This window comes from Cervus canadensis, chromosome 5 (genome assembly GCF_019320065.1).
Source record: "Cervus canadensis isolate Bull #8, Minnesota chromosome 5, ASM1932006v1, whole genome shotgun sequence".
Classification (NCBI taxonomy): domain Eukaryota; kingdom Metazoa; phylum Chordata; class Mammalia; order Artiodactyla; family Cervidae; genus Cervus; species Cervus canadensis.
The window spans coordinates 15,434,499-15,722,856 of NC_057390.1; the positions used below are offsets into that span (position 1 = coordinate 15,434,499).

The window sequence follows — 288,358 nt, forward strand, 5'->3', positions numbered from 1 at the left end:
GCCAGGACTATCATCCCTTTGGCACTTTTTCCTCCCTAGGATATCTTAGAACCACTGAGTCCTGGGAATTAAAATTATAGTCATTAGCATACCCTGACTAACGTAACATCAACAGCAAGTTTGAAAACTATGGGCTCCTGTTAAGCCATGTCTCCCCATTCTGAACATGTGCAACTGGGTTTTTTAACATCAGTGTAGAATTTTACCTTTGTGCCTACTCATTTCACTTTCTGTCATTTGTCCTTTAACTTTAGCCTATCAAGATCTTTTGAGATTCTGATTCTATCATCCAGTATGGTTGCCATCTCTTGTAAGTTTGCATATTTTCTACATCTTTATTCAAGATTTTCATATGCATATTAAGAAGGATATTTCTTTAAGACAAAAATAAAACAATACCAGAAAAAGCAACTTCCTTCTGCTCCAGTTGCTCAACCCCTGGGACTGACAATGGCAGGATGGTGTAGTCTGTATTCTCTACACAGGGCTTCCTGTCAGGGGACTTCTGCATTTCAAAATCAGGCAACCAGAGTCAAACAACTCTTCGAATTTTTGTTCTCAAACTCCTTCTGCAGTTGGGAGCTAGAGTTCTTCAGAATTCTCTCTCCATGTTCCTAATCACCAGCTCCGCCCTCCGTTTGCTCACAATTCCCTTCGAAGAGAGACATTTGAATATTATAAAAGTCTTTCCCAGATTTGCCTTTTACTGATATTTTTTTTCCCAATTAGGCAACAAAGCTTCTTTAATTCACTGATATTCCACATAGATTCTCTAAGCAGTTTGAAGCCAGTAAGACCGAGGAAAAGGGAAAATTTTAGGATGACACCAGATTTCTGGTTTCAGGGGCTGCTTTGAAGGAAGCTAGTGCTTCTCACCTACTTCCTATTGGAAAAAAAAAAAAAACAAATGGAAAAGAAATGGAATCCAATCTTAACATGATGAGTTTGAGATACCCAGGAATACCCATGTGGATATGTTGAGACTCCATGAAATGGACCAGTCTGGAGCCAAGATAGCCACCAGGATTAGAACTCTGCAAAGTGCAGATAGTAATTCCGAAGACACATTGAGTATGTGCTCTCAGAGCTTTGGTCTCAAGGCAATTCTGGTCCTGGCAGAAGACATGGTGGGCCAGAAAGAGACACAGGCAGAAACTGCCCTCTTTTTCAGGTGTGTCTGACTCTATGACCATAGTCAACATACATTAGGAATTGTTTTGCATGCTGCCTTTGGAATTCATCAACCCCAAGTGTAGACAAATAAGGATTGCTACCAGAAGAGTTAGTTTCCATATTCAGCCTACAAAGCTCCAACAGCCGACTCTGAGCCACAGTAGCTGGTTGTGGTCACTGCTCTCTGCTGCCACCTTCTGGTGGACACATTGTTGACCAGTCACTAAGTCCTGTCTGACTCTGCGACCCCAGAGACTGTAGCACGCCAGGCTTCCCTGTCCTTCACTATCTCCCTGAGTTTGCTGAAATTCATGTCCATCGAGTCAGTGATGCCACCCAACCATCTCATCCTCTGTCACCCCCTTCTCTTGCCCTCAATCTTTCCCAGCATAGGGTCTTTTCCAATGAGTCGGCTCTTTGCATCAGGTGGCCAAAGTATTGGAGCTTCAGCATCAATCCTTCCAGTGAATATTCAGGTGGGCACAGAGCTGTTCATGTATTGTGCAAGGATGTCACATTACATATGGGTGCCAGTGTGAGCAGCGCACATCTGCTGCTGGGGAAATGAGACTGGCCAGCCAGCACCCACACAGATCAGAACCTCCAGGTTTAAGCCATAGTAAAATCAGAGACACCTGATAGCATCAAATTTCTCATATATGATTTGGAAGTAGCAATTGAGTTGGGAGGGGGAGCTAGGGAGTCTGTCATTTAAGTGCTTTTGTATACCAAGAATTCAATTTTTACTTAGATGGTATGCTCATTTGGAGTGACTTTAGGTGTGGAGGCTAATGAATGTCCTGGGAGCTTAATGGCCCTCTTAAGACACCCTTTGTTTCCATGACTTGGATCACCACTCTGCTATGAAGTCCAGGCCATAGCTCAGGGAGCCCAGAAACCTTTAGCCAAAGTCACAGACCTCTCAGGTTTCCATATACTTCCCAGACTTTCTTTTTCCTTCTCAGCCTTAAGATCCTTACCACACCCAATTTTTAGCAGGAGGCTTTCATCACTGAGAGGAGAAAAATGCGCCTCTGCACCAGGAGAGCATCTTCATGTTATATAGCATTTGACTCATGTCCTTGCCCAGTAGGAAGTTATTGTTAGAATTTGAGTATAGATAGGGAAATTGATATTTGGTTTAAAGGTCCTCCAGATGGTAGGCAGAAGTAGAATTTGAGGCCAGGTGTGTCTGGCTTCAAAGCGTAGGATCTTCCTGCTTTTTTCCATGCTTCCTTTCCCGGAGGAGGGCTCAGATGAGCTTCAGAGCCACCCCAGCATATATAGTAGAAGAGGTGTCTAGTCCTCCAGATTGATTAGTTTAATGCCTTGGAGGACACCTGCACATAAGTTCTTGACTTCCCTCAGGGCACCTCCCAACCCTTTTGGATGCATGCATGCAAAGTCGCTTCAGCCATGTCCAGCTCTTTGTGATCCCAAGGACTGCAGCCCACCAGGCTCCTCTATCCGTGGAACTTCCCAGGCAAGAATACTGGAGTGGGTTGCTGTTTCCTTCTCCAGGGAATCTTCCCACCCCAGGGATCAAACCAGCATTTCTTACATCGTGTGTGTGTGTGATTTTTACCACTAGCACCACCTGGGAAGCCCCACCCTGTTGGATAATCATGGTCTGTTCAACCCATTAACCATGGCCCTTTATAACTGCTAATGGCTCTGTATTTAGACTAGTGCCTTTGACATTTAATTCTCCTGACACCTGTGTCGAGTAAGCAGTGACCCACAGAGCCCCAAGGCCTGCCTCAAACACTCCAATCCTAGTAAACTATCCTGGTGAGTTTTATCACAGATCTGCTCATCTCTCAAGTCTGCAGCAAATATTGGAAGTGGCAAATATCCTTTATAATCCCTAATCTTCATCCTCTGACCTTCTTCTCAGCTACTTTTGTCATAGCCATTTGTTCACCAAAGATGCAGGAGGATTATCTGGTGTCTGACCGTGACTTCCAGTTCGTATCTGGCTTCAGATAGCACACGTCTCTGGCACCAAACACCCATAGGCAGAAGGCCAAACTGTATCAACTCAGTTCTGGAAAATGCCTCTGCTTCTACATCCATCTGTCTTTGCTTTGCTCCTTCCTTCTGCTTTATGATCTCATTTAAAAAATCTCATTCCTGACTTTGGGGTTTGGATTCAACTCTACTTACTATCTTTTCCTCAAACCTGACACTGTCATGAGATCATGTTTTACAAATGGCGACTTCATTTTAGAAAGTAGCATGGTGGTTACCGGGGCTTGAAGGAAAGCGGAAAGGGGAGGTTGTTGTTTTAAGGGTGTAGGGTTTCATTTTTACAAGATAAAAAATTTCTGGAGATCTGTTTCACAACAATGTGAATATATTTAACACTTCTGAACTTTACACTTAAAAATCATGAAGTCTGTAAATTTTATATTAGGTGTTTTTTACTGCAATAAAAAATGCAGAAAAAAAATTTTTTTTAGCACCCAGAAAAAAACAAACGGTCTCTCCATCCTTACTTTTTCTGAGAAATACAAATTCAATTTGCTACCATTAGGCACACATTGGGCTTCCCTGGTGGCTCAGATGGTAAAGAATCTGCCTGCAATGCAGGAGACCAAGGATCTATCCCTGGATTGGGAAGATCCCCCGGAGGAGGAAACGGCAACCCACTCCAATATGTTGCCTGGAGAATTTAATGTACCGAGGAGCCTGGTAGGCTGCAGTCCATAGGGTGGCAAAGAGTCAGACACGACTGAGTGACTAACACTTTCACCTTCAGGCATGGATTAGAACTGGTTTTAAGGGAATTTTATTGCTGTAGCATGTATTCCAATATGGAACCTTGATGTTGGCTACAACCGTAATCAGAATTCACACAGTAGTTACATAACCTGACCCTTTGGGTCACTCTCTCGTTTTAGTTAAAGATATACGTTTTGATCCCTGGATCATGGGTTCTGAAACTTACAGACTTATTATATATGTGTATTCCATGGCTTACTCTAGACCTACAGAATTTGAAATCCTCTGAGTCTGAGGCCCAGAAATCTGCATGTTAAATAAACTCTATGTCATGTTGAAATAGGCTGTCACTGTATCACAGATTGAGAAATTCTGCTTTAGAAGGTATGCTGCTGGAGAGAGAGTGTGGAGTAGTGTGGTGCTTGTGAGTGTCCAGCATGGCGTACCAGGGCCAGGGCCAGAAGGTGCAGAAGGTGATGGTGCAGCCCATCAATCTCATCTTCAGATACTTGCAAAATAGATTGCAGATTCAGGTGTGGCTTTATGAGCAAGTGAATATGCGGATAGAAGGCTGTATCATTGGTTTTGATGAGTATATGAACCTCGTATTAGATAATGCAGAAGAGATTCATTCTAAAACAAAGTCAAGAAAACAACTGGGTTGGGTCATGCTAAAAGGAGATAACATTACTCTGCTCCAAAGTGTCTCCAACTAGAAGTGATAGATGAAGTGAGAAATTGTTTGGCAATACCGTTGCGTTTTTTAGGTGTCTTTTGTTAGAGATGTAGTTCTAAAACTTGTATTCATAAAAACACATGAAAAGATGCTCAACATCACTCATTAACAGAGAAATGCAAATCAAAACCACAATGAGGTACCATTACACGCCAGTCAGGATGGCTGCTATCCAAAAGTCTACAAGCAATAAATGCTGGAGAGGGTGTGGAGAAAAGGGAACCCTCTTATACTGTTGGTGGGAATGCAAACTGGTACAGCCACTATGGAAAACAGTGTGGAGATTTCTTAAAAAACTGGAAATAGAACTGCCATATGACCCAGCAATCCCACTTCTGGGCATACACACCAAGGAAACCAGATTGGAAAGAGACATGTGCACCCCAATGTTCATCGCAGCACTGTTTATAATAGCCAGGACATGGAAGCAACCTAGGTGCCCATCAGCAGACGAATGGATAAGGAAGCTGTGGTACATATACACAATGGAATATTACTCAGCCATTAAAAAGAATTCATTTGAATCAGTTCTAATGAGATGGATGAAACTGGAGCCCATTCTACAGAGTGAAGTAAGCCAGAAAGATAAAGACCATTACAGTATACTAACACATATATATGGAATTTAGAAAGATGGTAACGATGACCCTATATGCAAAACAGAAAAAGAGACACAGATGTACAGAACAGACTTTTGGACTCTGTAGGAGAAGGCGAGGGTGGGATGTTTCAAGAGAACAGCATCGAAACATGTATATTATCTAGGGTGAAACAGATCACCAGCCCAGGTCGGATGCATGAGACAAGTGCTCGGACCTGGTGCACTGGGAAGACCCGGAAGACCCAGAGGTATCGGTAGAGAGGGAGGTGGGAAGGGGGATCGGGATGGGGAATACATGTAAATCCATGGTTGATTCATGTCAATGTATGGCAAAAACCACTACAATATTGTAAAGTAATTAGCCTCCAACTAATAAAAATAAATGAAAAAAAAAAAAAGAAGGTATGCTGCTTTTAAGGCAAAGACTAAATGTTTAATTTTACTTTTTCTTCTGTGGGCTCAAGCTCAGAGCTTTGTACTCAGTAGGGACTTACATGTGGTTGAAAAAATACAGTACAAAAAAAAATTTTTTTTGCTGGACTTGTCCAAATAAAATAAAATCTGGAGCATGTGGCTTATTTCAGAATTAATTATGCATTAATATGTATTTGAGCAAGCCATATATAATAATAAGGAGCTATAATGTGATGCTAGCTCCAAAAATGTGGTTTTAGTGTTTAGTGTTTTGAAATCCAGACTCTCAGAGCCTCTGATTTCATAGAGCTCTAAAAAGTCATTTCCTTTTTTGAACTTTTTATCCCTCTTCAGCCTCTAGATGGAAATGAAGCATTCCTAGTTTCAACCTGACTTACAACTTTCAATGTGTTCTCAATGAAGTATTAGAGAACATTTATAATGTTCATTTCATTGTGTAGCCTGTCCACACAAGAATAACTGTGAAGATACTTTTTAATTCCATATATTTTATAATTTAATGTTTTTCTGAAGGAAAAGTTTCATTTATCTAGTAAGCAAAGCAATTTGGAGTTGCCTCATTCAGATTAAATTCATAATTTTATTTTTAATAGCCATTTAAATTTATGATATCACAAGTATGTACAATGGCAGTCTTTTCACTTAGAAATTAATAAGACAATTTCTTCTTCATGTTCTGGAGGATTTTTGCCCATTAGATGGGTGGTTAGATAAATGTCTGTAAAGGATCTATCTAATCCTTAAAGTCTGTGAATTTATATTGCCAATGTAATATTTTGACACACTCAGTATTACTTGGATGTAATGTGAAGTGTAATTTGTTCCCCAGAGAGAACATACTTTTAGCCCCAAATTTGCCTGTCCAAAGAGAATTGCCTGATAGTTTTATCTTCATGTGTTTTTAGAATGACATCATGCTTTAGAAATATAAACATCCAAATGGAAAATCAAAAATTAGATCAGATAGTAACACCCCAACAGATCCATCTTTTAACTTTTCTAATGGACTAATCTATTATGTATGCTCTTTCTCCCCCATAAGTCAACAGTAGTAACACAATGGTCACCAAACACTTTGTATGGATACAACCAGGACTTGTGGCATTCCAAAATGTCTTGCGAGGCTTGAAAGCGCAGGTCCAAAGTCACGGAAGCTTGGAACTGAAAGAACCTCAGAGATGAGGTTTCTATGGTGGCTCAGGTGGTAAAGAATATGCCTGCAATGCAGGAGACCCGGCTTTGATCCTTGGGTTGGGACGCTCCCCCAGAGAAAGGAATGGCAACCCACTCCAGTATTCTTGCCTGGAGAATTCCATGGACAGAGGATACAATCTGTGGTGTTGCAAAAAGTCAGATACAGCTGAGTGACTAACACAGCAAACAGCAGAGATGGAGCAGGAAATTAATTAGGTTACTGAATTGTTGAATAGCATATAATGGTGGAGAGATGACTTGCTTCTCTCTTGAGGCAATGTATTTCCCACTGCTTTGAAGGAAGAAAAATTAAGAAATTATTTTGTCGGGACTTCCCTGCTGGTCTAGTGGTTATGAATCTACCTTCCAATGCAGGGGAAGCAGGTTTGATCCCTGGCTGAAAAACTAAGACCCCACATGGCCTGCGGCAACGATGCCCGTGAAGTGCAACTACTGAGCCCACCATGGAGCAGCCTGTGGTCCACGATGAACAGCCTGTGCACTGAAAAATCCCGTGGGCCACAGCTAAGACCCAGTGAAGCCAAAAAAAGAGAAAAAGACATTGTTTTGTCCATTCTGCCTGTGAGTGATACTGTGCTAGTGAGCGCAGTGTCTTTTGGAAATCCATCTGGTATTATGTCTACTTAACTTCTTTTTTCTTGGTTGGGTATCATTTGTGGCAGACAGACTAGGACAGCCCCATGATCTTCTGCCTTTTGGGATTCACACCCTTTTATCCCCTTCCCCTGAGTATAGGCAGAACTAATAGAATGCAGCAAAGACGACATGATATACATGGTTATGTGTGTGTGATGACCTCACACATGAGCGTAAACCATCTTGATAATAGACCTCCTGGTCTATAGCTTGCCTGGTCAGACATGGTTTAGCCCGGTCCACTGATTCAGAGTCTTACAAGGATCCAATCAAGTTATCAGTGGAAGCTTTGGTCTCATCTGAGGCTTGATTCTGGGGGCAGGGGTTGTTTCCGGCTGCTCTGGTTGTTGGCAGCCCCCAGTCCTTCGCATGCTCTTGGCCCGAAGGCTCCTGTTTGTAGCTGGTTGTTGGAGGGAGACTATCTCCATATGGTGCTCTCTAGAGGCACTCACAACATGGCAGCTTGCTTCTTCAAAGCCAGCGAGGGAGAGTCTTTGGGTCATACTGTATACAACCAGAAGACTCAGTTATTTTAACTTGCTTCATCTAATTGGGGTGAATTTGCCCCTGCACCTTATGTTAGGATTCTAAAACTTGTGACTGTGTTTACCTTGACAACATCAATATAAATGCAGTTTTTTCATCAATTGCATAATCATATGGTTCAGGGGATTATGGAGTACATTGACTCTTTTATGAATTCAGACTAATCTATTATGTAAGCAGGGAACCTGTATAAACTATTAAATCAGCCACCAACCTACCACTTGACCTTCCTTAGACCAGAGTGTCTGCCAAAGCAATAAATTTTACCTTGGAGGGGTAAATCAATTTCACTGCCATGTTCTATCTCCTACTTCCTTCCCTTCTTCTTTCCAAATGTTGCACAAAAATGTGATATTTGGGCACCAAATCTCTTGGATCCCATGATAACCTCCTTCTGTCTTCAGAAATGTGCCATGCACTGTGCCTACAATTATCTGTATTCTTTTGTGCATATTTCCCTCCCAGTGATGGTTTTGTTCATCCTGATTCCATCAGGGATTAGCTTCACAAACCACCTCATGGTTGAGTCCAAAGGTTCTTGCCCACCCTCCGCCCCAAAGAACACACAACTGACAGAAACAATAAAATGAAAGTGTCCATATTTTTAAATTAACAGAAAAAACTTTTACCACAACACCAATGAGAATTTCCTTTAGCTATTATGATATCAGATCTTAGCCTTGACAAAACTGTAAACTCTAAGCATTTGTTACTGGAAAGGTTCAAGATCCTTTATTTTAAAATCATCTTTCTGTGGAAACTAGTGCTGTTTCATCTTAGGTACGTGGCAAACTGACAGAAGACCAATCAAGTCCAAAGTCAAATTCAGTGAGGGAAGTCTGGTTTAGATTTCCCCACTGAATTTTTAACCAAAGCTGAGCTTCTGCTTGGAAATGTTGTGAATGGTTTCATTTGTGCCAGGATTATTGTAATTTTTCAAGGTAAATTTAACATTGTTAGATTAAGTAAAAATAAATAACTGACGAACACAATTTATAGAGGTTAATGGAAAAGGTTCACCTTTCTCCCACTAAATCTTATGATTCCTTCAAAGAGTTGTTAACTTTTATATTTTATTTTTATAATGTAGAACTTCTTCCTGACTTTCCACCATCTTTTCAATGTACCTGCTAAAATGTATAAACCCATCCTTTACTTATGTTCTTTGGACTATTCATTCCAGCAGCTTTGATATATTTTTTATTAGTTTAATACAACAATTCCAGTCAAAGGAATGCAGTTCCCCACAATTTGATAGCACCTAGAACTTCTGCAATTTGTGAACAAAGATAGAATACTTTAGAGAGACACAGAAATACAGAACAGACTTTTGAACTCTGTGGGAGAAGGCGAGGGTGGGATATTTCAAAAGAACAGCATGTATACTATCTATGGTGAAACAGATCACCAGCCCAGGAGGGATGCATGAGACAAGTGCTCGGGCCTGGTGCACTGGGAAGACCCAGAGGAATCGGATGGAGAGGGAGGTGGGAGGGGGGATCGGGATGGGGAATACGTGTAAATCTATGGCTGATTCATATCAATGTATGACAAAAAAAAATAATAATAAAAAGAAAAAAAAAAAAGAAAAGAAAATACCTACAAGGCATCGAGACTCAGATCCATGCAGCGCATTGGGTCATTTGAGAAATAATATGTAAGCTTTTTTCACATCTTTCCGGAGGACTTTTGTTTGGGTTTCCTTTACATGGTATACATTGAAATTCTTTGTAGATGACTGCAATAAAAAAATTTATTTTCCTCCACTTGCAAAACTAGAAGAAATTGGCACATTACTTTTCCTCAGGAGGTCTTTGACTTTCTCCCCTAATGCCTTTTAAGAGAGTCTACTGCTAATTTTAGATTAAGAGTACAGAGCTTTTCTGTTTCCATAAATGTTTTAATGCTTCATTCCCATAGACAGGCTATTTGGGGAGCTCTGTGAAGCTGTTCTTCTTGAGAAGTAAAATATTTCCCCACAAAAAGAGAAGGGAGGTTTCCAGTGAACAATGAAAGCCTGGTGAATGTACTTGGAGCTCCTTAGAAGAGTTCATTCTCACATGGAGAATGGTTTGCTCCCAGAAACTTATTCCCCCCTTGCCAGTCATTTTCCTGCCAATGTCAACCCATGCACCTTTCAGCCGCTTCAATACACTGCAGCTGTTATATCCTGACCACCATGGACTTCCTTCTTCCTTTCTGCTGCCTCAACGAGGTCATTCACTCCTTTCTCTCTCTCTCTCTCTCTCTCTCTCTTAAAAGAAACCTTTTCCTCTCCATCTGTGCCTGGGATGCAGATGCTCTTGCTTTTCCCTCATCAGTTCTGGCTGAGCTCATTGTTCAATCTACTGTTTCTCATGGACAGGGCTTTGCATTAGAAAACCATAATCAAATCACTAAACAAAAACAGGGAGTGGAATATTTTGTTTGCATTTAGAAGCTTTACATTTACTTTTTTCATATTTTCTTTGTTTTGTTAACATCCATATTTTCACACATCCATATTAGTAAAGTCTGCTTTGAATTCGTCCATTTTAACTATGGCTACCCACAGATTTTCTCTCTCCCTTAAATATCACCAGTTTGCTCTTTCCACTGCTTTTGCCCTGCTTCAGGTAGCTCCTCAAAATTAATTGGGAAATCGATTTGACTTTTTAACCTTTATGTGTAAAAACTCTTGTGGTCTTCTTAATCGGAGTCACTGGTATTGTCTTTAAAGTTATTCTTATTTTTCCATAAAACAAAATCATTTGCCTCAAATCTTTTTATTTGTATTCATGTCTTATTTTAATTGATGTATAATTGATATTTAACATTATGTTAGTTTCAGGTATACTACATACTAGTTTGATATTTGTGTATATTGGGAAATAATCACCACAATCGATTAGTTAACAATCTGCCAACATTCATAATTACAGAAAATTTTCCTTCTTGTGATGAGGACTTTAAAGATTTACTCTCTTAGCAACTTTCACATATGCAATATGGTATTAACTCTAGGCTTCCCTGGTAGCTCAGATGCTAAAGAATCTGCCTGCAATGCAGGAGACCCCAGTTCAATTCCTGGGATGGGAAGTTCCCCTGGAGAAGGAATAGGCTACCCCCTCCAGTATTCTTGGGCTTCCCTGGTGGCTCAGAAGGTAAAGAATCTGCCTTCAATGCAGAAGACCTGGATTCTATCCTTGGGTTGGGAAGATTCCCTGGCGGAGGGCATGGCAACCCACTCCAGTATTCTTGCCTGAGAATCTCCATGAACAGAGGAGCCTGGCGGGCTGCAGTCCGTGAGGTCACAAAGAGTCAGACACGACTGAGTGACTAAGCACAGCACATTATTAGCTTTAGTCACCAAGCTGTAATCTCAAATTCTTTTTAGAGGGTGCGATATTAATAAACAAAATAATTCTGTAGACTGATGCTTCTTATCCTTTAGTGAGCATGAGAATTATCTGGAGTTAAAACACAGATTGCTGGGCCCAGCCATGGAGACTTTGATCACAAAGTGCCACTGCTTCTCAAAGTGTTACCCAGTGGAAACCAATGTAAAGAGAAGCTTGTTGAGGTGTTAAGTGTATAATCATTGACAGATGATAGATAATAGAATCCTATGAATCCTATATTACTACTTATTATTTAAATAATAGCCATTTTAAAAACTCTATCCCTTAATAAGTTTTTAAAGCCTGACATACACAGTATAAAAGTTAAAAAAAAAGTACAAAATATGTATATCAGAAATTAAACTGTTCCTTCTTTCCAGATCTCCACACCCACTTTGAAGAATCAAGCATGTTTAATATCTTGTTAGAATATGTGCACTTAACATTTTGAAAGAAGCTGGGAACTGTCCTCTATCAAATAGTTTATGCCAGTTTATACTTTCATCTATTATTATATGGATGCTTATTTCTCCATACTTCCATGGTATCGAACAATATCCAAAATTTTGATCTGCCAATCTGACATGTAAAAGAAAAATAACATCTAATCTTTATTTTACTTTGTGTCGCATTAAATTATGGCAGAAGTTAAACAACTTTGAGTAGCAAGACTGTAGGCAATCTATTAATTTTGTGCAAAGGCTGACTGGTTTTTAAATTCGACTTCATACTTTTATCCAAGCAAAAGTATCTGCTTTTCTTGTTCACCTTTGGTTGAATCTTGCTTCAAAAAGTGCTGCTTCACCTCCTTCTGAACAAAAAGAAACAACTATGGTAACCCTCCTTGTCTGCTCTTTTCCTCCTTTCCCCCAGGAAATTTGATTTTTTTTTTCAGACAATCTTTCGAAAAATTAAGGCTTACATGCAGATTTTTTTATGGTCTGTTTAGAAAATAATACATCTCCAAATCCAAGCTCTGCTTATGGAAAATGACAGCTGACAGCTAAACGGAGGTTATAGGAAATCAAAGAAAATGTTTGCTATGGTGCAACACACCAATGCTGAATTTTCCTTAAATTGTTTATTGGTGCTCACTTGGAAGACACACACACACACACACACACACACCCTAAGACTGCTTTTTGAAATCAAATGTATTTCCTGCCTTTTCTTTCCTCTGGACTCTTACCACCAGCCTATTTATAGCCCAGGAAAGGAAAAAGCACCGCTGGAGGCAGGAAAACTAAGTTCAGAAAGAATAGGAGGAAGTGTGCCTGCCATTTAGCCAAACAACCTTTAATTCATTGAGCTCAAAGCTTAGCGGCTTCGCTGTGGTCGTGAGGCGTAAACAGCTTGCAAATTAGAATTTTTTTCTCTCCCCACGTTTGAATTGGATTTGGGCAATGGCGATGAAGGCAGCATTTCAGAAGAGAGAACAGGAATCTCTAGGTGTTTAGACACGTGGAAGAGGAACCGTGAGGGGTTGGTGAAGCAGAAAGGAGAGGATGAGCTTGAAATGATTCCGCGCCTGCGAATTAAGGTAAGTGTTCTTTTCAAGAGAGTCTGCTGTTGTGCCTACATGCATCTCATGTGCTATGGAGATTAGCCCTAGATGGTGTGTATAATTTGAAGGCAGAGTCTCTTGAAGAGCTCATGAGCTTTGCTTTTATCGCGGAAGAAATGCGGAAATTTCCTTCAGCCTTAGTTGTGACATCTTCAGTTTTTAACAATAATATTTTTAAGTAGTTGTTTCTTTAAAATAGTTCTGTCTCCACTAAGTTTTCTTTGGTTTCTTTGTCACCAGAGGATTACATAATATAAATAATTTCATTGAAGATCATTTTTGAAAAATCATTTCTTGATATTTGTCTGTTTTTCTATCCTTTTCAAAGTACTGATTAATATTCCACATACCAATTTTTGAATCAATACTGGTTTAGAATACACTGCATAGAGAGGCCCTCAAGCAAAAGTGGTCATTTTAGAAAAGTTATTTTAACTAAAATTTAAATTTTGTATAACATTCAGTGAAGATTGAATTTTTTTAATGCAAGGGTTTTCCTAAACATGCATTTTCAGACTAAGGAAAACCCTCTAGAAGCATTAAAAAAAAAAAACAAAAAAACCCAGCACTTAACAGCTCCAGTGATAGAAACTGTTCACAATAATTACTTGCATTTAAATTATTATTTCCAAATATTCATTCAACATATATTTTCTGACTGACCTGAAAAATTGTTCCTGGGTTTGGAAGTGGAAAGGTCAAAAGGGAATGGATTATATCCAAGAGCAGCTGATGCTGCCCACAAAAACTTGGAAAGCTCCTAGGGACATTCCAACTCTTTTAACATTTTTTTGCCATCACACAAGTACGTTTGTTTAGATGATCCACCGTATTTGCATCCCCCACTGATTATATTCACATTTGTGTCCTGGAAAAACTTGATTAATGTTTCTATGATGTCAAACAAAGGAATAAGGTTCTGGTGGTTTATTGAAAAGGAAAAGCAGAAGGAAATGTGTTGCTGTTATTTTGGTTTATCCCCGTTTGAGATTGGTATGTTTAGAATCTGTCCTAAGAAGATAGCAAAACTGGAAGCCAGAAAAGCTGAGCCAGCCAGATTGAGACTAATGCAGGAGGCCAAGGCTGAGTTTTGTCTCGATGTGGATTTTATTGCCTGTTCTCCTTCCTGGAATAATTTAAGGGTTATTTTCTTCTGATTAGAAAATTATAATTCATTCCATGGTAATAGCAAAGTATAATATCCTTGAGTAGAAAGAGCAATATTTCTTAAAGCTAGGTAGTAAAAAATAGAGGGAAATAAAATTAATCTGGACAAATATGATGAGCCTGAAGAAACAGAACAAAGTCTTAGCCCTTGTTTCCAGGACACTCTAATTCTGCAAAGTCCTGAATTCAGTGCTGAATCCATTTTATTATTTCCACAAAATAAAACCTAAGGTAACCTAATTAATTGCCATCCCATGTGGGTCTAGTGATAGAAACACCGCTTACAGTGATTCTGATTTCTCTGTGTATATTGAACTTTTTCCCCTTGCAATTTCAAAACAACATTCTCATTTGACATATTCGTATGTTTACCTTATGAGAATAAAATTGTTATAAACACTATTGAAGGCTTAAATAATAAACAAAACTATGAGCTATGTATTTTATTCTAAGAATATGTATCTTTCCCAATTTTAAAAGTTTTGTTTTGGGTCATTAGTTTCTGGATGCCCATAGATGCTTATAAATGTATCCATGAAGTGCCAGTTATTTAAAATAGATTTCTTGGGAATTGCTTAATAGTTTGACAGTTTTCTTGATGTATTCTCAAGTTCCTGAGGTTATAGTACATTATTGTTGCTTTTGTTTACTCACTAAGTTGTGTCCCTCTGCGACCACATGGACTGTAGCCTAAAAACTCTGTTCCTGGGATTTCCCGGACAAGAATACTGGAGTGGGTTGCCATTTCCTTCTCCAGCGGATCTTCCCTACCCGGGGATTGAACTCGAATCTCCTGCATTGCAGGCAGATTCTTTACTGCTGAGACACCACGGAAGCCCATAGTACATTACTAGAGTTAGCTGATTTTGAAACAAACACACAAAAGCCAACTTTTTTAGCTTCTCTATTAATTAAACAGCCATTTATTTCTTGGCTTCCAGCATAACTCCTACAACCACTATGTGTTTACAGGTTACATAGTATAGCCACCACTTGATACTCATTGAAATATAAATGAGATCAGATTGCTGAAGAGATAGAGTGAAGTTTTAAGAAATGTAGATTTCACATTGTAATTCACAACTTGTAGGATGTATTGAAGGAGGATGCTGGAAGAAGCGTCCCACCACCAGGCAGCCATACCCACCTGGCCTGATGCTGTGGGAGCAGGGGGAGCTGCAAATTGATTTTCATGGGTCTATGAGCACCTTAAATCCAGATTAGTGACCTCTGGAGGCTCTTTTTCTCCTATACTCTTATCCCTTCATATCCTATATTACAGATCAGCAGTAGCACCACCAAAGCATATTTATTAAGTTCTTCTACTTATAATCTCTACCTTTGATAAACTCAACATTAACTTGGAGAGCTGGAATTATACAGAACACAAGGCATCCTATATGTGGGACCAAATGAATGATGTGGATAATGATTACAGGTAAGGAAGTTCTCATCCTGGCAGGCTTCCTGAAGGGGAGAGGTTGAACTGAGCCTTGAAGGGCAGATCTGATGGGTATGGCCAGAGATAAAAGCCTCCAAGATAAGAATGGAACTGTGTGCGTGGGAAGAGATAGGAAAGTACTTGGGTTGCCAAATGAAATATAGGATTCCCACTGAAATGTGAATTTCAGATAAACAACATATACCTTTCCTAGTAAGAGTATGTGCATGAAGTCTGTTGCATGAGATATACAAAATATATTTGTTGTGGATCTGATTCACATTTAACTGGGAGTCCTGTGTTTTTTATTTCCTAAATCTGGTCATCCTACCAGGGAACTCTGTGTCCACCAGCTTGATAGAAACAGAAGCAATGCACATATGGAAAAAGTGAAAAGTGTCTGGAGGAGATTGAGGTCAGACTGTGGTGGGACCATAATGCTAGACTAAGGAATTTAGAATCTAATTTGAAGACACTGAGGAGACACTGAGGGTTTTGAAATGGGAAATGACATCAATAAGATCTGGTCATTCAAGGCAGGACCTGCTGGGGCAAAGAGAGCAGCTTACCGAGGTCTGGACGCTGGTGACAAAAGAGAAAGAAACCAGTCAGATGAAGACATGTTAGAGAACAAATCCACGTGTCTTGTAAACTAATTGGGTGTGGATCAGGGAGGAGAGGAAGTGTTAGAAAGGATATTATGTTTAATTTAGAGTCTATTCAGAGAAATAGTCAGAGATAGCAGCAGGTCAGGGAATTGGTGAGGGAGGATTAAATTTGAGGCAATGATGGGATAATCAGGTAGAAATAGTTAAGTGGACACTGGAAATGGGAAATAGCTTAGGAGAAAGGTAAAGGCTGGAAATAATGACAACGCCAACACTGATGGGGATTTTCTTTATGCCAAGCTTTTTTTTTTTTTTTTAATATGCATTCTCTATGTAATGCTCACAACTACTTATGAGCAGATTCCATTGCTAGCCAGACTGTACAAATGAGAAAACTGAGGCTCAGAGAGGTTAAGTGACTTGTCCACGATTGCCTGGTTAGAGACAGAAAATGGAACCCAGCTGTCCATATGCTCAAAGCCGTGTTCCCGCTCATTCCCATGGAGAATGTTGAGTATCTTCTGTGGATTCGCTTCCTCCATCTACAAAGACCTAAAGGCACAATTGTTCATGCTGTAACCCAAATCTTCTTCTTTTTGAAGAATTTATTGACTTATTTTAATTGGAGGAGAGTCACTTCACAGCACTGTGGTGGCCCCTGCCACACATCAACGCGGATTAACCAGACGCCTGGTCTTCTTACCTCACTGTGGTAGCCCTCAGAATTCTCCACCTTTCGGTTAATCTGTCTGAGGAAAAGGGAACAGTTTATACACAGAGAATTTCCCATTTATTTATTTGTATATTTATTGCCCAAATTGTTTTTCCCTTCAGTGCCTTGTTTTTAGATTTTTCCTCGGTTATTTGGTGAAATAAAAATGACCATGACGAGAAAACAGGCCAAAGGGTGTTAAACTCCTCTCCCTGTCTCTGGCTGCCCTCTAGTGGCAGAACCAGCTAACAACGCTTAGCTGAGGTCTGGGAACCTTGGCTCCTTAGGAAACCGAGTCAGAGTCAGCAGAAACATCTGTGGGCTCCTAAAAGGTTTGGAGGCTAGTGGTGCTAAGAGATTCTGGAAATGGATTTCATAGAGTTACTTACACCCTTCCAGCTGGCTGGCTTGAAGGGTATCCCGTTCTGGATTTATTAAACTTGGTAATCATTAAAGGTATTTCAGTTGTTTATCCTGTTAGGAAGGTAAAAGCTTAAAGTCTCTCAGCGGTGTCTGACTCTTTGAGACCCCGTTGACTGTAGCCTGCGAGGCTCATCTGTCCATGGCATTCCCCAGGCCAGAATACTGCAGTGGGTAGCCATCCCTTTTCCAGAGGATCTTCCCAACGCAGGGATCCAACCAGGGTCTCCTGCATTGCAGGCAGATTCTTTACCATCTGAGCCACCATGAAGTTTGGTTATGAAATTTTTAATACACACTTGTGCCTTGATTGTTAAGAAAATTTCCTAGACCTTTTATTCTAAATGTTTATTTAAAAATACACCATATATTTTCTATTAAAATATAGTCTTTTAGGAATGTATCCTAAGGAAATATTCATATATTGAGACAAAAATGTATGTAAAAGAAAGTTTGTCTATTTGAAACAGAAAAAATTTTGGAAAATATACAACGTTAGGGATTTGCCAAATAATAGTCCACAATATGAAATTACAAATAGCCATTAAATTACATTAAAATATTTAATGGCAATGGTAACTGTTTGTAGTAAATGTATATGTGAAAAAGAAAAGACAAAAATGTTATATTCGTGGCATGATCCCATTTTCTTACAAATTATAAATGTATATATGAAAAAGAAGAACTAAAAATTCATATATTAAAATGTCAGCAATAAGAATCTCTGGCCAGTGGGGGTAACGGTGATTTTTATTTTCTGCTTTCTCTCTGGGATAAGCATGTATTACTTTTATAATCAGGTATGAAAACCAATGTGTTTTGATACAGTGGAGAACTAAGTCCCGATGCTCTAATTTCTTGCTTTCATGACTGATGATCAGGTTTGTGCTAATTCAGCCCCATTTAGGCTTCTCTGCCCAGTAAGAAGCTGCATCCTGTTTGTGACACCATAATTCATTGCAATGGAAAAGATTATGATGCACTAGTCTGGTCTATGACTTCACTGTATTCATTGGCAACAGGAAACAAAGACAGACACTTGTTTTTTTTCATAATTGTTTTAGCAATAATTGACAATTGGAGGAAATGAATGGCAGAAAACAATTATGGGCAGACAAGACGGTCAGCAAATCAGACTGGGAAATGCAATGGAGCCTGTCTTAGTTCTGTTCGTGCAACAATTTCAGAACATTACAAAGATATTATTGTTTTGTTTTCAACCTACTTCTGAAATCACTATTGTTTTTAGTAGCAGTTACACAACTCTTTGCTGGCAGCAATGACCCCCAGTGTGTTTTAAATTCAGTAATTTGTAATCCCACGTCAGGGACTTGGGACTGAATTTTTTATCTATGTTAATATCAGGATCAGTGTGAACTTCTTAATATGCACCATGTGTTCAGTTGTAGTACTCCTATGACAACAACTAGCCCCCTGTTGCCCATATACAGGATCTTAAAAGCTTTATTTTCCAGTAAATAAAAAAAAATCAAATTCATGTTTCTATTTTCTGTGAAAAGATCACTTGTCTTTGTTTTAGCAGCAATGGTTAGGGAAACAACAAAAAGTCAAAACAAATGAATTCATGATTCACTGTCTTGTTTCCATGCTGTGAAATGAGTACGATTCACAGTGACTGAGATGAAAATGGATGTATTATCAACTGGGAAAGAGCTTAAGTAAGACAGGTATTACATACACTGCAGTGACATTTATCTCAACCAGTGGCTTGCGTGGCTAGACATGACTTAACTGTCCTGTTAGGTATTATTAAATGTTTGGATGAAAAAATTAAACATGAAGGATCTGCTTTAACCTTTACTCCTGGTCATATTCTACTATGATTAGTCTGATTTGGAGTAAAATTCTGCAGCAGCTCTGACTTCCAGTCTGAAAGACCAATTATTGGTCATGTGACTTAATGAGGACACCTCTAAACCAAATACTGTCCACTAGAAATATAAAGTGAGCCACATGTGTGGGCCACATGTGTCAGTTTATATATTCTAGTGGCCACATTAAGAATTTAAATAGAGTCAGGTAAAAATTAATTTTAAGAATCTCATTTGTTGAACCCATTATATCCAAAACAGTATCATTTCGACTTGCAATCAATATAAAAGATTAGTAACGAGAATCTTACCTTCATCTTCTTTGGTACCAAGTCTTTGAAATCCAGGGTGTATTTTATGCTTGCTACACGTCTCTGTTCAGATGGGCCTTATTTCATGTGCTCAGTGGCTTCCGGTGCCTTTGTGGCTGCCGTATGTAGTGGGCAGTGTGGATCTCAACAGCAGAGCTACCACGGCTTCATACATGGCGTGTGAATTTTGGACTGTGAGATTCCGCTGTCTGTTCAGGACTCATGGTCTTTTCCATTCTGATGCACTCATTAGGCCAATCTTACATGTACCAGCTAAAACTGAATAACTGAAAAGCAAGCAAAGGATTGAAAGTTTCTGAGTTTTGTCCTCTTAGAACAATCCAACTATTTGTTGCATCAGCTGGAATGCTGCCTAACTATGGATTCCTCAATTGAGAATAAGGGTAAGAGGTTTTAAAAAAAACTCTCAGACTTTGAAATCTGGATTATGTGATTATAAGAAACTTTATTTTATCATGATGTTTCCAAGTGAATTTAGGAATGTGAAGAGATGACATTACACAGCTTAAAATAAACTTCTGGAAAGCATTATAGATATTCTGTTAATAATGTGTACAACAGTACAAAGAAAGAAATCTTTAGCAGTTCTCATAGGCACACATACACAAATTTCTACTATTGTGACAATTTCTGATGTCTTTCTGCATTCTGCATTGTCTTATTTGAAGGGGAGGAAGTATGCTTAAATAATCTTGTATAGCTACTATGCCCTGGGGACTCTCATGCCAGTCAGCTGGAGTGATAAAGATAGCTCTGTGTGCTAAGTATGGAGATGCAAAAATAGAACTGATGGAAGTGGATAAAACTAAAAGACATTGTAGTTTCTTAAGCCCCCGCCAACGCCAACAGCAGAGACCTGGAAACAAGGGCTTCTGAAGTCCTGGCAAGGAGTCACAGTCAACGAAACAATCATATTTTAGGTTCATTGCTCATTCCATGAAGGTTTGGTTATGGAGCTAGATTTAAAACAATCAGAAAATTCTAAAATCACAATAAAAGTTAAAGACATTTAAAATAGAAATAGTAACCATCCATTGCATAATATATAAATCAGAAGTGTTTCAAAAGTGTGTTTTTTAAGAATGTTCTTGGTTCCCTGAATTGACTTTCCATTTTCCCCAAAGAAACAAAGTTATAAAGTGATTGGTATGTGCACCTAAAATATCATATGCTTACAGTGAAATCATTACAATGTATTTAGAATGTACTACATTGAATTATTGTGCTTTAATTATGATTTATTATAAGGATGCATTATTCCAATGCATTTACAATGAAATATAATCATTAACATTTCTACATTAATACATTATACCATATAACACTATGTTGATAATTATATTAATACATTAGTAATATATTAATAATTAACCCAAACAGGGCTTTCCAGGCACTAGTGGTAAAGAACCCGCCTGTCAATGCAGGAGACATAAGAGATGTAGGTTCCATCCCTCGGTCAGGAAGATCCCCTGGAGAAGGACATGGCAGCCCACTCCAGTGTTCTTGCCTGGAGAATCCCATGGACAGAGGAACCTGCTGGGCTACAGTCAGTAGGGTTGCAAAGAGTCAGGCATGACTAAAGCAACTTAGCATGCAAACAGAAAAATAGTATATTGAATCAATTTACAGTCTCCATCTACCCAAAGCAAAAGCACTGATGGAGAATCTAGGAAGTGCCAGGTGCCCTATCAGGTACCAGGACAAGCATAAAAGATAAATTGTGTTTATTTTGTCATTGTCAGTAGGACAGCAGCTTCACTAGAGAAGAATGAGGAAATAGATGGAATTCTTTCCTACGGAGACAGCCTTGTTATCTGCGTTAGTCCTAGGTGGAGAAGACCTTTTCATTTCTGTGTCTAATTTTAACTTCTTAACTTTGGATTTGCCTTTTTTTTTTTCTTCCGTCCTTAGGACCAAGTACCTCTCTTCGGGGTGTAGCCACAATTAGGAGCTTTTTTGGTTCCCATATAGGGCGTGATTTTCCTAAGTCACATTTGGCAGAGAGGTAGAAGAGATGAAGGTGAGAGAAGGGCTGTGGTGAAAGAGAACACGGGGACACATAAGAAAGAGAGTTCGCCCAACTGGCTCGGTTCTCCTTGCGGGGTGGGGGCAGGGGGAAGGCAGGGCACAGGGGAACCAGGATTTGGATCATTCTGTGAATTTTCCTCTGCAGCTTCCAGAAGGGGAAAAGGAGGGGTGGAGGCCTGTGCAACTGACCTTTTTTTGCGCGTAGAGCATACTTTCCAAGTCAGGGTTTTGTACCTCGGTGAGCGCCGTAAACTGTTGGATTCTGTAGGACTGCCATTGCTTCTGCTCATCACTAGCAAATGAGAAGCAGGTGCAAGGTCAGGGATTAACTGGCCTTTAGGCGAAGTCAAGAAGTCTGGGATGAGTGGGCTACTGACTGAGCTCACAAACCAGCAAGAGAATTCAGGGAAGTACAGGTGGGCTGAGATTACCCCGTTCCTCCCTTCCCCACCACTGCTTCTGTGTTTGTTCCTTTTCCCCTTATTTAAAGACTCACTCCAGCGGGCTTCCCTGGCAGTCCAGCGGTTAAGACTTAAGACTTCACCTTCCGACACGGGGTGCAGGCTTGATCCCTGGTCGGGGAGCCAAGATCTCACATGCCTAGGGGCCAAGAAACCGAAACATAAACAACAGAGCAATATTGTAACTAATTCAATAAAGACTTTTAAAATGGTCCACATAAAAAAAAAAGTCTTTAAAAAAGTGGGGAGGGGGACTCACTTGAGCTGATTTCCTTTCCTCAGAGTCTCCTATCTACAGGGGATTTATTGCAAGACACCTCTGAGGTACCTCACGTCCTTTATGTAAAATGGCATAGAGTTTGCTTTTGATGTAAACATCCTATACTTTATATCAACACCTCTAGATCTTGTAATACCTAATACAGTGGAAGCGCTGTGGAAGTAGTTATTGGTTTGTGGCAAATTCAAGTTTTGCTTTTTGGAACCTTCTGAAAAAGTTTTTTTGAACCCACAGATACAGTGTAACTGACCAACTATAATCTGTCTTGGGGGTTGTTGTGACTTTACTGAATTGACATTTGTTAAGTAGAGCCACAGGTGTAGGATGGTAAGCAAAACACAAGACCATAAGAGAAACTGAAATAGGTTTATCCTGAAGATGTACATGGCAGGCCTGAAGGGAGAGGTCAAGAAAGGGGGCAGGCCGAGGACCTGGGGCACAAGCTTTTATTAGGGTGGAGTGTGTGGGTGGAATGCTTTGAGGTTCCTGAGCTAAGCTCAATCCAAAGCCCAAAGGCAGGATGTTGGTAAGTTCCACGGTGGGTCTTAACTAAGTGATACGGGGGAAGGCTCTTGGAGTTTGGGGAGACTGTTGATCACGGGGGTTATTGGGGAAGTCATATGGGCTTCCCTGATAGTTCAGTTGGTAAAGAATCTTCCTGCAATGCCGGAGACCCTGGTTTAATTCTTGGGTCGGGAAGATCTGCTGGAGAAGGGATAGGCTATCCACTCCAGTATTCTTGGACTTCCCTTGTGGCTCAGCTGCTAAAGAATCCACCTGCAATACAGGAGACCTGGGTTTGATCCTTGGGTTGGGAAGATCCCCTGGAGAAGGGAAAGGCTACCCACTCCAGTATTCTGGCCTGGAGAATTCCAAGGATGGTATAGTCCATGGGGTCACAAAGAGTCGGACATGACTGAGCGACTTTCACACTTACCAGGAAGTTATATTTCCCGGTGGCTCTTTTGGCTGTTTTCTAGGGCACACCCTTGCGTGAGGGGCTAGTGTGAATTTAAGGCAACCTGCAGGCCTTTTTAGCCAAACAAAATGGATGCCAAGGCAGCAATACCATGGAGCAGCTTAGGTGAGCACTTGGCAGAGGACAACACGCTGTCTGGGATCTTAGCCAAGTTACAATGAATAGAAATACATTCAAAATAAGCTGTATTGGTTATAAGAAAAAAGTGTACCCCATAGAAGCACAAGAAATGAAGCTGGGGCTGCTGGGGGGCCTCCACCCAGAAACCAGCTGGCCAGGGGCCTGGGACCCTACAGGAGAGCTTGATGGTTCTGAACCTCCAGTCCCCCTGGGGGGTTCTGCTTCTCTCTGCCTCTGTCTCTGTCTCCCTCTCCCCCTCTCTCTGTCTCTTTCCAGCTTTCCCTGTCTCACCATGCGTAGGGAGAAAGAGGATGTCCATCTGTGGGAATGTCCTTTGAATGTTCAAGCACTGGTACTTCTAAATTCCAGACTCTCTTGTAAAAAATCTGATTATCCGACTGGCCTATACTTGCCTCAGGTGTCAATACGTTGTCTGGTCATTAATGGCCTTGGGAGTGGAGGTCACTAGGCTAATCCTGCGGATGGGGGCAGTTTTCAGCAGAAAGGGGCTTGTGCTGGGATGCCCCAAAGCTGTTACACACTTGGCATTGAGGTGTGGGGGCTCTTGATTTTTTTTGACCTCTATCTCTCAGGCCCTGATCAGTGTGCCTCCTAATTTTCCATGAAATTGCCATGTATCTTCCCTCTCTGTAGACTTTGCTATGCTGACCTGGCCAGCTAGGGTTCTGCCGCCCCTCTCCTTTCTCCCAATCCAAAGCCTCTGTCTATTTCCAGATGCTGCACAGAATCGCTCTCCTTGATAAACCCATCGCCAGCCTTCTGTGACCTCGCCCACTTTCAAATACTGTAACACACTGTCTGTTGTCTAATCTATTTAATCACATGATGTTTGGTGGTATTTCTTTCACTTATTCAGCTGTTATTTGACTCTATAGTTAACTTTCCAGGAATTTCTTCTCTCTTCAACCTATTTCTGAATTCCTTGAGGTATAAGCCATGTTTTTTTTGCTTTTCAAAAACTCCCTCTGGAGTAGGTCAGTGTTCACAGAAGCATTATTCACAATAGCCAACGAGTGGAACCCAAGAGTCCACCAATAGATGAATGGATAAACATATATTGGTATAAACATTTGATGGACTATTCTTCAGCCATAGGAAGGAATCAAGTTCTGGTATATACTGCAATGTGGATGTATGTTGAAAAAAATTATGCTAAGTGAAATAATCCAGACACAAAAGGAGAAATATAATTTCACTTAGGTTAAATATCTTGAATAGGCAAATCTTAAAGACAGAAAGAGGTTGTTGGAGGCTGGAGACAGGAATGAGTGGAGAATTATTCCTTAATGGTCATAGAGTTTCTAATCAGGGTGGTAAAATATTTCTGGAAATAATGGTGGTGGTTGTACAACGTTGTGTGACAAATCCTACTGAACTGTAAACGTAAAAGTGGTTAGGGTCAGAGTAGCAATTTTTTGTTCCATATATCTTACCACTATTTAAAAATAATAACAATTCAATATACTGAAATCAAAGAGTTGTATGGTATGTGAATTATGTCTCAATAAAGCTATTTTTTAATAATACCCTCTGGGAACCAGATACTATGTATAATAAGTGAGCACTTAAGTAATACTTATATCATTTGTTGTGAGTCAACATGACATTATCATTTGTAATGAGATTCATTAAGACACAAATTTACATGTGATAGACAGCAGGTGTATTTCCTCACTTATATATACACCAGATATAACACGATTGCTCTGTACTTGGTGCTAAGGTAGGTGTTGAGACACATGTCAAGTGCTGTCCAGGTATGATTTGAGATCCTAAATTCTGTCAATCATTTTTACCTTTTGTGGAGTACCTGCTATAACGGATTACACACCAATATATGAATTTTATGTTTGGTGACAGAAAGAATAAAAATATTAACAAAGTATATAGTAATAGAATTTCCACTCATACATATGTATTTTTCTGCCACCAACCAAATATATATATTTTTTACCATCTCTAGGGATTCATTCTTTAGGGCTAAGACATTGTTTTCCAAATATCTGCTTTTAAGACACAATATATTATAGAAGAAGTTGATTTGTGAACTAGGTTCCTGCTTCTTCATTCTCTGGTCATTTAATAAAGCTTGTGTGGTTTCAGTCGCAGAAAGAAAAAAAAGACGTATTAGACTATTGTTGGTAAGATGAAACATTGTGCAGCCATGGGAAAAGTCTTGTTGTAGAGGAATGTTTGATGACATTGGAATCTAAGAATATTGAATGATGTTGGAAATATTTATGATACTTAAAGAGGCAGACTAAAAAACTATCAGTTCAGTTCAATTGCTTAGTTATGTCCAACTCTTTATGACCCCATGGACTGCAGCACGCCAGGCTTCCCTGTCCATCACCAACTCCCAGAACTTACTCAATCTCATGTCCATTGAGTCAGTGATGCCATCCAATCATCTCATCCTCTGTTGTCCCCTTCTCCTCCTGCCTTCAATCTTTCCCAGCTTCAGGGTCTTTTCAAATGAGTCAGGTCTTCACATCAGATGGCCAGAGTATTGGAGTTTCAGCTTCAGCATCAGTCCTTCCAATGAATATTCAGGACTGATTTCCTTTAGGATGGACTGGTTGGATGTCCTTGCAGTCCAAGGGACTCTCAAGAGTCTTCTCCAACACCACAGTTCAAAAGCATCCATTCTTCGGCACTCAGCTTTCTTTGTGGTCCAACTCTCACATCCATATATGACTACTGAAAAACCATAGCTTTGACTAGATGGACTTTTGTTGGCAAATAATGTCTCTGCTTTTTAATATGCTATCTAGGTTGGTCATAACTTTTTTTCCAAGGAGCAAGCATCTTTTAATTTCATGGCTGCAGTCACCATCTGCAGTGATTTTGAAGCCCCCCCCCCCAAAATAAAGTCTCACTATTTCCATTGTTTCCCCATCTGTTTGCCATGAAGTGATGGGACTGGATGCCATGATCTTAGTTTTCTGAATGTTGAGTTTTAAGTCAGCTTTTTCACTCTCCTCTTTCACTTTCACTAAGAGGGTCTTTAGTTCTTTGCTTTCTGCCATAAGTGTGGTTTCATCTGTATATCTGAGGTTATTGCTATTTCTCCCAGCAGTCTTGAGTTCAGCTTGTGCTTCATCCAGCCCAGCATTTTTCATGATACACTCGGCATATAAGTTATATAAGCAGGGTGACAATATACAGCCTTGATGTACTCCTTTCCTGATTTGGAACCAGTCTGTTGTTCCATGTCCAGTTCTAACTGTTGCTTCCTGACCTGCATGCAGATTTCTCAGGAGTCAGGTCAGGTGGTCTGGTGTTCCCATCTCTTTCAGAATTTTCCACAGTTTATTGTGATCCACACAGTCAAAGGCTTTGGCATAGTCAATAAAGCAGAAGTAGATGTTTTTCTGGAACTCTCTTGCCTTTTCCATGCTCTAGCAGATGTTGGCAATTTGATCTCTGGTTCCTCTGTGTTTTCTAAATCCAGCTTGAACATCTGGAAGTTCACAGTTCACGTACTGTTGAAGCTTGGCTTGAAGAGTTTTGAGCATTACTTTTCCTGTTGTAAATTTTCTAAAACACAGGAAAGGTATTTATTAGTTGCCTGTCTCTATGTAAGAAGTCACTCCTTAACCAAGTCCCTAAAGGGTGGGTTGCAATCAGGCATCCGGTGGGGCTCCAGTCATCCAAAGACTTGATGGGAACTTGAAGACCTACTTTTGAGGCAGGTCATGCCCATGGCTGAAAAGTTGGTATTTACTGTTGGCTGGGACCCTCAGGTCCTCTCCTGTGGGGTTTCTCTGTGGACTGCTTGAATATCTTCGTGACATGGCATCTGACTTCTGAGTGAGAAATCCTTGACTAAGGTGAAAGCTGAAATGCTTTTTATGACCTTGCCTTGGTCATGACACACCACCATGGCTCTTGTATCCAGTAGTTATGCAGGGCCAGCCCTGAGTCAGGGTCAGCAAGGACTGCAGAGGGCATGTGAGGATCACTGGGGATCATCGGCAGGTGACTGCAAATACACACTGAAATAAAAGTTTTAAGGATGGTTAGAATGGATCTTATTTTGGGGGGGGAGCTTTACTTTAAAAAGATTTTATGGTGAACATACACGAGTTTTGGAATCACACACATCCAAAGCAACACACGTTATTTTTTCAAAACCATAACTATTCCAGTGAAGACAAGCTCATCCCTGATACCTTGGTATGAAGTTGGATTATCTACGCTTTTCTTTCTCTGACATAATCCTGTAACTAAGGAAAGGGACATCTATATGGAAAGAGGAGTAGTTTTGAAATATGGGGCACACAACTGGGAAGATGTGGCCAAAGTAGAGAGCCTGGGGTAAGCATAGCAGTATAGGGGCCCCAGAATCAGAGAGACATCAAAAAGGGTTAAGAATATTATGAAGAGTGACAAATGTGTTGAAAAAACCTTGAGCTTTCAGGTAAAGGTGGGTTTAACATACACTTTTACTTACCTCTGCTTCCTTCTGAGAGCCTATTAAGGCAAGATCAAAGGATTTGGGTTTTTTAAAGTCACAAATACACTATGACAATATTTTGGAAGCTAGAAAGCAGATGGTGACTAATTCAATAGTGGAAACCAGAAAACCAACCCAATTTGCCCTGGTGGTGGTGGCGATTTTAGTTGCTAAACTAAACAGCCCCGGGGACTGTAACCCACCAGGCTCCTCTGCCATGGGATTTCCCAGGCAACAATACTGGAGTGGGTTGCCATTTTCTTTTCCAAGGAATTTGTGCTGGAGAACTCTTCAAAGACTTGAGAATTAGTGGCACCAAGTACTGTTAAAACTGTCGGTGAAGGTGAGACCAAAGGGAGGGAGCCTGGTTGAAAATCTTCCGAGAAAGCAGTTAGATTCCCAGGTCCTCTCCCCTGCTTTACACGGTACCATGATACTGGAGGTTTAGTCTCTCAACAGGATAAAGCATAGGTGTTTAGATTGTGGGACCCTGGTCTTTGGATGAGGTCCAGCTGCAGGTAGACACATTCTAGTTAAAACCAGAGAATTATTTAAAAGTTGAAACCCAGCCCTCTTCTCCCACTTGACTCCCAGAACACAGTTGGCAAAGCAGAAAATATGATTGCTAATAGGTTCTGGGTTTTATATCTTAAGACTTGGCCAAAGAAAAAGAATGTTCTGGCTCCCTGTCTGAAAAATATGGGGAAGGGACCCATTAGGTTAGGGAATCATCTGCCTGAATCAGGTGCTTACCCCTGACACACTCCAATTTGGCCAAAGTGAGAGAGGTGCTATGTCTGGCCCAGTTAGGATCACATGCCCATCCCTGGACCAGTGAACCTTGCTCAAAAGATCAAGGAAGTTTGGAAGATCAGAGGGCCAGATGGGCTTATTGTTGAAGAGGGTGATAGAGAATGGGCATATTAGAGAGACAGTGTCCTAGACGACAACTAAAACTTCTTAGCCTCCTCTGTAGGAGGTGACATCATATAAGCAAAGGACCACAGCTTAAAATTCCTAAGTGAGAAATGAGTACACTTTACATTTCTACCATACATTATGGGTTTTCAAAGTACTTTTTCCCTATATTTATTTCCTTTGCTTTCCTGTATTTATTTTCTTTGCTTTCCAGAAAAATCTGTGAGACAGATATTGCTATTCCCACTTTCTTGATAATCAAGGGGGACTCATCATGGTAAATGTGGTGGACTCACTCACTATAACTAGATGAAGGCAGAGCTGGTGTGAGAAATCCTGTCTTTTGATTCTTGAGCAATTTATTTTTTAGCACCGCAGCAATCAGTCCAACATCACAAACTCCTAGATGACTGAGCAGGGAAGGACATTTGGAGGTGCTATGTACAGGCAATAAACTGCAAGACTGTCCACAGTCTCCTATCGTCTGACCCACAATTCCCCTGCACATCAACCCCAATAAGTGTAAAATCAACGGTCTGGGAGAGTACAGCCAAACGCACACAGCTTGAAGGAGCCACATGGCCTCCTTTTTGAACAAGACTAAAGAATTAAATTCTGGGGAGAATTTTCCATCTGTTTTCCAGATAAGATTGATTAAAGCCGAGTTTCACAGATTCCATGAAAGGATGGATGAGCTATCCCTTCTGGCCTGGTTAAGTTTAGTTCACACTCCTCTGCAGAGTTCCAGCTCCACCACACAAAGAAGGCCACTTCTTTCCCTTCAGACCTCCTAAGGAGAAAAGGAGTGGAGGTCCCAGATGTGAGCCCCACCCTGCACTGAGCACCTTGCTTTAAGTAGGAATGGTGGCGCTTTTGCTGCAGACCAGCTGGGTACCAGACAACCTCACATGCATTTCATTTACCGTTTTGATGAGGTAAGAGCAGGGAGGTGTATTTCTCTTTGCCAGTTCTTGTCTCCCTTCCAGTTCACTCACGCTCTTTCCTCCTGATCTAGTTTTTTCGGTTCCCTTTGTTATTTTTAGTATAAAGAACCTTCATTCAGTGACTTTTAAGACTTCAGAAAAATAGTTAAAAGAAGCTGAGCTGGGGAGCACTGTCTGATCCTCTTATCTCTGTGTATAAACTCAGCCCTGAATTTTCATTGGAAGGACTGATGCTAAAGCTGAAACTCCAATACTTCGGCCACCTCATGCGAAGAACTGACATTGGAAAAGACCCTGATGCTGGGAAAGATTAAAGGCAGGAGGAGAAGGGGACGACAGAGGATGAGATGGTTGGATGGCATCACCGACTCAGTGGACATGAGTTTGAGTAAGTTCCGGGAGTTGGTGATGGACAGGGAGGCCTGGCGTGCTACGGTCAATGGGGTCGCAAAGAGTCAGACAGGACTGAGCGACTAAACAACAACAGTCCCTTATTTTTGGTTGTTTCCCTTTTATTGTTGTTATTACAAGTGTTGTGTTGAACTTGTCTTATGTCTAGAGAGAGCAGGAGACTTCCCTGTAGCTCAAATGGTAAAGAATCTGCCTGCAAGGCGGGAGACCAGGGTTCCATCCCTGGGTTGGGAAGTTCCTCTGGAGGAGGGAATGGCAATCCACTCCAGTATTCTTGCCTGGAGAATTCTATGGACAGAGAAGCCTGGCAGGCTATTATAGTTCATGGGGTCGCAAAGAGTCCGACATGACTGAGTGACTAACACAGTATGTCTATCCTTGTGCATTTATTGAATATTTTTATAGGATAAAACTCTGAAGTGCAATGCATTATTTCCAACCCACATAGCCACGCTTTGAGTTGGGTATTATCATTTCCCTTTTATAATTGAGTAATCTTACACAGGTCTTCCTCTGCCTACAGTGGGGTTATGTCCCAGTGAGCCCAATATAAACTGAGAATATCACAAATGGAAAATGGATTTAATACACTGCACCGACTGAACATCATAGTTTAGCCTAGCCTAACTTAAACGTGCTGAGACCACTTGCATTAACCTATAGTTAGACAAAATCATTTAACACAAAGCCTATTTTATACCCAAGTGTTGAGTGTTTCATGTAGTTGATTGAATAGTGTACAGAAAGTGAAAAATTAATGGTTGTAGAAGTTCAGAATGGTGTTAAGTGTATGGGTTATTTCCTCTTGTGATCTCTCAGCTGACTGGGAGTTGCAGCTCGCCCCAGCAGCTCAGCATCACTAGAGAGTATCAGAGTGCATACTGCTAGCCTGTTCAGTCTCTAAGTTTTATCCAACTCTTTGAGACCCCATGAACTGCAGCACACCATGCTTCCCTGCCCTTCATTATCTCCCAGAGTTGGCTCAAACTCACGTCCATCGAGTCGATGATGCCATCCAACTATCTCATCCTTTGTTACCCCCTTCTCCTGCCCTCAGTCTTTCCCAGCATCAGAGCCTTTTCCAGTGAGTCGGCTCTTTGCATCACGTGGCCAAAGTATTGGAGTTTCAGCTTCAGCATCAGTCCTTCCAATGAATATTCAAGGTTGCTTTCCTTTAGGATTGAGTGGTTTGATATCCTTGCAGTCCAAGGGACTCTCAAGAGTCTTTTCCAATACCACAGCTCAAAAGCATCAGTTCTTCAGCACTCAGCATTCTTTATGGTGCAACTCTCACATCCATACATGACTACTGGAAAAACTATAGCTTTGACTATGTGGACCTTTGTCAGCAAAGTAATGTCTCTGCTTTTTAATATGCTGTCTAGGTTGGTCATAGTTTTTCTTCCAAGGAGCAAGTGTCTTTTAATTTCATGGCTGCAGTCACCATCCACAGTAATTTTGGAGCTCAAGAAAATGAAATCTGACACTGTTTCTACTTTTTCCCCATCTACTTGCCAAGAAGTGATGGAACCAGATGCCATGATCTTAGTGTTTTGAATGTTGAGTTTTAAGCTAGCTTTTTCACTCTCCTTTTTCACCTCATCAAGAGGCTGTTTAGTTCCTTTTCACTTTCTGCCATAAGGTCAAAACTCAGAATTCAAAGTATGATTTCTACTGAATAGCTTTCACAACACCATAAAGTCAAAAATTTGCAAGTCAAGCCATCATAAATCAGGGGGCACTTGTACTTGAAGGGTTAAGTGACTTATTCATCTAGTGAGTGACTGATTAGGGAATGAGAATCCTGATTATACAGTTCTCCAACATGCCAAAATCCTCACCACTCACTGTACTGCCTCTCCTAGTTTGGAAAATGGCTAAAAAAGAAAAAAGTTATTAATGTTGGAATTGTCAGGAGGAAAACTGGGGATTTTCAGCTAATAGTAGTCCTATGGAATTAGATTGCAGGGGACATATTTCAGGGAACTTAGAGTTTCACTTGGCTCCTCTGCTGAGGACACTAATGTCAGAGGTGAGGGGCTATTTTTAGTAGGTTACTTTTAAACACTCCTGGGGGGGTTGTGAAATAACCTGTCTTTCACAGGCAGTTAGAAATTGCTTGCCTACATTTTTGTTCTGAAGGAAAGTACACAGACCATCTAGGCCAGTAAGTTGGGTCCAAAATTGGACTCATGTTTATTTTACTTAATAAATGTGTTCTTGAATAATATGAGTTGAATTTTGGTTGGTCGAATGCCATTTTTAATGAACCAGGGCACACACATTTCTTGTAATCCTGCAATGAGTGGCTTTCTAAAACAAAGAATGCTTTGGTAATGTGAACAATTTTCCTTTAATTCATGTTGAATAGAACTTTTTTTTTTTTTTCCTTTCCTTTGGGCAAGGAACTCTATGCTCAAATGCTGGTATCTGAAATTGTGTTGGCTGGTATAGCCATATTAGTTAATGGTCATGTGAAATATATATGCTATTAAAATACAAACTAACATAGCCCAAACTTTCACTCCCAAATCCCAAACCAAATGACATGGTGAAACTATATAATTTAGAAGAGGTGGTTTGTGATAAACATCTAATGCCAGAAAGAGTGTAGTTGTAGACCTGGGGTGCTCCTACTGTTACATTTGCATTGTGGGCCCCATCCCTCCCTAACTGAGATGGCATGTGGAAGAGCTGGCCCTTCAGTTACTAAGGCCACAGTCCAGAAAATAAGATAGAAATAAGTGAGGATGCTCCTGACCCTTTTCCACCCAGCACTAATTTCTAGTCCAACATTAGCATTTTTGTTCTTCCTAATGTACCAGTTCATTTTTGCTCATAAATTTAAAAAAATCAATCAGCAAGAGATTCTGCAACTGAAATGGGCTTTAGAGTTCATGGAATTTTTGGTGTATGCAGATAATAAGGGTTGAAGTGAAGTGAAAGTCATTCAGTCGTGTCTGACTCTGTGGCCCCTTGGACTGTAGCCTGCCAGCCTCCTCTGTCCATGGAATTCTCCAGACAAGAACACTGGAGTGGGTAGCCATTCCCTTCTCTAGGGGATCTTCGCAACCCAGGGATCAAACTGGGGTCTTCTGCATTGCACTCCAATACTTTGACCACCTGATGCAAAGAACTGACTCATTGGAAAAGACCCTGATGCTGGGAAAGATTGAAGGCAGGAGGAGAAGGGGACGACAGAGGATGAGATGGTAGGATGGCATCACCTACACAATGGACATGAGTTTGAGCGAGCTCCGAGAGTTGGTGATGGACAGGGAAGCATGGCGTGCTGCAGTCCACGGGTTCTCAAAGAGTCAAACAAGGCTGAATGACTGAACTGAACTGAACTGCATTGCAGGCGGATTCTTTACCAGCTAAGCTATCCAGGGAAGCGAGAGAAATAGATTCTAACTCTTAACTTTGGCCAATTTTAGTGATTTGGCTTAATATGCTTTGGTTTTTTAAAAATGTTATTATTCTACATGAAAATCAAGCAAAATATTCAATACAAATGATTTAGTTAATATGCCTGGTAGGGCAGGATTCTGCAAATGAATGATCTTGATCCGCTAAGTTTACATTTATCAGTCTTTTAAAGGCCTTGACCCTTGCATTGCTTTCCGTTTAGTCTTGGGAAAATAAATGCGAGTTCAGAGTAAAATGAATAACTTTGAAATCCCAATAATTCCAGTTTTGGAGATCTATACTTTGGAAATAAAAGCACCAGAAACTAAGACGTATGTGCTAGAACGTTTAGTGTAGCATTGTTTATAGAGACAAAACACTAGGAGCATCTTTAGTGTTCAGCAATAAGGTAAATAAACTATATAACTACAATATGAAGGGGTACAAAACTATTAAGAAAATAAATCTATGTTACTGATAGTGAAACCAGTGTATGTAACCATGATACACTGTGATGGGGGAAAATCAAATTACAGATTATTTTTTAATGGAAAAATAGAGCCCTATGTGTGTATGTATGCATGAGATGCATTTCTCCTAGGTGTGTGTCATCTCAGTGAAAGAGAGGAGTTCTACAATAACATATTTATTTTTTTGTAGTATTTACCTTACATATATCTTTGTATTTATCTATGATGAGCATTATTGCTTTTTAAGTTTAAATATGTTATAAATTAACAAATTCACACAGGCATCTGTTTTTCTTACAGTGTAAAAGGAAACAAGAGCATTCTTCCAAGTGATAAGGTAGTTTTCCTGACCATTAAAAAGGGTTTATAAGCATTCAAATACCTATTGAAGCCTCACCACTTAGGATGCTACTTTCAGCTATTTTAACCTATGCTCTCCTGCAATGATTGCTCACTACCATGTGTTTATTTCCACTAGCCAAGACACTTTGGCTGACTTTCTTACTTCCTATGGTTGTATTTAGGAAACAGCACCCGCCTCTCAGCTCTGACCCTTCCCCTGTACTTGCCTCTCAGTTTGAGAGTTTACCACAATATAAATGGATCTACTGCCTTTTACTAATAAGAATGGCAATCACCAAGAAAAGCCCCAAGAACAAACACTCCTTATTTAATTAAAATATGAAGGAAAACTGGAACCGTTCCTACCACTTTTTTCTGTGCTTTCTTAGTTGACCCCCTGTGATCTGCAAATAAGAAAATCCTATAGCAAGAATGTTAGATCCTCATTCCGCAGCAGGTTCCCACTCTTGTGGTTGCCTTTTTGTTTTTCCAGGAAGTCAGAGAAAGGAATATCTTATCCAAAGGCATTCTACACACAAAGGGTATAAGTGAGCCTGAGATGCAGTTGAAAGTTTCAGGAAAGAGAGTGCAAGTAAACCATGGCGATATTTGATCAAGTGTATGATAAATGGAAATGAGGTTAGAAGCTCAGGCCTCACAGATTTAGAACCTACAGGTGGTGATGGTTGGATTAAAGCTTGAGCAAATAGTTTGGCACTAAAGACTGGAAAATAGGACTTGTAGTCAGCCAGCTGGGTTTGGGTAATATGGTAAAGAGCAGAAGTGATTTAAGTAGAACATTGACACTGGTTAGAATTATGTATAATTTTGAGCAAATGGATTTGGTGTCAAAATAGTATGGCTAATGTATAGTATCACCATGGTGTAAAAATGCATTCATTCATTCATTCATTCATTCATTCAGAAAGTGTCCACTGACCATCATCTTCCAGCCCAGGCCAGTGGGCTGTGGTGTGAACCCAGGACAGCTTAGCAGACTTAGAGAAGTCCAGCAAGAGCAAAACAACGAGAGAATAGGGAGAAGTGGGTCCGAGGGGTCCTATAGTTTGCATGTAAGAATAAAAGGATTTGGAGTTTCTATGCTTTTCTTGTGATTCCTAGGAAGATCAAATTGTGCTCCACTTCATGCATTTGGCTATCACATCACAAGAAAAAAAAATAAATTTGAATATTTTCTTTGCCTCATTTATCCCTGAATCAGCTTTGTGTTTTATACTTTGATAAAACAATGATGCTGATACAAATAAGAAGGAAACCATAAATCTGAAAAAAACTGCCCTTCTATTATTTTCTGCACACCAAATGATTCTCAGGAAAATGCATAGAGACAGCCTTGGGGATTTTTTAATTTATATTTATTTGTTTACTTATTTTTTACTCTAAGCAACTTTTTTCAAGAACTAAAAGAATTCTGGAAACTGCAGTGGCATTTTAGAAGATTTAAAGTTAATTTTATCATTAATCTGTGGTATATAGTGATGAGATCTTCAAAGATTGATGAAATTTGCTGTCAAGTCAGGGTTTTGAAAGAAGACTGTTAGTGGGGGAAGTTATTATATAAGCAGTTATGCTAAGTAAGGTGTTTTGTGCCATGAATACTTAATTTTCCTTCCTGTTTTTTTTTTTTTAAACTGAATATAGCTTAGCCAGCATGCTCTAAGAAGCTACACTGAGAGGTCTGAGAAGCTTAGATGGAGGGGAAAATGTTGCCATTAAGATAAATTTAAATGAATTAGATTGAGTAAATGCAACTCTAGTAATATGTAATGTGTTTTTAAAAAGTAAATGAAATTTTATAAAAAAGGGGAAAAAAGAGAAGAGATTGGCAGGAAAAAGAGATACTGAAAGTGGAAGGCTATTTTTAATCTGGACTGATTTGTACAGAAATTTGGGAGTTCCTCCTGGGATGGTGCATAAAAGGGGGGTTGCAGAGGATGGGGTTTGAGGGCACCTTCTTCTGAGGCCTCCTCTGCTAGAGACTGTCCTTATTCATTCTCCTCTTCATTTTTCTATAGCCTGTCTCCAGTTTATGAATGGCTAGATTCCAAAGGTTCAGTTGTGAATCAGTTATTGGGAACTCAAGATATTTTTAACCCATAGAAGTATTATGCACAGAAGCGATGGTTTTTTGAAATATTTCTTTTAGTTATTTGGATGTGCTAGGTCTTAGCTGTGGCTCTCTGGGACTTCACTGCCACATATGGGATCTAGTTCCCTGACCAGGGGTTGAACCCGGGCCCCCTGTGCTGGTAGCATGGAATCTTAGCCACTGGGAAGTCCTAGGAGCAATGTTATAAATGCCATTCAGTCTACCAGACCACGTCATGACCACTGAACCACTATCACTGGCTGAAATAGAACACGTTTGCAATGGACAAGAGTAGCAGACTACTGTTGTGATGCCAACGATTAGATCTTAAAGTGCCATGCAGTCTACTTGGCTATTAGGCTTGAGGATAAGCAGGGTAAGCTAGAAAAGGACAGGCAAGTCTCTGAAAAGTTCTCTGATTGCCAAAACATTTTGTGGGGTAAATGTGCAGGGTTTGGAGTCAGACAGTCGCATTCAAAATGTCTCTTTCTTTGCTGCTTCCTAGCTGTGGGCAGGCTAGATAATCTTGTTAAAGGTCCTCTGGGGATAATAGCATCTCCATAGAGCATTGCTGTGAGAATTAAAGGAACATTTAAAAAATAAATAAATATATAAAGGAACATTTTAAGCAGATGATAATTTGTTATAAACTATTAACAATATATTAATATAGTACATTAAAATATTAATAGATGCTGACTGTTATGATAAATAATTGTTGTTATTCCTTACATATGGCTTTCTACATGTTCCACTTTTCTCCTGGAGGTGTTATAAACCTTGAAGGTAGAGATTTTCGTTTTTGATGAATTCATTTTTGATGAATCCCTAAATGCAATGTACATTGAACACAAGACATTTTATTTTCTCATTTATTGACAATGGTTTACTTAGTTCAAGGGCTTTGGAGGTTAAAAACTCTACTCTGATTCTTCACAATTTTTGTTCTTTCTGTAACTGGTGTGTAGCTTGCATGGTTCTTACAACTGATTGTGATTATGTATTTGGCTCACACATGGGGAAAAAAAGGGACGAACAAGAAGATGAAGATCCCCTATGATTCTTAGACAAATGGTGGAAGAAAAAAAAGGAGGGAAAGGGCCCCCAAAGTATATGTATCCGAGAAAGCAGTGACCAGGTAGAATTTACTGAACTCAAGAAATAGAAGAGCAACACTGCATTTGAGGCTCCCTGAAAACAAGGTGGGGCGGGGATGCAGCTCGCTTTGGTACCCCAAGTTGGCCAGCAGGTGGCGTGGCACCAGCCTGGAGCAGCTGGCGTGGAGTCTGGCACAAGCAGATGGATGGTTGGGCAGCTTCAGGAGGGAGCGCTGGCCGGGCTGAGGGGAGTCAGGGGCGTGGTGCTGGTGGTTCCTGCTCTCTGATCATGTGTACATGGGATGGGTACCATTGGGAATTTCTGCTTGTGGGAATGCCTCTACTAGGCACAAGGGCCCATCAGGATGTCTCTGAGAAACTGAACCCAAGGTGCTCAAGCCAGGCCATGTTTCTCCCCTCTTCCTTCATCCTTTGAACCTGGTAGTTCCACCACTTCCAGTGACTTGCTGGCAGTTATTGCATCCAGGACCACCAGTTTGGAGAATCAAGACTTAGTTGGGAGGAAGTGGCTGGTTTTGTTAATGGGTGGTGAGGCTTTCCTGCTCTGGGTCCTTTCTTCTTAATCATGTTTCTCATCAAAGGCTTTCTCTTCTTCATGTAGATGATTAAAATACTTCAGTATGTTTATAAGCCTAGTATACTTTTTCTTATATAAGAAAGATCTCATTTGAAAATGAACAACTGCTACATATTTATCATGGAAACACTAGAAAAGAGCTGATAAGCATAAAGAAGGGGGAAACACTGGATGTGACCTCAACTCCCAAAGATAACTGCTTTTAAAAATTTGGTGTCAAAAGTGTCAATTTTCTACATGCTCACATATTTTCTTAGAAAAATGAAATCACACTGAATAAATTGTTTTGTAATTTGTGTTTTTCACTTAATCTATACCAAATAGTTTTCCACATTAACATATTTCAACATTATTTCATAATGACTCCATAGTGCTACATCTTATGAATGTGTTGTAATTTATTCCACTACTTTTGGCACATAGATTGTTTCAAATTTTTCACTAGTAGGAACAATGTTGTGCAAAACCCTTATATATGAGTATCTATATTATATTTTGGGGATATATCTCTAAACACAAACTGAAGAATTATAAAGTATACATATTTTTAAAAACTTTTGCTACATATCACAAAATTATCTTCCTCAAACGTTGTAGCAATTTATATTCTTGCCAGTAGAGTATGAAGGTGCCATTTTCCAAACCTCCTGCCAACATTGGAAAGTATCAATAATCCATCTTTGTCAAGTTTTTAGAAAATAAATGGTATCCTATTATTGTTTAGCTTATATTCATTTTTAGGAAACAGTATTTTTCAGATATGTATTGGTCATTTATATTTCTTCCCTTGTGGACCATTTGTAATATCCTTTGCCTTTTTGTTAACTATAAATGCTATTCATGTGTTAAGGCTCTTAGCCCTTTAATGTACAGGTTTCACTTTTTAATCTCATTTTGTCATTTCTGATTTAATTTTGGTTATGGTGGGGTTATTTCTGACATTTGCAAATTTTACATTTTATTCATTTAAATAGTACAATTTTTTTTATGATTTCTGCCTTTCTGATCATAGAATAATTTTCTTGATAAACATATTTAACCATGATTTAAATGATTTTTAAGATTATAAAAACAATTACATCATTTTCTCCAAGTGTGTGGTTTTATTCTCATGTTTCACTCTTTGGTCCACTAGGCATTTACTTTGTGTATGATGTGAGGTAATAATTACATCTTTATTTTTCCTAATAATTAACTATTCAACCAGTTAATTCAATCAGAATAATTTTTCCCCACTGGGTTTAAACACCATATTTAACAAATAAACCTTTTATTATAGTCCTTGTATTTATAGTTCTGGGCTTTCTGCTCTGTTCCATTGCTCTGCCCCCTTTGGCATCAGTATCAAACTGTTAAATTCTTGATTTTTTCTTTTTAGCCTATTTTAATATCTAGGACACACCCCTTTGTTGTTTTCTAAAACTTTCTTTACCATTTCATTCTTTCAAATAAACTTCAGAATTTCTTTTTTAAGCTGTTTGAAAAATCTCTTTGAGATTTTAACCAAAAATTAATTATATTTACAAATTAAATAGGGAAAAATTGACATCTTGACAATGTTGAATCTTCTGTTCCAAGAAAATTATATAACTTTATTTATTGAACTATTTTCTCAATATAGTTTTAAAATTTTTTAAATATAAGTTATTCACTTTTTTTGTCATTTCTAGAAACTTTGTTGCTACTATTAAGCTTTTTTCCTCCATTATGTTTCCCAACAGTTTTTGACTGTTATATGGAAAATTCTTTTTTGTGTGAATTTGTTTTTTAACTGTTCACCTCACTGACATTTCCAGTTATTTAAAAACTTTTTCAAAAGCTGATTCTTTTGAGTAAATGATTATAACATGTGCAGGTTAGATAATTTTGTCTCCATCTCTTTCATAATTCTTTCTCTTATCTGGTCCAGAATAGTATGCTAAAATAAATGATGGTGGTGATAATGAGCATTCTTTTCTTGTTTGTTTCTGATTTTAATGTTTATACTTCTAGTATTACACCTTGAGGTATGATGCCTGTGTTTGGTTTGGGATACACAATCTTTACTGTGCTAAGAAAAATTCTCCTATTCTGTTAATTTAAAAAATTGATATTTAGTTTTATCAAAAGACTTGTTAAGGTTATCTATTGTGCTAAATCAAAAGTTTTTTTCTGTTGACTTATTTATGTTACTATGCTAGTGGGTTCCTTAATATTGAGATTTTTTTTTTTCAATCTCAAGGGTTAACTATGTTTATACAGGAATTTAGTCTGTGGCTTCCTTTATTATGTTCTATCAGTTTGTTTGTTTGTTTTTAAATCAAGGGTATTTTGTTAGCTTTCTGTTATTTTTGTCCACTTGAACATTTTGTAAAGCCTGGGAATTATCTATGGTTTCAAGCCATAAGAGAACTTGATTGTATGAGTAATTTAGACCAAAAAGTTTTCTTGGAACAATTTCTTAATAGCTTTTGCATTTTCCCATGATTATTGATCTATTGTTTTTTAACTTCTTAAGTCAATTTGTCTCTGATTAACTCTCTTGCTTTGTGCATACTGTTTGATATCTGGTGTTCTCATTACTGAAATTTCTAAGCATTCTGTAATTGTTTTTTCTTCTTTTCCAATCAATGATCTTTTTTTAAGACAAATTATAAATCTTTCCAAGAGCTTGGCTCTTTTCTGGCTTTTGTAATTGTTTTATAGTTTTACTACAGTGTTGTCAAAGAATGTGGAGAAAATAATTTCTTTTGGGAGGGAATTGCTTAGGATGGTTTGATAAACTAATATAAAATCCATTTTTGCAAACTGGAAAAATTATCTTTTCTTAAAGGAATAGGCAGATGACCCTTCTCTTCAGCCATTCATTTATTTATTCAGCATGGTTACAGCCACATATCTCCTATATATCAGACATTGTACTAGGCATTGCAGGATATAAAATGAGTAAGTTATATGTTTTCTCGAAGGTAGTTGAAGTTTGGATGCAACATAGACGCATGAAGACCTAACTATAACACAGAGTAAGAAATGCAGCAGCAGTGGAAAATGCAAGGGAAAGATTCAAGCCCAGTCACAGGTTCTGGTAACATAAATGTACCAAAGCCACCGCCATGGCCCTTGAGAAGCTTTTAGTGTAAAAAAAAAATAAATAGATTGAAGGCAGAGACAGGGTTTTGAAGGCAATGCAACTAATTAGGAAACCAGTAATCAGTGAAGACACATGCAAGATGTAAGAAAACAGGAAGAAAAGAGGGGATTTTCACATTTAAGGGGCAAGTAGAAGAAAAGTCCACATAGGAGGCTGAAGGAGGTAGAAGTAAAATTTTATAGAAGTCACAGGAGAAAATTTTAAGGAGTGTTTGGTGAGTTGGGTCAAGTACAGCTGAGAAGTTGAGTAAAATACAAGTGAAGCCAATAACTTTGGTCTTCGGTGACTTGGGGGAAGGTTTTATGTGTTATGTATGTTTTTGCTAAAAGTGAAACATATGCTATTTTAATGTTGGAGAAAGATAGCTGACACATGTACTTAACGATTTGTTGTTGTTACATTAAAACTGTAGATTTGTATATTTATGTAGTTTCTGTATCGACATTCCTGTTTATAGCTTTTTTTCTCCTTGAGCTATATAATCTTTCTGTGCTTTGGATTGTCTTATTTGGTCAGAATTTTGATACATATTAGTCACTTTTAATGACTAATTTTGTTTGATTTATATTATAAGCTTTTATAGTTTTTGAATAAATCTAGCCTGCTTTCCCTAAAATAAAATAAAAAAAAATCATTTCAGTGAAATTGATGGAAGAAGCCAGACTGTAAGCAGGTTGAGACTTACAACTGGATGCAAGACCATACAAGTATTTCTCCATAAGTTTAGGCTTGAAGGGAATGAATGGGTTAGGGTAGGAGTTAAAGAAGCAAAGGATCAAAAAGGATTGTTTTTAGGATACAGAAAACCATGAGCATGTTTAGATAATGAGGGGGTGAGAAGGTAAAGTTGTTGGTGAAAACATCCTAAACAGGTGGGAGTTACCCAGTGAGACCCAAATCCAGTAGGTAGATGGCCTCTGACAGCAGGAGGGCACCTCTCTTTGAGTTGAAGTAAATGATTGGTACCTGTAGACAGTATGGGCATGGAGGTGGAATCTCCCCATTTCTTTGCGAGGCTGAAAGGTGTCATTGTAGAACCTTCCATCACACTCCTGGACCCCATTGGGAAGGTGAGTTCCTGGTCATGGTGTGCATCGACAGTTTGCTTCAGGGCTGTGACTCAGGGTCCATCCCTTTTGTTCCTCTCTGCCAACAGAAGGAGAAAAGTATTTCCTTCTTTTATTTGTCTGGAGTATAGCTGCTTTACAATGTTGTTTATGTTTACCTTTCCTGAGGCTGTTTTTTCTATTGGTTATTGAAGGGTTTCTCTCTTTCATTGACCATGTGATATGCAATAGATCATCAGAACAATTAACAAGTCAGTTACAAGTAAAGTAACTGATGGAGGCCATCAGGTCACAAAAGTTTCTATAATTATAAAGTAAAAATAAATCAAAGAATATTTCACATCTTCAATAGGCCTCCTTTTCTGTTTTTGGTTGATGATGGTCGTATGAACACATGAGGAAAAATTGCTTATGAAGCTAACATGTATTTTAGCACATTGTATTCGGATATCTTATTTCTGTTACTAACTTTGAACCCTTAAGAAAAGATACATTTTGAAGCTTTAAAAAAATTTCATTTGTATTCTGGGCTCTCACATGTTGCTAACAAATGAATCCTCTGAAAGAAGGGCAAGACTGGTGGTTTTTTTCATCCTTTTCTGATTTTCTGGAAAAACATTTTATCTTCTGTACAGAGGGAAATTTCTGGTTTGATTAACATTGTAAATAATTATGAGACAAAATCCAGATTTGAAAAATGGCCTACACAGTCTCCTCTATTGAGTAAGATCTTATTTATTAAAAATCAAGGTTGATAGTTTAACAGGCTCATTATGGTTCAGAAATCCCCTGGGGCATTTTAACCTTTTAAAAATCTTTTTTGGATGTTCAGTTTGCCAAAAGGGCTGAATCTCTGTCGTATCTCCCCTCTCCTCTATACCCAAATCGGTCACAGATTTGGGTAAGTGTCACTCTTAGAAAAGCTTGGGTCAGATGCCCAAGGTCAGACACTGTCCAAAGTCAGATAGCCTAAAGACTTTCTTTGCAGAGATGGGCAAAGAAGAAGGGGGGTGTGGTGGTGGGAAAATCAGCCCAGGTGAGAAATATGAATTCAACAAAGCACTCAGGATGGTTTGCCACTTTTGTGAGCAAATGGGACAGCAGGCTGGTCCCATTTCCTGGCATACCAGAGGGCAGCGGCACATCTGCAAAGTGCTTTGTGAATTTCTATGATTATTTCTGTTTCCACTCTCATTCCCTCACTGATAATCTCAACAGTGCCTCCAAATGTTGACACAATCCAATAGATAACTATGGGGAAGTTTGGTCTCAAGTGCCTGAAATCATTTCCATTCACTCTTTAGATAAAACTGCATTTGCTATTCCTCATTAAGCCTCCACACATCTGCCCCTCAGCATCACGGGGCATAGCAGCCCTGTCCTTTGAAATTAAGCCTAAGCTTTCTTAGACTGCTAGTCTGCCCTCCTCAGAAGAGTCCACTGTTTGTGACTCTTCCAACAAACTGTAGCCTGGGATGCTGAGAAAATGAAACCAAGATGGAGCAGCAAATGGATGTAGACTAGGGACACCTGGGAAGAACAGCAGCTGCCGCCAGCTGTACCGCTGGGGTCCCTTCCTCCTGCTGGTCCAGTGTCCCATTGAAAACCTGGGGGAGGGGAGAGAGCAGACGGACTGTCAGCCTACCCCCCGCCACCCCCTGCCCAACACAAACACATCAACTTTCCACTTGCAGTGACCTGCTCTCCAGGGTGAGTTATCAGCTGTTCGGGTTTTGTCACAAAAGAAAACAAATGATGGAATGTACTTCTCTGCATGCTAATGCACTGGCTGAGCCAGTGCACGGGTTATGAGACGGTTTGCGAATTAGGAGAATAATGATCTTCAGTTTCTGACCTCCTGGCACGTAGCGGTATTTATCAGGAGGTGCATGTGACTGGTTAAGACACAGCCGCAGCTTGAAGGAAACAGCTGCTCGCCGAGTGCACTGGCACTTGGCAGCTGAGCAGACAGGGCGCTGATGTGAAGAATACGCGACCAACCATCCTAGTAAGTAACTGGAGAACTTTCTTCTGTGTGTGTGTGTGTGTGTGAGTGTGTGTGCACGCGCGCGCGTGTGTGTGTGTGTGCGCGCGCGTGTGTGTGTGTGCAGGTGCACACATGTTTTGCAAGTCACCAACAATTTTTAATTTTGGCTTCCCTCTGGCACTAAAGGAGATATTTTATTTCTACCTGTTGCTAATAGTCATTAGCCATTTGTGTTTTTACTAGTATTTTTTTTTAAAGAAACTATTCTTTTCAGCAGCGTTGTTTTCTAACTTTAAGGATTAGTGAGGCATATAGCTTGATTCCTATCTAGGAAATAGTGAGTTTATTTCCTGGTATTTGGAATTTTAATGGTACATGACGTTTAGTTTCAAAGCCAAGATTCAGTTTCTGCAGTAGAGACTATAGAAGTGAGTTGATGACTAGATTTGATTTTCATCAGTTTTTACCACTGACGCTTGAGTCTTACCATTGAACATATTGTCTGAGAAATAGCTTGTGAATCAATTGTATGTGCGGCTGGACCATTCCTAGTCAGTTTGGAGACTGTCTCATGTAACTGTGTATAAAAATCTGCAATACAGGAAGCTAGCAAAATAAGACTTAGATTAGAAATCATATTTAGATTTCAGACTTGCTTTCTAATTCATGGAAGGATAGATTTTATAACTCTTTTCATCTTCATTACTTTACAGCTTTTCTAAACTCACTTCTATCACTTTACAGCTAAAATATTTAGGCGTCCCTGGTCTTCCTTGTTTCAGATAAGGGAAAATTCCTGTGTTTTTGATGTAAACAGCCGTTCTTCCTTGGTTACGACCCAGATTATAGAAGTGTTTTCTGAAGCTAATTATCAACTCCAGGGGGCCTGGCATCCAACACTGAGAGAACGTGTTCTTTCTTTGGTTCGTTTGGCAGTAATGGAGCTTGGTTTCAGGAGGGCAGCAACACAGGCACAGTCCTGAAACCAAGCTTCCGTGTCGGGGACTGGTCCCTGCATTGTTGACCCCCGGACAGAATGTGTAAGAAAGGGAAAGGGGAAAGGGAGAAGGCAAAAAAACCTCTGGAAGTGACAGGTCTCTGAATCAGACCCTTGGGGGCAGGTAACCAAACAAGTTCCTTTTTCTGGATTGCCCAGACATTAGGGGGGGCGGGGTGGGTGCACACAGTGCCGTTTTGATTTGAATTCTGACCAGATAGTCCGGCTTGCTGGTGAGAAGCCCAGGGCACTCTGACGTGTGCTTTTTCCCTAAATGACTGGCAGAATGTCTTGGAGGAGCAAGTTCTCCCTCCACCACCCCGCCCTCCTCGCACATGGAGAATGGATTGAAAATGACATGCTGATTCTGCCCAAGTTTCCCTCCGCGTTTGGCCTTGAGTTACCACATCAGCCAAAGACCTGGGGTGGAAGCAGATTCAGATGCCTGGCTAGTCTGGCACTGGGAGATTTATTTCCCCCTTTATTTCTTTCAAAATGTAGAAGGATTCACAAAACCTAGAGTGTCCAGTAAGGAAACAATGTTTCCAACTCCTTTGTTCCTCTGTCTGCCAGTTATGTGAGGTCCTTGGGTCAGCATGTGACCACATGGCCCAGCGGTTCCGTCTGACTGTGGGGCACTGGCTGTCCAAGGAGCCTTTCTGTAGGGAGTTTGTTTCTGGTGTAGTTCCCTTTTTCTGAAGACTGACAGGAGAAAACAACCCCCAGGTGAAGTCAGAGTTATAGAGCCGCCCACCTTAACAGTGGGGGGTGTCTAAATGGCAGGCTGATTGTTCTTGGAATTATGAGTACTGAATTTTTGAAAGCCCACAGATTATTTTAAAAATCAATGATGTCTTGACTTTCAAAATAGTAATATCAGAATAATAGAAATAATTATTTTGCATGAAGATAGTATGTCCACAGAACCAAAGTTTTGTGTGTCTTTGTGTGTATTTATCTAGTTAGTTTTTAATTGGAGTATAATTCCTTTACAGTGGTGTGATAGTTTCTGCTACAACAATGTGAATCAGTTACATGTATACATAGTTCCCCTCCCACCTCCCCACCCCACCTCTCTAGGTCATCACAGAGCACCAAGCTGAATTCTTTATGCCAGGCAGCAGCTTCCCACCAGCTCACTGTTTTATACATGGTAGTGAAAATATGTCAGTTCTGCTCTCTCAGAACCAAAGCTTTTAATTCTAGGATAGGAATGACAGAATGTGCAATTTAATCCCTTCATTTCAAAGATGAGGAAATTGTAGCTCATTTATCTAGGTCCCAGAACTAGTCAGGGGCAGAGCTTGAAAAGATCTCAAGGCTTCTGCTATCACTATCATCTCATATTAGTTCTAATAATTATAGGGCTTCTCTGGTGGCACTAGGGGTAAAGATCCTACCTATCAATGCAGGAGATGTGAGAGATGTGGGTTAGATTCCTGGGTTGGGAAGATCTCCTGGAGGAGGGCATGCCAACCCAGTCCAGTATTCTTGCCTGGAGAATCCCATGCACAGAGGAGCCTGGTGGGCTATGGTACATGGGGTTGCAAAGAGTCAAACCCAACTGAGCCACTTAGCACACACAGCACAAAAATTTTAACATAAATTTATTGTGCACTTGCTGTGCCAAATATTGTGGTGAGCAACTGTGTTTATGTTCATAGAATCCTCACAGTAAGTCTATGTGCTTTATGCAATTATTCCAGCTTTATAGATAGAGAAACTGAAGTTCAGAGGCTGTAGTCACTTGGAGATACATGATGCAGGCAGAAGTGATACCAAGATCTGACTCCAGAACCTGCACACGTTAAATAAACAACAAAAAAAGGGGCAGCTCATCTGCTAATCTCACACACTGAAGCTTAAAAGCTCATGAAATGCAAATGAGGCTATTTCAGCACGACACGATTAGACACACAATGTGCGCTCTGGCCTTTGTGAACTCTCCTTGGCAGGAAGGGTGAGGCTTCCCTTTGTGACGATCCAAGCGCAGGCAGTGTAGCAGCACCGACGGGCAGCGCGTTTTTCTCCGTGAGAGCGGTTCCCTGATGGGCCACATGTTGGTCAGGTCGGCCATCGAGGGCTTTATTGTTACCCAGGAATGCACCGCTCCCACTGCCCTTGCTGGCCTTGTCCTCAGTTTTTCCTGTCACTCCTTTCCTTTGGAGGACAGCCCCTGCACCCGTGCCCCACCCCAGACAGCCAGCATAGTGGTGATAACACTAGTGTCGGTCCTGCTCATCGTGCGGCTCAACCTGGAAGGCGGGTTGTTCAGAGAGTTCAGGACTCGAAGCAATGCAGTTCTTCCCCCTCTCTGCTCCATTTGGAGGGTGGGGGAGAGGACAGAGGTGCTTGTCTCTGCTGACTGGAGTGCTCCCGGGCACCACCAGGAGTGTGGAGTGCACACTCCTCCCCCCACCTGCCCCAGTTCTGAAGACTGACCTTCTCACTTGTGGCCCGTGAACCTGTGGCTTTCCTGGGTCATCACCCAGAGACGGAGCCCTGAGAAAAACCTACTTCTCAAACGCTTCGGAAAATTTAACTCTCCGTACCCTTCCATGTGGTTCAATGTCAAAGTGAGGGCTGGTGATGAGAAAGAGCACTGAGTGAGGAGCAGAAGGGCCTTTTGGTTAAGCAGGAGGAAAGTAAAGTAAGCAGACCACTCAGGCGTGTCTTTGAGAAAGTCATCAATGTTTTTTCAAGGTGGTTCTAACAAGATTATATCTTTTGAAGACCAAGCTATTTGTAACAAGAAGAGGAAATTTTTCACCTACTTCTCACCTACCTGATCCTTCTAAACCTAGGGCCAATTCAAGAGCAGTCAGCAATACAGTCTGCTAACCCAGAGCCACTGGAAATCACCTCTAGTTCTTAATAATCGGTGTGGTCTGGTGGGTGCCACATGGGGACTCCTGAGATGAACTTAGAGCTGCAGCAGAATCTGCAAGTCACACTTCAGAGACCTGCTCTGAAGCAAAATAAAGTGATTAATTTCCTGGGATCTTTTATAAGGAAACCAGTTTGGTGAGGCAGTGCTTGTTTCATTTCTTTCTCTTTCTGTCTCTCTCTTTTTGCCAGCTTGTGTTCCAAGGAAACTCTTCCCAAAGACTAAACTCCCTTGGGTGCCATTTCTGTTTGTATTGGTTGCTCATTTGCCCTCCCTGGAGTTGTTTAGCTGTTCGTGTATCACATTCACATTGTTTTACGGATTTTAAAGTCTGGGATTTTTGCTGCTTTAAACGATCACAGTAGTGTATGTACCTCTGGAGTCTGGTGTTATGTGGATTCCCTGTGTTTGCATCTTCTTTGAGTGGCTCTGCTGTATTGAGAAGGCAAACTCCTGCATTTTTATGGAAATCTTCCAGAATTAGACACTTTTCTTGCACTTTGCCACAATCCTATGAAGGGGGGCGGGCACCATCACCACTGATTACAGTGAGGAAACCAAGAATGAGAGAAAGTGAGTGACTTGTCCATGGTCACAGCACCAGTAAGTGACCACGCTCAACTAAGTCCCCAGTCTTCTGACTGAATAATATCCATTGTTCTTTATGATCATAGGACTATAGTTTGTGTTTTATTCTCATGGGTGGAAGGTAAATGGATGACTGCTTCCCGATGTGCCATTTAACACATGTCAATGATGATGTTTCCAAAGCCTTTGGATATTTGGCTTCGGCAACAGGGTCAGCTTAGTTACAGACACAATAGTGTTTGTTTTGGTCATATTTTTTAAAGGAACTTGGTGGTCATTTTCCTACCCTGCAGACCCAATGTGGTTAAGGTGGAGTTGTACCAACTATGGCATGATGTAATATTCAGCTTTTAGAAGGGCTCCTGTTATTTTTTGAGATTAAAAAGCATAGTCTGATGTCCGCTAGGCACTCCCCTTACCCATCAAAACATCAGCTTTCTTGGAAGTTCTACCTGGTTATATAATACCTTTATTCTCGTGAGAAAAAGATGTACTCTGACCACCAGGCACAGTGTCCCTGTGATCATTTCCCTCTGCCCACAACTGAGAGAGTCTTAGCTTGTTAGACTCACTGAGAATCCTTACTATTAGTTAATTTTCTGTGATAGCAATCCAGTTCATTGTATAATCGGTATGTTTGCAAGGTCCTAAAAATGACAGTGTATGGTGTGTGATGACTTTACAGCATAGCTCTGCATTTTGATGACTTGAGCTTAGAGGCAGAGAATGGGGAAAACAAGTGAACAGCTTTTTGACAATAACAGCTATTATGTCATTTCTTTCCATAGTAGCTTTTCAAAATTATGGGTGTGAAAAATAGCCTTCCTCAAATTAAAACATCCTGAAAAACATTTAATTCATAACTGATTCAAGGCTATTTTTCCTTGGTAACTATGGTGTAATACTCAGAATTTTCTGCACCTTTTAAGAGGAGCAAAGGGGAAATTTTGTTTTAAAGAAAAGAAAAAGATGAAAAAGTTGATTTAAAGGCTTACATTCTTGGGTTACAGTCTGTGGACTCTGAAGTAATATATTGATATTAATAAACCTTATATATATATATATATATAAACCTTAATGCTCCTATTGTAAGTGGTGAACTTAAAATATTCAACTCAATGTATAAATGATGTATGTAGCTGCAGTTATTCCCAACATATTTTATGTTTCTACGTGATCAAATTGGTCATTTTATTTTCTGAAGACTTCTCTATGTGCCAACTGCTGCCCTATGTTTGCTGCGCTTAGTGTTGGTTTGGGTGAACCTATCATTACCTCACAAAATGTTCCAAGACCCTTGCTTAGATCATTAGTCCGTTGGTTTTCTTTAGTATCATAAGTATACTCAGAGTTTCGTCTTTGAATGTGTTCCATGTATAAACTTTATTTTTTTTAATTGAAGAATAATCGCTTTACAGAATTTTGTATAATTTTTCACGTACAATCTTTGATCGAGCACTAGTAAGGGGAAAGATAACATGGAAAAAATTAAGTTCACAGTTACATTACAAAATTTCATTTTAATCACCACTTTACTGATGCTTAATTGCTGCCAAAGTCACAGACAAATAACTGCATTTGAATGTGTCTAAGTGACTTTAATTGGTTCTCTTCCCCCCCTCTTGAGGTATTTGTGGTAGAGACTTTAGCTGTTGATGAGCAGGCTAAAAGGAAGGAGAAGAACTCAGGCAAAGGGTCCATCAATCGGCCATGGGATCAGACTCCATATTTTTTAAAATAAAAAAGAAAAAGGGACTGTTTAGTTATACCTCTGATTTGCTTTGAGAAAGTAGTATTTTTACTTTCATCCAGCAATTCAAAATGGGCTGCACCAAGATTCTGTGGATTCTTTTACTTAACTTCACTTTCAGCAGATTCCATTTAAAGGATTCCTTTTTAGGAACTGGTGTACCGTAAAACTGTCCTGGTTTTTTAGAACTCTTTAGACCTAGGATCAAGGAGCTAGGGAAAATGAATGTTATTTTCCAGCTACACTCTAAAAACTTGCCTGTGACTTGGAAGAATGAATGTTCTCAAATCTCGAGTTACTGTAGATTTCTGAAGCTCACAGACTACACAACAGTTTAAAGCAGCTTTAAAATAGAAGAACTGAGTATAATTTCCTTTTTTGGCTCTGGAAAACTCATACCATGAGTTCAATTTGACTAAACTTTGGATTCTGCCTCACTTACAGTTCTGCTTTTTAGAAGTAGAGAGAATTTGATTTATGCATTGAACCACTGTGATTCAAAATCCTGTGAGCCGACAGAATATTTTAGAGATCATTATTTTCTTATGTCAAGGATAGGGCTCAATGTGAATGGTGCTGCTCGAGATTTCTCTGTAGTCTCTTTCCAGTCACGTCACTCTGATTCTAAGATGAATCTGTCTCTTCCTATTTTCCTCTGTAGTAGGCATTTAAACTGAGTCTGCTGCTGCAAGAAGAAAGACCCTGGTGTTTATTTTCACAACACCCAGAGGTAGATAGTACTGCTGACACTTACAGAAGAGAAAACTAAATTTCAGGGAGGTTGAGGACCTTGTGCAAGGTCACAAGGCGGTGAGTAGTAAAGCTGGAGGTCCCGGTCTTCGTAGAAGCAAAGTGCATGCCTTTTTCTAATCTATCATACTGTCTGTATCACTATGTTTATGTTAAAAACTGATGCTCACTGTGGAAAAGGCATCTGTTCTGGAGGGTCCAGATTCTGCAGTTTTGGTCGTGCCCAATGCATAACTATTTCCATTAGAAGCATGCTGCAGGACAAAGAAACATCCTAGCAATCTGAATTCAAGACTGCGTTCTGCAGTCTCATCCTGTTTCCATTGTTGAGGTGTTTCCTCAGCTGTGGTGCTGTGTGCCTTGGGCAGGGTGCCCCTGCAGAGCGAAGCCTCTGGTAACACTCAAAAAATCATTGTATAATCTCAGATGATGACAGGTATAAAATAGATCATGACCATAGGACCTAGCTAATTAACCAGCAGTGAGAGTCTGCTTTACATGGTATTTGGCTTTTACAAGAAATGACATAATATTGGCACCAAGACGGGCATTTATATTCACTCTATAAATTGTTTCTTGGGGCCATGATTACAAACGAGAGAAGGGCCAAGCAGAACTTGAAGCAGAGCCTGTGGAACACATAATATCTCGCTCTATTGTAATTCTCTAAGCTTTAGAAGAAATACTACCTTCAAATTCTCTTTGGAGGCTGAAAGAACTTTGATAGACGTAAGCCACTGACGGAGTTATTGTGTAAGAATTGAGTTGCTATCTTTTTAGCTACAAGGATGACCGAGAAATGTGTCATGCATAAAATCCTGCAACTATTTGGAATATTCTTGCACATCAAGCTTGTGGAAGAGAGGCTAAGACATTTGAAAGATTGTGTAGAGTTGTCATCCTCACATTTGGAAATTTTATTCAACTAGAAGTTATCAAAACATGACTAAGTAAATTCTAGTTTATGGGACCTCTTATGTGAAAGTCAGAATCCACATTTGGGTAACAAAAGTAAAAGAAAAATCAAAGTATGTTTTCCTATGATTCATTCGGGAAGTATTTTTACACATAAGCTTTGCACTGCATATTGCACAAACATAAATAATTTACCCTACGTTATATTACCACCTAGTAAAGCAGACTGATATTTTTAAAGATTTATTACACCAAACATCTTACAACACACAAATATTTGTTCTAGAAAAGAGGTTTTCACAGAGTTCAATAGAAATCTTGGAAAAGGAGATGACTATATAAGATTAAGTCATGGAAGTTTCCTTAGGGTTGATGACTTTTGAAGAGGATATAAAAGGATAAGTAGTCATTGTTCAAAAAGGAAAAAAAAAACCTTTTTGAAAGACTCCTTTTAGGAGTTATATTTCCAATTTTTCAGTTATATTTCCAATTTCCAGTTAATTTCCAATTTTTCCAGGAATAACATGTAACTTGGTAGAGCTGAATCATAGGGTATGTGTTGGAGGAGGAACTGGATTCAAGGCTCAAAGATAAGGTAGTTCCAGATGGTCAAGGGTAATGTTTGCCCTTCTGAAGCATTTAGATAGTTTTGAGGGAAATTTAAAGTTAAAAGGTATTTGTGTTATAGAAAATTTCCAACATACACAAAAGTAGGTAAAATTATATGGTGAACCTCCATGTGTTCATTATTTGACTTTAACAATTTTCAATGGCCAATCTTGTTTGATATATATCCCTACTCATGTTCACTCCTTCTCAGTTTTGAAGCAAATACCAGACATCTCATCATTTTACCTGTAAATATTTTAGTTTATATTTATAATAGATAAGTTCTCTTTTGAAAAATCCACAGTATCATTAATACATCTAAACTAATTGATAAGATTGAAGCTTGTCAATAAAGGAGCGATACAAATATGTTTGCATTTTAGAAAGAAAATTGGAGAGGCAATGAGGAAGACAGGTTAAAGAGAAGAAAAAGGCCAAAGACCAATAGAAGACTCCAGAGATAAGTGTGAATTAAACTAATGGTGAGGATGGAAGAATTTTCAGAATGTTTAAAAAGTAAAGTTGATAGTTCCTGAGAGCAATTGGATATGGGGGTGAAGGAGGGGAGGGAATTGAGAAAGAAAAAATTTTTTTTGGCCACACAGCATCCTGGTTCCCAGACCAGGAATCATATCTTAACCACCTGACTGCCAGGAAAATCCCTGAGAAAATGTGAACTTGTGTTAAACTTGTGTGAACCTGGAGATTTTAAACTTAGTGCAAGAGACTCCGGAGACAATGGATTGATCCCTAGGTCAGGAAGATCCCCTGGAGGAGGAAATGGCAATCCACTCCAGTACTCTTGCTGAGAAAATCCCATGGCAGGCTACAGTCCATGGGGTCGCAAAGAGTCAGATATGACGGAGCACATGCACACACACGATTGGCATATGAGAGATGTGAGAGTTGGTCCATAGAAAAGGCTGAGTGCCAAAGAATTGATAACTTCAAATTGTAGTGCTGGATATAGTTCCTAAAGGAAATCAACCCTGAATATTCACTGGAAGGACTGTCACTGAAGCGCCAATACTTTAGCCAACTGATGCAAAGAGCCAAGTCATTGGAAAAGCCCCTGATGCTGGGATAGATTGAAAGCAAAAGAAGAGGGTGGCAGAGGATGAGATGATTTGATTGCATCACCAACTCAATGGACATGAGTTTGAGTAAACTCCGGGAGATAGTGGAGGACAGAGAAACCTGGCATGCTACAGTTCATGAGGCCACAAAGCAAAGAACATGACTTACTGACTAAATAACAATGATCAGCATATGAATATGCCAATAACTGATACAGTTTAGGCATTCCATGAAAAGCAGTTTAGACTGATTCTTCATTCACCAGAGACTATTGGAAACAAGTACAAAAATGTTTTCCTATTACTCTAAAACAAAGCTTTGAGACTTAGAATATTTGGAGTAATTTTGATTGTTTCACCTTAAGACAGTCATTAGCAAAAATTAGAAAACAAGAGAATAGCATCTAAAATGCTCCAGGGGAGAAAGGATTCACTCAGATAGACTGATAACTGACACTTCTTCAGTGTATCTATGATTAATAGTTATAAAATCATAAAGGCTAATGTATGTGACTTATTCACCAAATCCCCAAACACTAAAAGTTTGAAAGATGTCAACTTAAAATAATGGAAGTACCCAAAAAACAAAAGTTTAGGACCAGACAACTTCACAGGTGAATTCTACCAAACATTTAGAGAGGAGTTAACATCTATCCCTCTCAAACCTTTCCAAAAAATTGCTGAGGAAATGATATTTCAAACCCATTCTATGAGGCCAGCATCACTGTGATACAAAAACCAGACAAAACTATCACAAAAAGAGAAAATTAGAGGCAAATGTAACAGATGATCACAGGTGCAAAAATCCTTAGCAAAATATTCAACAAACAAGTGGGATTATCACAGGGATGCACAGGTTTTCAATATCTGTGAATCAATCAATATGATATACCACATTAACAAACTGAAGAATGAAAGGCATATGATCATCTCAATAGATGCAGAAAACGCTTTTGGCAAAAGTCAACATTCATTTGTGATAGAAACTCTCTGGAAAGTGGGCATAGGAGAAACACACCTCAAGGAAGGCCATCTAAACAAACATATGCAACACACCCATGGCTAACATCATACTCAACATTGGAAAGCTAAAAGCATTTCCTCTAAGGTCAGGAACAAGACAAGGATGTCCACTCTAACCACTTTTATTCAACATAGTGTTGGAAATCTTAGACATATATAGCATTCAGACAAGAAAAAGAAATGAGGAATCCAAATTGGATAGGAAAAAGTAAAACTGTCACTGTTTGCAGATGACATGATATCATACGTATAAAATTTAAAGATGGCACCAGAAAGCTACTAGAGCTCATCAATGAATTTGGTTAAGTTGCAGAATACAAAATTAATATACAGAAATCTATTGCATTTCTATACAATAAGCACAAGCTATCAGAAAGTGAAATAAATTAAAGAAACAATTCCATTTACCATCACATCAAAATAATAAAATACCTAGGAAAAAACCTACCTAAGGAGATAAAAGACCTGTGTTTGGAAAACTCTAAGACACCAATGAAGGAAATTGAAGATGACACAAACAGATGGAAAGATGTACAGTGTTCCTGAATTAGAGTCATGGATATTATTAAAATGACCATATTACCTATGGCAATATACAGATTCAGTTCAATCCCTATCAAAATACCAATGGCATTTTTTATAGAACTAGAACAAATAATATAAAAATTTGTATGGAAACACAAAAGACTGTTAGTGGAAATGTAAATTGGTACAGACACTGTGTAAAGCAGTATGGAAATTTCTGAACAAATTAAAAATAGAACGACATATGATCCAGTAATTCTACTCCTGGGTATATATCCAAAGAAAAGCGAAAACACTAAATCAAAGAGATAAATGCACCTCAATATTCATAGCAGCTTTATTTACAATCACCAAGAAGATATGGAAGCAACCTAAGTTTCCATCAACAGATGAAGGATAGAGAAAATGTGGTGTGTGTGTGTGTGTGTGTGTGTGTGTGTGTGTACATATATATATATATACACACATACATATATATAAATGGAATATTACTCAGCCTTAAGGAGGAAAAAATTTTGCAGCAACACAGATGGACTTGGAGGGCCTTATGCTAAGTGCAATAAGTCAGACAGATAAAGACAAATACTGCTTGATATCACTTATGTGTGGAGTCTAAAAATTACAACAAACTAGTGAATATAAAAAAAAGGAGCAGACACAGAGATATAGAAAACAACCTAGTTGTTACCAATGGGGAGAGGGAAAAGGGGAGGGACAATACAGGGACACAGGATTAAGAGGTACAAACAATCATGTATAAAATAAGCTATAGGGATATGTTGTACAACATGGGGAATGTAGCCAATATTTTTAAAAACTATCAATGGAGTATAACCTTTAAAATTATGAATTACTACATTGTACATTTGTAACATAATATTATACATTAATATCATATGATATATCAATATAATATTATCTCTTTTTTACTTCAATTAAAAACTTAGTTGACTGTAAAAAACACAAAATAAAGTATAAAATAATGGAGAGAATTTTTCACACTTTATAATGACAATGTTCAGACAAAAAATGTTGAAAGACAGGTATAGTGAACATCTGTGTGAGTGTGTTAGTCGCTCAGTCGTGTCCAACTCTTTGCAACCCCATGGACTGTAGCCCGCCAGGCTCCTCTGTCCATGGAATTCTCAAGGCAAGAATACTTGAGTGGGTTACCATTCCCTTCTCCAGGGGATCTTCCCCTGCCAATTCAGTTTTACCATTAATAATTTCCTAAGTCTGCTTTTTCACATATCTACTCAAGTATTCATTCCTCTATTCATCCATTGGTCCATCTTTCCTTTTCAGTATAATTGTAGACAGCAGTTCACTCCACTCCTCATCACTTTATCATACATATCACTAACGGGAGTTCAGTGTTCGTTTATGCAGAATTGTATTTTACACAAGAGATATTAAACTTATACACTTGTTTTGCCAGAAGGAAAGGCTGTGATTCAAGAAGGATTAACAAAATTCATGGCTGATTGTTCTTGGGTTATTTATAAAAATGAAAACTCTTTGAGAACCTCTTGATCCTCAAAAGTTGCTGCCATATGGAGCAGACACACCCTCCCACAAAACAGCCTTTGAGGAACTGTCAAGTATCAAGTTGGCAAGAACACCTGCCTCTTAGTAAATGTTAACTGGATTTGAATGAGAAAAAAAAAAAAAAGACCCCCAGAAGCATAAGCTATTTTCCAGTAACTGACAGAGCTGGTAGGAGGAAAAAAAAAATCCCTTCTAATAGTTTCACATTGAGCATCACTCTCTTCCTGAAACAACTCTGCAGAGTAACAAGGCAACAGAGTAGATGATTTATAAGTAAAAAAACTGTAATATAAGCAGTGCATTCTATGTAGAGTCAGTCTGAGATTAGTCAAGGGGAATCAGCATTGGGACAATGGGAAAGGAAGCAAACTGTTCTCACAAAACAGAATTCTTTATTCATGTATTGAAAAAAAAGTCTTTGTTCATAGATGTTTATTCTCTGATATCCTCCAAAAAGAATTAAAAGTTTATGATAAGCAGCAAAAATAAAATGAAACTGAAAACGATTAACATAGGAATAAAACAAAGGCCAAAATAATGCCAGTCTAATACTCTTAATGAAACGCCGCTGTATCAACACCAGGGCAAAAATGAGATACAAAATGACTAGCCCTTCAGAATAAGGTTCAGGAAAAGCCAAGCTGAGTGGGTCACAACACAAGCTGACAGTTAGTGACGTGTCAGCTTGTCTTTCTACTTGTGTGTTGTTGGTTTCCCTCGGTAAACAGTACACTCCACTCGTCAAAGATCTGGTCCGTTTCATTCACTACTGGATGCCCAGGCCCTGGCATAATGTCTGGAAGGCAGAGGTGTGTACTCAGTTGATATTTGTTAAGGCAATCAAGAACTCAGAATTTGGATATTGAACCTAAACAAACATTCTTTTTTCCTGACAAGAATCAGATCCTTGTGCAGTTAGAACCATACTTTTAATTAGATTAAAAGACAACATTTAAACATCAGTGGAGGGAGGAGGGGAGAAAAAAACCTGAAAATATTTAATAAATGTGTGTTGATTAATGGGTAGATTAGCATTTACTTAATTTATTTGTATTCTCATTTAGTTACTATACAGAAATAGCACTATTAACTCTATTTTTACAGAGTTATTTTATAAGGCAAAGTTAGGTTATTGCCCTTTAATCTCCTTTGAAGAAAGACATTAAACATGTACACAGCCCCATTTAAGATGGTGCAGAGGTTACATGTACTATCAATTTCTTTAGCCTGAGGACTGCACTCCACTAATGTCTGAACTCTTGTGGTTTGTGAGCCAACAAAATGTGATCGGTCTAAATTGTTGTACGCCCCATTTGAAAGGACACCGTTTGACAGTGTTTTTGTGAAGTGGCTAGAATTATACCGTAGTGTATGCAGCCTTGGCACCCTCTCCTCTGCTGCCCCGTGGGGCGTGTCCTATGAAGCAGGTGGACCCCCAGCACAGAGCCCACCCCCACGCCCCTGGCTGATGGCATCTGACCAGGGTACTGAAGGGTAACAGAAGTGAATGAAGTGGTGAAGGAAGCAACTTCACAGAGGGGAGTAGTGATAGTATTTCTAAACCTTGATGGGGCCATAGATGCCTCTGCAAGAAGAAAACTGTGTTTTTAAATTGGATCCTAAGTCTAAGGTTGCTCATGGACTCTTAGGAGAATGTGAAAATTTCTATTAATATACCTCAAAGTTTTGTGACTTTAAAAAGCTGGTGGTGAGAATCAAGGAATGATTTTGTGTTTCCTCTCCTTTTGCATTGGACAACTTAATCTGTTTTAAAATATAAAAAAATAAAAATGGCATCAGATGGTGGATCCTCAGAGAATATTGATTTTCCTGTGTCTTCTGAAATCCTCTGGGCAACCAGCCTCTGTGTGTTTGAGCAGTGGTTCTTAAACTTTTATTGATCAAAAGCCCCTTTAAAAGCTCATGGACACAAACACAAAATTCTACATAGGATGCCAGAAGTCTTTATATATCTCTGATTCTTGGTTGACAGCCAAGAATGGACTGAATGTGTGTTCACCCCAAATTCATATGTTAAAGCTCTAACTCTCATTGCAAGTATATTTGGTGACAGAGCCTAGAAGAAGGTAATTAAGGTTGAATGAGGTAATAAGCATGGGGGCCTAATCCAATAGGGCTCTGCCCTTTTAAGAAAAAGGTCCTCTGTCTACCATGTGAGGACACAGCAGAAGGCTGCAAGTCAGGAAGGGAGTCTCACCAGGAATTGGACTGGCAGCATCTTGATCTTGGATTTCCTAGCTTCTAGAACTATGAGAAATTTCCTTTTTTTTCCCTTTGGTCATACCACACAGCTTGTAGGATCTTAGTTCCCCAGCCAAAGGTTGAACCGGTGCCCCTGGCAGTGGAAGCATGGAGTCTTAACTGCTGAATTACCAGGGAATTCCTAGAACTATGAGACCTTTCTGTTCAAGCCACCTTGTCTGTGATATCTGTCATAGCAGTACTAGCAAACTAAGCCAAGTCTCTATGGTAGAAGCTGGTTTTCCCCGCAAAATGTCTACAGTCAGTGATCCATGAAGGAGTGGGCTGGGAGAGGGGGACTCCCGAGCGAGCTCACTTTCTGTGTGTGCAAGAGCCACGCTGTGGGGTGTATGGCAGAAGCCTGGATGCACAGGAACAAGATCAGCTGGCAGCACCGTGCCTGGCTCTCTTTCTGCCCTGGGCTTCATGCGTCCACGCTACAGAACAAAGTCCGAAGGCCATGCAGAAGAATGACGAGCTCGTGCCGCATGTGGGCCATTTCTGTAGGTTCTCCTTCATTTCACTGGGCGTGCTGTCCATCTTGGCCCAGCGGCCTCCTTGAATTTCTTTCAAACATTTCATGAGGCAGGTATCCTCCTGAATACAACAATCCCATTTTGTAAAGTAGATCTTTTCCCCCAGAGTTAAGTTTGGGATCTCCTGAGCCAGGAATAAACTGATGGGAATGTGGGAAGCACTTGCTTCTTAAAAATCCACTTGCCTTGTCATCATCCCTCGTGAAGAATCTGCTGCTGTCTGCTGTGAGTGGAATTTGAGGACAAGGACAATGAGAGCTGCAATTTGTAGACTATTTGGTCCCAAACCTGGAGTCTCAAAGCCTGTAGTGGTGTTGAAGGAGTGAGTTTAGACTGGAGGAGTAGAGCAGCTAGAGCTCTTTTCTGGAAGAACTTGAAAAGCCAGGGCCTTCCGTGCTAGTCCCGTGGTTCAGAACCCACCTGCTAAGGCAGGGGACATGGGTTCAATACCTGGTCTGGGAAGATCCCACATGCTGCCGAGCAACTAAGCCTGAGCGCCACAACTCCTGAGCCTGCGCTCCAGAGTTACAAGCTGCTACTGCTGACGCCACTGAAATGAGAAGCCCCCGCACGGCGGTGAAGAGTAATCCCCACTCTCTGCAACTAGAGAAAACCTGCATACAGCAACGAGGACCCAGCACAACTGAAATAAATAACTAACAATTAAAAGAAGAGAGAAGCCAAAGTTTGAGTGACCAAAGGTAACCAAGAAAATACATGGGGTTCCATGTGATAAGAGGAAATGACTGGACAGTGTTCAGGATCAAGGCATCAGAGCCAGAGAGCCAGCTGTTTGTACCAAGAGGAATTTTGAGTTCCAAGACTCCATCTTCTCAATTTCACTTTTACTACCCATCTTTACACCTGATCTCAAAGGTACCCAGAACTACTTCTGATGTCCAGTGACCACCAACTGGGGATTTTAGCTTCGTACCAAAACCCCCACGTCATTTTAGACCCCCGAATACAAAAACTATTTCCACAAAGGGAGATGATTAGGTTGGAATAGTTTTTTGCAAAGTTCGAGTGTCAAATTACCGTGAAATCAGAATGGTGAGCAGAAATTCCACAACTCAACAGCAACATCCATGCTGATTCATTTCTTCATATCGACAGGGCAAAGAGCTGCTTCTTATCAGAAAACTCACACTTTCTTAAGCAGATGCATTAGTTTAAAACAGCCTCTGACACATGCACTTTTTATGTTCCAGGAACCGGACTCACTATGAGTCTGGATGCTATGGAAGCTCTACTATGATGGTGTCTTTTCCTTTGTCTCATTATCTCACTGTTTAAACTTGGGCGAATTATGGTATCTTTTTGACCCTGGGCTTCTCCTTTATAAAGTGAGGTCATTAAACTGATAAATAAGAGGTTCCCTAGAAAAGTGGAAAAAACATGCCTATGTCTTTCCTGCACCACAGTCTATTTCTCTATTAGAACTAGAGAGTTTCTCTGAATAGACAAAAAAACCTCTCTCAGAAGACTTGAATGAGCAAGATGAGGAAATCAGGTGTTTAGAGGTCAATCCTTGCAGCTGTACTGACTGGTAAATAACCCTCGCCTGGTTGCTGGTTTCTCTGTTTAGAATCATAAACAACAGCAAAGAAAGAATACCAGCTCAGCTTGTACCGTCACTAGTTATCCAAGTGATTCATTATCTAAGGACTGGAAATGATCTTGGAAATTATGCACAGGAAATTATCCTGAAAAGTCTACAGTGACGAGTACCTGTGAGTGACTCAGATCTGACAGGGAGGAATAAGCTGTGACTGGTTGTAGTCAACAAATCCAAAGCAACAGAGAGAGGAAGTGGGAGAGAGTGAAACTAGACACTTACTGTAGTGTATGGAATCTGAAAATGCATTTGCCTCTAAGCATGAGTAGATACATAATTTTTGTATAGATAGCCCTGTATACATTCTATTTTCCTGTAATCGTTCCAGAATCTACAAAGTAAAGTGTTGAGAGACATTGGCACCAAGTTCCCATGCTCTTTGGGAATCAATAGTTTGTTGACCAATATTTTGTTGATTATGAGAACTTTTCTGTAAAAGAGAAGCACAGAAATCTGACTGGACTTCCCTGGCATTCCAGTGGTTAAGACTCTGCATTTCCAATGCAGAGGGCACAAGTTTGGTCCCTGGTCAGGGAGCAAAGATCCCGCATGCCTCATGGCATGGCCGAAAACAAAAGAAAGAAATAAAAATACAGAAATCTGAAGAAACTGCAAAAGTTGGAGGTAATCTAGATATTTTAAGCACATTATAAGTGAAAATAAAGAAGATTTTATCAGCCTGACCAGCCTTGACAAATGCTGTGGAAATCCCTAAACTTTTCTTGTTTGGACAAGGATTGTCTTACAATCTGAACCTACTTTTTGAATGAAAATAGGCCAGAAGGCATAGGAGCTGTCTTGTGATTCTTCCTTGTCCAGTCCATGAATAGGAACATTCTAAAGAGTCCTTCTTGGCATCTGTGATGTCAGTGAGCAGCCTGGTGAGCCTGAGATAGGAACTTGCAAAGGCAAATGTGTGCAGGGCCAGGAAGGGACCAGAATGAGTGAAGTGGATGAGGGATAAAAAGAATTATCTCTGTCTGGGACAAGTGGCATTTCACTTTCCTCTTAAATGTCTTAATATAGTGGGATGATAAATGGCTGTGACACTTGGCCTCTGTTTGGGGAGATGGTAGAGGGTAGTGGGGACTTTAGGGAACTCAGAAGTGATTACTCTTCAGCTCCAGCTACATGTTGCCTGGTGGGAATGCAGTCCTAAAACCAGCAGATCTGATTTTTCCATAAGAATCGAGAAAACTGGATTTTTTAAAGTGAAAGTCTGGACTTGTACCTTTTTGCAGCTAATTCAAAATATTTGCAACTTTGTGAGAGCCAATCCTGTGTGAGGAAGTCTAACAAAAATACATCTTCAAGTGTGATCTCTGTAGGAGGTCACTATTTTGCAACCTGCTGATGCTGAGTGAGTAAGAACTTGTTAACGCACACCATCTTCACTTGGGAGGAAAAAAGACTAACACTTGTGGTTTATTATTTACATGTCTTCAAGTAGATTTTTACAGATAATGAGAAAAATGCAAAAGAGAAGGGCATTTGAGGGGCTTCTCTGCTGGCCCAGTGGCTAAGACTCTGCACTCCCAATGCAGGGGGCCTGGGTTCGATCCCTGGTCAGGGAACTAAATCTCACATGCCACAATGAAGATGGAAGATCCCATGTGCTGAACTAAGATCTGGCAGCCAAATAAGTAAATGTAAAAAAAAAAAGGGACATTTGAGAACAATATTTATAATGTATATATGGCCACTATACTTTCATATTTAATTGTCATGGCATCAGAACCGAAGTTATTATAGAAAGGATGATTTTCTGTTAGGACCTGCAGGCACATCTATATGAGATATTGCTGATGTCACGCATGACACTTGTTCAGTCACTTTGATGCTAGTATGATTCTCAGTAAAACAAACAAAAAAAAACCTAAAAAACTTATTGGAAAGACTCAGGTTCTTCCACAAAATATGGAGATTTAGATACATCTAGATGACAAAAGGAATAGTCTTTATAGACAAAAGACAATAGTCTTTATAAATCAGATGTTTGGCACTCTAGACAACACATTATTGAATTAAAAAAATCTTGTTCTTTTCCAAAATCAAAATTAGATATTTGCAAAGAAACTATAATTACTAAAAACAAAGACATTTTTTTTTATAAAATCTGGGCTTCCTCTACATTGTTTTAGATGCATGAAAATATTACATTTTGGATTTTGAGCATTCTTTGAGTTTTCAGTGAGATACTGCTTCAGACATTCCAGTATTGTCCCCCAGTCATTGATGTTTTTATGATGGGTTTTTGCCTTTATTTCCCAAACCAAGTGTTAACTACATTATTATGAAGTGGTAAGTTAATGAGAGATTTAACCATTTTCTTCTGTTATTTTTCTGTTTTAAAAATTCCATAGATAATTTATGTTGCATTTAGTAGGGAGGAAGTATCCTTTTTGCCTAAGTTCTTGTTGAATACCTTCAGGTTTTATGTGATTAATAGTTAAAGAGTGTCTAAGATAAATAAATAAATACATGTCCAGTTTCCTGGACTAGTAATAAGAAGCAAGTGTTGAAAAAAGTCACTGAGCGTGAGATATTGTGGTGAGATAAAGATTAACAAGTGCATAAAACTATGTGAACATGCGGACTTGTGAAATCCCCACAAATTACCACAGAAGCCGATGAGGTTCTCATTCTAATTTTAGCACCCCGCTTGGTTTCACTTACTATTTCAGCTCTTCAACACCCTTCTTGTGACAAGTAGATCCATCAGCAAAACTTTTGGTGGAAATGTTTTTGTGTAATAGCTACTCTCAAGAATTGTTTTTGAGGACATTAGTAATCTAACATTTATTTTCATTCTGCAGAAGAATGAATGCAATGTGAAGACCTGGGTCCCATTCATGACTCTTTGTTACACACAAGATATTGCATTTCTAACTGTGTCTACTAAACTCTCCTGGACTCTCTGGGGGCATGTATATGTCTTTGTGGGGATTCCCAGGTGGTAATAGTGGTGAAAAACCCACCAACCAATTCAGGAGATGTAGGAGTCATGGGTTTGATCCCTGGGTTGGGAAGATCCCCTGGAGGAGGGTATGGCAATCCACTCCAATATTTTCATCTGGAGAATCCCCCTGGACAGAGGAGCTTGGCTGGCTACAGTCCATGATGTCACAAAGAGTCAGACATGACTGAGCATGCATGGATGCATGTGAAGCCTACACAGACATACAGAAAAAGGCTACATTAGATTATTTCACATGGACCGTCAGAGGCTTTTAGTTCTGATCCTGAGAACATGGTATTCTCTCTCCCTCTCTCCATGTTTGTTGAGTGAGTAAATAAACACATAGGTACTTTAACTCCAGTTTTAAGACCTCACCATTCTGTTGGCATTCCTGCTCTTTCCACACCTGTCTGCTTTCTTCAATGTCCCGTTCTCTGCAAACAGTGTTCTTTTCTCTGATCAGTGAAACCTCACTTATGCTTTAAGGCACAGTTTAATTCTGTGAGTCAGAACTTGTTTTTACTTCTCTCATGACTCTTTCATAATGCCCTGTATCATAATTTCTGTCCTGTCTTCCCTCTTTAGACCCTATGGTCTCTGTACCTGATATATACTTGTACCCCTGCCATGGTGTCAATCACACTGCCTGGCACAGAAGTAAGTATTTATGATGCAGATGAGAAAGTGACTGGAAGAAGTATTTGGTGTATTTTTATTCTCTCTAACATAAATCTGTACTACTACAAATTTGGAAGCATGTCTTGAAATTTCATTATGGGCATGCTAATATAAAAGAAGTAAATTCATTCAACAGTCCAAAGAAAAAGCTTGAGACAAAAGTAAGATTAGAGAAGAAAACTGGAGAAGAAACAAATTTGAAGTTTAGAGACCATGTTGGAAGGCTATGATAGCAGAAAAAGGTAACCACATATAAGTTATCGACATACTTCTGTGTTGGGGGCTAGAAAGACGAGAAGACAGGGTCTACTTCTTACCAAATTAGTGGGGAGACAGAACTACTGAGTAACATAAATCATACAAAGCCTGAAGGAAGTCAGTATGTTGGGTGCCATAGTCTGCCTGGAAGAGTTGGGAGGGAAGAGGAGAATTCAAATAGGCCTTTGAAAAGTGAGTTTGTGATTGCATGCAGACATACTTGGGGGAGGAGAGCCATTCTAAGAAAAAACAGTATGTGCAAAGCATGATGTTGTAGTTCAAGCTGCTGTTAAACCATATCATAGACTGCGAGGCTTAAATAACAAACCGCACTCATGAGTTAATTACCTCCCAACAACCCCACCTCCAAATACCATCACTTTGAGGATTCAGGTTTCAATATATGAATTTGCTGGGGGATTCAAACATTCAGTCCCTATCATGTGGGCATTAGGAAAAAGAAGTTCATTTTACAACAACAGGTAAAATGGAGGTGAGGAAAGAAGAGTGAGGGATTAGGTGGACAGTGAGGGCCACTCATGAAAGGCTTCGCATGCCAGGCAAAGACTTGTTATCGAGCAGATAGGGAATAGTGGGAGAATTTTGAATAGGGGAGTTATGTCCTCAGTCTGATAATTCGGAAAGATTGATTTGGCACCAGCAGAAAGAAGAGAGAAACAGGAGATAAGAGTTGATCTAGAAGCCTGACGAGTAAGCATTCCGTGGACCAGGGGAAAGGTAACAACAGCTTGAACCCAGGAGCAGCAGTGGGCAGGAAAACAAGTGGAGGTGTATGAGAAAGTGTCTGGAGGTTCATGATCAGACTTGGATATGGAGGGATGATGAAAGAAGGCACTAGGCGATCTAGGGTGAATCCCAAGTTTCTGGCATGGAATACTGGAAGAAAGGTTGAGCTATAAATCAAGGAAGGAAATACAGGAAATATAGCAGTTTAGGAAAGTGACGAGGATATCTTTTGAAGTAATTAAAAATTAATTGGTATAATTCACATACCATTAGAATCTACCTTTTTTTTTAATTAAAGTAAAATTGTTTTACAATGTTGTGTTAGTTTCTGGTGTATAAGGAAGTAAATCAGCTATGTGTATACATATATCCCCTCCCTCTTGAGACTCCCTTTCAGCCCCCCATCCCACCTCTCTAGGTCATCACAGGGCACCAAGCTGAGCTACCTATGCTAGACAGCAGCTTCCCGCTAGCTGAATCTATTTTCTAGAACCTACCTTTTTAAAGTGCATTTGTAGTATATTCACAAGGAATTTAGTATATTCCAGAACATTTTCATCACCCCCAAACGGAAACCCTGAGTCTTCTCAGTTGCTCCCTCCTCGTCCCTTCCCTCAGCCCCTGGCAACTGCTACTAAGAGTTTACTTTCTGTCTCTACCTGCTAGATTCGCCTATTCTGGACATTTCATATAAGTGGAATTTACAATATATGGCCTTTAAATATTTACAATGGCCTTTATAATTTACAATATACGGCCATATATATACAGTAGATGGCCTTTTTGTCTGGCTTCTTTTACTTAGCATTATATTTAGAAGGTTTATCCTTATAACATGTATCAGTACTTCATTTCTTTCTATGGCTAAGTAATGTTCCATTGTATAGATACACCTCGTTTTGTTTTTCCATTCATCAGTTCATGGACATTTGGGTTGTTTTTACTTTGGCGCTATTGTGAATATTACTTCTATGAATATTTGTGTACAAACTTTTTGTAGACATCCGTTTTCAATTCTCTTGGGTATATACCCAGGAGTGAATTTTCTCGACCATATGGTAACTCTAAGTTTTTGTGGAGCTGCAAAACTGTTTTCCAAAGTGGCTTCTTCGTTTTACATTTCCACTAGCAATATATGATGGTAAGAAATGCAAACTTACCCTGAAGTTAAGTAGAACTCTCCCAGAGTCACTCATTAATAAGGAGCAGAGCCTAGATGTTATCCCAAGCGTGCCTCTCTCCAGAGTCCAATCTGTCCTCCCCAGCCTCTGGGGTCTAATACCTGATGGCCTGAGGTGGAGTTGATGTAATAATAATAGAAATAAAGTGCACAGTAAATGTAATGTGCTTGAATAATCCCCAAACCACCCCTCCCACCACCACATCTGTGGAATAATTGTCTTCCTTGAAACTGGTCCCTCGTCGTGAAAAAGGTTGGGGACTGCTACTATACAGTATATCACATAGCTGGAGTCACTGATGCAGAGGTGGTGATTGAATCTTGTGATTGTGGATGAGTTTACATGGAGAGTTTGAGGCAAAATGGAAAGTCACGGAGACTGCAAACCCCCAGCAGTAGAAGATCCTGCACATCAGACTGGGAAGTGTGACCAGAGGCATAGGAGGCAAATCAGGGGAGAGAAGATGGCAGGAAAATCATTCGAGGGGAGAATTTTAGGGTGAGTGTGGTCAAGAGGTAACACAGGGCAGCTGAGCCTTGACATAACTTGTGACAGAAGGCACTGACTTCTCTACCAGAGTGTTTTCGGAGAGGTGGAGAGGTTGGGAGTGGAGGGAGAATTGATTTTGACTGGCTGAAGAGGGGGTGAAATCAAGCCAGCAAATTCTACTTGGCCGTGGAGGATGGGGAAAGAGGAGAGATGGCCAATGGACAGCTTGTGTTCTTTGAGGCCGGGAAAAACATTTCATGTTTACTTAAACTGCTAACGATTTAGTTCCAATTCATCAGTTCCTCCCTTGTTTTATAACTGTGCCAACCAAATCCTTACTCCCGTTTCTTTGCCTCTTCTAACTCTTTAACAGTGACTTTGTAAAAAGCTATCTTCCTCTCCCTCGCTCTTTCTTTCCCCTCCTTTGTCTCTCTAACTAAATATATCTATCACTTTCATGTTTCCAGAAGCTACACAATTTCTGAAGTTTGATTTGGCATATGGAGCTTCCCTTGTAGCTCAGTCGGTAAAAAATCTGCCTGCAATGCAAGAGACCTGGGTTCGATTCGGATAGGGAACCAGTGTTGTCGACCTCTAAACTTACTTGAGAATTCCAAAAGTTCTTTTAGTGTTTTTGACAGATCCTCACCAATCTCCTTGTCCTCCATGTATAAATCTACGAGTAATCCATTTATAGTATTGTTCTAATGTGGAAATATATTCTAAATTCTGAATAACAACTTTTCAAATATAGCTTAGAACATTTCATAGTTTTAGGACTTCCTTTTTTTCCTGTTGTGTTTAATGCCCTTAAAATCTCTTCAAATGAAGGCTGTTTTTGGTCTGATGGGGAAGGCAGAGTCATGTTATTTCTCTCATGTTAGGGATGATAAAAGTGAACCTTAGAGAAATTAAGCGGGACCAAAGATAGGACTGAAATTTACTGTTCACTCATGTTTTCTCTTGTTGGTATGGACTGCAATCTCTTCTCAGGAGTAAGGTGAAATTAGCTAATGTCTTAGATGGGAGAAAGAGATATCACCAACTCTTGAGATTTGTTTTTCTTTGACAGAAAGAAAGAAACATTTGCTGTAGGAGAAAAATCTGAAATAAAAGAATCATTAAGTGGTGCCTTCTAATTATAGGCTTCAAGCTGTGTATGTTTGATTAAGAATACAGAAATAATATTTAAAAAAGCATTTTGGGGAGGTTACAATAATTTACTTTTAATTTGTTCCAATAAAAAGTGTACCTCCAAATCCTTGATTCAGGAGTAGTTTCAAACTGAGACTTGGAGAGAGTGGGACAAATTAAGAGAATAGCATAGAAACGTACACATTACCATACATAACACAGATAGCAAGTGAGAATTTGCTGTGTAAAACAAGGAGCTCAACCCAGTGTTCTGTGACAACCTAGAGGGATGGGATGGGAGGGAGGTGGGAGGGGGTTCGGGAAGGAGGGGATATATGTATACCTGTGGCTGATTCATACTGATGTGCGGCAGAGGCCAACACTGAAGCAATTGTCTTCTAATAGTTGTATTTTGTTCTATACTTCTTAATATTGTATAATTATAATCTCTGATAATTAAAAAAAATAAAAAATGGAAATAAAGTTTTCATAACACTAAAAAAAAGAATGCTATAAGCATATGAGTTCTGAGCAAGTGCAAAAGATTTTCACTTATATATGTATAGCTGGTTCACTTTACTGTACAGTAGGAACTAACACAACATTGTAAATCAACCATACTCCAATAAAAATTAATTAAAAAATAAATATAAACTAAATGGCAACCTACTCCAGTATTCTTGCCTGTAGAATCCCATGGACAGAGGAGCCTGGCAGGCTTCAGTCCAAGGGATCGCAAGAGTTGGACACAACTTAGCAACTAAACCACCACCACCAAAGTTTTAGAAAAAAATTTCACTTGTATGAGAACATTGTACAGTTCACTTGAAAAGGAGAAATTAATACTACATCTTCAAGTAGGTCTGTATCTCAGTAAACAAAATTAGCATCAAAATGGAGTAAGAAATCTAGTTTTTAAAGCTTATCAGTGTAAGTAATAAAATTAAATAAATAATGATAATGATCAAGCGTTGTACAGTCCCTATCTTTTTGTGGTATATTCATTACTTATACGGAGAAGGCCATGGCACCCCACTCCAGTACTCTTGCCTGGAAAATCCCATGGATGCAGGAGCCCGATAGGCTGCTGTCCATGGGGTCGCTAAGGGTTGGACACAACTGAGCGACTTCCCTTTCACTTTTCACTTTCATGCATTGGAGAAGGAAATGGCAACCCACTCCAGTGTTCTTGCCTGGAGAATCCCAGGGACGGGGAAGCCTGGTGGGCTGCCATCTGTGGGGTTGCACAGAGTCGGACACGACTGAAGTGACTTAGCAGCAGCAGCATTACTTATATGTTTTTTAAATCTTCAAAATTCAACTCATACCTGCCCAGCCCCAGTCATTTTACTTTTAACAGTTCTTATTCCAAATACTGTCTTCTGTGTGTTCTTATTCTTTTTTCACATGATGCTAAGTTTTGATAACAGACTGGTAATATCCATCTCCTGCCCAATTCTAAAATCATGCTCATAATTCTAGCCACTTTGCTATCTGACACCAGTGAATTTTGCTTGTGTTTTCTGTTTTAGTTTGTGACCCATAAACTCAGTACTCTCAGGTGTCTCCTCTTTGAGGAAGACTACCTAAATCTCTTTGGTTAAATTTGGTCCAATTCCTAGGCTCCTATAATGTCTTGGGCATATGTCTCTGATACTGGACTTAACACTGTTTTGTAATAACCAGTTTATAATGGGTCTCCCTTACAGGGATGTGGGTCTTTATGAACATCTCTTTATACCTTCAACCCATAGCACAGTGCTGAACATTTAATAGGTAAGTAGTAATCACTGGCCTTTTTGCTCAATCAAACAAATGCCTTTCTCTGAAAGCATGGAGACAATTTGAAGGCAATATTTCATTGTGTTATCTTCTTGCTGCATTCCTTTGTAACAACTTAGAACTCAGGTTTTGAAATCCTCTCCCAGTCCCTTCAGAGACAGGCAGCTTCCACTCCCAGCTCCAAGTGGTGATAGGTAAGAGAGAGATTTTATCCTCCAGGCTGTGTCTTCTGTTCACATTCTCTTGCTTCTCAGTGGTGGTCTGTGTAATGTCTTCATTCCTTTGGAGCCTCTTTTGTATAGATTCTGTTCCCTGAAATTGTCAATTGAGCCTCAGTGGGAGGACACCAGAGTTTTACTTAACCCATGCCCGTTACTGAGAATGTCCTCCTGCTCATGGTGGGTTCAGAGGCATGAGGATGTTAGTGTTGGCAGCAAGTACTAAATGGAAGTTAATAACTAGCTCAGAGCTCATCCCACAAGGCCTCCTTGCATTTTCTTTTGGTAACAAATAACGAAGTTTTGCTGCTGTTGTTCAGCCGCTAAGTCGTGCCCGACTCTCTGCCACCCCATGGGCTGCAGCACGCCAGGCTCCTCTGTCCTCCACTGTCTCCTGGAGTTTGCTCAAATTCATGTCCACTGAGTCAGTGATGCCATCTAACCATCTCATCCTCTGTCGCCCTCTTCTCCTTTTGCCTTCAATCTTTCCCAGCATCAGGGCATTTTCCCAGAGTCAACTGTTTTTTTTAGCTGCATTTTATTTATTGCTGGATTTCTGTGGTGGGGTCTGGCCTTCCAGAATCCATTGGGTAAAGTGCTCAGCACAGTGACTGGATTGTAGTACTCAAAAAGATGACTTCCTTTTCCTCCTTCTCCTCCATCATCATCATCATACACTCACTCTAAGGTAAATAAGCAATCAAAGGGTAAGGGAATATGACTTTATTTCAAGGCATTTGGAACCAGGTCTTTCCAAAGTACTAATGCCACAGACAGGATTGGTATGAATATATTTTTGGCATCTTCAGGAGAAGAAAGTATTGATCCTTAAAGAAAAAACCCCATTTTCCCAAAGTTTAAAGTGTTAACTTCTGAGCTAAGCATCTCCTATTTCTGGGTCTTATTTGGGGGATATTTACAATTTGAACACTGGGATTGCCATAACCCTTCTGTGTGGGTGAATGTGTCCATCTAGATACTATCTGACTGCAAACGCCTAATATGTGTATATGTTAATACTCTTCCATGTTCATTTACAGCCAAATGCAAGGAAAATACCCCCTTGGTTTGGACTTTAGAGTTCACTGCATTTTAAAAATTTTTATTTTTTAATTGAAGGATAATTGCTTTACAATATTGTGCTGATTTCTGACAGACATCAACATGAATTAGCCATAGGTATACATATACCCCCTCCCACTTACCACCCCATCCCACCCCTCTAGGCGGTCACAGAGCGCTGGTTTGAGTTCTCTTCCACTGCATTTATTGCTAGAACTTCTTCAAGACTTTAACTTCTCATTCAACTCATGTCAGATCGCTGCAAATATGTTAGTTTGGTTGTCAATATTAAATATTGTTAACCAAGAAAAAATAAATAAAATACAGTTTAACCTTTTAACCAATACTTAATTGTTACAAAAAAATGCTATGAGGGCTTGTGAGATGAGCTCTGAGATGGTTATCGACTTCTGTTCAGTGTTTGGTACCAGTGAGTCCCTAAATTGTCAAGCTTGCGGTAATAATGATTGTTATTCATTTTCAGACAATGGTGCCAGTGATAGAATGCTTAGAAGCTAAGCAAAGGGAACAGTAAACATTTGTTCTAGATAATGCCTAAAAATTGATCTAATAGGCAAGCATTAGCAACAGCTAACATTTGTCTGGATAGTGAAAAGAATATAAATTTTGGAGTCAGATGGACTTAGCTCTCAATTTAACTAGTAATATGATATGGACAAATAATTTCACCTCTCTAGGCCTCAATTTCCTCCTCTATGAAATGGTTATAATAATACCTAGCTTTCAGGGTGTTATAAGATTTAACCTAATATAGGTAATTTCCCCAACATTATGTCTATCACATTATATGCCCCAACTTAGTATTTGTATAAGTTATTATTATTTTGCTTTCTAAAATCAAGGACAACATTGATTATTAATGCTCCATTAATTTAGTAAAAGCTCTTTGTAGAAAAAAAATAAACAAGCAAAACAAATAAAAATCTCATTGTGACACTAAATAAACCTGTCTAAGTCAAAAATGAAAAAAATTGCTTTTATATTTGAGAGATTCAATATTATCCATGACTATTGCTTCTGGTCAGTCTTAAGTAGAATTTGGAAATATTGATCCACTGTCTGTAAATGTGGGATACTTTCTTCTATGGGTCATCATTGTGGCCCATTTAAAATGCTTTAACTTTGCCAGTAGCACTAGGCTCATTTTCTAGGTTCATACTATCATACTTTCTAAGTTGCTTTGTGATAGAGTCAACCCTGACATTGCTGGCATTGAGACTTTAACAGAGCACTTGAGGAAAAGTAACTGATTGAAGGAAATAAAGTAGAAAGATAAGTTCCAAGAACTCAGAGTTGACGTTGAAAGAAATGAAAAAGAAAATTAAAAGAAGACCAACACAGAAATAACCAAAGAATGCTAAATCTGAATAGTTAGCAACAGTAATGTGTCTTGTGACATATGACCTTTTAAAAGGTAACAGATAATGAAACCATTGGGGATTGTGCATGGTGGGTCTGAGACACAGAAATCTTGACTGGAAAGGTAGAGAACATGGGAATGAGTGGCTGAGGTTGAAGTTGCCAGATGAAATTTCCTGGAGCAAGTCAAAGTGTGGTAGGTAAATTATTTCTTTATTATAGTTTCCTTTCCAATTGTATCTGTCTCCCTCTTCCCTGTTGTAAGCAAAGCTAGGTGAGACGGGAGCAGGGACCCATGCCCTCATATGGAAACCATCCAGAAAATGCCAACCATGCTTTAGCTCTGAGGTTCATACTTACAGAAACTTATGTGACTAGATGATAACAGTAGAAACCCAGAATTGCCTGCTCCATGCAGAAGAAGATCAATATTTGATCTTCTTGTATTGACATGAGTAAGTAATGTCACCCAAGGAACAAGGAACACTAAACTTCCTCTCAAAACAAACTCCAGAACAAGAGAAAATCAGCCTTTTATTCTTGATGAAAATAATCCAAATACTTCTGGTTTCTTTCTTCTGATCTTACACAGTATCTTTTGTTTATTTTCTCCTCTGGGTAAACTTCAGATCTGCTTCCATCAGACCTTCCAGCGGATGACCTTGTCTCCTTTTTTTAGAGTAAATAGAAGTCACTAGACAGGAAGTTCCTTGACTTCCTGCTATCAAAAGGACAAATATGCCTGTATCTATACCTGTTTTTTCCTCTTCCATGCCTTTACATTGAAAGAGGCAACCTTCTGTTTTATCCAAGGTAAATCCCTCCATCTGGGCACAGTCCATCACTCTTGTCTTCCCAGAGACCTTGTTATATAAGTTCTTTTTCTCCTGCCCCTTAAATTTCCCTTTCTACTGATGCTTAACACTTAAACATGTAACAGATATCCAGAAGCTAACTCAACATTCCCCTTAATATGTCTCAGACACCTCCAACTCAACACGTTCAAAAGTGCATTCATTGTTTGCTGCCCTCTCCATGAACAGAAACTCCTTCCCCCATTCCTTCGTTTCTCAGTCTCAGGGAAATGGCCCATAACCCAACCAAATGTCTAGCTGGAAATCTGGAAATTATCCCTGATTCCTCCTTTCTACTCATTCCCCATAGCCAACAGATCAGCAAATCTTGTTGGATCTATCATCAAAATATGCTCTGTGACCAATCACGTCTCTCCATTTTCACTGCCACACATTGGTTTAGATAACCATTATCTCTTGCATGGATAGTTATAATTGACTATGCACTGGTCATTAGTGTAGGTTTTTACTAATTTCTTCTCCATATTGTAGCTGAAAGAATCTTTTAAAAAATCCAAACTTGATCATACCATTCTCCTACTCACCGTTAAAACAATGGATTCCCATTGACTTTCAGATAAAGCCCAAACTCCTTAATATATAAGGCTTAATATAATAAGGCTCATCTCTTGCCCCATTCAATACATCAGTCATTCTAAATATCTTTTAACTTTTCTTAATTGCCATCATCCTACCCACACTTGGCCTGTCTAAAACTCCTCTGACTCCTAGACTGTCTTAGTGCTTCAGCCCTTCACAGGATACTTTAATTTCTTATTTAATTCTTTGCTGGAGTATAAGAGCAAGAATTACGTTTGTCTTGTTCATCAATTTATCCTTCTCTTTGCTTGTCTCCAACTTTGTCTACCAGCCACTCAAGTGTACCTTGCTTGGTATCTGGTGTCTAGTAGATACTCAGTAAGTATAGGGTTAGCCACAAAATTCATTTGGGTTTTTCTATACGATCTTACAAAAACCTAAATGAACTTTTGAGCCAACCTGATATTTGTCATGACTTACTTGGTGCCTTAGATGGTAAAGAATCTGCCTGCAATGCAAGAGCCCCAGGTTCAAACCCTGGGTCAAGAAGATCCCCTGGAGAATCCCCTATCCACTCCAGTATTCTTGCCTGGAGAATTCCATGGACAGAGAAATCTGGTGGGCTTACAGTCCATGGGGTCGCAAAGAGTTGGACACAACTGAGCGACTAACACTTTCACACTTAACACTTACTTACAACATTTGTCAAATAAATTAACTATCTTTCATAGTTTTTGTCATTTCTCTTATTGAACTCAATAATCTTGATTCTACTGTGGAGTCTCAGTGAATATAATCACAGAACTTTTAAACTTTCATGTCTCTGTAGAGAAAGGAAGATTAAGCTTGAGTGTTGCCAGAATTACAAATGCTGTGACACCTTAGTTGTTAAAATTTAAAGTGTAAAAGTTTGTAATAACTACCCCTCATTTTAGCAAAGGATTTAGGCTTTTGGAGCAATCCCCTTGTCTCCATATGAAGGTCATATGAGTGTGGGAACATACTTATGGTTACTTATATGTTTAGACAATATCTGCCATTAGGAGGGAAGAATCTTCAAGAGATTTCATTTGTCTTTTCTTGCAACAGAGATAGTGCTATAGACAAGCCCAGGTTGGATGCTTGAGATAAGTGCTCCGGCCTGGTGCACTGGGAAGACCCAGAGGGATCAGGTAGAGAAGGAGGTGGGGGGGGGGATCAGGATAGGGAATACATGTAAATCCATGGCTGATTCATGTCAATGTATGACAAAAACCACTACAATATTGTAAAGTAATTAGCCTCCAACTAATAAAAATAAATGAAAAAAAAAGACTATCTTTGGGAGTTCTAATATGGCCAATATAATTTCAACACTATTCCTTGAATACTTACTAGATGTAATATTTCACCTTATAAATTCTGCAATCCTAGAGCTACAGGCAACCAACCTTTGCTGTTATTCTGGCGTGTTTCCTAGACACTGTCTGGGAGTTTAGTCGACAACGTCTATGACAGTCATTACCTTACTTTGGCCTCAGCACTTTCAGGAATGGGATTCCATTGCTGACGAGGCCGCCTGCCCCACTACCGGATGCCTAGTGTCACAGAATTTTTTCCTCCTATTTCCTTCTCCTTCTTTCTAGATTAACATCTCTCTTCCTGTACTTCTAAACATTGATCTCCTATAATACTTCACCTTAAGTCCTCAACTTCAATGCTTTTAAATATGGGAAGGGAAGAGGAACTGTGTACAAAGGGAGACACCTTCCCAAGCACCCAGTTTTTTGCAAGATTGACAGTGCGTGCTTTTTGTGTTACCTTCTAACTCAAACAGTCTAGTAATTAGCGTCAATGGCATTTCACTCAGAATGGTAACAACATTTTACTCAAAGTAGTAAAACTCTCCCCATTTGTCTATCTAATATTGAAACACAATTTTGGAAAACTAAATGCTCTGAATCAAGAGTCTGGGACTCTTAAGATCTGTCCATGTATAGTTGCATGGAGTTGGCTCCTTTGCACAATCTCTAGCATTGAGAGCATCATTCTTATTGCCCTACGCCACCTCACAAGGATTTTTTGGGTCTTCACAAGTCACATTAATGAAAGTCTTTTGCTGCGTGAAGACATCATGGCCTTTGGAAATCACACCCGACAGAAGTCTATTGTTCTTTTGAAGTGAGACTTTCTCTCTTAGAAAGAATTCAAGCTCTGGGGAAATTTTGACTTATTGTGTCCTTTTCAAACTTGTGAAAAATGTTTATGCTGGGGAGCAATAATTTTCACTGAAGCCAGAGAGTACCTATCAACACAAAAGCAAGTCCAAACCCATCAGAAGACTAAACAACATGGACTAAAATAACACTGACATTCTCACTGAGACTCTCAGGAGTGATTTAGAATAGTTTCACGATCACCACAACAAACTGTTTTAGAGACTTACTAACATTCAATAGTCAATGTTTGGAAATTCTTAATGAGTGATCTACCCATAGATGTATATTTGGACTAAAATAATATTTTACATTGTGTATAAATTTTGGTTTTGTCACACTTGTAGGTTTTTTGGGCTGCATGGGGTCTTAGTTGCAGCATGCTGGATCTTCATTGCTGTGAGGGCTTCTTTCCAGTTCCTTCATGGGCTTAGTTGCCTCATGGCATGAGAAATCTTAGTTCCTTGACCAGGGGTTGAACCCATGTCCCTGCATTGGAAGGTGGATTCTTAACCATTGGACCACCAGGGAAGTCCTCCATACTTATAGCTTTTAATTGGCTGGAATTTATTTTGTTTTATTTTTAAAAAACAATTTGATCTTAAAAATATCATGGCACCAAATAACTACTTCAACTGCATTGTCTTTTTAATTAATTTTGTGGGTGATGTTTAGACAAAAATCTCAAAACCACTTATAACTGAAGGATTTTGAAAATGCTTTAACACAATGGATTATTTGGGGCTCCTATTATTTAACTCTGGGGATTTATTTCTGTTCTTTTATCAGGTTCTCCAAAGTACTTATTATTTGTGTTGGGTAAACCAATTCAACAGACTGCGTCCTCAATACATTTGCCAGTGATGAAAACTGCCCTTAATATTCTTTCATGTCTGGATATCTATCTGTGTAAGACCAATAGGTAAGTATTTCTTTAAACTATTGTAGATTATGTAAGAAACTTGCCAAAATAATTATGAGAGAAAAACTAAAAGAAATATGCCATGGTATTAACAAGAATTCTTTGGATGATGGAATTGTGGATAATGATTTTTCTTTCCTTTTTAATTACTGTCCTATTTTAAATGATGAATGTATATTGCCTTTGCAATAAAGAAACTGTACTTTTGAAAAAACAGTTGTAGACACAATAATATCCACAGAAATGAAATAAGATCTCAGGTACATATGTAGGTGATAGAATTCTAAACAGGGACACAGATACATCTACTGACTGCAGAAACAGATTGTAACTGGGGAGCCTCGTCCATCTGGCTCTCATGGACTGATTCTTTGCAGATCACAAATATAACTCCAAATATGGTGACAGGTCTTTGGTGCCAGATTACTTCTAACCCTTTGGGAAAAGTCAATAACTTCCCCAGACAGATTAGCTGAATAATTTTGGTTTTGATCTCAGAATTAGTTTAATTAATCTAGGTTGTTTGGTCTAAGTAATACATTTACTCTTCATTAGCAAGCATTAACAAAATTTAAAAAAAAAAGCCTGTTTATTGAGGGCAGGAGAAGGGGACGACAGAGGATGAGATAATGGATGGCATCACTGACTCAATGGACATAGGTTTGGGTAGACTCCGGCAGTTGGTGATGGACAGGGAGGCCTGGTGTGTTGCAGTTCATGGGGTTGCAAAGAGTCGGACATGACTGAGCGACTGAACTGAACTGATACAAGAAGGTAATCAAACTTATCAATTGTCCAATGTTGACTTTTCGTGGGGTTGGCAGAATTTGCACTAAGAAAATCAGAAAAATTTTGCCCCAAAATGTCCTGAAGAGGTACCCACTTCTTATTATCAATGGAGTATAGGCAGATCCTATCATATCTAGAAAGCTGCAGAAAATCTAGAAAACTTCTGTTCCAGTAATGTTTACTAAAAGCTGCTACTAAACTAGCTACAGTTTAGTAGCTTTTAGTACTAAAACAAACTAGAAAACAACGTCTTAAAATTTTATGGTATCCACTCTTCCAAATATATACATGTTTAAAGACTAGCTTTTTATCATTTTTATTTTACTCTTTTTTTATCCATCCATTCACTCATTCATTAATTCAGCAAATTCTTTTTTTGAGAGGCAAAATCTTAGGAATTGGGGAAAACACCAGAGAACTAACACAAAAATTCCTGTACTCACTGAGCTTACATATGTAGTGCTAGAAAGATTTAAATGCAGATGAACAAGTAAAATGTATAGCATCTCAAATGGGGATACATGTTATGAAGAAAAAGAAATCCAGGAAGAGAGATAGGGCATGCCATTTGGGAGGTGGGCATGGAGAGAGAGTGTTGTGTTAAATTAGGGTGTTTGGGAAGGGTCTTACTGATAAGTACTTTGTTAAGAGATGTAAGAGTTGGTTCTGCACTACTTTAACATTCCCATTTCACAAACCCTTTGACTATCCAAGTGGCTCAGCATTGATCCAGTGTTTCTGTTATTTTTATGACACGTGAAATAATTCTTCTTTTGATGCTCTAAGAGTGGTACCTTTAGTACAAGACTGTGTTTCCACTGGATTTATTTAGCTGGTGAATAGACTCATTCAGACGTCAGTCTTCAGTGGCATCATAGAACTGATGCAGCCACACATGTGGACCTTAGGCTTTTTTTTTTTTTTCTTTTCTCTTCATTCATGTGTTTACCTTCTGAAGTTGACTATGGGCCCACTGAAGGCAGGGATGTGGTGATGATCTCATGTTAGCAGCCTCAATGCCTTGCATAGTGCCTAGCAATTGTCAGATGCTCCATGACTACCAAGGAATAAATAAACTTTGAGAGTAAAATAGACATTGACTTTAAACAGTTCGAGAGATGAAGTCCAAATGGCCACATTTACCTACTAAACTGTCCAAAGTGGATAACTGTCTTACATCATGATAACGTGTCCATTTCTCTAAGCCTTGTATGGAGCTGGCATCAAGGACTTGCTCTGTAAAATAAAATGATGGTGTGTTTCCTACAGAAACACTATGATATAAGCATCTCTGAGAGGTTGTTTCTAATCCCACTTTCCCCAAGCCGTTGCTATAAAATGGACAGCTCTCAGGCCCACGTTTTCCTTCTACCTCTGTGACAAATAACCTGGTTTATATCCTCTTTTTGAGATGGTGTGGAGTGCTATTTTTCACACTAGATTAGGGGGCAAAATTATGACAGCTCATGATGTCTGCACTTGGGAGAGCAATAAAAGGGGAAAAGGGAAACCAAAAACTATTTTATAACAGAGTTCTGATTCAAGGCCTTAATTATTGTATGGCTTTAGACCAACTGCCAAATTTCTGTGAATCCCATGACCTTGTGTCTATACTGGAAATAATAATCACTACCTTACAGTATTGCTGTGAAGGTCAAGTTGGATAATATATGCAAAACATCTGATATAGTACCTGGTACATAATGTGGATGTTCAATAGATTATTGTTAATATTTTAATACTATTAATAATACTATTAGAAAAGTTATGCAAATAATATTTTTTAACCAGTTTTTCAACATTTACATGATCACTGAGGATAATCCTAATTAATATATTTGCACTTTGAAGTTTATCTCTCTATATATACTTGTAGGGGCTTCCCTGATAGTTCAGTTGGTAAAGAATCCACCTGCAACGTAGGAGACCCCAGTTTGATTCCTGGGTTGGGAAGATCCCCTGGAGAAGGGATAGGCTACCCACTCCAGTATTCTTGGGCTTCCCCTGTGGCTCAGCTGGTAAAGAATCCACCTGCAATGCAGGAGACCTGGGTTCGATCCCTGGGTTGGAAAGATTCCCTGGAGAAGGGAAAGGCTACCCACTCCAGTATTCTGGCCTGGAGAATTCCATGGACTTTATAGTCCATGGGGTCACAAAGCGTCAGACACGACTGAGCCACCTTCACTTTCATATACTTGTAATAAAATTAATCCAAGTAATCAGCAATATATGAACCATGAACTTCCAGATGTTCAAGTTGGTTTTAGAAAAGGCAGAGGAACCAGAGATCAAATTGCCAACATCCACTGGATCATTGAAAAAGCAAGAGAGTTCCATAAAAGCATCTATTTCTGCTTTATTGACTATGCCAAAGCCTTTGACTGTGTGGATCAAAATAAACTGTGGAAAATTCTGAAGGAGATGGGAATACCAGACCACCTGACCTGCCTCTTGAGAAACCTGTAGGCAGGTCAGGAAGCAACAGTTAGAACTGGACATGGAACAACAGACTGGTTCCAAATAGGAAAAGAGTATGTCAAGGCTGCATATTGTCACCCTGCTTATTTAACTTATATGTAGAGTACATCACAAGAAACACTGGGCTGGAGGAAGCACAAGCTGGAATCAAAATTGCCGGGAGAAATATCAATAACCTCAGATATGCAGATGACACCACCCTTATGGCAGAAAGTGAAGAAGAACTAAAGAGCCTCTGGGTGAAAGTGAAAGAGGAGAGTGAAAAAGTTGGCTTAAAGCTCTCAACATTCAGAAAACTAAGATCATGGCATCCTGTCCCATCACTTCATGGCAAATAGATGGGGAAACAGTGGAAACAGTGGCTGACTATTTTTTTGGGCTCCAAAATCACTGCAGATGGTGACGGCAGCCATGAAATTAAAAGATGCTTACTCCTTGGAAGAAAAGTTATGATCAACCTAGAAAGCATATTAAAAAGCAGAGACATTACTTTGTCAACAAAGGTCCATCTAGTCAAGGCTATGGTTTTTCCAGTAGTCATGTATGGATGTGAGAGTTGGACTATAAAGAAAGCTGAGTGCCGAAGAATTGATGCTTTTGAACTGTGGTGTTGGAGAAGACTCTTGGGAGTCGCTTGGACTGCAAGGAGATCCAACCAGTCCATCCTAAAGGAGGTCAGTCCTTGAGTGTTCATTGGAAGGACTGATGTTGAAGCTGAAACTCCAATACTTTGGCCACCTGATGCGAAGAGCTGACTCATTTGAAAAGACCTTGATGCTGGGAAAGATTGAAGGCAGGAGAAGAAGGGGACGACAGAGGATGAGATGGTTGGATGGCATCACCAACTCAATGGACATGGGTTTGGGTAGACTCTAGCAGTTGGTGATGGACAGGGAGGCCTGGCGTGCTGCAGTTCATGGGGTCTCAAAGAGTCGGACATGACTGAGCAACTGAACTGAACTGAATGTTTATGGTAATATGCTCCTGAATGTCTTTATCAGTTAAGTAAATAAAGAAATTGCAAAATGTTGTGAATTCTTTCAACTGAAAAACAAGATGTTATTTGATAGAGAACATTCCCATGGTCTGCAGAAGGAAATGGCAACCCACTCCAGTATTCTTGCCTGGAGAATTTCATGGACAAGGGAGCCTGGTGGGCTACAGTCCTTGCGGTTGCAAAGAGTTGGACACGACTGAGTGACTAACACACACACACACATTCCCATGGTCTCAGAGCATCATACATGCCAAGGAATAGTTTAGCAGGCACTTTGCCATCATGGTGATTCACACACTCTGTTATCACTTTGATAATTTTCTTACAGAAATACAGAGTAAATAGCAGTCATTATCTTTTCAGGTAGGAAAGCCATGCTTTAACCCTAGTTAAAGGTATTTTAACTAGTCTGGCAGAACTCTAGTCTGATATTTTTTCTTCTTGTTTTTTAGAGCCCTGAGACTTTAGGACAGAGACCACCACTAAGCACAAGCATCACCCACTTGCATAATTATGGAGATGATCAGCAAGACGTTGAAAATGCCCCTAGTTTTTTGACGGCGGCTGCATAAACATGGGGTCCAGTGGACTTGGGAAAGCAGCAACATTAGATGAGCTGCTGAGCACTTGCATTGAGATGTTTGGTACGAGCCTTTCTCCCTTTTGAACATCTTGCTACTCTTACCTTTCCCAGTTCAGTTGCAAGTGTTGCCATGGAACAGAATTCAATCTCCATACGTTGGTATTTGGGACTTCCAGGTGGCGCTAATTGTAAAGAACCTACCTGCCAGTGCGGAGACCTAAGAGTTGCCAGTTCAATCCCTGGGTTGGGAAGATCCCCTGGAGGAGGGCATGGCAACCCACTCCAGTATTCTTGCTTGGAGAACCCCATGGACAGAGGAGCCTGGCGGGCTACAGTCCATGGGGTCGCACAGAGTTGGACACGACAGAAGTGACTTAGCATGGACTCACGCACCTTGTTATTTGAGGCCCTTTTTATTAACCCCAGTCTGTCTCCCCAGTATCACTGCCCCATGCATTTCCTTCCTTTTACTGTCCACAGCTAATACCCAGACATACTGTTCACGTAATGTTTCTGGAACATTCCCTGCATCTTTCTACCTTTACGCCTTTATCATACTCCATTGAAATTCTGCTTCAGACCTTATTCAAGGTGTCATTTCAAATCTTCATAGTATCATTCCTATAGTGCCCTGTCAGGAATGCTGACTGCTTCCTCCACTCACCCATAGCCCTTTGTGATTTTTTCATGGACATGGTGTATGCTGCTATGAACTTTTCTTGGTCCTTTGGCTTAGACACGTGTGAATAGCACAATCTCCTACATTCTATATTTGTCTGTAAGTCTTATATCTCCTCCAAAGTTGTAGACTTTACAGCTATATGCTTTTCATGTTGTCTAACTACCCTAGCATTTTGGATTATTCCTTATACAAAAAGAATCACAAAGAAGTTGTTTGTTGAATGATTGTTTTAGGAAGAGTTAAACCAGACAGAGTAGGGTTGCCAGATAAAATACAGGATGATCAGTTAAATCTGAATTGCAGATGAGACACATTTTTAGTATAAGTATGTCATAAATAGGGCATGGGACATACTTATACTAAAAAATTCTTTGTGGTTTGCCTTAATTCAAATTAAACTAAATCTCCTATATTTTTATATGTGAAACTTGGCAACTGTACACCAGAGGAAGGATGAGACCTACCCACTTAATTTGCAAGGAAATACCAGAAGTAGGAGGAAAACGATAATTGGGTCTACAAGAACTTTTTGACACTAATGTTTCTCTACTGATATTAGAAAAAGAGAAAAGTAGTATGTGCTGTTGTCTCCTCACCTCTTAATCTCCTTTTATTTTTTAACAGATGACAATGGAGAGCTGAATAATAGTTATTTGCCAAGAATAGTTCTACTCATGCACCGATGGTATTTGTCTTCCACTGAATTGGCAGAAAAACTTCTCTGCATATATCTTTCTAACTACTGTGTAATTTTTACAATCATAAATCAAGTTCTGTACTTAGATGAAGTGTCTAACCAAAGCCAGTAAATTAAGATGAATAAACAGTCTTCAGTCAGTTATCCAGCTGTTTTGTGAATATATATAGATGTCTAGACAAAACATTTGGATGATTGACCAAATAGTTGATTATCCATCTGAATGTTTTGGCTCTACTTGAAAATAACCACTTGATATGAAATGAAACAGAAGCTGTAGCCTGAATGTTTCTAACTTGTCTTAAACATTTCTGCTGTTAGCATAATGAAAGAATATTTAACACTCATTCAAGAGTTACTTTATTCCTTTTAGGAAGGCAGAATGGTAGACCTAGAGGATACAGTTTAGACATATGGAAATGCCAGCCAGAATAATATGATCTGGCTCAGGCATAAACACGACCTAAATTTTCACATCATCCCTTGCTGGTGAGACACAAGGAACATTCTAGCATGTTTATTATAATCTGTTTGATTGACATTAATTTTAGATTTTCTTCTGATATAAAGGCAAAGGAAAAAACCATAGTTATAAACCCCATTCTATAAGGACTTTTAGCCATCTACCACTTTTGTGCATGGTACAATCCTAAAAGGTGGTTAAAAAACAAATGACTGAAAAATGGCTACAAAATAGTCACATACTGATAAGGAGGTTTTAGTCCCTGAGATCTAACTTTTATTATATAATTGCTAACGTAGGTTCCTATAGTCTCTGCCTGCTCAAGCCCAGGGGTCCTGCAGATGAGTGAGGAGCCTCTCAGGGCAGGGACAGCCTGAGAGGCAGTGGGGCCATGGAGTGTTGTCAGGGCTAGCAGAGCTTCCATCTGCTTCTTTCAAGTCCTCCACTTTCTACTTCCTCACTCCATCATCAATAATCCACCCAACCTCAGGCAGGGAGTGGGTGTTAGAGACGAGTAGGGGACATTCTCCCTGAACAGAGGTTCCTGGAAATGAGCAATACCTTAGTACCTTGTGGTCCAGGGGTTCCATGGGTCCTGTTATTGAAAGGTGGTACGTAGAGAAGGATGGAGGGAACTATTTTAGTCTGGCCCCATTCCCTCCTTAGGGTCTAAACACTGTCCAAAAAGTGTGCCCACAGACAGTATTCTTATCATCAGTATGTCCACTGCCATATGAAACACAAATAGAAAGGGGTATTTAGACACAGTATAGCTTACTATCTGAAAGTACAGACTGTATGAAAGGTGAAACCACCTGTGAATTCACATTTCTCTAGATTTTCCTCCCTTTGGATTCCCTGCTCACTGCATATCCATGGTACCTGGCATATAGCATGAACTCAATAAATATTAGCTAAAAGGTATGAATAAATAGACTTGAGACTAAATAACTGTAAGATGTGTATATTAATATACCCCAAAATGACATTTTCAAATACTAAAGAGATTAGAGTACTTATATATACCATTAATCCTATATATAAAATCTTCTTGGCTAAAATGGTGTTTCTATGTACTATTCATTTTAAATTATCTATAGTTAGTAGTCTATTTGTCATTACAGTTGACAGTCACCATTTGGTATGTTCTCAGGAAGGTAAAATTCATTTTATATGTGGCTTCTCTTCCACACCAAAAAAATACATCTCAGAGCAACAATACATGGTGCTCGTTATTTACCGCTGATGTCACCAGAGCCCACTTTTCTCCCCACTTGAACATCCATGTCACCCTAATAGTATAGTCCTCTTCTTAGGAATTCATCTAAATTTATTAAACAGCCACAGATTTGTGCAAAGGAAACAATGTGCAAGGATTTTTTTCCTTAACTACTGTACCTATCGAAATGCCAGTGGAGAAAGCTGTGATGAATTTCGGTTAAAGATCTGCTACTTCATGAGGTACTTACAAATTTAATTGTCTTGTTTCTGGTTCTGGAATTATTGACAGTTTTCTTTTCCCCAAACTACAGACCTAATCTGACAATAAAATGGACTCAAGTCCTCCCTTTATTGATTTTATTAAAATTGGCTCTCCTCTGTTGCTGGGGGCATAGAATTTATCTTTCTTTTGGACTGTCAAGCAGAGGTCGATGTGATTAAGGGATGAAAGCAGCTCTGAGAAAGAGTGTATTCATTTTTTTCTGCTCCCTCACTGTACACATTCCCACCTGCTTGCCATGAGTTGGGAGAGGGGTTTCTTCTCAGCTGTGGTTCTAGAGAGAAAGAGACTCTCAAAGTAGGAGTGGTGGACTTGGGTCCTTGGTTGAAGCAGGGAAGGGTAAGACTCAACACGGTAGATGGGGGATAAGAGATTGCTAATTTGAGGTATGGTCTTAAAGCATTGTTAAATGTAATCTATGGAATGACACCATAGTTTCCATAGAGATCTAGCTTGAAATCTTCTGGTTGTCAAAAATACTTGATGTCTTTCAGGTACTGGATTGTGAAATTTCCTGCAGAGTTTAATTTGGACCTCGGTTTGATCCGTATGACTGAGGAATTCCGGGAAGTAGCTAGTCAACTGGGATATGAGAAACACACCAGCCTCATTGATATATCCAGCATGTAAGAATGGTGCAAGCTTCTTTCAAATATGATGAGTCTGCTCTTTGGGGGAGGGAGTAGTGATGATCCCACTTGACCTCCATCTATACCTGTTCAGAATCAAGGTGTGCTTCCTTGAGGAAAGCTTTGTTGCAAAGAGCACAGTCCTGTTGGACATAGTTTATCTCTCCAAGCTTCAATTTCTGTGTTTGTGTAGTAGAAATTGTACCTTTCTCATGGGGTTATAATGAGCATCCAAGAAGTACATGAGATAATATGTGAAAGTATTTGACACCTAAGAGATGCTCAGTACTTGGTTACTGAATCTAGTCTCCTATGCCCTTGCCACTGTGTTCTGTGGATCAGCATCTCTGGCATTACCTGGGGGCGGGAGCTCAATAGAAACATAGAATCTCATGCCCCACCCTAAAGCTACAGAATTGGAAACTGCATTTTAATAAGGTTCCCAAGTGATTCATATGCTCATTCAAATTCAAGATGCTCTGTACCATGGTGCTTCTCATGTCAGCCAGAGGCTGTGCAAATGTGGACCATAGCTGTGCCGTGAACTGATTAGCCCAGTAATTAGGAACTTGGTGCTATTAGGCTAGCATTTTATATTACTAGCTAACTTTACAGACAAAGATATTTTAGGGTTGTAAATATTATTATCCATATTGAAAATATATATACTTTTGTGTGTCCTAGGCATTCATACTCTAGTCTCCTTTCCTAAAATGCTTCTTCAAGAGTGATCCATGGTGAATGGTTCTGGAATTATTAGGGGTGTTGTTAAAAACATAGATTATTCAGCCCAACTCCTCTACTTACTAGCTATGTGAGCTTGGATAAATTTTTAACTTCTTTGTGCCTATATTTTCTCATCTATAAAATGGGAGTAATAATAGTATTACCTGATAGAGTTGTGAAGATTTAATGAGTTAATACCTGTAATTATAGTGGTGCCTGAGACATCAAGCATTTGATAAATGTTGATGTTAAAAAATAGATTATTCAGATTATTCATTCCTAGTAAATCAGAATGTCTGGTAGTGAGGTCCAGGCCTCTGTTTTTATAACAAGCTTTTCAGATAATCCATATGTTGCTGACCATATGGATTTTGGTGGTTTCTATCCCAACTATATATTGACAAAATCCCTCATGATTCAGACCTTACTGCTCACAAGAAAGACCAAGTAAGAGATTCTGGATGGATCCATGCAAACCAACCCTGTCTGGAGAAACAACTCGAAGTTTATGTTCTATTGGCAATGGGTCAGTGGGTTTCTCTTCAAACACGAAGGACAGGGCGTGTATTTCACACAAGCCCCTGGAAGCAGGCCAAGAGTTACAGAGTCAGTAGGTTAATAACTTCCATTGAGTGAAATGGGCTTTCAGCACATTGACCAGACTTGCTTTTCTTTCATAGTCCTTCCTATGACTGGATGAGAAGAGTCACACAGAGAAAAAAAGTATCCAAGAAGGGAAAAGCCTGTCTGCTGTTCGACCATCTGGAGCCCATTGAATTGGCCGAGCACCTCACTTTTCTGGAGCATAAATCTTTTAGAAGGATCTCAGTAAGAAACTGGACATTTATTCTTCCAAGGATAACAACCTCCATGCCAACTTTCCCAAGAGCTGCATTTTCATACTCTGAAGTGTTGGCAGCCTCTGTCACTGTGCTCCTCTGGAAAAGTGCCCTTAATTCACAGGAACAATCCCTTTTAACCAAAGATAAATATTATCCTGTCTTTCTTTTATGGCACAGGAGCTATATTTCTGTCGCTATTTTCAATGTCTCCTTTCATAGGATTAAAGCATGATTTTCTAAATACTCGGTGGAGATTTAACCATTCAAGGTTTATTTTGCTCCACTGATGTCTCCCAAGTGAATGCATTTGGCTGGGCCCTTCATTTGGGGGGAAGAAATATTTATTTAGGTTGGGATTTGTATAAATGCCTAATTATGGGTATAGGTTGAAATTAGGAACTGTAAGCTTTCTGAAGAATCTTAACATTAGGCTGTTTCTTTCTCAGGGATGGAGATCCTGGATTAAATTTTTCTTTCTTACTTTGTCTTGATAGAGTTCCTTCTCTACGACCCCTTTCTTCCTTTCGGCTGTGGTCTCTTCCCAGCCACCTACTCACTCACTCACTTTCCATTTGTTATAATATTTGCACAATTGTTCACAAGTAGCTTTTGTCTTTGTCTCACCAAGCTTTGGGCATGTCACTCCTTTTCCAAGATGCCAAAGAATGAATTACATTATTGCTTGCAAAGAAGAACATGAGGTCAGAAGTATGGATTTCTGAAAGACTGATTCTTTTCACTAAGTAATCCTTCTTGGAGAGGACCTTTTGAGTCCCCACAGGCAGGCCATGAGAGGAAACCTCGTGCCCTGTTAAATGATAGGAGGCTCTTGTGTATTAATATCTGATGACTCCCATGCTGACTTCAAGAAAATGTGTCTGTTTTGTAAAAGAGTGGCCTTACTTCAATTACTATTTTTTCTCTTCTTTTCTTGAGAACAATTTTGCAAGCTTATTCTGACTTGAAATTATGATTTTTATGTTCATTTCCTCTTCTTTAATGCATGCCATTGTATCTCAAACTTGCCCAACCACTGGAATCACCAGTAGTGGTGAAAAATGGAGATTCTTAGATTATTCCTCTGGAACAGTGATCCTTTTGGTCTAACAAGTTTCCTGAAACCAGTGTTTTAGCAAATGCCCCATGTGGATCTTAAGATCCAGCAAATTTTGGACTCACTGGAATGTGACTTTGAGTCTTATCCCTTGCTCTCCCCACCAACACTATGGTGTGTAATAATTGTGGGTCTGTGTATGGGAGAGTGAAATGCAGTGAAATAGCATGTTAAAGGTACAGATATAGTCATTATTCATAGTATATTCATATGTGTAAGATGCCATTGTAAGTGTGAAATGAAAGAAATAGTGATGTTATTGTGAAACATTGTCTCACCTCTTCCATGCAACATTCTAATTTATGATTTTTCAAAGACTCCATTATAACTCAGAGTCTCTGAATTTTCCTTTACTAGTTCACTGATTACCAAAGCTATGTCATCCATGGCTGCCTGGAGAATAACCCAACCTTGGAGAGATCTATTGCTTTATTTAATGGAATCTCTAAGTGGGTCCAGTTGATGGTTCTTAGCAAACCAACTCCTCAGCAAAGAGCAGAAGTCATCACAAAGTTTATCAATGTTGCCAAGGTATGTATATCTATTAATTAGACTGGGATTCTTAAAGGGTTCCAGATATTCATTCACTTGGTTGAGAAAAGTCATTGAAGAAATTTGGAATTCACAATGTAGAAGGCAATTAAACTACCCATAAACGTCTAATGAACAAATATACTTCTCTCATGCAAGAAGACTGCTTTTAATTGGCAACACTTGGAAGTATTTAATGTAGCTATGTTCTGTGAAAGGATTGGTATATTTTTCTAGTGAGTTTCGTTTGTATTTCATTTTGAATTGATATTGTTTTTCCTACATCCTTGTTATTAAAATTGTACATGACTTCATCTCCACTGCCAAAAGGTGAGAATAATTCAAAAATTGTTACAAAGTATTGAAGTTAACATTTTTTTTATTGCAGAAGCTCCTTCAGCTCAAAAATTTTAACACCCTGATGGCAGTGGTGGGAGGCCTCAGTCATAGTTCCATTTCCCGGCTCAAAGAGACCCATTCTCATCTTTCTTCAGAAGTTACAAAGGTACAGTGAATCAGATCATAATCTCAAGTAAAAAATTTGCTTGGAAATTGTTTAGAGGTAGGATGATCCTAACAAATGTCACTCAGAAGGGAAAAGTTTTCTTCTTAGACAATAGGAGGTTATAGCCATACCTCCTGGAAAAACAGAAGTGGCAGCAAGTGTTTCAATACAAATGCTTTTAAACCCTATTAACATATTGTAGTTGTAAATATTAAAAAAATGTGTATTTGGTGCTTGCTATGTGATCGGTGGGGTCGCAAAGTGTCAGACACGACTGAGCGACTGAACTGAACTAAACTGATGTGATTGGTATTGTGAAATACATGAAGGTTACAAGGCAAATAAGACAGATATCATTCCTGTTATCCCCTCCTCAAATGAAGTCATTGAACACCTAGTCTCTTCATAGCACTGGATTCAACATTGTATCTTGTATCTTCCATGGTAGAAGATACAAAAGAAGAGGGAGGAGACAGAAAGAAATCTTTTGTATAGAAAGCCTTCAGATTTATAGCTGAGTTTCCAGGAACAAAAATAATTTAAAACAACTATTGTTTCCCAAACTGAACTTTTTCCAGACCACAATTAAATTTTTCCTTATTGAGCAAAAAAGAACATTTCATCCTTATGAAAAGATTTCTCTGTAAAAGTGTACTTTGCTATATCAGTAAGGACACTTTCAGCTATAAGTTAAAAAAAATCTTGGAATTGCCTAAATAATAAGGAAATGGATTGTGTCACATACCTGAAAAGTCCAGAGGCAAGGCCAAGTCCACTCATGGGCTGATCAGAACTCTGGCTCAATTGCTCTGAATTCCTCTGAGTGTGAGGTTTTTGTTTTTGTTATTCATCAGACTGATTTCCCTCCTGACTGGGTTGTCTGCAACAATGGAAAAATTTTGCTCTTTTGTTTATGAAAGTTGGAAGTAGGGAAAACCCCTCTTTAGCTTTGCCCCCATGGAATAAAGACCTTCTTTTTTAGGCAGATTGGCCCATCTGAAATCACATGCCCCACCCCTGCGCCAATAATAGTATCCAGAGGAATACAACATGTAGATTGGCTTAACTCTGTATTCCTGAGCCAATCATAAACCAGAGGGATGAAATTATGATGATGGTAGATCAGAACCTATACTTGGACTTGGGCATGGAAATTGCTCCATCTGAGACACATGGGAAAGAGTATACTAGTCAAAGTTAGGGTCTATTAGGAAGGTCTGGTTGCCGTTAGACAACCAACAATAACTTGTTCATATGAACAGGAGAATTTAAGCCACAGAAGCACTGCTGACTAACTTCAAACACTGTACTCATTTCAAGTATAATGGGGCTCATTATGTGTTTCATTTTCCTTTAGATTAGTACTGAATTTCCAGTAGAGAGCAAAACATATTTTAAATGTGAAGAATAAGAACTCAATGGAAAAAATAGAAAAAAAAGAGAATTCAATGGAGGCTCATAGAGGCTTGGAACCACCAGTGTATATTGAAAAATTATTTATTCAAGCTACTCTTTCTTACAGAAAAAGAAAGCTAATGTCCCTAAAAGTGAAGTGACTTGCTTAAGGTCACCTTCTTACTTAGTGGCAGAGTCCAAAACCACAGCTATCTCACACATCAATATGACTGTTCCTGCCCCCATCCTGTCCCCTTCAAGTTATATCTTGAATGCAACTTTCTTGGAACTAGGAAATTTTAATATACTGCATATCTTAATATAATATATGCTTATTTGTTGGATTGTAATATTTCCATGAATTATTAAATACTTATATAATGATGCCATTTAACATCTCAACATCCCTAGTAGGTAGGCAGAGGTGTGGGCTATTTCTGTTTTGTAGCAGAATGGAACAGGCTGTCCAATTCATAGTCAGGTTTTCTAACTTTCTTTTTCCGGTTTAGTATCTCCCTGCATCAATGTTGGTGCAATCAATACTTCTCTTGGTAGCAGAGGAATTTCCTAGCCACACACTGTTGGGCCTGGGGGTGGGCAGAAGGGAAGGCCGTTTGAAAATCTACTTTTCCATCTGTTCCCAGAACTGGAATGAAATGACGGAGCTGGTCTCCTCCAACGGCAATTACTGTAATTACCGCAAGGCTTTTGCCGACTGCGACGGCTTCAAAATTCCAATCCTTGGCGTCCACTTGAAAGACTTGATAGCAGTCCATGTCATTTTCCCAGACTGGACAGAGGAGAACAAAGTGAACATTGTGAAAATGCACCAGCTCTCCGTTACCCTGAGTGAACTGGTCTCCCTGCAGAATGCCTCTCACCACTTGGAACCCAACCTGGATTTGATCAACTTGCTCACGGTGAGTTCAACGGGCTGGAGTTTGTGCTCCAATAGACTGGAGCTTGAACCTCACCTCCCAGGGGATGCAGGAAGATCCCCACCAGCAGTTCACAGTGAGGGCAAGGGAGGGGTTGGATGCGGGGTCAGTGGTTGGGAAGAAATCTCAAAGGAGGAAGGGTGGGGAAGCCACACCTGTAATTTGTGTAAATTCATACTGTTAAATATGATCTCCAAGCAAAGAAAATTCAGTTTGCTTTGAGGGTCCCAGTCTCTGCCCCCATAGCTCTGGTCACTGGAGTTCTTAGAGAGGCCCTTCAGCTCTGTCCTCGGTGCCTCACAATCCTGCCTCACACTTAACTAATTCATCACCCCCTTCCCTGTGCCCTCAGCTCACTGGCTTCTCCGGATCCTCACTGCACTGCTATAGCTGAAGCCTGGAGTAAAGCAGGAACCTCCTCTGAGATCTCCCTGCCCCCACTCCCACCAACCTCCCCTAACCACCAGAAGCACTTCCCAGTCTGGCCCTGGAGGCCCTTCAGGACTTGTTTTCTGACTCTTAGTCTCTCCTTGTTGCTGATTACCCGATCCCACATCATACCTGCTTTGAGGAGTATGGGACTTACGCTTTTCACCATTAATTGCTGCCTTCTACTTTCTAGCCATTGCATTTTCTTGGAAAATCCTTTCCTTACCCCTCCATCCCAACCTCCACCCCCCACCCCATGACTAGCTTAAATTTAAATGCCTCTCTCTTTATTTAAATGCTCTCCGGGAGCCTTCTGTTTCCCTCCAAAGCAGTAATGCATCTGTCACCTGTGTTGCCCTTGCACTTTGTACTTTCTTATCTACAGGAGGTACCACTTGACATTAGGGTTTTTTTTTTTTTTTCTGTCTACTTGCCTTATGCATCGCATGTCCACAATACCTTTCATAGTACCTGGCATATGTAGGGGCTCAACAGATGAATTGAATGCTATCTTTAGGAATGATGTAGGTTGGAAGAAGTTAACCCACTTCTCATCATTTTGGGCATTAGTGGCACACACAGTTAGCCAGTCTCTAGGTCCTAGCACTTTTAGATACACAGGTGTGTAGAAGAGAATATTTCCCATTGGCTGCTTCTTTGTCAGGGGGACAAGAGGCATAAGCAAATTCTCTCAGCCTAGCTGAAACAAGTGGAGGAGTAACTTCCTTGTTTGGGTTTATGACACTGTAGCATTTGAAACTTGGCTGCAATACTGAATTAACTACTTCCTTCCAATGGCCATAGGAAATGAAAACAACAATCCTCTGAAGCTCTGAAGGGCTAAAAAATCCTCTAGGGCTGCTGCATTGGAATAAGAGTGTGGTTCCTAGACCTTCTCACCCACTGTTCCTAGAACACATAATTGTCTACCAAAGAGTTGACCCCCTAGGTGTAGGCAATAATGGCAGCTGCCTTCTTCGTATAAAGCAGAAGTGGCCAACACACAGAAACACAAATCTCTTGGGGTTCAGATTGTGTGACAAATAATAAACACTGAGACATTCTCACTGGGGGCGGGGGGAACCTCACAATCACCCAGGCACCTGCATTTATTAATCATTTGCCATGTAAATCTGTTTCTATGAATAAGTGACCAGAGTCGCAGCCCCAATCAGACTGTGTAAACCCACACACACAGGTGATGTCTGCAGACCAGTCTCAGGGTGTAGCCGAGGTTTCAGGTGTCTTTATTCAGACTGTCTCCCTGAGGTGGAGGATAACTTCACATAGCAGCTGCCTACATCTGGGCAGTTTCTCATCTGGAAAAAAGATAATGATAGAGTAGGGGAGATAATTTTTAATTGTAAAGGCAGCAAGCAACATCATGACAGAGAAATCTTAAAGGATTTTGAATGAAATTTTGGGATGCCAATAGAAAAGCTGAACTCCAGAAGTAAAAGCTAAGAAATAATTGGGTTTTACTGAGAAGGAAAGAAAAAAGAAAAAACCCTCAATCTCTAGCTATCTCTCTCTCTCTCAGAAACGGAAGGAAAATTTAGAAGCCACCAGGCATCACATTTAGTCAGAGCAGTGGTGGTAGACTGTAGTATCCTGGCCAGAATCCCTGATGGGAGATATAGCTGTTAACCTTGCCTCTGCAGTTTTTTAGCTTTGTCTCCTTGCTCACTGACTTTGGATTTTTTTTCCTAAAGAGTTTTGTGCTCATTTGTGAGGTCTCACCCAGTTCTAAACTTCTGTGGTTCTAGATGTAAGGAATGGTGGAGTCTTGGGACTAAGGAACCCTATCCCGTGGTTCCAGCCCAGCACGCATCAGGATAGCAGATTTCCAGAGATTCGCACAATCATCAAGTCAGCTCCTACTTGAAGCCAAGAGCCTTACTCTCTCCTCACAACCAAGGAGAAAGTTCATTCTTCATGGCCATAGGCAGATTAATCTCCTCAGAATCAGGGTGGAGGAGGCTCCCAGGAGGTGTTCCCTGGAGCCCAGTGAACATTTCATGAACCACGTACTTGTTGGGATGAGAACCATGTGATTGACAGCAGCTGCCCAAATGCATGTGAGGTCATTTTTAGGCACAGCATTGAAGGGGTGATTCTTTCTGCTCCAAGACCCTAGGTCAAGTTTCTGCCTGAAGTGATTGCTTCTAAATATGGCCCCTGGTGAGGAAGCTGATATCAATTGAGAGCTCCAAAATATGTATAGCAATGCTTGAACTTTCTGTAGTAATCGATTCCAGTTTTCACAGCACTTTTCACATACATTGCCTCAGTAGATTCTCACACACACCCTGTGATGTAGTCTGGGTCGGTCAGAGGGCGTAACATCACCCCTGCTCCTTCCTGTTTTAGAAATGAAGAAGCTGAGAGTCATAAAGGACAAAAAAGCTTGCAAATAACCAACTTCTGAATGCCCAGTTTGGATGTTTCTCTCTTTCACGCTCTGATGGACATTTACTCAGTAATGTGGGAATATTGCTGATATTTATTTTATTTTGCATCTTTGAAACTTAAATAATCTCTCTTTTCATGGGTGTCAGTTGTGTCCAACTCTTTGCGACCCCGTGGACTGTACAGTCCATGGAATTCTCCAGGCCAGAATACAGGAGTGGGTAGCCTTTCCCTTCTCCAGGGGATCTTCCCAACCCAGGGATCGAACCCAGGTCTTCCACATTGCAGATGGATTCTTTACCAGCTGAGCCACAAGGGAAGCCCAAGAATACTGGAGTGGGTAGCCTATCCCTCCTCCAGGGGATCTTCCTGACCCAGGAATCGAACCGGGGTCTCCTGCACTGCAGGCAGATTCTTTACCAACTGAGCTTTGAGGGAAGCATGTAAAGAACAAGTTAATTACAAAACAAAATCTATGTGAGCAGGGACTCTGTTTGCCATTTTTATGATCATAACCTTAGCCCCCCAAACAGCACTGGGCACATGAAGAAAAGGTGACCATACCACCAAACTGCTGTGATTTAGGTTATTCCCTGTTTGATGGAAGATCTGGAGAAGACCCTTTCCATTGTGATCCTAATTCATGTAACCAGGAGCTTTCAGACTGAGGCTTCTTGTTTTACGGTACATGAAATAGTCTGATTTTTTTTCATAGTATTTTTAGATCTATCAGTTACGTTTACCATTCTGAGTATATGCAAATAACTGGAAAGCCCCTGTATTTTTACAATTGAAGAAGAAGAGGAGGAGGAGGAGGGAGAGGAAGAGGCAGAATTGTAAAAATTGTGAATGGAGATAATTTGATGATCAAGTGTGTGTTGTTTTACAATTCTCCAGTCAAGGCAATGTCAGTCCTAAGATGCAGACTAAATCCACAGCCATCTCTGCTGATAGGCTTGGATGTAAAAGCAACAACCTGAAACAGTGACTCAGAACATTTTTCAGAAACAACCAAACTTAAAATGTTAGACAGAAATAAACATTTTTAAAATCCCATTGACAAGCTGCCTCTATTATTAAAAAGGTGTGTAGGAAGTAGAACAGGGCCATAAGGCCCCGAGGAGATCCAAGAAAGCAAGTAAGATTGTGACTGGGAAAGCAGAGAGATGGCAGGACTGACCCAGATGGCAGCTCTGTATTCATGGTTGAACACTGTGGCTGCTATATTGATTGGAAGCCAAACCCTGCAGTTCCCTTCTGTGTGACCCTCTGAAACAAACTGCAGTGGACACATACTAGCTCATTTAATCTTCCCAACAATCCTGGGAGGGAACTATTATTGATTCCCATTTTACAGATTGAGACAGACTCTAAGGGCTAAAACTAACACAACATTGTTAATCAACTATATTCCAGTAAAAAAAAAAAAATCTTTTTTAAAGGTTAATGACTTGCTTAGGTTCATACTGCCACTAATGAATGGAAAGCAAACCTTGGAAGAAAACCAAAACAGTTGCATCATGGAGTCAGCTATCTGTTCATTTGACACAAGAAAATCCCCAAGGATGTTCTGTATCTTTTGAAAGAGCATCGCCCCTCCTTGGTGTGTGGCATATTTAGGTTTTTGGTTGGATGTTCTTGCACTGCCATCTTCTCTTCTCCAGCAGATGCCAGTGCCATCATTAGAGGAGGAGTCAGGAGAACAGGAGCATACTCACTAAAGCCCGGGTTAACTCCTGATATCGAGTAATTCGGAAGGAAGAAGTCACTCAGTTTTCTAGGTGGCATTCACAATGCAAGGTAGCGAACTAGGACAGGGATTATGGGGGCAGAAAAGACAGGTATGCTCTTTGCTTTCGTGAGGCTTGGAGATCAGCAGAGTCTTCTACTGTGGAATTTACAAAATGGTCAGCGACTTTTCATGGCAGATGTGCTTTATTTGACCCACAAGGACACATAAAAATTTTTTTATTATTAGATGCTAGTGCTTAAAATGGGAGTATTTCATATAACAGTCCAGATCTGTGACTTCTTTTGATAAATTGGAAGATGTGGCAACTGTCAGCCTGATGACAGTTTGCCTTAGCTGAGTAGTAGCTGTCCCCCATTCATCAGAGCTCACATCCGCCCCCTTGCTTCCCTAACCCAGAGATCCAGGGTCCGATTCCACTTACCAGCACAAATTTTTCTTATTGTTGGGCTAAGAGGAAAGATCCCCAAGTTAATCACATTGCAAAACTCTTTTGCCAAATTCTCCGTTGTACCAATGTCTCTATCACAATCTCCCTTTCACGCATCTTCTTTTACTCCATTATACAGTAGGCTGGCTCCTAAAAGCATTTGTTTGTGACATGGGGCTAGTTCCTTTCCAGCAAAAAGTCAGGGCCCCTGGAGGTAGAAGTGACCGCTCTTCAGGGGAAGGTGAATACAATGTGCATTCTTTGTGAGCAGGATTTTCCTGATCTGAAATGATACTGGGGTAATTTTGTAGTAAAGTCAGTTGTCAATTTTATTATGCTCAGAAAACACCTTTAGATGACAAAGTCTAGGTAAAGCAATACATGATCAGATGAGTGAAATTCTTAACTTACATGTTATGTTTAGTAGGTAGAATAGTGACTAGAATGGCCCTCACCATATATTAGGTGGCCGATAAATATTTGTTCAATGAACGCTGCAAGAATGCCGTTTTATAATGCCAGCTTCTTCTTTTTTTAAAATGAGATAAAACAGAAAGATAAATTCTTCAAAGATATCCTTTGCCTCTGAGTTTTCTCTTGCTTCCTTCTTCTTTCTCTTCCCTCTCATTCCATACCCGTACACATTAAGCCTTTATCTAATTTATCTAAACCTTTTTTTAATTGAGTTTTTAAAGTTTGAATTTTTTCCTAGGTAGAAAACGATTTAACTTTTTTGGCTGCGTCGGGTCTTAGTTGTGGCTCTTGCGGGCTGTTTCTTGGTGGTGTGCGTTGTCTCAGCCTGGTGGAATCTTTAACTGTGGCACGTGGCCTTAGTCCCCCAACCAAAGATCGAACCTGCGTACCCTACATTGGAATGCGGATTCTTAACAACTGGACTCCCAGGGAAGTCCCTAAGCTTTTATTTTTAGACGAAATATATTAAAGGAAAATTTTCATGCTTAAATGGTCAGAGAAAGGATAGGGCACATGGTTCTCTTCCCTGATGATGCCATGGTATGATTCATCTTAACAGTGAAGGGCATATATGGGAATTATCCAGGCTTATTTAAGTCTTATGCATTCTGTTTTAGGTGAATGAGACCATGCATTTTAAGGTTTTATAGATTTTATCCGTACTCTTCAGTCTTGGCATATGTTGTCATCCTTGCCTATCCTGTTTTTTCTCTCGGAAGGTCCCAGTTTACAAATTCCTCTGTGAATCCATTCTGATCTTTTCAGTCTTCCGTGGTCCCTCCACACAATAATAGGAGTAGTTTTAGTAGCTGTAACAATAACAATGACAGCAACAACATCAGATTACATTTGCTGAGACGTCACTGTGTACCAGGCCCTGTGTGAAGTTGTCTACATGCAGTATTTCGTTTGATCCTGATAAAAATCCAGTTAGATAAGGGATTTTTGTGATCGCTCCCATTTTACAGAAGTGGAAACTGAAGGTCAGAGAGAAAACAACTGGCTCAAGGATCACAGAGTTAACTAGAGACAGGCTTAGGATTTGAGCTCAGGTCTCCAAAACCTCTCCGCCATGCTTATACACGCTGCTCCACGAAAAGTTCCTACAGCACTTATCGTGGGACAGCGTCCTCACATTTAGCTTTTGTTGCCTTTTGTTGATATGAATATATCTTTTTGTGTTCAGGTCCTATTTATTCAAATAGTGTCAGGCCCTTGAGGGCAGAAATGACTTTATACCATTTTGTATCACCAGAACCTAGCACAATGCTCGGAAATAATAGAAACCTTTTAATTGCTCCTTTATTTCTACAGTTCTCTAATCAAACCTCTAAGACAGCACTGATTCCGTGTCCAAGTCTTATTTTATGCACTTGTCCTATTCTATAACATCAAGGATTCCTGATCTCTGGCTCTTAGGAGCTTGGTTCTTAGGAACTGCTCAATAATTATTGAGAAATTGAATCAATGGTTCTTAAATGCTGATGACCATACTAGGTTTAACTTTTTTCTTTTTGAAATTTCATTTCCACCTTAGCATGCTATCTTTTTAATGTTCTACGTTCAGTGCACTACATTGGCCCCAAGCATTTGGTTTGAAGAAATTTCAGCAATGTAAATAAGTAAATAAATAATTCAGCATTCTGATTTATCCCTTCTAATTTGTTGTAGCTTTCTCTGGACCTCTATCACACAGAAGATGATATTTACAAACTATCACTGGTTCTGGAGCCTAGAAATTCTAAATCGGTAGGTATTGCTTTCTCTCTAAGGATTAGTGATAAACACCATTATTTGTCATTTATAATAATTGCCCATTACAATAGTGCTATGTGGTCTAAAGATTGAGGAATATAAAAAAATCTATATTCTCATTTTACCAGTGGAACAGCTTAGCCCTGACAGATAATTATCTCTTCACTTCACAGGCTAACAAAGAAAAACATCATTTCCAATTACTCTGTTTTATTCTTGATCTTCCATGTTCCTTCTGAGAACTACCTACATATAGGGCTAAAAAAAAAGAAGTGGTAATAATAACTCGTCTTAATGTTAAAGATCATTCTGACCCTTCCAGGCTTTTTTAAAAGCCTATTCAACATAAAATTAGATTTAATAAATTTTAAATACCCTAATCATAAATCACAAATTTCTCTACTAATGATTGACCCAACTCAGAATTTCAATATCTCATTAGGATAGCACCTCACTTAATTGATAGTTGACTCTTAGTAAAGAAGCATTATACAATGAGTTGAAGAAATTGTATTACTGAGTGTACACTGCTCATTACTTTTAGCAAGTAGACTGTAGCTCAAATATGTTTTACACTGGGAAGAAAAATATCAGGATGAATATGAAATTTACAATAAGGATGAAGTTTGCATGATGAAGAAAAAATTTCTATCTGTTTCTTATATATATATATCCTGAGATCAGTTTTCTTACAAATGTCTCATTCATTACCTTCATTCCAGTTGAGTTCTGTGGTGTGTTGCCAGCAACTCTAGACTCCAAGTCTGTTCATCTGATAGTACCCACTACAATTCTGAACCATTGAACTGAAAGAGGCAGAATGACTGTGAATGCTGTTCACAGCGAAGGGAAGGTGGGAGAGCATAAACTTGAGTCTGAGTCAGTTGACCCAGTAGCATCTGTTCTTAAAATAATGAGTGGTGTTTCCATCACTATGTTCCCCTCCTTGCCAGTCCCAAGAGGCTCATCTTCTGGGGACACTGCAGAACTCAGCCTTATGGAAAGATACAGCACAGACAAAGGGAGGGATTAGGGCCAGACTCTTCAAAATTAGCATGATAAAGAGAGCTAGAAAGAAAGGTGGACTTCCCAGGTGGTGCAGTGGTAAAGAATCTGCCTGCCAATGCAGGAGATGAAGGTTTGATCCCCAGGTCGGAAAGATCCCCTAGAATAAGAAATGACAACCCATTCCAGTGTTCTTGCCTGGGAAATCCCATGGACAGAGGAGACTGGCAGGCTACAGTCCATGGGGTCACAAAGAGTCGGACACAACTGAGCACAAATACAAGCAAGAAAGAAAGGTAATGTTACTGAAAAAGGGAATTCATAGGCTTCTCTTTCATTCCATAGCTCTGGTGTGATGAAGCTGTCCTGTACGTGCACACACAGCATTGCCACCTCCTGACACCTTCCTTTATCTGTAACCAGGCATCTTAATTGCTGCCTGTTGGTTGTTGAATGCCTGGCAGGTCATAATATGTATGTTATCTCATTGACTCTGTTAAGCAATGAGATAACTCACAGAGTCTAGTGAGCATAGGTATCTTCGACACAGCCAGTAAGCAGGAGAATTTGGATTCCTCTTGGGACTGTCTGGCTTCATCACCTGTGCTTTTTCCTATGATGCTTCTCATCATTTCCCCACCATCTCTTGTTCAGAAACAGGGTAGGACCATGTTAGCATACATGCCTGATTTGTGCCCTTTAGATTTACTTTATTTTCAGTATCAAGTTTTGCCAATTTTAGGAGATATTTCCATCATATATATATATCTTTAAAAAGTATTTTTTTATTTGATTGCACCAGGTCCCAGTTGTGGCAAATGGGATCTTTGCAAAACATAGGATATAGTTCCCTGACCAGGAATTGAACCTGGGCCCCCTACATTGGAAGCATGGAGTCTTAGCCACGGGACTACCAGGGAAGTCCCAAAAAAGTGTTTTTATCTCTTATCAAAGCAGAAGCTTTTGAAGACCTTTCTAAGTGCTAAAATCCTGTGTTGTTTAGTCGCTCAGTCATGTCCAACTCTTTTATGACCCCATGGGCTGTAACCCTCCAGGCTCTTCTGTCCTTAGGATTCTCCAGGCAAGTATACTGGAGCGGGTTGCCATTTCCTTCTCCCGGGGAATCTTCCTGACCCAGGGATCAGACCCCTGTGTCCTGCATTGGCAGGCATATTCTTTACCACTCCACCAGGGAAGCCCCCTAAAATGAAAATTCTATGAAAACACATTTCCCAATCCCTTTCTGTCTCTTCTCAAAGTGGAATGTCATCCTATTTTGTATTTAGTGTTTGATGCGTGTTGGGAAGTAGCGAACAATTTCCAGTCAAGATTATTACTGAGAGCCTGTAGCTTTTGCGTGCTTAAAGCTAGAGCTGGCCGACCTCACCTACTTAGTCTCAGAGCTTCTTGACCTTTTTCTCTTCACAATGGCATCCTTTGTGCCTCCCTAGTTTTTGTTTTACTTCATGTCTCAGCTTTTTCATGCTACCTCTAGGTCAAAAGAAATGCCTTATATTTCTACTTATAGAATAGTTAGGTCCAAGCAACTAAATATGTATAAATATTGATATTCTAATGACTTAGTACCTGCTTGAAAAACACACACTGAAAAAGATATTATTTTTATTTCATTCTTAAATAACCACAAATACTAATGTTAGGCATTGTACAATTTTTTAAATCTTGGAATCATATTGCTACTGTTATCCTTATTGCTTGTTCCAGATTGGTTTTTTTCTTCACAAAGATATGATATCATTGGTAGAAACATAGCATGATTTAATGGGTGAATTTTGTAGTTTGTGTGGAGTCCAACAACTGTTGAGTATAGCTATATTTCCCTTTGAAGTTTGAAATATCTTCTGGTATCCCTCTGAGTTTATGATAGTGCTTTGGGGAGAGGGTATCCCCCTCCTTGACCAAGTACCAAGGGAACCAAGGGTTTAGTCCTTTGTCATATCAATAAGATGAAAGACTTGACTGAAAGAGCCAAGATGGGCCTGTGTGTGTGTGTGTGTGTGTGTGTGAGAGAGAGAGAGACTGTGTGAAAGGGTGACCATATTCAGATGGCAGATATTTTTTGTTTTATTTGTAGCCCACATCCACCTCACAACATTAGTAGAGGCGTAAAACCATATAGTTACACCTCAGCTCCCCTTGCAAAAATGTTTGTTCCAAACTCAGTGTCCAATTAAAAAAAAAAAAATCTGCTAATACATGTTTGTATGTAGGCACCAGAAAAAATATTTCATTGTGTGAGAGTCCAAGGGAGAGGACACAACGTGCACAGCACTCTTGGCTGGTCTCCTGATAGGACTGTTTTGTGCTTGTGTCGTATAAACGTATTATGCATTATTGCCACCATCTTCTCACATTCTTAAGTGAAAATATCTTGCAAGAAGGTGGTAACACCTTTGGAGAAAACAAGTTGCACTGAAGAGGGCCCAAGGGAGCTAGTGATTATTCAAACCATCAAGAAGTGATTAAGCATATTGAGAGAGACGCTGGCAAGATGGCATAAACTTGGCTGTGCACTGCGGCCTGCTTGCCACACACACCTAATTTATCACTAGCCCTGAGTATTAAAGAATTAGATAACTGGTGTTTCATAGGCTTTCCATTATACAAAAAAAAAAAAAACCCAAAAAATAACTGTATGGAATGTTATAGAGATGTTTACCAGTGTTTTAGTATTATTTAGGGAACTTGGATAGGATTTTTGGATGAGCAATGTTTTTTCCCCACCTAAAATAATGCAATCTAGGCTCCTGCTAAACAAAACACACTATCCAAATATGTATTTGGTTACAGATTAGATTCTACCGACAAAATATTCCATTAACGTTTTCGTTGATGTTTGTTTTAAAAACATTTAAGTGTGACACAAATATAATTTTCTACTGATGTGAACATGCAAAACTCACATGTCTTTCTCAGTGTCCCTCGTCCAGATTGCTCAAAGTCCCAGATAAAGTTGAAAAACGTGTGTGTTTTCCATGTGTAAAATAGCTAGCTAGTGGGAAGCTGCTGTCTGGCACAGGAAATTTAGCTTGATCCTCTGTGATGGCCTAAGAGGGGTGGGCTGAAGGTGGAAGTCGGGAGGCAGCCACAAGAAGGAGGGGATATATGCACACATGGAGCTGACTGACGTTGTTACACAGCAGAAACTAACACAACACTGTGAAGCAATCATACTCCAATTTAAAAAATTAATCAAAAAACTTTTTTTTAACGTGTGTGTTTTCTGTCAGCAGCCTACCTCCCCTACGACGCCCACCAAGCCTGTGGTTCCCCTGGAGTGGGCCTCAGGAGTGATGCCGAAGCCAGATCCTACAGTCATAAACAAGCACATAAGGAAATTAGTTGAGGTAAGTGAGCCCTAAGAGGCCCCTTTCTCTTTCCAGAATGTTCTCTGGTACCAGCCTAGGTATCAGCTGGAGTCCATTAAAACAGCCCTCTGGCAGGTAGGAGAAATTCAACAGACACTTAGCTCCACCTGGCCATGGTTTCTGGGGGAAGACTCTCCCAGGAAGGCCCCCTTTCTCCTTTCTTTCTGTGGGTTCTCACTTGTCCAAATACTCACAGCTACTTAGAACTCCTGTCTTCCCCAGGCATTTGGCACATTTGTCATTGCCCCTGCAACCCAAAGGACTGTTTGAAGGTTAGAATCTACTCATTAAAAATCCACATGGGGGGACTTTCCTGGTGGTCCAGTGGTTAAGAATCCACCTTCCAATGCAGAGGATGCGGGTTCAATCCCTGGTGGGGGCACTAATATCCCACAGGCCACAGGGCAGTTAAGCCTGTGAGCTGCAACTTCTAAGCCCGTGTGCCACAATGAAGACCCAATGCAGTCAAAAAAAAAAAAAAAAAACAACAAGAAACAACCCACGTGGATCATAATAAAATGCTTGATAAATTGGTTACCTGAGGGTAGGAGGAAAATCCTGCAAGGAAATCGTTTCTTCAGCTTTGTATGTTTGGAGGTCTATGACACAGCAACATAATACCATTTAGGTAAGAAACATCACTTAATGAAGGGCAAGATGATGTCAGAGTTTTCCATGGAAACAAAGAGTAGATGCACCACTGTGGGGAAGATGGAAAGCACCTTTCTCAGGTGCTAGAAACTGTGATTATTGATTACACATCTACCTTTGAGGATCAGTATATCCTCAGGTACAACAGAAACAAGTCTTTGGTATAGAATGTACTCTTTGCTGGGAAAGAATGTTGACAGAAAAAGAATGTTCTACATCTTGGATCATCCACAAAACCATGAGGTGCTGATAGAAAAGTTTCATGGAGCATGTGAGGCAGAAAGGGAGGAAGGGGTGAGGGAAGATGATGACAAAGCCATAAGGTCCAGGGGGGACCACATGATGATGTGGTCGTGACAGACCCCACTTGGAGCCAGAGAAAGTGGGCAGAGGATCCAGGGACATGGAATTGTGGCTCAGGAGAGTCTAGAATCAAGAAGTAAAAGAGGTATTCTCTCTCCTACTCTTATGTCTGCTTTTCTCTGAATGCTCACTCCATTCTCTGCAGACAGGCCTTCTTTGCTCCACATGCGGAGTCTGTTTTGCTCCTCAGTACTTTATCTCTTTTCTCTAATTCCAATTTCATGGGGGAAGGTTGACCCAGTTTTGATAGGTTGAGTACCAGTAACTTAATCAAATAAATGACTGGGTTTTACTTGAATTTCCATAATGAGTTTTATTCCACAAAAAATCTTACACTCTCCATATAAATATGGGTATTAAATGATACATTGTAAGCACTCCATAATAGTTAAATTTTAAGCAGTTTTGATTTGAATAAGTACTGAAAGTGAAACTTACAAAAAAAGTTCAGTTATCTATGGATAAACTTACAATGATGCCAGTCATATTTTAATGAAGTAATTTGTTCATTTATTCATTGCCTACGTCCCAAAATACTCCTGAATCAGCCTGAAACCTAAGGCAATAAAGATAAAATATAATAGAAACCACAGGGAAAGAGAGAGAGATTCATTACAGTAGATGCCAAGTCAAGTATTTGCATACATGTGTTTGCAGGGAGAACTCACAAATTTTTTTTAAATCCTAAGAGGGCAATAGAAAATTCTTTTTTATTTTTCTCTGATTATAAAGAAAGCCAGGGGAATTCCATTGGAAGTCCAGTGGTTAGGACTCAGCACTCTCACTGGCCCCAGGTTCAGTCCCTGGTTGGGGAATTAAGATCTTACAAGCCATGCGATTAGGCCCAAAAAAAAAAAAAAGCCAGAAACATTGTGAATATTAATGCATCACATAAAACATAGAAAGTAGAAGTTTTACTTTCAGGTCTTGGTATTTCTTCTGCCTAGGGATAATCACTGATAACTTGTAGATGACCTTGTATGACTTTATTCTACTCCCTCCATACACACACACACACATGCACATATATACATGTATATCTTTGAGCAAACTTGTTTAAGAACTCTGAATTCTTACATATATATAGATCTGTTTCTAGACTGTACTGTCTCTGCTAAGTTATAATACCATGTTGTTTTGGCTAATGTAGCTTTGATTTCTGATAAGGTACACTGTCTCTCATTTGCTCCTCAGTTTTTTTATTTCAAGTATAATTGACCTTCCAGGTGTTCTAGGTATTTGACATTTCTACACATTATAAAATGATCACCATAATAAGTCTGGTTACCAACTGTCACAATACAACGATATTAAAATATTATTGACTGTATTCCCCAAGCTGTGCTTTCCATCCCATGTCATTTGTAACTGGAAGTTTTCACCTCTTAATTTCTCTTGCCTATTCTTTCATCCTCCCACTCCCCTCACCTCTGGCAAACACCTGTTTGTTCTCTGTATCTATGAGTCTGTTTCTGTTTTATTTTGTTTGTTCATTTGTTTTTTGAATCCTACATATAAGTGAAATCATATGATATTTGACTTTCTCTGCCTGACTTATTCCACTTAGCATAATATTCTAAAGTCTTTCCATGTTGTCAAATAATGGCAAGTTTGCATCATTTTTTTATGGCTGAATCTATTCCAGTTTATTCATATATCACACCTTCCTTATTCACTTAACACTTAGGTTGCTTCCATATCTTGGTTATTGTAAATAATGCTGGAATGAACATAGGGGTGTATATGTCTTTTCAAAAACAGATATTTTTGTTTTCTTTGGAAAAAATACACAAAAAGGAATTGATGGATTGTATGATAGTTCTATTTTTAATTTTTTGAGGAGCCTCCTTACTGTTTTCATAGTGGCTGCACCATTTTATAATCCCACCAAAAACAGCACATGAGGGTTCCCTTTTCTCTGCATCCTCAACAACAGTTGTTGTTTGTTGTCTTTTTGATAAAAGCCATTCTGACAGGTGTGAGGTGGTATCTCATTGTGGTTTTTATTTGCATTTCCCTGAGATGAGTGATGAGTGATATTGAGCATTTTTTCATATGTCTGTTGACCATCTGTAAATCTTCTTTAGAAAAATGTCTATTCAGGTCCTCTGCCTTTAAAAAAAATTTTTTTTTGGTCAGTTCTTTGTATATTTTGAATATTATCCCCTTTTAAGATGTATCATTTGCAAATAACTTCACCTCTTCAGTAGGTGGCCTTTTCATTTTGTTGATGTTTCCTTCCCTGTGCAAAAGCTTTTTAGTTTGATATAGTTCCAGTTGTTTGTTTTTGCTTTTGTTTCCCTTGCCTGAGGTCATTACTACTCATCTTTAACAATTTTAGGCTATTTTCAACATGTTACTTCTATTGGAACTTTAGAATTAATTTGTTCATTTAAAACAAATTCCCACTGGGATTTTTATTGGAATTGCATTACATGTATACTTTGATTTTTGAGATAATTTAACATTTAAAGTTTCACTTTCTATTGTCATGGTGTTGGTATTTGTAAATTCACCAGCCTCACTCCTACTCAACCCAGAGGTCTTGGTTTAGACCTTGCTTTCTTCAGGAAATATTTTAAAATTTATCTCCACCTCCCCTCATAGCATTCTGCCTTTATCTTCAGCATCGCACTTATCTCATTATACCATAAAGGCCTCTCAATTTTGTTATCTCCCACTAGATTTCAAGCTCATTGATAGAAAAAATAGTATGCTTAATTATGCTTTCCCAATAACAAGTTCAGAGGCTGCCTCATAAATAGTCATTCAATAAATATTTGTCTTTCCTTTGCAGTCTGTGTTTAGGAACTACGACCATGACCATGATGGGTATATCTCCCAAGAAGACTTTGAAAGTATAGCTGCCAATTTTCCCTTCTTGGATTCCTTTTGTGTGCTGGACAAAGATCAGTAAGTTTAATTTTGTTATATTATAATAATGCAGGTGTCCTGAAGCAGAAAATTACTATCAAAGGAGAGCAGAGAAGTCTCTCTCTAATTTATATCCTAAAAGCATTGATCCTAGTGATTTAATGAGATATGTCTAACTTTTTGCTGTTTTTTTCTTGGTGTCCATGAACATGACTGGTTGGATAGAATCACAAGGCAGATCACATCGTTAGTGTTAAGTAGAGGGTCACGTGCAAATTAGCCCAGCTCTCCATTTCACATATTACTGCTACTACTTAGCAGATGAACTATCATCAACCCCAAAACCTCCAGCAAAAAAAGAATAGAGGCTAATTATAGTTAGGTCTAGTACAGTAGAGTCTTCATCATCACTGGACCAGGGAGTAATCTTAAAAATCATCAAGTAAGTATGATTTTTTTTTTTGATTACTTACGGTGTTCAGCTACAGGTGAGCAGGTGACAGGTACAGATAGCCAGAAAGTGTCCAGGCTTTTTGTCTTTGCTAGCTCAAATGCTGTCTTGAGAAACAAAGGAAAAATATGTTTCTCTTTAGCTTCAAATGATTTTTGAGAGATTAAGTAACTTTAGAGGCTAAAACTGGATCGTTAAATTTTTTTTAAAATTGGCAAGAAACTCTGACATTAATAATTTTATCACTTCATTTTTAATTATGTGAGATTAGCTCCTAGTTTAAAAATTATCTGTAATGAAATACTGGATTTTATTTTGGTTATATATCCAAATTATATCATATTAAAATCCTCTAATATTTGTGTTGGTGTGAGAAATTTTTAAAAAGTTAAACCTGTAAGTGATTCAGCACAGGGAAAGCCTTGGTAACTTATCATAAACATCTTAAAACCTTAATCTATCTTCACTGTATAACTAGCTCAGTGACATACTTTAAAAATACTTATATACTTTTAAAATAAATTATTAGAAACATAAACTTCTCTTATAAAATCAAGTTTAAATTATCTGCTGACTTTAAATTATCTGCTGACTACCCACTTCTTCCCTGTTTGTTTCTGTCAGTAACATGTATGTAGAATATGAACTTAAAATCACTTTCCAGTCTTCATTTTCTTACTCTGCCATTCTTTAGATGGAACTGAGTCTGTCCCAGCAAATACATATATTTTTTTCCTAAAAATATAATAATCTTCCCTAAAAATGAAGGTTTAAAGCATCCCTACATGATTTCTTGTCAGACATGCTTAGATATGTTGATTTTGAGAGGAAAGTGGACCATCCAGGAGAAGATTCTAGCAGGTTGTTGAAGATATGGCACCAAGATTCAAGAGAACAGTCAGGGTAGGAGACAGAGATAGTCAGGTCTTCAGTCCAGTGGTGTGAGCTAGAGTCCCAGGAGTGTGAGCACATTCTGATGGGAAAGTTTATTATTTTAATTAAAAAAAGATTCTTATCTCTTGGCCCCACTGCACAGCATGTGGGATCTAGTTCTCAGACCAGGGATGGAATCCACACCCCCTGCAGAGGCAGCACAGAGTCTTAACCACTGGACCATCAGGAAAGTCCCTCTGATAGGAAACTTTAGAGGAACGTGAGCATGGGGCCTGGGAATGTGGCTTCAGGGACTCCTCTCCCCACGTGCAGAAGCTGAAAGACATGGATCCTTCAGAAGAGCTAGAGAAGGAGGAGCAGAAGAGGCAGAAGGGAGCCATGGCTACATGGAATCACTGGGGAGCATGGAGAAGGGATGTCAAAAAGGGGGAATCCTGTCCCCATGTCACATACTGCCAGGAGGTCAGCAAGTTCAAGGAATGAGAAAAGGCCACTAAGGATGTTACTGTGACAGCTTCAGTAGAATGGTGAATTAGAAACCTGATTATTTGGAGGAAAAGAGTAATTGAAGGAAATGGAAAAAATGTCTACTGAATACTCCTCCGAAAAACTTCAGGAGTAAGAGAGAAAAGACAAGTGTTGGAACTGGAGGCAGGAGTAAGGAAAGATCTTTTTAAGGAGGAGACGTCCTGAGTGTATTTGTAAACAGAAGAAGGAATGGCTGACAAGATGGAGCAGAACTTAGAAGGGGCAGTGTCCTGGAGACAGGGGTAGGGAGGTGGAGGTGGGAGAATGACCCCAAGAAAGGACAGATGAGAGAGATGTGGTCTTCAACTCATGCTTATGTAGCGAGACGGCAACATGAAGTTCACCGACGTCAGTGGATTTGATGGGGTCTCTTGGTAAACAAGGAGTCAGGGTGTGCAGTGGTAAGTGGAACCAGAGGTTCTATGTGAAGAAGATCTGGGAGAATCACTCTAGTGAATGGTCTGTGTGCCAATAAGACATGAGTGAAAAGGTTACCAATGGTAGTGATCTGGACGACATCAGGTGGAAAAATTTGAGAATGGTGGGTCCAGTTATCATGATTTTCCACCTTTCTCCAGCAACTTGATTCTTGCAAACCCTGTGATGAGGCAAAGGCTAGAAAGGAGATGTCCTTCCGGAAGCTACTATTGGTAAATCATCTGACTTTCTGTGCTACGGTGCACAAGTCACCACCGCCCCCCCCCAGCCCCCCACCCCACACACACTCTGCACTGAAAGCCGTCCTTTGAGGTCCTCTCCTTTCGGATGTGAATATGTGAACAGGATAGCAAACATTCCCACCTGCTTTGGTCACAAAGGTTTGGGAGGCGAGTGATTTAAGTGTGGCAACGACTGAGCGACGTGTGTTTAAAGAGCCCTCTTTTCTTGGTTCTCTTCACAGGGATGGCCTGATCAGTAAGGATGAGATGATGGCTTACTTCCTGAGAGCTAAGTCCCAACTACACTGTAAAATGGGACCAGGATTTGTCCATAATTTTCAGGAGATGACCTATCTCAAGCCAACCTTCTGTGAACACTGTGCAGGATTTGTAAGTCTGTTTTTCAGTGTTTTCACTTGTATGTGGTGATTTGTGCAGTATTCTGAGAATGTGGGAAAATGGTCCAATAACAGAGTCTATGGTCTGTCTTAGATCATGTAAACCACGATGGCTCCCTGAAATGAAACATTCGATTAAAAGCAAGAGCTGCAGGTTGAGCTTGGAGAAGGCAATGGCAGCCCACTCTGGTACTCTTGCCTGGAGAATCCCATGGACAAGGAGCCTGGTAGGCTGCAGTCCATGGGGTTGTGAAGAGTCGGACACGACTAAGCGATTTCACTTTCACTTTTCACTTTCATGCATTGGAGAAGGAAATGGCAGTCCACTCCAGTGTTCTTGCCTGGAGAATCCCAGGGACAGTGGAGCCTGGTGGGCTGCCGTCTATGGGGTCGCACAGAGTCAGACATGACTTGAAGCGACTTAGCAGCACCAGCAGGTTGAACTACACTTTTTCTAGGAATGCAGGGCTGGTGAAGACAGGGAAGGTTGGTGAGGACTATTAACTCAAGAGAGCAGTTTGACTGTTCTTACCTGCCAGGGAAAGGTTCTGCCCAGTGAGCCCTGGCAATCATCACTAGGTGGGTACAACTAAGTGGGGTATTTCTCATAGCCAGCTCCTCCCAATTCTTGTTTTATATGGTGTCAATCACTAGAGATCTATCATGACATGGCTCAATAATTCAAAGCTCAGAAAGGAAAAAAAATCTTTTCAAAGATAAGATGGTTATAATAATAAATAACATTTACTTGGAATTTGACAGGCATGAACTACTTAGAGACATTAGTGTAATTGATCCTCATAACTAGCCCATGAGGTGGGCGTTTTACTTTCCCTATTTGTGTATGAATGGAGGGAGGTCCAGAGTGGATAACCCAATTCTCCCCAGATTTCACAGCCAATAATGACTAGATCTGAGACTCAAATGCAGGTATTCTGGTTGTACCTACACCACTGCAACAAAGGAAGGTTGTACCCATCATTTCCCGCATTTGATGATTCTTTGGCAGTTAAGATCAGGTTTGGCCTTGGTATTAAAAAAAGACCCTTGAGCTCCGAACATCTTCTAGTTGATATCCTAGTAATAAAAGATGGAAAATGTGGTACCTACACGAGCGTAGCCCAGCAGCCAGATGAGAGGCATTTGTTCAGGTGCCAACTCAGTTTTGTTAGCTTCATTCAGCAGTCATGTCCCGCTGTGGACCCACATGAAATTCATAGCTGATATCATATAAGCTCCCACTAAATTACATTTTCCCCTTTCATTCTTTTAAAAAGACAGTTTAATATTTTTTTACTTTTTTTCTGTGGCAGATCTTAGTTGAAGCAGGTGAGTACTTCATGCCGCACATGGGCTTCTCTCTAGTTGTACTGCATGGTTCAGTAGTTGCAGTCAGCAGGCTTAGTTGCCCTGAGTCATGTGGGATCTTAGTTCCTCGATCAGGGATTGAAACCCCATCCCCTGCATTGCAAGGCAGAGTACCACTGGACTACCACTTTCATTCTTGAATAACTGGCTTTGAGGAGCTGAAGGGCAGGAGTTTCTATTCAAGCATCCCTCTGAGAATGGATAAATTTAGAGGCAGTGGTTACATCAAAGATGTGATCATAGCAGCTGCTGTGGTCAAGGGGCAAGGCCAGCCTAACAGCTCTCTTCGCCCACGCCAGGGAAAGAGAGGTTCTCTTACCAATTACGCCATTGGGATTGCATCACCTGACCACTTGATCATCAAACAAATACATCTCCTTTTTCATGTTTCTCTCTTCTGAGGGGGACTTTTGCCTGTGTCTAGACCTGAAAAATGCTCGAGTGGGAGTGGGATGGAGCCATGTGCAACTCTGTACTGCAGAGGGAGGCCCAGGGAATTTCTTTGGCCAGGGCCCAGCTCAGCCAAAAGTCAAGTTGAGACTTTGACCCTGGCGTGGTGTGAGAGTTGGTAGGTCCTTATCAAACCTCAAGGCCTTATCTCTGCTCCCCAGTGCTTCTGGATGTCTCTCCCTTCCATGGAGGGGAACAACAAGGTAGGATTCTTGGAGCTTCCACACTCCCCTCCTCAACTCATCACCGTACATTTGCTGCACTAGGTTTTAGATGCAGCTGTGATCAGGTAGAACGCTCTGGACTTGGAGTCCAGAACTCTGAATCTCAATTCTGCCCTTAACTCTATGTCCTTGACCAAGTTACAGATCATCTCTGAGTCTCTATTTTCCTATTTGTAAGAGAGGGTTAAGACTTACCTGTCATGTTGTTGTGATGAGTAAATGATATCAGATGTTGCATGCCACAGAGCTCAAAGTAAATCCTTCTCTCTTTGTTTTTTTAGTGTGCCTTGATACTTTTGGAGTTTAATTGAAATTAACTCATTTATAGTTTTAATAGCCCTTTGTACTTTCCGAAATACACTTAATTGCATTGCTACAATTTGAGTTGATCTTTACACAGGCATATTTAAAAAAAAAAAACACCTCATTAGTTTTCAAAGGGATTTATAAAATATCATGTTCTACATGGGCATTGAAGGGACTTATGGGGGAATAGAAGGAACTATTTTTTAGTGCCTGGACCACATACTTTTGAAATAAATTCCATTTTGATGGTAAGGAAGGCAAACAGACACTGCTTGAAATACATTGATTTTAGAATTAGAATTCCAAAGCTGAAAGTTTTGCTAATTCCCTTACTTTGAACTCCAGAGAAGTTAAGCGACTTCCCTAAGGTCACATGGATCATGAGCAGCAGAATCATGACTCATATTCAGGTCTCCTGATGCTCAGTCCAGCGCTCCTTCCACCACAAACAATCACCCCTACAAGAGCCTGAGATCTCACAGTCAAAGGGCTATGGGAAGTATCCTCTCCTGTCCTTGGCTTGTATGCTGACCCAGAGCCTCTTTCTGCCTCGTGTTGTCTCCTGGTTCTTAAGTAAGCATTAGCAAGCAATGCTCTGACTTGCCCTCCTCATGTGTCTCATGCTTGACTTTATCTTTTTTAGCATTTAGCAGTTTCTGCAGCTGTGCTAATAACATGCTATAGCCAGATAATCAAATGCTTCTTAAACCTTATCCTCTCTTGTCCTAGATCAGTGGCTTTTGCTCTGATCTCATGCTAAACACCCAGGATCCATGGCTTCCTGTCTTTCCTCAAGTGACACATTCTTCACCTTCTTCTTTCCTTACTGACTAGCTATGAGATCTTGTCAAGTGACTTCACCTCTCTGTAGCTCAGTCTCCTTATCTGTAAAAATGATACAATTATCATTACCTATCTCATAAGGATCTGGAGGAGGGCATGGCAACCCACTCCAATATTCTTGCCTGGAGAACCCCCAGGGACAGAGGAGCCTGGCGGGCTACAGTCCATGGGTTCGCAGAATCAGACATGACAAGCGACAAAGCACAGGGATATTGTGAGCAGTAAATGAATTGCTACACATAGCTTACTCATTACTCACTTTGTGAAACTGCCTTTCACATAGCAAGAGTTCATTCAATGCTATCACTGTTATTTTTGTTATTACAAAGACCAGGGGCTCTGTGAGGAAACATTTTCTCATACCCACAAAGTTTCCCAGATGTGGGACCTTGCAAAGTATTTGACTTCCTGCATCATGACACTCACCTTTTATAAAAGGGAAGCAAACTTGATTATCATAAAGATCCTTACAGTTCTGACAGATGTGATTGGCCTACCTACCCACTTCCTTTTCTGCAGTGACACCTCCCCATCCCTCTTCCAGTCATCCAAGACACCTGAGGCCTTGCTTCCAGTTAGTTGTCTTAATAATTCTTCCTGTCTCCAAGGCAAAATGTTACCTTGTCCCAAGAGACATTTGTAATGTTTTCTGAAGGAACAAATTACTTTTCAGGCTCAAAGGAATCACTCACCACTGGTGGGATTTCCTTGTCAGAAAGAGAGTAAGGAGCAACCTTCCTACCGCCTTGAATCAGCAGCTACTTTCTCTTCTCCTAGGGCCATGATGCCCACGCTCAGGGCATTGTTCTCCTATAACACATTGTGCACAATACCCCCGTCTGTGTCAATAGCCCCTACCAGCCCTGTTTCTATCAAAATGATTTCATTAGGTAGATATCAGTCACTCAGCCTAAGCACAAAGAGGTTAGGAATGGAGCTTCTCCAACTTTAGGGCTAAGCCCATTTAATTCATCCATGCTCCCTGCTCCTGATGTCCCTGGTTCCCATATGCAAGGGCTGCAGGAGGCCTGAGAAAGAATGTGGGCAGCGCCCTTCTTCACGGAGGTTACAGCGAGGCAGGGGCTTGTGAGGACAGTCACCACGATAAGAATCCTCAAGTGCCTGGGCAGACACTCCCTTGTCACTTCCTCCATCCCACTTCTACCTGGGTTGGCACAGCCCGGGCACAGACCATACCCCGGGCACATGGAGAGAATAATGACATGAACAGATGCAAGATCTTTTCCTCTTTTGTGTTCCATCAAGGCAGAAATGCTTCTCAGAAAATAACCACGCAAAATTCAAATGCTTTAGTAGGATGGTCTGCTGGGTTGCTTACTTTCCCGTGCTGTGTGCTGTGCTGTGCCTAGCTGCTCAGTCGTGTCCCACTCTTTGTGACCCTGTGGACTCTAGCCCACCAGGCTCCTCAGTCTATGGGGATTCTCCAGGCAACAATATTAGAGTGGGCTGTCATGCTCTGCCCTGGGGGATCTTCCCACCCCAAGCATCCAACCCAGGCCTCCCCATTGCAGGTGGATTCTTTACCGTCTGAGCCACCAGGGAATTCCAAGAATACTGAAGTGGGTAGCCTACCCCTTTGTCAGGGGAACTTCCCCACCCAGGAAACGGACCGGGGTCTCCTGAATTGCAGGTGGATCTTTCACCAGCTGAGTTACCCAGGAAGCCCTTAATTTCCTGTAGGGGGCGCCAGAGCAGTGGGAATTGGAAGGTGGGGACTAGGTGTGTGTGCACTGCCACGCGTGAAACACAGCTAGTGGGAACCTACGGTTCAGCGCGGGGACCTCAGTGGGTGCTTGGCGGCGGCCTAGTTGGATGGCAAGAGGAGTGGGCATAGGAGGAAGGCTCAAGAGGGAGGGATATATGCATATATATAGCCGATTCACTTTGCTGAACAGCAGAAACAAGCATAACTAGAGTTGTAAAGTAACTATACCCTAATTAAAAAAAAAAAGAAAAGAAAAGGAAAGGAAACCAGAGGAATCGAGGGCTTCCTAAGGCAGAGGGACAAAATCTTTCTGTGAATTTTGCTGAGCGCGCATTACAACAGAGTCCAATAAATTCACCAGTATCAGCTTCCCATCCCAGCTCCCGTTTGGCTCCCAGAAAGAAAACGGAAGCCAAAGTCCTGTTATTGCTCCAGCTGGAGTGGGCCGGGAGAGGGTCCTTCTATCTGACAGGAAGGGTGTCAGGAGCAGCCACATCCTGTTTGTGCACTGCCAGTCATCACGCTTCCCAGGACTTCCTTCTCTGCGGCCTTGTTTTCTTTCCAGATTTCTCTTCAGATTCCCTGACATTCCTTTGTCTTTTTGTTACAGCTCTGGGGCATAATCAAGCAAGGATACAAATGCAAAGGTACGTAAAAATGTTATTTTGTTAAAATTTTAAATGTGACATTTGGGCCAGAAGTCATAATTGTCTGATGAAAACTTAAAAGCTTTGGGCATCTTGGAGAACCTGGGGCTGTGGGGCTACTGGCAACTGAAGAGTTAATGTGTCTAGGAAAGGACTCCCTGACATTTCATTTCGGAGAGCCCAGGCTGGAATTTTATCCCAAGCAAACTACACTTATCATCCCACACACATCTGACCCCTATCTCTAAGGTGTCCTGATCATCATTAGCACACATTCAAGGTGGGATTTCTGAGGAGAGCAAGCCCAATGGAAATACTGTATATAAGAACTTTGTCCTTCAAGGGAAAAAAGAGAACCCATGCTCATTTCTGTAATACATACGCATCTCTTTCGGCTCTCACATAGCTAGTCCTGTCTCTACTAGATTACAGATGATGATGAGAGAAGAGGAGACACTTTTGCCCTTTTCAGTCAATTTGTTCATATACTCCCCCCATTTAATTGAAATCTATAGCAATTGAATAAATATATATTTAATAAATGCAAATTTTAGATACTTTTGTTGCTACTCCTAGATAAAAGATTATTACATATAATTATGTAATGTGTATTATGTATTATGCAAACTGTTCATACTGGTTCTTTTAAGAATCTGATAATGCTCTTGAAGAGTATAATAAAACCACAAAAGGAATATTGTAATCAGAGAATGCCTTCAGATTAATAATGTTCCCTGTGATGCCTTTTTTTTTTTTTTTTTCTTTCAGTATTTGGCTCTCATTTTACAAAGAGTAGGGAGCTTCCTTAAACCTCTCTGGGAGTCACACTTTAGTGCTCAGGAAAAAAAAAAATTCCCTTTAATTTTCTGAATCAGTTATCTTAGTCTAACTTGAATTGTTCCTTTCAAGCAGCAAAGATACTCATTTCTCCCCCTTATGCCCTAGACAGACAGACAGACACACACACACACATACAATTTTATGAAGATGAAAACCAATTAAACCCTAAGATCTCTGCTCATATGGTATTTTCTCTTAAAGATACATAGAGTGAAAAGTCTAATTAAAACAGACCAAACATCATTGCAATTTGATCTTTCCATGATGTCATTACAAAACCATTTGAAACTAGACCACTTAGGACTGGAATCCCCAGTCTCCAGGCTGCAGACCAGTACCTGCTGTCAGATCAGCAGCAGCATTAGATTATAAATAAAGTGCACGGTAAATGTAATGTGCTTGAATCATCCCCAAACCATCTTCCCTACCCCTGGTCTGTGGAAACATTGTCTTCCATGAAGAAACTGGTCACTGGTGCCAAAAAGTTTGGGGATCACTGCTTTAGAGGGAAACGGTTTGTTTTGAAAATAATGAGAAAGCTCCTTTTTGATGGTGAGAGAGAAATATACCCTTTAAAATGATCGTATCTGTCTAGTGATTCTAAGAGGAATGTAGAACTGTCATCGTATCATAGGAAGTAATTATGCTGTTATCTTCCAAAGTGGCCAAAATTTTCTACCCCAAGTAGCAATTAATATCTACTTTCTTAACTAAAGCATCTCATGGGACGATCACAGGGTGTGCTGCTTGCCATTTCCAAGCCACAGTCAATGAAACATGTTTACTGAGCATAAGCTCACCTTGTCTTCTGTTTCTGTGCCAAGAGAGGAAGTGAAAGATGAAATCACTTGCTCTGGAAAAGGTCTGGGGACATGAAGAAGAATAGAAAATGCAGACACATCCTGAATGGAGGGATGCCTTGCTATTAGTAACGAGAGGCAGCAGTAGGTCCTGGGAGAGGGTAGATGCTGAGGCTTCTCACCCTCTTTCTGGCTCAGGGTGTGCATTTGTGGGGAACGGATCTTGGTCTGGAGAAGAACCCCAGTCCCATGTAATTTACGCCTAGTTTGGGGACAAAGGCAACTCCTTCTCTTAGGCTGCCCCAGCACTTTAATGAACTGTAAAGAAGAAGCAACAGAATAAATATGAGAGAACTGTAGGAACCCCAGGAGGGGAAGAGAGTCCTGTTGGCCCTTTTACTGCCCCTAGACACACCCTGTGGATCTGAGATTAAACACAGAAACGAGGGTGGGGAGGGGAGTCCTGACAGCCCAAAGACCACCCTGGAAACCTGGTCAGCACCCAACACACGAGGTTCACACTAATCACCTGTGATGCTTTGGGTTGTTTCAGATTGTGGAGCCAACTGTCATAAACAGTGCAAAGACCTCCTGGTTCTGGCCTGCAGGAGGTTTGCCCGGGCGCCCTCCTTGGGCAGCAGTCATGGATCACTGCCTGGAAGTCCCTCGTTGCCCCCAGGTAATGTCCTCTACTTTCTGTCCTACTGTGATTTCTCTCTGCTCACCTTCCAGTCCTGCACCTTGGCTGAGTTCTGGATCTAAAACTGGTCAGAGACGTTATAAACACAAAGGTCTTCTTCAGGGTGAGCAGCAGTGGCTAAAAACCCTTGAACTGCACACGCTGCTTTCTGCTTTCAGGTCTCAATAACCTGAGGCCAATTTCACTCCGCCTCTGATCTGCTCCTCTAGGACCTTGCCCTTCGGACTCCTGTTGTCTGCAACCACTTTGACCGTTTGCTATGAAGCAGTCGGATGTCAAATAATCACAATAATCACAGTAAGCTTTCCCCTTCCAGTGCAGGATGAGGTGTTTGAGTTCCCTGGTGTCACTGCTGGACACCGAGACCTGGACAGCAGAGCCATCACACTGGTCACAGGCTCCTCTGGCAAGATCTCCGTGCGGCTGCAGCGGGCCACCACCAGCCAGGCCACCCAGACTGAGCCTGTGTGGTCAGAGGCTGGCTGGGGGGACTCAGGGTCCCACACCTTCCCCAAAATGAAGTCCAAGTTCCACGACAAAGCGGCAAAGGACAAAGGCTTTGCCAAGTGGGAAAATGAGAAGCCCAGGGTGCAGGCTGGTGTGGATGTTGTTGACCGAGGCACCACGTTCGAACCTGACCGGGATGAAGCAGACATGGATGAGACCAAACAGGATGGTGAGGTCAGTGCTGGTCAAACCACAAATAAAATCAGAAGAGGGAAGCAGAAAGGGACTGAGATGAGCATTATTGCAAATCCACAAGGCCACCCTGGTAGTTTTGAAAGCAGAATGGCTGGGAATCAAGATATATCACTTTTGTTTTTTTAAAGACATATCACTTTTAGTCTTGCTGTCGGCTAATTATGTGACTCTGGACAAATGGTCTCTTCTCCTTGGACCTCAGTTTCATCATGTATAAAATTGAACCAAGGGACTTCCTGGTGGTCCAGTGGTTAGGATTTCACCTTCCAATGCAGGCAATGTGGGTTTGATCCCTGGTCAGGGAAGTAAGATCCCACATGCCTCATGGCCAAAAAACCAAACATAAGACATAAACAATATTGTAACAAATTCAACATAGGCTTTGAAAATGGTCCGCATCAAAAAAATAAAAATTAAAATTAAAAAAAAAACAAACCACCTGAACTGAATGGGGTCTAAAACTCAGCGAAGATTTTCCTGTCTGTGTACTGATGTGATGTCCAGGGACCCTTGTGTGTATCCAATATATCAGTACACTATGCCCACTAGCTACTAGTTTCCCAACTAGAATCAGGGCCCTTCCTCAGAGAAGGCATTGGAAGCAAAAAGTTTGCAGACAGTGGAGAGTTGGAAACTCTTGCTCCTACTTAAAAAAAAGAAAAGCCTTTTGACAGCATCATGGGGGAGAGGGTGGTGAATATCAGAGGTGTGTGGGCTTCAGGATTCTATAAGAGCCTTTGCCTCCACACAAAAATGACCCTCAAATCATCCAAAGCAAATTGGGAAGCATATGGAATGTGTTACAACAAGCTGAAAATATAAATTGATTCAAGATGAACTTAGATAAATTTATTAGTCAACAGTCTAGAGTGTATTAAGAAAAGGATTTGAGGAAATTGGTGTCATATTCCTAAACTTTAAAGCAATGTCATGGAAGGCAGCCATTGCCTCCCTCCTGAATCATAAACAGAATATTAGGTTAGGCAGAGATCCTACTGGATCAAGCCGATGCTCTTTATTCTTGTGATTGGACCTCCACATTCCACTTGTCATCAGGAGATCTCAGCACAGTCTCCATAGTTATCTATGATGAGAAAAATGTCAATGACCTTTAACCAAAATTCCTTCCTCATTGAAGACAGTAAGGATGCCACACATGATCGTCAGTCATATGAAGTTTATTGTAAGTTCCTGCTGAGCCATTGTTTCCCTCTTATAACAATAACTTTTAAAACAGCTTTATTGAGATATAATTTGTGTACTATAACATTTCCCCATCTAAAGTATATAATTCAGTGGGTTTTTGTATATTCACAGAGTTGCACAACTGCCACTACAATCTAATTTAAGAACATTTACACCGTGTGCTGGGTGGATTACATGATCTTTTAATTCTCTCTAAATCTTGAGAGCACAAAATACTGGTCATTTGTGAGGTTCCCTCAAAATTATCTGATAAATTGCTTTCTGGGGATAGTTTTATTTTACCAAGAGAGATCTCGTGGTACAACAGGTTCTGATTCATATTGCAGGATGGCTGACTTCAGCTGAGGACACTGAAGGCAATTGTGTTGGCATTTGGAAGGAGCAAGAAAAGAAACTCTGAAGAACACTCCAACGCTCAGGAAGTTATCTGAAAAGATATCTGGACATTTACTGGCTTGTGACACTGTGGGATCTATGACTGAACTATGGGCCAGAGGATTTACCCTATGAACTATTTATTTCCTCCTCCCCTGATCCGAGTGAGGTGCCACAGAGAGATGTTATGTAGTTGGTGATTTTCGCTCCTTTCTCTAGAGCCATTTATATACGGATGAAATGGAAGCTTTTGGCCATGTACTTGATATTCATTCTCTAAACTCAGACTTTACTTTTCTGTGAGAATGTTACTTCAGTGTTTTTATAAACTTCTAAGGTGGTCGTTTAACAAGAAGTCGATTTAATGGTGTTTTTGTGTGCTTTTTGGACGGGACCAGGACTTAACATTTTCTTGAGAGACAAGGAAACTCTTCCAGGCTTGGAATGCAGTGGTTCTTCTAATAATGGTTTGTTGCAAGGAGAAGCTGTTTACATTGTTCTTACCATACAATGTGCAACAAGCCACACTTTTATAATCATATGTCTTACTAATTCTGCATCACTAGGTAGCCATGATACATCCATTTATAATTGCCATGGGGAAAAATTCACTAAATACTTGTCCCATCTGACTAGGTTTAGCCATCTTTCCTAAGACTGCTATTAAGAAGTGTCAATAGCAATGAAAAAAATCAATTGAAGTTTTTGGCATGCTCTTCCTAAGAAATTGCCATCCATGGTTAAAAAAAAAAAGAGACATAGAAAGCAAATCACCACAAACTGCCTCTGATTAACATTTCATTTAAAGTATCAGTATTTTGAGTATCTTCCTTTGACTCAGCATTACTAGACACGGGTCTGTTTCTTACATGATGAATTAGCAGAAAGCACTTGGTTTTCAAGATATTGAAAAGTAGAGATGGGTTTGAGCCTAGGGGTGAGGAGAATGACCTGCTACCAAGGACCAGTCAGAGGCTGGATCCACAGAGGCACACTGGTCTGCATCTGGGAGCAATCCACGTAAGACGGAGTTTCTTTGGGGGCAGTTGCTTCAATAAAGAAATGCCTTTCTTCTCACTTTCTATTAGTTAAATGAAGACAGTTCTGTTCAGCAAACACTTGTTGAGTACCTGCTCTGGGAAGGTCCTGTGTTAGATGCACAAAGAGGAGCAATCCTTCATCTCTCCCCTTGGAGATGAGAGTCTGTGCATGTTAAGGCAAGTTGACTCTCTAAAATACTGTTTCAAGTTCGCTAGAACTGACTTAATCAGGCCAAACAGATCCAGAGATCAATTAGCAAAGATAATGCAAATTAAATAAAGTTACTAGGTGAGGGGTTGTGATTAAGCTAGAAAATATAAGAACTCACCATTTGCAAGCACCTCAGAAAGCAAACAGCCATTCTCAGCATTGGTTCTATGTATATATACTCCATATTCCTATTCATAAATGCAACGAAATACATGTTACCAAAATTAATAACAGAAAATGGTAATTTAAGTATAAGAAAACTTTCTTCTATGTCTTACGTTGTTGTTAAGGAATGTTAAGACTTATTTTTTGTCTCAAAGCAGTTATTTCACTTGCCATTTAGTTTGGATTATTTTTGAGATTTCAAATATACAGAAAGTTTTATATGGGTCAGCCTTCCTGTTAGAAAGATACTAAAATGAAACGAGTAAAAACAAACCAAAAAAATAATAAAACAAGCATATTTGTGTGTATATATGTATATAAATTATTTTGTATATGTGTGTTTATATATATACATGGCTAGTGGTTAGGATTCAGTGCTTTCACTGCTTCCATGGCCCAGGTTCAATCCCTGGTTGGGAACTGAGACCACTCATGCCATGTGGCAAAAACAAAACAAAACCAATGAGTATTATTAGATACCAATGGGCTTCCCCGATGGCTTAGCACGTAAAGAATCTACCTGCAATGCAGAAGACATAGGAGACACAGATTTGATCCCTGGGTCAGGAAGATTCCCTGAAGGAGGAAATGGCAACTCACTCCAGTATTCTTGCTGAAAAATCCCATGGACAGAGGAGCCTGGAAGGCTACAGTCCAGAGGGTCACAGAGTGGGACATACTTGAGCAAACACACACAAAGTAAATACTAGACACGGCAACTGAGTCTTCATTGGAAGATGTGCAAACTGGATTGATGTTTTTCCAGATCTGTCTAAAGAGTGATCCTAATTGATATTTTGAACACTTTATGTGGAGAGACTGTTTCCTGAAGTAATAATGTCCCCAGATTTCCATGGTAACAGAGTCTCTCCAAAAATCAAAGAAGTTTGTTATTTGACAATGAAGGCAGGACTCCTACAGAAGGAAGTGCCAAACTGTTACTGATGGCAGGAAGCTTAAGCATCCTGAAGATAAATATCTGGAGTTTTGACTGAGGAGGTAAATTCAGTCAAATGAGATTCCCACAGCACACCTTTGGCATGCAATCCACAGCCAGATTAAATCCCATCTCTGCCAGCTGTAGTCATGAGATCCTGGGCAAGTTATGTACATATATTTGAGCCTGTTTTCACATTTGAAAAGGAGCGATTTCACCACCTTCCTCAACTACCTTCTGTGTGTGTGTTCATTTGCTCAGTCACGTCCAACTCTGCGACCCCACGGACTGTAGCCCTCTAGGCGCCTCTGTCCATGGGATTTTCCAGGCAAGAATACTAGAGTGGGTTGCCATTTCCTCCTCCAGAGGATCTTCCTGACCCAGGGATCAAACCCTTGTTTCCTGCATTGCAGGTGGATTTTTTACCCCTAAGCCACGGAGAAAGCCTTCTACCTTACAGAATTTTAAAGATCAAGTCTAATAATACAAGTAAAAGTACTTTATAAAGACCTTATAAGAATATTATTTTATAGTCAAATAGGGTTCTTTTCTAAACTTGTCTTCAGACTACATACTTACATGACTCTGTTCTTTGGAGGCTCTAAATCCAACATTTAACTAAATTTTGTGTCAAAGAAGAATTAAACAAAGAAATATTCACAGGGTTTTATTTTTTATTCCTGGCACTGTGTGTATATAGGGTCAGCTCTGTTCTGTTTTCTAACATTGGTTATTCTCACTCTGTTTGAAAATAGGTAGATGAGATTAAGAAACTAAATGGGTAAAATGTAAATAAACTGAGAGAAAAAGATCAAAGTATAAAGGTGCTTTAGAGGTTGACCTTTTGAAAGAATTTATTTTACTACAGGGATACAAAAGGAAAATAAAACTTAACTTTTTAAATAAAAAGTACTCCATTTATTTGACATCTGCAATGTATTCTATAACTACTGAAGGTGGTAATGATAGGAAACTACTTGAATTTAAGGTTCATCAGAAAACTGCTTCCTCCATGCTTCATCCAAAACTTGCTTGCTGAAGTTTAGAGAGTACTCAGACCTCGAACAAAAATATTTATTCTCTTCTTAAGAGGTTAATGGCAACCAGGTCGGAATTCACATCTATTCAGAACCCAAATGACTTGCAGTTTACACAAAATAGCATAAGGAAAGCATCACATGGGGCATTCTATAAAGCAGTGGACCCTAATGCCTTAAAAATAGAATGGCTTAAAAAAAAAAAAAGTAAAAGGAGGGATGGAGCAGTTATGGCTCAACCAAAACCCAGCAACAAAATGAGGTGTGTTAAACCTTGATTGGATTCCGGACCAAAAAATAAATAAAGCAGATATTTTTTGGAAGGCAATATATTAAAAATTTAAATATTTAAATTTGGGGGATTTAAATATGAATTATATATTAAATGACATATGGAATGAATGTTATTAATTCACTCCAGTCTGAGATTTTATGGTTATGTAGGAGAATGTCTGTTTTTAGGAGATACCTACTGAAGTAGTTAGGGATGAAGTATCAATATCTGCAATTTACTTTGAAATGGTTCAGTAAAAAAAAAAGGAAAGCTTTTTCTGTAGAGTGATAAAGCAAATGTGGCAGGATGTTAACATCTGTTATATTAGGTAGAGCGTTATGTAATAGGGAAGAACCTTTGTATTCTATTAGAAGTTAATCACTAAAGGGATGCTGCCTATAAGCTTAAATTATATATAATGGTGCATCTCTGGGAAACTTGCCTCCCAGGTAATGAGCATTAAGCAAAAACACCTTTGTTTAGCTAGCTCACAGGAAATGACCTGACCAGGCCCACCTGTGAATGACTACAGGCAGTAAGAAACTAACATCCCCTCAGGAGGCTGATTGGAACCAGGAAAAGTTTGACCTTACTTTTCCTCCTTTTAGTGTAAAAGAAGCCTGAATTCTAACTCAGGCAAGATGGTTCTTTGGGACATGAGTTCACCATTTTCTCAGACTGCTGGCTTTCTGAATGAAGTCGCCACTCCTTGCTCCAAAAACTTCCCTCTTGATTTATTGGCCTGTCATGAAGCAAGCAGTACAAACTTGGACTTGGTAACAAATTTTGTTGTAGTCAGTCAAGAGCCTTGTTGCTCATGGCTAGCCAGCTCTGGTTGGGGAATTTTCAGGTAAGGCCCTAGCAGGTGCTGGGGTCCCTCGTCCTGAGGATCTTCCCTTTGAATTTCCCTAATGCAGCACCGGCTGCCCCAGCGTTTGGTAGAGCAAGGAATTAACATTTGGGAGCCAATGGGATCCATACAGTAGGGTAAGTCATCCTGTTGTGAATAGTCTGGCCTTTATTTCCTCTCTAAGGCTTTTTCTCTGGAAGAGTTAATTTATTTTGTATTTGAGTAGGGTACCCTATCGGAGAAAGGCAAGAGTGGTTGGACTTTTACCTGATTTATGAACTGGTTCATTCGTTTCTTTGGATGCACTTTTGTGTATATTATGTATTTTGCTTGTCTTGAATTTCCTGTTTTTAAAAAATGGGGAATTTTAAATGGTCAACTAGTTTCAACTATCCCTAAAGCAAGTCTTCTGAATCTTATTTTGAATAAGACAAATGCATGAGTGGGAAGACAATGATATTTTATTGTAACGATGTGTGGCCATAGTACCTGTTGGGATCTCCACAAGGAGGTTTAGGCAGGGTTATCTTGGGGTCCTGTGCCCCAAGTACTGTGACCTTTCTTGTATTAATTATGTCATTTATGGTCTACTGTGTTGTTGGTATTTGTAAAACCCCAAGACCAAACTTGAGGGTTTATTTAGGATTTTGTGTTTCTTTAGGTTTTTCATTTTGTTTGGTATTGTTTCTCCAATTACAGCCAAAGAAATTTTGTGATATTTAAAACTTTTACTGATGTCAAATGGAGGAAAGGATCAGGAAAAAAAGCAAAGCAAAAAAAAAAAAAAACCTGTCTGTTCTTGTCCAAGAGTGGGACATCCCCAAGAAGAGAAATGCTCCTAAAATGACCAGAATCTATGAATAGAAGTCTTTTCCATAAATGTTATTATAAAAGGGTACTGCCATCTAGACAGGTTAGCTTGATTTCGCACATCTGCCAGATACCCAATTAGGATCCAATCTCTTTTGTAAGTGATGGGCTTTACATTGCTGTACCTCATTCATGACTGAAATTTTGGAATGGGAGCTTTGAGGTCCCTGTGTTTGTATGTGTATAACAGATGTGTGGCACTGCCAAAATTAATTATAAAAGAGCTCTATTTAATTAGTTTAAAGGAAATTAAGCACTTACATAAATACTCAAACATATAAGACATTGGCCAGAATACATTTTAGGTTCATAAATACTCAATATTGAATTCATATCTGGTATATCTGGTACTAAAGTTACCTTGGGCTTCCCAGGTGGCTCAGTGGTAAAGAATCTGCTTGCCAATTCAGAGGACATGGATTTGATCCCTGGGTCAGGAAGATCCCCTGAAGGATGAAATGAAAACCCATTCCAATATTCTTGCCTGGAAAATCCCAAAGGCAGAGAACGCTGGAGGGCTACAGTCCGTGGGGTTGCAAACAGTCGGCTAAGCACACATGCAATCATTAAAGTTACCTTAACCTTCCTGGTTTGATTAATACAGACATGGTTTTACAGTTACGAGTTAGGTATAATACTTTTATTGTACATATGTTTACTAGAAATCAAATAAGACCTTATTATTCCTGGTACAAAATTTGTCAGCAAGAAAAATAAACGATATGACAAAGCTTTTAAGTAAATAGAGGTAAATGAGGTAAGAGTTTTCAATAATCTTTAGGAATATTATGTTTTGGGAATGTCTAACTAAAATAGTCTCTCCAGATTTTTGTAACTTGAAACTAAACTAAATTAAATGAAGAGAATTCATTTACTATCTGAGTCATTTCAAATAGGATAAAATAGTAGAACATTAATTGCTGGGCAGGTCTAAGTTTACCTACCTTTGCTTCTTAGGAGAGGAAGACCAAAGCATATGTTTATCAATCAGTAAATGCTGATATGATAAACAGATACAGTCACTGTATTATTTTTAAAGCTTTTTTGAAGGTTTGTAATTTTAAAAAGTTGTGAAACAAAGAAATCCTTACTACTTTTCTTACCAGAATTCATTAGAAAAGCAACAGTTAGAATAAAAACAAAAAAGCAAGCTCCATTTGCAGAGAAACTAGAAGAGATCTGAAATCCTAGGCCCAGTAGAGGAAAGATAACCAAAAGCATCAGAGGTTGATCAGAGGCTTGTAGGAGAACATGAAGAGAAGTTGCTGTAGTAGAGAGGGACTCAGCAGCTAAAATATAAACAAAGGAACAACTAGCAGGCAGTAAGAAGTATTCCTCTCAGCCTGTAGGGGCAGATTCCTTTTAAAACAGAAGCAACAGATACCAGCAGGAGCTTCCTGGATCTGGTCTGGCTCTGAGCAGCAGTAGAGAAGGAGCACACAGATTAAACATTTGTAAGAAGTGACCTGTCTATTATATAAAGGAACTATAAATATATATTCATATATTATAAATTTCCTTTATATAATATATATTATATAATATTATTTGTAACATATATATTATATAATTAATAAATATTATAAATTATATAAACTATAAAAATGTTATATGTAATTATATAGTATATAAATTAAAATTCCAGGGACTGTATAGTCCGTGGGGTCACAAAGAGTCTGACGCAACTGAGCAACTGAACTGAACTGAATTCTAAGATAGTGAACTTTGTCATGGAAAAAAAGAAAATACAGTTGCCAATCCCTTCCAATTAACCTTTGCTAAATGAAGTTACATGCAAAAGCTAGGATCATAAGACATTTCACCTGGCCTGGATATTATCCTGGCATCTTGCAGGGAGCCGGCCTGAATGTACAGGCCCCTTACGGCCCTAAGAGAGATCAAAAGGTCTCTCTTTGTCCTGCCACCCCTTCTTGTTAAAGTATAGACTGGCATTTGTCTCCTTCAGGAAAAAAACACACCGGTGACCTTTTTGCCTGTTTTTCTGGTGCTGATAAGCTCATCATGCCTGAAACCTGTTTTCATCTAATGTTCTATTGATGAAGCCTGTTTTCTATCTAATGTTCTAATGATCTTAATCATGTTGGGCGCTAGGGTAATTAATGCTTTACTGATCTTAAGTGTGGGAATTTAAAACATCTGTAGCTCTGCACATATGCAAAACCCTCGATCTATTCTTAGTAACTCCTGTTAGCATATATATAGGTGTGGTATTCTTCAATAAAGTTGGCGGAGTCAGACGCAAGCGGACTCCGTCCCTCTCAACCCCATCTTTCTCTTTCTGAGTCTTCTTTCTGAGTCTTCTTTTTCCTAGGTACTCTGGTAATTACGTTCTTGACCAGTTCGTTTGCCGGCAGGCTCCGGCAGCATCTTCCCAAAGAGAACTTCCTACAAATTTTGGATTACAAACCCACAGCTCAAACAGTTGAGACAAAACAAAAACCCAGGGCTTACTAGAGGGAAAAAAAAGGGATAGTTAAATGTGAGACCTCCCACTACAAAATCAAACAAACAACACTGTTAAAAGCTAAGAACTAGAGCCGCTTAATGAATTCCTGATCCCAGAAACCATGATAATAATAAAAGCTTACTGTTTTAATCAACTAAGTTTTATGATGTTTTGTTACACAAAATATTCTACTTGGTGATTAGACCATAACTTTGGGGTTATGTTCTCTACAGAATTTGTAGTTCTATCAGATAACTTGATAAGATGCAAATGATTTTCTTCTCCAAGTTAACACCTGGACCCTAATCCATAATAAATAGTATTATCAAACAAAGTTATACTCTCTTTGAAGAGTTTCTTAACCTCTGCGCGGTGGATGTTTGGGTCCAGTTACTATTTTGTTGGGATGGGGTGGAGGCTGTCCTGTGCATTGTAGTATGTGTCACAAGATGCTTGTAGCACTGTCCTCCCCACTTAAGTTGTGACAACCCAAAACTGCCTCCAGACAGTTCCAAATGTCTTCTTTGGGACAAAACTGCTCGTCCGAGAACCACTGCACATGCATCAGAATCATGTGGAGGTCTTGCTCAAGCACAGATTTCTAGACTCCATCCACAGAGTTTCCATTTTTTTTAAAATTAAGTGAAAAAGTGAAAGTGAAGTCGCTCTGTTGTGTCCGACTCTTTGCGACCCCATGGACTGTAACCTATTAGACTCCTCCATCCATGGGATTTTCCAGGCAAGAGTACTGGAGTGGGTTGCCATTTCTTTCGCTAGAGGATCTTCCCGACCCAGGGATCGAACCCAGGTCTCCTGCATGGTAGGCAGACGCTTTACCGTCTGAGCCACCAGGGAAGTCTTATTTATTTTAATTGGAGGCTAATTACATTGTCTAGGGTGGAAATTGGGAACTTGTATTTCTGAGTTCCCTGGTGATGCTTGCTGATGGCTGTTAGTTGAGTACTGCACTTGAGAATCGCTGCTCTAGGAAGTCAGCTAACCCTTAAGCAGGTTTGTTAAGACACTGCTCTAGAACGACATCCAAAGGACAATGCAGCCATTCTTTATTTCCAGGTGTGGGGTGAGCTTTCTTAGTAATTCTTTCTAAAGACATAGAAGGTGAACACAATTCTATATAGTTATAAAGGTAAACACCAGAACAACACTCTAATCTTTCTAAATATTAGAATAAATACAAAACCCAAAGCCAGGAGAACCTCTATGACATTTTAAAAGTTGTAAAAATATAAAACAGAACCTAAAATAAGACAGACCTAAGTTCAAATATATCTGTCATGTAAATATAAATGGGCTACACTTAACTATATTTTTAAAAAGATTCTCAGACTTTTAACAAAGAAAAATCCAATTCTGTGATGTGCTCAAGAGACTTCTTATAAGTGATTCAGATGGTTGAACATTTTTTTTAAAACGCTGGTCATAAATATTACACAAAATTCAAAGCAAAAGGCACAAAAAGAGACAAAGGCAGGCTGATTTTTGATGCTAAAGGATACAATTCACAGTGAAAATTGAATGATTAAGTATTTTTGCACCAAATTACAGAGCATGAGCATTTATAGAATAGGAACTAAAGGTGATTCAAGGAGAAATACACAGAAATGTATTAATGGCATAAGAGAGTCATTTTCACCTTACTTAGCACATGATATATAAAGGACCAAGTACACAAAACATACACTGCTGGACCTGTGCCATCTAGTACAGTAGCCACTGACCACATGTGGTTGTTGAGCACTTGAAATATGCAAAGTCCAAAGTGAGATGTGCTACTAGTACACAATCTGTCAGAGTTCTAAGGCAGTGCACAACAAAGAAGGTAAAATTTCACTAAGAAGTTTTGTATATTGATTATATGTTACAATATAATATTTTGATGTAATGTGTTAAATAAAATATTATTAAGAATAATTTTACTATTCAAAAAAATTTCTTAACATAGCTACCACAAAATTTTAAATTGCATATGTGAATTGTGTTATATTTCATTTGGAGAGTGCTGCTCCAGAAAAATTCTAAAAATTAACGAAGTAAATCTAAATAACTAAAACAGCTAATACATATATGGTGCTTATTTGATTCTAGACACTATCCTAAATGCTTTGCATATGTTCATCCATTTAATCCTTTTATAACCCTAAGAAGTAGATATTATCATTATAGCCACTTTACAAAAGAGGAAACTGAGACATAGAGAAATTAAGTAACTTGCCTAAGATTTCAGTAAAAAATCTGGGATTTGGATACTGTTAGTCTGGCTCTAGAGTCTGTACTCTAAACCATGATGTTAAAAACTGATGCATATACATATTAACCCTGTCCTCTAAAAACAGACTGTCTTTAGTTCTATCTTCTTCAATGAAACAATTACAAAAATGGACCATATGTTAGGTCACAAGGAAAACATCAGTAAATTTCCAAAATTTGGAAATAATAGAGATAAAATTTTATCATAATACTATAAAATTAGAACTTGATGGCAAAACTAGAAAAATAAATTCCCTAAAATCCAGAAGTTAAAGCAAAACAAAACCTCTTCCAAATCTTTAAGAAGAAATTGAAGAATTTACAAGAAATGATCATGAAAACACTATACATACTTCCTACAAGTTCCACATAAGCACCACCCATAAGAGGAAGTCAGTCTTAAATATATGAATATATTAATATATAAGAAAGAATAAAAATAAATGACTATTCAAATTTAGACCTAAAACAAGGGAAAAAAAGAAAACCTAGTTAAAATGGATAATTTCTAGGAAAATACAATCTGCAAAACCTGACTTAAAAAATAGTGGGGTCATTGAAGAGTTGCTGTCCAAAGTTATCATCAGACTCAGACAGTTCTACTAAAAAATGTTATCAAACCTTTAAAGTATAGATTAATTCTGTATAATTTACATAGTTCTAGAACATAATAAAGACCTCTCAAAACTTTAAGTCAAACATAATATTGACATCAAAAGAACACTGGAATAATCTCATTTGTGAATATCAAGGCAAATCTGAAATATTTTAAGTACAGTGCAAAATATACAGGTTAGTACTAGGAATTTAAGAATGGTCAGTATTCATTTATCTATGAATATGTGATTAGGTTAAAATCTAAAGAGAAAATTATATGATCGTCTTAATAAATGCTAAATATTTGATGAAATATACAGGTTAATACTAGGAATTTAAGAATGGTTCAGTATTCATTTATCTATGAATATGTGATTAGGTTAAAATCTAAAGAGAAAATTATATGATTGTCTTAATAAATGCTAAATATTTGACAATATTCAACACCCATTTATATTTAAAACTCTTGAAAATAAAAAACAATTTAAAAAAATAGATGAAAACTTTGAATGTGATTAAAATGTATTTATCTCAACTCCCAAACCAGGAAGATACTTAGAAAACACTGTAAGCATTGTGAGTAAAGACTGGCCGATGATAAGAAGGCCTATCACCGTTTATTATCTAACAATGCCTTTGAGAGGTGTTAAGTAATACAGAAGACAAAAAGGGAAACAGGAGTATAAACATTTTAAAGTAGGCAAAAACAAATACAGTGAAGTGACTACACTGAGAAACTACAAGTGAATCAACTGAAACTTACTACAAGCAAAAAGAAAAACCAATAAGGTAATTGGGTATTAAATGAATAGAAATGTCATTAATACAGACAGTAATCAGAAAATAAAAGACCTCATATACAAGTGACAAAATAGTTAAGGTATCAAGGAATAAACTTAATAAGGAACAAGCAAACTAAGCTTTAAAATGCTCTTGATAGACACAAAACAAGATTGAAATAATGGAAAGGTACCAACTTCCTGGAGAGGAAGGAAACATCGTGAAGATTTCAGTTTTCTTCAGGTGAACCTTTGAATTTACTGTGAACTCCGAGAGAATTTGTGTGTGTGTGTGTGTTAGCAAATTGATTTTAAAGTTTATAGGAGGAAAAACATACGTAAATAGCTAGGAAGTATAGGAAAAAAAGCAATGAGTGAGTACTAATTAGCCCTGTCAGATATTAAAGCATACAACAGTTTATTAAAAGGGTATGAATCCACAGAAAAGGACTAAGAAGTTCGAAACAGGAGAAGTAATACAGTAATTAAGTATACAATAAAGTGGCCATCTCATATCATTTAAAAAAAAGATATTACTCAGTAAAATAATTTGAGACAACTGGGTAGCAACCTTAAATTTGGATCAATAGCTGAAAACTTCTATCATTATAATTTCCAAATGAATAAAAGATTTAAATGGAAAAAAAAATCAAACTACTATGTAACTATGGAATGATTGTAAACTATGGAATGTAAACTATGGAATGATTATTTTAAATTGTTATCTTGGATAGTAAATGCCTTTTCAAACATGACAGTTTCCAGAAGTCATAAAAGAGAAGACATAAAAATCAGCTATGTAAAAAATAAATAAGTCTGAGTGGCTCTTCCCAGCAAAAGTTGTCAAAAGATAAATTAAAAAAATTTTTGCAAGTCATACCACTAACACACAGTTTATTTAATATAAGAGCTACAAATTCATAAAACAAATTCAACATCCTGGTTTCAAATAAAATGGGCAAAGGAACTGAACAGGTCAGTCACACCAAAAGAAATCCAAAGGACTCATAAAACCATATTACCCTCCTCACAAAAAAAGAAACATAACCTTTTAAAAAGTTTTTAAACTACTATGCAGTAACAGTTTTCACTCGTCAGATTAAAAATTTTTAAATACTTTCTGGGCATGAACGTGGAGAAACATTCTACTCACACATCATTGCTGGTAATAATTTGTAGAATCTCGATTGAAGACTATTTTGGCAATACCCATCAAAATTAGAACTGTATTTTCTTTTTGACTTAGTAGTTCCATGTCTGGGACCTTACCCTAAAAATAATGGTGATAATAATACCAATAACAGTAGCAGCAGCAACTAACACAGCATTTACTGTCTGTCAGGCACTCACTCTTCCAAGTAGTTTATATAAAGGGATTCTTCGAATCTTTTCAATAACCAGAGCTCTTAAAGATAAGAAACATGAGGCACACAGAAGTTAAGTCACAGGCTCAGGGACTCACAGCTACTAAATGCTGCAGCCAGGCTTCATATATGTCTTCAGAATCCAGGCTGTTACTTATGAGCTCTCAAGATACACTTGCACATAAGACAAATACAAAGTCAGCATGTTTTTCATAACAGCATTGTTTGAGATAGGAAACAACTGGAAATAATCCAGTATCCATTATAAAGCTTCGGTTAAATAAATGGCTATATCCACATAACGTAATACCATTTAGATGTTAAAAAAAAAAAACTATGAAGTGATAATGGTCTCCAAAATAAACATTCAATAAAAATCAAAGTGAAAAATGATATGTATTGCAGCCATCATTTGTCTACAAATGAGGGGAAACAATGAATATATTTAATCTCTTTATGTTTAAAATATCTCTGAAAGAGAACACATGAATGCACACACCCTAACAAATAAGATGTCTGTGACAGTAGGACCATGTGGCTGAGCGGCAAAAGTGAGATTTCTTTGAATAACTTTTTCCTACATTTCAAATTTTGATCCATGTTATTACCTATTCAAAAATTAAATAATCATAATAAAAGAATGGCACAGACCCTCCTTGGGCGTCTCTGGTGGCTCAGTGGTAAAGAATCTGCCTGCAATGCAGGAGATGCAGTTTCCATCCCAGGGTCAGGAAGATCCCCTGAAGGAAATGCCAACCCACTCCAGTATTCTTGCTGGAAAATCCCATGGACCCAGAAGCCTGGCAGGCTACAGTCCATGGGGGTCACAAAAAGTCAGGCAAGACTTTGTGCCTGAGCACGGGAGCATGGACTAACGGTCCTTAGGGTCTGTGTCACACAGGAACAAACTGAGGCAAGGTGAACAGTGACAAGTGCCCCTTTGCAACAAATTACTCTCTAATGACTAGAGAAGAATGCATAGTTATGCTTTTAATAATCACTTAATGAAACAGAAAAATTATAGTTATTAGCAGAACTGAGACAAGAACCAACTTTTTTCAGCTCCTAATATGGTCCTCTTTCCAGTATATCACACTATTACCCTTATTTTTCCCATGGCTAAAATGACTTTAAAGGTGGTGTTCTGTACACTCCAAAGACAGAGCCTATATTTTCAAATAGGGGCTGGTCTGGTATATAATATACAGGGAGAGATTTCTTTGGTTCAGGACAATGCATTAGTAATGAATTATTCCTCAAACACACATGAAGACATTTATCAATCAGAAATTAGTTTATCAATTTAAGCCTTTCTGGTCACCTGCACATTTTTAAGTTTATATACCTTTTATCATAAGTTTAAATGTTTATTGTTTTCTATAAAATGAGTATTGATAGTGATCAGAATATATATCTCATGACATGACTTGATAAAATCGGTTCTCTTATTTACGGCATAAAGACCCCTGAAAGTCACTTAACATTTTTCCCATGAGTTTTAATCCAATGTGTCTCAATAGATTATGCAAAATAGTCTATTTATATATTTAAAAGAATCCATATGATTAACCAGTACTCTTTTGGTTGTTCTGAACTCAGTGTCTCTAGATGGGTCAATTCGTAAGAGGAAGATGTGGGATGTATTTTGGAATTTTTTATTTTTGCAAAGTGGGAAAACTTATTTTCTCAGCTTATTTTAGGAAAGGATACTTGTGAAAAATGAGGATTTTAAATTTATTCTTTTGCCTAAAGCAATCTGTTCAAGCAGCATATCTCTTGCAATGACTGTGTTTTCTTGTTTATTCCATTTTGGAAAAACATTATGCTAAATCACAGACATCAACTTACCTTCTTATTTTAGATTGATTTTTGATGGGGAAAAAAAAAAAAAGATGCTCACCTAGAGGGAACACTCAAAAGAGATATAAAAAGAATTCTGTAACATGAGACAATGAGCAAAGAGTCTCCTAATCTTCAACTCACTCCCTTGACTTTCCTTGACGATGCTGTTACAAGGCTGTTCTAAACACACACTAAATACATTGGAAAATAATTCTCATGTCAGACAAAAAAAAAAAAAAAGAACAAAAACCTAAAAAGCAAAAGGATGCATAGCGACTGTCCATCATAGACTCTGTAGGTGCAGGCAATTGGGATATTTTAGGCTGTTTTGAAATTGGAGAAAAGAGAGAATGCTATGTACTTCTTTGCAATATTTGTTTCAAAATGAAACAGGAAGGGAAAAGAGATATAATCTCTTAGGTTCTGTTTAAGGTGTTCCAGAGTATTAATTACCCCTGTAGTGATAATTGCTAAACACTGAATACCTATTATGTACCAAACACTGTGGTAGGCACTTAACACAGATTATCACACTTAAACCACATACTTGTCCTATGCAGGTGGGAACTGCTATCCAGATTTTCCAGACTGGAAGATTATTTACGGTTTGTTGGTGATGTTGTTCAGTTGCAAAGTCATGTCCTACTCTTTGAGACCCCGTGGATGGTACCAGAATCCTCTGTCCGTGGGATATCCCAGGCAAGAATACTGGAGTTGATTACCATTTCCTTCCTTCCTTTCTTTCCTCCTTGTATTTCCTTCAGGGGATCTTCCCGACCCAGGAACTGAACCTGCATCTCCTGCATTGGCAGGCAGATTCTTTAACTGCTGAGCCACTAGGGAACCCTGGTATGGTTTAGCTAAATTAAATAACTTGCTCAAGGTCACAGAGCTGGTGTACCAGGTTCTGAATCCAGATTACCTGCCTCTAGGTGCTCTAAATGAATCGTTAGATAAGTATTTCTTGTAACCAGCCATTGCTTTCGAATTTTCATACAGATACACATTCATAGCTCTAGTTTGTTACTGAAAAAGTGCCTCTGGGGAAACATATTCTCAATCACTTTTGTTTCTGCATAGCAAGCACCTCAGTAACTGGATAAGAAGTTAACTGATAGCAGCCCTACAAGATATTAAGTGCTTCTCAAGTGGTGCTAGTGGTCAAGAACCTGCCTACCAACGCAGGAGACAGAGAGACGCAGGTTCAATCCCTGGGTCAGGAAGATCCCCTGGAGAAGGGCATGGCAACCCACTCCAGTGTTCTTGCCTGGAGAATCCTATGGACAGAGGCGCCTGGCAGGCTGCAGTCCACAGGGTTGCAAAGAGTCAGACACAACTGAAGTGACTTAGCATACACACACACATACAAGATATTAAACTGTTATAGATCATCATCATTGTAAATAAGATTATCGAATAGCCCTTTCTCATCCCTTTAGGTTAGGGTTTACTTCATACTCGTTTCATTCGAAATTTTTAAATAAATTTCTGATAATTGAAGTTTAGTTAGAATGAAACAAATTTCTCTGTAGTTTCATGTTAGTGTAGTCGACTTATGACTGGTGTTCTATACCACACAACTGGTCTCTACTAATCCTTCAACTAAAAGTGAACAAATCGTGAAAAAAAAAATAGAGCACACACACACAAAAACTAGTCACACTGAATTTCTTATTCTTACTCTAAATAAAAAAATCCTATTTTACCTCCTAAATATTTCCTGAATTTGTCCTTTTGCTCTATTATGCTTGATTAATTTAAGCTCTAAGCTCCTGATTCCAATCTTTGCCTCCCTCCTTAAATCGATTCTCTACTTCTTAGCCAGTGATTATATAGAATCCAAAACTGACCAGGCTACAAGCCTCAGCATACTAAAGCACATACATTAGGTTCAATTTACTTAGCAAAGTATACAGAGCCCTCCATAACCTGACCCGTGCAACTCTTCCAACGTCTCCAGGCAATTTCCACCTCATAGGAACAAGTCTGAACACTGTGCTAGCCTAGCACCCTGGTACAATGTTCAGTTTTTATTGTCTTATGATACGATCATCTATTTCTGGCTCTGCCTCTGGACATTTTCCAAGGCAGGGACTTTCTGACCTTTGTGCTTCAAATACCCAACATGGTGCCTGAATAGGGCAGCACTCAAGTGTTTACTGAAGTGCAGGCTTTGCTCTTATTGAGCAAAGTATAGTAACTGAATAGGTACTGGTCATTTTCATAGACTTTTTCCCCTAAGCTTTTTCCTCAAATTCCTAAGAAATAGTGAAATTTCTTTTCTTCTCCATCTCCACCCTAGGCTTCTTCATTTCCATTTAGTGGGCAGTGAATGATTTACTATGGAAGTTCTCACACCAACTGTTAAGTTCATGCAAAGTCTTTAGCAACACAATTTTGCAGGTGATTCAAAACACCCAAGGTGAAGGAGAGCTTCAACACTGACATACATACCTGCTTAAACACTGATCTGAACCCTTGGAACACATTAACCTATACAAATGTGGATGTGTAGCACTGAGCAACACACAGCATTTCTAGTGACTACCATAATGTTAGTGGAAAATGAGAGAAACAAGAAATGTAGGGGGAAAAGAATTTTATATAATATTAGATACCCTGTGAAGAATGTATTTCTTAATTTAGGTAAACTGAATAGTCCTATCTAAAAAAAATTTTTTTGAATCAAATACCATCCAGGTTACCTAAAGGGGGAGATGGTTAAGTAGTATACACACATTAAAAATCTATTTTCAAAATAGTGTAACACAGGCAAATCAAATGTCCAAAATGGTAGGATGGGCACCACAAAAAAATTCTCAGTGTAAGAATGTAAATGACCTGGGCAGTGGAAAAACATCTAAGTATGCAGGTTTGAATAGCACAGGTCCACTTAAATGTGGATTTTTTTCAATACAGTACTGTACAATCTGCAGCTGAAGGCACAGTACAGAGGGTCAGCAACCCTAACTCCCGCATTGTTCAAAGGTCAGCTGTACATTGAAACAAATTTCAATGCTTTCCCTCAGCATGAATTTATTTAACTCTATTCCAGTTGGATGTTGAGAAATAAGAAATTTCCACCTCTACCCTCCTTGAGTTCTTGTGGACTAATAATAAAACTGACCTAAGACAGATTAGTAGGAGAAAAGGAAACAAATTTTAATTTCTGCAAGCTGAGGTCTCAGAGAAATGGAACCCAGCCAAAGAAGGCAGCTTTTATGTTTTAGATAAAAGAAAAAAAAAATTTTTTTGGTGAGGAATTAACAGGACAAAGAAATTCAGGTTTTGGGCACTTAATTAGTGGAAACTCTAAACAGTTTGGGCTTGGGGTAGTAAATTAAAGAAGTAACAAGGTTGTTGATATGGGCTTCTCAACCTGAATTCCCTATCTTCCACAGTTAGGGTCCTTCTATCTTTAGGTGCATGGAGTATATGTCTCACACAAGAGACTTATTTCTTGCTTTCTGTGAGACAGACGAGGGTCAGAGTGTCCCTCTTTCGTTGGCAGTTTCTTAATTTTAAAATAATCAATATGCCATTGTGGTATGTTTTGGGGGTAGCCAACAGACACTAGCTCTGTTTGGGCCTAGAGCAAGAAATGGAAATGGTAGTGGCATCTCTCTGGCAATTTTCACAGAAAATGTTGACATCCTGTTCTAGCTCCTGGTAGAGATGGAAACAAAACACCAACAAAAGTGTCCTGTCTGTCTCAGTCTATTAAGAAACTATTTTGAGACTTCCCTGGCAGTCTGAGGTCCAGCAGTTAAGGCTCAGTGCTCTCACTGCAGGGGGTGGGTTACAGCCCTGGCTGGGGAACTAAGGTCCCGCACGCTATGCAGTGTGGCCAAAAAAAAAAAATATATATATATTTTAAGATTTCACATGTCAGAAATTCCCTCCTAAAAATTGTTTCTCCAAGAAATTCCTACATTCCCTACACCAGTTAGTCATTATTTTCTACAAGTAAAGGTTAAGAACGTGTGTAAAATCAACACTCTAAATAAACCTAAGAACTTTAATATAACAAAACTAACTAGTGGTTTGAAATATTCTCTTTCTAGAGCACTAAAATATATGTCAAAGAAAAGAAACTAAAAGACAATTCTTTTATGGGTTTATAATGTGAAAATAAAGTTCTGATATGAAGCAGAAAGTAGAGTGCATTGTCAAGAAATATATCATTTGTTTTCTTATATGCTCACATATGAAAAGTAATCACATAAAAATGACATATGAAATGTAAGCTAGTAACCATAAAAATAAAATTCTATTTGTCGAAAGAATGAAACATGTTCATTAAGTACATTGTGGAGTCTGATACTAGAAAACAGATTAAAGCAAACACTAAGGTATATGTTAATACATTCTAAGATACCATTTTAAGATATAAAACCTTGACAATTTTATTTCTAATAGGAAACTCCTATACATACTAAACATATTTAACAGCATTAAGCAGAGACAAACACTTAAAACTTTCAAGATAGAACTTAAAATCTTTAATGATAAATAAAAGTATGTTAAATTATATTCAAATCTGAACACTTTAGAATGGCAAATTCCAGTTGAAAAATCTAATAAACAGGTAAAATTAACAAAATGATCAAGGCTTTTTAAAATGGTTTTAGCAATCAAAAGAATGTAATTATCTCAACATAAATAGAATATTTTGAATGGTAAGTTATGAGTTGATTCTTTACTTTAAAAACCCCAATTTACTAGGAAAAGGAAATACTATTTTTTCTTATAAACATATATTTATATTTTGAATTTCACTTCATTCAAAATGTCTCTCATTCTAAGAAGAATGGAGAAACAAACAAAAAACCCCCTAAAAGATCAGGGCCATTAAAGGATCTTTGCCTAAAACACCACGTAGCAACAGCTACACCTAGTGGTCAGGGATGAGTAGTGTAGTTATCCAGCTATAAAACGATAGTAAAAGGTAAATTCAGAAACAGCTCTTTTTCAGCTTACTTAGGGTAAGGTTTTATCTTTTACCACAAACTATGTTTCAATGAAACACTTGAGAATCTTTGGGGAACAAAGGCCTTAGTCCATAAGATTGAAGCAAGCGTCCAGAATCAGTTCAGTTCAGTTGCTCAGTCCTGTCCGACTCTTTGCGACCCCATGGGCTGCAGCACACCATGCTTCCCTGTCCATCACTAACTCCTGGAGCTTACTCAAACTCATCAGTTTAAAAAAAGTGGCTAAAATAAAACTCAAACCAAAGAGAGAACATACAGATACTTTATTGCTCACCTTTCACACAAAGCACACCTCCAGCCATTTTCTTTCACAGCTTGACAGTATTTACGTGTACAAAAACCCAGCAAGAAGCGTCATGTAGATTTCAGCTACGGTGAGTGTCAAACATCAACTCAGCCAGGCTTTTGTTTTCTGCAGCAATAATAAAGGGCCTCCTGCTCTAAGCAAAAGTCTGTCCTCTTACTTGGTAGTGCATTTCTTTCATTACAAAAAGTCTCCTGCCCAAAGCAAACTAACTTGTATCTGCTGAGCCAGTGGTTTTAACTCGTGCATAAAACAAATTTCAGTTTGCTGTTTCTTCTAGCAGATTTCAAGTAAAAATAAAGTTGAAAGAGGAACTTGTTTTGAATGGATGCAGGTCAGTTTGAATTGCTAAACTTAACTAAATGACTACATGTACTATAGGTTCACAACTTAGTCTGCTTTTATAATCTTTATGGATTTTGGCCGTGTTCAAGGTTTTCCGAGTTGAGCATATGGTACAGTATTCTGTCAAAAGGATAAGGCTACTGAATGTGCTATCTGCAGAAGAGCTCATTTAATAGGAACTGACCTTAAAGTTCTATCATGAAGCAAATGTTGCATAACCTCTCTGAATAAAAAGCCAATCAGGGCAGAACTGTGCTTGGAAAATAGGCATCAGAATACTTTAAGGAAAACACATATAAATGGACTGTTAATATGAGGAAGGTTTCCTAGTTGTAAATCTAAAAAAATCTAGAAGAATTCTCATTTTTCAAAACTGCATATTGAAAACATGAAAACTACTTATTCAAGTAATTTCTTCAGAAAAATACACATGTTCTGACTGTGGAATTAGTCTAAACTGGTCAGTTAAAGGCAGTTTTAATTACCTTTTAAGAAATTCTTCATACAAAGGAGAGATATTGTATGTGTTTCTCAAATAAACAGCATTATGTAAGTCCATTAAAAAAAAAAAAAAGAACAGTATTGTATGAAGACCTACAAATGCTTATGCCAAGCAGGAATCTGCCTGTCACCGGTGATCTCACATTAATTCAAAATCAATGCTGGATTCAGGATTCTGAAACTAAGTTTCTATTACTTGAGCTCTAGCAAAATGTAAGGTTCTAAGTAGCCTCAACTAGTATAATGTCTTCCCTGTCCAAATCCAGAATGATTATACTGGTAACCTCCATGCTGGAAGTGCTGTTCAAATTGCCCCCCTTGATGATAATTCTGGCTCCCTCTTCCTCCCCAACCTCCTCCTTGGCCAGCGCGTCCACCTCGGCCTCCACGACCCCCTCTCCCTCCACGACCACTGCCTCGATCACCGTGATGCCCACCATCTTGGTATCTATTGTCCTGCTGATATCCACCACCCTGGTATCCACTTCCTGTGTAAGTAGATGTTTGGAAGCCACCATAGCCACTGCCCTGATAGCCACCACTGTGGCCACCATGATAGCCACCGGCCTGGAAACCCGCATCTCGATAACCGCCATCTTGGTAGCCACCCCCTCCTCCACTGCCTCCATCTGTCCAGCCTCCTTGATGCTTATTTCCTCTTCCTCCCCCTCGGCCACCATGGTCGTAGCCACCACCACGTCCACCTCTTCCTCCTCCTTGTTGTTCATGACCTCCTCGTCCTCCATATGAGGAATGTTCGTAACCACCTCTCCCGCCTCCTCGTCCTCCGGCTGGTTGCTGGGGGCCATCTTGCCTTTTCTGCCATGGTGGCATCTCTGGGGGTGGAGGTTCGATTTCATTGGGCCTACCTCCTCTGTCAGGAACTCTGCCCATCAACACCTATGGGATAAGAAAGATATTTTAAATTTTAAATTACTTTATTTTAAAAACATAAATATGTTTGAAAGAAAGTTAAAGGTAGTCTTATCACCTTATTGATGGCACAGGCAGTCTTTTCTCTTATAGAGCCACTGCTCGTCCTTAAGATCTTTGACAAGTCTTGTCTTGCAGCCAAAAGGTGGGCAACAGAAATAGTACTTTTAGGAGATAAGACTGAGCGTTTTGGCTGGTAAACCTTCGCCAATTTTTCTGTTTGACTCTGAAAGAAAGTGTTCAAAGACAAATGTCAGTTTTCAAGATGACACAGAAACATTGATGCTAAACAAGTTAAAAGATTTTCAAAATGTTTGATGATAGGATTTACTAGGCTCCAAATGAGAGAAAAAGTTACATACTCACCACTGCTCCTATCTAGTGAAGAACTATCTTAGAGTATAGCTGTCAGACCTGCTGATACAACAAGGAATGATAAAGGGGATAGAAGAGGGTATGGAGATGAAGGGGCTTCCCTTTAAGACTGTGGAACAGAAAAGGTTTCCCATGCTATTGGTCTCAAATGCCTTCATTTTATCTATATCTTATATTTAAATAGATAAAATGAAGGCATTTCTATTATAAATAAGAAAAAGAGAGTCTACTTTATAACCATTTAGTAGAAGTACATTTAATGTATTTGTAACATAAGATCACAAAAGATGAATGAACAAAGGATATAAATAGAAAGTTTACACAAGAGAAAATAAAGTTCCAATAAATATAAAACATGTTTTCCAGATAGGATCAATAAATGCAAATTAAAGTAACCTAAATGTGGGGAAGCAACAACAAATTCTTACCTATTAAATTTGGAAGCAACAGCTACAGCTACAATACACAGGAAAATAGCACAAGAACAAAACGTAATTGCTCAGTCTGTTAGTTATGTACAGGTACTCAAATATTGATGGTAAAAGTTTAAATTATATTATGTGAAAAAGTATAAAAAGAGATGCTTACTATGATTATATATGTAAAGAAGATAATGTTAAAAATGAAAACAGCTATCGTGGTTAAGACAGTGGGATGACAAATAGCTTTTTATTTTTAAAAATTTTCTTTAATAATTAAAAGGCTAAAGAGATTAGCTTGTCTGAGAAACGCTTCCTGAATGTCTTTTATTTCATTTCCTTGTAGTCACTATTGTACCTACAGTAAGTGCTCAATCAATCTTTAGGTGAATAGAAACAAACAAGTTTGAGAAAACAGTTTCATAATAGCTTCAAATAAAACTGATTTTATAATGTAATTTCAAAGTGACATATAAATACATAAATTTCATTACATGAAACAAAAGTTCAAAGAGTAAACAGAAGCTCAGACATACTGCATCAGAACCCCAGGAGTAGAGCCTGTTAACAGCAGTGTTCAGACCAGAATTCCAGTGTTAATACCTGGGGTCAATGCACATCCATCAATCATTACATGCTTTTCTAGTCCAAAGTTGCAGGTTTTTGTTTTTGAAGTACAGTATTATGCCAAGAGTGAAATGACTGCTATCATCAAAGATATTTTAACTAAGGACTGGTACTTCCTCAACAAGAGGCCCCAAAGAGAACAATTTATTCCCTGTGTTACTACTGACTCACTGTGAGATCTCAGGCAAAACCTTCCATTCACTTGGGTCTCCATTTGTTTTTAGTTGCAAAATGAGGGGAGTTAAGACTGATCTCTAAGACCCCTTTCCAACACTAATATATTGTAATTCAGTAAATATCTACCCCATCAATTTAACAGCTAAATAGGACTATACTATGGTTTAAAGATTTTAGGTGAAACTAACATTTATTGTATTAGGAAGATAATGGGAGAACTAAATAAAAACATTTCTCAGTCAATTAAAGTTCAGAAAAAATCTACTTTTAAAAATGAATGCACCATTAAATGAACTTTTAACATTTTGGATCAATCTCCACATAAATTCAAGAATTAGTTCTATTTCAGGGTTCTAAGAAGGTCAAATTAACCAACTGTGCCAATTAATTACCACTTACTGATAAAATAGTAGATATTTAATAAATACCTGTTGGAATGACCAAGATCTTTACCTGGATTATCTTATTTAAGCTAAAATAAAACGAAGTCATACTGGATTCTCCAATTCTCTATAAATGGGTCACAATATTTGATCCTCCAAAATCAGTATTTTTAATTTAATTTATTTATTTAATTAGCAAGTTAAACTGTTAGCTTAAACTAAACAAGTAATTTAAAATTTTATTATTTTTAGTAATTTTTAGGTACTCTACTTTTCTCTTACAAATGGATACTTCCAGTAGGGTTTACAACATATAGCTTTGCTGAAATTTATTAAAAAATTGAAAAATAAGTGTTTTCATTATTGTTGAATGGCTACTCAGTAATTCACTAAAGAAAAACCCCTATGTGTATCTCCTATGTATTTCTCTTATAGTCTGCACTACATCTAAGCTGTGTTAAGTATGTTTAAAGATCACGTCCAGAAATCTCTCCTCTTTTCAGTGATTTAATGTGTACCTTAGCTCTGTCAGACCAGCCAAAAGACTGGACAGTGACATCCAAACGCTTTATTAGCAGCTTTCTCCGAACTTCATATTCATTGGCCACAGCTTGGTTAATTGCTTCTATCTTTTCCTGAAACAAAATTAAAAAGGCCAGTTAGAATTTAAATCTGCTTGATCCCCTATTCCAAAAGGGGAGAAACTGTTTCATTCATAACTGAATGCCCAGCACTCAGCACAAAATGATTTAGGTTATATAATAAACAGAATAATAAGTTATAATAAACTAATGAAATGACAGGCATAATAATGTCATCTCAAAATAGAATAAAGAATATGTAAGTACAAAATTCTCATTTAGTTTTCCTATAACTCACTGTGTGGAGCTCAGCCCAGTGAAGCTTTTGGCTTGAAGGCAACCCATTTGGCAATTAGAAACATGCATCATACTGAACTTCAATTTAATCAGCTGTGTGAAATTTTTTACAAATTATGAAAGAAGTACTCCTAATGTTACATAAATAAAATTATTTTGGATAAATCTTAAGACTTACAAAAATGATTCTAAGGATGTCCACCATATTAGAGAATATAACTTCAAAGCACAAACATAAATATCCTGAGATAGGTAGATGGCTCCTTACAAAGTTTACTCAGGATGCTCACTACTCACCCAGTGGGCCGGTCCCATTGGCTTCTTCAATAAAGGCTTTCCCACATGATTAGGTGGAACTTTTGCTAATGTTTCCTTTAACTGACACAAAAACATAAATGAATGAATAAACAAATCTAAAAGTAAAACACATCCTCCTCATCTTCCCAACTCCCATCATATCCTGCCATCAAAAGAAGATTCCTGACAGAGGCAAAGGTGGAGGATGTTTTGAAATGTACAAGACCCACATGATAAAGACACTCACTTGACCCACTCCTCAGGTGTCTATGGAAGCATGAGTCCTTCACTGCACCTAGAACAGTGCCTGACAACAGTGGGCACTCAATATGTATTTGCTGAATGAATGAATGAACACACAGAAAAATATGGACTATGGATACACTGCTGCTCCCTGGTAGAGTTCAGCCAAATTTGTGCATCATGGCATCCATCTACCCCACAAGGCAAATGTAGCAATTCTTAGAGTCCAGCAGATATGCATATAGAGAATAACTCTGCTATAATAAGTATCATTCTCTTCTGTTCATTAATTTTTTAATTAAAATTGCTTGTTCCTAATCAATTATATAAAGACTCTTAACTGTTGATAATATGTAGTATAAAAACAATTCTAACTTATTTTCATGTACTAGATTATATTAGCAGTTAACATAACTAGTTTGTCAAATGAAACATGTAAGACTTGAAGTGACTGGATTAAAATCCCAAAACATTTACATCCTTTTCTGTCCAGTCAATGGGGAGAATGGTGGTAACATTTAATGATAAAGACCTCAAAATTATTAATTGCATCAAAGTTCAATGATAAAATAACTTTTAAATGGACTTAAGTCCTAATTCTCTTTACATTATTTCTAGTTTATTTCAGTTTATAAATCAAGGTGCAAAGTTTCCTTTTTGAAAAAGAAACATGTTAGTATGTTAAAAAAATAGTAAAATACCAATTTTTCTTGAAGGTATCTAGGATTTAAAACGCAAAAGTCATTTAGTAACAATCACTTAAAAATATGTACATTAGGTTCCCATTAAGAGAAATTAACTTGCTTCATTTCAAACAACTGTAGGACTATGCCTTTAATACACTACAATCTGGTACTAAAGGTCTTACTTTTTTTTCAATCCCGCTGAAGAATTGGAACATAGTTATATTGGCTGGAGGTTTGGACATTCCTAGAGCAATACATATGCCTTTCAACTCTTGAAAGACCTCACTACCGCCTCCTTCTTGAGCTTTTTTTGGAAGAGTATTCACACAGAGCATTCTGGCAGCTTCTAGTTCTGAGATGAGGTATGCTGAAGTAAACAAAATAAGATTTCAAAATGAGATACAGCTACAATTAATAGTCATAAGTCTGGAGTCACAACTCTATAGATCTAATGATACGTAATAAAGCTGCAAGAATGGATAAAAACAAGAAAGGAAAACCATTTTTTACCTGCAAATTATGTAACACATAATCTGGTTCTGTAATTCAGTATTTAACCAATATATGTTTAAAGCCTGATTTAAAAGCAAGCAATTCTTTTTTGAAACCAAAAGATCAAGGTAGATCACATCTTAAAATCTGATTCTTGCATTTCACTATCAAGGAACCTCCAGAACATGGGTTGGCATCTGTTAACAAACTGGCAAAAGGTGGCAGGTGGCTAGTTTTCAGCAACAGTTAAAAAGGTTACATATATATATGTGTGTGTATATATATATATCTATATCTATACTTTACTTCTCACAACTGATACACACCAGTGATATAACTATCTTGCCCTCTTACCTTCCAACACTCAAGGAGTCTGTTTAAGACTGGAGTGAAAGAGTATTTTTAAGTGGTCAAAGCTTCACTTACAAGAGAAGGGGGAAGGTACTAAATTTACAAACATTCCTTTTCCATGCATGGTCTCCAGTAGCCTAATGTCACCTTCTGGCAGGTCACACAATACACTCTTTCATCTATATTCTTCTTAATAGTCCCTTTCCTCCTATATTCCTCATTCTCACCCCCTCCCCTGGAGGGGGGAAAAAAAAAACCCAAAACTTTCTAATCATTTCTGGGCGGAGTCCTTTCATATCAGTAATTCCCTTGTTCATTGACTTCAGCCAGGTATAATGAGAGCTGCAATCTGCTTCAGATAATTCAGTTGAAGGTAAAAATATTCAATCTTATTCCTTTTACCTTCCAAGGGACATTTATATTTTTAAATGTTTAATAATCATTTGGATCTTAGGATTTCAGGTTATGTGACAAAGTGAGAACCTTCTGACAATATTAGGAAGAGAGCTGGAAAAAGACATTTTCTGGGCTCTTAAGCCCTACAGTAAGTATAAAAGAATGATCAGCCTGAATATCTCATTTCCTATACCTAAGGTGTAATGTGAGAAGTACAGGGGTCATAATTTTAGCAGACCATTTCTGAAAAGCTGCCAAATCCTATTCTAGAATAAACAGCTAAGATTCTAGAAAGGTCATTCTAAATGGGTTTGATAAAATCTTAACATGTTCTATATAGCAAACTGCATGAATTAAAAGATCAAAATAGTAAAACCCCACTGCCATGAAAATAACCAACTGTTTTTGCAAATAAGGTTTTCTTGGAACATGGCCACACTCTAAAATTCATTTACATGTCATCTATGGCCACTAAAATGCTACAACAGTGGAGTTAAGTAGTTGCCAGAGACCTTATGGCCCACAAAGCAGAAAATATTTACTATCTGGCCCTTTAAGAAAAAGTTTGCCAACCCTTGCTCTAGAAAATCATATATATGATTTAATAAATTGGTCTCTAAATTTGGGACAACATAGCTCAGGCATTCACAAAATTAGTTTACCAACACAATTACCATCAAAAAGCATTAATTGTAACTGGTGTGTTCAAAATATCAGAAAAGGCACTGAAGATATAAAACATAACAAAAAAAGATTATCTCTACTGACAATCTAATTAGAAATAAAGAATATATGCATACAAAGATATTAGACTTATTATACCTAAGGGAAATATTAATATACTGACAACCACAAAGGCCAATTAAGAGCCACAAGAGTTCTTAACCTGACACATGAGAGTTTTTCAGCCAGTACAGACTATTAGAGAATACACTATTCTGTGTTACTAACAATTCTAACGAGGTTGGTTATTTTCCCCCCTCAGGAATTAAAAGATTCAATTCAATGAGGTAGGGTGCTGCAAGAAGCAAGTAAAATTATAGCACTGAGATGTGACAACTGATACTTGGAAAGATGAAAAATATTTATACAGAGTGAAAAGAGGATGAGTACATGTACATAAATGCGTACTAGCATGAGAGAGGATACAAACCGGGGAATATTCAGAAAGAGGAAAGAGCAGAAGCAAAGATAAAGAGAAGGAAGGGAGCAGTGTGTATGTGTGTATGAAGAATTCCAAAAGCAGAGTAAGCTTTAGTCGATTTAGTCATTTAGTTGAGGAGCAAACAATTATATATTCTTGAAAAGCTTTTGAGGTAACAGCACATTAAAATATAATGATGACCCTGAGTCCAAAATAATAATGTTCAGAACAGCCTGCTTAAGAAACAGGAAAGAGTTAAAGGCATTTTTATAAAATATTTATATTCTAAGTGGTTTTTTTATAAGCACCAGGAACAGAAACACCAAACTCTTTTTGAGCTCTCTGGAAGAATTAGCTAATTCAGGGTCCTTACTGAGCTTTCCACACAGCTGTTGTCTTCCTATGTAAGATAACATATTCTAAGTGCCAAATATCAGGTATTGGTAAGGATAAGCAGTGCTACAAAGGAAGATTCAGTGAGTATACTGTGGCTGAGCCAGTTACTGGATTACACAATTTGAAGGATAATGAATGCATGTATAAGAACCACATGCCAGCAATATCAGTATCTTAAGCAGTATCTAACAATATGCACCCATCCCCCACCCATACACCCACCCAGTAACAATCATTTGGCAAAGGTGAAGTTAAAGTGATTTTAGAATACCTTAGTTCCTAAATATAATGGCTATGAACACATGCTTTTTTAAAAACTAAACATTCAAAATTGGAGTTGCATAATTTTTCAGAAGCCATAGTTAAGTTGTAAATTCAAACATTTGAAAGATGCTCTGAATAGTGTTTGTCATAATAAGAACTATAATATTCACTTAACCAAAGCTTAATCTAAATGTGTCTCAGAATGCTACAAAAATTCTAAGTTTAAGACGACTGGTGAGAGTTATTGGAGAGTTATCGGAGAGTTTACATAAGGCAATAAAATTTGTGAGTCTACTTACTGTTTCTCAGGGTAAAAAGAAAAATAGTAGTTAGTATATTAAAAAAAATAACATAGAAGGAAATAACTTTTCATAAAAATTTACTTCCCAAATGATGAGTAAGTACAGGAACAATCCAAATAGTATTCTAGAAATGCTTACATTGTAATTTGACATCTTTACAAATTTGAAATCCACAAATAATTACCCAGCCACAAAGAAATAACAACACAAAATACTTTAAATAATTACATTTTCCATTTACTGTGCCTAGAATGGTTACTGTCCACAAATTAAAAAAAAAAAACAAAAAACTTCATTATCCCCATAGTATTTTCCTAGCTGATTTTAGTGTGCTTCTGGTCTAGAACACTGATGTTTGGATGATAACTCACTTGGATAACCTCTAGCAGTACTTTTAGTCATGTCAGGTGAAGCACAGCAGGCTGAGCACCACACCGAATTTAAACCATAAAATAGTAGCAATTACAAAATGACACTGCTACCAGTGCATGAATCCACCATTAGCTTCTTAGTTGGAAATTTTAAACAAGGTTTTCTTTAAACCTGTTTTATTAGTCATGGAAAACATAAACAGAAAATAATAGCTACATTCTAGTAGCCATTAACTTACTGAGCAAAAGGAGGCAGTTCTTCTGAATGAGAAGGCGCTTGGTCACATCGCCAGATGTCAGTGAAAGATATGGACAGTTCATCTCCCCTAGTAGCCCACTCACCTCAAGCTGGAATTCTTCAGCTTCACTTGGGCCTTTTAAGAATTAAAATAATCTTATTTAACAAAAATTACTGTTTTCCCCACTGGCATAGTAATTATCTATAAATTGAAAATTTTAATAGTATTTTCCTAACACAAGTACCTTTCTCTTCTAATCCATCCTTTCTCACACTACTGCCTATTTGCTTTCTTAAACAGTTTTCACTAGGTTATTACCTTTAATGGATTCCTAAGTTCCACCTCATCCAATCTAATTTTTTCTGTTTGCCTTTGAAGATTCTTCACAGCCTCTTTGCTTGCCCTTTCTGGTATACTGGTAGGAGTAGTTCCTATTACTTGTATATAGTAGTTACCTACAACCTCCAGAAATTTTCCCTCTAGTGGTGCCAGGCTGGTCTCCTCACCATCCTGGAAATGGGCAGTCTCATTTCTACCTAACATGTCCTAATCACAGTGACTCCCTGTGATTGATATGCCCTTTACCCTCTCCTCCGCTATTAAATCCCACATATCCATCAAAGTCCAATGGTCTTGGTCTTGCTCCTTGATGAAACCTTCCCCAAAGCCTGCTACACTCACCGAGTTTCCTTCCCTGTGAACCACAAAGTGAACCATTTAACTACTGTTCTAATCTCTATTTGTTTCAGTTGTGTCTAAAATTCCCATTTGAAGATGGTGAACATGATTTCTATTTCTGTCTTCTCATAACATGTCAGATACAGTGTTTACTGGCTGAACCAAGAAAAAGCAATACTCTTCTTCCTTACTGTTTTGATAGTACTCTATCCAGTATCGCAAAGGGGTAAAATTTAACTAATACACTGACAGAGTCTCTTGATTTGACTCCATTTTCTCACCTATAAAATGGGAAGAATGCATTATCAGTGTTTTGCAAGCTGTGTTCTCTGAACTTTAGAGTTTAAAAGAACTCTGTTAGAGGCAGCTGGAGAAGAGACAGCTGTGCTCAGAGCACTCCCTCTTAACTTCAACTAGAACACCATACTGTTACCTCTTTTGTATTGACTTCTATATGTTTTCATCTGAACAACAGGGCTCCTGGTTATAAACAGTTACCGTCTAGTATTAACTGTTTTCAAAGGCACCCGCAGTCTCTGAAATGTCAGGGAAACAGGCAATGTAAAGAACACTGGCTCCCAAACCTGACTGCTGGGGACTGAAGCCTGCCTGTATCACTTACTGGTTGTGTGACCTCAGGCAAGGGACTTAACCTTTGTGCTACCTTGTTTGATGTATAAAAGGAGGAATAAAAGCAGCCTGGTAGGGTTGCCCTGGGGTTTAAATGAGTTAACACTTGTAAAGTGCTTAGAATATGGCTAGTGCTCAGTAAGTGTAAGCTGTTGCTACTATTTTACACTATACTCTCCTTAATAATTACAGCTGGATGCAACTAACTATACACATTAAATATACTAAATACATAAGAGTAAGCTCTTCAAAATTGGATTCCATAGCGGGGGATTATGTGTATAGTTTTCCACAAGGGTGGATTAGCAAGTGAGCATTTTTCTTTGTTTCCTATTATGGGTTTACCTATGATAGGAGGGAACCAGGGTGTGGAGTGTCAGGTTCCAAAGCTTTTGATTCTTTCACAGCATCAAAACTAGTGCTAAAGCAGTAACAAAATTGGCAAATAAATACCAAACAGCTCTCCACACCATAAATCTGATGATGATGGATCTGGTTGTGATGAACCTAGTGATACATTCCTATGATACAGAAAGTTCCTTAATAAAGTGTTTTTTCTCCCCATGTATAACAGAATTATAATGCATTTACATGTTATATATACTTCTGGAATTTGGTAATCCTCAGAGAAAAACACCCCAATTTCTAGTTTTGGCCACCAATTCAAGATCTTACAATTTTTACAAAGAATGAAAAGTTCATATATACTCTGTCTCCATTTTTTTGATCTCAATAAAAGGGTCTTTTCAATTTCCACAAACAGCTGTAAGCCTACATTCTGGTTTTTCAACTTCAGAATTACCTTATCTATAAAAACAATGGAGGGGAAAAAAAGCATTGTTTCCTTATGAATTTTTTTTTACATTTATAAAGAATTTGAAATTTCAGTTGTAGAACTGATAGTGTTCACTCAAAATACAAACTTCATTTTTATATTTGCACCTAAAACTGAATGTTTACTTACTGTTAGTTGCTTGCACATTTTCCTCTAGTTTACAGAGCACTCTTAATTCAGACACCAACCAAGCACAGAGTTTGGTAAACTCAGGGGAACTGGCTCCAGCAGTGACGGCCTGAGACAGAGCGCCATCTTCTAACAATGGACCCTTGTAACTGGTGAGTAAGAAATTACACTTCAGAAGAACATAAAAAATCACATCTAATATGTTACAAATACAATATATTCACATTTTATTTGTTTAATCAAGCAATGATTTAATAAAGCTACAATGACCACTCTCTAAACTTGCATATATAAATAAACCATTAAAAAAGCAAGCTAATCCCTTCAAAATATGTGAATACTGAATAGACTCAGGTACTAGTAAATTATGTCAACCTCTGTACATTTACGGAGAGCTCACTGTACAAAGGTTTGCTTTCTCACTTTAATTAAATCAGCATTAAAACCAGATTATAAGTGATAAATTATACTATAGTTTGGGCTTCCCTGGTGCTCAGTGGTAAAGAATCTAACTGCAATGCAGAAGACATGGATTTGATCCCTGGGTCGGGAAGATCCCCTGGAGAAGGGCAGGGCAATCTACTCCAACATTCTTGCCTGGAGAATCCCACGGACAGAGGGGCCTGGTGGGCTAAAGTCCATAGGGCCACAAAGAGTCTGACATGACTGAAGTGACTGAACATGCACACATGCATGCCATAGTTTACTATTTGAGAAATAAAACTTAGATGTCTTTTCTAGAAGATATTCCAGAAATTAGAGGTTTTAATAATTTTCTTTAAAAGCAAAAACTTGCCAATTATTATTTCTTTCTTCTATATTTAATGATAGTTAAAATTAGTAAGACATACTAGTACCAGAGAAACGTCAAGATTAATTTAATAATTGCTGGCAAATTGATGTTTGGGTGAACTGGTGCAAATGAATCCCAATCCTTTCTAAGGGATTCAAATGTAATTTTAAAAAATTATTAAATGTTTAGATATTCATAAAAGACAATAGTAACAATGAACCTCAATCTAGAAAATAGCTAGAATTAAGTATTTTGTCATTCTCAAAGTCATTTAAAAATATACATTCTTCAGAAGGTTATTTTATCTTTTAAATGTAATATTGATAAATACTTATTAAATATGCTCAAGGTAGTTTGATATTTAGAGGTACAGAAATGCCATTCAGTTTTTTTTAAAATGTAACTATATTCTTACATATTTAATGGGACAGAAGAAACCTCACACACAAAAATGAGGTTATATAAAGTATAGTCTGACATCTACATTTAAAATCAATTATTAGACAGTGAAATAAAAAAAAACCAGGCCTAGAAACTTCTCCTCCTGTTACACATTTAAACTTATTAATTTTTTCCTGCAAGTAATTACTGAATTCCTACTGTGTACCAGGCTAAAAATAAATGATTGTCATTTATTTCTAATTGTTGCTGTTTTTCACTTGCTCAGTCTTGTCCGACTTTTTGTGACCCATGGACTACAGCACACCAAGCTTCCCTGTCCTTCACTATCTCCCAGTGTTTGCTCAAACTCATGTCCATGGAGTCGGTGATGTCATCCAACCATCTCATCCTCCATCACCTACCTCTCCTGCCCTCAGTCTTTCACAGCAAATCCTTGAAAAGTACATGTCATTTAATTAAGGCTAAATTGTAATGGCTGAATGCCACCAAACTAGGTAGTTATACGTTAAAATTTATAGTCAAGTTTTCAGAGTATCCCACGGTTTACACTACAACCCATCTCCATGATTTATTTAACTAGAGTTATTATAGTGACAATGACTTTTATAGTACCCAAGAGAAGAAAAACATAGTTAACAGAGAATAAAAGAACAATAATGAGAAGAAGCGGCATCAATCACTTAATTGTTAAGGGACCTCTATCCATGCAGAGTGACTATATTTAAATAAGGTTTACCTCCATCCTCTCTCTACTTCTCCTTCATCACTAATCTTAAGTGTTCTTCCAGGAAGCTTAGGACTTGTTTCCTTTTCCAGTTTTCCTTCCCCACTTCCTCTACTTTTCCTGGTTCTCCTCAGTTCTCTTCACAGCATGTTTTCACAGTGTAAACTTCAATTCTACCTCACTCTCTACCCTTAAAAGCTCAGACCAACACTGTCAACAGAACAAATGTTCCTCAAAAATGTTTACTGAATGGTTTCATGTCTGAAATCTAGCAGTTTAAAGTTTGAGAGACCCACCAAAAAGACACCATTTCACTGAGTGTGACTTTTAAATAGGCCCTCATCAAAGAAATAAGCCACCTAAAGCCTGGAATATTCATGAAAATTCAGAGCAAGTTCCAGAGAAAAGTACAATGACAATTCACATTGACAAAAAAAGATGATAAGCACTACCATTTCCTTTCCTAAAAATCCGTGCCAGGACAAGTTACTTAAACAGGCAGATGTTGGGAAACCTCATGGTATCCGTTCCCAAATAAGAAAGGTTTTCCACAGCAAGGTAAAACCTAGGGGAAGGTTTTGGTAACGGACTTGATACTTTATAAATACAGTTACCTAAATCTGTTTTTCTTTTCTTTCTTTTTTTGGGGATACCATATCTATAAGCAAATATTTAATCATACAGTTTGTTTCTGGAACCACATTTAGCCCAAGAAATTCTAAGTTCTCAAGTTTTAACTGAGCACCCTGAACTGGGTGACCCAGTGAGATAAGAAGCCCTATTTCCAGCTTCTAGATACTAATGAATTATGGTCCGGTAACTGTCATGGGGTGAGACAAAATGCACAACAAATACACGGAGACTTGGTGGGTGAAGATGGCCCTAAGGGAAAGGGCTAATGGGGCTCAATGAAGGAGTGTCAGAATCAAGGGAAACTCCCCATGATTCCCACGAAGGTGGCGACAGGTTAGGTGCACAAGTGAGCTGGCAGGAGGAACGGATGCAGCGCACAGACTTGTGGCTGAGGGAAGCCTGGGTGCATGCAGACATGACTGGGCAAAGGAGATTTTTTTTTTGAGAGAACTGGGGTGGTGTAGGAGCAGGGGCTCAAGACAGGAGCTGGAAGTTTGGAGGACAAGTAGGAAAACAGAAAATCAACTTTGGCAACCTCCAGAGTGAGGGGGTAGGGCAGGAGGACAGGGAGCAAGGAAAGGAGCTCAGGGAGGGTGGTGGCGAGAGCCAGACCCAGACAATGACACGCATGACTGACAAACGCTGCGGGTAAGTCGGCTGCAGGGCGCACAGGGCAAGCCTAGGGGCGTCGCAGCCGGAGGACCCCAACCCGACAGGGCAGGCGGTGGACGTAGAATTGGGGTCCCGGAGCTACAGGGAGGCGACAGCCAGGAGCCAAGGGTTGCGGCGCGGAGAGGCAGGTGTCTCTGACTGAGGCGGAGAAGGAGTTCCCGAGGGGTCTGTAGTGTGGGGGTTTGGGAGACCGGTGCCCTGGCAGTCTTACCCCAGATCTTCCAACGACTCCAAGATGTCAGTCTCCATGAGGTCACACTCCATGCTACTGTGGTATTCAAATTTCCGAGTCGTCAGGCTCCCCTCTTCGCCGGCAACGCGTACACTCGCGCATGCGCTGCCTCTCCGGAACCTCCAAGTCAACAGCTGGCGCCTCAGCCCCTGCACTGCGCATGTCTGGAGCGTGCGCAAGAAACTTGGTTCCGCCTGTCGCCCGGCCCCGGCCGGCTAATGGATGGCCAGGTGACACCTTTTGCACATGCGTATTGCTGAAGAGTGAAGCCGGCGGCCCCAAGAAGGGCAGGAAGTCTGGCTGCGTGGCAGCTGGGCGTGGGGACTTAGGCGAGGCGGGGAGCGCGCTAACTTTTTCTAATTGGTGTACGCATGTGCGAGTCGTGGGGCGAGGCAGGTGGGGGAGGATCGTCTGGGGTGGGGGGGTCCCATAACTTGGCTGAGTGCTGGCTGAGAATGAGTCTCTGGATCTCGAAGAGTTACCAGAGTGGATGTCTGCAGCCAGCTGGCATTTTGTAGCTTTAGCTGTGGGTCATCCTTGCGCTCCGAGATAGTTCCTTAGCTTAGGGGTAGACGGGCCAAGTGCCGAGAGAATGATAGAAAACTGGATTTCCTTGTGGCTGCAGTAGTTGTATTTCAGCGTTACGGAGGAGTCGACTTTCCCTTGACACGGCTTAAGAAAGTTGTTTCATTCCCTCCCTTTGCGTTCTTGACTTATTAAGCTCTTCCCAGACACTAAGCATCTTATTTTAAAGCGGGGAGGGAGGTCAGAGGAGGTCTTCATTCCATATCAATCTCAAGTAGACTAAAATATCTTTAAATCCACGCAGTTTTAAAAGTAAATACATTTTTTGTTGTACTATTATTGACTTGGCAGAATGTGACACGGTTCACAATTGGTTGTTTCTTGGCATGTACTGGCTGGGTTTGTGCTTAGAAATTATTGAAAAAAATGAGAAAAATTGTATTCAAAGTGATGATATATTTGGAAAATTATATTTAACTACTAATTGGCATATGACACACTATGTAGGCGTTTAATTAAAGAGTTTTCACATTGGTCCTAGTAGATTTAATTTTGTAATTCTTAAAGTTTTCGTGCCTGATGGATAAATGCTTCCCACCCTTAATAGTAATTTTTAAAATTATTTTGCACCATCTGGAGTAGAGGGAAGGAATTAACATTTATTATGTACCCAGTGTGTTCTTGACGTGGTATTAATGCAAGCACAGTAAGTCTCTGTGAGTATTACTCCCATTTTACAGATGAGGATACTAAGGGCTAGGTGAACTTAATGGTCTGTCAAAAATGGTACTGCCAATAAGGAACTGGCTTTTGAAATGGAGTTACCATAGACCTTACCTGAGTAGTCCAATAGGATTTACAAGCAGGATATGAAAAGAGGAATATCTAGCTGGTTGAATAAACAGATTATTTATGTTTGTGTATCTTATATGTAATTACAATAAAAATGGAATAATTATTCTCGTTGGGTTGTTGAAGGTGCTAAACAAAAGTAATTCTCAGTGCTAAATCAGTTTAGTGGGGAAAAGATTTCATTCTCAACTCACTTTTCTTCTTTTTATAATTTTTATTTTATTTATTTGTTTGTTTGGCTGTACCAGCCTTCATTGCCATGTGGGCTTTTTTCTCTAGTTTCAATGATCAGGGTCTACTCTAGTAGAGGTATGTGGGCTTCTCATTGCTGTGGCTTCTCTTGCAGAGCACAGGCTCTAGGGTATGCGGGCTTCAGTAGTTGTAGTTTCTGGGCTCTACAGGGCTTCAGTAGTTGTAGCTCCCAGCACAGGCTCAATAGTTGTGGTGTAGGGGTTTAGTTGCTCTGCAGTTAATGGAGTCTTCCTGGATCAGGGATTGAGTCTGTGTCTCCTGCATCCGCAGGCAGATTCTTTACCACTGAGCCACCAGGGAAGCCCTTGACTCACTTTTCAGTGTAAGTTGTAACAAATACTATTAGTGAGTGAACAAGTGATGACCCTCTAAATATATTATTCTTCTCTATCTAATGCAGACTGTTAGAGTAAATGAAGGGTAGCCAACATAATTTTTTTTTTTTAAATATTACTTAAATCTATAAGGGACTTTACTGCAGTACTTTTAAGAGTAAATATTGCTGTCATTTCTACAGGATCTAATAGGACTCTTTTGCATTTTAATTTTGAAAATTTTATATCTGTATTGTAACCTGGATATCTAAGGACTTCATTTGAGCTAAATTACATGAAAAAACTGATATGGAACGAGGGAACCCTGATTTTTGCCTCAGTTCAATTTAAGTAAGAGTTTTCTTTAGAGTTTTCTAAAGTCCATCAGATTATCTTTAAGAGATAAGTTTTCTGTTTAGAAGGTGTTCAACTAGAAATGATGAATAATCATAGTTTGAAGTCCAAACTTTCCAAATATCCTTGTAAAGAGTAAATATATTCTATACTTGTGGGAAAAAAAGTGTAACAGGGAAAATGGAAATGAAAATTGAATTTAGTTTTCAGAGGAATATCTTTTTATGTCACAACCTTAAAGACGATTATAGGTGAAGTTTTGAATTATGTAGTAGTTAAATTTTTTTTGTGGCTGAGATTGTAAGAGTTACTTTTAAAATCCATACAAGGGTAGTTTTTATAATGACAAATAAATTGCTACTAATTAGAATATAAGATTTGTCATAGAGTGATTTCTCAAAGCTGGTTAAACAGGCACCTACAATTAATTTTTTTTCCCCTCAGTTAAAAGAAGTTGAAAAATTACAGCATTTTCCACTTTTGATGAATTTGCCCTTAGAATGACTCTCCAACAGGAGAAAATAAGAAAACCCCTAGATTTGCTTATGTTGCTCATGAAATTAAAGTTTGTATATGCTATTTAATAAAGTCCTTTTCAGCATGCATACTGAAAACAGTACTCCCCTCCCCTAAATATTAGCATGTAGAATTAATCTTGTAGGGTCTCAAATACTCTTAAAAGTATGCCTTGGAGAGATTGCAGGTTTGGTTCCCAACAACAGCAATAAAGTGGATGTTACAATAAAGGGAGTCTCATGAATTTTTTGGTTTCCCAGTGCACATAAAAGTTACATTTATACCATACCATAGTCTATTAAGTGTGCACATTATGCCTTTAAATGTACATACCTTAATTTAAAAAATACTTTACTGCTAAAATCTGCTAACCATTATTGAGCATTCAGTGAATCATAACCTTTTTGCTGGTGGCGAGTCCTGCTTTGATATTGATGGCTGCTGACTAATCAGGGTGGTGGTTGCTGAAGTTTGGGGTACCTGTGGCAATTTCTTTAAGTAAGACAACAAAAAAGTTTGCCACATCAATTAAATCCTTCACAAATGATTTCTCTGTAGCATGCAAAATTGTTTGATAGCATTTTACCCACAGTAAACTTGTTTCAAAACCAAAGCCAATTCTTTCAAGCCCTGTCATTGCTTTATCAACTAAGTTGATGTAATATTCTAAATCCTTTGTTGTCATTTCAGCAATCTTCACAGTTTTTTCCAGGAGTAGATTCCATTTAGGAAAACACTTTGCTTATCCATAAAGAGTAACTCCTCATCTGTTAAAGTTTAATCATGGGATTGCAACAATTCAGTCACATCTTTGGGCTTCACTTCTAATTCTAGTTCTCTTGCTTTTCCCCCCACACCTGAAATTATTTCCGCTGCTGAAGTCTTGAACACCTTGAAGTCATCCATGAGGGTTGAAATCAACTTCTTCCAAACTCCTATGCATGTTGATATTTTGACCTCTTGCCATGAATCACAAATGTTCTTCATGGCATCTAGAAGGGTGAATCCTTTTCAGAAGGTTTTCACTGTACTTTGCCCAGATCTTGCAGAGGAATTGCTAAGTCAACCACAGCCTTACAAAACTATTTCTTCAACAGTAAGACTTGAAATTACTCCTTAATCTATGGGCTGCAGCATGGGAGTCATGTTTCCAGATATGAAAACAACATTCATCTTATTGTACATCTCCTTCAGATTTCTTGGGTGACCAAATTCATTTTTAGTGAGCAGTAATATTTTGAAAGGAATCTTTTTTTTTTTTTCCCTGAGCTGTAGACCTTGATAACGAGCTTAAAATATTTAGTAAACCATGTTGTAAACAAATGTACTGACATCCAGGCTTTGTTATTCCTTTGATAGAGCACAGGCCAAGTAGATTTAGCAAAATACTAAAGTGCCCTAGGATTTTTAGACTGATAAATAAGTATTAGCTTCTTAAAGTCACCAGCTCCCTTAATCACTAACAAGACAGTCAGCCTGTCCTCTGAACTTTTAAAGTCAGGCATTGACTTTTCCCTAGTTGTAAAAGTCTTAGATGGCATCTCCTTCCAGTAGAAGGCTGTTTCCTCTACACTGAAAATCTGTGGCTTATGGTAGCCACCTTCATGAATTATCTTACCTGTCTCCTGGATAACTTGCTGCAGCTTCTACATACTTCACCTTGCACTTTAATGTCATGGAGATGACTTTTTTTCCTTTAAACTTATGAACAAACCTCAGCTTACTTCAATTTTTTCTTATTACCTTCCTCATAGAATTGAAGAAAGTTAGGGGGGCCTTGCTCTGGATCAGGTTTTAATTGAAGGAATTGTGGCTGATTTGACCTACCCAGATCACTAAAACTTTCTCCATATCAACAATAAGGCTGTCTCACTTTGTTATCATTAGTGTGGCACTAAAGTAGCATTTTAATTTCCTTCAAGAACTTTCCCTTGGCATTCACATCTTGGCTATTTGACACAAATGGCCTAAAATTTGAACTCTCTTGGCTTTAGATGTGCCTTCCTCACTAAGCTTAATCATTTCGAGCTTTTGATTAAAGTGGGAGATACGTGACTCTTTCTTTCATTTAAACATTTAGAGACCACATTATAACACTTAGAGGCCCACATAATAAAGGAAGGATTATCAACAGAAGGATTATTAACTGGCCTAATTTAATTAGTGTTGTGTTTCAGAGAATAGGGAGGCCTGAGGAGGGAGAGAGACAGGGAACAGCTGGTGAGTGGGGACAGTCAGAACATACACAGCATTTACTGTTAGCCATAGTATATGAGCATAGTTTGTAGAGCCTCAAAACAATTACAGTAGTAACATCAAAGATCACTGATCACACAGATCACCTTAACAAATAATCATGAAAAAATTGTTATCTGCAGGAATGACCAAAGTGTGACACCGAGACACAAACTGAGCAAATGCTCTTGGAAAAATGGAGCTGGTAGACTTACTCAAGGGACTACCCGCGTGGCTCAGTGGGTAAAGCACCTGCCTGCAGTGCAGGAGACCCCGGAGATGTGGGTTCGATTCCTGGGTTGGGAAGATCCCCTGGAGGAGGGCACAGCAACTCACTGCAGTATTCTTGCCTGGAGGATCCCATGGACAGAGGAGCCTGGCGGGCTACATTCCACAGGGTCGCAGAGTCAGACACAACTGAAGAGACAGCACAGCACAGACTTCCTTGAGGCAGGATTGCAGCAAACCTTCAAGTTGAAAAATGGTGAGGTGCAGTAAAGTGAAGTAGGCCTGCTCATTAATTAAGAACACTTTTTTTTCAAAATCATGCCCCTGGCTCTGTTAGTATATTTTCTAAACCCTGTCAATTTTTGAAGAATATTACAAAGTTCAAGAATAATATCTTGCTTATAATTAAACTGAGGAAGATATACATATAGATATAAATCATATTGATATAGCTATATGGATAAATATATAAATATAAATATAAATATAAATATATATATATATATATAGAGAGAGAGAGCGAGCGAGATAAACAGGTCTTTCCAGAATAAAATCTCCAAACATGATTTTTTTTTCTTTCCCAACAAATCTTTAGCCTAGCTGCCATGTTCTGCCAACCCATGCATTAGGCACACAGTGAATCAGACAGACACTGGTCTAATTTGGATGTAGTAAGAGTTTATTAGATTCTAGCTCAGTAATGATAAACTAACATCCATATCAGCCCCATAGCTGTAGCGCATTTTGGCCTGAAAAATAAGTTGAAGAATTTTGAGTCATTATTTAGAGTTTGGGGATACTATCTAAAAATTTGGATTTCTGGGTTTTCTTGAAAACATAAATCAGATGACTTGGTGGCACCAGGCCCTGCATGCCCAGCAAAGCAGCAACTGGCTTGGGTTGAAGAGGCTGCCCCTTCTGTATGTGACATGAATCTACCTGTTCCCTGTGGGTCCTATCACTCACACAGTGTATCATATGCATGTGTATCCATCAATTTACTTTTTCCCCTGAGGGTTTGAGAAGTTCAGTTTTATTCTTTTACTTCTTAATCATGTTGACCACTTTTCCTACCCTCCCTCTCAGATAGGCCTCTCCTCCTTCCTCTGCCCATTCTAGTGTAGGGGAAGAAAATTTTTTCCTCTACCCTCTTAGGCTTATGAATGGGGCCTACAAATTAAACTCACAAGACAGATTAACAGGAGAAAAGGCATCCAAATTTTTATTGATATTATTATTAATGCTCATGGTGCTTCACAGAAATAAAGTGAAAACACCAAAAAGATGGTTGGACTTCAGAGTTTATATACCACAGTAAAAAAGTTACTTATTTATTTTTAAATTAATTATTTTAATTGGAGGGCTAATTACTTTACAATATTGTAGTGGCTTTCACCTTACATCGACACAAATCAGCCATGGGTGTACACATATCCCCCATCCTGAACCCCTGAAGGATAATTGCTTTACAGAATTTGTTGTTTTCTGTCACCTCAACATGAATCAGCCATATGTGTATATATATCCCTTCCCTTTTGAACCTCCCTCCCATCTCCCTCCCCATTCCACCCCTCTAGGTTGATACAGAGCCCCTGTTTGAGTTTTCCTGAGCCATATGGCAAATTCCCATTGGCTCTCTATTTTACATATAGTAATGTAAGTTTCCATGTTACTCTTTCCGCACATCTCACCCTCTCCTCCCCTCTTCCCATGTCCATAAGTCTATTCTCTATCTGTTTCTCCATTGTTGCCCTGTAAATATTCAGTACCGTTTTTCTAAATTCTGTATATATGTATTAAAATATGATATTTGTCTTTCTCTTTCTGACTTACTTCACTCTGTGTAATAGGTTCTAAGTTCATCCACCTCATTAGAACTGACTCAAATGCATTCCTTTTTATGGCTGAGTGATATTCCATTGTGTATATGTACCACTACTTCTTTAACCATGCATCTGTCAGTGGACATCTAGGTTGCTTCCATGTTCTAGCTACTGTAAATAGTGCTGCAATGAACAATGGGATACATGTGTCTTTTTCAGTTTTGGTTTCCTCAGGGTATATGCCTAGGATATGATTACTGGGTCATATGGTGGTCTTATTCCTAGTTTTTTAAGGAATCTCCATACCATCTTCCATAGTGGCTGTATTAATTTACATTCCTGCCAACAGTGCAAGAGCGTTCCCTTTTCTCCACACCCTCTCCAGCATTTATTGTTTGTAGACTTTTTGATGATGGCCATTCTGACCTGTGTGAGGTGATATCTCATTGTGGTTTTGATTTGCATTTCTCTAATAATGAGTGATGTTGAGCATCATTTCATGCATTTGTTAGCCATCTGTATGTCTTCTTTGGAGAAATGTTTGTTTAGGTCCTTTCCCCACTTTTTGATTGGGCTGTTTTTTTTGTTTTTTTTTTTTTCCTGGTATTGAGTTGTATGAGCTGCTTGTATATTTTGGAAATTAATCCTTTGTCAGTTGTTTCATTTGCTATTATTTTCTCCCATTCTGAGGGTTGTATTTTTACCCTGCTTATAGTTTCCTTTGTTTTGCAAAAACTTTTAAGTTTAATCAGGTTCCCCTTGTTTACTTTTGTTTTTATTTCCATTACTCTAGGAGGTGGGTCATAGAGGATCTTGCTGTGATTTATCTCACAGAGTGTTCTGCCTATGTTTTCCTCTAAGAGTTTTATGTATAAGTTTCTGGTCTTCCATTTAGGTCTTTAATCCATTTTGAGTTTATGTGTATGGTGTTAGGAAATGTTCTAATTTCATTCTTTTACATGCAGCTGTCCAGTTTTCCCAGCTCTATTTACTGAAGAGGCTGTCTTTGCCCCATTGTATATTCTTGCCTCCTTTGTCAAAAATAAGGTACCCATAGGCATATGGGTTTATTTCTGGGCTTTCTCTCTTGTTCCATTGGTCTATATTTCTGTTTTTGTGCCAGTAGCCTACTGTCTTGATGTCTGTAGCTTTGTAGTATAATCTGAAGTCAGGAGGGTTGATTCCTCCAGCTCCATTCTTCTTTCTCAGGACAGCTTTGGCAATTCAGGGTCTTTTGTGTTTCCATATGAATTGTGAAATTTATTGTTCTAGTTCTGTGAAAAATGCTGTTGGTAATTTGATAGGGATCACATTGAATCTGTAGATTGCATTTGGTGGTATAGTCATTGTTCACAATATTGATCCTTCCTACTCAGGAACATGGAATATCTCTCCATCTGTTTATGCTGTCTTTCTTTCATTAGTGTCTTATAATTTTCTGTGTACAGTGTTCTTTTGTCTCCTTAGGTAAGTTTATTCCTAGATATTGAATTCTTTTTGTTGCAATGGTGAATGGGATTGATTCCTTAATTTCTCTTTCTGTTTTTTCATTGTTAGTATATAGAAATGTAAGTGATTTATGTGTATTGATTTTGTATACTGCAACTCTGCTAAATTCACTGATTAGCTTTAGTAATTTTCTGATACTATCTTTAGGGTTTTCTATGTACAGTATCATGTCATCTGCCAACAGTGAGAGCTTTACTTCTTTTCCAGTCTGGATTCCTTTGATTTCTTTTTCTTCTCTGATTGATGTAGTTAGGACTTCCAGAACTGTGTTGAATAATAGTGGTGAAAGTGGACACCCTTATCTGATTCCTGATCTTAGGGGGAATGTTTTCAGTTTTTCACCATTGAGAATAATGTTTGCTGTAGGCTTACCATATATGGCCTTTACTATGTTGAGGTAGGTTCCTTCTATGTCCATTTTTTGAAGAATTTTAATCATAAATGGGTGATGAATTTTGTCAAAGGCCTTTTCTGCATCTATTGAGATGATCATATAGCTTTTATCTTAATTTGTTAATATGGTGTATCACATTGATTGATTTGTGTATATTGAAGAAACCTTGCATCCCTGGAATAAACCCAGCTTGATCATGGTATATGAGCCTTTTGATGTGTTGCTGAATTCTATTTGCTAAAATTTTATTGAGGATTTTTGAATCTATGTTCACCAGTATTATTGGCCTGTAGTTTTCTTTTTTTGTGTTGTGTTTGGTTTTGGTATCAGGGTGATGGTGGCCTTGTAGAATGAGTTTGGAAGTGTTCCTTCCTCTGCAATTTTTGAAAGAGTTTTAGAAGGATAGGCATTAGCTCTTCTCTAAATGTTTGACAGAATTCTTCTGTGAAGCCATCTGGTCCTTGGCTTTTGTCTTCTGGGAGATTTTTGATCACAGCTTCAATTTCAGTGCTTGTAATTGGGTTGTTCATAATTTCTATTTCATCCTGTTTCAGTCATGGAAGATTGAACTTTCCTGAGAATCTGTCCATTTCTTCCAGGTATATATCACATTTTTTTTCTTAATATCTAAGACAAAGTTTATTTTAATTTTTATTTATTTGTTTATTTTTGGCTGTGTTGGGTCTTCATTGCTTTGCAGGCTTTTCTCTGGTTTCAGCAAGCAGCGGTTACTCTCTAGTTGTGATGCAAGGGCTTTACATTGTGGTGGCTTTTCTTGTTGCAAAGCTCAGGCTCTAGGGCACACAGGCTTCAGTATTTGTGGCACATGGGCTCAGGAGTTGCAGTTTGAGGGCTCTAGTGCTTTGGCTAAGTATTTGTGGTTCGTGGACTTAGTTGCACCATGGCATGTGGGATCTTCCTGGACTAGGGATCAAACCCAAGTCTCCTGCATTGGCAGGCAGATTCTTTACCACTGAGCCACCAGGGAAGCCCCACAGAGTTTATACACTACTTTAATGAAGAGTGATACATTGTGATTACTGTGATATTGAATGGTTTGCCTTGGAAATGAACAGAGTTCATTCTTTCATTTTTGAGATTGCATCCAGGTACTGCATTTTGAACTCTCTCTCTCTCTTTTCCATTTATTTTTATTAGTTGGAGGCTAATTACTTTACAATATTGTAGTGGGTTTTGCCATACATGGACATGAATCAACCATGGATTTACTTGTATTCCCCATCCCGATCCCCCCTCCCACCTCCCTCTCCACCTGATCCCTCTGGGTCTTCCCAGTGCACCAGCCCCGAGCACTTGTCTCATGCATCCAACCTGGGCTGGTGATCTGTTTCACCCTTGATAATATACATGTTTCGATGCTGTTCTCTCGAAACATCCCACCCTCGCCTTCTCCCACAGAGTCCCAAAGTCTGTTCTGTACATCTGTGTCTCCTTTTCAGTTTTGCATATAGGGTTATCATTACCATCTTTCTAAATTCCATATATATGCGTGAGTATACTGTATTGGTCTTTATCTTTCTGGCTTACTTCACTCTGTATAATGGGCTCCAGTTTCATCCATCTCATTAGAACTGATTCAAATGAATTTTTTTTAATGGCTGAGTAATATTCCATGGTGTATATGTACCACAGCTTCCTTATCCATTCATCTGCTGATGGGCATCTAGGTTGCTTGCATGTCCTGGCTATTATAAACAGTGCTGCGATGAACACTGGGGTGCACGTGTCTCTTTCAGATCTGGTTTCCTCAGTGTGTATGCCCAGAAGTGGGATTGCTGGGTCATATGGCAGTTCTATTTCCAGTTTTTTAAGAAATCTCCACACTGTTCTCCATAGCAGCTGTACCAGTTTGCATTCCCACCAACAGTGTCTTAAGAGGGTTCCCTTTTCTCCACACCCTCTCCAGCATTTATTGCTTGTAGACTTTTGGATAGCAGCCATCCTGACTGGCGTGTAATGGTACCTCATTGTGGTTTTGATTTGCATTTCTCTGATAATGAGTGATGTTGAGCATCTTTTCATGTGTTTGTTAGCCATCTGTATGTCTTCTTTGGAGAAATGTCTGTTTAGTTCTTTGGCCCATGTTTTGATTGGGTCTTTTATTTTTCTGGAATTGAGCTGCAGGAGTTGCTTGTATATTTTTGAGATTAATCCTTTGTCTGTTGCTTCATTTGCTATTATTTTCTCCCAATCTGAGGGCTGTCTTTTCACCTTGCTGATAGTTTCCTTTGTTGTGCAAAAGCTTTTAAGTTTAATTAGGTCCCATTTGTTTATTTTTGCTTTTACTTCCAATATTCTGGGAGGTGGGTCTTTTGTTGACTATGAGGGCTACTCCATTTCTTCTAATGGATTCTTGCCCACAGTAGTAGATATAACGGTCATTTGCGATAAATTCACCCACTCCAGTCCATTTTAGTTCACTGATTCTTAAAATGTCAATGTTCACTCTTGCCATCTCCTGATCAACTACTTGAAGTTTACCTTGATTCATGGAACTAACATTCCAGGTTCCTATGCAATATTGTTCTTTACAGCATTGGACTTTACTTCCATCACCAGTCACATCCACAGCTGGGTTTGTTTTTGCTTTGGCTCTGTCTCTTCATTCTTTCTGGAGTTATTTCTCCACTGTTCTCCAGTAGCATATTGGGCACCTACTGACCTGGGGAGTTCATCTTTCAGTTTCCTATCTTTCTTCCTTTTCATACTGTTCATGGGATTCTCAAGACAAGAATACTGAAGTGGTTTGCCATTCCCTTTTCCAGTGGACCATGTTTTGTCAGATGAGAGTTCCTTGGACTACAAGGAGATCCAACCAGTCAATCCTAAAGGAAATCAGTCCTGAATATTCATTGGAAGGACTGATGCTGAAGCTGAAGCTCCAATACTTTGGCCACCTGATGCGAAGACTGACTCATTTGAAAAAACCCTGATGTTTGGAAAGATTGAAGGTAAGAGGAGAAGGGGGAGACAGAGTATGAGATGGTTGGATGGCATCACTGACCTGATGGACATGAATGTGAGTAAGCTCTGGGAGTTGGTGATAGACAGGGAAGCCTGGCATGCTGCAGTCCATGGGATCACGGAGTCAGACAGGACTGAGCAACTGAACTGAACTGCTACATTGTGAAGAAGTAACTAAACAAAGGGAAGAGAAGTTGAGTTTCTTGTTGTTGTTTAATTGCTAAGTTGTGTCTGACTCTTTGCAACTATTTGTTGAGTTTCTAGGGATGGTAAATTGTGGGAAGGTAAATGTATGGGGAAACTAATGAAAGATCAGCATTATTTTAATAAGGTGTTTTTTGTGTGTAGATTCATTTCAGTGCCAACTTTCTTCTTCATGGCCATAAAACTCTCTCAGAGTGGAGATTTATGACACTCCTAGTTTCTTAAAAGTTTCTGCTTATAGTCATTTAATGCAAACTCTGAGAAGATTTCTTTCTGCATCTGTTGATTCTCAATTGACTTCAGCTCCAAATAATCTATATGCCTGTCAACTGAAAAAAAATTGCACAACCTAAAAGTTGAGAATTATGTTTTATTCAGCAAACTTGCTTAGGACTTCTGCTCTGGAGACAGCCCCTCAGCTCTGAGGGACTGCTCTGAAGAGGAAAGGGAGGAGCCAGGACACATAGAGGAGTTTTTGCAACAAAAAGCAGGTATGTAGTCAGAACATCAAAATATCACTGTTAATTAAAGAAAAAGCAAACATCTCCAGTTAATGAATTTAGTGTTTTCCTATGTGTGGGAAGATGTAAGAGTCTAGACCTGATGAAATTATTCCTCTGATACACTCCTTAACTATCTAGGGCCAATATCCTGTTCTTTTTCATCCTGAATCTCCTCAGGGCATACCATGGAGGGATGGGGGTGGCGCAGCTGCAGTGATTGATGACCACAACATCCTTTGTTTGCTGATACAATGGCAGGTGCCATCCTTTGTCTGCTTGCCAAGCTAGCATATTTTGGGATGGCAAAAGTCTTAGGTCAGGGTAGCTCAGATGGTAAAAGCATCTGCCTACAATGCGGGAGACCCAGGTTCGATTCCTGGGCTGGGAAGATCCCCTGGAGAAGGAATTGGCAACCCACTCCAGTACTCTTGCCTGAAAAATCCTGTGGATGGATGGAGGATCCAGCTAGGCTACAGTCCATGGGGTCACAAAGAGTCAGACATGGCTGAGTGACTTCACTTTCTTTCTTTTGCTAGTCATATGAAACTTCTGTTATTCACTTAACACTCCTTGCCTTTCTACATCTCTATACTTTGTGTAAGTTAATTCCTCTGCCTGTAATACCCTTTCCCTCTGTTTGACAGATTCTTCCTGCCAATCTTTTAGGCTCAGTTTGGGCAAAGCCTTCTCTGACTGCCTTAGGCTCTCATTCTCTCCTTTTCAAAGCTTCCCCCACTCTGTCCCAGCTAACATTCCTGCTTCAGGTAGGTGCCAAGATGTTCTCTGGTCTCTCTCTTGCTTTCTTTACATTCTACCCTGTCTTCAAAACTGAACTCAGCTTCACTGTGCAACAGAGGTGTTCCCTGACTGTAGTAGTTGAGATTAATTTTCCTGTTCTGGATTTGGAAGGTGCAAGGTACCTAGCTTGACTATCATAAACATCAGGAAGACTTAAATGGGCTCTGGGTCTCATCCTGGGCCCTGCCTCTGATGAGTTTTGTATCAACATTTCTAGGATTGGGTCTAAGAATTCATTTTTCTTAAAAGCCATATCAATAGGTTTCATCCTTCACAATATTAATGTTATATTTTTATGTTGCTTATTTAATATGTTCTGATCTTTTCTATGCAGTTGCTATAGAACTGTGCACATCCTACATAGTTCTTAGTACACTGATGCATACACAATAGGCATGAAAAATGTTGATTAGTTGATTGACAAGGAAATTTTCCCTTTCTTGAGACTGGATTTTGCTTTCTTCTGAAAGAATAAAGTGATTCTTTGCAGGGGATAAATAAGTATACAACAATGAATTATGCTCTGAGCTCTTGGATCATCCTGGAACTCAGTCAATGCCTATTTAAAACTAGGCTATTCTGGTAGGACAATATGTTCTCTACTGACTTAGATTGTTATTAGCAACTTTGTCTTTCATCCTAGTGTCGTGATCCATTATTGTATGGGGAGGCTAAAATCCTCAAGGAGACTTTTCAAGCTCTCCCCTCCCTGCAAAAGAGTCCCCATGAGAATAGCAACATTGTGATGAGAAATGATACTGATTGGGAGTGTGCTGTGAACAAAACAGGGTGAAAGGAGGATTAAGGCTATAAATCACTGTCCTAGGGAGAACTTGTCAATATGGCATTGTGTGTCAGCAGCAAAACTTGTTTTCCAGTTCTGGATAACAGTTACATACTTAATTTCTTCATTATCATAATAGGATCATTGTTTAGAAAACAGTAGAGATACGAAGAAACTCTATTTTGAACAGAAACAGTTATATTCAAATCTTTATGTTGGATTACTTTATGTTTTGGAGAATTTAGGTATGCTGCTAAGTCACTTCAGTCGTGTCCGACTCTGTGCGACCCCATAGATGGAGGCCCACTAGGCTTCCCCGTCCCTGGGATTCTCCAGGCAAGAACACTGGAGTGGGTTGCCATTTCCTTCTCCAATGCATGAAAGTGAAAAGTGAAAGTGAAGTCACTCAGTCGTGTCTGACTCTTAGCGACCCCATGGACTGCAGCCTACCACCCGTGGGATTTTCCAGGCAAAAGTACTGGAGTGGGGTGCCATTCCCTTTTCTGTTATTTATAGCACTGGACTTTGACCACCAGACACATCCACAACTGAGTGTCATTTCCACTTTGGCCTAGCCATTTCATTCTTTCTGGAGCTATTAGTAATTGCCCTCCATTCTTCCCCAGTAGCATATTGGATACCTACTGACTTGGGGGGCTCATCTTCCAGTGTCATATCTTTTTGCCTTTTCATACAGCTCATGGGGTTCTCGAGGCAAGAATACAGGACTGGGTTGTCATTTCCTCCTCCAGTGGACCATGATTTGTCAGAACTCTTCACCATGACCTGTCTGTATTGAGTGGCTCTGCACGACATGGCTCATAGCTTCATTGAGTTACACAGTCACCTCTGCCACAACAAGGTTGATCCATGAAGTAGGAAGTCAAGAGATACCTGGAATAATAGGCAAGTTTGGCCTTGGAGTAAAAAAATTAAGTAGGACAAAGGCTAATGGAGTTTCGTCAAGAGAACATACTGGTCATAGCAAACACCCTTTTCCAATAACACAAGAGAGGACTCTACACATGGACCATCACCAGATGGTCAATACTGAAATCAGATTGATTATGTTCTTTGCAGCTGAAGGTGGAAAAGCTCTATACTTTTCTGTCAGCAAAAGAACACCCAGAGCTGACTGTGTCTCAGATCATGAAGCCTTGTTGCAAAATTCAGGCTTAAATTGAAGAGAGTAGTGAAAACCTCTAGGCCATCCAAGTATGACCTACGTCAAACCCCTTATGACTATACAGTGGAGGTGATAAACAGATTCAATGGATTAGATCTGGTAGACAGACAGCCTGAAGAACTATGGATGGAAGTTCATAACACCATATGGGGGCAGTGGCCAAAACCATTCCAAAGACAAAAATGCAAGAAGGCAAAGTGGTTGTCTGAGGAAGTTTTACAAAGTGCTAAGGAAAGAAGAGAAACAAAAGGCAAGGGATAAAGAGAAAGATATATTCAACTGAATGCAGAGTTCCAGAAAAGAGCAAGGAGAGATAAAAGAAAAAAAAGGCCTTCTTAAGTGAACAATGCAAAGAAATAGAGGAAAACAATAGAATGGGAAAGACTAGATATCTCGTCAAGAAAATTGGAGTTATCAAGGGACTATTTCATGCAAGGATGGGCATGATAAAGGACAGAAGCAGTAAATACCTAATAGAAGCAGAAGAGATTAAGAAGAGGTGACAAGATTACACGAAAGAACAATACAAAAAAGATCTTAATGACCTGGATAATAACAATGATGTGGTCAGTCACCTAGAGCCAGACATCCTGGAGTGTCAAGTCACATGAGCCTTAGGAAGCACTGCTACCAACAAAGTTGGTAGAGTGATGGAATTCCAGTTGGCTATTTCAAACCCTAAAAGATGATGCTGTTAAATGTTTGCACTCAATATTGCCAGTAAATTTGGAAAACTCAACAGTGGCCACAAGACTGGAAAAGGTCAGTTTTCATTCCAGTCCCAAAGAAGGGCAATACCAAAGAATGTTCAAATTACCATACTGTGCTGTGCTTGCGTAGTCGCTCAGTCATGTCCAACTCTTTGTGACCTCATGAACTGTAGCCCTCCTGGCACCTCTGTCCATGGGGATTCTCCAGGCAAGAATACTGGAGTGGATTGCCATGCCCTCCTCCAGGGGATCCTCCTAACCCAGGGATTGACTGTCATCTTATCATATGCTAGCAAGGTTATACTTAACACTCTTCAAGCTAGACTTCAGCAGTATGTGAACCGAGAACTTCCATATGTACAAGCTGGTTTTGAAGAGGCAGGAACCAGAGATTAAATTGCCAACATTTGTTGGCTTATGAAGAAAGCAAGGAAATTCCAGAAAAACATCTGCTTCATTGATTTCCCTAAAGTTTTTGACTGTGTGGATCACAAGAAACTGGAAAATTCTTACAGGATTGGGAGTACCAGGCCACCTTACCTGCCTCCTGAGAAACCTGTATGAGGGTCAAAAACCAATGGTTAGAATGGGACATGAACAATGGACTGGCTCAAAATTGGGAAAGGAATACATCAAAACTGTATATTGTCTTGTCGCCCTGCTTTTTTAACTTCTCTGTAGGGTACATTTTACGAAATGTCAGACTGGATGAATCAGAAGCTGGAATTAAGATTGCTGGGAGAGATATCAATAATTATCAGATATCAGAAATATCAATATTAAATATTAAAAAGCAGAGACATTACTTTGCTGAAAAATGTCTATATAGTTGAAGCTGTGGTTTTTCCAGTAGTCATGTATGGATGTGAGGGTTAGGCCAAGCACCAAAGAATGTGCTGGAGAAGACTCTTGAGAGTCCCTTAGACTGCAAGAAGATCAAACCAGTCAGTCCTAAAGGAAATCAGTCCTGAATATTCATTGGAAAGACTGATGCTGAAGCTGAAGCTCCAATACTTTGGCCACCTGATGCACAAAGCTGACTCACTGGAAAAAGACCCTGATACTGGGAAAGACTGAAAACAAAAGGAGAAGAGGACAATAGAGGATGAGATGGTTGGATGGCATCATTGACTCAATGGACATGAATTTGAGCAAATTCCCAGAGACAGTGGAGGACAGAGGAGCCTGGCATGCTACAGTTCATGGGGTCACAAAGAGTTGGACATGACTTAAGGACTAAAGAACAAACAAGATAGTCCAAACACAAGAGCCTAAGAAATGGCTACTCATTAAGGATTCAGACATGTCTGGTGAGCCTAGTGGGAAGATGTTTGGGACCCAGTGAGCAAATACCTGAAGCTGAAGTCTTGCCTTCAACATCCTTTAGCAGTGAAAAACCAACATCTAGGCATTCAGCCAGACTGGATAAAGATCTCAGCCTAAGCAGAGAGCATGGTGCTGTACACACTTAATCTGAGACACTGACCAGAGTTTGTCTGGGAAGAAAGGTTCTGAGCGTGTTACAGGGCAATAACACTTAAGTGGACTTCTGATTTGGCTCAAAGGAAAAGTGGGCCTAAGTCTTAGAGTAGGAAAGGGGGATAAAGGAGAACTCTAAGGAATTTAAAAAAAATGATTATAGGGGTATGACAGACATTTAGACCACAAGGAAGCTTTTTTAAAATGATCTGAAGACATGATAGGGTTGGGGAAGAGGAAAGATATTTGTTCTTTTATTTGCTCACTTTATTACTGTGAACTTGGACGTGGGAAAACTATGGGTGGTAGTATCAGTAGTATGGGAACAACCTCTCCAACAGAAATGAGGTTAGGAGTCAGGCCGAGAGAGGAACAGATTGCTCCCCCGACTCCACTAATGAGGAGTGTTTTTAGATTGAGGAGTTTTTCAAAGGGAGATTCAGAACCTGAGATTGTTCCCTAGGCTAATGTGCCCTGGGCGGTATATTTATTTAGGAAAGAGGGTTTTTAGTTTGTGTAAACTGACCTGCTCCAGACCATGCGTAATGAGGAATTGATACCTGAACCCATTTCCTCTGATCCTCAACTTGCTGCATATGGATTTTTTTTGTTGTTTGTTTACCTTTTGAGCAGGATGGACCGCACCAAGGCAGCTTGTCCCCCCGGAAGTCCCTGACTGTGGCCAAGACTACCCCTCGGCGTTTCCAAACCGGTACTGAACCCAGAGAGCCTGGAAGCTGTGTGGGCGTGGCACGCGCCTGCGCAGTTCCGTCAACGCTCACCTGCCGAGGGCATCCGGAACCTCTAGGTCTGTGAGAACCCAGGCTACCTCAGCTCAGCCAGCAGCGTTTACTGAGCTGCGCATCAACTGCAGGGTACTCATGACACGGAGTAGAGAAGGCCGTTGGAGCCCGACCTGTTGGAGGACACACAGAGCGTCTGTGGGAGTCAAGTTCCCCGAATGTTTCTCCTCAGAGGACTATCAGGCCTTGCGGGGGCATGGCAGACTTTCGGGCGTTCCGGTGAGACGTGGCTTCAGGCTGCAGAGAAACAGGTAACTCTGTTTTGAAGCTGGGTGGACCTCAACATCGTGGTGTGTCCTGCATAAGCCCCTTCTCATGGCCTACTCTATTCCTACGAGGCCTGGGCCCGGGGACCATCCCGGGATAGCCTGAACGCTGAGTCCCGCAGCCCCTGACGTGCACCTCGCGTGGGATCACCTGCCTCAGGTCCTGGGCCCTCCTGGCCCCTGCACAGGGCCTGCCCTTGCCCGCCAGGCCGTCCTCCAGGTCTTTCAGGGATTGCGGGTCCCCTCAGTCTGCCGTGGATGGGGAAGTTTGAAGGAGAGTTACCGGCAGGCCCCATGTGGGGATCAGGAGCCTGCCTGACAATCTGTGTTTTTCATTCAGGGTGTTTTCCATAGGTAGAAATACTTCTTTGATTGTGAGGTATAATTTATTGTAAGACACTCCGTTAATATAATAATAGATTTTTTGGAAAGCGTAACAGTATGTGACAGAATGCAGAGATCTCTGGTGACAGCTTGGCTGCAGGAATAGGCCTGCTGTCTACATTCTCGTAGGCCTTCAGAGGGGAGGTCTCTTTCTTCCTGAGTGGTTTGGGCCTTAATTGTTTTCATCTGGAAATAATCCACATCTCAAAGAGACATATTGGGGTGGTAAATTTTTCCTCAAATTCAGGGACTTACTCTTGGAAGAAACAGTTGCTTCTTAGTCTTCACTAGAAAAAACCAGTACTGAAAAGGCTTCTGTGCATTCAAAACTGATTAAAATCCGGTCTTGTGTCAAGTGTTAAACTCTCCATATTAAAACAATGGAATGGACTAAGATATTTTAGAGTAAGCATCCACCTAAATTCTCTTGCCCAGTAAATCCCTGCAGTGATTCAAGGAAAAGAGATTAAATGTAAGGTGTTTCCCCTGAAACCTTATAACCAAGGTGGATGCAGTTAATTCACGGGAGAGTCTTGAGGGCTAGAAAGCAAAGAAATGTAGCTATTCTGAGAACTCTGCCTGAAAAAGAAAAATCAGAGGTATACACTGACAGGAATTACAAAATGGGAGACCTGTTTAAAGGAGTTAATTTGGCAAAGGAACCGCATACCTGGTCAAAGAAGCTGTGATTGATTTAGACTTTACGATGTGGGGTCCTGAACCTTTCATGGGCAAGAAGCTGCCCAGGAAAGCTGCTCAGTGCTCATGGAGGGACTTTGATCCAATCCTATATCAGGTGTGGTTAAAGATGATGAATAGGAAGAATCTCCAGAGGGTGGAAATAAAGGTCATGGAGGCACTTTCAGGGGTTTCTTCTGTACCTTTCCCACCATAGTGACTCCTATTCTGCAGTTCAGAGAGGCTCATGATTCTTTCAGCTGGTGATTATATTCATCATTGTTCTATACTCAGAGGCCTGGGAAATGAGTAGAAGGCAGGTCTATTTGGCAAATTGGAGGTAGATTTGAACTATGACTCCATGTGCTACCACCCTGAAGGGCAACGGGCATGACAGCATTTTGGTTCCCTTCATTTTGTTGTCAGCCAGGGCTCTGTATATTACAAATCTGGGTGTTCCCTTTATTCTGAGTGAAGTTTTTCTAAAATGCTCTACATTGGAATGCTTCCCTGGTGGCTCAGACAGTAAAAAATCCTCCTGCAATGTGGGAGACCTGGGTTCGATCCCTGGGTCGAGAAGATCTCCTGGAGGAGGGCATGGCAACCCACTCCAGTATTCCTGCCTGGAGAATCCCCATGGACAGAGGAGCCTGGTGAGCTACAGTCCATGGGGTCTCAAAGAGTCAGACATGACTGAGAGACTAAGCACACACATATGTTGGAATACTATACAGAAGCATGAATGTGCAAACCATAATTACTCACAATATTTTTTTTTTCACTCACAGTATTGATGAATCCCAAACATTGAAAAACAGAAGCAAGACAGAGTACAGTAGTGTGTGAGTCTATTTATAGAAAGATCAAAACCAGGCAAAACTAATTTGTCACCTTTGATATCAAGGTAGTAGTAAACTTTGAGGGATTAGAGACTGAGAAGGGAAAAAACATGGTCTTAGGTGTTTGTGAAGATTCATTAATCTGTACATCATAACTTAATTTGTGTTTCAGTTCAGTTGCTCTGTTGTGTTTGACTCTTTGCAACATGCCAGGCTTCCCTGTCCATCACCAACTCCTAGAGCTTACTCAAACTCATGTCCATTGAGTCTGTGATGCCATCCAACCTTCTCATCCTCTGTCATCCCTTTCTCTTCCTGCCTTCAATCTTTCCCAGCATCAAGGTCTTTTCGAGTGAGTCAGTTTTTCACATCAGGTGTCCAAAGTATTGGAGTTTCAGCTTCAGCATCAGTCCTCCCAATGAATATTCAGCACTAATTTTCTTTAGGATTGACTGGTTGGATCTCCTTGAAGTCCAAGGGACTCTCAAGAATCTTCTCCAACATCACAGTTCAAAAGCATCAATTCTTCAGCACTCAGCTTTCCTTATAGTCCAACTCTCACATCCATACATGACTACTGAAAAATCATAGCCTTGACTAGATGAACCTTTGTTGGCAAAGTAATGTCTCTGCTTTTTAATATGCTGTCTAGGTTGGTCATAGCTTTTCTTCCAAGGAGCAAGCATCTTTTAGTTACAAGGCTGCAGTCACCATCTGCAGTGATTTTGGAGCCCCCAGAGATAAAGTCTATCACTGTTTCTACTGTTTCCCCATCTATTTGACGTGAAGTGATGGGACCAGATGCCATCATAGTTTTCTGAATGTTGAGTTTAAGCCAACCTTTTCACTCTCCTCTTTCACTTTCATCAAGAGGCTTTTTAATTCTTCTTCACTTTCTGCCATAAGGGTGGTATCATCTGCATATCTGAGGTTATTGGTATTTCTCCTGGCAATCTTGATTCCAGCTTGTGCTTCATCCAGCCCAGCATTTTGCATTATATACTCTGCATATAAGTTAAATAAGCAGGATGACAACATACAGCCTTGATGTACTCCTTTCCCGATCTGGAACCAGTCTGTTGTTCCATGTCCAGTTCTAACTGTTGCTTCTTGACCTGCATACAGATTTCTCAGGAGGCAGGTCAGGTGGTCTGGTATTCCCATCTCTTTAAGAATTTCCCACAGTTTGTTGTGATCCACACAAAGTCATATTTTGTGCTTGCTGTGCTATAAATGTTACACAAATCTTTGTGGGTAGATCTATTGCTATGAGTTTATTTCTTTAGGATACGTACTTAAGAGTAGCATTACAGGATCATAGAATAGTTGTTTTAATGTTATTAACTACCAAGTTTTCCAAAGAGGTTGCAGCTTTTTACATTCTTATCAGGAATAAGTGAGAATTCTGGTTCCTTCACTTCCTTGCTATTGTCAACCGTTGTTATTGTTTGTCTTTTTCACTTTAGTCATTCTGCTAACTGGCCTTGGTTTATCTCATTGTGATTTAATTTTCATCCCTCCTTGGTTAATGGTATCAGGCACTTGTCTACCATTGTGGATATTTAAAACAGGGTCTGGAACAATGTAAATATTAAATAAATATTTCTTTAATGCACAAAGGTATTAAATATCACAAGGTTCAACTTTATGCCTTTTATTAAATATATTTCTGTCTCTTAAGCCACAATTAATAGCACAATGCAACATATGGCTTTTCTTACTTCTTATATGTGAAGTTCCTAAAAGCAGGATAGTCTTAACTGTCCTCTTTATGTCTATGATAGAGTAGTTAAAAGTCTAGGTTCTAGTAATAGACTCCCTGGCTCTATCCTTTATTAAATGTATGATTTTAGGAAAGTTACATGATAGATTTGGGCCTCAGCCTTCTCATCTGTACAATGGTTATTGTAATAGAATCTACCTCATGGTGCTGTTTTGAGACTTGAGTGACACATTCTATGCAATGTGTTTAGAACAGAAGCCTGGCATATAGTAAGCAATCAGTAAATGTTTTTATTATTATTTTGAAGAAATGTAAAACAAAGCTTGTAGCTCTTTTCTAATCTAAACTGTTGAATAGTGCAATTGAATAAGAAAAATGGTCTTTTTTTTTTTTAATAAGAAACTGAAGCTTAAAGAGATACTGTTCTAAATTTATACAGGGTGCCATCACTAAGTACTTATAGTAAGAGTTTCTCTTGAATAACAGAGAATTCACCTGGCCAACTTTCTTAGCAGAGAAACTTGCCAGTAAAAGTGTTCACTGATAGGGTGTCTTGTCGGATCACATTTTATCTATAAGAATGCTATGTGAAGAGAAGTCACAAAAAGTAGTAGCAGTGGAGAAGGAGGTAGTTGAATATACATGCTTGGCTTTCAAGATGGCAGCTTGTTTTATGGGTGGAATATCCATATAGTCTCCTCTCAGAGGCACTGAGTTCAAGCTTGCCTTCCAGTCTTTCAGTGTCCACTAAGTGAACTGTCTGAGATGGTAAAATTGAGTTTGGGCTTTTGACCTCTGAAGCCTTTTTAAGTTGGATCCAGTTTGAGAGGCCAAGAAAAAGATGAGCATGTGATGCTCAAACACCTTTTCCATGTAACCAATGTTAGGCCTTTATTCCAAATGTCGGAATACCATTATTGAATGTATTGAAGACTCACGATGTTCCAGGTACTGTTTTTAGAGCTTCACAAGTATCATCTCAGTCATGCCTTGAGATTGGTACAATAATTATCCTATTTTACCAATGAGAACATCAATACATAGGGAGGGTGAGTAGCCTCTCAACAGGCATTGAAGGTCAGAGTAAGAACCGTGGCCAAATGACTCCAAAAGTACACGTCACTGCCTTGCTCTCCATTAGCTAAAAGGTGGTAGAAGACAGAGTTGGGAGAAAGAGAGGGGAAGAAGGAGTAGCTACAGCGAAAGGAACAGAAAAAGATGGGAGTATGGAGATACAGTACCTGCTTAGACGCCTAGATCCTCTCCTTGAGAGCAGATAGCTCCCCAGATGGCCTGGTTGTCTTTGCTGGTTATGCAGAGGTGTCCTGAGAGTGGACTCTGGGTTCCCAGAAACTTCTAAGGAACTGAGGCCTATGCTTTCTAAATACTTGGAAGTAATATTCTTTGGTGAATTCATTCACACTGAGAAAAATCCAAGTAAGGCCACACCTCCTATCTTTGCTCAACATGTACCTCTCCACTTTGCCTGTCTTTGCCTAGTTAAAACCACCTCTTCTGTTTGCATTATAACCCATCTTTAGAAAAATACTTTGCATTAGCATCTTAATTAAAACTACCTAATTGCTTTCACTTTGCTAAAGCAATAGAAAACCAAAGCTTTGGTTCATTAATACATTTGATAAACGTTTACTTGTCATCCAGTATGTGACATACTGATTCTGAGCCTGAGCTATTCTGGTGCTCCCCTCCCTCCCTATCTCTCTTCTAGAAAAGACTCCTAGTTACTCACAGATTACTGGGTGACATTTGGCACTTGAGACTGAAAGCAAAATGTGTTTCATCATCATATTATCTATCAGATCTTAGACTGTCATATTCTAAAGTGAATGTAGTTCTCAAAATTCGTTTGAATTGCTTTGACTTTTCCTTCTGCATTTGAATTTTATGAAACTTCATTTTTTTATTTCACTCTTACCAAAAAAGATACTTCAAAATTTGTTTAGCATTGAAAAGTGATAAAGAAACCCAAGAAACATATATGTAAGTGCAATTCTAAGATATTTTAATCCAAGCTTTAAAATATTTTATCATTAACCCACAGTTATTGGTTATTGCCTGCCCCTTTCACTTCCTCCCCGGTTTTTGGAATTTTTTTCCCCCCACACCAAACAACATGTAGGATCTTAGTTCCCCAACCAGGGATGGAACCTATGCCCCCTGCATTGGAAGCATGGCGTCTTAACTACTGGACCACATGGGAAGTCCTTCTACCTTCTTTTTTATTGAAATTTTCTCTGCTGTTGCTAATCCAACAATGGGACTTTGTGTCTTCGGGAAATAGATTGGGGAAACAGTGGAAACAGTGTCAGACTTTATTTTTTTGGGCTCCAGAATCACTGCAGATGGTGATTGCAGCTATGAAATTTAAAGACGCTTACTCCTTGGAAGGAAAATTATGACCAACCTAGACAGCATATTAAAAAGCACAGGCATTACTTTGTCAACAAAGGTCCGTCTAGTCAAGGCTATGGTTTTTCCAGTGGTCATGTATGGATGTGAGAGTTGGACTGTGAAGAAAGCTGAGCTCTGAAGAGTTGATGCTTTTGAACTGTGATGTTGGAGAAGACTCTTGAGAATCGCTTGGACTTCAAGGAGAGCCAACCAGTCCATCCTAAAGGAGATCAGTCCTGGGTGTTCATTGGAAGGACTGACGCTGAAGCTGAAACTCCAATACTTTGGCCACCTCATGCGAAGAATTGACTCATTGGAAAAGACCCTGATGCTGGGAGGGATTGGGGGCAGGAGGAGAAGGGGACAACAGAGGATGAGATGGCTGGATGGAATTACCGACTCGATGGACATGAGTTTGAGTAAACTCTGGGAGTTGGTGATGGACAGGGAGGCCTGGTGTGCTGCCATTCATGGGGTCGCAGAGTCGGACACGACTGAGCAACTGAACTGAACTGAACATCCTTTTGTGTCTTCCTACAGTCACAGTGGTAGTTGACTGTGTGAAGGGAGAATACGTGACTTAAGAATAATGTCCCCACGATCTGTAGCCTCATGTTAAAAGATGATCTGGGCCAAGCATTTTTCTCCTTTATGAATTTGCAATTGGAAAATGAAGAACTAAGACTGAGCCATTTGGCCATAGGGACAGTGGTGTAAAGGATGTGCAGAGGGCTCCTCTTTGGTGTAGCATGGCCGGGGTGCCTGAAGTTAGGAGAGAGAAGTAATCTTAAAATGCCTAGCCTAGTAAAATGAAAGATTAATGCTTTATTCTCTTTAATTCACTATTCGTACTTGTTCCATCCATTTTCATCTATATCTAAGACTATTCGTTTCTTACCCTATTTCCACCAGTAAAATTAATATCTGCAGCCTGCTTTTTGCTTACAGTTCCAGTGAGTGCAAGTCTTTCTGTTTAATGAAGAAGGCCCAAAAAGAGGAGAATGAAAGGTTCTTTCTTTATTGCAGCTTCTGGGGGAGAGAGAGCTTTCTGTGTCATTGAAAGCGGTCAAATAATCAAATTTGATAAAGCACTAGAAACATTCATTAGACTCATAATCTCGCTTTTCTGTGCAGTAAAGAGATTTCTGTGAATATTAATAATTGTTGCTAACTTGTTTCCTACTAATATAAATCTACCCTTGGAAGCAAAATTGAAACAAAGGGAACTTGTAAGATTCCAAAGACTTTAGAAAGCAGTGTCATGTCCTGTGAAAATAACCTTCAAAGAGAAACATGAAATTCAGATAGTATTCTTATTCATTGTTTTAATTTTTTTTGCCCTGGCTAAAATGTTGAAATTGATATCTTTATATTTCCAAAAAGGAAAAATAATTAGATGTTTTTCTCAAATTGGTGTCCCTTCTCCCTCATGTGATGGAGAGTGGGTATACTACTAGTTTTCATTGTTTAAAAATATAGTTTGAAAATTCCCTGATGCCCTAGTGTGCTTCCCTGGTGGCTCAGATAGTAAAGAATCCACCTGTAATGCAAGAGACCTGGGTGCCCTAGTGGCTAAGACTCTGTGCTTCCATTGCAGGGGGCCTTGGTTCAATATGCTGGTCAGGGAACTAGATTCCACATGCTGCAACTGAGAGTTTGCATGTTACAACTACAGACTGAAGATCTGGCGTGCCACAACTAAGACTTGGCACAGCCAAATAAAAATAAAGTTAGTAAATGAAGTTTTATTTAATTTATGTTATTAGATATGCATAATGTATTAATTCATGATCTTTCTTAAATGAATCTGACCTGTTTCATGTGCTTCAGGAAAAACATCACTTCATACTCTTCATCCTCACATGCCTTATTTGTCAAGAAATCAAGTATCTCCCACTGTGGTTTTTTTCTGCCCTTCCCAATTGTCCAAGGGCCCTTAGACCAAAGTTTCAGTCTTTCCTTAACATCAGGCAAAGAGCATGGTGGGAAGTCCTGACAGTCCATTATCTGCCTGTTCAGATGCTGTCACTGAGTTTTGCTAGCAGCAAAACTTAGCAAGTATCTTGGATAGCCTGATGGACTCTTGTCTGTTTCTTCACTGATAACTTTTTTTGGCCAAGATCCTTGTAAAGGCTGAGGCTTGGAACCTAGCTCAGGCTGCAGGCTTATGTTGACGTGATCAGCTGTTTTCTCCACAGACTAACACTGTGGCTCAGTGGATACGGATGGGCTGCACAGTCATCCCTCCTCTGTGCTAGGATCAGTTGGCTGAAGACAAAAACAAAAATGCACAACTTAAAATTTGAGGGTTATGTTTTTTGGGGGTGGCTTACTAAGGACTATAACCCAGGATACAGCCTGCCAGATAACTCTGAGGAACTATTCCAAAGAGGTAAGGGAAGAATCAAGATATATAGAAATTTTTGCTGAAAACAAAACAAAAGCCCATGTAATCAAACATAAAAAGATTACTGCAAATCACAAAAGCCAGGCATCTCAAGTTAATGTTTTTGTGCTTTTCTATGGGAAGATATGAGAGTCCGGGGTAGTTGAAATTATTCCTATGATATGCGTCTTAACTTTCTAAGGTCGGTATCCTGTTTTCCTCCATCTGAAATTTCCCTAAGGGTGTACCATCAGAGTGGCTGCAGCGGCTGATGGCTTGGTGGTAAGCAACATTCATTGTTTAGTAAAATGGCAGGCAACATTCTTTGTCCCCACTAGATTTTGACTTTTAGTCAAATCTGGACTACCAGCCCATACTTCTGTCCCCTATAGTGATTCCACTTTGGGGTTCTTGATATTGAAACAGGATAGAAGGGGGCAGGGCACAAGTTTTAAAAGAATGACATAGCTGAGGACACGGCATAAACTGATTAGAACCAAACAGGTCCAGGATGGCAGATAAGTAGACTTCCACGCGACCTTGAGCCTCAGTATATGCTCAGTGTAACACATCAGCAAGCTAAATGATAGACTCACAAGTGCCATGACAGTTCCAAAGCTGATGAGCAAAGATCAAAAAGTGGATGGTGGCCTAATTCCTGGAAATCCCTTCCCCTTATCTGACATAGTTGGAATAATCCCCCCACTCATTCGTCTATGAAATTACTCAACCCATAAAAACTAACTACAACATATTTCAAGGCCACTCTCACCTTCCGAGATAGCCTACAGTCTGTTTGTGGAGTGTGTTTCTCTCTAAATCCATTTCTTACCTATCATTTTGTCTCTCACTGAATTCTTTCTGCAATGAGATATCAAGAAACCAAGCTTTATTAAGTCCTTAAACTAAGTGTGTGATCTCAGTTAAGAGACTATGGGTTCAAGTCCCAGTCTGAGTTACATGGTTTCAATATCTTTTCCCACCAGTGAACTACCTTCTAAGCCACTCTCATCTACTTAGGTCATGTGAGGCTTAAGCATCTTTCCTCCCAGGGGTCTTAGGATCCTTAAATAAAGCGGCCAACTTCTCCTGAGTGCTACATACAGGTGGGTCTTAGGTGGAAGGGCCTTTATCAAGCCTTACAGGTTTCCTCCAGGACTTGGCTACTTGCCTGCTTTTTACCTGCATCACAGAAAGAGCTAACATTCAAATGATAGCCTGATTAACAAGAGTCTGCTCCTAAATAAATTATGCTTCAACCTTGGATCCAGAAGCAGCTTCCATAATTTAATTTTTTCCTCATTTGAGACACCAAACACCTTGGCCATGTGCTACCAATAATAGAGGATTTGAGGGCATGGAAAAGGAGGTATGAACTTTTGAATCTGTGTGTTCATGTTGAGTAGAATTTTCCCTAAATTCACCCCAAAACAAATTGGACCTCTGTCCTCTACCCTCTCCTGTTTAGTTCTGAAGGCCTGTAAATTAAACTGACAAACAATTAGTAAGAGAGGAAAAAAACATGCATATTCATGGGAGTGCTCAGAATGAATGAGTCAAAGGAGTAGTCAGCATTTAGGGTTTATACATCCTGTTAATTGGGAAAGGGGAAAAAAGCTTTGGGAAAACAACTGACTTATTAGAAGGCAGGCAGGAGGAAGGAAATTTATTGAATAGGTAAGACTTTTTGGAAGGATAAAGGGGCTCTTAGGGCAATAGATGGGAGGTATGACAGTTTTGTCATACATCTTGGGTATAGAACCCACTTCTTAAGTTGTAGTCTCAAGATTAGGGTTGCCCTTAGGGAAGGGACTTTTGACAGTTGAGTTCTTTTGGAAGTCTGCTTTTAGCACAGGAAGGGTTTCAGGAACTCACATGCCTTCAGTTTGAAACGATTTTTATGCCACAGTGGCGTATTTTGGTGTGGCATGTCCTGATCTCTTTCAAAAAGGATCAAATAATTTGGACATTATAAACTCTGAAACTTAAAAACTGTAACTTAAACAATATATAGAGGATAATTTCCTGTTCCTTCCAAGAAAAATATAATTCACTTTAAGAAAGTTCAATTAGAAAAATACCCCCAAATCCCCTAATCTCTCTAGAAAGTCAACCATAATTAATTTTAATCCTAAATACATGTTCATCGTGTTGATTAAAAAAAAAATGTACAGCCTAAAAGTTGAGAATTATGTTTTATTCAGCAGACTTGCTAAGGGCTTAAGCCCTTAAGGAGGCAGCCTCTTGAATAACTCTAAGGGACTACACTGAAGAGGTAAGGTGGGGAGCTAGGATGTACAGTCGTTTCTGCAACAAAAACCAGGTGGTCAGAACATCAAAAGAGTACTGTTAATTCCTAGAGGGTGGGATGGGGAAGGAGATGGGAGGGAGGTTCAAAAGGGAGGGGATATATGTATACCTATGGCTGATTCATGTTGAGGTTTGACAGAAAACAACGAAGTTCCGCAAAGCAATTATCCTTCAATAAAAATAAAATTAGAAAGATTTTAACATTGAGAGAGGCTAGCCAAAGAGTAAAAAAAAGAAGAGTACTGTTTATTAAGGAAAAAAAAACTCAGCGAATTTAGTGCTTTTCTTTGGGAAGATGCACAAGTCTGACCTGCATGAAATTATTCCTTTGAAATGCACCTGAACTCTTGAGGGCCAGTATTTCTCCCTCAGGGTGCACAGTTGGGGGCAGCTACAGTGGTTGGTGGTTTGTTGGCCACACCTTTTGTTTGCTGATAAGACAGACAATTACAATGGATCTTGGACAAAGGAGATTTGTGATTTTAGGATTTCCTTTACTATGAAACCTCAGCCATATTAGCAGGAATAAATTCTTCTGTCAGTGGACCTTGGCTGAGTTCTCTTACTGGCCAATTCCATGGTCCCTCACAGTATAAGAGTGAAGAGGGGGCTGGTGGCCCACTTTCAGTGGTGCACTGAAAGTGTAAAATGCAGTTGCCTCACATGATAAAAACGTGATTTCTTTCTTTTATTTTTCTACTCTTTGGTTCTTAGTTTGTCATCACCAACATCTAATGATATTTTTTTCTGCTTGATAATTTTTATCAACTTGATGTCTTACCTGATTGGTTTACTCTAGTTCCTACTGAGAACTAATTTAGAGAAAATATCATTTTCAAGTTAATTGTGTGCTTGTGGATCCAGAGAAAACAAAAGATGAGTTGACTAAATGCTAACGAAGTGGAAAATATGCGTATTTTATACTAATAACTGTAAGCCTCAGAGCCTGTGTGAACACTTGGTTTTTATTCTTTGCTGTAGCAGGTACTCAGCAATGGCTTTGGAATAGTCTCTTTGTTCTGTGGCCAAAGAAGTTTTCCTGCCAGTGGCAGATGGCAATTTATTTTTAAATTGACCTGGACAGGGATATTTCTTTCCCGCTTGGTTCTGGTGATGATTTGGGGGAGACAGAGCTCTATGGAATCTTAATTCTGGCAGGTTGGATTTTTCATGTAACCCTAATTGGAAGAATTGGGAATAATGACTATAAACTGACCAATAAATACTTCCCACAGGGGAAAGATCTACTCAGAGTTGTTGCTAATGATGTCAAGGTCTCCAGCATCTTCTATAGCTGATGACTGTTATAAATTCAGACTTCTCTCTTGAGCCTTATCCTGGTAGATATGCTTTGAAGCCCCTTCTCCCTTTGCTTCCACAAGGCCCCTAAACATTCTTGCATAACTGCTATTTCATATTTATGTTTCCTTGATGGCTCTCCTGAGCCAATAACAGCATCTGCTCCCACAGTTTGCAGGGCATTAAAGCAAGAGCTCCTCTCAGCACTCTATGATCTATGACGGACACTTCTTATTGACTGCATTTTAATCAGGTTCTCTCTCTCTCTGTGCTTCTAGATAGCAGTGTTTTCTACATTGTGGCATTGACAGATAAAAGTTCTCTTCAACTCTGTTCAGAAATTCATAAGCCAATTAGTTTACAGCTATGGAATAGTACATTATATTTTCTTTATTCAGATTTGTTTTTATCAAAAGAGGAAGATTTGTTTTCTGCCTAGGAATCACTGAATTGGTTCTGTTCTTTGTTAAAATACTGACACTTTGGCAGTGCCTCTGTATGTGTGTTTTATTCATTTTTCAGAGAAGAAGACTTTCATCTGTTATGTAACTTATGCTACATAAAAAGTGTTATATAATATGATTCTGTAGATCCAAACTGTGCTTTGAAATGATCATTCATTTTATGGGAAATTTATTTCTGAAATGACATTCATAATCTTATATTAAATGACTTCTTTTAAAGTTATTTCACAGCACTGGAGAAATAAGTCAGGGCAAGAAATCATTTAAGTATCCTTTTCTTAAATCTATCCAAGAGCCATTTTTGCTGTGGAATCTTATGTAACGAAGGAATCTAAGAATATTCATCTTGGAAATTATCTTAGGGTAGTGTTAATAGACAATGTGTCCCCCTCAAATTCATATGTTGAAATTTTAACCCCCACTATGATGGTATTATTACATAGAGCCTTTGGGAGGTAACTAGGTCTTGAGGGTAGACCTCTTATGAATGGGATTAGTTCCCTCATGAAAGGAATTCCAGAGAGCTCTCTTGCCCTCTTTCTTCCATGAGAGGACCATGATAAGAGAATAGAAGTCTGCAATTTGGAAGAGGAATCTCACCAGAACCTGACCAAGCCAGCACCCTAATTTCAGGTCTCTAGCCTCCACACTGTGAGAAATAATTATCTGTTGTCTATAGCTACCCAATTTATGGTATTTTGCCATAGCAGCTTGAATCGACGAGAAGAGGTGGTGTTTCCTTACATTTCTCACAGAACAATAGTTTAGAGACCTGTCAAGAGGTTCAAAGGGGAAACATGGTGAGGAGATTTATGAAGGAGGTTAAAAAAATAGAAAGTTTTCTTTATTATAAGATTTCACACCCCCTTTAAAATGTTAATGTGTATCAGTGTTTCCAAGAGACAGTTTAGTTATATAGTGTTTCCAAGAGACAGTTTAGTTATATTGTGCTTCCCAAAGTTATTTGATCAGAAATTATTTTTTTCTATTGTATCCTTTTGTGGGACTCATGATTAATCAAACACATGTGCGTCTAGTATGACTTCTTAGTGCCTCAATGGAAGAATATGTTCCCATGAGAGGGAATTGATATATCCAAGATGTACCCATATGGTGAAGTGCTGACTCAAGGCTGGACCAAACTCCCTAGTCTCTGTTCTGACTCCCCACTGGCTTTACCTGGTTATGCTCTCCTATGTAAAGACACTATTAAAGTAGATCCTCTATAATTTTTTCATGCCATGCTTTTTACAATACACATTTTTAAAAAATCACTATTTTTTAGAGCAGTTTTAAGTTCATAGCAAAATTGAACAGAAGGTACAGAGATTTCCCATATACCCCCTACCCCCACACATGCATAACCTCTTTCATTATCAACATCCCCCACCAGAGTGGTACATTTGTTACAATAGATGAGCCTATCTTAACACATCATTATTACCCAAAGTCCATTGTTTATATTAGGCTTCAGCCTTAATGTTGTACATTCTATGGGTTTGTACAAATGTATAATGACACAAATACACCATTATAGTATCATACAGAATAGTTTTATTGCCCTAAAAATCCTCTGTGGTCCTTCTGTTCATCTTTTTCTCTCCACTAACCTCTGGCAACCACTGGTCTTTTTTATAGTCTCCACAGTTTTGTCATTTCCAGAATGTTATTTGGTTGAATCATACAGTTTGTAGCTATAGGAGAGGAAAAACTTAACTTTTCCCCCTCTGCCCTCCTGGGTTCTCTAGCTGAGGGCTGTAAATTAAACTGACAGAAGATAAATTAGGGAGAGAAAAATAAGTTTATTAGCATATGCATTGTGCATGCACATGGGAGTCCTCAGAAATGAGAAACTCTAAGGGGTGGTTAGAATTTGGGCTTATATAGCATCTTAACAAAAGACCAGTAAATTTTTAGAGAAGTGACAAGACAAAGGAAAATGGCTTTGTGCTTCTAGGGTGGCAAATTGTGGGAAGGAAACTATATGGGGAAATTAATGGAAGACACAGACTAGTTTTAGCAAGGTTTGTTGTACAGATTTCTCTGGTGCTGTCTATAGTTTTATCTGGTGGTTAACTTTTGTCCTTCTTGATAGAGAAAGAAAATTATGGATTTTGGCCATTCTAATAGATGTACGGTCCTTATATAATTTAAAAATTTTATTTTGCATTTCTAACTGAAATTTAACATTTAAATAAAGCAAAAGACTTTAAGGGGAAAAAAAAATCAGCCTGTTGGATTAACTCTTCCTAATCTCCAGTCCAGTTTCCCAGAGGTAAGTACTTTTAACTCTTTTGCCTATTTCTTTTGGTATCTTCCTTCATATAAAATAATACTGCAGTGTCTTAATATATTATTTCTGAGCATTGTCTATTAATTTCCTATTATGAGAGATGAGGATTTAACTCTTTGAAGCATTGTTCTCCCTCAGCCTAATTTCATGGTTCACTTTCCCTTTTTGTGTTTATTTTGTTTTCTGTATTTTTTCTTTTTTGTTTATCCTAAAGTTAATAATTGTTGCTTTCTCATTTGCTTTATTTTTAATGTACATGAAAATATATAAAAGTACTTACACATATATATTTATGTACATTTGTATGATATACACGCACAAACTTACATAGGAAAAGAGAGGAAGAGAGAGAGTGATGGAGGTGTTGCTGCTGCTGCTGCTAAGTCGCTTCAGTCGTGTCCGACTCTGTGCGACCCCATAGACGGCAGCCCACTAGGCTCCCCTGTCCCTGGGATTCTCCAGGCAAGAACACTGGAGTGGGTTGCCATTTCCTTCTCCAGTGCATGAAAGTGAGAAGTGAAAGTGAAGTCGCTCAGTCGTGTCCGACTCTTAGGGACCCCATGGGCTGCAGCCCACCAGGCTCCTCCATCCATGGGATTTTCCAGGCAAGAGTACTGGAGTGGGGTGCCATTGCCTTCTCCAGATGGAGGTGTTACTGAACTGAAATTGTGTCCATTTGACTGCCTGTCAGCAAAGCCAGTTTACAGACACCAGTTTGTTAAGTGTTTATTGCAGGACCCATCAAGGGGAATAGGCAGCGTACGATGAAAAAGTCATGAACTCCCTGATGGCTTTCACGGAAGGGTTTTTACAGGTAATATTTGGGGTGAGGGCTTCAGGGTGCATGACTTTCTTCTGATTGGTTAATGGTGAGGCAACAGGGTGGTGGTTTTTGGTTAATGGTGAGGCAACAGGGTGGTGGTTTAAGTATCTAAGTATCTTAATTATCAGCCTGTTGGTTCCAACCAGCCTGGGGTCTCTGTGCTTGTGCTCAGTATGTTGTCAACATCTTCCACCTAAGTGGGGTCTTAATGCCTGCAGAACAACTCATTGTTACATATATCCCCTGAGGAGGAATTAGGACTCTGAACTATTGTTTCTTGATTGTTTTTTCTTTGATTTCACATTCTCTCACCTCTCTAGTGAGTAACTGCTTGAATCTGCTTGTTGGACCTCAGCAAAGGCCTAGGAGACTAAAGGTTTTTTCTACAAAAAAGAAATGAGGTCATGGCAGGGTTCTTGTACCTGGTGGGCTCTGCAGGGTCTTGCTTGGTTTCAGAAGGAGGAGTAAGAGAGAGATCTTTTCAACAGATATGTGTAACTTCTCTTAATACAATTTTGTATATGGACAAGCTCTTCAGATGATTCATCAGATCCTCTTTTTCTCTGGAGACCTTCCTTGCACCAACACATTTCCTGTCCCTACCTCTAGGCCTGTTGTACAACCATCCTCTAATAATATTCTCTGTCACCCTTTTAGATTCCTGTTTCATTGGATACTAAGTTTATTTTCTAATTTTGCTTACGTTGGTAAAGGACATTCTTCAACCTGGCTAACAAATATCTTAAATGTACTCTTGTAATTGATTAATATTTCAGCTAAGTATAAAAATCTAGGTTGAAGGCAGTTTTCCTCAGAATTGAAAAATATTGCTTCCAGATTCCATCATTGTTTTTGAGAAGTTTAATCATTCTACATTCCAAGCCTTTATAACTGACATTTTATATAATAATTTTGTCCTGAAAGCTTTCATTATTTTTTTAACCTTGATGTTCAGGAATTTCATAGTGACATAACTCTATTGTGGCTCTTTTCTCATTCTCTAGTCTGACTCTTGGCAGCCTTTGCCAGTCTTTGGATTAATGTTCTTCATGAGTGATCATCCTCTCATCTGGGTTTTTTTCTTAAATTGTGGTTTTGTTGTTTAGTTGCTCAGTTGTGTCCGACTCTTTGTGACCCCATGGACTGCAGCACACCAGGCTTTCCTGTCCTTCACCATCTCTTGGAGTTTGCTCAGAGTCATGTCCACTGAGTTGGTGATGCCATCCATCCAACCATCTTGTCCTCTGTTGTCCCCTTCTCCTCCTGCCTTCAATCTTTCCCAGCATTAGGGTCTTTTCTCATGAGTTGGCTTTTTGCATAAGGTAGCCAAAGTATTGAAGCTTCAATTTCAGCATCAGTCCTTCCGTTGAATATTCAGGGTTGATTTTCTTTAGGATTGACTGGTTTGATCTCTTTATAGTCCAAGGGGACTCTTAAGAGTCTTCTCCAATACCATAGTTCAAAAGCATCAATTCTTTGGTGCTAAGCCTTTTTTATGGTCCAGCTCTCATATCAGTGCATAACTTGCATGTGAAAAACCATAGCTTTGACTAGACGGACCTTTGTAGGCAAAGTAATGCCCTGCTTTTTAATATGCTGTCTAGGTTTGTCACAACTTTTCTTCCAAGGAACAAATGTCTTAATTTCATGGCTGTAGTCATTGTTCACAGTGATTTTGGAGCCCAAGAAAATAAAGTCTGTCACTTTTCCTGTTGTTTTCCTACCTATTTGCCATGAGATGATGGAACTGGAAAGTTCTTATTCCTTGGAAGGAAAGTTATGACCAACCTAGATAGCATATTAAAAAGCAGAGACATTACTTTGTCCACAAAGATCCGTCTAGTCAAGGCTATGGTTTTTCCAGTAGTCATGTATGGATGTGAGAGTTGGACTATAAAGAAAGCTGAGCGCCAAAGAATTGATGCTTTTGAACTGTGGTGTTGGAGAAGACTCTTGCGAGTCCCTTGGACTACAAGGAGATCCAACCAGTCCATCCTAAAGGAGATCAGCCCTGGGTGTTCATTGGAAGGACTGATGTTGAAGCTGAAACTCCAGTACTTTGGCCAGCTGATGCGAAGAGCTGACTCATTTGAAAAGACACTGATGCTGGGAAAGATTGAAGGCAGAAGGAGAAGGGGACGACAGAGGATGAGATGGTTGGATGGCATCACTGACTCAACGGACGTGGGTTTGGGTAGACTCTGGCAGTTGGTTATGAACAGGGAGGCCTGGCATGCTGCGGTTCATGGGGTTGCAAAGAGTTGGACACGACTGAGAGACTGAAGTGAACTGAACTGAACTGATGGAACTGGATGCCATGATCTTAGTAAAATATACATAACATAAAATTTATCATCTTGGGACTTCCCTGGTTGTCCAGTGGCTAAGATTCTGTGCTCCCAGTGCAGGGGGCCCAGGGTTCCTCCCCTGGTCATGAAACTAGATCCCACAGGTTGCAACTAGGGCTTTGCATACTGCAACTAAAAGATCCTATATGATACAATGAAGATCTATGATCTGGTATGCTACAGCGAAGACCTGGTGCAGCCAAATAAATAAATATTAAATTGTTTACTATTTTTCAATGTAGTGTTTGATACCATTAAGTACAATCACATTGTTGTGCAGTCATCACAACCTTATATCCACAGAACTGTTCTCATCTTGCAAATGGAAGCACTGTACTCTTTAAGCAGTGTCTCCTCATCCATCTCTCCCTTCAGCCCCTGGCACCTTCAATTATATTTTCTGTCTCTATGAATTTGACTGTTCTAGGCACCTCATTGTGTTAGTATTTTCCAGAGAAACATACTGGTAGGGGTGTGTGTGTGTGTGTGTGTGTAAGAGAGAGTGAGATTGAGAGAGATTATTTTAAGTAATTGGCTCACATGATTGTAGGGGTTGTTATGGTCAGCTGGTGGGAGGTTCAGTGAAGAACTGATGTTGCAGTTTGATTCTGAAGGCAGAATTTCTTCTTTCTTGGAGGAAGTCAGTCCTTGTCCTCTTAAGGTCTTCATTGAATTAGTTGAGGCCTACTCACAATATGATGCATGTAATCCCATCAAAAAATGCCTTCACAGCAACATCCAAACTCTTTGACTAAATATCTGGGTACAGTGGCTTAGTAAAGTTGACATATAAGATTAACATTTAATATGTATAAGTAGAATCATACAATATTTATATTTTTGTTTTTGTCTTATTTTACTTAGCATAATATCATCAAGGTTCTTCCGTGTTGTAAGCTGTGTCAGAATTTCCTTTTTAAGGTTCAGTAATATTCCTTTGTATGTATATACCATATTTTGTTTATCTAGTCCTTTGTTCGTGGAAAGCAACTTGGGTTACTTCTGTCTTTTGGCTGTTGGGAATAATGCTGCTATGAACTTGAATGTATTATCTCTCTTTGAGTCCCTGCTTTTAATCCTTTTGGAATATGTACCTAGAAGTAGAATTACTGAATCATATGGCTGTCATTTGATTTTAATTTTGAAATTCTGTTAGTTGGATGTTAGAATGCTTAGATTGATTCTCTAGTTTTCTTACCTTTTTTCACCTCCTGTTTGATTTTCCTTTTTATTCTGTTTTTGGAAAGTTTTCCTTTCTGTGGTTTAAGCCACTCTTCTCCCCTTCTAGTTTTCTTTTCCTTCTTACTTCCCTCCCTCTCTTTCTTGTACTTCAGCTATATGTCTTCTATTGAACAAACACTCCTTTGGAGTTGAATCATGAAGCAATTTTATTTTATTTTTTTTTTCTTAATTTATTTTTTCAGTGGGTTTTGTCATACATTGACATGAATCAGCCATAGATTTACACATATTCCCCATCCCGATCCCCCCTCCCACCTCCCTCTCCACCCGATTCCTCTGGGTCTTCCCAGTGCACCAGCCCCGAGCACTTGTCTCATGCATCCCACCTGGGCTGGTGACCTGTTTCACCATAGATAATATACATGCTGTTCTTTCGCAACATCCCACCCTCACCTTCTCCCACAGTGTTCAAAAGTCTGTTCTGTACTTCTGTGTCTCTTTTTCTGTTTTGCATATAGGGTTGTCGTTACCATCTTTCTAAATTCCATATATATGTGTTAGTATGCTGTAATGTTCTTTATCTTTCTGGCTTACTTCACTCTGTATAAGGGGCTCCAGTTTCATCCATCTCATTAGAACTGGTTCAAATGAATTCTTTTTAACGGCTTAGTAATATTCCATGGTGTATATGTACCACAGCTTCCTTATCCATTCATCTGCTGATGGGCATCTAGGTTGCTTGCATGTCCTGGCTATTATAAACAGTGCTGCGATGAACACTGGGGTGCACGTGTCTCTTTCAGATCTGGTTTCCTCAGTGTGTATGCCCAGAAGTGGGATTGCTGGGTCATATGGCAGTTCTAGTTCCAGTTTTTTAAGAAATCTCCACACTGTTCTCCATAGCAGCTGTACCAGTTTGCATTCCCACCAACAGTGTAAGAGGGTTCCCTTTTCTCCACACCCTCTCCAGCATTTATTGCTTGTAGACTTTTGGATAGCAGCCATCCTGACTGGCGTGTAATGGTACCTCATTGTGGTTTTGATTTGCATTTCTCTGATGATGAGTGATGTTGAGCATCTTTTCATGTGTTTGTTAGCCATCTGTATGTCTTCTTTGGAGAAATGTCTGTTTAGTTCTTTGGCCCATTTTTTGATTGGGTCATTTATTTTTCTGGAATTGAGCTGCAGGAGTTGCTTGTATATTTTTGAGATTAATCCTTTGTCTGTTGCTTCATTTGCTATTATTTTCTCCCAATCTGAGGGCTGTCTTTTCACCTTACTTATAGTTTCCTTTGTTGTGCAAAAGCTTTTAAGTTTCATTAGGTCCCATTTGTTTATTTTTGCTTTTATTTCCAATATTCTGGGAGGTGGGTCATAGAGGATCTTGCTGTGGTTTATGTCGGAGAGTGTTTTGCCTATGTTCTCCTCTAGGAGTTTTATAGTTTCTGGTCTTACATTTAGATCTTTAATCCATTTTGAGTTTATTTTTGTGTATGGTGTTAGAAAGTGTTCTAGTTTCATTCTTTTACAAGTGGTTGACCAGCTTTCCCAGCACCACTTGTTAAAGAGGTTGTCTTGAAGCAATTTTATTTTTGTCTACTACTCTCCTTTTATTATTCTGTGGGGCTAGTGTTTTCTTTGCCCTTGAATGAAAATTAAGGTTATTCCCATAACTTTTCTCATCATTTTCAGATAACCAACGATGCTTTCTAGTCCCATGTCATAGTTAAAGGTTTAATCTTGATTTAAAGTTAAGTCTTGTTTCTTTCTCCAACTTAGGCTGCTGCAGATGGGAAATTTGAAGTCAGGAAGGGGAGGCTATCGTCACTTCTTTCCTCCTTTAAATCTGGCACTTTTATTCCTCTGCATCCTCCCCCACCCCCATCATTCTAATAACATTTTCTGATCTCCATCCCCATCCAGGGTAGGAATCTTGTGAAGGGATAGGAGAAGGAATTAGAGACCTGTCTATGATGACAGTAGGGTCAAGGTGTGTGTGGTTTCTTATAGGTAATACTCTCATACACTTTTATGAGAAAACATAATCATTGTTAATTATTTAAAAAATTTTACAACCTCATTAACAGATATGAAATATTATTTAATAACATAATACAACATAATACATCACTTTAATGATGCTGAAGCATCTTCTGAGATCCCTTCCATGGAATCTCCTCAGCCCCATCTATTTCCAGCCTGGTTGACCTTGCCCACATCCTTTACCACAACTTGTGCCCACTTCTGTTTTACTTGTAACAGATTGTATTAGGATCATCTTTTTCCCTCCCAGACAGTAAGCTCATTGAGAGACCTCATTATTTCTCCAGTGCCTGGATTATAGCGTTATTACAGAAATTTCTGTCAAATTGAAAGAATTCAAAAATTCAGCAAAAGAATCTGCCAGACGTTTCCTACTCTATGTTGTGATCTCAGGTCCCATTCATTCCTCCTGCTTCAGTGGGTAGGGGTAGGGGCTGACAGGTTTTTTGTACTGTAAGCTCAGGGCTGCCTCCACTCAGCAAGTGTTAGACAACAGCGAGAAGAACATTTTCCTCCTAAGGAAATTCGGATTACAGTGATCTAACTCAGATACCTTAAAGCAATGCTGGACTCTGACCTATAGAAACCCAGGGAATTGCTATATTGTGAAAAAAAATCAGTATAAAAAGTTAATAAGATAGTCTTGTTTGTAAATATTTTGTTCACCTGAGAGACAGATCTTTAAGCTATAAAAGTGTACAGTATGTTTTATGGGTTCTATCTTCCTTCATAGGTATATAAAATCAGAGCTTTATTGGTGTGAGCCCTCTGTATGAAATAAATGATAGATAAGCAGATGATCATTTTATTTCATGGTTGAGACAAGATGTGCTGGGCTTTTATTGCATCTAATTCCCCACTGAAAGGAGAGTTTTAAAGTGCATAGTTGTTAATTCTCTTTGGCAGATATGGGCTATAAACATGTTTTTATCTGCTTTCTCTCCTTATTAAATGAGAAATTTTTAGTGATTATAGGTTTTTACTTCTCTTGTGGGGAATTTGCAAATAATTTTTTTGTATCTATCTTTCCCATTTGTCTGATGCAGTTGCATTGTTAACCTGGAATGACCTGGGGTACCAGTGTTAATTAGTTTCAGTATATCACTGCTATTGGTATAAACAACTTTTTTGGCTTGAACACAAGGATTAGCCATCTTCACCATTGTCAAAACAGTGATTCCTGATAATAGCAACCAGAAAAGAGCTATCTTGGTCCTAATCTCTTTCACTTTTGGTCTGCACTTTTGGTCTGCAACTGTAAATAATGTTCCTTTACTTGGGAGGCCTATATAACAACATAACTAATTTTCACTCTCCTTATCCCTTCTATTCCTAAATATGGGACTGTCTAACTGGGTTAGATCCTTGGGTTGGGAAGATCCCCTGGAGGAGGGCATGGTCACTCACTCCAGTATTCTTGCCTGGAGAATCCCCATGGACAGAGGAGCCTGGTGGGCTACAGTCCATGGGGTCAAAAAGAGTTGGACATGACTGAGTGACTAAGCACAACTGTGACTAATATAGGACAGAAAATTGATTTTACTTTTCATACCAAGTCTGAAAAAGTTTTTGGCTTTATGTCGCCTTGAGCCTAGAAGATAATGAGGCCACACCTAGACTGAATATGATACAGTGGTTAGAGATGCCTTCCCAGATTCAGGAGTGGGATCCCAGTCACAGCTCACATTATTACATTACAAAAGCGTAGAGGGGAAGGGAGTTGGATTTTATTTAATTTTCAGGCACATTACCTTTCATAGGAACAACATGAAGCCGAAGGTACCCATTAAGAATGGACTTCAGTTTTACTGACAGTTAGCCTCATTTCTCCCTTCTGAATTTTTCAAAGCCACCTCTACTTTCCAAGTCAAAAACACTCAGTCAAAGTAGAATATAGAACCATGCTAGGAAACTTTACAGGAAAAATGTTTTAGAGGAAAAGAGGCTTACATACAATGCAATATCTTATGGCAAGAGCCTCTACTTCATCTTAAACCACACCATGAAGTGGGCAGTCCTGTGAACACAGGCTACTGAAAGGTCTGGCCCCAGCTTCTTAGAAGAAAGAAGGGGTAGTGTTTGACATGGGAGAGAGAGAAAGAAAGAAAGGGAAAGAGGGAAGGAGGGAGGCAGGGAGGGAGGGAGATATGGTTTGGAAAAATAGGAATATTGGTTTAAAGATATTATTTACATTTGTAAGTTTTTCCTTTTTTCATTCTTTATTTTGATTTCATCAGGAAGCTTTAGTCATTTACTGAATGGAGATATTCAAGGCAAGTATGACCTGTTTCTTCTAGGTTCATAAACTTTTGCTCATAGACAGACAAACCTAGTTTCCTTGCTGACTCGTGACCCCATCTTTCATTATTTTATACTTCAATGAATAGCTCATAGTTTTTCACTCTCTTCCTAGTCTTTTTGCTTTTGTTCATTCTGCCACCTTCTCCTAGAATGCCCTCTCTCCCTGCCTGCTCTTCAAGCTACTCCTTCCTGGGTCCACCCAGTCTACCATATCTCTGATAGCATGTTAAAATTTAGCTCAGGGATTGCATTTTCTGGATCACTTCCTTTTTTCCCCACTGTGGCAGATGTTGGTTGCTTCCACATATCTTATCTTCTTCCCACCAAACAACACTGATTTTTTTAGCATCACGGGTGGCTAGACCTCTTCCTGGACCTAGGAGTTGAATCTTGACTGCTTTAAGCAAATAGTAATAAATCTGTTCTTACCAGTGATTGGGGAATTACCAAGTGATGTAATTCTGATTACCAGCATGTTAGGGTAGGTCTGATGGAAACTTCTGGGAAAGTGTATCTAACTCTTCAGAAGGAATCCAAAAGGGATATTCTCTCTTTTAGTATGTGAATGTTGCTGGTGAGGAAATAACATGTGGAACTGTGGCAGCCACTTTGTGATCATAAAGGGACAAGCCTGAGGGCAAAGGCCAATAAGAGAATGGAGGAACAGAGGGATGGAAGTAATTGGAATCCTAAAGATGCCACTGAATTTCTGACTTAACTACCCTGGAAGTATCCTTCTTCCTGACTCCTTGATGTATAAGAATAAATCTCTTTGTTTTTGAATCCAGCTTAAATTGGATCTTCTCTCATTTGCAGCTGAAATCATCCTTACTTATACCCACCATACCCCTTGTCTATACTTCTCTTAGAACCTTGTGCATTTTTCTGTCATCCATGATGTAGCATGTACTAGTTCTTCATTTACCACATTTTTAAGTCATTTATAAGGATGGATATTTGAGTTGTTTCCACTTTTTGGCTATTTTCTTCCCCCTTTTGTCCTTCACAGCTTGCAGGATTTCAGTTCCCTGATCAGGTATTGAACCTGGGCCATGGCAGTGAAAAATCTAGGATTCTAACCACTAGGCAACCAGGGAACTCCCTTGGCTATTATGATAATGCTGTTAAGCACATTTGTGAACAAATTTTTGTGTGGACATATGTTTTCATTTCTCTTGGATGTATGACTAGGAATAAAGTTGCTGGGTCATATATAATTTTATGTTTAATATTTTGAGGAACTGCCAATCTGTTTTCCAAAGTGGCTGTGCCATTTTACAATCCTTCTAGCTATGTGTGAGAATTCTAATTTTCTGTACATCCTCACCAGCACTTTAAAAAAACAAATATATATATATGTTATTGACGTATAGTTGACTTTCAATGTTTCAGGTGCACTGCAAGGTGATTCAGTTATACAAATACACACATATTGTTTTCTAAATTATTTTCTATCATAGGTTATTATAAGGTATTGACTATAGTACCTTATGCTATACAGGAAACCCTTGTTGCTTGTTGCATGTCTTAGTTAGAAATCTAGTATTCTATTCATACTAAGTTTCAAACAAGTGGAATCAAAATGTCATAATGTTTTACACAAAAAATTCATAATTTTTATAAAAAATATATATAATATATATTTATATATATACAAAAGCTTTTCTTCTGCACTTGATAAAGGCTTGAGAAAGAACATCAAAAAAAAAAAGAGATGGAGAAATTGGAAAACATAAACTAAATGAAATGGGATCACTGAATATGAAATTGAAGTGAAACAAACTAGGTAAAAGTAAAAGATCATCATATAGTCCAGTTGTTTTTAAACATGACTGCTCATTAGAAACATACCTGGAGCTTTGGAGAAAAAAAGCAATACCTAAGCATTTATATTTTTCAAAAAAATTCAAGATAATTCTGATATGCATCTGGATTTTAAAAGTGATTACAGGTGTTTCTGTAATCCTAGTTTTGGAGTTAAATCCTAATTTTGGAGTTCTGTTATTTTTCTGTTGATCAATCATGATACAGTAGTGTTAAGTGAATGATAGTTATATAATCACAATAATAAAAGATGTTTATCAGTTTTTGCAATCAATAGCCAGACAAAAAATAAAAGATAATTACAATTGCAAGCCATAATGGGAACATGATTAACTTAAAATATAAAATATTTACATACAATTTTTTGTCAATTGTATGTAATTGGGGGTCAAGCAGAGTGATATAGTAAGTAGAAGGGCACACATGCACGTTTTCATCCACCCAGTCAATCTATATCTTTTGGTTGTTGCATTTAATCCATTTACATTTAAGATAATTATCAATATGTATGATCTTATTAACATTTTCTTAATTGTTCTGGGTTTATTTTCTGTAGGTCTTTTCCTTCTCTTCTGTTTCCTTCCTAGAGAAGTTCCTTTAGCATTTGTTGTAAAATTGGTTTAGTGGTGCTGAATTCTCTTAACTTTTGCTTATCTGGAAAGCTTTTGATTTCTCCATCAAATATGAATGACAGTCATGGTGGGTAGAGTATTCTTGGTTGTAGGTTCTTCAGTTTCATCACTTTAAATATATCATGCCACTGTCTTCTGGCCTGTAGAGTTTCTGTTGAGAAATCAACTAATAGCCTGATGGGTAACATTCCCTTATATGTTATTTGTCATTTTTCCCTTGTTGTTTTCAATATCTTATCTCTGTCTTTAATTTTTATCAGTATGATTATTATGTGTTTCAGTGTATTCCTCCTTGGGTTTATCCATCCTAGGCTCTCTGTGCTTCCTGGACTTGGTTGACTATTTCCTGTCCCATGTTAGGGAAGTTTTCAGCTATTATCTCTTCAAATATTTTCTCAGGTCCTTTCTTGCTCTCTTCTTCTGGGACCCCTGTAATGCAAATGTTGGTGTGTTTCATCTTATCCCAGAGGTCTCTTAGCCTGTCTTCATTTCTTTTCTCTTTTTTTTTCTACATTCTGTTCTGTAGCAGTGATTTCCACCATTCTGTCCTCCAGGTTGGGCTTTCTCAGTGGCTCAGATTGTAAAGAATCTGCCTGTAATGCGGGAGGTCTGGGTTCAATCCCTGGGTTGTGAAGATATCCTGGAGGAGGGCATGGCAACCCACTCCAGTATTCTTGCCTGGAGAATCCCCATGGCAGAGGAGCCTGGTGGGCTACAGTCCATGGGGTCACAAAGAGTCGGACATGACTGAGCGACTAAAAGAGCATATGGCACAGGAGTTCTCCAGGTCGTTTGTCTCTTTGGCCCCAGTTACTCTGCTGTTGGTTCCTTCTAATGTATTATTCATCTCTGTTTGTTTGTTCTTTAGCTCTGCTAGGTCTTTGATAAATATTTCTTGGGTCTTCTCAATTTTTGCCTCTTTTCTTTTTCTGAGATCCTGAATCATCTTCTCTATCGTTACTCTGAATTCTTTTTCGGAAGGTTGCCTATCTCTGTTTTATTTAGTTGTTTTTCTGGGGTTTAAGCATGTCCCTTCATTTGGGGCATAACATTCAGCTTTTTTATCATGTTTCAGTTTGGTTCAGTCACTCAATCATATCCAACTCTTTGTGACCCCTGGGACTGCAGCATGCCAGTCTTCCCTGTCCATCACCAATTCCTGGAGTTTACTCAAACTCATGCCAGTTGAGTTGGTGATGCCATCCAACCATCTTATCCTCTGTTGTCCCCTCTCCTCTTGCCTTCACTCTTTCCCAGGATCAGGGTCTTTTCCAATGACTCAGTTCTTCTCATCAGCTTGCCAAAGTGTTGGAGTTTCAGCTTTAGCATCAGTCCTTCCAAAGAACATTCAGGACTGATTTTCTCTCCTTGCAGTCCAAGGGACTCTCAAGAGCCTTCTCCAACACTGTAGTTCAAAAGCATCAGCTCTTCGGCATTCAGCTTTCTTTATGGTCCAACTCTTACATCCATACATGACTACTGGGAAAACCATAGCTTTGTAAAAAAACCAACCTTTGTCTGCAAAGTAATGTCTCTGCTTTTTTTTTTTTTAATTAATTTATTTTTTATTGAGGATAATTGCTTTATAGAATTTTGGCTGTTTTCTGTCAAACCTTAACACAAATCAGTCATAGTATACATATATCCCCTCTCTGGAAACTCCTTCCCATCTCTCTCCCCATCCCACTCCTCTAGGTTGATACAGAGGCTCTGTTTGAGTTTCCTAAGCCATACAGCAGATTTCCATTGGCTATCTATTTTATATATGGTTATGTAAGTTTCCATGTTACTCTTTCCATACAACTCCCCCTCTCCTCCCCCTCCCCAAGTCCATAAGTCCATTCTCTATGTCGGTTTCTCCATTGTTGCCCTGTATATAAATTCTTCAGTGCTATTTTTTTAGATTCCATATGTATGCATTAGAATAGATATTTATCTTTCCCTTTCTGACTTACTTCACTTTGTGTAATAGGTTCTAGGTTCATCCACCTCATTAGGACTGACTCAAATGCGTTCCTTTTTATGGCTGAGTAATATTCCATTGTGTATGTGTACCACTACTTCTTTATCCATGAATCTGTCAATGGACATCTAGGTTGCTTCTATGTTCTAGCTATGGCAATTAGTGCTGCAATGAATGATGGGATACATGTGTCTCTTTCCTTTTGGTTTCCTCAGGGTATATGCCTAGGATATGATTACTGGGTCATATGGCAGTCTTATTCCTAGTTTTTTAAGGAATCTCCATACCGTCTTCCATAGTGGCTGTATCAATTTACATTCCCACCAACAGTGCAAGAGCATTCCCTTTTCTCCACACCCTCTCCAGCGTTTATTGTTTGTAGACTTTTTGATGATGGCCATTCTGACTGGTGTGAGGTGATATCTCACTGTAGTTTTGATTTGGATTTTCTAATAATGAGCAATGTTGAGCATGTTTTCAAGTGTTTGCTAGCTATCTGTATCTCTTCTTTGGAGAAATGTCTGTTTAGGTCCTTTCCCCACTTTTTGATTGGGCTGTTTTTTTTTTTCTGGCATTGAGTTGTATGAGCTGCTTCTATATTTTGGAAATTAATCCTTTGTCAGTTGTTTCATTTGCTATTATTTTCTCCCATTCTGAGGGTTGTCTTTTCACCTTGCTTATAGTTTCCTTTGTTGTGTAAAAACTTTTAAGTTTAATCAGGTCCCCCTTGTTTACTTTTGTTTTTATTTCCATTACTCTAGGAGGTGGGTCATAGAGGATCTTGCTTTGATTTATGTCATTGAGTGTTCTGCCTATGTTTTCCTCTAAGAGTTTTATAGTTTCTGGTCTTCCATTTAGGTCTTTAATCCATTTTGAGTTTATCTTTGTGTATGGTGTTAGGAAATGTTCTAATTTCATTCTTTTACATGTAGCTGTCCAGTTTTCCCAGCTCTATTTACTGAAGAGGCTGTCTTTGCCCCATTGTATATTCTTGCCTCCTTTGTCAAAAATAAGGTACCCATAGGCATATGGGTTTATTTCTGGGCTTTTTCTCTTGTTCCATTGGTCTGTATTTCTGTTTTTGTGCCAGTAGCATACTGTCTTGAATACTGTAGCTTTGTAGTGTAATCTGAAATCTGGAAGGCTGATTCCTCCAGCTCTATTCTTCTTTCTACAGACTGCTTTGGCTATTTGTGGTCTTTTGTGTTTCCATATGAATTGTGAAATTTTTTGATCAAGTTCTGTGAAAAATGCCATTGGTAATTTGATAGGGATCACATTAAATCTGTAGATTGTGTTTGGTAGTATAGTTATTTTCACAATATTGATTCTTCCTACCCAGAACATGGAACATCTCTCCATCTGTTTATGTCGTCTTTGATTTCTTTCATTAGTGTCTTATAAGTTTCTGTGTACAGTTCTTTTGTCTCCTTAGGTAAGTTTATTCCTAGATATTGAATTCTTTTTGTTGCAGTGGTGAATGGGATTGAGTCCTTAATTTCTCTTTTTGATTTTTCATTGTTAGTGAGAGGGTAACAGGTTGGAAGGCCAGGGGTCTCCAAACAGAGGAAATAGGCTGCAAGTGTCAGACAATTTTTATCTCTCTCTTAAGCAGCAGGAGGAAACAAACTAGTGATACATTTTTTCCTCTTCTCTATACAAATTTAAAAAGAGATTTCTCTTAATATTCTGTGTTGCCATGACAGCTGGTTCCACCTGAACTTAACTTTTCTCAAACCGTGAGCTAACCAATGCGCTTTTCCTATGGAAATGTTTGTCTTAAGCTATGTTAATGTACTATGCATTTACCCCAGACTCTGTCTTTAAGTCGGTTCCCCCTAAAGGCTCAGAACCAACTTAACAAACCAGTATGTTATACTCATACATTGTTCTCCTAATCTATGTTAATGAAACTATATTTGTATGGAAACCTGCCTTTTTCAAGATTCATGTCAATCGTTTTACTGCCCGGGGTGACTCACTTGGTGCCAAGATTATCTCAAAATGCATCTTGTGGGTGAGGAGGCTGGTGCTATTCTCTGAGTTTTGAGACATTTCTTTTTTTTTTTTTGTGCTTTTACATTTTAATTTCAAGTTCTAATTTAATTTAATTCTAACTTCAAGTTCTTCCAAAAAGAAGGCCCCAGGAAACATGCTCCTGGGCTTGGTCCACTGCTGTCTTGTATTCATAGGTAAGTGTCCATTCACCAACAGTAAAGCCCAGGATAGACGTGATAAAAGAGGACTTCCTCCTTCATGGCATCAGTCCTTTGCTGGTTTCAGAGGTGGACGGTAGTCATCACAGAAAACACACAGGAACTTTTCCTTGGAACTGAGGTGGAAGTGCCTGCTGTGAACATCACCATGTTTCCCCTGACCCTTTCCTTCAGTTTCTGAAGATATATTCTAGCAGAAAACAATCTTCCTTGAAGATACTGAGCGACAATTCCATAAAACAAAAACACGTGCTTCCAGTGCACTGTTTTCAGGTACGCTGGGTTCAGTTCAGCTGCCGGATGAGCTGATTGATACGTTCACCTCGATAGCCCAGCGAGCCCACTTCCTTGAGGAAGCCCACTCTGTTCTTCATAGCGTGACGGGCCACTGAGAGTTGGAAAGGGCGCAGGAACCTTGAGATTGCCTGGAAATTCTTCCCCGGGAAGGCAATTTCGTGAATGAGGTCTTCCAAGCAAATGACATCAAACTTCCCCAGGTGCTCCTCAATAACTATGTTGTCTGTCAGAGGGATGACTTTGTTCTTGACCTTCGCTTGTCCACGTTTCAAGATGAGTTCCCGAACAGACTTCAGATTTGGAAATCCCCAGGTCACATAAGGCTCCACGATACGAAGCGTCTTTATGGTTTTAGGGGTCACTTTCACAAAAACGCCACTGAAAATCTTATTCAGGCGAAGTCTGGCAATGGTCCTTTGCACCACTGAACTCACCCCATTAATCCTTTCAATGCGTACAACAAAGGCCAAGGAATGTTTGTCTGGCACTTCCAAGGCATGAGGTTTCACTTTTAGCCGTCTGAATCGCACTCTGTCCCGAAGCTGCCACCAGGAATCATGTACAAACCATTCTAGTTGCTTAAACTTGACTTGTTTTCCTTTCCTTTGCTCCTTCCTTTGCAAAAGCGCCTGTTTTGCCTGGGTGGCTTTGAGGGCCTGATAAGCCTTCCTCTTTTTCAGGAGATTCTCTGGAACCAAAGGGATCTTTCTTCTTGGTTCTTCCTCCGCCATCTTTCCAACGCGGCAGCTACTACTCATGCGCAGTTCCACCCCGTAGCGAAGAGAGAGGCATCTCTACGTTTACTTGATCATAGAGACATCTACTCTAGCTCAAGGCAGGGCCGGCGGGGCGGCCCGGGCCGTTTTAGCAGTAGTAAACCGCTGAGGTTTTGCTAGCCTTGATTCCCGCCAAAAGTTACACAAAGCTTCCTTCGCACTTCTTGGAAGCTTTTCGGAGCCATGTCATCTTCAGAATCCAGTCCTTTCCATTCCAGGTGAACTCCGAGACATTTCTTTAATTAGCAGACTGCTAGTAGGTATTTAACATCCAACTAAAGACTTGCAGGGGAGTACTCTTTCTGCCCCCTTCTGATGTCTATGTCATAAGCTTTCTCTATCTCTTTTATACTTTAATAAAACTTTATTACACAAAAGCTTCAAGCGATCAAGCCTCGTCTCTGGCCCTGGATTGAATTCTCCTCTGGAGGTCAAGAATCCTGGTGTCTTTCATGGTTTAGCAACAACATTTCATTAGTATATAGAAATGCAAGTGATTTGTGTATTGATTTTTATCTTCTAACTTTGCTAAATTCACTGATTAGCTCTAGTAATTTTCTGATACTGTCTTTAGGGTTTTCTATGTACAGTATCATGTCATCTGCCAATGGTGACAGATTTACTTCTTTTCTCATCTGGATTCCTTTGATTTCTTTTTCTTCTCTGATTGCTGTAGCTAGAACTTTTAGAACTATTTTGAGTAATAGTGGCAAAAGTGGACACCCTTGTCTTGTTCCTGATCTTAGGGGGAATGTTTTCAGTTTTTCACCATTGAGAATAATGTTTGCTTTAGGCTTATCATATATGGCCTTTACTATGTTGAGGTAGGTTCCTTCTATGTCTATTTTTTGAAGAGTTTTAATCATAAATGGGTCATGAATTTTGTCAAAGGCTTTTTCTGCAGCTATTGAGATGATCATATACTTTTTATCTTTCAATTGTTACTATAGTATATCACATTGATTGATTTGCATATATTGAAGAATCCTTGCATCTCTGGAATAAACACAACTTGATCATGGTATATGAGCTTTTTGATGTGTTGCTGAATTCTGTTTGCTAAAATTTTATTTAGGATTTTTGCATCTATGTTCATCAGTGATCTTGGCCTGTAGTTTTCTTTTTTTGTGTTGTCTTTGTCTGATTTTGGTATCAGGGTGATGGTGGCCTTGTAGAATGAGTTTAAAAGTGTTCCTTCCACTGCAATTTTTTGAAAGAGTTTTAGAAGGATAGGCATTAGCTCTTCTCTAAATGTTTGATAGAATTCTCCTGTGAAGCCATCTGGTCCTTGGCTTTTGTTTTCTGGGAGATTTTTGATCACAGCTTCAATTTCAGTGCTTGTAATTGGGTTGTTCATAATTTCTATTTCATCCTGTTTCAGTCTTGGAAGATTGAACTTTTCTGAGAATCTGTCCATTTCTTCCAGGTTGTCTATTTTATTGCCATATAGTTGTTCAAATAGTCTCTTATAACCGTTTGTATTTCTCTTTTATCTGTTGTAACCTCTCCTTTTTCATTTTTAATTTTGTTGATTTGAATCTTCGCTCTTTTTTTCTTGATGAGTCCGGCTAAATGTTTATCAGTTTTGTTTATCTTCTCAAAGAACCAGCTTTTAGTTTTATTAATCTTTACTATTGTTTCTTTCATTTCTTTTTCATTTATTTCATTTTTTTTCTTTATGATTTCTTTCCTTCTACTAATTTTGGCATTTTTTTGGTTCTTTTTCCAGTTATTTTAGGTGTAAAGTTAGGTTGTCAATTTGGTGTTTTTCTTGTTTCTTGAGGTAGGATTATATTGCTATAAACGTTCCTCTTAGAACTGCTTTTGCTGCATCCCATAGGTTTTGAGTTGTCATGTTCTCATTGTCATTTGTTTCTAGAAATTTTTTTTATTTCCCTTTTGATTTTTTCAGTAACCTGTTGATTATTTAGAAACATGTTGTTTAATCTCCATGTGTTTGTGTTTCTTACACTTTTTTCCTTGTAATGGATATCTAGTCTCATAGCATTGTGGTCAGAGAAGATGCTTGATATGATTTCAGTTTTCTTAAATTTACTGAGGTTTAATTTGTTACCCAAGATGTGTGTCCTGGAGAATGTTCCAATGTGCACTTGAGAAGAAGTTGTATTCCTTTTCATTTGGATGGAATGTCCTAAAGATATCAATGAGATCCATCTCATCTAATGTATCATTTAAGACTTGTATTTCCTTATTAATTTTCTGTTTTGATGATCTGTTCATTGGTGTGAGTGGGGTCTTAAAGTCCCCTACTATTATTGTGTTACTGTCAATTTCTCCTTTTATGTCTGTTAGGATTTGTCTTATGTATTGAGGTGCTCCTATGTTGGGTGCATAGATATTTACAATTGTTATTTCTTCCTCTTGGATTGATCCCTTGATCATTATGTAGTGTCCTTCCTTACCTCTTCTACTCTTCTTTATTTTAAGGTCTATTTTGTCTGATATGAGGATTGCTATTCTAGCTTTCTTTTGCTTCCTATTTGCATGGAATATATTTTTCCATCCTCTCACTTTCAGACTAGATGTGTCTTGAGGTCTGAAGTGGGTTTCTTGTAGACAGCGTATATATGGGTCTTGTTTTTGTATCCATTCAGCCAGTCTGTGTCTTTTGGTTGGAGCATTTAATCCATTTCCATTTAAAGTAATTATTGATATATGTGTTCCTATTGCCATTTCTTAATTGTCTGGTATTGAATTTGTAGATCTTTTTTTCTCCTATTGTATTTCTTGACTATATAAGTCCCTTTAACATTTGTTGTAAAGCTGGTTTCGTGGTACTGAATTTTCTTACCTTTTTCTTGTCTGAGAAGCTTTTTATTTCTCCATTGATTCTGAATGAGATCTTTGCTGGGTATAGTAATCTTCATTGTAGATTTTCCCCTTTCAGTATTTTAAATATATCCTGCCATTCCCTTCTGGCCTGCAGAGTTTCTGCTGAAAGATGGCTGTTAAGCATATGGGGTTTCCCTTGTATGTTACCTGTTGCTTCTCCCTTGCTGCTTTTAATATTCTTTCTTTGTGGTTAGTCTTTTTTAGTTTGATTAGTATGTGTCTTGGTGTGTTTCTCCTTGGGTTTATCCTGTATGGGACTCTTTGTGCCTCTTGAAGTTGATTGACTATTTCCTTTTCCATGTTGGGGAAATTTTCAACTACAATCTCTTCAAAAATTTTCTCATACCCTTTCTTTTTCTCTTCTTCTTCTGGGACCCCTGTAATTCAAATGTTGGTGCATTTGATATGGTCCCAGAGGTCTCTGAGACTATCCTCAGTTCTTTTCATTCTTTTTACTTTATTCTGCTCCTCAGAAGTTATTTCTACCATTTTATCTTCCAGCTCACTGATGTGTTCTGCTTCAGATATTCTGCTATTGATTCCTTCTAGAGTATTTTTAATTTCAGTAATTGTGTTGTTTGTCTCTGTATGTTTATTCTTTAATTCTTCTGGGTCTTTGTTAATTGATTCTTGCATTTTCCCCATTTTTGTTCTCAACGTTTTTGATCATCTTTACTATCATTATTCTGAATTCTTTTTCAGGTAGTTTGCCTCTTTCCTCTTCATTTATTTGGACTTCTGTGTTTCTAGTTTGTTCCTTCATTTCTGCAGTGTTTCTCTACCTTTTCTTTCTTTTTTTTTTTTTTAAGTTATTGTGTTTGAGGTCTCCTTTCCCCAGGTTTCAAGGAAAGTTGAATTCTTTCCTTGAAGAAGGTTGAATTCTTTCTTCCTTTTGGTTTCTGCCCTCCTAAGCTTGGTCCGGGCTTCCCTGGTGGCTCAGAGGTTAAAGCACCCGCCTGCAATGCGGGAGACATGGGTTTGATCCCTGGTTCGGGAAGATTCCCTGGAGAAGGAAATGGCAACCCACTCCAGTATTCTTGCCTGGAGAATCCCATGGACAGAGGAGCCTGGTGGGCTACGGTCCATGGAGTCTCAAAGAGTCAGACACGACTGAGTGGCTGCCAGGCCAAGGTTGGTCCAGTGGTTTCTGTGAGCTTCCTGTGGGGTGAGATTTGAGCTGAGTTTTTGTTTGTTTGTTTGTTTTTCCTCTGGTGGGCAAGACTGAGTGAGGTGGTAATCCTGTCTGCTGATGATTGGTTTTATATTTTCTTTTTGTTTGTTGTTTAGATGAGGCATCCTGCACAGGATGCTACTGGTTGTTGTGTGATGCTTGTATTCAAGTGGTTTCCTTTGTGTGAGTTCTTACTATTTGATACTCCCTAGGGTTAGTTCTCTGGTAGTCTAGGGTCTTGGAGTCAGTGTTCCCACTCCAAAGGCTCAGGGCTTGATCTCTGTCGGCTTGACTGTTCCCCAGATTTTTCTCCCTCTGACTCTTTGCTTCATTTTTTTTGGAAACTACTTCACCTTCAATCGGCAATTTCAGGTAAAGTAATTTTGGACAGAGGCAACTTCTGCATCCCTTACATCTTACTTCCCATTCTGGAAAATTATTTGCCCAATTACCATCTTAGGATGGAGGAGCCTGGTAGGCTGCAGTGCATGGGGTTGCTAAGAGTCGGACACGACTGAGTGACTTCACTTTCACTTTTCACTTTCGTGCATTGGAGAAGGAAATGGCAACCCACTCCAGTGTTCTTGCCTGGAAAATCCCAGGGACAGGGGAGCCTAGTGGGCTGCCGTCCATGGGGTCGCACAGAGTCGGACATGACTGAAGTGACTTAGCAGCAGCAGCAGCAGCAGCATCTTAGGAAGCCATATTCAAAGTAGTCATTGCCAGCTGAGCTCACACCTGGCTGCCTCCTTGGGAAGGAAACGTTTTCTTGAAAACTTTCTAAGCCTGTCAATGTGAGCAGATTCCAAAGAAAATGAGATGACCATGTGTTTCTGTTGACCAATTTGACGCTGAGTAGCAGAAATTCTATAAAGGGGTAAGGACGTCCGGGGAAAATTTTGCATTTCACTAGCTTGGAGTTGATGCCCCCTCCCAGACCCCAGTGGCTATGACAGGTGTGAAGCCCTCCTGGGAGGAGCTTCTGCCATCCAAACTGAGTCACAGGCCATGCAGAGGAACGTCCATTCCCAGATGCCTAGTTGGAGCCCCATGTCTCTGCTTTTTAATATGCTGTCTAAGTTGGTCATAGCTTTTCTTCCAAGCAGGAAGCGTCTTAATTTAGTGACTGCAGTCATTATCTGCAGTGATTTTGGAGCCCAAGAAAATAAAATCTGTCACTGTTTCCATTGTTTCCCCATCTATTTGCTGTGAAGTGATGGGACTGGATGCCATGATATTTGTTTTTTGAATGTTGAGTTTTAAGTCTGTTTTCACTCTCCTCTTTAACCTTCATCAAGAGGCTCTTTGCTTCTTGTTTGCTTTCTGCCATAAGGGTGGTGCCATCTACATATCTGAGGTTATTGATATTTCTTCCAGCAGTCTTTATTCTAGCTTGTGCTTCATCCAGCCTGGTATTTTGCATGATGTACTCTGCATATAAGTTAAATAAGCAGGGTGACAATATACAGCCTTAACATACTCCTTTCCCAATTTGGAACCAGTATGTTGTTCCATGTCCAGTTCTAACTGTGGCTTCCTGACCTGCATACAGATTTCTCAGGAGGCAGGTCGGGTGGTCTGGTATTCCCATCTCTTTCAGAATTTTCCACAGTTTTTTGTCAAAGTCAAAGGCTTTGGCATAGTCAATAATGTAGATGTTTTTCTGGAACTCTTTGCTTTTTCTATGATCCAACAGATGTTGGCAATTTGATCTTTGGTTCCTCTTTCTTTTCTAAATCCATCTTGAACAACTGCAAGTTTACAGTTCATGTACTGCTGAAGCCTTGCATGGAGAATTTTAAGCATTATTTTGCTAGCATGTGAGATGAGTGCAATTGTGTAGTAGTTTGAACACACTTTAGCATTGCCTTTCTTTGTGATTGGAATGAAAACTTACCTTTTCCAGTCCTGTGGCCACTGCTGAGATTTCCAGATTTGCTGGCATATTGAGTGCAGCACTTTCACAGCATCATCTTTTAGGATTTGAAATAGCTCAACTGGAATTCCATCACCTCCATTAGTTTTGTTCATAGTGATGCTTTCTAAGGCCCACTTGACTTTGCGTTCCAGGATGTCTGGTTCTATGTGAGTGATCACACCATTGTGGTTATCTGGGTCATTAAGATATGTTTGGATAGTTCTGTGTATTCTTGCCACCTCTTCTTAAATCTTCTGCTTCTGTTAGGTCAGTACTGTTTCTGTCCTTTATTGTGCCCTTCTTTGCATCAAATTTTCCCTTGGTGTCTCTAATTTCCTTGAGATCTCTAGTCTTTCCCATTCTGTTGTTTTCCTCTATTTCTTTGCATTGATCACTGAGGAAGGCTTTCTTTCTTTTTTTTTTTTTTGCAAAACATTACACAACTTTTTTATTATTAAATGAGAAACTCTCATTTGTTACGTCGTCACATTGCTAGTCAGAGAAATGCTGCAGTGATGAAGAAAGTCAATGTTGGATCAACCAAAGTCCTCATTTCTACAACATTCATTTACAAAGAAATAATGTTCAACACAGCCCAACACAACATTCTTGGTTTTCTTCATATTGAAGTCCCCCCAAAAAATCATCTTCTAATGGGGTATTTTACTACATAAATTATAGTTCTTCATTTTTACAATTCACCCCAAACTGTATGAGAGATGTATCACACTATAATTCTAAAGCTGTTAGGAAATCCTTCACACATCGTCGTCATACGATGTGTCACTGCTACTTGTCTCTGTGTCCTCATTCTCAATAGTGGGTTTGAAAGTGCTGTTTTTCCAGGGTCCAAACTTGAAGTCACAGATCAGGCCATTTTTCAAAATACCATTTTTCTTCAGACCATTCTTCTGTAACTGTTCACTAATAACTTGGAATTCTCTCATTTCATCCTCAGTTAAGGGTGCACATGTTTCATCATTTTCACTGTCTTCTTGCCAACCCATCTCCTTTAACAATCTGTGTTCTGCTTCAAGTGAACTAGAAAGAACATCAGTCTGTGGGAAGGTTGAAGACCGAATGATCTGTTGGGAAATTACCGAGGCATTGCCATTCTCTTGTGGAATTTCATTTTCATCGAAGTTTCGATTTATATCCTTTTCTTGGTGAGTACTGTTGCTGTTATGCAAATTAAATGAGTCGTCATCCTTTTCTGAGCCCACATGGCTTTCATCTTCATGCTCCTCTTCCACTCTGTCCCTTTTCAATGCTTTCAAAAACTCACTCTTCTTATCTGTGCGCATTCGTGTCAGTTTGGTTAGACGAGGCTGCTGATTAAGTTTGTCAACAGGTGAAGAAGAATTTGAGCAATTACACTCTTTCACTGAAGTTGTTGATGGACTAAAATTCTTGGCAGTTGATTTAAAAGCATTAAAGTTGCCAACACCATATGTAGACTCATGAGGGAAAGAAGTCCCAACTTTATTTTCTTTAGTTTGGCTTTTCCATTGTGTAGGTTTTGTAGGTGGAGCAGCAGGTTTAGGAACTAAGCCTTTATAAACACTTGGACCAGTCCCATTCTTAACTGGCTGTGACTGAAGATTTCCTACTACTGGGAATCCAGATAGTTGTAAGTCTTTTGTATTACCTTTCTTAATGACCAGCATCCTTTGAGTTCTAGATTTAGGATTCGGGGGATATTCTAAGAGAGGAGCTTGGGAGATTTTTTTGGTTGGGTATGTGTGTGTCTGGGCGTGTAGGCCCCATACACCCGCAGCTAAAGATTTATTCTGATTTGGTTCTCTCTCATATTCAGAATTTAGAGATGGAAAATCCTCAGCCTCAAACTGCTTGCGTTCTCTCTTGTCTTCTTTCCTCCCTGCTTCACTGTCAGGTATGTTGTTTTCATGTAGTCCTTGGCTTTTTCCAGAATGGAAAATACTGCTACGAGAACGGGAACTTCCACCATGGTATCCCCCTCGATGATTTATGTTTTCAGTACCATTTCTTCCATGTGTACGCCATCCATTTTTTTCTTTCCTTCCAAAGTTACCTCCATTAGGACGTCCAATACCAGAATCAAAGCCATCTGAAGAGTTGTGTCGTCGGCGGTTCACATCGTAACGATTTTCTGTCCATGAAAAGTTTTCAGAATGCTTTTCAAAATTCAGTGACGACTTTGTTGATGATGGTGGGGTAGGAAAATTAAGCCAGGCTGGAGCAAAGTCATGCTGCGCCATTTAGGTCCAGTCTCTCCAACTCAGCGAAACAAGGTTTCAACACCTCATGGCAAGTCCAAATTCCAACAGGACTGCACAGGAAGGTGTTGGGTTTGTCTCTGTAATCTTTATGTTTTCCAGTTTGTTTTTTTATTTTGTATCCTCTGAAATAATATCCAAGTTCTTTGAAGACACTTAACCTATGGCTATTTGACATAGAGTTACTTCAGTCAGCTACCCATACTTCTGTTTTAAAGTTTTCATATGGCTATCGCCAGAATTAGCCAAGTTCCTTGGATTTTAAGATTTTAAAGTCTTCTTTATTATTCCATGTACTTGTCACTGTTGTACTTATCCACTCCAGATGAAATAATCCAATTTATGAGTCAAAAAGCAAAAACAAAAAGAAAATTTCACATCTGAAGAGCATTCCTAAACATCAGCATAAACAGAGACTATCTCAATACTACCATGCTGCTGGGAAACTGCCACATCTTAAATTTCCACGTAAATAAAAGATAAAAGCAAAAAAACTCTGTATTCATTCAATGTCTTCATTTAGAAAAGCTGTCCCATTGTGACACGAAAAGGGCTGAGGTCAAAAATTCCTAAAACTTTTAATAAAGGTAAAAATAAACTGCCATGAAAAACTTCAGCAATATTTAAACAGTAATTTGAAAACTGCCGAAACTACTCAGTACACAAATCAAACATATCTTACAGTTTTGGCTGAAGAACACCAACAACAGGGGAGGGGTTGGGGGGAAGGCAAAAACACCACCAGCTGAAACACTTTAAACCAGTTATATAATCCGTTTGAACCAAAATACTGAAGAAATGCCTGGGTCTCTTTTTAAGTAGCTTGTAGAATTGTTCACTACTATCAATTCACTTCAGAGATGATTCTTGCCAATTTTAATAAACTTCTGGGGTAAAATTATCCAAAAACATTGTAATTCCAAAATGGCCACTTGAAATATCCGGGGCCTTTTACACAAAACCTAGAAGATGATCTTCATATCTGAGTAATTCAATCACCTTCTGCCACACCAGAGGTGCCCCTGGCCTAGGGGTGCCACTGCGCTCGATCCCGGGAGGAGGTTTTCGGTACTTTGAATAATCCCCTTTTGCCGCTTTTCCCTCCCCCACAACCAGTCTCCGAGGAAGGCTTTCTTATCTCTCCTTGCTATTCTTTGGAACTTTGCATTCAGATGGGTATATCTTTCCTTTTCTCCTTTGCCTTTAGCTTCTCTTCTTTGCTCAGCTATTTGTAAAGCCTCCTTAGAAAACCATTTTGCCTTTTTGCATTTCTTTTTCTTGGGGATGGTCTTGCTCACTGCCTCTTGTACAGTGTCCTAAATCTCCATCCATAGTTCTTCAGGTGCTTTGTCAGATCTAATCCCTTGAATCTATTTGTCACTTCCACTGTATAATCATAAGGGATTTGATTTAGGTCATACCTAAGTGGTCTAGTGATTTTCCCAATTTTCTTCAATTTATTTATTTTTTTTTTACTTTCTTCACTTCAAGTCTGAATTTTGCAATAAGGAGGTCAAGATCTGAGGCACAGTCAGCTTCTGGTCTTATTTTTGCTGACTATGTAGAGCTTTTCCCTCTTTGCCTGCAAAGAATATAATAAATCTGATTTCAGTGTTGACTGTCTGCTGATGTCCATGTGTAGACATCGTCTTTTGTGTTGTTGGAAGAGAGTGTTTGCTATGAAATGTCCATTCTCTTGGCAGAACTTTGGTAGCTTTTGCCGTACTTTATTTTGTACTCCAAGGTCAAACTTGCCTGTTACTTCAGGTATCTCTTCACTTCCTACTTTTGCATTCCAGTCCCCTATGATGAAAAGGACATTTTTTTTTTAGTGTTAGTTCTATAAGGTCTTGTAGGTCATCATAGAACCATTCAACTTCAGCTTCTTCGGCATTAGTGGTTGGGGCATAGACTTAGATTACTGTGATGTTGAATGGTTTGCCTTGAAAATGAACAGAGATCATTCTGTCGTTTTTGAGACGATGAGGGCTACTCCAATTCTTCTAAGAGATTCTTGCCCACAGTAGTAGATATAATGGTCATCTGAATTAAATTCACCCATTCGAGTCCATTTTAGTTCACTGATTCCTAAAATGTTGATGTTCACTCTTGCCATCTCCTGTTTGACCACTTCTAATTTACCTTGTTTCACTTATCATAACTAACTCTGTAATGTGGTTTTTGTTCTAGCCAAAAAAACACAAAAATACTCTGTGGTATTGTGCTGCTTCTTGCTTCTTCTGTCTGTCCTCTGATGGATGAGGCTAAGTGGCTTGTGTAAGCTTCTTGATGGGAGGATTTGGTGATGGATAAAGTTGGGTCTTACTCTGGTGGGCCAGGCCTTCCTCAGTAAAGCTTTAATCCAATAATCTGCTAATGGGCAGGTTTACACTCCCTTCCTGGTAGTTTGGCTTGAGGCAACCCAGCCTTGGGGTCTACAGGCTCTATGGTAGGGTTAATGGCGAATTCCAAGAGGGTTTACGCCAAGAGGGACCTTCTTGGCCTGCTGTTGCCAGTGCCCCTGGCCTTGGGGTGAGCAGGAGACCCTCACTAGTATGAACATTATACCTCACTAGTAGGTAGTTTTTGTCAGTCTCTGTTTGGCTCGCTGCTCCTCTCCTCTGGGTCTTGGTGCATGAAAAAATTTGTTTATACCCTCCAAGATGAGTCTTTGTTTCCCCCAGTTCTCTGGAAGTCCTATAATCAAATCCTACTGGCCCTCAAGGCCAGATTCCCTGGGGATTCCCAGTCCTTTTATCAAATCCCCAGGCTGGGAAACCTGACGTGGGTTTCAGAACCTTCACGACAGTGTGAGAACTTCTTTGGTATTATTGTTCTCCAGTGTGTGGGTCTCCCACCCGGTGGGTATGGGTTTTGATTTTATCATGATTGCACCCCTCCTACCATTTCACTGTGCCTTCTTCTTTGTATTTAGACGTGGGGTAGCCTTTTTAGGTGGGTTCTGACATCCTCTTGTGGATGATTGTTCAACAGCTAGTTGTGATTTTGGTGCTGTCACAGGAGGAGATGAGTGCATGTCCTTCTACTCCACCATCTTGAACTGGAACTCTCTCACTAACCCTTATTATCTGTTTTTTATTTTATTTTTTATGTTTTTAGCTATTATTGGGTGTGAAGTGGTACCTCGAATGGTTTTGATTTGCATTTCCCTGATGGCTAATGGTGTTGAGACTTTTTGTATATCGTGCTGTTTTAACACCTGTTTCTGTGTCAGTCATCAGTGCTTACCGTGTGCCAGGTACCTAAGTACAGGAACATGAGTGTACCTGAATCAAACTTGATTGTAAGTTGGGCATATAATATTCATACAGTAGTGATAAGGACCAAACAATGGTTCACAGCTTGGTCATTAGACTAGATCAACTTAGATTCTAATCCAGATTCTCTCTTGCTCTCTGTAACTTCATATATTGTTTGATGTTTCTTAGTTTTACTTTCTTCTTCTGCAAAAGGAGGAAAAGGTTATCTATCTCTCCATCCATTGTGAAGGTTAAATGAGACACTACAAGAATTTTTTTGCAAAAATATTTTTGAGCACAATATCTGGCACATAATCACTGAAAGGCAGACAGAATGGTAATTACTACAGGAAAAATGATAATTTCTAAAATCATAAAACTCATTAGGAGATTAAGCCAGAATTTAAAACTTCTATACATCAAAAAACACAATCAACAGAATGAAAAAGTGGCTTATGGAATAAGGGAAATGCAAGTCATATATCTGATAAAAAGATTAATATCTAGAATATATAAAGAACTCCTATGACAACACAAAAAACCTAACTAAAAAATGAGCAAAGAACTTAGATAGATATTTCTCCAAACAAGATATTCAAGTGGTTAACAAGCTATGAAGAGGTGCTCAGCATCACTAGTCATTGTAGAGATGCAAACCGGAACCACCAGGGGCCGTGCTGTGTGCTTAGTCACTCAGTCGAGTCTAACTGCGACCCCAAGGACTGTATCCCACCAGGCTCCCCTGTCCATGGGGACTCTCCAGGCAAGAATACTGGAGTGGGTTGCCACGCCGTCCTGCAGGAGACCTGCCCAACCCAGCATCGAGCCCAGGTCTCCTGCACTGCAGGCAGATTCTTCACCATCTGAGCCACTGGGAAGACCAAAACCACCATGAAATGTCACTTTATACCCATTAGGTTGGGTACAGTCAAAAAGACAGGAATAACAAATGCTGGGAAAGGTATAGAGAAACTGAAAATTTGGCGCACTGTTAGTAGGAATGTTAAATGGTGACCCCCTGTGGAAAATAGTATAACAGTCTCTAAAAAATTCTATTAGAAATAGAATTTCCATATGATTCTGCAATTTCACTTCTGGGTATATAAATAAAAGAATTGAAAGAAATGTACACCCATGTTCGTAGCAGCAATATCCACATTAACTGAAAGGGAGAAGCAACCCAAGTGTCCATTAACAGATGTATGGACAATCAAAATTTAGTGTAGACATATGTAGATACATATAATGGAATATATGTATATAATGGAATATATATATATAATGGAATATCATTTAGTCTTAAAGGGAAAGAAATTCTGACACATGCTTCGATGTGAATGAACCTTGAGGGCATTATGCTAAGTGAAATAAGTAAGTCACAAAAAGATAAATACTCTATGATTCTACTCACACAGGGTATCTAGAGTAACCAAATTTGTAAAAGCAGAAAGTAGAGTGGCAGGTTCCAGGGGCTTAGAGGAAGAGAAAATGAGAATGGTTGTTCAATGGGTATAGAGTTTAATTTTGCAAGATAAAATTGTCCTGGGGATTACTTGCACAACAGTATGAATATACTTAACATTACTGAACTGTACACTTAAAATGGCTAAGGTAGTAAATTTTATGTTATGTGCATTTTATTACAATTGAAAAAAACTTGTTTGGCAAAAAGCAATAGGAAGAAGTATAAAAGAGAACAGGAGAGTGAGCAGGTGACAAGAGTTCAGTAACGTTATGTGGGCATCAGAAATGCATTTGACAACTACTTCCATAAAAGTTGTGCTTCAAATTAAATTGGCCTGTTTTTGAACGCTCTCATCTAAATGGATTATATAGTATAAAATACTATATAATCAGGGATAAATGGGAAGTACATCTGGTTGGAAGCAAAAGTTCCACTAGGGCATGTCAGAAGCTGGTGCTGGAACTGACCTCATTTAACAAGCTCATTAATGACCTAGAAGAAAACGGAAATAGCCATTGCCAATGAAATTTGCAAAGATATGTTGGCGATGCCCTGAACTTGGCCATCACAGCATAAGCATTGCTGGGATGGAGAGATTTTCCACTAGGTAATTAATTGGATTAAAAGAATGACTTCCTAGGATAAGAACACTTGCTCATTTCCAACTCTCATCTCCAGAGCAGAAAGCAGATTTTGTCATGTGATGCAGATCAGAAAACCACACTTGATAAAGGCCTATGAAAGAATAGTGCTTTCCCAGAGCACAATTCTGCCTTTGTCCTTTATCTCTAGGTAGAAGACAGTGGAATCTATTCATTAAAAAGATAGAAGAAAGGAGAAGGTAAAAGAAGCAGAGGAGATAGTCTTTCATCCACGGAGGAAGGTTTAGGCAAGAAGCCCATATGTGCTCAGTCACTCAGTCATGTCCCCACTAAAATTTAGTGTACACTCTCTGAAGCTTGGCACAAATTATGCCATCCTCTTCCCCTGCTTGAAACCTGTCTGTGGTCTCCCAGGGCACTCAGGAGGAATCCAGAATCTTTGACAAGGCCCCGAGTGATCAGCCCTGCCTCCCTATCCAGCCTCATCTTGCACAACTGCCCTTCTCACCCACATAATGGCCATCAGCTTCTCCGCCAGCCCAGCAGAAATTCAGCACCACTATCTGCCTTGGCAGTTTCACCCCTTCCCACTCTGAGTCACTGTGCTTGGTTCAGGAGTGGACAGGGGACTCAAGCTGTGCCAATCTGATTCCATCCCATCACTTCCAGAGCAACAAACGCTGAGGAGCAGCTCTCCTGATGAGGTTGGCTGCCTATAGGACTTCTCAGATGAAGATGCTGTTAGCATTTCAAGCAGGATTCTTCTTTATTATGCAGAACCCTTGTTAGCCTTTAGTATTCACACTTCTGTACACAAACTTTCAGTTATATTCCCTGAATCATTGTGATGACAACAACAGCAACAAAATGATACACCTGAACACTACCCAGGGTTGAGAACTGCAAGACATAGAACTTTTTGTGATGAGATGGAAATCGAGGAATGAAGCAATTTGCCTAAGACATTCAAGTCTTCAGTCAATGTGTCATTTCCTCAGAGACCTTTTCATATCTCCCCTATCTGAAGTAGGTCTCTGTCATGACACTACTTATTGCATATAGTACAGAACCAGTTTACAAATATGTGCTCAGTTGTGTGTTTTTTTTTTTTTTGTTTCATATCTGTTTTCTCCCACTAGACTGGAAGTTCCATGTTGTTGCTGTTCAGTCGTTAAGTCATGTCTGACTCTTTTTGACCCCATGTACTGCAGCATGCCAGGCTCCCCTGTCCTCCACTATCTCCCAGGATTTGCTCAAATTCATGTCTATTGAATCAGTGACGCTATCTAACCATCTCATCCTCTGCCACCACCTTCTCCTTTTGCCTTCAATCTTTCCCAGCATTAAGGTCTTTTCCAATGATTCTTCACATCAGGTGGTCAAAGTACTGGAGCTTAAAAAGGGGCTGTTTTGGTTTCCAATGACTGACATTCAATAAACATTTGTAGAGAAAAGAAGAGAGGGGGAAAGGAAGGTTGTTTGGAAACTAGTAACACTGTTCAGTGACTAACATCTCAATCCAACCCACAAAAGTCTGTTTAATCTAGGAACCTAAATGTCATACCTACACTGCTTTTATGAGAGATGGGTTGATTGTAGGACCCCAGGAGCCCACCTGCCTCTCCATAAAACCAGTTTTGAGAATTCCCCTGGCTCCCAAGAGAACAGGTCCCACTTCAGAAGAGCAGGGCTTGGAAGATGGAGGGGGCCGGTATGAGTCTGATAGCATTTCATTTACCCTTTCCTCTCCCCTCCCTCACTCCAGCATTGGCAGTACTCTTAGGGGCTCCAACAGCAGGGAGAAAAGGTAGGCTTCAGAGAGGGAACATTTGCACTACTTTGGAAATCAGACACCTCTTTTCTAAAAGCCTCTTTTTTTTGGAAACATGCTGTTTTGTGGTCGCCTGGCACCATGCCCCCTTCCCTAACACACCCTGCCCTTAGGAAGAGTTACCTTTCTTTTGTGGGTTTGCCTTTTTGAGGTGGGAAATCCAGATGCCTGACTCCCACTCCAGAAGCCAATAGATCAAATCCTTCCTGCCATGGTTGTTGTATAGCTGATAGAGTCTCTCCAGGGCTTTAAATATTGAGTGAGCAATTTTTTTTAAAAAGACTGGGGGACATTCCCTCAGTAATGTAACACTGATCATAGTGTTTCTACTGCTTGGTTAGTCCTGACTTCTAGTTTCCTGGCCCTCAAGGGCTGCCTTGCCTCCTGCCCATTTCCAGGCCTAGTTCTCTACTTTCTCAATCCTTGGACTATCTCAAAATCATTCCAATAAAATCTCCTTTGTTTAAATTACCAGAGTCAAAGAGTCTGTGGGCAATGCAAGATTCTAGATGAATTTCCTGAGTCCTGATCAAATTATTCATTGGAGTTTCACATTTGCATTCATGCGTTCCAAGTGTAGCTGGTGAAAGTCCTTTATGCCCCACGCCCTGGACCAGGTGTTAAGTGTGCAAAAACAAATAGGATTCAGGCCCAGGCCTAAGAGAACACATTCTGCTTGAAGAGGCAGAGAATTAGATCCGAAACTGAAACTGAAGTGGTGTAACCTGTTGCAAGCGTCCTTGGAAGATAATGATCCAAACTCCCTCACTCTCTCAGGCACGCATTCAATCTCTCTACCTCTCCCACTTCTAAGGGCTTCTGGGGTCTTTGGACAGCAGGCTCTAGTGAAGATGTGGGTAATGTGAGTTTCTGCTGACATGGAAATATCCATAAGAAGACACAGAATGCCTGTACAGTGAAATAGAGCTGCTGAAGAAGAATGTCAACACTTTTAAAATAAATTTCTAATTTAATTTATTAAATTAAATTAAATTAATAATTTTTTTAAAATAAAAATAATGAGTACTTGGGGACTTCCCTGGTGGTCCACTGGTTAACACTCCATTCTCCCAATGCAGGGGACATGTGCACGATCCCTGGTTGGGGAAATAAGATCCCACATGCTGCAAAGCATGGTCTGAAAAGATAAAAATAAAATAAAATAAAAAATAACAAGTACTTATGGAGACTCACGTACAAAACACACAACAGCAAGATAGCCTTACTGGAGTCAAAAAATCTCAACTAAGAGATTCAGGAAAGAAATCAAAATAGAGCGTGGTCATTGTTGAGATCCAAATTAATGGCCTGGAAGATCAAATTATAAGAAATATTTCAAAACACAAAGGAAAAATGTGAAGAGATGGAAATCATGAAGGAAAACTTAAGAGCCATGGAGAATATATCCAGAAGGCCCAGTATGTGAAACATGGGTGCTCCAGGAGAAGCAAAGAAGAGTTATAACACATAAGACTCTTTGAGTTCTGTCAGGACTATAGAGTAAAGAGACACATGAAGAAACATCTTGGTAATATTCCAAACTTTGGGTGAAAAGAAAAGCATTCAAATAAAAAGAATGTAAGCTCAGACTTGCAGAGACAATGTGGGAAGGAGAGGGTGGGACAAATTGAGAGAATAGCATTGAAACATTACCATATGTAGAATTAAATAGCCAGTGGGAGTTTCCTGTATGGTGCAGGGGACTCAAATCATGTGCTCTGACAACCTAGAGGGGTGGGGTGTGAGGTGGGAGAGAGGTTCAAGAGGAAGGGGACATGCTTATACCTATGGCTGATCCATGCTGCTATATGGCAGGAACTAACACAATATTGTAAAGCAATTATCCTTCAATTAAAAATAAATTTAAAAAACTAAAATAAAAGAATGCAAGCTCTGTAAGGGAAAAATAATCAGAATGGCATCAGATTTCTTTACTGCCACCATAGAAGCTGAAAAACAGTAAAATAGCAGCCACAGACACTGTGAGATTGCAACCAAGATTCTACTCCCAGCCAAGATTATTCCCTTATTAGAATGAATGGAAAATGCATAGGAACATGCTGGAAGTCGGAGAGTGTATCAACACCTTAGGAAAAGAATCTAGGGAGGATATTCATATGCAAAACAACAAAGTGGGATTCCTACTTAAGAAAAGTGGAACATAGACATAAATATAATACCTAAAACTCCTAGAAGAAAACATAGGAGTAGAGCTGCATGACTTTGGGTAAAGCAATGATTTCTAAGCAATGTCACTGAAATCACAAGCAACAGATGAAAATATTAGAAATATTAGACTCTTTGAAATTTAAAATGTTTGCGGTTAAAATGACACCATCAAGAAAATAAAAAGACAACCCATAAAAAGGAAGAAAGTATCCACAATTCATGTATCTGATAAATGACATGTATCCAGAATACAAAAAGAACACTTTTCAATTCATTATTTTAAAGGTAGATTTTATTTTGGGGAGCTCCAAAATCGCTGCAGATGGTGACTGCAGCCACAAAATTAAAAGACACTTGCTCCTTGGAAGAAAAGCTATGACCAACCTAGACAGCATATTAAAAAGCAGAGACATTACTTTGCCAACAAAGTTCCATCTAGTCAAAGCTATGGTTTTTCCAGTAATCAGGTATGGATGTGAGAGTTGGACCATAAAGAAAGCTGAGCACCAAAGAACTGATGTTTTTGAACTGTGGTGTTGGAGGAGACTCTTGAGAGTCCCTTGGACTGCAAGCAGATCCAACCAGTCCATCCTAAAGGAATCAGTCCTGCATATTCATTGGAAGGACTGATGTTGAAGCTGAAACTCCAAAACTTTGGCCACCTGATGCGAAGAAGTGACTCATTTGAAAAGACCCTGATACTGGGAAAAATTGAAGGCAGGAGAAGGGGACCACAAAGGATTAGATGGTTAGATGGCATCACTGACTCGACGGACATGAGTTTGAGCAAACTCCGGGAGTTGGTAAAGGACAGGGAAGCCTGGTGTGTTGCAGTCCCTGGGGTCACAAAGAGTTGGACACGACTGAGAGACTGAACTGAACTGAACTGAGAACTGACAATAGAAAGGTCTTACCAGACCCACTCCCACATCATACATTTTAAGATGACAGGATTAGTCAGAAGGTTCTTAAGAAGGACAAACAAGTCCTCAAGCAGGATACATTGTTTTTATATTATCATTGGTACAGAGTTTAAGGGAAAACAAAGCCTTGAGACATTAGTTCTGGTCTTAAAGAAAAAGCATTTTATGTGACTAAGACAAGGAATGTAGGAAAAAAATGTTTGTCCCTTTCTCCTCCTTGAGAGCCCAGGACACTTTTCTCCTTCTCGAGGGCCTGGACTACTTCCTCCTTGAGGACTCTGGACTCCTTATCAACCTACCTAAATTAACTGTCTCATTGGAGATTGAGGAAATGAATAATAAAATTATAGGTATACTTCAATCCTAAATCCACCAAACAAGAACTACTTATTTGTTTCTTATGTCCCTGGAATATTTATGAAAACCAGCTATGCATTTGTCCACAAAGAATATATTATTTGGAAAAAATTAAGGGTTAAATTAATAGTCAATTAAAAAATGAAAGTTTTTCAGCCAATAAAAAAGAAATGAATAATTTAAAAGTAATCAAAAGAAAATCTTAACTTTTAGAAATTAGAAATACCTTCTTGATTAATATAGTATATATATAATAGTATATATATATATATATATATATATATATAATATATATATTAGTCAGGTTTTTCTCTAGAGAAGCAGAATTGAAAACAGGAACTCAAATTCATGTGCATCATAATTATTTTGCTTTTAAAAGATTTATTTTATTGAAGGATAATTGATTTACCATGTTGTGTGAATTTCTGCTTTACAGAAAAATGATTCAGTTATACATATATATGTATATATATATTCTTTTAAAATTTCTTTTCCATTATGGTTTATCATAGGATATTGAATATAGTTCCCTGTGCTACATAGTAGGATCTTGTTGCTTACCCATTCCGTATATAATAGCTTGCATCCAAACTTCCAATCCATCCCACCTCCCTCCCTATTGGTAACCACAAGTTTGTTCTCTATATCTGTGAGTCTATTTGTCGGGAGAGAGCAAATGAGCCAAGATGGTGTGGTCACGCTCTCTCGCCCATTTTTAAATAATGACTGTGTAACAGTTGAGATCACTTATGTCTGACACCTGAGCTTAAAAACTGAGAATTTTAGGGACTTTTCCCATGGTCCAGGAATTAAGACTGTGCCCCCATTGCAGGGGGGGTGCAGCATGGGGTCAGGTTTGATACCTGGTCAGGGAACTAGATCCCACATGCTGCAACTAAGAGTTTGCATGTTGCCACTAACAGCCGGCACAGCCAAATAAACAAAATACAGCGTGAGTGTGAGCGCATGCTCAGTCACGTCCGGCTCCTTGTGACTCCACGGGCTGTAGCCTGCCACGCTTCTCTATCCATGGGATCTGTCCTGCTTTGGCAGGCAGATTTTTTATAAGTGAGCCACCTGGGAAACCCAAATAAATAAATAATAAATATTTTTTAAAAAGGGAAAATTTGAAAGCTACTAAAATTTAGAATCTGTATAATTTATATGTTAGCTTCACTCAATCACTTAGTAGTTACATTAGCACACTTATTTGGGGCATATTATGTGTAAACTCTCTGTGCCTCAGTTTCCTCAGCTGAAAGGAGATGATCACAGCACATTCTCCAGAGAGTGGCTGTAAGAACTGAGAAAGTTAATATATATAAAACAGTCAAATGGTACTTGTTATCATTACTGTCTATATGGCTGGTTCTTTCCGCACATTTTGTATGAAACCACAGCTGGTCCTGTACAGAAAGTAAACAGAGGATCATTTTTCTCCTCATTGGTTTTTCTTCCTCTTCTCCCCTCCTTTTTCTGTAGTGGAAGGAAGTGTGCTCCTTGCTTGTTCTGTGGCAACTCTGGAGTCATGGCAACACTGAAATGAGAAGTAGGCCAAGCATCGGGCAAGGCCAAGTGATAATATAAATGGACTTAGTGGATTAGAAATATGGACAGCACATAATAAAATGAGATTTATCTTGGGAGAAAAATAGTTTATCTAAGAAGAAACAGTTCAATGCATAGTCAACCCAGAAGGCGGAAAGGGTGTATCTCAGAGAGGCAGAGATAATGAACAGAGGAAAGGGTACTGGCAGAAATACAGCCGGAGGGCGCCTGTTCTATATAGCATGACCCTAGGAAAAGGAGATGGATGGCCTCTGATAAGTGTCTCCTCATCCTATGGACTGCTCCTTTTGTGCTGGATTTAAGATTTCCAACTCTAACAGAGGTCAGTGGTCAAGTGGCTGATGTCACTGTGCACCAAAAATATTTTTGTCATTTGCATTAGTCATTATTTTGGCTGTTTGAATAACCAAATTAGAACAATCACAGACAGTCTGAACCATAGCTGGGCATTGTGCCCTCGTGACGAGCACAGATACCAAATCTAGTACTGAGAGAAGTCTCAGTCACACTGCATAGACACAGCCCTGGGTTCCAGAGCTATTGCCAGAAAATGCAGTCCAGTCCAGAGCTGGTGCTGGGAGCTGAGGGATCATGCTACCATTGCATCTCTAAACTGAGTGCCATGGGAGCCTGCCTTTCCTCTGCTGTGGGTTAGGTCAGCTCAGGAGGCTTTGTGTCTGTAGACAAGAGCATTGGACTCCCTTAATTAAGAACTAAGACATTAGTGTAAAACTGATCAATAAAGACACAGTCTTACTTGAAATCCCTCCCCATCTTAATTGGTTTAAAACTAACATCAATGGAGAAAACAAAGAGAGCCAGGGTATAATTAGCCCCTGGAATGGTGCTGTGAGGCAGCAGGCCCAACAGAGGCTGTGATACCTTTATTGCATCCCTCCAGGGGCAAAACCTCAGGACGAGGAAGACCTTCAGCCTGCGAGGCACCCAGAGCCAGAAGGGTGACTTCCTGCTGTCTGACCATGATGGAAAAGAATTCACAAGAACTGGATTCACCCCCAAAACAGATCATTATGTTCCCTCAGTTTTCCCTTCAAACAATCTCAGGGACCTGTCCTTAGTTCTTCAATACCACTGATTGTCCCTTAGTTCAGATCCCCTCTATATTGGCTCCCAAACTGATCTCCCTGCCTCTCAGCATCGAGGCCTTCCACCCTTCAACACCTCCCCAACTTCATCTGTCCTTTGAACAATGAAATGCATGTAGCCTAGGAGATCTACTTAAAGCGCAAATGTGACTATGACAGTCTCTCATCCATCAATTTAAAAATACCCAGGTAATTTATTCAACAAAGTTTTAATGTGCATAGGTGGGTCCCAGGCACTGTACTAGGCACTGAGAATATGATGATAAAAAATAAAGAAGCCCCACCCTCACGAAGCTTGGAGTTTAATGGGGAAAAAAAGACAGCCAAACAATTACACAAGAAGACATGGTTAAATTCTCTGAAGAAGAGGGGGCTCTAGCAGAGGCTCAATCTAGCCTGGAAGGTCAGGAGACTTTCCTGAAGAAGCAACTTGTGAACAGAGATCTGAAAGATAAGTAGGAATCAACTAGGCCAATGCTTCTTGTAAACTCTAATTAGGTTAAGGAAATTAAGTAGTGTGCCACAACCAATGTCTTTTGAAAGGAAATAATAGACTGGACAATAGCACAGTAGAAGAGAAAAGGATAGAAGGAAACAGAATAGAGTAATAGAGTATAGATCAGAACATATTTCAGGTAGCAAAGGTTAATATTTCATGATATGTTTATAATGAGTTAACTATAAAATGTATTTCTTAGTGTGGGCTGTAAACTAGCCAGTGGCAGAAGTAAGGGGGATGGAAGCGCACATCCTAGAAAGGAAACAGCCTCTGCAAGACTCAGCTGAGAGAAAGCAGGAGGTATTTAGCCTCATTTTTAATCTGTGAAAGAACCCACACCTCATTCATTCAGCAAATACTTATTTAATTCTCTTTCAAAGCAGCACACCCAATCAGAGTCACAAGGAGAAGCCAGGCAGCTTTCCTTGTCTAAATGAGTTTACATGCCATCAGGAGAGAGAGGTATGTAAATAAATATTAGACTAAGTTTGAAAAAAAGCTGCAGGAATAAATCAAATATAATGAGAAGAGAATATAAGGAAATTGCTTCTATCTAGGAAAGATCTCAGAGAGCTTTATGAAAAGAGAAGGCTTTTTCTTGAGGTCTGGAAGGACAGCTAGAGGTGAAAATTCAGGAGAGGAAGGGACACAGAGGTACAAACAGTCCAGGATAAAGAACAGTGGTGATAAAGGCATGGAATGCCTTTGGGGATTCCATATTTGGGGAATGGTGAATCAAGGTTGAGAGTGGAGAGAGGGTCATTGAAAGACCTCATAAGGACCAGAGTGGATCAGTATCTGTCTCAACCTCCAACTGTGATACCTCAGACAACTCTAGCCTTCTCTCCATTGGTTATCCCCTCTGTGAATTGGGAAATATAACTCTGGCCTCTGATACAATCAGCAGAGCTGGGGAAAATAAAATGCACTCAACCATATAAAGTGTTTGTAGCTCACTGGAGTAAAGGTGCCCAAAATCTGCAAAAATCTTAGTAGCCCCAAAGAAAGTCAGTTGTTTTATAGTAATAGGATTAGTGGGGCTTGGGGGGTGGGGGGCATATTTTTCAGTCCTTCCAATCTTCTTATTGTTGAGCTGCCTCAATTTCCTTTTTAATAAAATTTTTCCTTTTTAAGAATAAAAACTAAAAGACCTGAGGGTCATTATAGAGTAAAACAAATATCAAAGCATGAATATTTCTGTAATAATATTATGAACATACCTTCAAAGTCATAGGATCTATCCTCAGGTGGTCCTACCCATCAATAAAGGGTATTATGAAAATCTGTTAATTTTTCTCTATATCTATGTATCCTGGATTCTTGATTCACTAAAATCTATTAGATTGTAATCTCTGCTAGGTAAACAGAGATCTTGTTTACCTGACACATCTTTATCGCCTCACACAAGTAGACACCCATCATTGAATGAATGAATGAACTGCAGGGTCTCCTCCAGTGAATGAAGCCATTCTCCAACCAGCAAGATGTCACAGAATCACTTTAATCAAACCACTCCAATAAAATAAGGGAAAGTGTCTGATGGACCCAAGCACTTTTTCTAGGGGAGGAAATATATTTTTTTAATGTATATGTATCTCTGGGACTGTTGTGGTGGTGCAGTGGTCAGGACTCTGCCCTCCACTGCAGGGGGGCACAGTTTCAATCTCTGGATGGAGAACTAAGATCTCACATGCCTCGCAGCTTGACAAAAAAAAAAAAAAGTATAAGTATTTCTAAAACACCGAATCTTATTTCCTGCAGACTGACTTCTTTCTGTCTTGTTCTCATTTTTCTTAAGGATCTGAACATAAATGCTGAGGCAGAAGGTATGGTGATCAGCAGCATCATTTGAGTCAAGACTCTATGTTACAAGTGACAAAAATCTATTCAAACTGGTTCATATAATGGCAAAGCACAGGATCAGGTTTGTCTTCAGGTATGACCAAACCCACATATTCAAACAAGGCCCGCAGAGTTTATCTCTCTCCATCTCTTCGCTCTCCTTTCCTCTGTCTGCATTCTTGGCTGAACTCTCCTTTGTTTGTGACAAAGAGACCAGAAACTCTAGGCTTAATGGAAAGAGAGAGCTGTTCTTTCCCCACGTGTGTGTGTGTTAAGCCGCCTCAGTCGTGCCCGACTTTTTGTGACCCGATGGACTATGGCCCGCCAGGCTCCTCTGTCTGTGGGATCTTCCAGGCAAGAATACTGGAGTGGGCTGCCATTCCTTCCTCCAGGGGATCTGTCCAACCCACGGACAGAACCTGCGGCCTGTGTCTTGCATCTCCTGCTTTGGCAGGAGGGTTCTTCACCACTAGTGCCACCTGGGACCCAGGGTGCCTCTCACTGGCTCAGCTTGGGTCACATGCCCATCCTTAAACCAATCATTGAGATTCTATTTGTGTAAGACCTGCCCTGGAGCAAGGGAAATGAGATCAGCTCTACTTGAACCACAGAGAATATGAGCAGGCAAAGTGTAGGAGGAAGGGTAGGGTCCCAAAAGGAAATCAGGTGCCACTAACAGAAAGGGTAAATGATTGCTGAGAAGACCAGACTGGCAGCTGTCATCATCTTCATCTGTCCAGAAAGAGGTTGAAGAGGGCCATCAGATGGGCTGGCAAAAAGAAAGTGATTAAGCCTTTTGCCACTATTGATGCTATGCATGTGCTTAATGATAACAGATGAGATTCAGTGCCAGTGAGCAGCTGCAGGAAAGAGCCAGCAGGGTTGGGAGTGGAAGCCAAGCGGCAATCCATCTCACAGCCTATGAGTTCCCCCAAGTCTGTTTTACTACATGAAATGCCCAAACTGACTCAGGCACTTTTCAAGTTGCAAAACTTGCACTCATGCTCAGCAGATATATTTAAAACTGTTTTACAACCAACAGTTAAACAGAAGGAAATTAAGGGAGAAAAATCAGGGATACAGCTTCATGCATAAAACTCAACCATACAATTAACAGAGTCCATATTAATCACATGTCAGTTAGGCCTCAGTGGTTTGGTAGTTTTTCGTCAGCAGAAATAAGCCAATCCTGATAGGCAAAGATGGTTGATGTCAGTATAACTGAAAGACTTTAAACATAGGGCCCCTATCATTAATTAATCAATTAATTACTCTCTTAATGCAATATTTGGTAATTAGGTTTTTAGCACTTTTCCCCCTTTAGCTCTAGCTCTTTATCATACCAACATTCCTTTATCTAGAGGTTCCAGTAGAAGATGAGATGTGTTTTTAATCATAATAAAAATGCTTGTATTTGTAGATCACTTTGTACTCTATAAAATCGCTCACTAGAGTCTTCCAGCAGCCTTTGCAGATAAGCAGGACAAATATTATTCTCCCAAATAACTGCCAGAGTGTCTGGCTTGGACTCAGACTTGCAAAATGCCAATAGAATCCCATTCTCTTGCAGGTAGAGTGAGGCATCGTCTCATTCTGATGGCGGAGTCTTGGTTCCGGGGTGATGCACAGAACAGCATCACCCTTAGTACTTACAGTCCCCGAGGACACGAGTCAGCACCACACAACTCCAAAGGCACTGCATGTGCCTGGGCTTGAGTGGAACCACAATTCTCTCGAGGGGGAGAAAAACAATCAAATAGAAAACATGAATTCACAAGATAATAAAAACGTGCTTTAATGTTGCTTCCACTCATATTGTGGTTAGGAATCCTTCATGAAATGCATTATCCCATTAGTCCTCAATCTCTGTATATCAGAAGTACTGTCATCTCTATGATGGTGAGAAATCTTATAGGAAACAGACAAGGTCCTGCATTGCTGAGAGACCTCATAGCTTTTAGATTAATCTTTCTCAGGGCTGATAATACAATTAATGTAGTCAGGAAGTGACTCTTTATTTTAATAAGAAAAATATTGGCTCCTTGAATTAATAATACTTATTGGCTTTTTGCATGACTTTGAGGCCCATTCTTGGAACTACTATCTTGAAAAATGATAATTATAAAAAGGTAACAGAATTTACTCTCTAAAGCATTCATTTATCCATTTAGTCAATAAACTTTCAAGGACGTGAAGCCAAGTTCTACAGTGATGCAGAGTATGTAAAGATGAAAAGTTATAGTCCCTTAATTCAGTGGCTAGCCATGCAAGTCAATCATTACAACAGTAGCAACAAATAATGCCAGATGTTTCTGAGCACTTACCATAGTCCAGGCACTGTGCCAAGTGCCTTCTCTGTAGTTTGTAATCTGTCCCACAGCCAATGAGGTAGATATTATTAATAATACCATTTTACAGATGAGTAAACTGAGCCCTGAGAAGGGAAAAAGTAGAAGCAGTGACAGACTTTATTTTCTTGGGCTCCAAAATCACTGTGGATGGTGACTGCAGCCATGAAATTAAAAGATTCTTGCCACTTGGAAGAAAAGCTATGACAAACCTAGACAGGTATTAAAAAGAGACATCACTTTGCTGGCAAAGGTCCATCTAGTCAAAGTTATAGTTTTTCCAGTAGTCAGGTATGGATGTGAGAGTTGGTCCATTAAAAACACTAAGCATCAAAGAACTGATGCTTTGAACTCTGGTGTTGGAGAAGACTCTTGAGAGTCCCTTGGACTGCAAGGAGATCCAACCAATCAATCCTAAAGGAAATCAACCCTGAATATTCATTGGAAGGACTGATGCTAAAGCTATAGCTCCAATTCTTTGGCCACCTTTTGCAAAGAGCCACCTCACTGGAAAAGACTCCAATGCTGGGGAAAATTGAAGGCAAAAGGAGAAGGAGGCAGCAGAGGATGAGATGGTAAGGTATCACGATATGACTTTGAGCAAACTCCAGTACATAGTGTAGGACAGAAGACCCTCACATGCTCCAGTCCATGGGGTCACAAAGAGTCAGATATGACTTAGCAACTTAACAACAACAACAAACTGAGGCTCCCATTATTTTAGTGACTTTTCCAGTTAGATATGGAGCTGAGAGCCAAGCTCAGGCAGTCTGACCCCATAACACATTCTTTTAGCTCTGTAACTCATACTTCATATGCACTAGTCATAGCATATGGAGAAAGTTTGGTGGTTGCCCAAGGGAAGAGGCTGTACGATATCCAGGAAGGAATTAGGTAAGCATCACAGGGGAGAGAGGATCTAGGCTGAGACCTAATGGACGTGTAATACCCGTTCAGGCTAAATAGCTTGCAAAAAGAATCCCAAGTGCATGCATCAGGGAATGCATGCAGCAAGCACAAAGCAGGGAGAGAAGCCTGGTACATTCTATGATGGAGAGCTAGATCCCAGGAGCTTGGGCACTGAGCAAAGACTGCGTAGAATGGAAGGCAAGGCCAGTGAGGAAGGCAGGATCTGAATACCATGCCTTATTATATAAGGTATCTATGAGCAGCAAGTGGTGATGGTGCTGGAGCGGCGAGCGGCCGAGAGGAGACAGCCCATGTCCAAGGTAAGAGAAACCCCAGGAAGATGGTAGGCACTAAGAGAGGGGATCAGAGGGCAGACAGACTGAAACCACAATCACAGAAAAGTAACCAATCTAATCACATGGACCACAGCTTTGTCTAACTCAATGAAACTAAGCCATGCTGTGTTGGGCCACCCAAGACAGACGGGTCATGGTGGAGAATTCTGACAAGATGTCATTCACTGGAGAAGGGAATGACAAACCACTTCAGTATTCTTGCCTTGAGAATCCCATGAACAGTATGAAAAGGCAAAAAGATAGGACACTGAAAGATGAGCTGCCCAGGTCAGTAGGTGTCCAGTATGCTACTGCAGATCAGTGGAGAAATAACTCCAGAAAGAATGAAGGGATGGAGCCAAAGCAAAAATAACACCCAGTTGTGGATGTGACTGGTGATAGAAGCAAGGTCCGATGCTGTAAAGAGCAGTATTGCATAGGAACCTGGAATGTTAGGTCCATGAATTGGAAGTGGTCAAACAGGAGATGGCAAGAGTGAACACTGACATTTTAGGAATCAGTGAACTAAAATGGACTGGAATGGGTGAATTTAACTCAAATGAACATTATATCTACTACTGTGGGCAAGAATCCCTTAGAAGAAATGGAGTAGCCATCATAGTCAGCAAAAGAGTCTGAAATGCAGTACTTGGATGCAATCTCAAAAAAGACAGAATGATCTCTGTTCATTTCCAAGGTAAACCATTCAATATCACAGTAATCCAAGTCTACGCCCTGACTAGTAATGCTGAAGAAGCTGAAGGTGAATGGTTCTATGAAGACCTACAAGATCGTTTAGAACTAACACCCAAAAAAGATGTCCTTTTCATTATAGGGGACTTGAATGCAAAAGTAGGAAGAAAATAAAACACCCAGAGTAACAGGCAAATTAGGCCATGGAGTACATAATGAAGCAGGGCAAAGGCTAATAGAGTTCTGCCAAGAGAATGCACTGGTCATAGCAAACACCCTCTTCCAACAACACAAGAGAAGACTCTACACATGGACATCACCAGATGACCAACACTGAAATCAGATTGATTATATTCTTTACAGCCAAAGATGGAGAAGTTTTATACAGTCAGCAAAAACAAGATTGGGAGCTGACTGTGGCTCAGATCATGAACTCCTTATTGCCAAATTCAGACTTAAATTGAAGAGAGTGGGGAAAACCACTAGACCATTCAGGTATGACCTAAATCAAATCCCTTATGACTATACAGTGGAAGTGAGAAATAGATTTAAGGGACTAGATCTGATAGACAGAGGGCCTGATGAACTATGGACGGAGGTTCATGACATTATACAGGAGACAGGGATTAAGATCATCCCCCAGAAAAAGAAATGGAAAAAGGCAAAATGGCTGTCTGAGGAGGCCTTACAAATAGCTGTGAAAAGAAGGGAAGTGAAAAGGAAAGATATTCCCATTTGAATGCAGAGTTCCAAAGAATAGCAAGGACAGATAAGAAAGCCTTCCTCAAAACCAGATGTGAAAGAGACACGTGTACCCCAATGTTCATCACAGCACTGTTTATAATAGCCAGGACATGGAAGCAACCTAGATGCCCATCAGCAGATGAATGGATAAGGAAGCTGTGGTACAAATACACCATGGAATATTACTCAGCCGTCAAAAAGAATTCATTTGAACCAGTCCTAATGAGATGGATGAAACTGGAGCCCCTTATACAGAGTGAAGTAAGCCAGAAAGATAAAGAACATTACAGCATACTAACACATATATATGGAATTTAGAAAGGTGGTAATGATGACCCTATATGCAAAACAGAAAAAGAGACACAGATGTACAGAACAGACTATTGGACTCTGTGGGAGAAGGCGAGGGTGGGATGTTTCAAGAGAACAGCATCGAAACATGTATATTATCAAGGGTGAAACAGATCACCAGCCCAGGTTGGATGCATGAGACAAGTGCTTGGGCCTGGTGCACTGGGAAGACCCAGAGGGATGGGGTGGGGAGGGAGGTGGGAGGGGGGATCGGGATGGGGAATACATGTAAATCCATGGCTGATTCACATCAATGTATGGCAAAACCCACTACAATACTGTAAAGTAATTAGCCTCCAACTAATAAAAATAAGTGGAAAAAAAAAAAAAAGAAAACCTTCCTCAGTGATCACTGCAAAGAAATAGAGGAAAACAATAGAATGGGAAAGACTAGAGATCTCTTCAAGAAAATTAGACATATAAAGGGAATATTTCATGCATAGATGAGCTCAATAAAGGACAGAAATAGTATGGATCTAACAGAACCAGAAGACATTAAGAAGAGGTGGCAAGAATACACAGAGGAACTGTACAAAAAAAAAGATCTTCATGGCCCAAATAACCACAATGGTGTGATCATTCACCTAGAGCCAGACATCCTGGAATATGAAGTCAAGTGGGCCTTAGGAAGCATCACTACAAACAAAGCTAGCAGAGGTGATGGAATTCCAGTTGAGCTATTTCAAATCCTAAAAGATGATGCTGTGAAAGTGCTGCACTCAATATGCTAGCAAATTTGGAAAACTCAGCAGTAGCCACAAGACTGGAAAAGGTCAAATTTCATTCTAATCCCAAAGAAAGGCAATGCCAAAGAATGCTCAAACTACTGCACAATTGCACTCATCTCACATGCTAATAACATAATGCTCAAAATTCTCCAAGCCAGGCTACAGCAATATGTGAACTGTGAACTTCCAGATGTTCAAGCTGGTTTTAGAAAAGGCAGAGGAATGAAAGATCAGATTGCCAACATCTGCTGGATCATTGAAAAAGCAAGAGAGTTCCAGAAAAACATCTATTTCTGCTTTATTGACTATGCCAAAGCCTTTGACTGTGTGGATCACAATAAACTGTGGGAAATTCTGAAAGAGATGAGAATACTAGACCACCTGAACTGCCTCTTGAGAAATCTGTAGGCAGGTCAGGAAGCAACAGTTCGAACTGGACATGGAACAACAGACTGGTTCCAAATAGGAAAAGGAGTACGTCAAGGCTGTATATTGTCACCCTGCTTATTTAACTTATATGCAGAGTACATCATGAGAAACACTGGGCTAGAAGAAGCACAAGCTGGAATCAAGACTGCCAGGGAGAAATATCAATAACCTCAGATACACAGATGAGACACCACCCTTATGGTAGAAAGCAAAGAGAAACTAAAGAGCCTCCTGATGAAAGTGAAAGAGGAGAGTGAAAAATTTGGCTTAAAATTCAACATTCAGAAAACTAAGATCATGGCATCCGGTCCCATCACTTCATGGGAAATAGATGGGGAAACAGTGGAAACAGTGGCTGACTTTTTTGGTGGGGGCACCAAAATCACTGCAGATGGTGACTGCAGCCATGAAGTTAAAAGACACTTACTTCTTGGAAGCAAAGTTATGACCAACCTAGAGAGCATATTAAAAAGCAGAGACAACACTTTACCAACAAAGGTCCATCTAGTCAAGGCTGTTGTTTTTCCAGTAGTCATGTATGGATGTCAGAGTTGGACTATAAAGAAAGTTGAATGCCAAAGAATTGATGCTTTTGAACTGTGGTGTTGGAGAAGACTCTTGAGAGTCCCTTGGACTGCAAGGAGATCTAACCACTCCATCCTAAAGGAGATCATTTGAAGTGTTCATTGAACTGTTCATTGAGTATTCATTGGAAGGACTGATGCTGAAGCTGAAACTCCAATACTTTGGCCATCTGATGCAAAGAGCTGACTCATTTGAAAAGACCCTGATGCTTGGAAAGATTGAGGGCAGGAGGTGAGGGGGATGACAGAGGATGAGATGGTTGGATGGCATCACCGACTCAATGGACATGGGTTTGGGTAGACTCCAAGAGTTGGTGATGGACAGGGAGGCCTGGCATGCTGTGGTCCATGGAGTCGCAAAGAGTCAGACACGACTGAGTGAACTGAACTGAACTGATGTAACTGTCCAGTTATGAAACAAATCTGTCATTTAATTTTGTCTGGCAAGTCATAGCTCTCACTGCCTGATTAACATCAGAATGAACTTACCCTTAGATTGTTGGGGTCTAGTCCCATTGGTAAATAGGCTAATTTTACTGCTATTGTTTAATGCCAAAGGTATCTTTGCAGAAAGATTTTAATATCATGTTTATTTTGGTTTCATTTGAAATCATAAGGGAGATTTTAAATATTACAAATTATCTATGGAATCTAAGTTAATCAGTTTAGATTCACAAATTTGAATACATCAAGTTGTATCCTTACTCCACATAATCACAAATGTGTGTAAATGTAATTGATCTCAAAAGACTAGAAGAAAATGGGCCAATATTTTAAGTTACCTCTAAATACTGGAGAAGTTTTATATAGTTTCTAAATTTTCCATAGTGAAAGCATATCACTTTTAGGAGTACAGAAAGAAATTTTTGTAGAGTGGAAACCAGATATTTTAAAATTCAGGGTAATGCACACACATAGTTCAAAAGTCAAATTTGTCTGAAAGGACTAATAATGAAAGTAATACTCTGTTCTTCACTCTCACTCTGTATTAACTCCCCAAAATCAGCCCACTAACTCTATAACTTGTTTATTCTGTAGCTACATCAAAATTCTGTATTTCTTCTATGATTCTACAGTAAATGTGAGTTTATATACAATGTCTGAATTTGTCCATTTTAGATATTCAAGTTGCTGCTATAAGATTCAGCTCACTTATATCACCTCACATCTATCTTCCCCAATTTCCCTGTGTAATTATAACACATATTTGATTCTCTATTGTTTGGCTATCTTTGAAATTTTAGGCAGTAAACATACACCAAATATAGTCGGTCTCTTAACATCCCCTTGGGTTTAAAGAGAACACTGGTGCTCTTAGACTTATCTTTAGCTCTGCTGTCTTCCTTTTCTGGCATTCCAATCGTAGAGCATTCCAGGTGATAACATTTACATTTGGTTCTATAATTAAAATTACATCTTCCATGCTTTCTCTATCAGTATATTTTAAAATTTGTAAACGAATAACAACGTTTTATATCACTGTGACTTTGTAAGCATTATTCACGGAGGAGTCAAGTGGTATTCTGTGAAGTTAACTTTCTCCTTATACTTGTTTTTGTTTCTTCTAATTCTCACAGTATTTTTAAATTTTCCATGACAACAGATATTCTACAACATATCCTTTTGTCCCAGGAGACCTCTCCCCCAGAGCCACCTGTACTCCTGTTTTACCTGGACTGTATGTTCTGCAGGTACAGTGGACAGTTTGACTGATTCCCCAAATCCATTCCATCGCAGACAATCACTGAGGAGACAGTCATGTCCCCTCATTAGACTGAGTAGATATCCTCAGTGAGGATGTTCAAAACACCATTTTTCATATATTTCATAATTTTCATATATTTTCATATTCTTCATATTTTTCATATGTTTTCATATTCTTCATATTTTTCACATATTATCATATTCTTCATATTTTTCACATATTTTCACATTCTTCATATTTTTAGAATATTTTCATATTCTTCATATTTTTCACATATTTTCATATTCTTCATATTTTTAGAATATTTTCATATTCTTCATATTTTTACAATATTTTCACAATCTTCATATTTTTCACATGTTTTCATTTTCATCACAATTTTCATAAACCTCATATTTTTCACATATTTTCATATTCTTCATATTTTTACAATATTTTCATATTCTTCATATTTTTCACATATTTTCATATTCTTCATATTTTTAGAATATTTTCATATTCTTCATATTTTTCACATGTTTTCATATACTTCATATTTTTAGAATATTTTCATATACTTCATATTTTTAGAATATTTTCATATTTTTCACATATTTTCATATTCTTCATATTTTTTGAATATTTTCATATTCTTCCTATTTTTCGAATATTTTCATATTCTTCATATTTTTCACATATTTTCATATTCTTCATATTTTTCACATATTTTCATATTCTTCATATTTTTTACATATATTCATAAGCTTTATAATTTTACAATATTTTCATAAACTTCATATTTTTCACATATTTTCATATTCTTCATATTTTTAGAATATTTTCATATTCTTCATATTTTTCACATATTTTCATATTCTTCATATTTTCACATATTTTCATATTCTTCATATTTTTAGAATATTTTCATATTCTTCATATTTTTAGAATATTTTCATATTCTTCATATTTTTAGAATATTTTCATATTCTTCATATTTTCCACATATTTTCATATTCTTCATATTTTCCACATATTTTCATATTCCCCATATTTATCACATATTTTTATATTCTTCATATTTTCACATATTTTCATATTCTTCATATTTTTAGAATATTTTCATATTCTTCATATTTTCCACATATTTTCATATTCCCCATATTTATCACATATTTTTATATTCCTCATGTTTTTCACATATTTTCATATACCTCATATTTTTCACATATTTTCAGATTCTTCATATTTTTACAATATTTTCATATTCTTCATATTTTTACAATATTTTCATATTCTTCATATTTTTAGAATATTTTCATGTTCTTCATATTTTTACAATATTTTCATAATCTTCATATTTTTCACATATTTTCATAAACTTCATATTTTTCACATATTTTCATTTTCTTTGTATTTTTAGAATATTTTCATATTCTTCATATTTTTACAATATTTTCATAATCTTCATATTTTTCACGTTTTCATATTCTTCATATTTTTAGAATATTTTTATATTCTTCATATTTTTACAATATTTTCATAATCCTCATATTTTTCACATATTTTCATAGTCTTCATATTTTTCACATATTTTCATATTACTCATATTTTTCACATATTTTCATATTACTCATATTTTTCACATATTTTCATATTCTTCATAATTTTCACATATTTTCATATTCTTCATATTTTTACCATATTTTCATAATCTTCATATTTTTCACATATTTTCATATTCTTCATATTTTTACCATATTTTCATAATCTTCATTTTTTCACATATTTTCATATTCTTCATATTTTTAGAATATTTTCATATTCTTCATATTTTTCACATATTTTCATATTCCTCATATTTTTCACACATTTTCATATTTTTCATACATTTTCATATTTTCATATATTTCATATATTCATATACTTTCATATTTTTCAGTGTTTCCATATATTTTATGTATTTCATGTATTTTATATTTTTCATATATTTCATATATTTTCATATTCTTCCTAAATATCATATATTTTCATATTTTTCCTATATATTCTAATATTCATATATTTTTATATATTTCATAATTTTCATATATTTCATATGTTTCATAATTTTCATGTATTTCATGTTTTTCTTATTTTTCATATATTTCATATGTTTTCATATTTTTCATATATTTTCATATTCTACGTACTCTGTCTTCTTTGGTTTACTGTCCAGCTTTTTTGGGATCCATCCCAGATTTACCATGTAATTGCTCCACAGTGAACACAGCATAGATGTCTCCAAAGGGGAAAATTATTTGCTTGTGAGATATATATTTCCTGCGGTTATCTCTGGGTGAACTAGCCAAAAGTAAGTTAAGAGGTGAGAGACAAGAGGTAATCACTTTGCAAAGTAGTGGTAAAATCAACCAAGGTAAAACTGGTTTAAAGAAATTCAGAGAACTATAGAGTTGAAAGAGAAATTTCTAAAACTGAGTTTAGAATCAGTTATCTAGGTCAGCCCACCTTTTATAAGTGACACTACCCAGGCTAACAGATTGGAAGATACTTGCCCAGAGTCACCGAACCAGACTAGGCCAGTTCCCGATTCCCAGTCCAGTGTTTACTCCCCTTCATTGCTGCTGTGCTTTGGGACCTATTGCACAACAGCCCTATTTAATCATCCTGACAGCAATCCTGAGAATGATAAACTTTCTCTGCAACAATCTGACTCAGCTCAGGGTAGCAGCTTCACCAAATGCCCCATTAAAACGCAGTCAACTCCAAGGGAAGGTGAAAATAAAGGAAGGGGGGGGGGTGGTCCAGAGGGCTTGGAAAAGTTTTTCCTAACCAAAAATATTGCCCGCACCCACATACCTGTGTGCCTGAAATTAACCACTGAAAATGTCTGCTGTAAGGCAAATTATCATCTTTAACATTTTGCTTGGATCTTTGGAGAGGCTCCTTAACAAAGGAGAAGGTCTTAATGGTATATGACACCAGACAAATACATTGTGATTGAACATGGCAGAATGACTAGACAGTGGTCTGAAATGTATTAGGACCCATCAGGTACACATAGCAGCAGGTGCCTACTTTACCATCATCATTCCACATCAGAACAAAGCAACAGATTGCTTTGTGCTCTAATCATTTCCCTGTCATCAGATTTCACTTTTGGTGTCTGATTTCACGGTAAGGTACTTTAGTAGACCTAGTTTCCTTGATTACTTGAATAATTCACATTTTGATTCTGAATATGGGATGTTTTCAGCAGAACAAAGGCCCTTTAAATGGCAATTGCGATTTCAGCATCGAGACTCAGTTTGTCTGGACTCAAACTTCAAAATGTATATCCCACAGCTTAGGGTCATTTGCCTTCTTCTTTTTGTGGTCAAAAGTTAAGCAAGATGACAATCAAAAGATAACCATTTGCTTTTGTCAATGAAGAGGTAGTTTTAACCAGAGCTGGTGTAATGATGGTTAGGAGGCCAAGGGCAGATTGCCATGCCTTGCTAAGAAACAAATGCAGGTGGAAAGGTGGAGAAAAATTAATGCAGATAACCTTTTAAGAAGGTTGACTAGGACCAAAAAGAGAAAGTCTTTTATTGAAATGTTTGGATGGATATTGATTGATTGGTTGATTTTAAAGGGCATAGGGGAGACATGAGCATTTCTATTACCTGGGGCAGGGAGGGAGTCAGGTCCTTAGCTCCTCCATCCAAATATTGCAGAAATGTTAATGTTACTCTCTGTAAACAAAGAGTCTGTCCAAGGTCATCCAGCCAACTGACCAAAGCATCAGAATTAAAATCCTGGTCCTTCAACAGCTTGTTTTCTTGGGCACATGAGGTCTCTCCATTTTGCAACTGTTTTTTATTTCAGTGGGTCATGGGAGGATGAAGGTGGTCATTTCTGTATAACTGCATTTGTAAAGAGCTATAAGGTCCTCTTGGGCAGGGAAGGGACAAGGAGAATAAATACTTGATTAAGTTACCATTTTCCATTTGCCAGACACCAGGCTAAGTGCTTTACCTAAATAAGTTATTCAAACCTCACAGCAACATATGAAGCAGATTAAGTTATTATCTTTTCACAGACAAAGAAATTGTGGCTCGAAGAGATTTAGTAATTCACCTGAAGTCACACCAGCAAAAGCCAAATGAAAAAAGTGGGGGTTTTAACCAGCAGATTATCCCATCTCTCATATGCTATTTCAAATCCTGAAAGATGATGCTGTGAAAGTGCTGCACTCAATATGCCAGCAAATTTGGAAAATTCATCAGTGGCCACAGGACTGGAAAAGGTCAATTTTCATTCCAATCCCAAAGAAAGGCAATGCCAAAGAATGCTCAAACTACTGCACAATTAGTGATATTTTTAAATATCACAATTCATTTTTTCTAGGTACAGTCACACTTTTGTCCTGTTTTATTTCCAGAAAATGCTGTGAGACAACTGAGAACGTCAACTCCATTTGAGAATAGGGACAATGAAACATATTCTCTCTCTCTCCCCTGCTCCCACTTCTCTCTCATACACACACATACACACACCATTAGGGAGGAAAGCCCATCAGAATGGGAATAATAGAGCCTAGATAGCTCAGTGGCCGAATTTGCCACAGAGCTGCCAGGACCCTTAAGAGAAGAGATTCAGTCCTCTGCTGTTTTTAGCCAGCAGCACCTGGTGTCCAGGGTAAAGGAAATAAACCCATTCCATCAAAATGCCAGAATGTATGCCCGCAAGCAGCTTTATCGGAAGACCAGGTGAGAGGACTCATAAATAATAACTAGGAAAACTATTTCCAAGTGGAACAAACTCTTAAAATAATAAACGCAGCAGATCTTGACCACTACTAAAATTCTTTCCTCTCCCCAGTGAACTACAATGAGTCTCTTGGCATCACAGGGCTCTGTGCTGAGATGAGAATTTGCAATTAGCTTTAAGAATAAAAGAGTAAGTACAAATTGGCCCCATATAGCCTTGATTCATAACATACCACTTAAAAGACAGTATCCATCAGTTACAAAAAAGAGTCTCTGTGCGAAGGTCAGCCTAGGTATGGTTTGTTTGTAATTTTTGTGCAAGAACTATGTCTTACTCATCGTTGAATCCCCAGCCCCCAGCATAATGTCTGGCACATTGTTAGTACCCAATAAGTTTTGTTTAGTGATTAGTGAATATTAGCCAGGATATAATGATGCCATGTCTGCCACTTTGCTCCAGTTCTCTAAAATCAAGGAATATATTTAGGATTATGTTAATCAAATATACTTAGTTGGATGAAGGTAACACTGGATTGACATCAAACAGCTCTAGCCTGAATTTCCTAGGGAATTGCCTCAACTTTTAACTTACATGGTTTGTCGCATTCTGATTTAATGGAAGCAATTCCATTATTAATGGGTGAGTTTCTAGATCAGCTTGTAAAATTCAGTCAGTTAGTTCAGTCATTCAGTCATGTCCAGCTCTTTGCAGCACCATGGACTGCAGCACGCCAGGCCTCCCAGTCCATCACCAACTCCCAGAACTTGCTCAAACTCATGCCCATAGAGTCGGTGATGCCATCCAACCACCTCATTCTCTGTCATCCCCTTCTCCTCTTGCCTTCAATTTTTCCCAGCAGCAGGGTCTTTTCAAATAAGTCAGTTCTTTGCATCAGGTGACCAAAGAATTGGAGTTTCAGCTTCAACATCACTCCTTCCAATGAATATTCAGGACTGATTTCCTTCAGGATGGACTGGTTGGATCTGCTTGCAGTCCAAGGGACTCTCAAGGGTCTTCTCCAACACCACAGTTCAAAAGCATCAATTCTTTGGCACTCAGCTTTCATTATGATCCAACTCTCACATCCATACATGACTACTGGAAAAACCATAGCTTTGACTAAATGGACCTTTGTTGGCAAAGTAAGTCTCTGCTTTTTAATATACTGTCTAGCTTGGTCATAACTTCCCTCCCATGGAGTAAGCATCTTTTAATTTCATGGCTGCAGTCACCATCTGCAGTGATTTTGGAGCCCCCAAAAATAAAGTCTCTCACTGTTTCCATTGTTTCCCCATCTACTTACTATGAAGTAATGACACTGGATGCCATGATCTTAGTTTTTTTAATGTTGAGTTTTAAGCCTGCTTTTTTACTCTTCTCTTTCACTTTCATCAGGAGGCTCTTTAGTTTCTCTTCGCTTTCTGCCATAAGGGTGGTGCCATCTGCATATTTTAGGTTATTGATATTTCTTCCGGCAATCCTGATTCCAGCTTGTACTTCATCCAGCCCAGCATTTTGCATGATGTACTCTGCATATAAGCTAAATAAGCAGGTAACAATATACAGCTTTGATGTACTCCTTGTAAAATTATTTTATCAGAATATAGAAAACTAATGGCATTCAATTATATTACAGACCTGTTTTCCCATTGTAATCATTCTTACTTGGCAATATTTATTTGAAGTTCCAGTCTAAGATGGCAGAAAGAGACTACCTGCTGTTCAGATTCGGGAATTCCTTCTTAACTCTCCACTCTTTCTTACCTTCCATTACCTGTATTCACCTACCCACCTTCATCCAAATAAAGCCTACTTCTCCTCCTGTTTTCTGAATCTCAGTGAGTAGCACTTGTCGTCTACCATTGACTAAAGTCTGACACTTTGGAGTCATTCTCCCTTAGTGTGCCCCCTCACTCGCATTACATAGATCCACATCCACACAGACATGTCTAGTGGGCTATCAGGAACTGATGATTCTATCCCAGCCACTGCTTTAGTTCAGGACATTATCTTTCTCGACTACTTCATATGGTTTCTGGGTTCCAGAGAGAAGAAATCTGTAAATATGGCAAGTCTTCTTGCCATTTCCATGCATAGAAAATTTACCTGAATTCATAAGTTAGTACATATACTCAGGTGAAGACAACACTGAGGTAATAAATAAGGTTTTAGTAGTGGATAAACTCTCCAAAGAAGGACACAATCTTTCATCAGGACCTTGGAGAGAACAAGCAAAGCTAGCTGATAAATAGAACTAGGCAAGTTCTGTCAAAACCAGGATTATAAATGGGCAAATACTAGAAAGAAGTCAGCTTAGACTTTCCAGCCACAGGTTGACTTTCTGATCCTTAAATGCTTCAAGTCCAGTCCTGTGACAGGCTTTTGCACCAGATGTTTCCCTTGATTGCAACCCTCTTCCCCCATATCTTTGCATTGCTGTCACCTTCTCACCATTCAGGTCTCAATCCAAATGACTGTGCAGCACAGCTTTTCCTCAATCACTCCTATCCCATTTCCCCATTTTACTTTCTTCATAACAATTATCACTGCTTGAAACTGTGTTATTTATTCATTCATTTACATGACTATTGTCTCCCTAGGCTTCACAGAGAGTAAGCTTTGTGGGTGAATAGACCATGTCTATGTGATTAACTGTCATATATCTTTAGTGTTTAAAACATATCTGACACCTAGGAGGTAGTCTATAAATATTTGACAAATGAGAAAATGAAATAAGACAGGCAATTAGATTTGAAGTTTAGGAGACTAGTGAGGACCTTGAACTGAGAAGTTGGAGCTAATATCAGACACTAATTATTGAGTTTGGAGAAATAGGATTCAAGATGCCATGTATAGATTTGTGTTCGCATGACCCATGTAGGGCCAAACATCAAACACACCCATTGGGTAGCATGCATACCAATACTACATTTTAATTTCTAGAATAATTACTATAGTTTAAATAAAAACAAGATAGCCCTTATTTTGATCTCTGCAAAAGGAACAACACTTTTCCCTGCATTTTCTCTAGAAAGGGATTTTTATTCTCTCAGTGGCATTAAGTGGGAACTGACCAAGCAAATCAGTGGGTGGGTTGTTTGACCACTCCAGAGGTCAGTGAGTTAGGACTATTTCCCTTGAGCCCTCACTTCCAGAATTCTTAGAAACGAGAGAGTCCTGTGGCTTGGAAGCTTGGATCTTGCAATTTGTCTCTGCAAATGGAGAAGGCACACAAAGGGTGCTAGGGCAAACTATATGTCCAGGATTTTAATTAGGTACACATGTTTCATTTGGCCAATGCAGAGGCTTTAAATGTTTTTGATTAGTCACCAACATTATAAAAATCAGGAGATTTCATATAAAGAAAGATTTCCAGCCTCTCTTAGAAATACAGAAGTTCTAGAAGTACTAGCCCTTGATTTCCCACATGACAAAAATCACCTGACATGGAGTGGCAGCTGCCCCTTCAAACAGGACTTGTAGTCTCAACACCGCCTCTGTCTCCAGGTCTCCACCTACTTCACTCATTTACCATAACTACATGGCCTTTGAAGGTGTTTGAGTCTGAGGTCCTCCACTATGAAATACAAGAATTAAATGATTCTAAGAATTGGAGACATGGGAATAATTATGAAGGTAAACTATCTATAAGGAATCACAGTGTGCATTTCCCCAAAAAAGCAACTAATTTTTGGTATATTGCTATGGGTATGAAACTTGTATGTATTATAAGATATTTATGAGGATATTGACACCATTCACACAGTGGATCCCTAAAAGAAGATCTAAGGAAATTGTGTTTATGTGTGTATGTGTTCACACATACACACGGATATGCACAGAGTAGATACTCAGTAAATATTTCTTGAATAAAGTAATGAGAGGCTCAAGAGCATTCATCAAAACCCTAAGCAATAATAAATATTATGAACTGCTGCTGTACACCTCACAGCTTATGAACTCACTCTACTTCTCTTTTTTCTCTTATTTTCCCCCAGTTGTAGTCCAAGACTGAGAATCTAATTGAGATATAATGAAAATTTATTAATTAATTGTAAATAGAATGGGTTGATCAAGCATCACTTAGCCTACCTGCATTAGTTTGATGTGGTCTAAGAGTGAATTCATTACTATAGTGAAACCAGAACTTCTTAGTTTGGAGATACGGATTCTGGCCCTGATTCTGCCACTAACTGTAGTTCTTTGAATAAGTCACTTGGCTCTCTGGCCAAAGTTTGATCATCCATAAAATTATATGGTCTTCAGGGCTTCTCTCTGCTTTATGATCTCTCTTTGTGTGAAAAACAAAGACACATCAGAGGTAAGAGCTAGAAACTCAGAGCCAGCAATGTCTAGCAAGGAAAGACCAAGAAGAGATTTTCTTCCCCCAATAATTAAGGCAAGGAAGTCTCCAAATGCATGGGCGACAACCCATGGAGGGACAAGAGTGGAATGTGAACTCATTAGCAGAATGTTAAGTACAACTCAGGGAGGAAAAGAGAGTAATAGAGAGGGAGTCCAACTGTAGACTAAGAGAATTCTAAAGAAAAAAAATTGAAAAACTGCTGCTAATTAGGTCATTTAGAAACTGAACAACCGAATGTAATTCTTGCTGAAGCAATAAGGAAACAACCATGGGATGCACAATAATAACAAGAATACATGCTAATAGACAAAACTAGGATCCCCCAAGTAACTTAACAGGTCCCATGCAAGCTAGTAGATATCAGGTGGAACACAGCACTTGAATTTCACACAGATTTTTAAAATATACTGAGGAAACATGTAGCAAAGGATCAGATAATATTTGCTGAATCAAATTCTGTTATTAAAAACTCTGGTATGCTTCACTATTTAAAAACTTTAATGTGAAAAATTAAAAATTTGAAAAATCTCAGAGTGATTATTTCTTTTTATAAAAGAATTCACTGCCGTGTATTTTAAACAGAAATCTTTCACCCTTAAAATTAAAAAAAAAAAAATTGAAACCTTTCCTTTTACAAAAATCTTTCATTAACAAAAATGAGATAGAGCTCAGAATCAATGCTTTATTTAGTCTTACATTCACGTCACCTAATGCAGCGTCAGGCACAGATGGACAGTTCAGTAACTTTCAGTGAATGGATTATGTGTGGTTTTCTACTGCTGCATAACAAACCACCCCAATTTAATGGCTTAAAATGACTTTACCTTTCACAGTTCCAAAGGTTGACTAGGCTCAATGGGAAGTTCTTCTGATGATTTCACTTGGATTCTCTCTTGTGCTTCCAGTCAGGTAACAGCTTAGCATGGGTTCATCTGGAGGCTCAACCAGGATACTGGGTTGACATGGTCTCTCTCCCTCTCCATAGTCTCAAGTTTCTTCCTCTCTATGTAGACTCTACATGTGGTCTTTGCAGCAGGGAAACCCGGACCTCTTACATGGTGGTGGCTCAGACATCCCCAAAGTACAAAATCAGAAAACTGCCATTGTCCATTGGTTAAAACAGATCACTGGGCCAGCCCAGATTCAACGAGTAGGGGAACCACAGAAGAATATGAACAGGAGGTGTGATTCATTGGGGCATGTTCATAGACCAGCCACCCCAGTTTGCCTTCACTTTGGGCCCTTAACTTCCAAAGAGATAGGAAACAGGTTTAGAGTTATACAGCTACAAACATAGGCCATTTTAATGAAAATGGAAGAATGACTCAGAGCCAGAACCCAGAGGATAAAACCAAGAGCAGAGGGAAACCATTCCTAAAAAGCAAAACTGTACCTTAATCAAGGACTATCCTCTGCCTTGAGTTAGAGAAATTGGGATATGCACCAGGTTGGATTTTAGAATTGCTATAAATCAGGAAATGCTCACGTCTCCCTTTTCTCCTCTTTTTGAACATGGGAGTCTGCTGAAGTTTTTCTGTCTCTTTCACCATTACATGAAAGAGATGGGTTGGGGGTGGGTGGATAATCTGCTCTTCTTCACTGGTCTCTGCACCTGAGAAAGTGCATATGAGAAGATGCCTTTGAGCAGTCACATCCATACCAGCACCTGATTTTGTTGACAATATCCTGGAATTTAAACTGATACCATATTTAGGATGAGATTTGCAGAGGTAAGCACATTTTTCATGTAGAAAGGCCATGAATCAGTAAGAGCCAGAGGATGGTACCCCGGTCTCCAAAGATGGCTCCCAATGAACCACATCTCTGTGAATTTACACCATGTGTAGACCCCTCCATCATTGAAGCTGGGCTTTCCTGGGACTTGATTTAAATAACAGAATATGGCAGAACTGACACTATACCAGCTAGAGCCTAAGCTTTATAGACCTGGCAGCTTCCACTTTTTAGTTTTGAAAACCTTGAGTCTTCACATAAGAAGTCTGGCTTTCCTTCTGGAAAGATCACATTGACAGAAAACGTAGAGAGGCCACATGGAGAGACAGAGGAGGCCACTTAAAGTGAGAAAGAGGAGCAGCTATCCTGGCATCTCAGCCAAGCCTCCATCTAACTACAACTGCATGACAGAACTCAAGAGTGATCAGCAGAAGAACTGCCCCGATGACCCCAGGCATCCCACAGAAATATGAAAGGTAATAAAATCATTGTTTTAAGCCACCAAGGTTTTCAATAGCTTATTAATGCAGCTATAGATAAATAAAACAGTATCCATAAATGAACATGGACAAAGTACCCTATTTAGGGGAGTTACAGTTTCACATACTAACCATAAAGTTCTTTTCTCTATTCAAGAAATATTTACTAAGCCCCTACATCAGTTAACACATCCTTCTTATGTATAAAAGAAAGATTTAGGCTTATGGAAAAACATCTTTAATTGAAAACTGGAATGTTTAGTTGAAAAAAACTTTTATCTATCATTTGCTCCAGCATCCTCAGGCCTCAGGGGAGATAATTTTGATACATTAGCAACAGGAAACTGTTGCAAACTCTTGGGGGAACAGTGACATGATGGAAATGGTATTTGGAAAGGTTCATTTGGCAGTAGAAAACAGGGTTAGTGGCAGGGTTAGTGAGGCACAATCTTAGATGCAAGTTGATCTGGATTGAAACCAGGGTAAATGGAAGAGGAAAGAACTTGATTACAGATCTTGAAATTTTCTTGAAAGAGTAAAAGAGAACATGCCCAAGATTACAGAAGCTGGGAGAATAATGGTGACAACAACAACTAAAGGAAGAATGTGAGACTTTTGGAAAAAGAGTCATGAATGGGAAGAACAGATCCATACAGATTTGGATTTAATCATTTGGATAAGAGGAAAATTGAACAGAGCTATCTGATAGGCAGCTGGTATTTCATTAACTTAAAAATAAAACAAACAAGTAAAAAGACTAGGGCAGCAAACTACAGGTGAGAGAAAGGATAAGGATTCAGGAGATGATGATCTGCTTCTATGCTTACACCCTTGGATTCAACATGGCTTTGCCACACCAGCCAGTGAACCGTGTGGTCTAGGCCACAATGTCTAGATCTGAGACCTGGAATTCTGCAGACCTATCCAGTCATCCTGCTTCTAATGAAGATCCTAATGCATGTGGGAGGATCCAGGAAACAGTGGAGGGCTGAGTGCTAGCAAGGAGCAGATATCAAAGACCAAATCTCTGTGGAGCAGCCCGTGGCTAAGCTAGCAAAATTTGAACACAGAGCATATCATTTTCTGACTTCTCCCTCAAATTATCTTCAAAGTGGTACAATTTCATTACCAATTGTCTTGGACTGAATGTTTGTGTCCCACCTCAAATTTATTTCTTGAAGCCCTAACCCTAAGGTATAGCGTCAGGAGGTAGGGCTTTGGGGATGTGATTAAATTTAGATGATTTCATAAAGGTGGAGCCCCCATGGTGGGACTAGTGCCCTTATAAGAAGAGGAGTAGACATCAGTTTCCTTTCTCTACCATGTGAGGATACAGCAACAAGACAGCCATTTGCAATCCAAGAAGAGAGCCCTTACCAAGAACCAAACTGGCCAGCATCTTCACCCTGGACTTACCAGCCTCCAGAACTGTGAGAAACAAATGTCTGTTGTTTAAGCCAGCCAGCATGTGGTATGTTTTATAGCAGCCCATGCTGACTAAAACACTTTATCCCTTAAGTAGATACTATATTCTATATGGAAGTGAATTTGGTGAGCTTCCAATAAGTTCATAATGGTTTAGCATAAATGGAAAAGAATTGACAGTCCCTTGAACTGCAAGGAGACCAACCCAGTCAATCCGAAAAGAAATCAACCCTGAATACTCATTGGAAGGACTGATGTTGAAGCTGAAGCTCCAAAACTTCAGGCACCTGATGTGCAGAGCCAACTCACTGGAAAAGACCCTGATGCTGGGAAAGACTGAGGGCAGGAGGAGAAGAGGGTGACGGAGGATGAGATGGTTGGATGGCATTGACTCAATGGGCATGAGTTTGAGCAAACTCCTGGAGATAGTGAAAGACAGGAAGCCTGACATGCTGCTGTCCATGGGGCCACAAAGAGTTGGACATGACTTAGCAACTGAAAAGCAACAAAAGCTCCCTTTGGGATCACATTGTGTCTCCAACACCTGTGTTACTAGATATTCTTGCATTTAAGCTGTAAAGCAAAAATAAACAATGCTTGTGAAGATGATGGAACAGAAGCTGAGTTCCTTTAGTTCTAACATTCTATGTGACCACATGCTTTCTATTTGTGTTCAAAAGTTTAGAACATGAAACATCCCACCCTGCCTTCTCCCACTGATGATTTGAAAAAATAGCAGTGAAACATGTACATTACCATATGTAAAATAGATGATCAGCACAAATTCAATGCATGAAGCAGGGAATCCAAAGCCTGCTCTGGGACAGCCAGAGAGAGAGAGTGGGGAGGAAGGTGGGAAGGGCGTTCAGGATGGGGGAGGGGGAAACATGAATACCTGTGGCTGATTCATGTTGATGCATGGCAAAAACCATCACAGATGGGGGAGGAGCCAAGATGGCGGAGGAGTAGGACGGGGAGACCACTTTCTCTCCTACAAATTCATCAAAAGAATAACTGAATGCAGAGCAAACCTCACAAAACAACTTCTGATCGCTAGCTGAGGTCATCAGGCGCCCAGAAAAGCAGACCATTGTCTTCGAAAGGAGGTAGGACAAAATATAAAGGATAAAAAGTGAGACAAAAGAGCTAAGGACGGAGACCCGTCCCGGGAGGGGAGTCTTAGGCGGCCTTGCTTGGGCTAGGGTCCGGGCCTGAGTGCCCTGAGGACAATCGGAGGGAGCTTCTGTGAGGTGCCAACTTGAACTGTGGGAGACCAAGGGGGAGAGAGTTGACCGGCCGGAACACACTGCCGGCCGTTCGCAGAACAAAGGGACGGAGAAAGTCCCAAGAAGAGGTCGCAGGCAGGAGGCAGGGGGGAGGGGAGGGTCGCGGCGAGACACAGGGCGCAGGCACCCGACCGGCGCGGGCGGGGACTGGGGCTGGGGACGCGGAGGGCGGAAGGCGCGCGCACCCGACTGGCGCCAGCGGAAACTGAGACTGGGTCCGCGGAAGGGAGTGAGTGCGCCACACCTGGGGATGGTGCGCCCATCAAGCCCCTCGCTGCCTGGACCGCTCTGACGGGGAGGGCACAGAGAGCAGGCGCAGCTTTTCCTTCCACGCTTTTGTGTAACACCCGAGGGCTGGAACCTAGCGCAGCGCGGGGCGCGCTCCATATAGAACAGCCGGGAGCCTGAGCAGCGGCAGACGGAGAAAGCAGAGCCAGCCCCTCCCGGCAGCGCCAGCCCGCCCCCGCAGGGCCAGCCCCTCCCCGCAGCGTCAGCCCCGCCCCGCAGCGCCAGCCCCTCCCCGCAGCGCCAGCCCCTCCCCGCAGCGTCAGCCCCTCCCCGCAGCGTCAGCCCCTCCCAGCAGCGCAACGGAACTAGCTAACTGAATAAGAGTCCACCTCCGCCCGCCTGTGTCAGGGCGGAAATGAGGCTCTGAAGAGACCGGCAAACAGAAGCCAAATAAACAAAGGGAACAGCTTCAGAAGGGACTGGTGCAACAGATTAAAATCCCTCTAGAAAACACCGACTTCACTGGAAGGGCCCTGTAGATATCGAGAAGTGTAAGCTGGAACGAGGAGCTATCTGAAACTGAGCCAAACCCACACTGACCGCAGCAGCTCCAGAGAAACTCCTAGATATATTTTTACTTTTTTTTTCTAAGTAAGGAAAAAAAAAAAAATTTTTTTTCTTTTTATATTTTCTCTTTTTTATTTTTTCTCTTTTATTTTCCTTTAAAATTCCCTATTACTCCCCCATTACTCCTTAACTTTCATTTACATAGATTTTTACGATTTTTTTAATTAGGGGGAAAAAAAAAAAATTTTTTTTTTTTCTTTTTTTTTGTTTGTTCTTTCTTTTTTTTCTTTTTCTTTTTTTTCTTTTTTCTTCTTTTTTTTCTTTCCGTTTTCTCTTTTATTTTCTATTTTTCTTTTTCTCTTATTTCTTTTAAAGTCCTCTAGTACTCCTCTACTACTCTTCATTTTCATTTTCACTACACTATAACCTTACCAAAAAAAAAAAAGAGAAGCCCTATCTTTAAACTGAAGATTATTCTCTCCCAATCTTGACTCTCTGTTTTCTACCTCAGAACACCTCTATTTCCTCCTTTCCCCTTCTCTTCCCAATCCAATTCTGTGAATCCTTGTAGGTGTCTGAGATACGGAGAACACTCTGGGAACAGACAGCTGCGTAGATCTGTCTCTCTCCTCTTGAGTCCCCCTTTTTCTCCTCCTGCTCATCTCTATCTCCCTCCTCCCTTTTCTCCTGTTCATGTAACTCTGTGAACCTCTCTGGGTGTCCCTAACACGGGAGAATCTTTTCGCCATTAACCTAGAAGTTTTATTATCAGTGCTGTATAGTTGGAGAAGTCCTGAGACTACAGGAAGAATAAAACTGAAATCCAGAGGCAGGAAACTTAAGCCCAAAACCTGAGAACACCAGAAAACTCCTGACTACATGGAACTTTAAGCAATAAGTGACCGTCCAAAAGCCTCCATACCTACATTGAAACCAACCACCACCCAAGAGCCAGTAAGTTTTAGAGCAAGATATACCACGCAAATTCTCCAGCAACACAGGAACATAGCCCCGAATGTCAACATACAGGCTGCCCAAGGTGACACCTAACACATAGACCCATCTCAAAACTCATTACTGGGCACTCCATTGCTCTCCAAAAAGAAGAAATCAAGTTCCACGCACCAGTACACTGACGCAAGCTTCCCTAACCGGGAAACCTTGACAAGCCAATCGTCTAACCCCACCCACTGGGTAAATCCACCACAATAAAAAGGAACCACAGACCTCCAGAATACAGAAAGTCCACTCCAGACACAGCAATCTAAACAAGATGAAAAGGCAAAGAAATACCCAACAGGTAAAGGAACATGAAAAATGCCCACCAAGTCAAACAAAAGAGGAGGAGATAGGGAATCTACCTAAAAAAGAATTTAGAATAATGATAATAAAAATGATCCAAAATCTTGAAAACAAAATGGAGTTACAGATAAATAGCCTGGAAACAAAGATTGAAAAGATTCAAGAACTGTTTAATAAAGACCTAGAAGAAATAAAAAAGAGTCAATTAAAAATGAACAATGCAATGAATGAGATCAAAAACACTTTGGAGGGAACCAAGAGTAGAATAACGGAGGCAGAAGATAGGATAAGTGAGGTAGAAGATAAAATGGTGGAAATAAATGAAGCAGAGAGGAAAAAAGAAAAAAGGATCAAAAGAAATGAGGACAACCTCAGGAACCTATGGGACAATGTGAAACGCCCAAACATTCGAATCATAGGAATCCCAGAAGAAGAAGACAAAAAGAAAGGCCATGAGAAAATACTCGAGGAGATAATAGCTGAAAACTTCCCTAAAATGGGGAAGGAAATAGCCACTCAAGTCAAGAAACCCAGAGAGTCCCAAACAGGATAAACCCAAGGCAAAACCCCAAGACACATAATAATCAAACTAACAAAGATCAAACACAAAGAACAAATATTAAAAGCAGCAAGGGAAAAACAACAAATAACACACAAAGGGATTCCCATAAGGATAACAGCTGACCTATCAATAGAAACCCTCCAGGCCAGAAGGGAATGCAGGACGTCCTGAAAGTAATGAAAGAGAATAACCTACAACCTAGATTACTGTATCCAGCAAGGATCTCATTCAGATATGAAGGAGAACTCAAAAGCTTTACAGATAAGCAAAAGCTGAGAGAATTCAGCACCACCAAACCAGCTCTTCAACAAATGCTAAAGGATCTTCTCTAAACAGGAAATGCAGAAAGGTTGTATAAACGTGAACCCAAAACAACAAAGTAAATGGCAACGGGACCACACCTATCAATAATTACCTTAAATGTAAATGGGTTGAATGCCCCAACCAAAAGACAAAGATTGGCTGAATGGATACAAAAACAAGACCCCTATATATGCTGTCTACAAGAGACCCACCTCAAAACAAGAGACACATACAGACTAAAAGTGAAGGGCTGGAAAAAAATATTTCATGCAAATGGAGACCAAAAGAAAGCAGGAGTCGCAATACTTCATATCAGATAAAATAGACTTTCAAATAAAGGCTGTGAAAAGAGACAAAGAAGGACACTACATAATGATCAAAGGATCAATCCAAGAAGAAGATATAACAATTATAAATATATATGCACCCAACATAGGAGCACCGCAATATGTACGGCAAACACTAACGAGTATGAAAGAGGAAATTAATAGTAACACAATAATAGTGGGAGACTTTAATACCCCACTCACAACTATGGATAGATCAACTAAACAGAAAATTAACAAGGAAACACAAACTTTAAATGACACAATGGACCAGCTAGACCTAATTGATATCTATAGGACATTTCACCCCAAAACAAGCAACTTCACCTTTTTCTCAAGTGCACACGGAACCTTCTCCAGAATAGATCACATCCTGGGCCATAAATCTAGTCTTGGAAAATTCAAAAAAATTGAAATCATTCCAGTCATCTTTTCTGACCACAGTGCAGTAAGATTAGATCTCAATTACAGGAAAAAAATTGTTAAAAATTCAAACACCTGGAGGCTAAATAACACGCTTCTGAATAACCAACAAATCATAGAAGAAATCAAAAAAGAAATCAAAATATGTATAGAAATGAATGAAAATGAAAACACAACAACCCAAAACCTATGGGACACTGTAAAAGCAGTGCTAAGGGGAAGGTTCATAGCATTACAGGCTTACATCAAGAAACAAGAAAAAAACCAAATAAATAACCTAACTCTACACCTAAAGCAATTAGAGAAGGAAGAAATGAAGAACCCCAGGGTTAGCAGAAGGAAAGAAATCTTAAAAATTAAGGCAGAAATAAATGCAATAGAAACTAAAGAGACCATAGCAAAAATCAACAAAGCTAAAAGCTGGTTTTTTGAAAAAATAAACAAAATTGACAAACCATTAGCAAGACTCATTAAGAAACAAAGAGAGAAGAACCAAATTAACAAAATTAGAAATGAAAATGGAGAGATCACAACAGACAACACTGAAATACAAAGGATCATAAGAGACTACTACCAGCAGCTCTATGCCAATAAAATGGACAACTTGGATGAAATGGACAAATTCTTAGAAAAGTATAACTTTCCAAAACTGAACCAGGAAGAAATAGAAGATCTTAACAGACCCATCACAGGCAAGGAAATCGAAACTGTAATCAAAAATCTTCCAGCAAACAAAAGCCCAGGACCAGATGGCTTCACAGCTGAATTCTACCAAAAATTTAGAGAAGAGCTAACACCTACCTTACTCAAACTCTTCCAGAAAATTGCAGAAGAAGGTAAACTTCCAAACTCATTCTATGAGGCCACCATCACCCTAATTCCAAAACCTGACAAAGATGCCACAAAAAAAGAAAACTACAGGCCAATATCACTGATGAACATAGATGCAAAAATCCTTAACAAAATTCTAGCAAACAGAATCCAACAACATATTAAAAAAATCATACACCACGACCAAGTGGGCTTTATCCCAGGAATGCAAGGATTCTTTAATATCCGCAAATCAATCAATGTAATACACCACATTAACAAATTGAAAGATAAAAACCATATGATTATCTCAATAGATGCAGAGAAAGCCTTTGACAAAATTCAACACTCATTTATGATTAAAACTCTCCAAAAGGCAGGAATAGAAGGAACATACCTCAACATAATAAAAGCTATATATGACAAACCCACAGCAAGCATCACCCTCAATGGTGAAAAATTGAAAGCATTTCCCCTGAAATCGGGAACAAGACAAGGGTGCCCACTCTCACCACTACTATTCAACATAGTGTTGGAAGTTTTGGCCACAGCAATCAGAGCAGAAAAAGAAGTAAAAGGAATCCAGATAGGAAAAGAAAAAGTGTAACTCTCACTGTTTGCAGATGACATGATCCTCTACATAGAAAACCCTAAAGACTCTTCCAGAAAATTACTAGAGCTAATCAACAAATATAGTAAAGTTGCAGGATATAAAATTAACACACAGAAATCCCTTGCATTCCTATATACTAACAATGAAAAAACAGAAAGAGAAATTAAGGAAACAATACCATTCACCATTGCAACAAAAAGAATAAAATACTTAGGAGTATATCTACCTAAAGAAACAAAAGACCTATACATAGAAAACTATAAAACACTGATGAAAGAAATCAAAGAGGACACAAACAGATGGAGAAACATACCGTGTTCATGGATTGGAAGAATCAATATTGTCAAAATGGCTATTCTACCCAAAGCAATCTATAGATTCAATGCAATCCCTATCAAGCTACCAACGGTATTTTTCACAGAACTAGACCAAAGAATTTCACAATTTGTATGGAAATACAAAAAACCTCGAATAGCCAAAGTAATCTTGAGAAAGAAGAATGGAACTGGAGGAATCAACCTGCCTGACTTCAGACTCTACTACAAAGCCACAGTCATCAAGACAGTTTGGTACTGGCACAAAGACAGAAATATAGACCAATGGAACAGAATAGAAAGCCCAGAGATAAATCCACGAACCTATGGACACCTTATCTTTGACAAAGGAGGCAAGGATATACAATGGAAAAAAAGACAACCTCTTTAACAAGTGGTGCTGGGAAAACTGGTCAACCACTTGTAAAAGAATGAAACTAGAACACTTTCCAACACCATACACAAAAATAAACTCAAAATGGATTAAAGATCTAAGTGTAAGACCAGAAAACTATAAAACTCCTAGAAGAGAACATAGGCAAAACACTGACATAAATCACAGCAGGATCCTCTATGGACCCACCTCCCAAGAATATTGAAATAAAAGCAAAACTAAACAAATGGATCTAATGAAACTTAAAAGCTTTTGCACTACAAAAGAGAAACTATAAGTAAGGTGAAAAGACAGCCCGTCAGATTGGGAAGAAAATAATAGCAAATGAAGAAGAAACAGACAAAGGATTAATCTCAAAAATATACAAGCAACTCCTGCAGCTCAATTCCAGAAAAATAAATGACCCAATCAAAAAATGGGCCAGAGAACTAAACAGACATTTCTCCAAAGAAGACATACAGATGGCTAACAAACACATGAAAAGGTGCTCAACATCACTCATTATTAGAGAAATGCAAATCAAAACCACAATGAGGTACCATTACACGCCAGTCAGGATGGCTGCTATCCAAAAAGTCTACAAGCAATAAATGCTGGAGAGGGTGTGGAGAAAAGGGAACCCTCTTACACTGTTGGTGGGAATGCAAACTAGTACAGCCACTATGGAAAACAGTGTGGAGATTCCTTAAAAAACTGGAAATAGAAACTGCCATATGACCCAGCAATACCACTTCTGGGCATACACACTGAGGAAACCAGATCTGAAAGAGACACGTGCACCCCAATGTTCATCGCAGCACTGTTTATAATAGCCAGGACATGGAAGCAACCTAGATGCCCATCAGCAGATGAATGGATAAGGAAGCTGTGGTACATATACACCATGGAATATTACTCAGCCATTAAAAAGAATTCATTTGAATCAGTCCTAATGAGATGGATGAAACTGGAGCCCCTTATACAGAGTGAAGTAAGCCAGAAAGATAAAGAACATTACAGCATACTAACACATATATACGGAATTTAGAAAGATGGTAACGATAACCCTATATGCAAAACAGAAAAAGAGACACAGAAATACAGAACAGACTTTTGAACTCTGTGGGAGAAGGTGAGGGTGGGATGTTTCAAAAGAACAGCATGTATACTATCTATGGTGAAACAGATCACCAGCCCAGGTGGGATGCATGAGACAAGTGCTCGGGCCTGGTGCACTGGGAAGACCCAGAGGAATCGGGTGGAGAGGGAGGTGGGAGGGGGGATCGGGATGGGGAATAAGTGTAAATCTATGGCTGATTCATATCAATGTATGACAAAACCCACTGAAATGTTGTGAAGTAATTAGCCTCCAACTAATAAAAAAATTTAAAAAAAAAAAAAAAACCATCACAATATTGTAAAGTAGTTATTCCCCAATTAAAGTGAGTGACTCAATTTAAATAAATAAATAAATAAAACACTGAAACAGAGTGACCAGGGTGATTATTTGAAAACATGCTCAAATGAAACTGAAATCCAAATACCTCTGTAATGTACTCCTCAAGTGTGCAGTTGGGCCGTTGTGTGTTAAGGGCTCATTCTAGCTACATAATACAATTAAATCTCAATAGTATTGCAGTAACTGTTTAGGTCTTCAGTTCAGTTCAGTCGCTCAGTCGTGTCCAACTCTTTGCGACCCCATGGACTGCAGCACACCAGGCTGTCCATCACCAACTCCCAGAGTTTCCTCAAACTCATCTCCATTGAGTTGCTGATGCCATACAACCAGTTTATCCCCTGTCATCCCCCTCTCCTCCTGCCTTCAATCTTTCCCAGCATCAAGGTCTTTTCAAATGAATCAGTTCTTCACATTAGGTGGCCAAAGTATTGGAGTTTCAGGTTCAGCATCAGTCCTTCCAATGAATATTCAGGACTGATCTCCTTTAGGATGGACTGGTTGGATCTCCTTGCAGTCCAAGGGACTCTCAAGAGTCTTCTCCAACACCACAGTTCAAAAGCATCAATTCTTCCGTGCTCAGCTTTCTTTATAGTCCAACTCTCACATCGATTCATGACTACTGGGAAAACCATAGCTTTGACTAGATGGACCTTTGTTGGCAAAGTGTCATCTCTATTTTTTAATATGCTGTCTAGGTCGGTCATAATTTTCCTCCCAAGGAATAAGTGTCTTTTAATTTCATGTCTACAGTAACCATCTGCAGTGATTTTGGAACCCAAAAAAATTAACTCTGCCACTGTTTCCATTAATTCCCCATCTATTTGCCATGAAGTAATGGGACCAGATGCCATGATCTTAGCTTTCTGAATGTTGAGCTTTAAGCCAACTTTTTCACTCTCCTCTTTTACTTTCATCAAGAGGCTCTTTAGTTCCTCTTCACTTTCTGCCATAAGGGTGGTGTCATCTGCATATCTGAGGTTATTGATATTTCTCCCGGCAATCTTGATTCCAGCTTGTGCTTCCTCCAGCCCAGCGTTTCTCATGATGTACTCTGTATATAAGTTAAATAAGCAGGGTGACAATATACAGCCTTGATGTACTCCTTTTCCTATTTGGAACCAGTCTGTTGTTCCATGTCCAGTTCTAACTGTTGCTTCCTGATCTGCATACAGATTTCTCAAGAGGCAGTTCAGGTGGTCTGGTATTCCCATCTCTTTCAGAATTTTCCACAGTTAGATAACAGTTTTTCTTTTAGGAAGGAATATTTTATTATTATTTACTGGCATATGACAATAATAAAAAAAAAAAGACCAACTCACAGATGGTTTTATAATTTAAAAAATTTCCTTGCAAAAAATGTACCCACTCATTTCCTGCACCCAGGGAAAACCATTCATATCCTTCTTCCTTGGTATGCCAGATAGGGCCTGATTCTCAAAAACAGCATAACAATATGGCATTAAACAGCCTCAATTCCTAGTATGAATGGACACAGACCAGAATGAAAAGACAGATTGGCATGAGGTCACTTCTACATGATTGTACAATCCACACAGGACTATTTAACTATCAAAGAAATCAAGTAACTTGCCTAATTACCTAGTTAATGAATTGCTAAATGAGACAGATTTCTGTATCTCACCAATATGTACCTTCTCTCTTTCCTTGGCACTCTACTGGATCATGTTCCCAGTCCCTTTACATCTAGGTGGAACCATGTGACTAGTTCTAGCAATGGAATGAGTTAACTTCTGGCATTTACAGCCCTGGCCCTTAAACCCACCAGATTCTTCATGTTCTTTTTCTTTTCTCGTCTCTTGGCTGGTTGCAGAAGATCCAGTGGAGGACCCAGAGAACACACTAGGTGGAAGGAGCCTTGGTCCCTGAATCTCTACATGAATATACATGAGTGTGATCATGCACAAGTTAGCCAGCTGGAGGACAAGATACCATCCCAACTGAGCCCTCTTAGACCTGGCAGCCAGCCAGCTCTGCAGATCATCACAGATGTGAGTGAAGAGTGTTAGTTGTTCAACCATGTCCAACTCTTTGCAATCCCATGGACTGTAGCCCACCAGGCTCCTCTGTCCATGGAGTTCTCTAGGCATGAATACTGGAGTGGGTTGCCACTTCCTTCTCCAGGGGATCTTCCTGACCCAGGGATCAAACCTGATCTCCTGCATTGCAGGCAGATTCTTTGCCATCTGAGCCACCAGGGAAATACCATCGCATATGTATAGGGCACCAAATATATAAATATATAGATAAGCAGTGACATAGGAGAGAAATACACCTTTCTGGTGTGAAGCCACTGAGATTTTGATGTTTTTATACCATTGAGATTTTATAGCTGTTACTTCCACACTGACATAATGCCATGATTCGAATCAATGCCAATTTGACTCCAAAGCCTGTGCTCCCGAACAGCACAGAGCATGACTGGTAACAGCCCACCTGCTAGCTCAGTTCACCCACATTACACTTGGTGCAGTAGAAAATGTCCCTAAAATCCCAGCCATGTGATCCCACCAGTGGCACTGGGCTCTAGGAGAACACTTAGGGAAATATCTGTGTCAGTTAACTTTTGCTACATAACAAAACAGTTCAAAACCAGGTGGCCTACAACAACAACAAAAAGAAAAAAGGAAAAAAAAGACATTACTTTGGCTTACAATTTGAGAAGTTGCAGTGTAGGCCTCTTGTGCCTGAGTGGTTCTTGCAGCTTGGGACCAGACTCTGCTAATATCAGCTGGGCACTCATACATCTGTGATCAGCTGTAGAGTTGACTGGCAACTGGCTAGTCTATGATGGCTCGAGTGGGATGGCTTATCTCTGATCATGTGGTATCTCCTCCAGGAAGCAAGCTTGTGCTTGATCATTTGGTGGCAGCAGCAGTGGTTGCAAGACCAGCAAGAGGACCAGCCCCAATATACAGGCACTTTTCAGGTTGCTCCCTTGGCCAAATCAAGACACGTGACTGTGCCAAAAGTCAGTGGAGGGGGGCATTATGAAAGGCCTGGATACAGGTGGTGGGAAAAAATTCAGACATTACTACAATCAACCAACCCCAGTATCCAAGGTTCACTGGGTGGAGACCAGAGCACAGAACAAGTGTGTCCTAGATGTTCAGTTCAGTTCAGTCACTCAGTCGTGTCCAACTCTTTGCAACCCCATGAATCACAGCATGCCAGGCCTCCCTGTCCATCACCAATTCCCGGAGTTTACTCAAACTCATGTCCATTGAGTTGGTGATGCCATCCAGCCATCTCATCCTCTGTTGTCCCCTTCTCCTCCTGCCCCCAATCCCTCCCAGCATCAGGGTCTTTTCCAGTGAGTCAACTCTTCGCATCAGGTGGCCAAAGTATTGGAGTTTCAGCTTCAGCATCAGTCCTTCCGATGAACACCCAGGCCTGATCTCCTTTACGATGTACTGGTTGGATCTCCTTGCAGTCCAAGGGACTCTCAAGAGTCTTCTCCAACGCCACAGTTCAAAAGCATCAATTTTTTGGCACTCAGCTTTCTTCACAGTCCAACTCTCACATCCATACATGACCACTGGAAAAACCATAGATATTAAAGCTCCTCAAATAATTTCTTTCAGCTTCTGACTTCCATACCTGCAGCACTCGCATGGTAATACTGATATAATCTAGGAGACAACAGCATCAGTTTGTTGCTTTTTGTGTTTTTCTGTTTTGGTTTTGTTTTGTTAGTTTATTGAAAGCCATGCTTGGAAGGAAAAGACCGACTGACTGCTCTTGTGGACGGTTTGGCAGAACCCTGGAGGCAGAGAGCCCTCTCTATCTGACAGAAGGGAGGTTCCACTGGGTGTGAGGAATCTTCTTCCTGCAAAAAAAAAAAAAAAATGAGTCATGATAAGAATAGAGTACCAGACCTCCTTCATACTCCTCATGTGGAAAGGAGAATGTGACCAAATCCCTGGTGAATACAGCCCTTTTCCTAAGAGGGAAGAGATAAAAGGCTGTCAGGGAGAAGAGAACTGCTATTGAAGCTACTGCCTGGTCTACTCTCTCCTAGAAGTTTCCTTTCTGTCTTCATTTCTATGTTCAAGATTTTCTCTTTGTGGCTTGCTGTTATTTCTATAAAAATGCCTTTCACTTGGCAACATCTTAGCCAAGAAAAGCAAAATATCTACCATGAAAAAACATGGCATGTTGAACTTGGTGTTCCTTTAGACTTGAGACGGTATTCTCAGGGAAACTCTGGAGTTGCCTATAGGAAGAAAGCCCCTTGTCGTGTATTATGGGTAACGCGGGATGGCTCTGGAGACATTGCAGGGAATCGGGCCTCATCTCGAGTTGATTTGGAGTACACAGAGTGCTTTCGTGTTGCATCTCGTATTGCATCTCGAGACTTGTGACAGTCTTCTTGAGGACTATGTGGAATTTCATCTAGGAAGTTAAGGCTCCTTTAGTGTTTGATGGGGAACATGGATGTGGTCTGCATGCAATGCAGTGGAATCGGGCCTCATCTTGAGTTGATTTAGGGTACACGGAGCTCTTTCGTGTTGCTGCGGGGACCTCAGGATCCCGCTAGACTTGTGACAGTGTTCTTGGGAACTTTCTGGAGGTCCATCAAGGAAGTCAAGGCTCCTTTCATGTTTGATGAGGAACACGGACTTGCTCTGCACGCAGCATTGCAATCGGGCTTCATCTCGTGGCGATGGGGAAGTCTCATGGTTTTTCTTGAGTTGCAGCGGGAATCTGGGGTATGTTCTCATGTTACGGCGGGGATGGCCCTCAAAACTCGTGTCGGTTCAGGGACTTCAGGACTCCTGTCTAGTTGCCAGCGATACCTCGGGATTCTCCTCGAGGCTTGGCAGGGCAATAGGGACGCCTCTCGAGGTGAGACGGGAGACCCAGGCTCCCTTCCCAGTTGCCACAGGGATATTGGGATTCCTATCAATTTTCAAGTTGAGTCAGGCATTGTATCCTTTTGACGCCTTGAACACCGCGCTCCTCTCGAGTTGTCAAAGGGATGTGAGGCCTCCTGGCGAGATGAGGCGGGGAACTAGGGCTTTCTCTAGGGTCTCCACAGGGGATTCAGGCATCCCTTCATCTTGGGAGATGAAAGACAAGCCTGCATTCAAGTCACTGCAGGGAAATCCCGCCTTCTTTCGAGTCAGGGCATCTCGGTGTCCATTCCACTTGAGACAGCAAACTCAGGGTCCCTCTCACATACCTATAGCTGAGAGAAGACTCCTCTTGAGATGCTTGTGGAACATTGGCATTCCCCTTGAGTCGATGCCAGGGAATCCACTCTGATCTCGAGATGATTTCGGCTACACAGAGCTTTTCTGGAGTTGCTGTGCTGAACTTGGTGTTCCTCTAGACTTGGGACGGTGTTCTCGGGGAATTTCTGGAGTTGCCTATAGGAAGTGAAGCCACTTGTTGTGCTTGATGGGGAATGCGGGATTGCTCAGGAGCCAATGCAAGGGAATCGGGCCTCATCTCGAGTTGATTTGGGGTACACGGAGCTCTTTCGTGTTGCTGTGGTGACCTCAGGGTCTCTCTAGACTTGTGACAGTGTTCTTGGGGACTCTATGGAGTTCCATCAAGGAAGTCAAGGCTCCTTTCGTGTTTTATGTGGAACCCGGAATTGCTCTGTACAAAATGCAGTGGAATCGGGCATCATCTGGCAGAGAGGGGAAAGTCTCATGGTGTTTCTAGAGTTGGGGCAGGAACCTAGGGTATATTCTTGAGTTATGACGGGGATGGCCCTTCAAAACTTGTGTTTGTTCAGCGACGTCAGGACTCCTGTCTAGTTGCGAGGGACACCTTGGGATTCTCTTCGAGGCTTGGCAGGGCAATAGGGACCCCTCTCAAAGAGAGGCGGGAGACCCAGGGTCCCTTTCCTGGTGCCACAGGGATATTGGGATTAATATCAATTTTCAAGAAGAGTCAGGCATCGTCTCCTTTTGAAGAATTGAACTCCACGTGCCTCTCGAGGTTTCAAAAGGATATGAGGCCTCCTGTCGTGATGAGGCAGGGAACTAGGGCTTTCTCAATGGTCTCCACAGGGTTTTCAGACATCACTTCATTTTGGGAGATGAAAGGCGAGCCTACATTTAAGTCACTGCAGGGAAATCTGGCCATATTTTGAGTCAGGGCATCTCAGTGTCCATTCCACTTGAGGCAGCAAACTCAGGGTCCCTCTCACATACTTATGAGAGAAGCCTCCTCTTGAGGGGCTTGTGGAAAGTTTGCATTCCTCTTGTGTCAAAGCCAGGGAAGCAGCTCTCATCTCGAGTTGATTTGAGGTACACGGAGCTCTTTCTTGTTGCTGTGGTAACCTCAGGGTCCCTCTAGACTTGTGACAGTGTTCTTGGGGTTTCTCTGGAGTTCCATCAAGTAAGTCAAGGCTCCTTTCGTGTTTGATGTGGAACACGGAATTGCTCTGCACGCAATGCAGGGGATTCGGGCCTCATCTCGCCTCGAGAGGTTATAAAGATAAGGAGGTTATAAAGATTTTAATCCATGAAATTATCCCCAGGTTGGATTGCCACGGAGCTTTCAGAGTAACAATTGTTCTGCCTTTGAAGGTGTTGTAACTCAGAGGGTGTCTAAAGCTCTAGAAATAAAATATCACTTACACTGTTCCTGTAAACCCCAGTCCTCAGGGAAGTTTGAAAAAGCTAATGACATTATCAAACGGCATCTGCATAAATTAACTCGAGACACAGGACCATTGGTTTAAAGTCCTACTCATAGCTTTAATGAGGAGGGACTGTTTCCTTTTGAATGTATTTGTGGAAAGCCTTTCTTATGCATAGACATTGTTATATACCCTGAAGCCTTGGACTTTACTAATTATGTAACTCAGCTCTCAGCTTTTCAACAGGCATTAACAGAACTCTAGAAGTTGACTCCTGACCCAGCTTGAGTCAAGCAAGCCTCTATTTGAGCCAGGAACCGAGGTCCTCATAAGAACATTGGGGTCTGGGGGCCCATCCCTTGAGCCCCTCTGGGAAGGCCCTTACCAGGTTATTCTTTCTTCTCCCACAGCTGTCAGTGTGCCAGGAATTGATTTGTGGGTACATCACACTCAAGTTAAGAAGTGGCACCCTGATCAGAACTAAGTGACTTCATTTTATGTCTTTACTTTCTATGCTCTGGCTTTGTACTTTTCAGATGGGCATGCTAATCTATGTAAGTCTACTTATGCTGACTCCAAAAATCCTGAGTCTGCCATTTGAACCTCAAGACAATGCTTGGGCTCACTCCTATGCAGCATTTCACAATCAGTCTAACTTCTGGGTCTGTGGAGAGCTCCCTCTTCATCAGTGGAAGGCTTCCCATGGTGGACATCTCCACTTCAAGGAAAGGACTTTCTCCAAGTCTGCAAATACCTTCAACAACAATCACATGTGATGCCTCTTCTTAAACTGATGACATCTAAAGAACACTAAGATGGACTGATGTAACTATGGGCATAATGTGACTTTTCATTTTGATTTTAACTTGGTTTAATGACTATTTTGCCTTACATCTGTAACTGTATAATGGGGTTTTCTAACCGTCTAAAAGCTTTTAAGTTACAAATGGTTGTCCAAGCTTCTATGAGTGCCACAGCCTCCTCCAAATATTACTTGGGGCCCCTGGATCAGAGACCATCATTATTAGGGTTAGGAGAATATGTTGCCTTAACAATTTAGGGACCATGCCCCTAGACAGCAGGAATTATTTATGAAATGAAAACATGCCCCCTTTCCCTTGACAACATAATCCTCCTTAAACAAAAGGTGGAAATGAGAAAGTCAATTCCTCGGCAGATTGATAAGAAATCCAGGGGTCCCAAAGGAGAGAGGGGTCTGGAATTCTCAAGGAGGAAGAAAGGACAAACTTTTTTTATCCCTCTACATTCCTTGGGATTATATAGCAATAATGTATCCTGCTTGAGGACAGTCTGTAGAAAAAAAAAAAAAACTTTGGGCTAATCCTGTTATCTTAAGGTGTAAATTATGGGAGTAGGTCTAGCAAGGTCTTTACAACCTCCAGACATTCTTTTGATTCATTGTAATAACTAATTGCCTTGGAGGTGTTGCAAGAGAGCATCAAAGGGCAGACAAACTGAAACCATAATCACAGGAATCTAGCCAATCTGATCACACGGACCACAGTCTTGTCTAACTCAATGAAACTAAGCCATGCTGTGTGGGGCCACCCAAGACGGACGGGTCATGGCGGAGAGGTCTGACAGAATGTGGTCCACTGGAGAAGGGAATGGCAAAACACTTCAATATTCTTGCCTCGAGAACCCCATGAACAGTATGAAAAGGCAAAATGATACGATACTGAAAGAGGAACTCCCCAGGTCAGTAGGTGCCCAATATGCTACTGGAGTTCAGTGGAGAAATAACTCCAGAAAGAATGAAGGGATAGAGCCAAAGCAAAAACAATACTCAGTTGTGGATGTGACTGGTGATAGAAGCAAGGTCCGATGCTGTAAAGAGCAATATTGCATAGGAATCTGGAATGTTAGGTCCATGAATCAAGGCAAATTCGAAGTGGTCAAACAGGAGGTGGCAAGAGTGAATGTTGACATTCTAGGAACCAGTGAACTAAAATGGACTAGAATGGGTGAATTTAACTCGGATGACCATTATATCTACTACTGTGGGCAAGAATCGCTTAGAAGAAATGGATAGCCATCATGGTCAACAAAAGAGTCTGAAATGCAATACTTGGATGCAATGTCAAAAATGACAGAATGATCTCTGTTCGTTTCCAAGGCAAACCATTCAATATCACGGTAATCCAAGCCTATACCCCAACCAGTAATGCTGCAGAAGCTGAAGTTGAACAGTTCTATGCAGACCTACAAGACCTTTTAGAACTAACATCCAAAAACGGCGGCCTTTCCATTATAGGGGATTGGGATGCAAAAGTAGGCAGTCAAGAAACACCTGGAGTAACTCAAAGGCAAATTTGGCCTTGGAGTACAGAATGAAGCAGGACAAAGGCTAATAGAGTTTTGCCAAGAGAACACACTGGTCATAGCAAATGCCCTCTTCCAACAACACAAGAGAAGAGTCTACACATGGATACCACTAGATGGTCAACACTAAAATCAAACTGATTATATTCTTTGCAACCAAAGATGGAAAAGCTCTATACAGTCAGCAAAAACAAGACTGGGAACGGACTGTGGCTCAGATCATGAACTCCTTATCACCAAATTCTGACTTAAATTGAAGAAAGTGGGGAAAACCACTAGACCATTCAAGTATGACCTAAATCAAATCCCTTATGAATGTACAGTGGAAGTGAGAAATAGATTTAAGGGACTCGATCCAATAGACAGAGTGCCTGATGAACTATGGATGGAGGTTTGTGACATTGTACAGGAGACAGGGATCAAGACTATCCCCATGGAATAGAAATGCAAAAAGTCAAAATGTTTGTCTGAGGAGGCCTTACAAATAGCTGTGAAAAGAAGAGAAGCAAAAAGCAAAGGAGAAAAGGAAACATACTCCCATTTGAATGCAGAGTTCCAAAGAATAGCAAGGAGAGATAAGAAAGCCATCCTCAGAGATCAATGCAAAGAAATAGAGGAAAAGAACACAATGGGAAAGACTAGAGATCTCTTCAAGAAAATTAGAGATACCAAGGGAACATTTCATGCAAAAATGGGTTCGATAAAGGATAGAAATGCTATGGACCTAGCAGAAGCAGAAGCTATTAAGAAGAGGTGGCAAGAATACACAGAAGAACTGTACAAAAAGATCTTCATGACCCAGATAATCACAATGGTGTGATCACTCACCTAGAGCCAGACATCCTAGAGTGTGAAGTCAAGTGGGAATTAGAAATCATCGCTAAGAACAAAGCTAGTGGAGGTGATGGAATTCCAGTTGAAGTATTTCAAATACTGAAAGATGATGCTGTGAAAGTGCTGCACTCATAATGCCAGCAAATTTGGAAAACTCAGCAGTGGCCACAGGACTGGAAAAGGTCAGTTTTCATTTCAATTAGAAAGAAAGGTAATCCCAAAGAATGCTCAAAATACCACACAATTATGCTCATCTCACATGCTAGTAAAGTAATGCTCAAAATTCTCCAAGCCAGGCTTCAGCAATATGTGAACTGTGAACTTCCAGATGTTCAAGCTGGCTTTAGAAAAGGCAGAGGAACCAGAGATCAAATTGCCAATATCCGCTGGATCATCGAAAGAGCAACAGAGTTCCAGAAAAAAAAATCTATTTCTGCTTTATTGACTACGCCAAAGCCTTTGACTGTGTGGATCACAATTAACTGCGGAAAATTCTGAAGGAGATGGGACTACCAGACCACCTGACCTGCCTCTTGAGAAACCTGTATGCAGGTCAGTAGGCAACAGTTAGAACTGGACATGGAACAACAGACTGGTTCCAAATAGAAAAAGGAGTACGTCAAGACTGTACGTTGTCACCCTGCTTATTTAACTCATATGCGGAGTACATCATGAGAAATGCTGGGCTGGAAGAAGCACCAGCTGGAATTAAGACTGCCAGGAGAAATATCAATAACCTCAGACATGCAGATGACACCACCCTTATGGCAGAAAGTGAAGAAGAACTAAAAAGCCTCTTGATGAAAGTGAAAGAGAAGAGTGAAAAAGTTGGCTTACAGCTCAACATTCAGAAAACTAAGATCATGGCATCAGGTCCCATCACTCCATGGGAAATCAATGGGGAAAGAGTGGAAGCAGTGTCAGACTTTATCTTTTTGGGCTCCAAAATCACTGCAGATGGTGATTGCAGCCATGAAATTAAAAGAAAATTACTCCTTGGAAGGAAAGCTATGACCAACCTAGATAGCATATTAAAAAGCAGAGACACTACTTTGCCAACAAAGGTCCATCTGGTCAAGGCTATGGTTTTTCCAGTGGTCATGTATGGGTGTGAGAATTGGACTGTGAAGAAAGTTGAGCACCGAAGAGTTTATGATTTTGAACTGCGGTGTTGGAGAAGACTCTTGAGAGTCCCTTGGACTGCAAGGACATCCAACCAGTACACCCTAAAGGAGATCAGTCCTGGGTGTACATTGGAACGACTGATTCTGAAGCTGAAACTCCAATAATTTGGCCACCTGGTGTGAAGAGCTGACTCATTGGTAAAGACCCTGATGCTGTGAGGGATTGGGGACAGGAGGAAAAGGGGATGACAGAGGATGAGATGGCTGGATGGCATCACCGACTCGATGTACATGAGTTTGAGTAAACTCCGGGAGTTGGTGACTGACAGGGAGGCTTGGAGTGCTGCGATTCATGGGGTCCCAAAGAGTCAGACATGACTGAGCAACTGCACGGAACTGAACTGATCTGAATAACTAATTAAAAGTAAAGTAAAGTTGCTCAGTCGTGTCCAACTCTTTGTGGCCCATGGACTGTAGCTTACCAGGCTCCTCTGTCCATGGGATTTTCCAGGCAAATGTACTGGAGTCGGTGGCCATTTTCTTCTCCGGGAGATCTTCCTGACCCAGGGATTTAACCTGTGTCTCCAGCACTGCAGACAGATGCTTTACCATCTGAGCCATATAATTCCATTGCTAACACTTGCAAGGGGCTACTCTTTCTGCCCCCTTCTGATGCCTATGTCAGAAGCTTTCTCTATCTCCTTTATACTTTAATACAACTTTATTACACAAAAGCTCTAAGCAGTCAAGCCTCGTCTCTGGCCCCGAATTGAATTCTTCTCCTCTGGAGGCCAAGAATTCCAGTGTCTTTGCATGGTTCAGCAATACCTTTCAAGATCATCCTGGAGATTCTGGCCATGTACCCCAGGAACATGGTCAGATAGGGGGTCACCCTTGAGACTGTGGGCTTTTGACTCAGGTACAGGGTGTTGGAGTGGTGGGAATCCTGGATAATTTGCACATGTGACCCCAGGTAAAGGGTCTGGGAGGTAAGGTCACCTTGGAGACTGTGAATATGTTACCCAAGGTGCAGGGTGTGGGAGATAATGTCACCCCAGAGAATGTAGACTTCTAGCACAAGGGATAAGTTCTTGACATTGGGGTCTCATGGGAGACTGGATGATTCTGCTCAGACAGTGTGTGGGGATGGGATTCACCCTGGAGACTGTAGATATGTGATCTCAGGTACAGGATTTCCGAGGGGGTCACCCGGGAGCCTGTGAATATGTGATTCCAGGTGCAGGGTCTGCGAGGGAGTCACCATGGAACCTGTGTTTGTGTGACTCCAGGTGAGGTCTACAAAGTTTTGACAAACAGGAGGCTGTGGACATGTGACCCCTATTACAGGGTCTTGGAGGGGGTAACCCTTGTGGCCACGGTCATGGGATGCAAGGTTATATGTCTGGGAGGTGGGGATACCCTGAGAGTATGGAAGTGTGACCCCAGGTAAAGGTTCTGGGAGTTGGTGCCATCCTGAAAATAGTGGACATTTCACCCGAGGTATGGTTTCTGGGAGGTGGGGTCACCCTGAAGACTCTGGACATATAACCCCAAATGCAGGGTCTGGGAGGTAGACTCACCATGAAAAAAGTGGACTTGTGACCCCAGGTACAGGATCTTGAGGGTGGGGTCACCTGGAGGCTGTGGACCTGTGACACCAGGTACAGGTTATACAGGGGGCCACCCTAGAGACTGTGGACATGTGATCACAGGTGTATGGTATGGGAAGTGCAGTAACCCAGGAGATTGTGGATATATGACAGTAGGTACAGAGTCTCAGGTATGTCACCATGGAAAGTGTGGACATGTGACCCCAGGTGCAGTTTTGGGTGGGGTCACCCTGGAGACTGTGGTCGTGTGACCCAAAGTTCAGGGTAGGAAAAGGGTTTCACCCTGCAGACTGTGGATCTATGACCACAGGTACAGGATGTGTGGTGATGGTGGACGTATGAAACCTAGTACAAGTTCACAGAGGGGGTCACCCTCCAAGACTGTGTACATGTGACCCTCGTTTCAGGGTCTGGGTTGAGGTCACTCTGGAAACTATTTGCCGTGTGACTTAGGTGCAGGGTTAGGGGATGCGTTCACTTTGGAGATTGTGGTCATGTGACCCCAGATGCACCATTTGGGAGGCAAATCATCTTGGAGACTGGATATGTGACCCTAGATCCAGGGTCTGAATGGGATCCCCCAAGGTGAGATTGTGAATATGTGACTCCAGGTGCAGGGCCTGCGAGGCAGTCACCTTGGAACCTGTCTTTGTGTGACTCCAGGTGGAGGGTCTGGGAAGTGACAACACTCTGGAGACTGTGAACATGTGACCCCACTACAGGGTCTTGGAGGGGGTAACCCTGGCATCCAAGATCATGGGACACCATGTTAAATGTCTGGGCGTGTGGTAACCCTGAGACTATGGAAGTGAGACCCCAGGTACAGGTTCTGGGAGTTGGGGCCAACCTGAGTGACTGTGGATGTTTCACCCTAGGTACAGTTTCTGGGAGGTGGGGTCACCCTGGAGACTCTCAACAAGTGACCCCAAGTGCAGAGTCTGGGAGGGGGGCTCACCCTGGAAACAGTGGACTTGTGACCCTAGGTACAGGATCTTAATGGTAGGTTCATCCTTGAGTCTGTCGACTTGTGACACCAGGTACAGGTTTACGAGGGGGGTCACCCTGGATACGGTGGATGTGTGATCCCAGGTACATGGTATGGGAAGTGGGGAAGCCCAGGAGACTGTATATATGACACTAGGTACAGGGTCTGGGGGATGACACCACGGAGAATATGGACTTGTGATCCCAGGTGCAGGTTCACAAGGTTCAGGGTACAATATGGGTCTCATCAGGCAGACTGTTGAACTGTGACCACAGGTTCAGGATCTGTTGGTGGTCACTGTGGCAATGGTGATCGTGTGAAATCTGGAACAAGTTCAGGGAAGAGGTCACCCGTGAGACAGTGGACATGTGACCTTAGGTGTAGGTACTGGTATGTGGTCACTCTGGAGACTGTGGATGTGTGAGTAAGGTGCAGGGTTAGGGGATGGAGTCACTTTGAAGATTGTGGACATATGACCCCGGATGCACTGATTGGGGAGGCAAGTCATCCTGGATACTGGACATTTGACCCTAGATGCAAGGTCTGAACTGGGTCCCCCAAGACACTAGGATATCTGAACCCAGGTACAGGGTCTGGGATGGGGGTGACCCAGGAATCTCTGTATATGTGACCTCAGGTACAGTGTCTGGGAGGTACGGGGTGACTCTGGGGACTGCAGGCATTTAATGGCAGGGAAATGGTCTGGAAGGGGTGTCACCCTGCACGACGTGGATATATGAGCCCAGGTGCAGTGGGTGAAGTGAGGTTCACGCTGGAAACTGTTGACATGTGACTCCAGGTGCAGGGTATGGGAGGGCGAACATCCTGGAGATTGTGGATGTGTGTAAATAAGCACAGGGTCGGGCAGGGGAGGGTTACCCTGGAATCTGTGGCCAAGTCACCAACGGTATAGGGTATGAGAGGTGGGGTCACACCGGATACTGAGAACATGTGACCCAAGTTACAGAGACCAGGAAGGGGGTCACCACGGAGCCTGTGAATCTGTTAGCACATGTGCAGAGTCTGGGAAATGACATCACACAAAAGTCTGGGGACATGGGATGCCAGGTGAACGGTCTGGGAGGGAGTCACCCTGGAGTCAGTTGACGTGTGACCCTGGGTACAGGCACTTTTGGGTGGGGAAAGCCTCGAGACTGTGGACATGTGATCCCAGTTACTAGCCCTTGAATGTGGGTAAATCCAGGAGACTCTGGACATGTGACCCCAGCTACAGGGTGGGGAAATTGGGGTCACCCTGGCGACTGTGCCAATGTGATCCCGTGTACAGAGTCTGGGGAGGCGTGTCTTCCTGGCCACCATGTACATGTAACCCCAGGTACAGGGTTAGAGATACGGGGTCACCCTGGACACTGGGGCAATGTGACCAGAATTACAATATTCTGTGAGGTATAGTCATCCTGGAGACTGCGGAGGTGTGAGACCTGGTGCATGATCTGGGAGGCGTTGCCACCCAGGAGACCATGGATGTGTGACCCTAGGTTCACGGGCTTGGAGTTGGTGTCACCCTAGAACCAGTGGGTGTTTGAACCCAGTACAATTGTTTGACAGGTGGTGTTACCCTGGGCGCTGTGGACATATGAACCCAGGTGCAAGTTCTGGCGAGTGGGGTAACCCTGAGACTATCTACGTGTGACCCTAGGTACAGGGTTTGGGAGTTGGTGAATGTGCCCATGTGACACCATGTACAGTGTCTAGGAGGGTGTTCACCCTAGAGACTGTGGGTATGTGTCCCAAGGTACAGTGTCTGGAATGTGGGGTCATGCTAGAATCTGTGGACATGTGACGCTGGGTGCTGGGGTCAATAGTCCAGCATCTGGGAGACTGTGGTTATGTGAGCCCTGGTACAGTGATTTGGATGAGTCACCTGTGAGACTGTGGATATGTGGCTCCAAGTGTAGGGTCTATGAGGCAGTCAACCTGGAACCTCTGTTTGTGTGCCTGCAGGTGAAGGTTCTGGGAAGTGATGAAACACAGGAGACTGTGGACATGGAAACCAAATTACAGGGTCTTGGAGGGTGTAACCCAGTGGACCAGGGACATGGAACAGGCTCAATGTCTATGGAAGAGTGACTCCAGGTACAGTTTTAGGGAGTTGGGACCATCCTGAAAACTGTGGACGTTTATCCCCAGGTAAAGTTTCTGGGAGGTGGGATCACACTGGAGACAGGAATGTGACCCCAGGTATGGGAGCTTGAGGGTGGGGCCATCCTGGTGGCTGTGGACTTGTGACACAGGTACAGGAATGGGATCAGGGTCACCTTGCAGACTGTGAGCGTGTGATCCCAGGTGCATGATATGGGAAGTGGGGTAACCCGGGAAACTGTGGATAGATGACACTACGTACAGGACCTGGGAGGATATATGACACTAGGTACTGGAGTGGGCAACCCACTCCAGTACTCTTGCCTGGAAAATCCCATGGATGGAGGAGCCCGGTAGGCTGCAGTCTATGGGGTCGCTAAGAGTCAGACACGACTGAGTGACTTCACTTTCACTTTTCACTCTAATGCTTTGAAGAAGGAAATGGCAACCCACTCCAGTGTTTGCCTGGAGAATCCCAGGGATGGGGGAGCCTGGTGGGCTGCCATCTATGGGGTCGCACAGAGTCGAACACGACTGGCATGACTTAGCAGCAGCAGCAGCAGCACAGGGCCTGAGGGATGTCACCATGGAGAGTATGGACATGTGACCCCAGGTGCAGGTTTGTCAGGGATGACCCTGGAGACTGGCTAGGTGAACCTCATCTCGCGGCGAGGGGGAATTCTCATGGTTTTCTCAAGTTGTGGCGGGAACCTGGTGTATGTTCTCGAGTTACGGTGGGGATGGCCCTTCAAAACTCGTGTTGGTTCAGTGACGTCAGGACTCCTGTCTAGTTGCGAGGGACACCTTGGGATTCTCCTCAAGGCTTGGCAGGACAATAGGGATGCCTCTCGAGGTGAGGGCGGAGACCCAGGGTCCTTTCCAGTTGCCACAGGTATTTGGGGATTCCTATCAACTTTCAAGAGGAGGCAGCCATCCTCTCCTTTTGAAGCATTTAACTCCGCGTGCCTCTTGAGGTTTCAAAAGATGTGAGGCCTCCTTTCGAGATGAGCTGGGGAGCTAGGGCTTTCTCTAGGGTCTCCACAGGGAAATCAGACATCGCTTCATCTTGTGTGATGAAAGACGAGCCTGCATTCAAGTCACTGTAGGGTAATCCGGCCTTATTTCTAGTCACGGCATCTCGGTGACCGTTCCACTTGACACTGCAAACTCAGGGTCCCTTTCACATACCTATAGCTGAGAGAAGCCTCCTCTTGAGGGGCTTGTGGAAAGTTGGCATTCCATTTGAGTCGAAGCCAGGGAATCAGCTCTCATATCGAGATGATTTGGGGTACACGGAGCTTTTCTCGAGGTGCTGTGCTGAACTTGGTGTTCCACTAGACTTGAGACGGTATTTTCAGGTAATCTCTGGAGTTTCCTTAAGGAAGTCAAGCCACTTACCGTGTTTGATGGGGAATGCAGGATGGCTCTGGAGACAATGCAGGGTAATCGGGCCTCATCTCTAGTTGATTTGAAGTACACGGTGCGCTTTAATGTTGCTGCGGGGACCTCAGGGTCCCTCTAGACTTCTGACAGTATCCTTGGGGTCTCTCTGGAGTTCCATCAAGGAAGTCAAGGCCCCTTTCATGTTTGATGGGGAACACGGACTTACTCTGCATGCATTGCAGGGGAGTCGGGCCTCATCTCGCAGCGAGGGGATAGTCTCATTGTTTTTCTGGAGTTGCGGCGGGAACCTGGGTTATGTTTTTGAGTTACGGTGGGGATGGCCCTTCAAAACTCGTGTTTGTTCAGCAACGTCAGGACTCCTGTGTAGTTGCGAGGGACACCTTGGGATTCTCCTCGAGGTTTGGCAGGACAAGAGGGACGCCTCTCGAGGTGAGGCGGGAGACCAAGTTTCCCTTTGAAGTTGCCAGAGCGATACTGTGACTCCTGTCAGTTTTCAAGAGGAGTTAGGCTTCGTCTCCTTTTGAAGCATTGAACTCCGTGTGCCTCTCGTGTTGTCAAAGGGATGTGAGGCCTCCTGTCGAGATGAGGTGGGGAACTAGATGATTCTCTAGGGTCTCCACAGGGGATTCAGACATCCCTTCATCTTGTGAGATGAAAGACGAGCCTGCATTCAAGTCACTGCAGGGAAATCTGGCCTTATTTCGAGTCAGGGCATCTCGGTGTTTTTTCCATTTGAGGCAGCAAACTCAGGGTCCCTCTCACATAGCTGTAGCAGAGAGAAGCCTCTTCTTGAGGTGCTTGTGGCAAGTTTCATTCCTCTTGAGTCGAATCCAGGGAATCAGCTCTCATCTCGAGATGATTTGGAATACACGGAGTTTTTCTCGAGTTGCTGTGCTGAACTTGGTGTTCCTCTAGGCTTGAGACCATATTCTCGGGGTATCTCTGGAGTTGCCTAAAGGAAGACAAGCCACTTGTGTTTGATGGGGAACGCGGGATTGCACTGGAGCCAATGCATTGGAATCGGGCCTCATCTCGAATTAATTTGGAGTACACGGTGCGCTTTCTTGTTGCTGCGGGGACTTCAGGGTCCCTCTAGACTTCTGACAGTGTTCTTGGGGACTCTCTGGAGTTCCATCAAGGAAGTCAATACTCCTTTCATGTTTGATGGGGAACATGGACTTGCTCTGTACTCAGTGCAGGGGAATCGGGCCGCATCTCACAGCGAGGGGAAAGTCTCATGGTTTTTCTCGAATTGCAGCAGGAACCTGGGTTATATTCACGAGTTATTGCGGGGATGGCCCTTCAAAACTCGTGTTGGTTCAGCGACGTCAGGACTCCTGTCTAGTAGCGAGGGACACCTCGGGATTCTCCTCGATGCTTGGCAGGGCAATAGGGACGTCTCTCGAGGTGAGGCGGGAGACCCAGGCTCGCTTCCAGAAGAATCTCACCTGGGACTTTGCAGCTTATGGGAAAAGTTCTACAAAATTGGAACTTAGTCTTACTAACTTTGTCTCTGTATACAGATTTATAAGCTTTTATCCCAACATAATTAAATAAACAAAATAAAACATTCAGTGATATTTAGCAGTAATCTCTAATGCTATACAAAAAGGTAAGTGCTGCTATTAGCCCCATTTTATGGTGAGTAAACAAACAGAAAAGAGGATGATCCAAAACAGAAACCTTGGAGAACCAGTAATCAGAATCTAACTGCCTCTCAGACCATGTTCTTCACTGCTGTGGTATACTGACAGGCAATACAAAAGAAAGATAATGTAATTACACCTGTTACCATTTATTGAGACAGAGATCATGCTGGACTATCTATTTATCCATCTGTCTGTATATATACACATGTATGCACATATATATACATATATATATAATGAGCTATATAGTTATCTGCTTATATTAGACTATATATATGCATATACATGCATATGTTCATTATACCCTACTCAATTCCCAGGTTTTTATTAGTAGCTCTGCTCATTTTAACATATCATAGTGGGTGATATTACTTTGACTACATATATTTAACTATTTTAGGAGTGTTAAACCAATGGGCCATTTAAACTCTAAGGCATAAGTAACATTATTACCCAATACCCAAATATCCTTTTAGATATTTTCATTCAGAAAATAAAGAACAGAGAACAGTATCATTATTACCTAAAACCAAGACTGCCTAAGTGCCTAGTGACATTGCTGCTGCTGCTGCTAAATCACTTCAGTCGTGTCCGACTCTGTGCGACCCCATAGACGGCAGCCCACCAGGCTCCCCCATCCCTGGGATCCTCCAGGCAAGGACACTGGAGTGGGGTGCCATTGCCTTCTCCAGCCAAGTTACATTACAAGAAAGGAAATGACAGATACATATCTCCTTTGAACATACGCACCAAGATATTAAACAATATATGGGAAATCAATCAATGTTTTTCATAACAAATCATCATGACCGTGTATAGGTTACACAAAGAATAAAATATTATGTAACATTCAATAATTAACCAATGATACTAAGTTTATAGGATAAAGGAGAAGAATCACATGACTATTTCAATAGATACATACAAACTGATACATTTCAATTTAGATTTATAAATAAAAATCCATTTGAGCATTTTCAGTGGCTTTAGTCTTGTCTGACTCTTTCTGATATCATGGACTGTAGCTTGCCAGTCTCTCTTGTTCATGGGATTTTCCCAGCAAAAATACCGGAGTGGGTTGTGATGTCCTCCTCCAGGGGATCTTCCCCACCCAGGGTTCAAACGAACATCTCCAGTATCTCCTGCATAGCAGGAAATTTCTTTACTGGTGAGCTATCAAGGAGGGCTTGAATGAAAACTATATTTTGTTAAATGAATTTTAAAAAAGCAAATTACTCAAGCTTATAAAGAGCATTTATATAAAACCCACAGCTACCATTATAGTTCATGATGAAATCTCTCTAAGATTGAAAACAAGTCTTTAACTTTCAATTTCAGTTCTGCATTGTAACCTAGCTAATTGAAACAAGTTAAGAAAAAGAAATAAAAGACATATGGATGAGAAAAAAAAGTGACAAGGTTACAAAAATATATTTGTGGGCAAATATCATCATGGTTTTCCAGTGGTCATGTATGGATGTGAGAGTTGGACTGTGAAGAAAGTTGAGCACAGAGGAATTGATGCTTTTGAACTGTGGTGTTGGAGAAGACTCGAGAGTCCCTTGGACTGTAAGGAGATCCAACCAGTCCATCCTAAAGGAGATCAGTCCTGGGTGTTCATTGGAAGGACTGATGCTGAAGCTGAAACTCCAATACTTTGGCCACCTCATGTGAAGAGTTGACTCATTGGAAAAGACCCTGATGCTGGGAGGGATCGGGGGCAGGAGGAGAAGGGGATGACAGAGGATGAGATGGCTGGATGGCATCACCGACTCGATGGACATGAGTTTGGCTAAACTCTGGGAGTTTGTGATGGACAGGGAGGCCTGGCATGCTGCAATTCATGGGGTCTCAAAGAGTCGGACACAATTGAGTGACTGAACTGAACTGAATCATCATGGTATAGGTAGAAAATGAAAGTGAAAGTTGCTCAGTTGTGTCTGACTCTTTGTGACCCCATGGACTGTAGTCCATGGAAAGAAAATATAAAGGACTCTACAAAAAATCAAATGGATCTAATTAGTTAGTTTATAAGGGTCACAGGATAAAATGTCAACACAAAATACTGAATGCATTTCTATATAAACAACTATTAAAAATTGAAATTAGAAGCAACATTCTATGTAAAGTACTGTTAAAAACATAACATTTCAGGGATACGTTAGAAAATACAGTTAACACTTGTATATGAAAACCAGAAAATACTTCTGATAAAGCAAATGTGTAAGTAAAGGGAGAGAGATGCTATGCTGATAAATTAACAGACTCAAGATATTTATCATATCAAATGCAATTTTAATGCAGTTCCATTAAACATTCTATAACATATTTGAAAGAAGTCACAATCATATTTGAAAAAATATATAGAAATATAAACTTAAAAAAAATCCTGGAATAGTAGTTTCAAAGAACGCAATACATATGGAGAATGTTTTTCTATCTAAAGTCAATACTTTCTAGATATGTGCCCATTTTTTCAAGTTTGTCCAATTTGCTCATTCATCATTGTTCATAATATTACTTTCTGCTTTTTGTGTGCTGTTTTCCTTTTTTATTTCTGTGGTATTGGTTGTTGTTTCTCCTCATTCATTTATTCTTATTTTTATTTTTTCTTGGTCTGTGGTTTGCCCTTCTGTGTGGCTTGTGGCCTTTCTCTATTGCATCGCAAGGGCTTCTCACTGTGTGAGTGGGCTTTGGCGCATGCATAGTTCTTACTGAGGAGCATGCACTCTAGGGAGATAGGACTCCAGAGCGTGCAGTCTCCAGGCTCAGCAGCTGTGGCATGTGGACTCTAGAGCACATGCGCTCTCTTGCTGTGGCATGTTCGTCGCTCCATGGCATGCGGGCTCTTAGTATCTTTATCAGGGATCAGACCTGCCTTCTCTGCAAGGGCAGGTGGATTCTTAACAACTGGACCACCAGGGAAGTCCCTAATTTCTTATTTTGCTTATTAGTGTCCTCTGCCTTCTGTTTTTGGTGAATCTGGCCTGAAGGTTTGTTTCCTTTTTTTTTTTCTTTTTTTCATTTTATTTACCTTTTCTAAGAAACAGCTCTTGGTTTTACTGATTTTTTTCCATTTTTTTAATTCTCTATTTTATTTATTTTCATTCAGCAACACTACTTCTGTGTGTATATTAGGCCAAAACTATAATCAAAAAAGATATATTCACACATTTTCACAGCAACACTATTCACAACAAGCAAGACATGGGGGAAAAAAACTAAATTTCTATGCATATATCTTTAAAATGTTCACAGTATTAGTCACTAAGTAAAGTGAATTAAAACCACAGGAATTTATTGCTATGTGCCTCCTAGAATAACTGAATGAAAAATAATATAGAATTAGAAGAAGGTAAGAACAATACTTGTGTTTGATTTAAGCCTCCTTTCATGGATTTCCATTGTGGCTTCAGAAGGTGAAGAATCCTTCTGAAATGCAGGAGATGCAAGTTCATTCCCTGTGTCAGGAAGATCCCCAGGAGAAGGAAATGACAATCCACTCCAGTATTCTTGCCTCAAAAATTCCATGGACAGAGGAGTCTGGCGGGTTACAGTCCATGGACTTGCAGAGTCGGACCCGACTGAGCAATTAAAACTTTCAAGCATCTGTGCTTTAGATATCCCTCCACATGTTTAATGTTGCCTAGGGATCCTTGCTGACCGTCGCATGGCTCCCAGAGATAAATTATCTATATCCTATTAGACTTTCTATTTACATCCATAACCCTCTGATGAATGTGAAAAATGGGTTTGGGATTTAATTACTCTGAAAAAAAATACCAATAATTTTATGCCTCACTGCTCTAACTCTCAAGTAATCAATATGCAGTTTCAAGAAAAGTTTTAATACTGATAAAAAGAAGTTTTCTGTCTGAGATGAATCTGTAAGTTAACTGGAATGATGCTGGAATTATGTTATCATTGGTATTCACATGACATTCAATTTTCTTAGAACCCAGGTTCAGATAGAGAAAGAGGACTCATATTTTGGTTGCAAGTGCAGAGAATACAATTCCCTACCCAGAATGGGTGTTTCTCAAACATGTCTCTTCAGAATACCCACTTCTAAGACAAAGCCTTTCCATCAAAGGAGATAATTAATTCCAAGGAGAGAAAATAACATCTACAAGAGGAGGTCCTTGAACGTTTGTGGAAACCTGTTTAAATATCCCTGCATTGCAGGTGAAAATTCTTTTTTATCATTTACATCTCCAGAGAAGATCCATCAAGGTTGGAATGACTCACTTTTATGTATTTCCATCACTCTTTCTCTTTCTTGTGTCTGGGACTACAACCATTTTATAGAAGATGATTTCTGCATAATGTTCAAAATTGATCCATTCTAAATTCAAGTCCCAGGTTGTCTGTGAAAATTTTGTAGGTCTTTCATCTAGAAGAAAATATTTAGATTTATAAAAACAATGACTTGTCTACTGTGACACTCAGTAATCTGACTAGTGTCTTTATGAGAATGTCATATCTTTCAAACTGAAAGTTAGTCAGCCCAAGAGGAAGTCAATTTAAAATGGAATCAGTTCTGAACACCCTCAGATATCACTAATATCTTCTAAAGATCAGAAGGTAAGTTTATTAAATGCTTATTAACAGCAGTTACTTTATATATATACACACACACATATATATATATATACACATATGTATTAATCATGCTTTAACACTTTTCAAATAAAGCAACAGAGCATTACATCTTTACCCTTTCCTTCAAAAGACAGTTAGTGAGTATCACAAACCTAGTCTGGTAGATGAAAAACTTAAGACTCAAAGGGAGCCAACTCTCCATCCCTAGATATTCTTCTTTGCCAGGAGACATTTCTTTTGATAATTTAAATTAATAATGAGAATGAAAACAAAACTTAATACACTCCACACTCAAAAAGCCACAGATGTCTTAAAAGATAAAAATCATCCTTTTTTTATTTCAAGCAAGCACATGGATAATTCTTTCAGGGATCAACTGCTATGAATGGTATGAGTCCTTGTGGCTTCTTTAAAAAAATAACATTGTAGATGTTTATCCCCCATTTACTGCATGGTTAAATATGCTTCTCTGTTTTATTACTCAAAATGTCAAATCTCCCTACCTTCTGCGTGCATAGAAAGTCATAAAAATAAGATCCTTTGTATTTTCACAGCAGTGTGATGAATATGTTCATATTTTTTTCTTCAATTAACTCTCATAAGAGCCTGTGAGGTTGACATATTGTTCTCACTTGATACTAGGGGAAACAAGAATGTAAGGTGTCAAGAAATATACCCAAGATCAAGGAACTTTAAGTGGGGAAAAGCAAGATTCTGATATTGTCCTTTTGATTCTCAAACCAATGTATTTCACCACTGGGACCATCATTTCAGCATTTTACAGAACAGTCTGTTCATGATTTGCAAGGAAATTAAGGGAAGAAGAAAATGAGATGAAGGAGGGAGGAAAAAAAACTAATTTGACCTTCAATGAAAGCAGTGCCACATAGTTGCTAACATTTGGGATTCCAGTGTATTATATTATGCATACATGTGTCTGGGTCTGTATGTATGTGTATTTTCATTGTCAGTGAAATTGCTTTGTATATACTTACCTCTGAAATACTATTTAAGCAATTATAATTATTGTAGTCATGTCAAAAGGAATTTACTAACTCAACAGTGTATATTTTAGCCTAATATAAAGGATGTGTTTTAAGAATTTGCAGTAAAAAAGAGATGAGAAGTATAATCTGAAATAATCTTTTATCTGCCTTTCATTTGTTGCTTGATTTGGGGCAGGGTCTTTATCTTCTCTATTCTTCTATGTCCTGATGTATAAAATAAGTATAAAAATGATGGCAGTAATCATCTGACAGGTTTGTAACAAGGATTAAATAACCAAATGTCTGAGAAAAAATTTTAGCACATAGTAAGTGTTCATTAAATTTTAAAAACTACACAATTTTATTGAAGTATTGTTGATTTAAATTGAGATCTGGCTTTCCAGGTGGTGCCATGGTAAAGAGTCTGCCTGCCAATGTAAAAGATGCAGGATACACGGGTTCAATCCCTGAATCATGTAGATACCCCATAGGAGGAAATGGCAACCCACTCCAGTATTCTTGCCTGGGAAATCCCATGGACAGAGGAGCCTAGCAACTATAATTCATGTGTTTGCAAAGAGTCAGACATGACTGAGTATGCTTGCACTCCCACAATATTATCATTAATATTACTGCTAGCTTTAGTCTCTGAGATTATGCACCAAATTGAGAAAATAATACCATTTACAGTTTGTTTTCATGTAGCACCCATGGAAATCAGTCATTATATAATTTTATTAGCTACAACAAAGTTATTGGATTTAGGCAATTTGTTTGGCAACTGTATTACAGAAGCTCCGGGATTTCACTAATCTTTCATTACCAGTACACTGACAGAGTTAATATTAACTAGTCACATAACAGGCTTATATCTGGCTTCCATCCCCTTAGTGAAACTCAGTTCACGCCATCCTAGTACACAAAAATCTTTACTAGATCTACATACAAGATTTTCTCTCAAAACCCTCTTCTTCACTACATTCATATTCTCAGATTCTTACAGTCATATATAAGCAATATTTGGCAGATTGGAACATTATCTTTTATCACAAAAAAGTCATAAGAATCTAGGCATGTGTTATTTATTAGGCAGAGATGTTTAATGAACTCAAGGTTGAACTAAAACAAGATCTTTTTCCCCCCTGCCCCAGGTTATGTGGTTAACAATAACATGAGATACATGGAGAACAGGAACAACGTGACAGAGTTCATTCTCCTGGGGCTGACACAGAATCCAAAGATGCAGAAAGTCATATTTACAGTGTTTTTGGTTGTCTACATTGTCTCTGTGGTAGGAAATGTGCTCACCTTGGTCACCATCACCACCAGTCCATTATTGGGGTCTCCCATGTACTTTTTCCTGGCTCATCTCTCTTTTATCGATGTCTGCTATTCCTGTGTCAGTACCCCTAAACTGATTGTAGTTTCACTTCATAAGAAGAAGACAAGCTCTTTCATTGAATGCATGTGCCAGATCTTTGGGGAGCATTTATTTGCAGGTGCTGACATCATTCTGCTGACTGCAATGGCCTATGACCGCTATGTGGCCATCTGCAAGCCCTTGCACTACACAACCATCATGACCTGGCAGGTGTATTGGTTGCTAGTGGGAGTGGCATGGGCAGGAGGCTTTCTTCATGCAACCATTCAGATCCTTTTCCTCTTCAGGTTACCCTTCTGTGGCCCTAATGTCATTGACCACTTTATGTGTGATCTGAATCCTCTGCTCGAACTTGCCTGCACTGATACCCACACTCGGGGCTCTTTGTTGCTGCCAACAGTGGCTTCATCTGTCTGTTGATCTTCCTTCTCTTGGTTGGCTCCTATACAGTCATCCTGCTCTCTTTAAGGACAAGCAGCTTGGAGGCGAGGCAGAAAGCCCTTTCCACGTTGATCTCCCACATCACAGCGATCCTCCTATTCTTTGTGCCAAGCGTATTTACTTACCTGAGACCAGCAGTCACTTTACCTGTTGATAAAGCAGTTGCTGTATTCTACACTATGATAACCCCCATGTTAAATCCCTTAATCTATACCTTGAGAAATGACCAGATGAAAAATGCCATTAGGAAATTGTGTAGTAGAAAAGTGATTTCAAGTGATCAATAAAATGTGCTTATGTTCCAATGTTCATTCAACTGATGCAAATGTCAAAAGGACACTATTGGTGAACACACATTATCAGTTAAGAATATCAATGAGATAAAGAAAATAATGACCAACAGAAATCATTGCTTCTGCAAGAAGGGGAGAAGAAAGTAATGCAAGAAATGATAGAATAACCTAGCAGAGGACAACTCATATTATTTAAATATTCTGCAAAATTGGAGACTGATTTTACTAGTTTCATCAGTGTATATACATGCATAAGCTTTAACCCCAGTAAAATGAAATAAAATAGATAACTCATTGACATTTAGCAGTCATTTCTATAATAACACAAAGAGGTAGGTATGTTTTTATCCCCATTTTAACAGGTGAGTAATAAACATAAAAGAGGATGATCCTCCATCTACAGAACAGACTTTTGAACTCTGTGGGAGAAGGTGAGGGTGGGATGTTTCAAAAGAACAGCATGTATACTATCTATGGTGAAACAGATCACCAGCCCAGGTGGGATGCATGAGACAAGTGCTCGGGCCTGGTACACTGGGAAGACCCAGAGGAATCGGGTGGAGAGGGAGGTGGGAGGGGGGATCGGGATGGGGAATAAGTGTAAATCTATGGCTGATTCATATCAATGTATGACAAAACCCACTGAAATGTTGTGAAGTAATTAGCCTCCAACTAATAAAAAAATTTAAAAAAAAAAAAAAAGAGGATGATCCAAAACAAAAAAATTGAAGATCCAGTAATCAGAGTATAATTTCCTCTCATTCCATGTTCTTCACTGCTGTGATATACTGTAGGGCAATTCAATAGTAAGATAATATAATTATACTGTTACCATTTATTAAGACAACAGCAATCCTGTACTATCTATTTATCTATCTTTCTGTCTCTCTCTATATATATACAAATATATATTTGTTATACATATTTTTAATTGACTCTATATACTACTATATGTACTGTCTTTTATTACATGTATTTATTCAGATATATAACTAAATCACATATTTTCACTTACTCTGTTCACTTTTATATATCATAGTGGGTAGTAATACGCTAATTGTAACACCATGTTATGTAACTATTTTTTAAATACAAAATGAATGGGTCATTTAAACTCTAATATATAAGTAACAACAGTATACCATATCCATTTTAGCATTAAGAAACATTAAAAATAAAAAATAGTGATGCATAAAAAAGCAAAAACCAAAAAAATATTCTGTATTTTTCATG

The 288,358-nt window shown here is 39.6% G+C and overlaps 5 protein-coding genes and 1 pseudogene across 13 annotated transcripts; 3 read left to right on the top strand and 3 right to left on the bottom strand.

Moving 5' to 3' along the window:
* The first annotated feature begins 4,072 nt into the window (after positions 1-4,072).
* LOC122442573 (small nuclear ribonucleoprotein E-like) lies at positions 4,073-4,701 on the top strand. Its single transcript, XM_043470436.1, has one exon. The coding sequence runs from the start codon at positions 4,335-4,337 to the stop codon at positions 4,611-4,613; it is 279 nt and encodes a 92-aa protein (XP_043326371.1). The 5' UTR covers positions 4,073-4,334; the 3' UTR covers positions 4,614-4,701.
* Positions 4,702-12,721: 8,020 nt separating this feature from the next.
* Positions 12,722-123,075, top strand: RASGRP3 (RAS guanyl releasing protein 3). 8 transcript variants are annotated; one of them, XM_043468310.1, is made up of 19 exons: positions 12,722-12,986; positions 15,460-15,615; positions 77,703-77,835; positions 82,552-82,743; positions 83,989-84,091; positions 85,923-85,985; positions 86,520-86,651; positions 88,061-88,208; positions 89,694-89,867; positions 90,256-90,372; positions 92,412-92,687; positions 99,869-99,946; positions 104,209-104,325; positions 108,158-108,273; positions 111,009-111,156; positions 116,692-116,728; positions 118,922-119,047; positions 119,385-119,749; positions 121,303-123,075. In XM_043468310.1, exons 4-19 carry the CDS (start codon positions 82,674-82,676, stop codon positions 121,309-121,311), a joined length of 2,079 nt encoding a protein of 692 aa, XP_043324245.1. In that variant the 5' UTR covers positions 12,722-12,986; positions 15,460-15,615; positions 77,703-77,835; positions 82,552-82,673; the 3' UTR covers positions 121,312-123,075. The 8 variants fall into 8 exon arrangements, with proteins under 8 accessions (XP_043324245.1, XP_043324240.1, XP_043324239.1 ...); XM_043468305.1 differs by lacking the exon at positions 15,460-15,615 and adding an exon at positions 53,232-53,330; XM_043468307.1 differs by lacking the exons at positions 12,722-12,986; positions 15,460-15,615 and adding exons at positions 44,117-44,373; positions 53,232-53,330.
* An 18,216-nt stretch (positions 123,076-141,291) lies between these two features.
* FAM98A (family with sequence similarity 98 member A) lies at positions 141,292-157,033 on the bottom strand. Its single transcript, XM_043468313.1, has 8 exons — positions 156,874-157,033; positions 153,439-153,587; positions 151,167-151,301; positions 147,394-147,578; positions 146,283-146,363; positions 145,626-145,742; positions 143,185-143,352; positions 141,292-143,093 (listed from the first exon to the last, which is right to left on the bottom strand). The coding sequence occupies exons 1-8, from the start codon at positions 156,924-156,926 to the stop codon at positions 142,425-142,427; spliced, it is 1,557 nt and encodes a 518-aa protein (XP_043324248.1). The 5' UTR covers positions 156,927-157,033; the 3' UTR covers positions 141,292-142,424.
* A 48,549-nt stretch (positions 157,034-205,582) lies between these two features.
* LOC122441556 (60S ribosomal protein L7-like 1) lies at positions 205,583-206,814 on the bottom strand. The gene has a single exon (XM_043468314.1). The coding sequence runs from the start codon at positions 206,787-206,789 to the stop codon at positions 206,019-206,021; it is 771 nt and encodes a 256-aa protein (XP_043324249.1). The 5' UTR covers positions 206,790-206,814; the 3' UTR covers positions 205,583-206,018.
* A 6,359-nt stretch (positions 206,815-213,173) lies between these two features.
* LOC122441558 (vasculin-like) lies at positions 213,174-216,127 on the bottom strand. 2 transcript variants are annotated; one of them, XM_043468317.1, is made up of 2 exons: positions 214,512-216,127; positions 213,174-214,451 (listed from the first exon to the last, which is right to left on the bottom strand). In XM_043468317.1, the coding sequence occupies exons 1-2, from the start codon at positions 214,987-214,989 to the stop codon at positions 213,508-213,510; spliced, it is 1,422 nt and encodes a 473-aa protein (XP_043324252.1). In that variant the 5' UTR covers positions 214,990-216,127; the 3' UTR covers positions 213,174-213,507. The 2 variants fall into 2 exon arrangements, with proteins under 2 accessions (XP_043324252.1, XP_043324251.1); XM_043468316.1 differs by having other exon boundaries at positions 213,212-216,127.
* A 70,054-nt stretch (positions 216,128-286,181) lies between these two features.
* LOC122442574 lies at positions 286,182-287,119 on the top strand (annotated as a pseudogene).
* The last annotated feature ends 1,239 nt before the right edge of the window (positions 287,120-288,358 follow it).

Excerpts from the sequence above, each read along its gene's own strand:
- LOC122442573 (XM_043470436.1), top strand. The coding sequence starts at position 4,335 with ATGGCGTACCAGGGCCAGGGCCAGAAGGTGCAGAAGGTGATGGTGCAG.
- RASGRP3 (XM_043468310.1), top strand. The coding sequence starts at position 82,674 with ATGGGGTCCAGTGGACTTGGGAAAGCAGCAACATTAGATGAGCTGCTG. Across the intron at positions 84,092-85,922 it reads GCAGAAAAACTTCTCTGCAT|CTATCGAAATGCCAGTGGAG; the intron begins ATATCTTTCTAA and ends TAACTACTGTAC. Across the intron at positions 116,729-118,921 it reads GCAAGGATACAAATGCAAAG|ATTGTGGAGCCAACTGTCAT; the intron begins GTACGTAAAAAT and ends GGGTTGTTTCAG.
- FAM98A (XM_043468313.1), bottom strand. The coding sequence starts at position 156,926 with ATGGAGTGTGACCTCATGGAGACTGACATCTTGGAGTCGTTGGAAGAT. Across the intron at positions 145,743-146,282 it reads CAATGGGACCGGCCCACTGG|GAAAAGATAGAAGCAATTAA; the intron begins GTGAGTAGTGAG and ends ATTTTGTTTCAG. Across the intron at positions 143,353-145,625 it reads GCTGGTCTGACAGAGCTAAG|AGTCAAACAGAAAAATTGGC; the intron begins GTACACATTAAA and ends ACTTTCTTTCAG.
- LOC122441556 (XM_043468314.1), bottom strand. The coding sequence starts at position 206,789 with ATGAGTAGTAGCTGCCGCGTTGGAAAGATGGCGGAGGAAGAACCAAGA.
- LOC122441558 (XM_043468316.1), bottom strand. The coding sequence starts at position 214,989 with ATGGCGCAGCATGACTTTGCTCCAGCCTGGCTTAATTTTCCTACCCCA.